The sequence below is a fragment of the Lissotriton vulgaris genome, chromosome 4_1, assembly GCF_964263255.1.
Source record: "Lissotriton vulgaris chromosome 4_1, aLisVul1.2, whole genome shotgun sequence".
NCBI classification, from domain to species: domain Eukaryota; kingdom Metazoa; phylum Chordata; class Amphibia; order Caudata; family Salamandridae; genus Lissotriton; species Lissotriton vulgaris.
Genome location: NC_141691.1, coordinates 559,794,321 through 560,082,678, shown reverse-complemented (window position 1 = coordinate 560,082,678; position 288,358 = coordinate 559,794,321). Strand labels below are relative to the sequence as shown.

The 288,358-nt window shown below is 44.8% G+C and overlaps 1 non-coding gene across 1 annotated transcript; it reads right to left on the bottom strand.

Moving 5' to 3' along the window:
• Positions 1-265,279: 265,279 nt before the first annotated feature.
• On the bottom strand, positions 265,280-265,386 carry LOC147722253 (U6 spliceosomal RNA). The gene has a single exon (XR_015295374.1). It is a non-coding gene; the product is annotated as a U6 spliceosomal RNA (small nuclear RNA).
• Positions 265,387-288,358: the final 22,972 nt, after the last annotated feature.

Sequence of the window (288,358 nt, the reverse complement as noted above, 5' to 3'; positions counted from 1 at the left end):
CACAAGCCCCAGGCAGGGGAGACATAAGGGGGAAGGTGGCCAATGAGGAAGCTAGAATTGTGTCTTGGAACATCGCTGGTTTGGCCGCCAATATTAATAATAAAGAATGGCGCCAGTATATACACACATTCTCCATAATCTGCTTACAGGAAACTTAGGCAGTTGATAACCACTCATTACATTTACAAAGGTATAAATGTTTCTCTGTTCCAGCAAGGAAATCCAGATCAGGCAGGGCTATGGGTGGGCTATCAGTATATGTGGACCTGAACTTCCCTGGTACATGGTCAACTACAAATTGTAATTCTCATGATATCCAAGAGGTGCGGCTCAAGGGTAAAGGACTTAACTTGACAATACTAAATGTGTATAATAACGTGGCGGGTGGGGATGTAATGTATTTATGCCCAAAACAGTCTAATCATGGGGGATTTTAACTGTCATCTCTGCCCAGCCCTTTTTCCAATAAACGTGACATGGTCGCGATGCCCAGAGGACAATGGAGCCCACTTTGAGCACACAGTAGAAGGCGATGCCTTAACAAAATTTCTATTGAATCAGGATCTGGTTCACACCATGGATATGGTGCATATGTCATAGGACGAGACCCTGCCGCCTACCTTTAAGGGTAGAGGAGGCTCATCGTATATTGACTATATTATCGCCTCAAGGGCCTTTATAAACAGAATCTCTAGGGTTGGCATTGAATGGAACCCGTTTAGCGATCATAACCCTTTAATGTTAGACATATTATACCAGCCAGCTCCAATCGGGGAAAAGCTTGAAGCGGTATCTGAGAGGGTTACTGACTAGGGCAGACGCCTAAGGTGGTCTAAGATTGATGGGGAAAGGTTTTACGAATCACTTATGGAAAAGGGGAAAACAGCCATTGAGGCGTGTTTAGATGAGACAATTGAAGGGCGGCAGCTACTCACTGCATATGAACACATAGCACACTTGGTAGATGGGATGTTAAAGACTAGCGCCCCGGCAAAAGAGACTGGTAGCCAGCTGCGATGGTTCAACAAAGACAGTATCAAAGTACAGCCTAGGGACGTCACTCGGTTTGCGTCCTGCAGGAAAAAATACAAATAGAGCTGAGCCGGAGAAAAAAGGCATTACAAGCAGAAGGTTGGGCGGACCTTAGAGAAGCAGGGGAAAAGAGGGACATGACTGACTTTTGGAAAATAATCAACAGACCCACTTTCCAGGATGACAAGGCCCCTAAATTAGGAACAAACATCACGCCCGACATGCGGATTACTCACTATAGGGGTCTATATAATCATGAAATAGATACACAGTATGAAAAAGGGAATGCAGACCAAGGCCAGCTCGTAGTTTTTTCCTTAAAGGAAATCAAGGTTGGGATCGAGGGGCTATCTAAAAATAAAGCACCTGGCCCGGATGGAATCCCGCCTGATTTGTTCCTTAGCTTGGTGGAATTTTGGGCCCCTATGATGACGAGAGTCATTAATACTGCAATCCGCTGTGGCTTACCGCCCTCCTGGTCTACTGCCACCATCCTCCCTATTTTCAAAAAGGGTAATAGGGACGACCCACAATGCTATCGCCCCATTTCCCTGATTGATGTATCCGCCAAAATCCTGGGAAGGGGGATATTAAACCGGTTGTCTGAGTGGACAGAAGCAAATAATATCATCTCAGACGCACAGTATGGTTTTAGGATGGGTCGTTCTACGAGCGACCAATGCTTGAACCTCTACATGATAGCAGCCAAATACACTATGGCCAGTGATGAATCCCTTTATATGGGGTTCATGGATCTGGCAGCCGCCTTTGATCATGTTAATAGAGGCAAGCTCTGGAACACGATGACCAGTATGGGGATAGAGGTTGGCCTCATTAACATATTAAGGGAATTGCATAGTAATACCTCAGCGCAAGTCAGGTATAACATTGAGGGTGGATGTACTGACTCCTTCCAATGTAAAAGTGGGGTCCGTCAAGGCTGCATCCTGGTGCCTTTTTTATTCTCCCTTTATATTAATAATCTTGAACAGCACCTTTTACTGTTGGGATCTGACTGTCCACGAGTAGGGTCGCGTCATGTTCATGTGTTACTTTACGCAGAGGACGCGGTCCTCCTCGGACGCACACCAAAGAGTTTACAGATTTTAAATTGATGGTTTTGTTTCTTTTATGGGCTAATTAGACCTTTCTGTCAACTTGGGTAAATCTTATGTTTTATCTGCTGGTAAAAAACCCTCCAACAAATGTACCTTTACAATAGGGAGTCATAAGATAGAGAAGGTTAAAACATTCTCATATCTGGGCTTACTGTTTGATGGGTTATTAAAATTGAATGCCCTGATAGAGGATCGTTGCCGTAAAATGAATGCCGCCAATGGGGCAATAGCTGGTTATGGCTGAAGGCTGCGGAGGTGGTGCCCCGAACAGGTGATGATCCTAGACAACTCAATATGTTGCTCTAAAGTTATTTATGGGGCAGAAGTGTGGGGCTTTGCAAACACTTGCCAACTGCAGCGGGAGGAGAATAAACATCTACGATCCGTCCTGAAAGCCCCACACAGTTTATCAGCCGCAATAGCACACAGGGAGTTAGGGATCCCCTACCTTGAAGATTCTATAAAGGTTATGCCAATTTTAGCCTGGCTTAAAATCTGGATAAACCCAGAGGCGAGCCTAAGCAGGGAAATATTGAAGGACTGCTTGGGCAGAGACAAAATGGTCGCGAATCCCGTGGCTCAGTTATGTAAAATCTGTATTGGTAATTCTGGGCCTAGGGAATCTTTTTATCGATCCAACAGCGATCATCTCCCAGCATAAGACAATTGTTAAAAAAGCGTTTTTTGCACACAAAGCCGCACAGAGAATAGAACAAGAAAGGGCTCAAACTACTGTGTGCGCATATAACCTTGTAAAGACTACATAAGGAATGGAACCTTACCTATATCTTTTACACAATGCACAGGAAAGGTTTTTAATGACCCGTTTTAGGCTCAATTTTTTACCATATTTATTGGGATCACCATTAGGGTATTCACTTACTATTGAGCAGAAGGGAACCTGTGGCTGCGACAATAGGTCTCCGCAGGATTCCCTTAATTTTTTATTGATATGTCCATTTTATTCTGAACCCAGGCGTAGATTCTTGGTAGACATTTTGAAAAAATCTGATATAAAATGTGCTAAAGAGGCTTTGATTTTTTTACAACAGGTGTCGGACCCCCTTACATTGTGCTGCATTATTAATTTTATTAAAGTAGCTGTTCGACTAGGAGCAACTAGAGGGGGGGAATGGTGAGACCTCTGTGATTGTTTTTAACAGATTATAATGTTTTATTTAATTCACTGGGACTTTGCTGTTGCACTTACATCAGGATACATGTTAATTTGATGGTTTGTTTTTTAAAAGAAATGAACTCAATGTATATTGAATGTTTGCACTTTTATGGTGATTTTTAATCATCAAATAAAGAATCCAAATGAAAATGAATCAAGGGATTGTTGTTGTAAGCCTCTATCGGGGGTAGTACTTAGGTAAAGCTTCCCATAAAAGTCACCAAAGATGTTAGCTTTAGTGGCCCTCAGTATGAATGAGTTGACATCCCTGATCTAGAATGCCCCCGATGAATTCACATTCCCTTTTCACTCAAAGTTGACGTGCTAAGTTGGGACCTACCCTGTCGCCCTGGGCATAGGATATCTGGTGCAGCTTAAGAAGTGTGTACTCAGCTTGATTAGTGTAAATGGAGCGAATCGCAGTGAGTTGACGCTGCAGTGCCTGAGTGGGTGTGGCTTTGTGTGCCTTTTCAACTACCTCTAACTCCCCTTCAAGGGCCATACGTTCCTTCGCCCTCTGTTTATTTAGGGTTGCGGTAAGTTGGATGCATTTACCCCGCAGCACCGCCTTGAAGGCGTCCCAATTGTTCTTTGGGGATGTATCCTGTGGAGTATTGATTGTGAAGTATTCTGTGATGGAAGCCCTCAGTTCCTCACGCCGTCAGGAAGTACTACCTCAACACACCAGACTTAGGTCCACTCCAGGTCAAAATGATGGCGACCAGGCTGTGATCCGAAATTAACTATGCCGCCTGCAGTGGCCCTACCAAGGCCTGACTGATGAAGATATAGTTGATCCTGGACTACGTCTGATAAACGTGAGAATAGTATGTGTAGTCTTTTGTGGTAGGGTAGAGTGATCGCCAACCATCACATTGGCCTAGTGTGAGTATTTTCTGTTTGACCCCTTTTGAAAAGTTATTGGTTGTCGCCTGATTTGAGTGTGACCTGTCCAATGTCTCGTGCCAGGTCAAATTGAAATTACCTAGTAGGACCATGGGACCCTCCGCAAATCCACCCATTAAGTCAAGTGTGTTAGACATTAATGTGGACTGGCCCGATTGGGGGCATAGAGAGAGATAAATGTGCATAGGGTGCTCCTCAACTTCCCCATGACCATTATGAGCCTCCCTTCCCGGTCTGTCTTAGTGGCTTCAGGTTGGAACTTAGTTGCGCTATGAAATAACAAAGCTACTCCATTGTGCTTAGTACCAGCAGAGGACATATATATTAAGGGGTACGATTTGTGTCGAAGCCTTGTGTCCTCAGGCTTTTTGAGGTGAGTCTCTTAAAGGGCTACCACATCGAACCTGCTGTCTGTGAGATATTTTCAGATTCTCTGGCATTTCTGGGGGGAGTTCAGCCCCTTAACATTCCAGGATGCTACTGAGACCATCTGTGGGATTGACCTTCCCTCTACCCATCCCCATGTGGACCATGCCCCCCTACATAAGCAGTTGTTGCCAACCCTATTAGGTTGAGCCCTCCCTCCCTGGAAATCACGAAAGTCACAGCACCTCCCATGGTCGCGTTGCTGAACTTGAAAGAACCTAAAAATAAATGTTACCCGTAAGACCACACCAGGACCCCACCCCCCCCCCAAAGGAAAGTCCCCAACATCCCCCAAAACTGGAAGCCGTAAGACCAACGGCTTGAAATTTTTCCAAAAACGATAGAAGAATTGTGGGAAGCACCAACAAGGCCCGCACCAACAGGTTGCCATGCGATAGAGTCTAGTGAGCAGTTCAATAGGAAAATAAAAACCTCCATGTCCGCATCAGTCGTTCGCAGTGTCTTGTACTCCAAGCCTGTGCAGCCGGCGGCCTCATATTTGTGATGCATCGCCGTTCCCTAGAAGGGTGTATAGGCCGGGAATCCTGGAAGCCCGAATGTCTATGAAGAGCGACGTACTCTGTGTGGTCCATTCGTGAGTAATAAGGATCTTGTAACTGTGTGCCAGGGCCTGGAGCCCCTTCTGGGCTACTCCGTGTCGGCCGAGGAGCCCGCTGTGGTTCTGTCCTCCAGGTGGGGGGACAAAATGCAGAGGCCATCAGGGGGGTCGGTCACGTCATGCGTCTTGTTTTTGTAGTCAAACGTGCGCCCAAAGGGGAATGTCAAATGATAGCCATTGTTTTAATCTTGCAACACTCTGGTGCCCACAGCATCTCCATATTGATGTAGGGTCGACATCTTTTCGGTGAGATCAGCCTTGAGTTGGTCCATGGAGGACCGCAAGTCTTTTTAATTTCTAGGCATAGTTTGGCTTTCAAGTAACGTAAGGTGGCTATCAGATATTCCCGTGTAAGCGCCATGTTCTGCAGGTGGTCGGTCCCCAATGGTGGGGTGCCTTTTTCAGATGCGGCAAAGTAACAGGAGACTTTATTTGGAGCCTTCTTGGGAGGCATAGGGGCAATGCCCAGCCCGGTGTGGGATCAGACGCCTAGATTCCGCCCTAGTACGCAAGCAAAGGGAACCGGGTACTGCTCGTATGATTGCACCACATGTTGATGTCAGACCTCTGCTAGGTGGAGGGATCCAGCAGCCTTTTTAAAGCGTGGTCTAGCAGGAAGGTAATAGCCCTAAAGCAGCCCGACCATACAGACTCCAAGTTATATCATGTGGCGCTGCTTCTCTCAGTACTGGCTGTCCCTTGGCCATCGTGTGAGACAGGCGGCGATCCCAGGTGCTTTAATTTGACTGAGGTATGTAACTGGACACCATTAGAGACAGCCACATATGCTAGATCGACATGTTTCAGCCAACAGGCTTTCATCAGGATTAGGTAGTAAACAGCTACTGCAACTCATGTGAAAGTGCACAAAACATGGAAGTGCATAAAAAACACTCGGTATCCGATACTGAACCAGAAGAATTGTGTCCAGTAGATCTCACCGGAGGAACCTAAGACAGAGAAAAACAAGAAAGAAATGGTCAAGCTTGGTTTATACCACATCCAAACAATTGCGGATTAGGCTGTCCTTCACATAAGTGTGATACTTCCTTAATTCGACAAAGTGCAAGAGAGAGAGGCACTTACCAAACTAGGGTAAAGTTGTTACCTCATCTGTCTGGGGCTAATTTAGCCGTAGGTACACGTGCCAAACAACCTGAGAGATAAAGGTGGTGGTGTCAAAGTACTTGTACCTGTCTCTAAGGTTGGTTAATTCACAAAAGTAGTTACACTTCTGTGAAACTTTACATGTGTTTTGGAATTTACAAACTGCCTTTTAATAGTAAGTCTATGAGTGAGTACAGTCGGGGTGGGGAACTCGGCACATAAAATATATATTTTTCTGTATGGAGTTCTCCGCCCCTACTGCGGAGTCTCTGTACTCGTAAACTTACCATTAAAATGCTGTTTTGTTAATTTACACAGAAGTGCAAGTACATTTTTAGGAATAAGGCCCGTAATTTGTTTTAAAGTCCACTCTGCATGTTGAAAGACAATGCTGACACACGATGTGCCTTGTGCACACAGCGAGCTGTATTTTTGAAGAGCATGTGATTTTGTGCAATTCATGCTTTGTGATAGTAAATATCGTTTGCCCATCAAGCTCCAAATCTCTATTTGCTCTATTTTTAAAATAATAGATAGCATTTAATGGGTATTTAAAGAGTGTCAGTGTTTCCATACCCCGTGTGCAAATGCACTGCATGTGTGTGTGCCCTACATAGCAAAGCATGGAAAACACAGTAAAGAAACCAGTTGTGCGTTTTTTAAAACTCTCAATAGGGGGATTAAAGCTGACACGACGTGCAATATTACACATATGCTGTGATTTAAACAGCCTGTCGTGTATATGTGAACCTAATTATAAATATATATTATTGTAGGGATTAAAAGTACAAGACATATGTTAGCAATCTTCAGAGATATGCGCCCAAATTAGTGAAAAGCAATATGTTACCAAATGAGTTTGATGTTCTAATTAGAGTATATAGTAATTATTAATCAAAGTGAGGGCTATGCTTGCAGTATGAAATAAAAACATTTAGAACAAAAATGAGGCTCATAGTTATTCTTTGTGCCTAATAACCTCAATTAAATGTTGAGCTGGTTCATATTTTACCAAACTACTTCTAAAGTTTGATTTATGGATTAATATGCTCTCGTTTCTATCAAGAGGAGAAACTCCTGCACAGCAGGAGACCTCATGAATATGCAATAATAAATACATGGAGATGGCTGTGGGAGGCATTGTTTTGCTATGAGCCTTACTCGAAAAGGCTGCATACGCCACGAAACGAAAGGCAGGTGTCTCCGAAGAGATGTTGCCCCATTGTAGAGTGGACCACTCGCTTTCTTCTCATATATAGTGCACAGCATTGGCCTAGATGTATCAACATTGCCTTTTGCGATTTCTTAATAGCGATTTTTAACGAATCGCTATTAAGAAATCGCAAAATGCGATGTATGTAGGAAATTGCTATTTTTTAGCGATTTCTTATTATTCCTTATTTGCGAAATCGCAATTTGCGAATTCGCAAATAAGGAATAATTTTCCATTCATTCCCATGGGCCAGGAGGCCCATAGGAATGATTGCAAAATAATTCCCAAATTGCGATTCGCAATTTGATAATCGCAATTTGAGAATTATTTCAAGGGTGCAGGGGTGTCTCATGGACACCCTGCTGCACCCCTGAAACTTACATGTGTGTGCATATGGCGCACATACATGCCCTATGGGCATGTATGTGTGTCACATGCCACCTTCAAAATTGCCAAATTGTGAATTTTGAAAGGATTTCGCAAATTACCGCCAACCTCAAGTTGGTGTTAATTTGAGATTTCTTAACCTGAATTCGCAATTTTAAAAAGCTTCATACATGGCATTTAAGGAATCGTAAAATTGTGATTCCTTAAATGCTTAAGCAAAATAAGGAATCGCTATGTTTTGCGATTCCTTATTTTGCTAATTTTACATACACGGCAGAAGATGCAAAAGGTCCGTTTGCGATTCGGCCTTAACGAATCGCAAAAGGCTTGATACATCTAGGCCTATATGACAATCTTCCAGGCCAAGTATTTAGCTCACCAATCTAACCATGCTCTGGCTTCTGGACTCGTACCTATAATAGTGAACCTAACTGAAACTGTCATCAAATGATTTAGTTTATTTTTTGTATAAAGGTGTGATTAAGTTATATTGATTTCAAGTCACTTGTGAAAATTGAAAGAGAAGGCACACTTCACTTAAGTCACAAAAGCTTTGTACAAGGCAACAGCCTCGAGGAGAAAAAGTCCTAGAAGACACTTTCTGCTTGAACGAGTATCCTTCAAGACATTGCCAACTCGAGTAAAAAATAAACAGTACAAAACTGTTTTAAATTTCACACCCTCCCATATTGCTAGTACAATTCAAACTTTGCACACCTTTTGTGTTTGTTAGAGTTGTTTACATATCTAATAGTTTATTTTCATTTTAGGAGAGGTAATAAATCTATTTCCAAATTGGATCTATTAAACAATTCCACATGCTAGCCCAGTAAACACAAATTCAGCAATTTTTCATGAAGGAGAGCGTTCAAAAGGACAAACACAATTTCACTACAAGGATTTTGACTAGGCATCTGCGCATCCGTTTAGCCAAAGGGCAAGAACTGCACTGGCAGAGAACAAGTCAGAGCTGCTCAACTCCTTTCAGAGAATCTCCCTCTCACCTTAGAATTTGCAGTCCAAACTAGGACGCCAGGTGTAGGCCAGTATCACATTGCACACTTCCAAGATAATGTCTGCTGAGGTTTGGAGCTGATGCTCTTTATGGCTCATTTGACTTACTAGCCACCACTGAAGATCCAAAGATCATGATTAAAACAGCCTGTGAGCACTTGGAAGTCAGCAGAAAGATGCCATTGCGTGTCAGTTGTCATTGGGTATCAAGTTTGCATGTTTGTCAGCTTCATTCAGACTTGAGGGGGAGGCAGAGTAATAATAAAAACGTATATCTACATATGTACATATCATATGTGACACAAATGAAAATGAATGGCACTCAAGTTATCAACCTTGTTATAATGCAAGCAAAGTCAGAGCCTCTAGCATTCAAATCTGGCACTGCAATTGACGCCATATGGAAACAATAGTGGCACACTTATAGAATGTTCTAGCTCATAGGCTCTTCGCAATTATGCAATATTAGCCAAAATACAATAACAGATTAGTTCTTCTATGAGAGCTTACAAAGGCTTAATTGAAATAAGGGGAGCCAGGTAATGCTTCAATTCTATAACCTTTAATCACATGGTTATAGCACTGTAATCAAATGGGTTATTCGTTGGGGAATATGTGTCATTTCATAGTAAAAAGTCAAAAATCCAGTCGGGTCCAACACCCAAGTTCTTTAATAAGCTTGGGCTCAGCCACCGGTAGTCATGGAACAGGGCAGGCAGGCTTAACTTATGAAAAAGGGTGCAAAGTACTTAGCCAGACCCAAATCAATTACATCTTCTACCCTCAACACAATAAACTCCATTAAGTGGATCCACAGATATGATTTTTTAAGTTTTAGTGCGAAAACATCATGAGAAAGAGCCAATCATAAGTTACTATTCGTGTTGAGTTTTGGCCAACCGCAAGGAGTGGAGGTCGTATAATCCAATTGGGTCATACCACTCAGTTTTCCTCCTGACTTAGTTTCTGAAATGGAAGTCAAATTCACTAGTGAAGCAATACTGCAGGGTCTATCCAGTGAAGGATTCTCAAAGTTAGATAGCGGTTTGATTAGGTCCCATTGAAGCCATTGGTCTTGAGGGGAAAAGCTCAGAGCAGGAAAATTAAAACTTCATGCCCACCAAACTCCTCTTGTCTGGTGGATACTTTACTTGCCTTCCTCCAGTCAAGAGTTCCACCTTCAAATGTAGAGCCTGATTTAAATCTTGGTAGACGGGTTACTCCATTATAAGAGTGACAGATATTCTGTCCGCCGAAATATAAATCCCATTATATCCTATGAGATTTATATTTCGGTGGATCTAATTTGGACCCTAAGTGATTTTTATGAAAGTTAAAATCCCCCGGCTGGGCAAACCTGAAGCTTTATTCAACCATATTCTTCTGAAATAACACACATTTGATATGAAGATCCGTTGATGCTCCAGAGTTCTTGGAAGTCAAACATTTTCTAAGTTTCAACTTTTTAGACTTTCAGGAGATGTTTCTCTTGATTTTGTCTAAGGCTCCCAGGTCTTCAAGGACAGCTCTTAGGTGGCAGGCCCAGCCAGAGTAGAGGCCATCAACAGGATCCATTCCAGACCCAGTTGGTATTGGTCACAGTCCCGGATAAAAGTGGGTCTGGCCCTTCAGGTCACAGATAGCAGGTACAGTCCTCTTCTGTTCTTTCTTAGGTACAGATATGGTCTTGTGAGCTGTGGGTGTTCTGCCACTTTTTCAGGATTCACTAGCCTGTGTGGAGGATGGTAACTGCAGGACATTCCCTAACCAATGAGAAAATAGTTCCCATTGACAATATTTCCCACATGTGTGGCACATCCTGTTTTCCTTACTGCAAACCATCCCTCAGGGCACTATTTTGAGACAAATCCATTATGGCAGTATCCCTCTGCCTTGTAGGCTTCTAGTGTGCCGACTAGGGGTGTATTTAGAGAAAGGAGCCGTCCCTTTCTCCTCAGCTACAACAAACCAGTTCTGGGACTCGGCTCCTCCTCTCACGGGGTTGGTGGCAAGACAGCTACAGATTGCTTAGTAAATAAAGGTTTCTCTTCCCAATTTCTCTTTCTACATGAAATTATCACACATTCACACACACTCATAGCTCACTCAGAGGTTCTGCTGCAAAAAGTCCTAAACCATTGTTGCTGCTCTGGGAGCAGTTTTCACACCTCACTAAGGGGGAGTACTGGCAGGATCCAGCTGCTGTGAAGCGAATGAGAAATAACTTTTTTAGGGGTTCTGGCACACAAAGTGTAGCTTTTTAAACATTATCTTTCTTAAATATTTACTTAAAATACGACTTTAGCAGTGCATTGGGTTTTTATTAAACATTAAAAATTGTGGATGAATCATTCTGGTAGGTCGTCCCAAACTAAAGATAGCAAAAGGTGTTCTTTGCATTTGAACCTGTACAATAGAATGATGACCTCTCTTTACACAATACCCCCAGGTCCCTACGTCCTTGACACCTTCCTAACAAGTGAGATAATCCATCTCACAGACAGAAAAAAACAACGAAGAAATGCTGGACCTACCCTCCCCCTCCCGCTGGGAGTACATAAGTGTACCGGTCCCAGCATTCCCTCTGTTCTTTTTTTCTGTCTCTGACAGAATAGGACGTGTTTGCTGCTTACCTGATTCTTCGGTGGATTTGTCTTCCTGGTCCGCTTATTCTGGCCTGCCGGGCTTGCTGGGAGTCGCGTTGATGGGTGCTCGGCCCTTTGCGGCTGGGGCGCTGCTCCTCCAGGATTCTTTCCGGGTTACAGCGCGCGTCTTCCTGTGGCTGGGCCAGGTGGGAGAAGCGCGGTTGAGGCTGTTTTGGGGTGGGGGCTACGCTGGGTGGTGCTCCTGGTTCCCCTACCTGGCTTGATGATGATGATGGCGATGGATGCCCTTCTGGAAAATAACGCGGGGATGTGAATCGGTGACGCCTGGTGTTGCAGAGGTTTGTCCCCGGGCCTCCTGCAGTGCTGCATGCCATCTGCTACTGGGCTTATTCCCTATTTCTGTGGGGATGCTGCTGGCCTCGTTCCTCTCTGTCCCCCCTGCTGTTCGTGGTGTTGTTGCGGGGGCTGAAAGTGCAAAAAGTGGGGTGGAGCCAATTTCTCTACCTTGGCTCCTACATTCTGGAACTCCCTCCCCGACCACCTACGTTCTGCCACTTATTATGTTTCTTTCCGCAAAGACCTAAAAACGTTCCTTTTCAAACAGGCCTTCTCCGTGTAACTGGCCCATTCTTGCCCTACGACAGGCTTATTTTGCCTCAGTTGCCGGACCCTTCACTAGCACCAAGAAACCGTATGGTGAACGTTGCGCTCTATAAATGTTTTAAATTGGAAATTTTAAATTGGAAATTGGGGCTGGATTTCTGGAGAGTCGGTGTTGGTCCGGTGGCTGCGGTCCTCTTCCCTGCTGGCGCTGGTGTCTTGGGTGGCGCCTGGGCTGGCTCTTGGGGGCAGGTCGCTTGGTGTCCTTCCTGCCCCTGTGGTGAGTACCACATAGCGGTTCCATTTTTTCCCTGTTGCCTCACACTTCCATGTTCTTCTGGCTATGTGTTTTTTTTGCTTGCCTGGGTAGGTCTGGCTGTGCGTGGTGGGGCTGCCTTGAGGGTCCTGTCTGGGAGTCCTGCTCGGCGACTTCCAGGATGGTTTTCTGGAGGTCGGTGTCAGACCTGTGGCTGCAGTCCTCTTCGCCGCCCGGCGCTTGTGTCTTGGATGGAGCCTGGGCTGGCTTGGGGCGGGACGATTGGTGTCCTTCCTGCCCCTATGGTGAGTACCGCATAGCAGTTCTGCTTTTTCCCCAGTTGCCTTGCACTTACATGTTACTCTGCCCGTGTGTTCTGTGCTTTGCCTGGGAGGGTCTGGTTGTCCGTGGTGGGGCTGCCTCGAGAGTCCTGTCTGGGAGTCCTGCTCGGCATGTTCAGGGGCTTTTGCCTGACTTGTGCCGCTCCCTGTCCCTGCGCTGGATTGGGACTTTGTGTGGTTTCTGCGCTCTGTCTTTTCCTTCCTTCCCTCTGCTGCGCCCTTCTTCCTCCTCAGGTTTTGGTGTCTCTGTCATCCTGACTCCCGCTTGGCCGGCACCTGTTCCTGGTTGTCGTCTGGGCGGTGAAGTTGGGGGACGGTCTCTGTTTGCACATTACAGGTTTCTTCTTCCTGGCTGTGCTCTTCTGCTGTGCTGACCTGCGGCATTGTCTCCATGTTTTCCACTTTCATGGGCTTTTACTTTGGGGCGGTTTCAGGCCTTTTTCATTCCTCTGGTCTCGGGACTTCCTCCCTTCCTGCTCTGTGTGCTTCTGTTCCCCCTGGGCGTCCTTGGTGTCTGGTGGGCTGTCCCCCTTGGTTGCCGGTCTTGCGGTTTTTTCCGCCTTCAGCCTGTCCACCCTGTCGGTTCCTTCCAGTTCTTGTGGGTTTGGGCCTAGTGCGTTCCTGTCTGGGTGCCTGCCTGTGGCTCCTGGTGCTGGGCGCTCCTTGCGTCCTTCCGGGGGTGTTGGCTTTGCCCGGGCTCAGGGTGCCGTTTTTTTTCTTCTTGTCCCCCGGTGCATGGCCGGTGCTCTGGTTTTTGCTGTGTGGGGTTTCCTGGCCTGGGGCTTTTCCTCCCTGCTGGCGCCTGGTGGTGCCTGGGTGTGGCGGCTGGGCCCTCGGGTGCCCTTGCGTTCGCTCTTCTCCTTTTGTGGGTCATGGGGGTGGCCTTGCTGCCCTCTGTGTTCGGTTGTGGCACGTCTGCTCTTGGCCTTGGCCCCTGCTTGGGTTTGGCTGGGTCGCTTCCTGCTTTCTGCTTCAGGGTCCTTCGAGCGTCCGGACTCCCTGTTTCCAGGGTTCAGTTGTTTTTTTCCGGGGCGAGGGGGCTGTTCTGCTCTCCCTCTGTCCTGGTGGGCCTTGTTTGGCTGTTGCTCTGGGTCTGTCCTGCTGGGGCCCCTGGTGGGCTTTCTGGCTATGGTTGCGGCTTGCCTCTTGCCTGGTGCTGTGTTGTGTTGCACTTGGTTGGGGTGGGGTTTGGTTTCCGGTGGTGGTTTCCTTTTCCCCTCTTCTCGCTCTTTGTGGCTTGGTGCACTTTGGGGTCCTTTTCCTTTGCTGGTTGCCTCTCCCTTTGCCTCTTGTGTTGGCTGGGTGTTGTGGGTCTTCCTTGGCTTCTGCCTGGCTGGCTCCTTGGTTTCTTGGGTACGTTGCTTCGGTGTCCCTCCCTACAACTTCAGGGGTTTGGGCTGCCCTGTGCCCTTCTTTCTTGCCTTTTGGGTTCAGTTCATGGTGTCCTCCTCCCCTTGCCTTCTCTTGGTCTTGGCTGGTGGGTTTGTGGGTGTGGTTGCCAGTTGTGGACTGGTGTCGATCTCCCCTGGTGTATGGGTCGCTTGGCTCCTTCCCCGCTGCCCCTTTTTTCTTCCTTCCCGGGCCCTGGTGCTGTGGTGTTCCCCTTGGGTTCTTGGGTTTGTCCGTTTTTGCCTCCTGTAAGGTCTGCTTTCGGCCTGTGGTGTCTCTGCCGTTGCTCTTGTTGTCTCTGCGGGGTTTGTCTTTCCCTTTTTGGGTCTGTTCCCACGCCCCTCGGGGGTTGTGCGCCTTTTTGGGTTCTCCTGGCTCCTCTCCTGTGGTTGCCTTGGGTTTCCGGGTCTCTGTGGGGTCTCGGCTCTGCCTATGTTGGGTTTGTTCCCTGGCGGTCCCTGTTCTTAGCCTCCCCTTGTGGGGCCCTGCCTGGGTCCTCCCTGGCCGCTCGTTCTCTGTTGCTTTAGGCCTCTTGGTGTCCGTTGGTTCTGTCCCTGCTGGTCTGGGTTTTGGGTTGGGCTTGTGTCCCTTCCTTTACCGCATTGTTGACGGTTGTGTCTTGCCGGTCTCTCCCTCTTTGTCACCCTGCTGCTTTTCCTCTCTTGTTGGTTTGGCAGTGGCGGGCTTTGGTGCCTTCCCTGGGCCCCTTTTTGTTCTGTGGTTTTGGGGTTGGGTTCGTTGGTCCTCTGCCTCCCCTTTCGGGGTTCTGCCGTGGCTGTTTTGGGGTCCTCCTGGCTGGCTGTCTTGTTGGTTGTACGGTTGGCTTCTTGGCTTTTTCTGGCCCTCCTGCGTTGTGGAACTCTTGGCCTCCCTGTTGGCCTTCGTGTTTTGGCCTTCTTGGGTTCGCCTTTGGTGGTCCCTTGGGGGCCTCCTGGCCGGTGGCTCGGTTCTTGGTTGCTGCCGGTTCCTCCTTCCCGTTTCTGGGTTTGGTTCCCCAGTTCTGTGTTCGGCCTTTGGGATTTCTCACTTGTCTGTGCCCAGGCTGTTTGTGGTGCTGCCTTGGGTGCTGTTTTTTTGCTCTCCCTGGCCAGGTCTGGGCGGGTTCCTGGGTTCGTGTTCCCTTTGTCTTTTGCTTTTGGTTGCCTCGGGCCTGGCCGCTGGCTGGTTTCTGTGCCCCGGATTTTCTTCTCCCGGGGTGTCGGCTTCAGCTGCTGCTGTCCACTGTCTCTGCTGGAGTTGGCTGCTTGTCTTTCCTGCCTTCTGGGGGTTTCTGTGCCTCCGGTTCCCTTTTTGCCACAATTGTCGTCTGTTGGTGGGGGCCTTGCCTGGGTTCCTGGACCCCTTTTCTTCCTGGTTGTGGCTCTGGGTCGGTGCCTGTTTTCTTTTCTGGTTCCTCCGTCTTCGGTCTTGGTGGCTCTGCTGGTGGCTTCCCCTGGTGTGTTGGGGTTTGGCACAGTGGTTGGTCCAGTTCGTTGTTGTCTTCCTTTGGAGTACCTCTTTGGTCTCGTCTTCCTCCCCTCACCTTTTGGTGTGGTCGTTTGTGGGTTGCCCCGCTTGTGGGTCGCTCTCTTCCCTTCATTGGAGAAGGGTTTCGCTCTCTGTCTTGCCCCTGCTGGTTCCTTTCTGGGCCTTTGCGGTGTCCTCCTGTGCTGCCTGTTCTCGTGCGCTCTCGGTTGTTGGGCCGGGTTGGCCTGTTTTGTCCCTGGTGGGGCGGCTGCTTGGCGATGCGTGGGGCTGTGGGTTTCTCCCTTGCTGTTTTTTCCCTGGGGCTCCCTTCTCCCGGTGGTCCGGGGGGGGGGGGGTTGTTTGTGCCCCGCTGGGTGCTCCCTTGGGGCTTGGCTCCTTCTGTGTTCTGCGGTGGGGGTGGCTGCCTCTTGGGTGGAGGTCCGGGGTGTTCCTCTCTCTGTGTTCTGTGGGGCGTTGTTCTTTTGCTTCATCCACCCTTGCCGCCTTCCCGTTCTGCTGGGGTCTGTGGCGGTTTTGCTTTGGGTGTTTTTGGGCTGTGTTCGCTCCTGGTTTTTGGATGAATGCCGGGTCTGCTTGTTAGGAAGGTGTCGAGGACGTAGGGATATGGGGGTAATGGCCTATCACTTACAGGTAATCTTCATTACTCCGGGATCCTGTAGTCCTCGACACCTTCCTGACTTCCCTCCCTCCCTCCCTCTCTTTCTGCCAACCTTTATCCCTGGCTTGATATTTCAGAGGGAATGCTGGGACTGGTACGCTTATGTACTCCCAGCGGGAGGGGGAGGGTAGGTCCAGCATTCGTTCGTTCTTTTTTTTGGCTGTGAGATGGATTATCTCACTTGTTAGGAAGGTGTCGATGACTTCGGGACGCGGAGTAATGAAGATTACCGGTAAGTAATAGGACATTACAGTATACATTTCCACAATTGAAAAGGTTGCAAAGCCCTCCTCTTGAAATTGTCTGTATTTACCCAAGGCTGAATACACCACCTTCCCAGGTTTTACTATGTTAATTGTGCTGAGGTCTCTTTGTAAAAGTATGTGTGTGTGTGTGTGTCAGTAACTCCACATGTTTTCTATATCTCATCCTGCTGTTAGTCTGCTCCGCTGTCTTCTGGTGCTTGGTTTACTCTTTGAGAAAATAAAGAATAAAAAATAATAAAATACATGTATATATATATTCAGTTGTATTTTTGCATTGCAGTCTCATGAGTACTGATAGTGCAGAATGATTAGAATGAATTCCAACTGCAGAAGTTCTGAAACTTGACAGAACTTTAGTCGTTTTTCAAATTCTTCCGAAAATGTCATATATTTGACAGTATTTGCAGAAGATTATCTGCATTCTGGCATTCAGGAGGAAGCCATTATTTTGGGGAGTTTCTAGTCTAGGGGTGTTGATGGAAACAGATGTAATAAAAGGACTGATAGAGGACCTTTTTGAAGCAAAGGTAATCCTCCACGATTGTTCTTCAATACGGTATTTGTGCTTGCCTATGCCTTCGTGCATTTTGACATAAAACAAACCCAGACAAGAGTCTGATTTTGAGTTTTGGCAGTGCCAAAATATGTGTTTTAATTTTCAGTCACCTTAGAATTGGGACCATAGAGTAAACTTCAGAGAGCTATTTCCAAGTGGCAGTGGCCATTTCTAAAATTCAGATCACTTAATGGGTGAGTGCCATTACATATGGTTGATGCTAGAATGCATGAAATAACTATGTCCTGACATAAACCTCTACTTCTACCAACGTAAGAATTTCTGATGCTGGGCAAGGGGGCTCTTTAGTTATTTAGAAGACTGAAAATTCATGGAACATTGAATTTACTATTTGAGCTTCTGACGTTCAAGTAGCTACAAAACCTAATCATGAACAGAATTCGAAATCAAATATTGAAAAAGACCATACAAATGCAGAAACTACACACAGTATTGCACTATAAAAGCCATCAAATATCAGATGCTAGGTAGAATCAATATGTTATAGTGTTACGCATTGTATTGTCGATATTAGTTCAAAGTTCATATAAATAAAGAGTAAGATTTCAGTGGCAATGCAGCCCAGACGTACATGAATGAGTACAATGTCATAGGCAATATAACAGTGTAATTATACTGTTTTGTGCATACTCTAATTTTGGTAGCAATGGAGGATGATGGTGTCTTTCACAATAGTGATGACTTTGCCTTTGAAGTGGACTGTATTATATCAGGATCAAGTTTTCTTGCGAGCCTCAAATAAGGTGAGTGGGATGATTAACCTCAGCCCCTAAAAGTTTGCTCAAATCCTGCAGATTTTAGGCTTTCATCTAGAAAATCAATCAATGCAGGGAAGAAAATATGACGAGGCTGTGAAAATATACCAATCCTTTGATCATAGTGTCATTTAGATAATATATGATTGTGAGAAATTGGGATATTGAATGAGGGTTGGTAAAACCCTACTCAACCAACAACCATAATCCTTGTCAGGGTGAACCATGAAAAATCACTAAATTAACTAGTGCTTAACCCTCTGGTAACTTGGCAAAATACTAGTCAGGCTTAAATTAAAGGCAATGTGTTAAGCATTTAAGCAGCACACACACAGTAATAAAGTTAAAAATCAACAATAAAATAATCCCACACCAATTTAGAAAAAGAGAGTCAATTTTTATAAATTATTTAACACCAAAACAACAAAAATCTGATCAATTGAACCTGAGTAATTATTTTTTAATTGTTTTAGATAAACATAGACGTAGAGGTAAAGAGTGTTAACTACGGATACCAGGTTACACAAGTTTGGGCTGACCTTGATCGGTTATAGGCTGTCTACAAATCTGAGCTTAGTCTGTTATATTTCATATCGGTACCCTGACATAGGCTTAGAGAACATCACACTCTTTCCCTACATCATCTCCCCTTCATTTCATATGAACAAGCCTTTTAAGGACATAACTCCAAATAAGGAGAGAATGCCTTTTAGGGAGAGAACGCCTTATAAGACTTAACAGTTTTTAAGGACTAAACCTTTTACCTAGTTCTATGACGAGGGTGGGTCCTGCCCGATCGATATTGCTAAAGACGTTATCCTTAGCACATATGAATAATTTATGAGTACACTCTCCAGGGGGGCATACTTCACCTCTCCTATCAACCCACAAAGGTTTAATCCCCAAACTTCATCCTCATACTGATCAATGGCTAACACACGTACATAGACTATATAAATACAGCACCTCTTGCTATCAGTAGGCAGGAGGGAACCAAGACTTCAAGGCAGACACACTGACCAGAGATGCTGCGGCTCCGGCATGCCATTACTCCAGCTGACAGTGGTCTAACTATCCCTGACGGGGTGTCCAACTTTAAGTCCACAACGAAGTCCCACACTCTCACTATTCAGGTTTGACTAAATCCTAGCGGGATTCTTGGCTCTTACATTCTAGGCTATTAGGCTCTTAGGCTCATTAGCTCTTTCATTCCTACTCACATGCTAGGTACACTCAGGTACATCTAGAGAGGCATCTTAGGAGTACCCACTTTATTTTATAAATGCATTTCACGTTTATGTATATGTTTGTGAGTATTGGGAAATGGTAGACAATAATATTCCTTTTTATTCACTGTACTGCTGTTCCTATATCTCTGCTACTGTGTTACAGTTGTAACAGCGCATTTATTTTACATGAGAAGAACTACGGTACAATAAACTCTTATAGTAAAAATACTTGACTGTTTCTTCTCTGTATCTCTCTGAGAGCAAAACAAGCAAGCACGTGAAAAGTAGTATATTGTTTCCACGAGTCTGATTTTATTGTGTTCTGATGTTGCCAAAAAAGAATCAATCTGATAGCAGGAGATTCTAGTGGCACTGCAAGCTAGCTAATGCAAACCATAGGCTAACATATGCGGTGGAGGTGCACGGAGTCAGTCTGCCAACAGACCCACAGAATATGTGATTCGTAAACAGCGTAGGTACTGCATGACATGCTACTATTAGGACTACACTACAAGCCCACTGTCAAAAAGTAACTTGTACCCTTGGAGTCGAGATGCTTAGTGCGTGTCGGCCTGCATCACGCGGACATCAAGAAGCTGCTAAACAGAAACTGTGGGGCGAGGTCCTGCATCGAGGTGCATTCTGCAGGGTTGGTGCCGGTGAAGCTGCCCAACAGGAGCGCACTGCAGGCATTAAGAGGTGAACCACTGCATCAAGATGATGAGGACACTGATCTGAGACTGGCAATGCGAGGACTGGTGTTGAGATGCATCGGTGCTTGTTGCAGGATGCAGTGAGCTGTACCAATTTCAGCATCAAGGTGCTTCGAGCTGGATCGGTAACTATGAAGCCATCAAACAGGAGCTGCGATCCAAAGTTTTGCATCAAGGAGCATCAGGGCTGGTGTTGAGGAGCCTGTTGTGTCCCTGTTGCTCAGATTAAGTGATCAGCCAACGGACTACTGTTGACACTCTGGAGGTCCTGCATCCAAACAGCGAGGTGAGCCTCAGCAGGGCAGTACATGGGCAGCAGTGCTGTCCACAAGTAGCAGGGCAGACCTTACACATCTTGGAAATCCTCCTGGAGAGTCCACTGGTCCTGGGGTGATATGATGAGTGGGTCTGAAGGTCCTAATCTTTATACTTTGTGCCCTCATTGAAGTGGGAGAAACTTCTGAAGGGTTCATCTCAGAGAAGTGTCTGAAATGTCCTGCCTTCCTGACCTGGTCCCCGTCTGTCTGCCTGCACAATAAGCAAATGAGAAGTTCTTTATGTGAGAGAGGAGGCACCGGCTTTTGAAGTGCAAGTTGGGCTGTGCACAGCTCAGCGCCGCCATACTGCCTGATATGGCCCATCCAGGCAACAACTAGTCCCTCCAATGTGGATGGCTGTCTGGGAGGAACAAATGCCAACTTCAAACCACACCAAGCAACGTGACACAGGAACAGGCTGCAGGCACCAAATGGTTGGGACCAGAAAAGGCAAAGTTTCTGAAAATAGCATTAGCAGAATAGTGACTTAAAATCCAACTTCACCAATAGAGAAGATTTAAAATTGCAATTCATTGGATACCAAACATGACTTTTCTACCTGATCTCCATCAATCGTTAGCACGTATAAAATGTAAGAATGTAACCCAATTAGAGACGCAGGCCTCAGAGTAGTAAATAACAAAGAGAGTTTTTCATGACCAGGACTTGTCAAACATAAAAATACATGTCCAACTTTTTAAAAACAATGCACCTGCCCTAAGGGCTGCTTAGTACCTAATCTAGGGGTGACTTATATGTATTAAAAAGGATGTTTAAGGATTGGTAAGAGAGTTAATTTTTTAAGATGAATTAGCAGTTTAAAACTTCCAACCAGTTGAATTGGAAGGCCTGATACTTGTTTAAAAAGGCTACTTAAAAGGGTGGCATAAGGGGTAAAGCATGCCTGATAGTAGTGTTTAATGTACAGGCCCTAGGTACATGTAATACCACTTTACTAGGGACTTATAAGTAAATTCAATGTTCACCATACTTAAAAGAGAGAGCACAAGCAGTTTAGCAGTGATAAAGTGCAGAGAGCCTTAATGCCAACAAAAACCAATTCAGAAAAAAAGAGGGGCAAAGGCAAACTGTTTGGTGGTGACCCTGCAGAGAAGACCAAGGCCAACCATGATTAAAATGAAGGAATTAAGTTTCTTAGACTGAAGCGTTGACTTTGCCATAAAACAAAATGTTATGAATTGTAGAACAGATTCTTATAATAAATTACTACGAGAAAAGTTGAATGAATGTATTATCTTTTAATGAGATGCCTGTCATGTAGCATCAAACTAATTCATGTTGGTCATTTGAATATGCATGAGGTTGAACATATGACAGTACTAGATGTTGCCATATAGCATAAGACTCAATAAGGTGAAGAATGCCCAAATACCTTCACCTTCAGTGACTTATTTAACTACATTCCTGTAATAATTTAAATCACTTTATTTGTGCAGAAGATATCATCAAGAAGCAAAAAGTATGGAACAGGTATATCCTATTTAATTGTTATTCATTGCAGTGTTCTGTGATGTTGGATGCTTTGATGAGGATATGAGGGTTAACGTATTTTAATGGTAAATATCTTCTTTCTCAGGAAATGGTTACATTTATTTTAAAACATCATGTTACACTGATTAACTGGATTTAATCAATCAATCAATCAATCAATCAGGGAATAGTTAAGCATGCTACTCATCTGTGAGGGTCTCAAGGCGCTGGGTGGATAAGCAGCTGTGGTCAGTCAAAGAGCAAGGTCTTGAGGGTCTTCCTGAAGAAGTCGATCAGGAGCTCGTTCCAGATCTTGGACGTGATGTAGGAGAAGGCTCTTCCACCCGTTCTGGCTCTGTGGATGCATGGAGTTTCAGCGAGGTCGGCAGATCAGAGGTTTCTCTTGGGTACGTGGAAGGAGATTCCTTTGTTGAGGTATGGGGTCCGGAGGCATTTGTCGATATGGGTGAGTATCTTGAAGGTTACTCTCTTCTCAATGGGGAAACAGTTGAGGTCTCGAAGGTGTTGAGAGATGTGTTCTTGTCGAGGGATGCCAAGGACGAGTCTGGCTGTGGTGTTCTGTGTGGTCCGGAGTTTGCGGAGCGGAGACTTGTTGATTCTGGTGTAGAGGGCATTTCTGTAGTCCAGACTGTTGGATATGAGTGTGTGGGTGATGGTCTTTCTTGGTTCTGGGGTGATCAATTTCAAGGTCCTGCGAAGGATGCGGAGGGTGTTGAAGCAGGTGGAGGCACCGGCCTTGACCTGTCGGGCCATGGAGAGGGAGGAGTTGAGCACAATGCTTAGTTTCCGGGCCTGGTCTGTGGGGGTAGGTGAGCTGCAGAGGGCAGTGGGCCACCAGGTATGCCCCAATGCGGTGGGAGAGGGTCTTTCTTCTCCAAGTTGAGCTTTAGGCAGCTGCTGCTCATCTAGGATGCAACGTCCTTCATTTTTTCCTGGAAGATGAGTCTCATGGTGACGGGATCCTTGGTGAGGGAGAGGATGAGCTGGGTTTTATCGGCATAGGATACTATGTTTAGACCCTGTTGTCTGATGATGATGGGGGCAATGGGGCCATGATGATGTTGAAGAGAGTAGGGCTGAGTGATAATCCTTGGGGTACTCCACAGTTGATTTCTGTGGATATGGAGAGGAAGGGCGGTAGTCTGATTCTTTGAGTCCTACCGGTGAGGAAGGAGGGGAGCCATTCGAATGCGGTTCCCTGTATGCCAGGGTCATGGAGTCTGGTGGTAAGGGTGCGGTGGGAGTTGGTGTTGAAGGCTGCCGAGATGTTGATTAGGATCAGGGCCGTGGAGTGGTCTTGGTGGAGGAGGGTGCGGATTTCGTCTGTGGCGGCGAGTAGTTTGGTCTCTGTGCTGTCATTGCTGCGGAATCCGGATTGAGAGGGATAGAGGATGGAGATCTCTTCAATGAATTTCATTAGTTGGGCTTTGATGGTCTTCTCAGTTACCTTGGTAGCAAAGGGGAGGAGGAAGATGGATTGGTAGTTCTTAAGGTCTGAAGGATCTACCAAGGGCTTCTTCAGTGGGGGCTTGACTTTGGCGAGATTCCAGTAGTTGGGAAAAATATCGGTTTTGAAGGTGGTGCTGATGGTGCGTCGTAGTTATGGCACAATGGTGGCGGCTCTGTAGAAGATGTGCGGATGGCAGGGGTCCAAGTGTGCTCCTGAGTGGATGCCTTTCATGGTCGATTCGGTGTCTTTGGTGCTGGTTGGGGTACACGCATACACAGCACTCACGCATGCGCACATATACACGCATACACAGGCACACCCCCGTCACCTACACGCATACACAGAGACCCCTCCACACACACCAGCCCCTCTCCTCCCGGCTCCACTCACCGGTGTCTGGCGGGCGCTCCCCGGGTCTCCAGGCTCCTTCCCTTCCTCCGCAGCTGCAGGCTCTCCCCACATCCCGGGGGCCCGCTGCTGGACAGAAGGCTTCTCTGTGGCCGGGCGGTGGTAGCGCTCGGCGGGGCTCTCTCTCCACATGGGAGCCCCGCCTCCTCAGTGCGCCCGCTTCGCCCCGCGAGTCTTCACCCGGTCCCCCATCTCGGGACCGGGACTTTAAGGGAAACAGTATCCAGGGCTCCTTCCTGGTCACGGGAGCCCCGGGGCCGCAATGCTCACGCCACTTCCTGCTGCCGGCTCCTCTTCCTGGTTGCACGTCAGGTCCCGGGCCAGCAGCCAATCAGAGCGCGGCCCGGGAATGACGTCACAGAGGTGTCCCGCAGTACCGCCCCCGGCCTGCCTGACTTCCTTTTAAGATTCCATGACAAACGTGATGCCGAGGATGCGATGGACGCCATGGACGGAGCCGTACTGGATGGGCGCGAACTTCGGGTGCAGATGGCTCGTTATGGAAGGCCACCAGACTCACACCATGCTTAATTTGTGCCGGTGCTTAGCACCGGCACTTACTTTTCAGGGCCGGGTCTACACGCATCTGCTGCACGTGACTCACATATGATATTGATGTTTTATATTTAGTAGGTTTAATGTACCTCACTGACGGCGCAGAGTGTTGTTCTCCTCTCCCGAGTCCATTTGAAGAGTATTGCTGCGGCTGTGAGAGCCTGAGCCAAGAAGATTCGGATGACATTACCGCTTTTGCGGCCCTTAGTTCAGTGTTGCCGCTTGACGGGACACTGATTAGGCAATTTGGGCTGGATTTGGTCCGGCAGGTGAAGGGTCTGTGCGGCAGCCAGGAAGCGTGCGCAGATTTTGTTCTAGATTGCCACGCCCGGCCTGAGTCATCATCAGCATTCAAGTTAACTCATCTGCGTTGAGAGCGGTAGCAGCACTATACCAGGCCTATTTCAGTGAATTAAGGCAGTGCCCCGGCCTACCACGTAACAGTGAGTAATAACCGGAAGGCATGTCCAATGCCAAACCAACGCTGCTTTTTTATTTGTTTTTTGGCGTGGTGATGTTGTGACCCCGGTGTTTTAATGACACTACTCTGCTGCCCCCCACCGCTGCGCTACTGCCTCTGCCTGCCCTAGTAGCGGCGGTCATACACAGTCCGATATATTTATTATATATCACGATGAATGGCCCCAGCTGACCGGAGTTAAGTTAAAGGCCCTGCCCGGCGCCTTTAGTTTCCTCCCGGCTCCCGCTCCCCTAACAGTTAGCTGCTTCAGGGCTATATGTCTCCGTAGTTAGTTAAGGCAGAAGGGACAGAATATAAACAGGATTCTAAGAACCCAGGTTACTTTCCTGTAGTTTTTACACTTCTGCCTATATGCTTGCATGACGCCTCATTAGCAAACAGAAGTATGTTAACGGACTAAGGAGGAGAGAAGGAGTCAACCCTGCGATGACACAGGAGGTCAGCGGGGGCATGATTTTACTTTTGCTACCAATATGCCATTGGTTGGTAGCGAAAGTAAAATCATTGGTTAATCAACTTCCATTGCTTCTGGGCCCCTCTGCCTGCAATTTTCCATTCTTAGCTGATGTAGCCCAGCCCCTGCCCTGGGCCTGAAGTATCCTCCAGGCTCCCGCTCCCCTAAACACTTTACTGCTTTGAAATGGCTAAATCGCTGCAGTTAAACCTTCACAAATGAAAATACAATTAATTGCGTTCCGAGATTCTGCAGCGGTGCATCACAAGTTGCCACATGGATGTATCACCACCTGGGGTCGGCCAGGAAAGCCGCATTTTAAGTGTTTGCAGATGGGGTAAGCAGGAACTTGAAACTTTGGAAACCTTACTTTCTAATGACAGATTTAGCACAGGACGCATGATCTGGGGCCACTCTACCTTATTTTAATTATGCGATTTCTTGGTGGCAAGCAGAATTTCTATTTTAGTGGTTTATAACTTCAAGAAGTTAATAGTAATCCACATATGGGATCTGGTCAGGAGATATATTTTTTGTACTTTAGTTACCCTCCCTCACTCACTCTCTGTGCCTCACTCTATGACTCTCTCCATTCTCTGCATGTTTCTCTCTCTAGTTCTCTATTCTTCTCTCGATTCCCCACTGGTTTCCTCCCGCCTTCGTCTCTCATTCTTATTCACTGACTCTCTCTTTTCGCTACCTCTCTCGCTGTGTATATTTCTTTTTTTGTAGTTTTACATACTGTGGACCAGTCCCCCAAAGTAACATAATATGAGTATCTATGAAATATTCTCTTTCTTCTATTGTCCCTCTGCTTTACATTCTTCTTACACTGGTGGTGCCTCTCTCATACTCCATACATGTGCTGTGATTGTGCACTGTCTTCTCCGATCCCATCCCTGGTAGCTAACGTTTCCTTAAATCTTTAAGAGCTTGAATGGTTGGTTCTTGAACTGGAAGTGTCTCAAGGCAGACTCTTTCGTCTCAGGAAAAAATGCTGAGCTAAAAATTGCCCTCACACTTCAGTAGAGTTTGTATTTATTCCTAACCCTTGTCTTGTAAGGCTGTGGCAGCTCTCGATCTGAGTGACAGTGAGTGCAGAGTGACAGTGAGTGCAGAGTGACAGTGAGTGCAGAGTGACAGTGAGTGCAGAGTGCATGCAGAGTGACAGTAAGTGCAGAGTGACAGTAAGTGCAGAGTGACAGTAAGTGCAGAGTGACAGTGAGTGCAGAGTGCGTGCAGAGTGACAGTGAGTGCAGAGTGAGTGCAGAGTGACAGTGAATGCGGAGTGACAGTGAGTGCGGAGTGACAGTGAGTGCGGAGTGACAGTGAGTGCAGAGTGACAGTGAGTGCAGAGTGACAGTGAGTGCAGAGTGACAGTGAGTGCAGAGTGCGTGCAGAGTGACAGTGAGTGCAGAGTGAGTGCAGAGTGACAGTGAGTGCGGAGTGACAGTGAGTGCGGAGTGACAGTGAGTGCGGAGTGACAGTGAGTGCGGAGTGACAGTGAGTGCGGAGTGACAGTGAGTGCAGAGTGACAGTGAGTGCAGAGTGACAGTGAGTGCAGAGTGACAGTGAGTGCAGAGTGCGGAGTGACAGTGAGTGCGGAGTGACAGTGAGTGCGGAGTGACAGTGCGTGCAGAGTGACAGTGCGTGCAGAGTGACAGTGCGTGCAGAGTGACAGTGCGTGCAGAGTGCGTGCAGAGTGACAGTAAGTGCAGATTGACAGTAAGTGCAGAGTGCGTGCAGAGTGACAGTGAGTGCAGAGTGCGTGCAGAGTGACAGTGAGTGCAGAGTGCGTGCAGAGTGACAGTGAGTGCAGAGTGCGTGCAGAGTGACAGTGAGTGCGGAGTGACAGTGAGTGCGGAGTGACAGTTAGTGCGGAGTGACAGTGAGTGCGGAGTGACAGTGAGTGCGGAGTGACAGTGAGTGCAGAGTGACAGTGAGTGCAGAGTGCGGAGTGACAGTGAGTGCGGAGTGACAGTGAGTGCGGAGTGACAGTGAGTGCGGAGTGACAGTGAGTGCAGAGTGACAGTTAGTGCAGAGTGCGGAGTGACAGTGAGTGCGGAGTGACAGTGAGTGCGGAGTGACAGTGAGTGCGGAGTGACAGTGAGTGCAGAGTGCGGAGTGACAGTGAGTGCGGAGTGACAGTGAGTGCGGAGTGACAGTGAGTGCGGAGTGACAGTGAGTGCAGAGTGCAGAGTGACAGTGAGTGCGGAGTGACAGTGAGTGCGGAGTGACAGTGAGTGCGGAGTGACAGTGAGTGCGAAGTGACAGTGAGTGCGAAGTGACAGTGAGTGCAGAGTGACAGTGAGTGCAGAGTGACAGTGAGTGCAGAGTGACAGTGAGTGCAGAGTGACAGTGAGTGCAGAGTGACAGTGAGTGCGGAGTGACAGTGAGTGCAGAGTGACAGTGAGTGCAGAGTGCGGAGTGACAGTGAGTGCGGAGTGACAGTGAGTGCAGAGTGACAGTGAGTGCAGAGTGCGGAGTGACAGTGAGTGCGGAGTGACAGTGAGTGCGGAGTGACAGTAAGTGCGGAGTGACAGTGAGTGCGGAGTGACAGTGAGTGCGGAGTGACAGTGACTGCAGAGTGCGGAGTGACAGTGAGTGCGGAGTGACAGTGAGTGCGGAGTGACAGTGAGTGCAGAGTGACAGTGAGTGCAGAGTGCGGAGTGACAGTGAGTGCGGAGTGACAGTGAGTGCGGAGTGACAGTGAGTGCGGAGTGACAGTGAGTGCAGAGTGACAGTGAGTGCAGAGTGCGGAGTGACAGTGAGTGCGGAGTGACAGTGAGTGCGGAGTGACAGTGAGTGCGGAGTGACAGTGAGTGCAGAGTGCAGAGTGACAGTGAGTGCGGAGTGACAGTGAGTGCAGAGTGACAGTGAGTGCAGAGTGCGGAGTGACAGTGAGTGCGGAGTGACAGTGAGTGCAGAGTGACAGTGAGTGCGGAGTGACAGTGAGTGCGGAGTGACAGTGAGTGCAGAGTGCGGAGTGACAGTGAGTGCGGAGTGACAGTGAGTGCGGAGTGACAGTGAGTGCAGAGTGACAGTGAGTGCAGAGTGCGGAGTGACAGTGAGTGCGGAGTGACAGTGAGTGCGGAGTGACAGTGAGTGCGGAGTGACAGTGAGTGCGGAGTGACAGTGAGTGCAGAGTGCGGAGTGACAGTGAGTGCGGAGTGACAGTGAGTGCGGAGTGACAGTGAGTGCGGAGTGACAGTGAGTGCAGAGTGACAGTGAGTGCAGAGTGCGGAGTGACAGTGAGTGCGGAGTGACAGTGAGTGCGGAGTGACAGTGAGTGCGGAGTGACAGTGAGTGCGGAGTGACAGTGAGTGCGGAGTGACAGTGAGTGCAGAGTGCGGAGTGACAGTGAGTGCGGAGTGCGGAGTGACAGTGAGTGCGGAGTGACAGTGAGTGCGGAGTGACAGTGAGTGCAGAGTGCGGAGTGACAGTGAGTGCGGAGTGACAGTGAGTGCAGAGTGCGGAGTGACAGTGAGTGCGGAGTGACAGTGAGTGCGGAGTGACAGTGAGTGCGGAGTGACAGTGAGTGCGAAGTGACAGTGAGTGCAGAGTGACAGTGAGTGCAGAGTGACAGTGAGTGCAGAGTGACAGTGAGTGCAGAGTGACAGTGAGTGCAGAGTGACAGTGCGTGCAGAGTGACAGTGCGTGCAGAGTGACAGTGCGTGCAGAGTGACAGTGCGTGCAGAGTGCGTGCAGAGTGACAGTAAGTGCAGATTGACAGTAAGTGCAGAGTGCGTGCAGAGTGACAGTGAGTGCAGAGTGCGTGCAGAGTGACAGTGAGTGCAGAGTGCGTGCAGAGTGACAGTGAGTGCAGAGTGCGTGCAGAGTGACAGTGAGTGCGGAGTGACAGTGAGTGCAGAGTGACAGTGAGTGCAGAGTGACAGTGAGTGCAGAGTGACAGTGAGTGCAGAGTGCGTGCAGAGTGACAGTGCGTGCAGAGTGACAGTGCGTGCAGAGTGACAGTGCGTGCAGAGTGACAGTGAGTGCAGAGTGACAGTGCGTGCAGAGTGACAGTGAGTGCAGAGTGCGTGCAGAGTGACAGTGCGTGCAGAGTGACAGTGCGTGCAGAGTGACAGTGCGTGCAGAGTGACAGTGAGTGCAGAGTGACAGTGAGTGCAGAGTGCGTGCAGAGTGACAGTGAGTGCAGAGTGACAGTGAGTGCAGAGTGACAGTGAGTGCAGAGTGACAGTGAGTGCAGAGTGCGTGCAGAGTGGCAGTGAGTGCAGAGTGACAGTGAGTGCAGAGTGACAGTGCGTGCAGAGTGACAGTGCGTGCAGAGTGACAGTGAGTGCAGAGTGACAGTGAGTGCGGAGTGACAGTGAGTGCGGAGTGACAGTGAGTGCGGAGTGACAGTGAGTGCAGAGTGACAGTGAGTGCGGAGTGACAGTGAGTGCGGAGTGACAGTGAGTGCGGAGTGACAGTGAGTGCGGAGTGACAGTGAGTGCAGAGTGACAGTGCGTGCAGAGTGACAGTGCGTGCAGAGTGACAGTGAGTGCAGAGTGACAGTGAGTGCAGAGTGACAGTGCGTGCAGAGTGACAGTGAGTGCAGAGTGACAGTGAGTGCGGAGTGACAGTGAGTGCGGAGTGACAGTGAGTGCGGAGTGACAGTGAGTGCAGAGTGACAGTGCGTGCAGAGTGACAGTGTGTGCAGAGTGACAGTGAGTGCAGAGTGACAGTGAGTGCGGAGTGACAGTGAGTGCGGAGTGACAGTGAGTGCGGAGTGACAGTGAGTGCAGAGTGACAGTGAGTGCGGAGTGACAGTGAGTGCGGAGTGACAGTGAGTGCGGAGTGACAGTGAGTGCGGAGTGACAGTGAGTGCAGAGTGACAGTGAGTGCAGAGTGACAGTGAGTGCAGAGTGACAGTGAGTGCAGAGTGACAGTGAGTGCAGAGTGCGTGCAGAGTGACAGTGAGTGCAGAGTGAGTGCAGAGTGAGTGCAGAGTGACAGTGAGTGCAGAGTGACAGTGAGTGCAGAGTGACAGTGAGTGCAGAGTGACAGTGAGTACAGTCACTCAGCACCACCATATTATCACTCAGAACCACCACAGCATCACTCAGAACCACCACAGCACCACTCAGCACCACCACAGCATCATTCAGCATCACTCAGCACCACCACAGCACCACCATAGCACCACTCAGCACCACCACAGCATCACTCAGCATCACCACAGCCCCATTCAGCACCACCACAGCCCCATTCAGCACCACCACAGCATCACTCAGCACCACCACAGCACAAATATGTTCTCTCAATGTTTCAAGCTTTATTACAAATGTCACAAAAAGATGTTAATATTTCACTTCTGTTCTTGGATTTCGTTACAATAAAATACACTGAACATAATCTTCACAAAAGTTATTTACAAAAGTTTAAGCTATTGCCATTATAAATTACAATCACTTTTATTAAGTATTAAAAAAAATTAAAAGCCATTGTTATTTGTAATATCAATACATCTAAGTCACGTAAATACAAATGTTGCATTACAAATGCTATAGGTGTCACATTTGCGAAAGTTATAACTATTGGCATTGTAAATGACAAAGCTATTAATTTAGCTATTTTCAAAACCAACACATAAATGAACATTTGGTGAATTACCATTAAAATATTTGACTTTTTTACTAAGATATTATTGTACTCTTTTATGCAAACAAAATTTAGATACTGCATAAATAACTTTAATAAAACATATTTTATATGTAGCTTTTTATGTAAAAAAAACTATAGCACAAAGCAAAAAACAATTGCCATTTACAATGCTAATAGCTCAAATTTAAATAATGCGAGACCTATTGCATTGCAAATGCTTGTTAACTGTAGGCGACGCTGTTTTTAAAAAAGCTTACCGCGTCTGAGTATGGCAGTAGCCAATACACAGGTTTTCTTAGTTGACAGCGGCAATGAATTTCTTTCTGAACGCCTAGAAAAGAACGTAAGGGCCGTGTTATTTTTGGGAGATAGAGAGGGCGATTTTCGGTGCGCTTGTCAATGTAGAATAGCAGGGGGCCACATTACCTTTCCTTCGTTCCGTCGCTCCTCTCACAATGTTGGCGAAGTAAACTGCAGACGCCAACCAGTGTCCTGTTTACGCATTGGTTTGGGTCGCTAACAGAGGCCGGCTTAAAGGAACAGTGTTCTCTTCTATTTCAATGCAACAAATGTAACTTTACAAAGTCCAGGCGTATGTACAATGGCAACGATGTGTTTTTAACTAGCATGAACTTGTGGAAGACATGCATTCTGCTAGTGCATGTCTTCGATACAATTGCATAGATATTGCTTAATTTGCACTGCAAAGACTGATCTAATAATCCTCCGTCACTGCTGGTGTTCTAGCAGAGTATGTAGCCTTAACAATTCCCATTTGTGTTAGAATAAATATCACCTCCTCGGGGATCCTTATCAATTTTGGAAATGATAGTTGGTTGTAATATCCATGGCATGGGAGCCCTAAGGTCAATATGAGTGGCATGTTTGTTGAACCAACACACATCACTGAGCCCCTTGGTCAGATTGCTCTACCATGTGGGAGACTAGATGATCAATAGGATGATTGTAGAGGGTGAAAGTGGAATGAGTTTCTTCACTTACAATGGAGAATATTTCTCACACAATTGCCATTGTTTTAAATCATAATATCACTAGTGGGAGACCACAAGACACAATCCACCACAAAAATAAAAAGAACACAAGAAGTGGTAGTGGGGCCGCAGAATTGTTGCTTCTGGGGGATTTGAATATGCATCGCCTGGGGAAGGATGCAGGAGAGTAGCGGCCCAACAGCAAAACAATCAAGTTGAACACCTTCCTGCAAACAAACAATCTCAACTCAGGAGAAGTAATAGCCATTCAAAATAAATCATTGGCTACACACCAATCTACCATTGACTACATTTTCTTGATGCAGGGTCTAAGGAAGTGCTTCACCTCCTATGAGGTGATATAATAAAACAAGAGTGAGAATACCATGGTACAGGTTGCCCTACACACATCAGCCAGAACCCGCTGCTGTGCAACCCTCCCAAGGAGCACCAACGGTGACAAACACTACAAACTGATGCAGAGGATCAAATCGCCATCTATGACCACAGGACAATTTGAAACTTGGAAAACAAGCTCTGCGTGGTGGCGAACATGCTAGGTGGGATAATTACAAGCTGATCTAAACTGTCTTCCTACTTATGTATATTATTTCAAAGGGAATACCCCAAATGAATTGAAATTTAAAAACACACACACTAGAACCAGTAATGGAGTTTCAGAACAGTGCACAGCATTTAAGGGCCACACAAAGGACTCACAGGAAATTGAACACCATTCACTCAAAGGAGCAGTTACAAACTGTGGCATACGAATACAAACATCTGGTGTGGGAACACAGGAGGAAGGTGCAGGGGGCTAAATGGATTAACATTTTTGGCCTAATAGCTGCAAACAAATATAAGCAATTTTGGCAGCATATCCACGCCATGTGCCACAGGACAAACACGGGGGAAACTCAGTGCAAGTAAGGGATTGGGTTAGTCAAGGTAAAGCATGTTACAGTGAGCCACTGGATCAACGCCTCTCGACTAATAGCATTGAAAAAAAGGAAGCAGCACCTGTGAACCTGCATTCCGTATGGCCCTAAACAGATTAAAAAGGACGGTGATCCGGGTCTCAGTGGGCTCCCAGGCTCACTATTTCAGGATGATGTGTAGTTTTGGGGCTCGGCATTGGCGCCATTGTATGCTGAAGCTTGTCCCCCTCCGTAACTCTGACATACAATGCCCAATCAAAGCCTCCTGGTTCACCACCAACTTCTGAGAGTCCAGATGCACTTGTAGATGTCTCAAGAAAGTATGGAGACACAGCAAAACCCCAGAAGCATGCACCAGCTACAAAACTGTCATGACTGAATACCTCCAACGCAGCAGATACACAAAAAGAAACTTAATTCAGGACAGAATCCTTGCCAACTACCACAACTCAAAGGAACTTTTCAGCAATATATAAGAATTCACCAAACCCCCAGCGAAGCCTCAGACGCCCCCCTCCTGAGGTCCTCTGCAACAATCTCGGCTCCTACTGCCATCTCAACTCAACAGAGGACCCTGGAAGTACTGAAGGCCCCCCTCCACAGCAGACAGTTTCTTCCAGTTGGAAGACTGGTGGGACTCCCAACCCCTGCTAATGAGCCAGCATGGTCCATTGGCACCCCAACCCAATGCACTGGCATCTGTTGTCAGGACCATTGACAGAGCGGGACACAATCACATGCCGCAGGAGAGATTAGAAGAGTCCATCCACTACTGAAGGCTGCTACCACCTCTGGACACATAAGAACTTCCAACAAAAAATCACAAACAGGAAATGGAATAAAACAGTGCTGATGCCACAGCAAGGGCCCGAGATGCAACCTGGCCCATGGAACAGTGAACACTGAGGCTGCCATCTGCCCCTACACCTCCTTCCGTTGAAGCTGGGAAGCCAAAGTCCGAGACAATAGCGCCCTCAAAAACTAATGCAGATACAGTACATGGGAAGGAGGCAAGAACACTTTGCCCAGAACAGAGTCAAAGTCTGCCCCTATAAAAGACCTCCGGGTGGCAGGATGAAAATGGCATTTCAGGATATTCAGGAGAAAACTGTGGCCCTCTAGCATATGAATGGTCAAATCCAGATGCTGCAACATCACCAGGGCAGGGGGGGCCTGAAGAAGCCAGTCGTCCATGTAGGGAAACACAGACACCCCCAGGAGGTGAAGGTGAGCCACGAGGGAAGCCACTACCTTGGTAAAGAAACTGGCCGAGGAACGTAGGCCGAAAGGGAGGACATAAAACTGGCACTGACAACCCCTCAGGTAAAGCCTCAGGAACCTCTGGAATCCCCAAAGTCACAGGAACATGCAGATACACATCCTGAAGATCCAAGGTAGACATCACCAAGCAAGCTTGAAACAATGGGATCACACGCTGCAGGGTCTCCATCTTGAAGGGAATATTCCAGGCAAACATGTTCAGGGGCCGAGGGTTGATCATGATGCGAGGGCCACCCATGACCTTTGGTACCAGAAAGACGACTGAATGATTCCCTTGACCCCACTCCAACCGAGGAACAGGTTCGTCATGCAGCACGGTGGCGCTGTGCTCATGTCGAGCTGAGCTTGTCATGACCACCCTGTTTTCGGGAAACAATCAGCAGAGCAGGGGAATTATCCCCACGTGTGAGGCTACAGCGGTCATAACGAGCTCAGCTCTTCATGAGCACAGCGCAACCATGCCTCATGATGAGCTCAGCATGGGAGGGGTTAAGATCTTTACAAAAAAGACGAGGACCAGTAAACCGCAACCACAAAGCCATGGACTGTTGAGCAGCATCACTGTTCCAACCCTTCAGTAATAAATTACATCTAGCAGCAAGGGGCACACCACAATACATAGTTGAAGCATGAACAGAGTCAAATACAGTGTCAGAGAGGAACTCAGCCTTACGTTCCATGGATTCCAACAACTTGGATCAATGGCCCCCGTCCTGCATAGTGGAGAACAAGGACTTAAAGTCAAATAGCAAAGACTACGTCACATATGCACAGAACAGATGGCGAGATGGAACCCCGCATACGCCTTATTCAAAGAACAATCTATCTTAGCTGCAACATCCTTTAGGACATTATCTTAAGCCATGGACAGATGCCCCACAAGACTGGACCTAATAGAGTCAACATGAACTGACTCTGGAATTGGAATTTCCATGTCCTGCATGTGGTACAGTTTATTCATGAAGTGAGGCATCATAATATGGTCGGGACCATTCCACTCTTTCAAAAGAGCGTTCATCACAAGAGGATGAATGGGCAAAGCCTTTGTAGACAGCTTACAGAACTGGGGCAAAACCAAATCCCTTGACGTGGTGGCAACCTCCTGATCAGGAAAACCAATATTATCAATGGCATGAGAAAGAATATTTGGCAACATATCCTTAGATATATTTCGTTCCAATCTGCCATTGGGAAGAGGTGTGTGCAGCGGCCAGGGCGGCTGACTCCGGAACCCGGGAACTCAACGGTTCCATCCCCGGCGCTGGCAGCAGATCAGCCCAGCACCATGTGACTCTTGGCAATAGGTCGCTTAATCTTCCCGACGGCCCCAGCGCTTTGAAGCCTTCCGGCAATTGTTTGGGCTTCAGAAATAATGGACATTTATATTTTACATTTGCGCTTACATTCCTTAAGGTTCACCGTACCCAAGGAAGAACCATGGGAAAACTCAGAGCTGGAAATGTCCAAGTAGAGGTCATGTCTCCTCCAAAGTGAGTACCAGGGGCCTTTTCTGAGGAATTTATAGCTGACAAAGTCTCCAAAACCAGCTTCTTAAGCCAAGATTCATCATCCTTTTCATACTGCTTCAAAGGAGGGGCGGAATCCACAGAGCCCCCTGAGGAAGAGGGTAAAGAATCAGGAGAGCAAAGAGCAATGTCTGCATTTCTGACAGTTCTTCCCCATACAGAACTAGACGTAAATGAATAGAACAAACAGCAAAGAAATCTCCTTAAACACATTTTTCCCCAACAAGCAGAAAATCCCGCCCTGAACCAGCCCCAGCGTGCGCTGTGACAAGGAGAACAAAAACTCGCTGTCAGCCACCACGTGGCATGAATGGAATGCAGAGCGCGGCCATAGAATACCATGCCGCAGCTGAAGCCAGCAGGGAAAGCATCCGAGAAGCCAGCCACCATAGGCCACGCCAACTGGGAAGGGCCTCGGGTCACACAAAACACAGAGGTGGACCAGACAGAATCGGCAAAATAGCCTCCACAGCAAGGCAGCAGCATAATAGCACGGGCCAGCAACCCAAGTCGGTCCGCCCCCACAAGCATTTCAGGAACATTTTGGCACCCCCATGGACCCAAAGAAACTACTGTGGGAAGTGGCGGCAGAACAAGCATACCGCACAAGGTTGCGGTCATGTGTATAGTTAAGTTCTGAGAACAGATGAGTTCAGGTGCTTTCAGGGTGGTATGCCGGAGGCCATAAATGCGTCCCAACGACCAAAAGCAGCAACTTGCAGTCACAGAAAAGAAAAAAAAGAACGCTGACGGGGCCTGACCAAGCCCAGCAAGACAGGCACCTGGCTGCAGATCACCTAGTCCAGGAGGCCACCAACTGAGTCCCAAATCCAGCTGCTCCCAAGACGATCTCAAGGCACCCCAAGAGCCCAGCAAAGGCAGCAGCCAGGAGACAACATGAAGAAGGTAAGAGCCCAGCAATTATCTCAGCGTCGCCCATCATGTGCACCAACAGGAAACAATACAGTCAATCAATCAATAAATCATTTCATTTGAAAAGCGCACTACTCAACCGTGAGGGTCTCAAGGAGCTGGGGTGGGGAATGCTGCTACTGCTCAAAAATCCAGGTTTTGAGGAGGTTTCTAAAGGCCAGCAAGTCTTGTGTCTGCCGTAGGTGGATGCGGAGGGTGTTCCAGGACTTGGTGGTGAGGTGGGAGAACGATCTGCCACTGTAGGTCGCTCTTCAGAAGCGGGAGACTGTGGCGAGGGCAAGGTCGGTAGAGCGGAGCTAGCGGGTGGGGGTGTAGAAGCTGAGTCGTCTGTTGAGGTATATTGGTACAGTGTTGTGGAGTGCCTTGTGTGCGTGGGTGAGGAGCTTGAAGGTAATCCTCTTGTTGACCGAGAGCCAGTGCAGGTCTCTCAGGTGGTGTGTGATGTGGCTGCGGCGAGGAATGTCGAGGATCAGGCGTGCAGAGGTGTTCTGGAAGCGTTGGGAGGCATCTCAGGAGTTTGGCTGAGGCTCCTGCGTGGAGGGTGTTTCCGTAGTCCAACCTGCTGCTGACGAGGGCCTGGGTGACGCTCCTTCTTGTTTCAGTGGGGATCCACTTGTAGATCCTGCGGACCATGTGGAGGGTGTTGAAGCAGGAGGAGGAAACAGCATTGACCTGTTTAGTGATGGAGAGGGTGGAGTCGAGAATGACCCCTAGGTTGCGTGCATGGTCGATGGGTGTTGGGACAGTTCCCAGTGCGGTCGGCCACCAGGAGTCGTCCCAGGCCGAAGGGGTGGATCCGAGAATGTGGACCTCTGTCTTGTCCAAGCTCAGCTTCAGTCGGCTGTTCCTCATCCATTCAGCGATGGCCTTCATCCCTTCATGAAGGTTGGTTTTGGCGGTGTGGGGGTCCTTGGTGAGGGAGAGGATCAGCTGGGTGTCATCAGCGTAGGAGATGATGTTGAGGTCGTGCCGACGGGCGACATGGGCGAGCGGTGCCAAGTAGATGTTAAACAAAGTTGGGCTGAGGGATGAGCCCTGGGGTACCCCCCAGATGATCTTGGTGGCTTCGGAGCGGAAAGGGGGAAGGCGGACACTCTGTCTTCTGCCGGAGAGGAAGGAGGTGTGCTCATAGTGTGTGGTGGCAGACCGTGTCGAAGGTGGCTGACAGGTCCGGGAGGATGCAGGCCGCCGTTTCTCCATTGTCAAGCAGGGACTTGATGTCATCATTGGCGGCAATGAGGGCAGTCTCGGTGCTGTGGTTGCTGCAGAACACGGACTGGGAAGGGTCCAGGATGTTGGTCTCCTCAAGGTAGTGGGTCAGTTGTTTGTTGACGGTCTTCTCTCAATTACCTTTGCCAGGAACAGGAGCTGGGAGATGGGCCGGACGTTCTTGAGGTCCTTGGGGTCCGCCTTGGATTCTTGAGTAAGGTGTTGATCTTGGCGTGCTTCCAGCTCTCCGGGAACGTTGCTGTCTCGAAGGAGGTGTTGATGACTTTCCGGACATGGGATGCGATGGCTGTGCTGGCTTTGTTGAAGATGTGGTGTGGGCATGGGTCGGAAAGAGATCCGGAGTGGATGGTGTTCATGATCTTGATGGTGTCGTCGTCGTTGATGTTGGTCCAGGAGAGCAAGCGGTTGGTGCGGATGGTGGTCGTAGGACGGAGTCTCAATGGTGTCGGGGTGGTCGTGGCATTGAAGCTGTCGTGGATGTCTACGATCTTGTGGTGGAAGAAGGTGGCCACCGAGTCGCACAGGTCTTGCGAGGGTGGGATGTTGTTGGCTTTGGAGCTGGGGTTGGACAGTTCCTTCATGATGTTGAAAAGCTCCTTGCTGTTGTGCACGTTTTTGTCTAGGCAGTCTTTGAAGGAGGCCCTTCTGGCGGATCAGATGAGGTGATGGTGTCTGCGGATGGCGTTCTTGTGGGCTGCGTGGCTGTCCAGTGTTCCTTCACGGAGCCAGATCTTCTCCAGATTTCTGCAGGTTTGCTTGGAGGCCCAGAGGACTTCAGTGAATCAGCTGGCTTTGTTGTTGGTGTGACTGTTGGAGGGTTTCTTGATCGGGGCAAGGGTGTTGGCGCAGTCGTTGATCCACTGTCTGAGGTTGCGGGCGGCTGTGTCGGGGTCGGTGGGGTCAGCGGGAGGGCTCTGGGCAAGGGTGGTGGTTAGCTGGTCTTCGTGACTTTGCTCTAGCAGCTGCAAGGCATCTGTTGTGTGCTGTGGTACGTGGTGGGTTTCTTGAAGGTGAAGTGAATGCAGCGATGGTTGGTCCTGTGGAGTTCGGTGGTGTGGTTGAAGGAGACGTGGGGGCTTGCGGAGAAGATGGGGTCAAGCGTGTGACCAGCGGAGTGAGTGGGTATGGTGATGAGTTGTCTGAGTCCAAGGTTGGCTAGGTTGTTGATCAGGGTGGTGGAGTTAGTGTTGTCGTTGTTCTTGAGGTATAAGTTCAGGTCCCCAAGGAGTATGTAGTCCGTGGAGGCGAGGGCGCGTGTGCTGACGAAGTCGGCGATGGAGATGCGGAACAGTGGTCGGGGCCTGGGGGGTCTGTAGATGAGAGTTCCTCTGAAGGTGGTTTTGGGTCGGTGTGGATCTGGAAGTGCAGGTGTTCAGCGGTGCTGAGGGTGTCGTCAGTGTTGGTCAAGACTCTGAGAGTGTTCCTGTGGAAAATGGCGATTCCTCCTCCTGTTCCTTTGGTGCGGACTCTGCGGGTGATCTTGTAACCTTCCGGGATGGCTATGGCTATGTCAGGTGCTAAGGCGGGGTTCAGGCAGATCTCCGTCAGGTAGGCGACGTCTGGGGAGGTTGAGTTGAGTAGGTCCCAGAGTTCAACAGCGTGTTTGCGGGCAGAGCTGTGTTGAGAAGGATGCATCTGAGGTGGTTAGGTTCTTTCCTGGTCGGCAGCATGGTGGGGTGGATGCTTGTGAACCTGCAGGTCCAGCAGGTGAAAGCTCTGTGGGTGCGCTTTGGGGCATCAACTGTGTTTTTTGCAATTTTCACCCCAAATGGGCTGGGTTTGCTCAGATGTGAGTCCCAGGCTCTCCACATCACTGGAGTCAAGCTATCCAGGCTGAAGAAGGCTGAAAGCCAGAAACCGGTCCTTGGATGCTTGATTCCGGTCTACGAAAGACATGGCTTGGTAGTTCGGGCTGGACTGTTCCCATGAGGCACAGGGTCAAGGCTGATTTGCACATAGCCATTGTCTGACCTAGGGTGGTGTGGAGTGCAAAAAAAAACGATGGATTTAGTCCCAGATCTTTGTACTGGGGTGAATGAAAGACATTGTTCTGCATTCTGTACATCAACTGTGCAATTTTCACCCCGAGTGGGCTGGGTATGCTCAGACGTGAGTCCCAGGCTCTCCACATAACTGGAGTCAAGCTATCCAGGCTGAAGATGGCTGAAAGCCAGAAACCGGTCCTTGGATGCTTGATTCCGGTCTAGGAAAGACATGGCTTGGTAGTTTGGGCTGGACTGTTCCCATGAGGCACAGGGTCAAGGCTGATTTGCATATAGCCATTGTCTGACCTAGGGGGGTTGTGGAGTGCAAAAAAACTATGGATTTAGGCCCAGATCTTTGTACTGGGGTGAATGTAAGACATTGTTCTGCATTCTGTCCATCAACTGTGTTTTTTGCAATTTTCACTCCGAGTGGGCTGGGTATGCTCAGACGTGAGTCCCAGGCTCTCCACATCACTGGAGTCAAGCTATCCAGGCTGAAGAAGGCTGAAAGCCAGAAACCGGTCCTTGGATGCTTGATTCCGGTCTAGGAAAGACATGGCTTGGTAGTTCGGGCTGGACTGTTCCCATGAGGCACAGGGTCAAGGCTGATTTGCATATAGCCATTGTCTGACCTAGGGTGGTGTGGAGAGCAAAAAAACGATGGATTTAGGCCCAGATCTTTGTACTGGGGTGAATGTAAGACATTGTTCTGCATTCTGTCCATCAACTGTGTTTTTTGCAATTTTCACCCCGAGTGGGCTGGGTATGCTCAGCAGTGAGTCCCAGGCTCTCCACTTCACTAGAGTCAAGCTATCCAGGCTGAAGAAGGCTGAAAGCCAGAAACCGGTCCTTGGATGCTTGATTCCGGTCTAGGAAAGACATGGCTTGGTAGTTCGGGCTGGACTGTTCCCATGAGGCACAGGGTCAAGGCGGATTTGCATATAGCCATTGTCTGACCTAGGGTAGTGTGGAGTGCAAAAAAACGATGGATTTAGACCCAGATCTTTGTACTGGGGTGACTGTAAGCCATTGTTCTGCATTCTGTCCATCAACTGTGTTTTTTGCAATTTTCACCCCGAGTGGGCTGGGTATGCTCATACGTGAGTCCCAGGCTCTCCACATCACTGGAGTCAAGCTATCCAGGCTGCAGAAGGCTGAAACCAGAAACCGGTCCTTGGATGCTTAATTCCGGTCTAGGAAAGACATTGCTTGGTAGTTTGGGCTGGACTGTTCCCATGAGGCACAGGGTCAAGGCTGATTTGCATATAGCCATTGTCTGACCTAGGGTGGTGTGGAGTGCAAAAAAACGATGGATTTAGGCCCAGATCTTTGTACTGGGGTGAATGTAAGACATTGTTCTGCATTCTGTCCATCAACTGTGTTTTTTGCAATTTTCACCCGAGTGGGCTGGGTATGCTCAGACGTGAGTCCCAGGCTCTCCAAATCACTGGAGTCAAGCTATCTAGGCTGAAGAAGGCTGAAAGCCAGAAACTGGTCCTTGGATATTTGATTCCGGTCTAGGAAAGACATGGCTTGGTAGTTCGGGCTGGACTGTTCCCATGAGGCACAGGGTCAAGGCTGATTTGCATAGAGCCATTGTCTGACTTAGGGTGGTGTGGAGTGCAAAAAAACGATGGATTTAGGCATAGATCTTTGTACTGGGGTGAATGTAAGACATTGTTCTGCATTCTGTCCATCAACTGTGTTTTTTGCGCTTCGGGGCAGCCAGGAAGCAGGTGTGTGATCGTCCGGGGTTGAGTGCGTGGAGGGTTTTGGCATCATAGTGATGTCAGGCATCGTGGCATTCACGGGGTTCTGGGGTCCTGGTGCTGGGCGCAGTCCAGGTGCTGACGGGCGCAGATGCGCTGCGCGCTGCTTCTGCGTGGCCTCCATATGAGGGAATGTGGGAGGGAGGTGCAGCTGGGAGGCGGGAGCGGGGCGGCGAATGAGATTGCAGGGGGGCAGAGACGCAGGGACGCAGCAGTGGGAAAAATGGGCGGGCTACGGGAGAACTGGGCAGAGGAAGGAAAAACAAGTTTAGGCAAGAAAACAAGTACTGGCACAGAGTAATAAAAACAAGTCTGGGCAAGAAAGCAAGTACAGGCATAGAGGAATAAAAACAAGACTGGGCAAAAAAGCAAGTACAGGCAAAGAGGAATAAAAACAAGTGTGGGCAAGAAGAGCAAGTAAGGCACAGGGGAAAAATACAAGATTAGGCAACAACAATGCAGGCAGAGCCGTGCAGCAGCGTGGGGAGCGACCTGCCTGCGAGCAGGGTCAGAGGTTGCACCTTTCACCGCTGCGCGGCCTCCCTATGAGGGGATGTGGGATGGAGGAGCAGCTGGGAGGATGGAGCGGACGCCAAATGGGATTGCAGTGGGGGGCTGCAGGGACGCAGCGGCGGGGAAAATGGGAAGGGGCTGTGGGAGAACTGGGCACAGGAAGAAAAAACAAGTTTAGTCAAGAAAATAAGTACAGGCACAGAGGAATAAAAACAAGTCTGGGCAAGAAAGCAAGTACAGGCACAGAGGAATAAAAACAAGTCTGGGTAAGAAAGCAAGTTAGGCACAGGTGAAAAATGCAAGATTAGGCAAAAACAATGCAGGCAGAGCAGTGCAGCAGCGTGGGGAGCGACCTGCCTGTAAGCAGGGTCAGAGGTTAGCATGTCACCTAAAAGCCAGCTAAGGGTTCCGGAGTTTGTTCTTCTATTTGGGTGTAGAGAAAATTAATGACTTTTTTCTGGGGAGAGCAGCTTCCTTCAATTCCGTTAACCCCTTCACTGCGGCGGCAATTCCGCTGCAGTGCTAGGGGGTCGCACGGCTCACCTGCGCTTGTGACGGAACCGCTCCGTCACGCGCCTCGGGTGAGCTGTGCTAGTGACGGAATGGTTCCGTAACGAACGCGCCCGCTCAATAGAACGCGCCGCGCAGGCGCGAAATCAGCGCCGCGCAGGCGCGTCGAGCTGGCCGTGACGGAACCGTTCCGTCACTAGCACAGCTCACCCGAGGCGCATGACGGAACGGTTCCGTCATAAGCGCCGAACTAGTTAAGGACCTCATTTATAGAATTTTGCATAGGGCAGCACAGCAAGGCACCTTGCTGCGCTGCCCTATGCCAAAGTGAAAGGGCAGGAATGCACCATATTTAAGAAATACGATGCATTCCTGTCTTTTCTGCATGGGCTGGTGCCGTTTTAGCAGCCTAGCGCCAATGTAGTCACCTTTGCAACTTGGTGCAAGGGTGCCTCCATTGCAGACAGGTTTGTTTTTGTGCAGGAAGGGACACCTCCCTGCACAAAAACAACCCTACGAGGCATTTCCCTCTTTCCATGTGTGCTACGGAATGCAGCACACATGGAAAGAGGTAAAAACCAGGAAAAGCTTAAATATTTCTCCTGATTACACCTCATCTCAGGAGGTGTATGGATTTTAAGCTTCCCCACGTTAACATCACTTTGTGAATCTTGGGTAACCCAAATCTTCAAGCACAGTAACACAAATCAAAAAGCGGGATGGCAACATTTTTTCTTTTTTATTCTCCATTGGTTTTGGTGAACTCGCAGTATATACAGCCGTAGTGTGCAGGAGGACACATAAGAGTTTCAGGAACTACACATATGAAATCATTGAATATATTGAATCTCAATTAAATATTTTTCCATGTCAAGTCAGTAGCTCTCCTGGATGGATCTAGCCCTCCTGGGACTACATTGGACACCCCTGATGTAGGTGAATCTGCTATGAAATTTGAAGACAACAGTTTCAAAATATGCATTGCTGAAAGTTGCATAGTTAAGTGCACACTGGGCCTGATTACACCTGAATATGTCAGCTATTTCAAATTAAATACAATACTGTTGCTGAAATCGTTATAAATAAATTAGCCGATAATTAATAATTACACCGGATTTCGAATTAAGTGAAGCAGTGGCTCATCCTGTACGATGCGGCCCTTTTAAGTAACAACTTTGAAAGCTGCATCCCAAATCAATGCAAAGAGTTTATCTTGTTTATCCTGTTTTGTCGTTTTCAAACCCAGCTTGGCCAATTATACTGCTCATGTCTCACTAAATTTGTATCATGATTGGAGGAGCCCATTCTTACCAAGTGATATGCACAGCGTCTTCTCATTGTTTATGCATGAACTGAGTATTTGTGCCCTCAATATGCCAAACAACAGCAAAAATAGAGGATCATTTGCATAACGACAGATTGATTAATCTCTTCCTGCTCTTATTAGGCCCAAGGGTGTCATATGACACAACAACTATGTGCTCTGCCATTTTGCATGAACGTTTGATGCATTTTCTGTTATTTGACAAGACCATTTTGTTGGAAATACGTGAAATTGCTTTGTACAATTTTAATATTTCCTAAGTAGGCATATATTTGCTTCTTTATAATTCATGCTTACATCAACCACATTTGGGATTTGTTCACCTCGTCCCCACTATTAAACTCACTCTATTCGTTTATAATGCAATGGTCAGCAGTTTACTTTACTAAGCACATTTGTTATGCAATGTCCATACAAAACGTAATTTATTTTTATGTCATGATTTGCATTACGGACTAATGCAAACAAACGAATATTTGGCATGAATGAATGTTACGATGTTAGACTGGTAAATCGTTTTAATGTAAATAGACAAAAAAACACAGTCCAAAATCATTTTGAAACAATATTCATTTATGTAGATAAGAGGTCATGTAAGGGGTAGCGCGGCTGAAGGGAGTATGGTGCATGCGCCATGGATCTCCTTGTGCTTCCGCAGTCATCTCAATGCCCGTTGCCATGACACAAAACTGTTCCGTGATGGATATTTCTGTTGCAAAAACCCGCTATACACACACTGATGCAATTCTGGGAATTACTGATTACGCGGAGGAATCCGTCAGTTTGCTGTTGATATCTTCCCATGGTCTGATCTACAAATGGTACTAGATGCATGTTTGGAACAAGACAATGTCCGATGGCTGGTGCTTCTAGCTTTACCTCCAGAGACGGTTTACGGCATGGGTAAAGTGGGCTCTGGCCCAGGGTCCCAGCCTTTCCGGGGACCCCCTGACAGAGCCAGCTCGGTTGGGCAATGTCTTGTCCTGACGGCCTTGAATAATTCTTAAAGAGATTGTTTTAAATATTGTTTTCCTTTAATATATTTTTTTATGTAGGTGATGTGCGAGATTCTATTATATACATTTTGCAGAGAAATGTTGTGTTTATGTTTAATGCAACTTCCATAAAAAGGTACTTTTAGATTAAAACCGGACCTCACAGATGGGAAATGGGAGAGTATCAGAAAACTTATTTGCAGTAATATTAGTGAGCTGTGTGAGTAATACAATATTAAAAACACCTGTCACTATTCCTGAATATTAAACATAAACACATTTAGAATTTGAACGAGTGTGCTTGTGCGCTGTCAGTGATATATCCAAAGAGGGTCTAAACGAGCTGAAATTTGATCATAAATTCAAAGCTGTTTAGAACAGGGGCCCCCAAAATACATTTGGCCCAGGACCACCACGATCTTTAAAATATCCCTGCCTAACTCCTACGCTGGAATCCCCACCACATTGCTAGTGCACATACATTACATTTGGTGGCAGAGGAGGGTTCAATCTGTGGACATATTTCGTGGAGGAGGCTTCAGTGCCTGGAGTTGCAAGGTAACTGCCTAATGACAAGATTTTAGCCTCATACACCGGCTGTTCAGGTACCCTCTGGCTTATGGCAAAGGCGTTCCTTGAGGGTGCTTCTTGTATGCATATTCTGGCTACCTGGACGACGGTGATCTCCTCCTCCTTAGCATGTTGGCTTCCTAACTCTCTGGGCTAATGTACAGTATGGCAGTGATGTGTGGCACCATAGTAAGAGGTTATGAAATAGTTGGTGGTCTTCCTAATTCATCTAGCCATTTTTCCCTTTTTTAATCTGCCAGGGTCGACTTTTTGTTGCCTGGGGTGATACATGGATTGAGTGGTGTTGTAAGGTTTATGTCTGGACACCTTTGTTGTGAAGCTGTTGCTGAGCTTGGAGACTGATGTTCCTTAGCGCAGGTGCTCACCCTCACTTCACCTCATAAACGCATCTGTGTATTTCATCCCCTAACATGTTTCTTCCTGATTCATATGCTTTGATACAATGTCTCAGTATAGATGTTTGGTGAGAGTTGGGACCAGCAGTTCTGTTAACTAGTTAGAAATATGTTGGGCTCATACCAGTCAAAGCTTTGCTTCACGTTGTTGAAGACAGTTCAGCTAGAAAGTGGGGGTCAGGCCCGGACTGGCGAGTCCGGGCACCGGGCAATCCCCCGGTCGGCTGGAGGGTTTTGGGGGCCGGTTTCCAAAAAGGGGGCCGGTTTTGTGTCTGGGGGCCGATTTTGCCCCCGGCAGCGTGCGTCACTCACAGGCTTTGTTCAGGGCAGGGGCACCAGCACGCACGCACTCGCACTGTCGCACATTTGCATGCAGGCAGCAGGCCTGCACGAACGGACCCGTCACCCCCCCCAGCAAGCGCTGCGAGCCTGATGATTGTATGTGCAGACTTAAGTTGTCATGTGCAATTTGCAAGTCGGGTCCGCCGTTAGCCTAACAGTAATAAACAAATGGAGGAGGAGGGGGGAGGTGCCTGTGCGCAGCGCGCAGAATTCTCCTCCTTCCCGCATGCGCATTGGCAATTTACTGCGCGTGACTGTTGACGACGAGAGGAGCAGTCTGCAGCCAGTCGGTGCGCACGGAGTCGGAGTCCCGCCAGGCCCATAAATTAATTTTATTCTAGTGGACTAGCTACTAGCCAGCCCAGGCCGGCGCCGCCTAGGCCTAGCCCGACCCCCCTGTGTCTGCCACAGTGCCTGTGCCACCGTCCGACCGTGACCGACCCCACCAACAGCACAGCAGTCAGCAGACACTGGACAGCAGGCCTGAGTGAGGTGAGTGACGATGACGATTCAGTCAGTTGTTTTAATTTCAGCCCGGCCCGGCCCCCCGAGAAAGTAAAGACATAGCTGCCAAGGTAGGTTTCAGATTGCTGTGTGTGACATTTTCATAATTCCATTGAAATTATTTATGAGTGACTTTTCAACAACTATCATACTATGAGTGACAGACACTTTCTCGCGAGCACAATCACGCAGTGAACATGAGGGAAACTACATCCAGGGCCGGTTTTCGGCCGATTTTGTTACCGGCCCTGGCAAAGTGCTCAGCCGGCCCCCCTCCCCGGGGGGTGGGGGGGGAGGGGGGCCGGCTGAGCACTTTGCCAGGGCCGGTTCCCAGTCCGGCCCTGGTGGGGGTGAATGTAGCAAGCCAGCATAAAAGACAAATGCCATGATTCCAAGTTTATATATGAAAATCCTTCAAGCTTGACAAAGATGTTTCTCTACCTGCAGCGTTTGCATCATTCTTATATGAAAAGGCCTGAGTTCCCTCCGGTAAAAAAAAAAAGTACCAACGGGTAGGAAAATGCAAGGAGACAGATCAAAATGTATCCAAGCACAGAATCAGTTACCTCCCGTTTCCTTAAATGTGTAACAGTTTATCTGTTCCAGGAGACTTCAGCTCCAGGAATCAACCGGCTCAGGAGCTTACTGACAGATGTTATGGGTGTGCCATAAAACTAAGGGGATCATTAAGAGTTTGGTGGCATGGTGTATCTGACAGGCAACTGGTAGATCCATCAACAGCCGTACCACGATGGCACCAGTGGATTGGGCAACCCCAACACCACCCGTTAATCTGATGGCACTGTGAAACAGTCCACAGTGCTCTATGTGGGCAGTGTCGAGCTGTGCAAACTGTTTCAGCACTTTCCTAACACTGGAAGTGATGATCATTTTGATGCTGTGGTGGCAGACCTCAATCACCTGTATCAATCAGGCTGGTGAGATCAGGACACAGATAATCCAAGGCTGTCTATCATCCACCCCACGCTAGCTAATTTTCGGCCAGTCAGGCATCTCTCTATAAAAAAAAACTAGTCCTCACCAGGTCACATGAACTGGCAGATGCCCGGGACAAAGACATGAAGTGTGGCTCCATCCACACCACTGTGCACAGTAAATATCAAGGAGGAGACACTATTAAGCAATTTCCCATGTACCAGCACACTCCTGCTCCAGCGAGGCAGCCCAAAAGACGGTACAGGAACTATGGCATGCCACACCAAACACATACCCAGCTCAGGGCAAATCTTCTCAAAATGCTGCTGCATGAAGCACTTTACCAAAGACTTCTGGAATGGGGCTGCAGCCAACAGTTCAGGACAACAAGGGAGAAAATGTCCCACTCTCCACCAGCTCTCCCTAAATGATGATGAAGACGAGCATCTCCCACAATACAGGGAGCATATAGCCCAATCTGAAGACAATGGTGATGCCAAGGTATTCACAACATCATTCGCAGGCAGGAAGAATCACCAAAAAAGACCATTGCTGACGTGTAAGGTAGTCATTGGAAAAGCAAAAATCACTGCCCTCATAGACACAGGGGCATCCCGGAATGGCATAGACACCACTCACTTGAAAAAATTGTCACCGCGCCCACAAAGAGCATATATCAAGATCAGATCTATATGTACAGAGGTAAGAAACACCTACCTCCAAGAGGAGTGATCAATGTCACAGTAGTAAGTGAATGTCAGACCACACAAGCCAGATTCCACGTGACCAAATACCAGCACCCACCTTGGAAGCTACACAGCAGAGGACCTCAGCCTCGTGTTCTTCACCCGCAAAGTACATGACTCTCACCCGGCAGACATCCTCGAGGAAGTCCCACAACTATTTTGAGGCCTGTGGTACCTCAAGGACCTGAAAGTCAAGCTGCACATTGACAAAACCATCCAAGTCATCGAGAGAGTGATCAAACCAACCTGCTGGGTGTCACCCTTAGTCATAGCCCCAAAACCCAACCAACCAGGGGACATCCATTTGTTCATGGACAAGAGGCTGCAAGGCAATCCACCATGAGCGACAGATTACTCCCACCATTGATGAGATTGCCACAGACCTCACTGGAGCTCGCTGATTTCTGAAAATAGATCTGAATGCCGGCTGCCACCAGCTAGAATTTGATGACGTGAGTAGGTACATTACCACCTTCTCGAACTACACAGGGCTCTGCCAATACCGGCACCTAATCTTTGGGATATTGTCCACAGCTGAGGTCTTCCAAGATGTAATCAGAGAAACGCTATTGGGACTGACAGGTGTGATCAATGTGAGTAATTACATTCTAATCTACTCAGACACGCTGATAGATAACCCCACGCTGCTTAGAGCCTCCCTACAGAGACTGGCAGATAGCGGGCACACACTCCAAAGGAAACAATCTTCCTTTCACACCAACTCAGTTGAATTTTTTGGCTACCGGTTCTCCAGTGTAGGGCTACAGGTCTACTCAAAGATGGTAGATGCCATTAGAACGCCGGCCATCCCACAAAACGCCTCCCAGGTCAGAAGCTTCCTGGGAATGTCAAACTACTATGAGTGGTTCATCTCCAATCTGTCCACCCTATCAGAACTGCTCTGTGACTTGACTAAGCATGATCACCTTTGGGACTAGGACGCCAAGTGGAACAGGCCTTCAAGAACATGAAGGAGGCTCTCCTGGCAAACACCAAAATGGCCTACTTCGACCTCCAGCACAGAATAGAACTGATCATGGATGCTAGCCCGTGGGACTGGGTGCATTCTTACTGCAAGAAAAAGAAGAAGGTTCCTTGCACCCCGTTGCATACACAAGCAGGGCACTCACTGAGATTTGTTATGTCCAGATCGAGAGGGAAGCATTGGTTGTCCTATGTGCATGAAGACATTTCCACCTGGATCTCTGTGGCCATCAATTCTGTACCGTTACTGACCACAAGCCCCTAATATCATTCTTCACTGGTACTGCCAGGAATGAACCACCTCGGATCAAACAAATGGATGTGTAACTCCATCCTTACTCCTCCGAAATCATGTATTGGCCTGGCATAAACAACCCGGAGGACTATCTGTCCCATCACCTGGCAGAATCACCAGATAACTACAGCTCATCAGAGACAGATAAAGGGGCCAAGGAATTTATACAAATGGAAATGCATAATTTGTGCCCTACAGCTCTATTGCTAGATGAGATCCATGAAGCCTCTGAGCGAGACACCAGCATTGTCAAGGCCAAGGAAGGTCTGCACAGATGGCAGTGGAAGAATTTTCTAGTGGGCGCAAGAACGCTCACTACTGAAGAGCAAGCAGTCAGGAACCAACTCTGGCGAGTGTGAGACAAACTCAGCACAAGCAGCACTGGTCTCCTTCCACAAAGGCACCAAATGGTGATGAAGATAAGCCCATGGGCCCCAGCAAAAGAATTGGCATGCCAAGGACAGCAGGGGCTTGTGAAAACAAAAGCTCGCCTTAGAGACAAAGTGTGGTGCCGAGGGATGGACAAGTGGGTCTCAGACAAGTTCGCAACCGCCATTCTTACACCATCACACAGAATGCTCCAGTAGTCACAGAGGAAGCCTGCACTACCCTGTGGTCACGGATCAGCATGGACTTTGGCAGCTTCCCCAATGGATGGCTCACTGCTTTGATTAAAGACAGTCACTCAAAGTTTCCAGTGGTGGAGCTTGTCAGGGCAACCGCATTTGGGAATGTCAAGCCAATGCTCGAGAAATGATTTGCACTCCTGGGCCACCCTGATTAAATGAAAACTGACAACAACCCCTTCCTTTCAAGGCCAAGGTTTCCAGACCTACCTCCAAAGTCTGCACATCCGACGCAGGAAGATAACCCTACAGTGTCCTCAGGTGAATGGAGAAGGTGAGCGCTTCATGCACACTCTGAACAGAGCCCTCAAGTTTGCGGTGGAGTGGGTTGGGGTTGCTGACTGCTGCCTACACCTTTTCTTGAGAGTATACTGATAGACAGTACACAGCACCACCAGGTGCGCTCCCAGCAACCTAATACTGAGAAGGCACACATGAAACATTATCCCAATTGGCCGAGCTGGAGCCCAGCAAAAATAGGCAATCAGGCCACCCAAGAAAAACTACGGGCCACCAACAACCAGGATCAAAGACCGATGGCCCACAACCTTGCTGTCAGTGAGGGGGTGGTGCTAAAAGATCATACCCCTGGTGGGAAGTGTCGTACCCCTTTGAAAAAGAAGTGTGGGAAATCACTGCTATAAAATGGACAATGGTGACCACAGTGTCACACAATGTGTCATGGTTCAAACATGTCAAACATCAATCGATCGTCCACAGCAACTATTACCATGCCACTGATGAGCTGGACACGTCAGAATCTGAGGTTTCCAGGCCTGTCACTAACACATCACTGTCCAATCTGAAACTGACAGTGGTGACCACACCAACCCTGGTCAGATACCCACTGTCCAGACAAGCAGACCTGAGTGACCAGACCACTGAGAGCCTTTGAGAGAGTGGCCGAAGCCAGAGGTTTGGACTCCAAAACAATTCGGCAACCAGTCAGACACTGAAAGACTATGTATGTGATATTTACATTTTTTCATTGTGCACATTTAATGCTCCACGCTAGTAAAAGTTGCAAGGGATGTTGAGTGCCACCCGTCCTCCACTATATAATGTTGCAAAAAACACACAAGCAGAGGGCATGGCCCAAAGTAATAAATACAAGCTGAGCGAAAGCATGTTGTTCACTGAGCCGACCCTAGCAGTATATTGTGCATCTGTACTTATTTCTCTTGGTTGGGGGCCTACACCATGCGGGGAAGCAGACCTCACAACCACCACCAGAGTTACAAATATTGGGGATACCAGTAATTCTGCAGGCAGTGAATATCCAGCCCAATGCAAGTTAGAATGTGTGGGTCCTTTAAGAAATGAGGAGTCACTAGAAAAATCTGTAATTTTGGATCGATAAACACAAGTATTTCTTCATTTTGTCCCACACTTTCACCCCAAGACTTCAGCTGCCTGCACCAAAATAATGACATCCTACAGCCTTTCCTTTCACATTCTCTCTACCCCAGCAATATTGTCACACAATTCACTTTCATTTCCTTTCTCTTACTGCAAAGTGAGAGGAGTTTATAAACACGAATCCCATTGTCTATAGAACATAAGTAGCAATTTATCAAAAGACATAGCTTGACATTTGACCTCTGCCAATGAAGCGTGCCAAATGTGACAAGGAAAATGCAGAATATAAAATCATCTTAATTTATTGCTTGGACGTTCGCAATCAGTTTGCAACACACCAGTTGGTCCTGACCAACAGTTTGGGAAACACTGCTATCTTCTGTTTGATGCTGTGAGATGAGTAATGACATTAACAGCACAATACCTCGGCCAGGGCAAACACTTCGAAATTCCCGCGAAGTCTCCAGGACTACTATTCGACGCCATTGAGGATAACCCCGCCTCCTTGTCATGGGTCCTTACAGGAGCCAATCTCACGGCCGCAGCTAGCGGAAGAGGACGGAAATGACCCCGGAAATAGAAACCTGAGGCCAGCAGAGGAAGCTGACAACCCAGGAGAAGATTAAAAGTGGAACAAGGACTGGTGGAGCCCACCTGAGGATCCTGGAGAGTTGCAGCGGAGCCGGTGAGTCCCCCAGAAGAAATGTACAGGTAGCGGGAACCTGGGGAGATGGAAGGGGAACGCATACCAGGGGTGGTTTAGGGAGCATTTGGGTGTATAGCACTAAAGACACGCACACTGAATTGCTTTAAGAAAACCCGCACATCCCCTTTTAGGCACCCAAAACCAACCTTCCCTTAATTCCTTCAACCTTGCCTCTAGGATACCGTCTAGTATCCGACCACAGCTCCTCTCCCCTTTCAACTGTTGCTCATTCCCTCCTTGTTCAGTGTGTTCCACCTCGTATCACCGATCGGGTGTGGTGACGGTTAGCACTAACTACTGAATTCCAGAGAGACAACAGCTGACGGCTTCTCTTGTTTTTTTTTCTCTTGTACGAGCATCCGCAAACCCACTGCCTTGTCCAAGCCAAAACCCAGGAGAAGAAGAACCACCAAGACGACCACAGGATGCCCACCAGAAAGAAAGCGAATATAGAAAGAACAAGGAAGCCCTTGTCTTTCATATAAATGTCAAGACTGACTGACTGTTGTCAATAAACCCATTACAAAATTGCACACCACATCCAGCCTCCACGTCTGTGTATTCGACCCGCACTCCCCACACGCTCACAGGTGATATCTGAAGAGGGATTAGCCGGAGACCCTGAGGCTGCGATTGAAAAGATGGCCGACAGCCAAGAGAGCAATTCTTTATGATCGCGGTAGAAGACTGCAACACATTGCAACAAACACTGGCTGGACAGATTCAAGCCCAGGAAATGGCCCTAGGAAAACTCGCAGAGACACTCAGCCAACAGAGCGGGACCACCACCCTTCTGTCCCTAGTATTACAGAAGTACGTGAGAGGAGAAGATCCGGATTACTTCTTTAGCAGTTTTGAAAGGATGGTCCTGGCAGCTGCCTGCCCGCTGATAAATGGGGACAGCACCTAGGACCCTTGCTCTCAGGCGACCTCCAGGCCGCATACCAAGCAACCAACCTACAAGGTCTCCCCCCTTATGCGGACAAAAAAACGTGTATCCTTGAACGACTAGGGGTAGACGATGAAACCTATTGCATACGGCTGCATAAGTGAAAAAAGGGACACCAGGAGACGCCAAGAGCACCATATTTCCACGTGAAAGGCTTAACGGACAGATCGTTAAAGCCCTCCACGTTGACCAAAGAGGAAATTATGTCTAAAGTCTACTTGAAAAAATATCTGTCCTCCCTACACCCGCAATTTCAGAGATGGGTGCGTCAACACGCCCATCTTACCCTGGAAACCGCGTTTGAAATCGCCAGTGTCTCCATCGTGCACATAAGATTCAGAAGGGATGTGAGGAGATTCCCCAGATAGGTGGAACCAGTGGATCACTTTGCCCACCCCGAACCCCCATACCTAAGAAATCTGATCCTATTACCATAGTGCCCAGACACCCCTCTTTAGAGCACCGCCACCCGGTCCTCAATATTACAACTGTGGAGGTCTAGGACATATAGCGCTTTTTTGCCCTCAAAAGGAGGAATCAATGGAGGTTGGAATAGCCCACAATTATTACTGTTCCCAACAAGAGAGAACACTGCCTCCTTATGGGTGTAAGGTATTGGTAAACAGGCAACCCTTAACCACTCTAGCAGACACAGGGGGCCTTCAAAGCGTTTTAAGGCCCCAAGATCTTGACCAAGTACCAGGAACGGTTGATGTGACCATGGCTATACAGTGCGTGCATGGTGATACGAAACAGTAGCCCACAACGCATGTTCGCATACAATAACCAACCAAGCTGGGATCCTCCCTGAAAGTTGGTCTCATTCCCCGACTCCCTGAACAAATCATCCTGGGGAATGATTGTTCACAGCTGACCGATCTAATAAAGGGGACCACTCCAGACTCCAAAGACTGATAGGGGGAAGTCCCTTTTTCCAAAGAAGAGGACCCTGAATAGCCCCCGTCTAAACCCAGGAAGAGTCATACACAGAGAAGAAAAGAAAAGAGAAAAACCCATACGGCATACCCTTTCAGAATAGAGGAGCATCCCTGGGAGGCCGATAGGGATTTCACGCTACCACCAAGAAGACAGCATTCAAGGAACGACTGGACAACAACGCCCACAACAGCAAGGAACTCTTCAGCATCGTCAAAGAGCTCTCCAACCCCAGCGCCGGAAACAACAACATCACTCCCTCGCAAGACCTCTGCGACTCACTCGCCTCGTTCTTCCACAGCAAGATCGCCGACATACACAACAGCTTCGGCGCACAGACCACACACCCAACCACCGAGCCAACGCCCCCGCCGCCTTCCTCGAGACAAACGGATCCCTTGACCACTCGCAGTCCGGCTTCCGAGCCAACCACAGCACAGAGACCGCCCTCATCGCAGCCACAGACGACATCAGATCCCTGCTCGACAACGGGGAAACAGCAGCCCTCATCCTCCTGGACCTCTCCGCAGTGTTCGACACGGTCTGCCACCGCACCCTAGTGCAACGCCTCAACAACACCGGAATCCAAGAGAAGGCACTGGAATGGATCATCTCGTTCGGCACCGGAAGAACCCAGAGGGTCTGCCTGCCCCCGTTCAGATCCGAGGCCACCGAAGTCCTCTGCAGCGTTCCACAAGGATCATCACTCGGCCCCACCCTCTTCAATGTCTACATGAGCCCCCTCACAGCCATCGCACGCCAACACAACCTCAACATCATCTCCTACGCCGACGACACCCAGCTGATCTTCTCCCTCACGAACGACCCCGCCACCGCCAGAACCAGCCTACACGAATGGATGAAAGACGAACGTCGCCGAGTGGATGAAGAACAGCCGCTTGAAACTGAACTCAGACAAGACGGAAGTCCTCATCCTGAGATCATCGCCCTCCGCCTGGGATGACTCATGGTGGCCCCCTGACCGTTGGCACCGCTACCAAGCCAACGGACCACGCACGTAACCTGGGCTTCATCCTGGACTCCTCCCTCTCGATGACCAGACAAGTCAATGCCGTCTCTTCGTCATGCTTCAACACCCTGCGTATACTCCGAAAGATCTTCCGGTGGATCCCCACCGAAACCAGGAAGACGGTCATCCAGGCACTCGTCACCAGCCGACTGGCCTACGGAAACACCCTCTACGCCGGAACCACAGCCAAACTTCAGAAAAGACTCCAACGCATCCAGAACACCTCCGCATGACTCATCCTGGACATCCCTCGATACAGCCACATCTCCGGACAAATGAGAGACCTGCACTGGCTCCACGTCAGCAAGAGGATCACGTTCAGACTCCTCACCCACGCACACAAGGCTCTCCACAACCTGGGCCCCAGGTACCTCAACAACCGCCTGACCTTCTACATTCCCACCCGCCAGCTACGATCCACCAGCCTCGCCCTCGCCGCCGTTCCACGCATCCGCAGAGCCACTACCGGAGGAAGATCCTTCTCCTACCTGGCAGCCAAGACATGGAACTCCCTCCCCATCCACCTCCGACTGACCCAGGAACACCTTTCCTTCAGGAAGCAACTCAAGACCTGTCTCTTCGAACAGTAGCAGACCCCCTCCCCCCCCCAGCGCCTTGAGACCCTTCCGGGTGAGTAGTGCGCTATACAAATGCTATGATTGATTGATTGATTGACAGAGAGAGGACCCCATTCTACAGGAAGCCTGGAATAAAGCCCTAGAGAACGAAGACCCCCTTCAAGTAGGTCCATATTTTTTTTAAAGAAAAACAGCCTGTCTTATAGAAAATGTAGTCCTACCCAATCCACACAGCTCCTCATTCCAGGCCCGTTTCCGGAGAAAGTACTATACCTAGCCCACAGTCATCTATTGGGGGACACTTCAGTGATGAGAAAACCGAACAAGCTATTCTCGAGAAATTGTACTAGCCAGGCATCCATCAACAAGTCTGTACCTATTGAAGGAGTTGTCCTATATGTCAGAAGAACAGTAGACATAAGCCCTCCTGTGTCCCTCTACAACCTCTTCCCGTTATTGATTAGCCCTTTCAAAGGATAGGGATGGACATAATAGGACCCCTGTTACCCTCCAGAAGTGGCTGTTGCTATGTCCTCATCCTGGTGGACTACGCCACCCATTTTCCGGATGCAATACCCCTAACTACCCCTAATAGCTAAAGCCATGATAACAGTGTTTTCCCGAGTAGGTTTTCCCAAGGAGATCCTCACAGATCAAGAGACACCCTTTATCTCAAAACTGGTGAAACAGGTGTGTAGCCAATTAGGCATCAAACAAATCTGCACAGCAGCATACCATCAGCAAACAGATGGATTGGTTGAGCGTTATAACGCCACATTAAAGACGACTCAAAAAAAAGTTGCTATCCCTAGAAACAAGAAGGTGAGAAGATATGTTGCCCCTGGCTCTGTTCGCCATTTGGTGTAAGGTCCAGAAGAGTACGGGGTATTCACCATTTGAACTCTTGTACGGTCATCAACCCCGTGCATTTCTGAACATGGCTAAAGAGACTTGGGAAGCAGAACCTAACCAAAGCAAACCCCTCCTGGAATATGGAGACAAACTCAAAACCCACATGGGGCAGGTCCGGGCTATAGTCTGACAGTATTTGGAGGAAGCTCAGACAGCCCAGAAAAAACAGTATAACAAAGGAACAAAAGAGAGAACATTTTCAGTAGGTGATCCAGTACTTCTTATGATGCCATCTTCAGACCATGAAATGTTGGGCCAATGGCAGGGTCCCTACATTATACTAGTGAGGTAATAGAAATTTTCAGGTAACCAATGTGTCCCCCACTCGCACCCTATCCATGCACCCATGTTCCTTGTATGTCGTGTAACTTCTTTTCTGTTCATGCTAGACAGACGCAAATACATTTGCGTCCAACGTTAACATGTCAGCTATCCAGCCATGCAGAAATATCCCGTCAATTAGGCATCTAGGCCTATGGTGCCAACGTCTTTACATGGTGCACTTTCACGTTTTCGTCCACGTTTTCTGGCCCAGTCGAGTTAGGCCCTTAAACGAGGCTCCGAGTTCTTTTCTCCCTCTGAAAGCTGCCGTTTAGGTATGCATCCCTGACCTCTGCCTTACTTCCTGCCTCAGACGAGCGGTGCCCGGCTCGGCCTGGTTCGCTTGCCAAGATGATGTTTTACCTACAAGTTATCTGCTCAGCCTCCTCGAAAACACATTCCAGTCTAGTGAAATAGGTAAACATATTCCCGGCTGCAGAGCAAAGGGCCCTGCCTCCCTGCTTTCCTGTCTCCATGCAAGTAATTTACTGCTCCTGTTACCATGGTAGACCCATGGCCCCCGCACTCTACATGAAGATCCGTATGCACGCACTAGCATTCAGTGTTGAACGGCCCCTGCCCGAGAGACCTTTTACTCCAGACACTACATCCTCAAAACATAGGATATCAGATATGCTATAGGTACAGGTCGTTTTGACACCCCAGACATTAGTCTCCTCTACTCGTGCAAAAGTCAAAACCCCCAGCTCTCCCCGGTTACACGTCATGCCCAGCTGCGCGCGCATATAGGTCATAAGTTTCTGCTGATTCTGCAACTTTCCCTATGCATCCACCCACTTGTGACGTTTCATGTGATGATTCTCTGACATGTCCAGTGCACGCCCATGTGTACGCCTTCTTACACGCCTCCTGTTACGCACATGTGTTCTTATCACCTCTCTTTTCACCTGTTACGCCTACTGTATTCACTTCCATGTATACTGTTTTACTATATATAATGTGTGATGCTAATAAAATGTTGAATGTCCCTTCCTGAACCTGAGTGGTGATGGAACCCGATGTCCCATGCTTCGAAGCATTATATTAAAGCCCGTATGACTCAGATACCACGGACTCTGCCTCTCATTTGAGCTATCCTTATGACTTGTAATTATATGGCGAAAACGATACGGTAATATACAATTTACCACATAATTTGGCGCCCGAATAGGAACCCCCCCCCTTCCCCACTCGCCGGCGATGTTTTGCAGGTTATGACCCCTTCTACAGCCGCAACGGAACCGTGCACGCCTGCGGGTTTTCCTGCTATCTCCCTCGGGCCCACGGAGGAGACGGAGACTGCGGTCCGTCATCCAGACGAGGCGGTGAGGAATGCGGAGGATCCCGACCAGAGCCCCTAGTCGAGAGAGCAAGGTCCGAGGTATTCAGAGGCCCACCTGTTCCGAAGCGCATGCGGCTTAGTAGCAGCCAGATGTTGTAGCAGTCCAGTCCAGTCCAGTCCAGTTTCCGAGGCCTTCAGTTCTTGCTTCCCGGTGAGTACCGTTGTTGGGAACGCATCTAGACGGGTTCATTAATTTGTTCCCGGTCAAGACAGGTCTGGGTACACAGGCCTGGCCCAGACGTGTTCACTTAGGTGAATACGGTCCGACGTGTCTCTTTATGGGACCGGTATTGTCTGTACTGTTTTAGCAGTGCATCTAGTAATTCAGTAATTCAGTGATTCAGTATTCTAGTGTTGCAACTCGAGATTTCAGTGCTTATGTGTTATCTATGTACCAGGTAAAATGTTTTTATGTGGTTTTAATGTTGTGGTATGAATGACTGTTTTTGCTATTCATTACTGTGTTTACTGTGTCCACGTTTAAAGTAATCCGACCATGCCACTGTTTTCGAAGTTACGTCAGATAGTGACCAGGAAAGGGATACTCGAAGAAGCAGTTCCTGTCCCGCCTAGGGACACTCCTGGACATTTTATGTACAATAAGCATGGCTTGGATGCCATACTGTATCTAGATTTATGGGCAGACTATACCAAGGGTCTGGAAGAAAAGTATAGATGGCCTGTCTCAGGGACATGGGATGCTGATTGCATCATGAGAGTAGAAGAAGCGTTATGGAAAAAGAAAGCCCGACAATCCCAGAAAAATGCCATAGAATTATGGCGTAAAGAAGCGCATAGAAGAACAGAAAAAGAACTCAGAAAAGCAGATAGAAGTAGAGAAGAATCTGAAAAAGCTAGGGAAAAAGAGTTACTAGAAGAAGGAGAACGAGTCAGAATACAACAACAAGACAGACAGAGAAATGCACTTATTACAGGACTGTATCCAGTTCTTGCTGAGGGCCTGCCTAAGGCGACCCCGAAAGCACCCCGTAACTTGCCACCACCATTGGTTCCGACTAAACTCCGTCACAAACAGACCGCAGCGGACATTTTCCTTTCTTCTTATTTAGATGACGTAGCTCCTGCATATACCAATGTTCGCGTACCGCCAGCTAATAATGTACAGCAACCTCTCCCACCTGTTCAAAACATACAGCAGCCTGCTCCATCCGTACAGTCTGTCCAAGACACGTCACCTGCACCCCCTCAAGACTCGACTTCCCCACCCGTTGTTATTCTCCCTCCTGTTACTACTGTCCCTGTCACAACCGTTCCTGTCACTACTATTACTACTGTTCCTGCTACTGTTGGTCCTCGTAATCCGTTCGGTATACCGGCAGCCCAGGGTTCGGCATTACCTGCACCTACTTTTCAGTTAATGACATCAGCAACAACATCACAACTAGGTGATAGTTACGCTTCCGCTTCAGAGAGGCGCCGTAGGGGGTCATCTTCGCACCCCGCCACAGACAAAACGACTAACGTGTAGAGAGTTAGCTTTACAACGTACACCCAGGGCAGCGACATTCGCAGCCCTTAAAGAGTATGTTACAGACTGCAGATATGACCCAGTACCCGGCGAGGACGGGATGGTTCTATACTCATTACGTTTACGGCGAGTTGCAAACTATTTGGTTCTTTTACCAGAAATGGCTGACCATCTAGACAAAATATATCATTTTATAAGAACAGGAGAGAAACCAGAATGCATTCGCGAGGCCATGGCACATCAAAAAGTCGAGACACAAGGTATGATCTTACGGTTCCTGATAAATTGTCTAATACGGGAATGAGATCGGCCAGAGACAAGCAAAGAAGAAATGGATATGTTGGTATATTGGAGTAATAACATAACTGATGGTAAACATGATAGACAGAATAGCATAGAAGCCATGTACAGAAAGATTCGTAAAGAAATCGTAAAAATCCATGAACATGAGAAAGAAGCCAGGGGAACCGAGAAAGAGAGTGATAATTCAGAGGAGGAGGTAGATAGCACTGAAGAAGAAACGCCAGAAACGATGGCGTACGTAGGTAGAGTGAAACTTCCTAAACAGTATTCTTTTGATAGACCTTTTGACAGACTCATTCGCCTAGAAAACAAGAAACGTTTCCTTTCTCCTATACCAGAACAATGTTCTCTTGAACATGTATTTCAAAACACCGATAAATTACTGAAAGAAAGAATAGGTTACCATGAACTTAGCACAATGCGAGATCAGGAATTAGCACGGTCAGCAGTCCAATGGGCTGGAAATGATAGCATATATAAAGATGATTCAGTAGCACAAACGTTTTTGACTCTTTCCCCAGACGAACAGCGACTTGCTGGTATGTACATGATCCAGCATCTCATTTCACTATATGAGAGTCAGCATTCTGATCCAGGTCCCCTATATAATATATTGGAAGAATTACTCCTAAAAAGATGGAGAGGCCTAGGTACCGATTTAATTAATATCATTCTAGAACAACGACACAAATACAGAACTTTCTTGACTCCACATTTCGTTTCTGTCCCACCCCCAGTAAGACAACCATTCCATATGGATAGACAGAATCCCTTACGAGAAGTGCACCCCGTCCAGGCCGCAGGGGGTACGCTTCAGCGAGTATTCCTATACACACCCCTAAGCAAAATGGAACTATTAGAAATGAAGAAAATAGTACCCTGTCATGATAAAGATCCATATTTACAACAAGGGGGGGTGAGGGACAGAGTCTCTGAATTAAGCAGAAAGCTCTCACCCAGTCAAGAGATCAGGGCTAGATCCAACACCGTTTTTTAGCTCACTGCACCATCCCAGTTTCAGAACCTGGCTGTATGCAAATTAGTCTGTTCCTGTCCCAGTGCATGATGGGAACAGGGCAAACCAAACTACAAAAGCCAATTCTTACACTGGGAAGGAAACAAGCTCCCGGGGACCGGTTTCTGGCATTACAGCCGTCTTCGGCCCGGTTTGCTTGAATCCTGATGGTGCAATGAGCAAGGGTCTCACATCTGAGAATACCCTTCCACGCTTAGGGTGGACAAAAATATTTACAACAAGGGGGGGTGAGGGACAGAGTCTCTGAATTAAGCAGAAAGCTCTCACCCAGTCAAGAGATCAGGGCTAGATCCAACACCGTTTTTTAGCTCACTGCACCATCCCAGTTTCAGAACCTGGCTGTATGCAAATTAGTCTGTTCCTGTCCCAGTGCATGATGGGAACAGGGCAAACCAAACTACAAAAGCCAATTCTTACACTGGGAAGGAAACAAGCTCCCGGGGACCGGTTTCTGGCATTACAGCCGTCTTCGGCCCGGTTTGCTTGAATCCTGATGGTGCAATGAGCAAGGGTCTCACATCTGAGAATACCCTTCCACGCTTAGGGTGGACAAAAATATTTACAACAAGGGGGGGTGAGGGACAGAGTCTCTGAATTAAGCAGAAAGCTCTCACCCAGTCAAGAGATCAGGGCTAGATCCAACACCGTTTTTTAGCTCACTGCACCATCCCAGTTTCAGAACCTGGCTGTATGCAAATTAGTCTGTTCCTGTCCCAGTGCATGATGGGAACAGGGCAAACCAAACTACAAAAGCCAATTCTTACACTGGGAAGGAAACAAGCTCCCGGGGACCGGTTTCTGGCATTACAGCCGTCTTCGGCCCGGTTTGCTTGAATCCTGATGGTGCAATGAGCAAGGGTCTCACATCTGAGAATACCCTTCCACGCTTAGGGTGGACAAAAATATTTACAACAAGGGGGGGTGAGGGACAGAGTCTCTGAATTAAGCAGAAAGCTCTCACCCAGTCAAGAGATCAGGGCTAGATCCAACACCGTTTTTTAGCTCACTGCACCATCCCAGTTTCAGAACCTGGCTGTATGCAAATTAGTCTGTTCCTGTCCCAGTGCATGATGGGAACAGGGCAAACCAAACTACAAAAGCCAATTCTTACACTGGGAAGGAAACAAGCTCCCGGGGACCGGTTTCTGGCATTACAGCCGTCTTCGGCCCGGTTTGCTTGAATCCTGATGGTGCAATGAGCAAGGGTCTCACATCTGAGAATACCCTTCCACGCTTAGGGTGGACAAAAATATTTACAACAAGGGGGGGTGAGGGACAGAGTCTCTGAATTAAGCAGAAAGCTCTCACCCAGTCAAGAGATCAGGGCTAGATCCAACACCGTTTTTTAGCTCACTGCACCATCCCAGTTTCAGAACCTGGCTGTATGCAAATTAGTCTGTTCCTGTCCCAGTGCATGATGGGAACAGGGCAAACCAAACTACAAAAGCCAATTCTTACACTGGGAAGGAAACAAGCTCCCGGGGACCGGTTTCTGGCATTACAGCCGTCTTCGGCCCGGTTTGCTTGAATCCTGATGGTGCAATGAGCAAGGGTCTCACATCTGAGAATACCCTTCCACGCTTAGGGTGGACAAAAATATTTACAACAAGGGGGGGTGAGGGACAGAGTCTCTGAATTAAGCAGAAAGCTCTCACCCAGTCAAGAGATCAGGGCTAGATCCAACACCGTTTTTTAGCTCACTGCACCATCCCAGTTTCAGAACCTGGCTGTATGCAAATTAGTCTGTTCCTGTCCCAGTGCATGATGGGAACAGGGCAAACCAAACTACAAAAGCCAATTCTTACACTGGGAAGGAAACAAGCTCCCGGGGACCGGTTTCTGGCATTACAGCCGTCTTCGGCCCGGTTTGCTTGAATCCTGATGGTGCAATGAGCAAGGGTCTCACATCTGAGAATACCCTTCCACGCTTAGGGTGGACAAAAATATTTACAACAAGGGGGGGTGAGGGACAGAGTCTCTGAATTAAGCAGAAAGCTCTCACCCAGTCAAGAGATCAGGGCTAGATCCAACACCGTTTTTTAGCTCACTGCACCATCCCAGTTTCAGAACCTGGCTGTATGCAAATTAGTCTGTTCCTGTCCCAGTGCATGATGGGAACAGGGCAAACCAAACTACAAAAGCCAATTCTTACACTGGGAAGGAAACAAGCTCCCGGGGACCGGTTTCTGGCATTACAGCCGTCTTCGGCCCGGTTTGCTTGAATCCTGATGGTGCAATGAGCAAGGGTCTCACATCTGAGAATACCCTTCCACGCTTAGGGTGGACAAAAATATTTACAACAAGGGGGGGTGAGGGACAGAGTCTCTGAATTAAGCAGAAAGCTCTCACCCAGTCAAGAGATCAGGGCTAGATCCAACACCGTTTTTTAGCTCACTGCACCATCCCAGTTTCAGAACCTGGCTGTATGCAAATTAGTCTGTTCCTGTCCCAGTGCATGATGGGAACAGGGCAAACCAAACTACAAAAGCCAATTCTTACACTGGGAAGGAAACAAGCTCCCGGGGACCGGTTTCTGGCATTACAGCCGTCTTCGGCCCGGTTTGCTTGAATCCTGATGGTGCAATGAGCAAGGGTCTCACATCTGAGAATACCCTTCCACGCTTAGGGTGGACAAAAATATTTACAACAAGGGGGGGTGAGGGACAGAGTCTCTGAATTAAGCAGAAAGCTCTCACCCAGTCAAGAGATCAGGGCTAGATCCAACACCGTTTTTTAGCTCACTGCACCATCCCAGTTTCAGAACCTGGCTGTATGCAAATTAGTCTGTTCCTGTCCCAGTGCATGATGGGAACAGGGCAAACCAAACTACAAAAGCCAATTCTTACACTGGGAAGGAAACAAGCTCCCGGGGACCGGTTTCTGGCATTACAGCCGTCTTCGGCCCGGTTTGCTTGAATCCTGATGGTGCAATGAGCAAGGGTCTCACATCTGAGAATACCCTTCCACGCTTAGGGTGGACAAAAATATTTACAACAAGGGGGGGTGAGGGACAGAGTCTCTGAATTAAGCAGAAAGCTCTCACCCAGTCAAGAGATCAGGGCTAGATCCAACACCGTTTTTTAGCTCACTGCACCATCCCAGTTTCAGAACCTGGCTGTATGCAAATTAGTCTGTTCCTGTCCCAGTGCATGATGGGAACAGGGCAAACCAAACTACAAAAGCCAATTCTTACACTGGAAAGGAAACAAGCTCCCGGGGACCGGTTTCTGGCATTACAGCCGTCTTCGGCCCGGTTTGCTTGAATCCTGATGGTGCAATGAGCAAGGGTCTCACATCTGAGAATACCCTTCCACGCTTAGGGTGGACAAAAATATTTACAACAAGGGGGGGTGAGGGACAGAGTCTCTGAATTAAGCAGAAAGCTCTCACCCAGTCAAGAGATCAGGGCTAGATCCAACACCGTTTTTTAGCTCACTGCACCATCCCAGTTTCAGAACCTGGCTGTATGCAAATTAGTCTGTTCCTGTCCCAGTGCATGATGGGAACAGGGCAAACCAAACTACAAAAGCCAATTCTTACACTGGGAAGGAAACAAGCTCCCGGGGACCGGTTTCTGGCATTACAGCCGTCTTCGGCCCGGTTTGCTTGAATCCTGATGGTGCAATGAGCAAGGGTCTCACATCTGAGAATACCCTTCCACGCTTAGGGTGGACAAAAATATTTACAACAAGGGGGGGTGAGGGACAGAGTCTCTGAATTAAGCAGAAAGCTCTCACCCAGTCAAGAGATCAGGGCTAGATCCAACACCGTTTTTTAGCTCACTGCACCATCCCAGTTTCAGAACCTGGCTGTATGCAAATTAGTCTGTTCCTGTCCCAGTGCATGATGGGAACAGGGCAAACCAAACTACAAAAGCCAATTCTTACACTGGGAAGGAAACAAGCTCCCGGGGACCGGTTTCTGGCATTACAGCCGTCTTCGGCCCGGTTTGCTTGAATCCTGATGGTGCAATGAGCAAGGGTCTCACATCTGAGAATACCCTTCCACGCTTAGGGTGGACAAAAATATTTACAACAAGGGGGGGTGAGGGACAGAGTCTCTGAATTAAGCAGAAAGCTCTCACCCAGTCAAGAGATCAGGGCTAGATCCAACACCGTTTTTTAGCTCACTGCACCATCCCAGTTTCAGAACCTGGCTGTATGCAAATTAGTCTGTTCCTGTCCCAGTGCATGATGGGAACAGGGCAAACCAAACTACAAAAGCCAATTCTTACACTGGGAAGGAAACAAGCTCCCGGGGACCGGTTTCTGGCATTACAGCCGTCTTCGGCCCGGTTTGCTTGAATCCTGATGGTGCAATGAGCAAGGGTCTCACATCTGAGAATACCCTTCCACGCTTAGGGTGGACAAAAATATTTACAACAAGGGGGGGTGAGGGACAGAGTCTCTGAATTAAGCAGAAAGCTCTCACCCAGTCAAGAGATCAGGGCTAGATCCAACACCGTTTTTTAGCTCACTGCACCATCCCAGTTTCAGAACCTGGCTGTATGCAAATTAGTCTGTTCCTGTCCCAGTGCATGATGGGAACAGGGCAAACCAAACTACAAAAGCCAATTCTTACACTGGGAAGGAAACAAGCTCCCGGGGACCGGTTTCTGGCATTACAGCCGTCTTCGGCCCGGTTTGCTTGAATCCTGATGGTGCAATGAGCAAGGGTCTCACATCTGAGAATACCCTTCCACGCTTAGGGTGGACAAAAATATTTACAACAAGGGGGGGTGAGGGACAGAGTCTCTGAATTAAGCAGAAAGCTCTCACCCAGTCAAGAGATCAGGGCTAGATCCAACACCGTTTTTTAGCTCACTGCACCATCCCAGTTTCAGAACCTGGCTGTATGCAAATTAGTCTGTTCCTGTCCCAGTGCATGATGGGAACAGGGCAAACCAAACTACAAAAGCCAATTCTTACACTGGGAAGGAAACAAGCTCCCGGGGACCGGTTTCTGGCATTACAGCCGTCTTCGGCCCGGTTTGCTTGAATCCTGATGGTGCAATGAGCAAGGGTCTCACATCTGAGAATACCCTTCCACGCTTAGGGTGGACAAAAATATTTACAACAAGGGGGGGTGAGGGACAGAGTCTCTGAATTAAGCAGAAAGCTCTCACCCAGTCAAGAGATCAGGGCTAGATCCAACACCGTTTTTTAGCTCACTGCACCATCCCAGTTTCAGAACCTGGCTGTATGCAAATTAGTCTGTTCCTGTCCCAGTGCATGATGGGAACAGGGCAAACCAAACTACAAAAGCCAATTCTTACACTGGGAAGGAAACAAGCTCCCGGGGACCGGTTTCTGGCATTACAGCCGTCTTCGGCCCGGTTTGCTTGAATCCTGATGGTGCAATGAGCAAGGGTCTCACATCTGAGAATACCCTTCCACGCTTAGGGTGGACAAAAATATTTACAACAAGGGGGGGTGAGGGACAGAGTCTCTGAATTAAGCAGAAAGCTCTCACCCAGTCAAGAGATCAGGGCTAGATCCAACACCGTTTTTTAGCTCACTGCACCATCCCAGTTTCAGAACCTGGCTGTATGCAAATTAGTCTGTTCCTGTCCCAGTGCATGATGGGAACAGGGCAAACCAAACTACAAAAGCCAATTCTTACACTGGGAAGGAAACAAGCTCCCGGGGACCGGTTTCTGGCATTACAGCCGTCTTCGGCCCGGTTTGCTTGAATCCTGATGGTGCAATGAGCAAGGGTCTCACATCTGAGAATACCCTTCCACGCTTAGGGTGGACAAAAATATTTACAACAAGGGGGGGTGAGGGACAGAGTCTCTGAATTAAGCAGAAAGCTCTCACCCAGTCAAGAGATCAGGGCTAGATCGAACACCGTTTTTTAGCTCACTGCACCATCCCAGTTTCAGAACCTGGCTGTATGCAAATTAGTCTGTTCCTGTCCCAGTGCATGATGGGAACAGGGCAAACCAAACTACAAAAGCCAATTCTTACACTGGGAAGGAAACAAGCTCCCGGGGACCGGTTTCTGGCATTACAGCCGTCTTCGGCCCGGTTTGCTTGAATCCTGATGGTGCAATGAGCAAGGGTCTCACATCTGAGAATACCCTTCCACGCTTAGGGTGGACAAAAATATTTACAACAAGGGGGGGTGAGGGACAGAGTCTCTGAATTAAGCAGAAAGCTCTCACCCAGTCAAGAGATCAGGGCTAGATCCAACACCGTTTTTTAGCTCACTGCACCATCCCAGTTTCAGAACCTGGCTGTATGCAAATTAGTCTGTTCCTGTCCCAGTGCATGATGGGAACAGGGCAAACCAAACTACAAAAGCCAATTCTTACACTGGGAAGGAAACAAGCTCCCGGGGACCGGTTTCTGGCATTACAGCCGTCTTCGGCCCGGTTTGCTTGAATCCTGATGGTGCAATGAGCAAGGGTCTCACATCTGAGAATACCCTTCCACGCTTAGGGTGGACAAAAATATTTACAACAAGGGGGGGTGAGGGACAGAGTCTCTGAATTAAGCAGAAAGCTCTCACCCAGTCAAGAGATCAGGGCTAGATCCAACACCGTTTTTTAGCTCACTGCACCATCCCAGTTTCAGAACCTGGCTGTATGCAAATTAGTCTGTTCCTGTCCCAGTGCATGATGGGAACAGGGCAAACCAAACTACAAAAGCCAATTCTTACACTGGGAAGGAAACAAGCTCCCGGGGACCGGTTTCTGGCATTACAGCCGTCTTCGGCCCGGTTTGCTTGAATCCTGATGGTGCAATGAGCAAGGGTCTCACATCTGAGAATACCCTTCCACGCTTAGGGTGGACAAAAATATTTACAACAAGGGGGGGTGAGGGACAGAGTCTCTGAATTAAGCAGAAAGCTCTCACCCAGTCAAGAGATCAGGGCTAGATCCAACACCGTTTTTTAGCTCACTGCACCATCCCAGTTTCAGAACCTGGCTGTATGCAAATTAGTCTGTTCCTGTCCCAGTGCATGATGGGAACAGGGCAAACCAAACTACAAAAGCCAATTCTTACACTGGGAAGGAAACAAGCTCCCGGGGACCGGTTTCTGGCATTACAGCCGTCTTCGGCCCGGTTTGCTTGAATCCTGATGGTGCAATGAGCAAGGGTCTCACATCTGAGAATACCCTTCCACGCTTAGGGTGGACAAAAATATTTACAACAAGGGGGGGTGAGGGACAGAGTCTCTGAATTAAGCAGAAAGCTCTCACCCAGTCAAGAGATCAGGGCTAGATCCAACACCGTTTTTTAGCTCACTGCACCATCCCAGTTTCAGAACCTGGCTGTATGCAAATTAGTCTGTTCCTGTCCCAGTGCATGATGGGAACAGGGCAAACCAAACTACAAAAGCCAATTCTTACACTGGGAAGGAAACAAGCTCCCGGGGACCGGTTTCTGGCATTACAGCCGTCTTCGGCCCGGTTTGCTTGAATCCTGATGGTGCAATGAGCAAGGGTCTCACATCTGAGAATACCCTTCCACGCTTAGGGTGGACAAAAATATTTACAACAAGGGGGGGTGAGGGACAGAGTCTCTGAATTAAGCAGAAAGCTCTCACCCAGTCAAGAGATCAGGGCTAGATCCAACACCGTTTTTTAGCTCACTGCACCATCCCAGTTTCAGAACCTGGCTGTATGCAAATTAGTCTGTTCCTGTCCCAGTGCATGATGGGAACAGGGCAAACCAAACTACAAAAGCCAATTCTTACACTGGGAAGGAAACAAGCTCCCGGGGACCGGTTTCTGGCATTACAGCCGTCTTCGGCCCGGTTTGCTTGAATCCTGATGGTGCAATGAGCAAGGGTCTCACATCTGAGAATACCCTTCCACGCTTAGGGTGGACAAAAATATTTACAACAAGGGGGGGTGAGGGACAGAGTCTCTGAATTAAGCAGAAAGCTCTCACCCAGTCAAGAGATCAGGGCTAGATCCAACACCGTTTTTTAGCTCACTGCACCATCCCAGTTTCAGAACCTGGCTGTATGCAAATTAGTCTGTTCCTGTCCCAGTGCATGATGGGAACAGGGCAAACCAAACTACAAAAGCCAATTCTTACACTGGGAAGGAAACAAGCTCCCGGGGACCGGTTTCTGGCATTACAGCCGTCTTCGGCCCGGTTTGCTTGAATCCTGATGGTGCAATGAGCAAGGGTCTCACATCTGAGAATACCCTTCCACGCTTAGGGTGGACAAAAATATTTACAACAAGGGGGGGTGAGGGACAGAGTCTCTGAATTAAGCAGAAAGCTCTCACCCAGTCAAGAGATCAGGGCTAGATCCAACACCGTTTTTTAGCTCACTGCACCATCCCAGTTTCAGAACCTGGCTGTATGCAAATTAGTCTGTTCCTGTCCCAGTGCATGATGGGAACAGGGCAAACCAAACTACAAAAGCCAATTCTTACACTGGGAAGGAAACAAGCTCCCGGGGACCGGTTTCTGGCATTACAGCCGTCTTCGGCCCGGTTTGCTTGAATCCTGATGGTGCAATGAGCAAGGGTCTCACATCTGAGAATACCCTTCCACGCTTAGGGTGGACAAAAATATTTACAACAAGGGGGGGTGAGGGACAGAGTCTCTGAATTAAGCAGAAAGCTCTCACCCAGTCAAGAGATCAGGGCTAGATCCAACACCGTTTTTTAGCTCACTGCACCATCCCAGTTTCAGAACCTGGCTGTATGCAAATTAGTCTGTTCCTGTCCCAGTGCATGATGGGAACAGGGCAAACCAAACTACAAAAGCCAATTCTTACACTGGGAAGGAAACAAGCTCCCGGGGACCGGTTTCTGGCATTACAGCCGTCTTCGGCCCGGTTTGCTTGAATCCTGATGGTGCAATGAGCAAGGGTCTCACATCTGAGAATACCCTTCCACGCTTAGGGTGGACAAAAATATTTACAACAAGGGGGGGTGAGGGACAGAGTCTCTGAATTAAGCAGAAAGCTCTCACCCAGTCAAGAGATCAGGGCTAGATCCAACACCGTTTTTTAGCTCACTGCACCATCCCAGTTTCAGAACCTGGCTGTATGCAAATTAGTCTGTTCCTGTCCCAGTGCATGATGGGAACAGGGCAAACCAAACTACAAAAGCCAATTCTTACACTGGGAAGGAAACAAGCTCCCGGGGACCGGTTTCTGGCATTACAGCCGTCTTCGGCCCGGTTTGCTTGAATCCTGATGGTGCAATGAGCAAGGGTCTCACATCTGAGAATACCCTTCCACGCTTAGGGTGGACAAAAATATTTACAACAAGGGGGGGTGAGGGACAGAGTCTCTGAATTAAGCAGAAAGCTCTCACCCAGTCAAGAGATCAGGGCTAGATCCAACACCGTTTTTTAGCTCACTGCACCATCCCAGTTTCAGAACCTGGCTGTATGCAAATTAGTCTGTTCCTGTCCCAGTGCATGATGGGAACAGGGCAAACCAAACTACAAAAGCCAATTCTTACACTGGGAAGGAAACAAGCTCCCGGGGACCGGTTTCTGGCATTACAGCCGTCTTCGGCCCGGTTTGCTTGAATCCTGATGGTGCAATGAGCAAGGGTCTCACATCTGAGAATACCCTTCCACGCTTAGGGTGGACAAAAATATTTACAACAAGGGGGGGTGAGGGACAGAGTCTCTGAATTAAGCAGAAAGCTCTCACCCAGTCAAGAGATCAGGGCTAGATCCAACACCGTTTTTTAGCTCACTGCACCATCCCAGTTTCAGAACCTGGCTGTATGCAAATTAGTCTGTTCCTGTCCCAGTGCATGATGGGAACAGGGCAAACCAAACTACAAAAGCCAATTCTTACACTGGGAAGGAAACAAGCTCCCGGGGACCGGTTTCTGGCATTACAGCCGTCTTCGGCCCGGTTTGCTTGAATCCTGATGGTGCAATGAGCAAGGGTCTCACATCTGAGAATACCCTTCCACGCTTAGGGTGGACAAAAATATTTACAACAAGGGGGGGTGAGGGACAGAGTCTCTGAATTAAGCAGAAAGCTCTCACCCAGTCAAGAGATCAGGGCTAGATCCAACACCGTTTTTTAGCTCACTGCACCATCCCAGTTTCAGAACCTGGCTGTATGCAAATTAGTCTGTTCCTGTCCCAGTGCATGATGGGAACAGGGCAAACCAAACTACAAAAGCCAATTCTTACACTGGGAAGGAAACAAGCTCCCGGGGACCGGTTTCTGGCATTACAGCCGTCTTCGGCCCGGTTTGCTTGAATCCTGATGGTGCAATGAGCAAGGGTCTCACATCTGAGAATACCCTTCCACGCTTAGGGTGGACAAAAATATTTACAACAAGGGGGGGTGAGGGACAGAGTCTCTGAATTAAGCAGAAAGCTCTCACCCAGTCAAGAGATCAGGGCTAGATCCAACACCGTTTTTTAGCTCACTGCACCATCCCAGTTTCAGAACCTGGCTGTATGCAAATTAGTCTGTTCCTGTCCCAGTGCATGATGGGAACAGGGCAAACCAAACTACAAAAGCCAATTCTTACACTGGGAAGGAAACAAGCTCCCGGGGACCGGTTTCTGGCATTACAGCCGTCTTCGGCCCGGTTTGCTTGAATCCTGATGGTGCAATGAGCAAGGGTCTCACATCTGAGAATACCCTTCCACGCTTAGGGTGGACAAAAATATTTACAACAAGGGGGGGTGAGGGACAGAGTCTCTGAATTAAGCAGAAAGCTCTCACCCAGTCAAGAGATCAGGGCTAGATCCAACACCGTTTTTTAGCTCACTGCACCATCCCAGTTTCAGAACCTGGCTGTATGCAAATTAGTCTGTTCCTGTCCCAGTGCATGATGGGAACAGGGCAAACCAAACTACAAAAGCCAATTCTTACACTGGGAAGGAAACAAGCTCCCGGGGACCGGTTTCTGGCATTACAGCCGTCTTCGGCCCGGTTTGCTTGAATCCTGATGGTGCAATGAGCAAGGGTCTCACATCTGAGAATACCCTTCCACGCTTAGGGTGGACAAAAATATTTACAACAAGGGGGGGTGAGGGACAGAGTCTCTGAATTAAGCAGAAAGCTCTCACCCAGTCAAGAGATCAGGGCTAGATCCAACACCGTTTTTTAGCTCACTGCACCATCCCAGTTTCAGAACCTGGCTGTATGCAAATTAGTCTGTTCCTGTCCCAGTGCATGATGGGAACAGGGCAAACCAAACTACAAAAGCCAATTCTTACACTGGGAAGGAAACAAGCTCCCGGGGACCGGGTGTCCCCGGGAGCTTGTGGCAGGGTGTGGCAGGGTATACTCAGACATGAGTCCCTTTCTCACTGCTCCATCAGGATTCAAGCAAGCCGGGCCGAAGACGGCTGTAATGCCAGAAACCGGTCCCCGGGAGCTTGTTTCCTTCCCAGTGTAAGAATTGGCTTTTGTAGTTTGGTTTGCCCTGTTCCCATCATGCACTGGGACAGGAACAGACTAATTTGCATACAGCCAGGTTCTGAAACTGGGATGGTGCAGTGAGCTAAAAAACGGTGCCTGCCACAAGCTCCCGGGTGTCCCCGGGAGCTTGTGGCAGGGTGTGGCAGGGTATACTCAGACATGAGTCCCTTTCTCACTGCTCCATCAGGATTCAAGCAAGCCGGGCCGAAGACGGCTGAAATGCCAGAAACCGGTCCCCGGTAGCTTGTCTCCTTTCTGGTGAAGAATTGGCTTGGTAGTTTAGTCTGCCCTGTTCCCATGATGCACTGGGCCAGGGACAGACTAATTTGCATATAGCCAGGTTCTGAGCTGGGATGGGGCAGTGAGATAAATAACGGTGATGGATCAAGCCCTGATCTTTTGACTGGGTAAGAGTGGTCTGCTCAATTCAGACACTCTGTTCATCACCACCCCCTTTTCTGAATCGTTTTTGGCCACTATAGGTGTGGCAGGGTATACTCAGACATGAGTCCCTTTCTCACTGCTCCATCAGGATTCAAGCAAGCCGGGCCGAAGACGGCTGAAATGCCAGAAACCGGTCCCCGGTAGCTTGTCTCCTTTCTGGTGAAGAATTGGCTTGGTAGTTTAGTCTGCCCTGTTCCCATGATGCACTGGGCCAGGGACAGACTAATTTGCATATAGCCAGGTTCTGAGCTGGGATGGGGCAGTGAGATAAATAACGGTGATGGATCAAGCCCTGATCTTTTGACTGGGTAAGAGTGGTCTGCTCAATTCAGACACTCTGTTCATCACCACCCCCTTTTCTGAATCGTTTTTGGCCACTATAGGTGTGGCAGGGTATACTCAGACATGAGTCCCTTTCTCACTGCTCCATCAGGATTCAAGCAAGCCGGGCCGAAGACGGCTGAAATGCCAGAAACCGGTCCCCGGTAGCTTGTCTCCTTTCTGGTGAAGAATTGGCTTGGTAGTTTAGTCTGCCCTGTTCCCATGATGCACTGGGCCAGGGACAGACTAATTTGCATATAGCCAGGTTCTGAGCTGGGATGGGGCAGTGAGATAAATAACGGTGATGGATCAAGCCCTGATCTTTTGACTGGGTAAGAGTGGTCTGCTCAATTCAGACACTCTGTTCATCACCACCCCCTTTTCTGAATCGTTTTTGGCCACTATAGGTGTGGCAGGGTATACTCAGACATGAGTCCCTTTCTCACTGCTCCATCAGGATTCAAGCAAGCCGGGCCGAAGACGGCTGAAATGCCAGAAACCGGTCCCCGGTAGCTTGTCTCCTTTCTGGTGAAGAATTGGCTTGGTAGTTTAGTCTGCCCTGTTCCCATGATGCACTGGGCCAGGGACAGACTAATTTGCATATAGCCAGGTTCTGAGCTGGGATGGGGCAGTGAGATAAATAACGGTGATGGATCAAGCCCTGATCTTTTGACTGGGTAAGAGTGGTCTGCTCAATTCAGACACTCTGTTCATCACCACCCCCTTTTCTGAATCGTTTTTGGCCACTATAGGTGTGGCAGGGTATACTCAGACATGAGTCCCTTTCTCACTGCTCCATCAGGATTCAAGCAAGCCGGGCCGAAGACGGCTGAAATGCCAGAAACCGGTCCCCGGTAGCTTGTATCCTTTCTAGTGAAGAATTGGCTTGGTAGTTTAGTCTGCCCTGTTCCCATGATGCACTGGGCCAGGGACAGACTAATTTGCATATAGCCAGGTTCTGAGCTGGGATGGGGCAGTGAGATAAATAACGGTGATGGATCAAGCCCTGATCTTTTGACTGGGTAAGAGTGGTCTGCTCAATTCAGACACTCTGTTCATCACCACCCCCTTTTCTGAATCGTTTTTGGCCACTATAGGTGTGGCAGGGTATACTCAGACATGAGTCCCTTTCTCACTGCTCCATCAGGATTCAAGCAAGCCGGGCCGAAGACGGCTGAAATGCCAGAAACCGGTCCCCGGTAGCTTGTCTCCTTTCTGGTGAAGAATTGGCTTGGTAGTTTAGTCTGCCCTGTTCCCATGATGCACTGGGCCAGGGACAGACTAATTTGCATATAGCCAGGTTCTGAGCTGGGATGGGGCAGTGAGATAAATAACGGTGATGGATCAAGCCCTGATCTTTTGACTGGGTAAGAGTGGTCTGCTCAATTCAGACACTCTGTTCATCACCACCCCCTTTTCTGAATCGTTTTTGGCCACTATAGGTGTGGCAGGGTATACTCAGACATGAGTCCCTTTCTCACTGCTCCATCAGGATTCAAGCAAGCCGGGCCGAAGACGGCTGAAATGCCAGAAACCGGTCCCCGGTAGCTTGTCTCCTTTCTGGTGAAGAATTGGCTTGGTAGTTTAGTCTGCCCTGTTCCCATGATGCACTGGGCCAGGGACAGACTAATTTGCATATAGCCAGGTTCTGAGCTGGGATGGGGCAGTGAGATAAATAACGGTGATGGATCAAGCCCTGATCTTTTGACTGGGTAAGAGTGGTCTGCTCAATTCAGACACTCTGTTCATCACCACCCCCTTTTCTGAATCGTTTTTGGCCACTATAGGTGTGGCAGGGTATACTCAGACATGAGTCCCTTTCTCACTGCTCCATCAGGATTCAAGCAAGCCGGGCCGAAGACGGCTGAAATGCCAGAAACCGGTCCCCGGTAGCTTGTCTCCTTTCTGGTGAAGAATTGGCTTGGTAGTTTAGTCTGCCCTGTTCCCATGATGCACTGGGCCAGGGACAGACTAATTTGCATATAGCCAGGTTCTGAGCTGGGATGGGGCAGTGAGATAAATAACGGTGATGGATCAAGCCCTGATCTTTTGACTGGGTAAGAGTGGTCTGCTCAATTCAGACACTCTGTTCATCACCACCCCCTTTTCTGAATCGTTTTTGGCCACTATAGGTGTGGCAGGGTATACTCAGACATGAGTCCCTTTCTCACTGCTCCATCAGGATTCAAGCAAGCCGGGCCGAAGACGGCTGAAATGCCAGAAACCGGTCCCCGGTAGCTTGTCTCCTTTCTGGTGAAGAATTGGCTTGGTAGTTTAGTCTGCCCTGTTCCCATGATGCACTGGGCCAGGGACAGACTAATTTGCATATAGCCAGGTTCTGAGCTGGGATGGGGCAGTGAGATAAATAACGGTGATGGATCAAGCCCTGATCTTTTGACTGGGTAAGAGTGGTCTGCTCAATTCAGACACTCTGTTCATCACCACCCCCTTTTCTGAATCGTTTTTGGCCACTATAGGTGTGGCAGGGTATACTCAGACATGAGTCCCTTTCTCACTGCTCCATCAGGATTCAAGCAAGCCGGGCCGAAGACGGCTGAAATGCCAGAAACCGGTCCCCGGTAGCTTGTCTCCTTTCTGGTGAAGAATTGGCTTGGTAGTTTAGTCTGCCCTGTTCCCATGATGCACTGGGCCAGGGACAGACTAATTTGCATATAGCCAGGTTCTGAGCTGGGATGGGGCAGTGAGATAAATAACGGTGATGGATCAAGCCCTGATCTTTTGACTGGGTAAGAGTGGTCTGCTCAATTCAGACACTCTGTTCATCACCACCCCCTTTTCTGAATCGTTTTTGGCCACTATAGGTGTGGCAGGGTATACTCAGACATGAGTCCCTTTCTCACTGCTCCATCAGGATTCAAGCAAGCCGGGCCGAAGACGGCTGAAATGCCAGAAACCGGTCCCCGGTAGCTTGTCTCCTTTCTGGTGAAGAATTGGCTTGGTAGTTTAGTCTGCCCTGTTCCCATGATGCACTGGGCCAGGGACAGACTAATTTGCATATAGCCAGGTTCTGAGCTGGGATGGGGCAGTGAGATAAATAACGGTGATGGATCAAGCCCTGATCTTTTGACTGGGTAAGAGTGGTCTGCTCAATTCAGACACTCTGTTCATCACCACCCCCTTTTCTGAATCGTTTTTGGCCACTATAGGTGTGGCAGGGTATACTCAGACATGAGTCCCTTTCTCACTGCTCCATCAGGATTCAAGCAAGCCGGGCCGAAGACGGCTGAAATGCCAGAAACCGGTCCCCGGTAGCTTGTCTCCTTTCTGGTGAAGAATTGGCTTGGTAGTTTAGTCTGCCCTGTTCCCATGATGCACTGGGCCAGGGACAGACTAATTTGCATATAGCCAGGTTCTGAGCTGGGATGGGGCAGTGAGATAAATAACGGTGATGGATCAAGCCCTGATCTTTTGACTGGGTAAGAGTGGTCTGCTCAATTCAGACACTCTGTTCATCACCACCCCCTTTTCTGAATCGTTTTTGGCCACTATAGGTGTGGCAGGGTATACTCAGACATGAGTCCCTTTCTCACTGCTCCATCAGGATTCAAGCAAGCCGGGCCGAAGACGGCTGAAATGCCAGAAACCGGTCCCCGGTAGCTTGTCTCCTTTCTGGTGAAGAATTGGCTTGGTAGTTTAGTCTGCCCTGTTCCCATGATGCACTGGGCCAGGGACAGACTAATTTGCATATAGCCAGGTTCTGAGCTGGGATGGGGCAGTGAGATAAATAACGGTGATGGATCAAGCCCTGATCTTTTGACTGGGTAAGAGTGGTCTGCTCAATTCAGACACTCTGTTCATCACCACCCCCTTTTCTGAATCGTTTTTGGCCACTATAGGTGTGGCAGGGTATACTCAGACATGAGTCCCTTTCTCACTGCTCCATCAGGATTCAAGCAAGCCGGGCCGAAGACGGCTGAAATGCCAGAAACCGGTCCCCGGTAGCTTGTCTCCTTTCTGGTGAAGAATTGGCTTGGTAGTTTAGTCTGCCCTGTTCCCATGATGCACTGGGCCAGGGACAGACTAATTTGCATATAGCCAGGTTCTGAGCTGGGATGGGGCAGTGAGATAAATAACGGTGATGGATCAAGCCCTGATCTTTTGACTGGGTAAGAGTGGTCTGCTCAATTCAGACACTCTGTTCATCACCACCCCCTTTTCTGAATCGTTTTTGGCCACTATAGGTGTGGCAGGGTATACTCAGACATGAGTCCCTTTCTCACTGCTCCATCAGGATTCAAGCAAGCCGGGCCGAAGACGGCTGAAATGCCAGAAACCGGTCCCCGGTAGCTTGTCTCCTTTCTGGTGAAGAATTGGCTTGGTAGTTTAGTCTGCCCTGTTCCCATGATGCACTGGGCCAGGGACAGACTAATTTGCATATAGCCAGGTTCTGAGCTGGGATGGGGCAGTGAGATAAATAACGGTGATGGATCAAGCCCTGATCTTTTGACTGGGTAAGAGTGGTCTGCTCAATTCAGACACTCTGTTCATCACCACCCCCTTTTCTGAATCGTTTTTGGCCACTATAGGTGTGGCAGGGTATACTCAGACATGAGTCCCTTTCTCACTGCTCCATCAGGATTCAAGCAAGCCGGGCCGAAGACGGCTGAAATGCCAGAAACCGGTCCCCGGTAGCTTGTCTCCTTTCTGGTGAAGAATTGGCTTGGTAGTTTAGTCTGCCCTGTTCCCATGATGCACTGGGCCAGGGACAGACTAATTTGCATATAGCCAGGTTCTGAGCTGGGATGGGGCAGTGAGATAAATAACGGTGATGGATCAAGCCCTGATCTTTTGACTGGGTAAGAGTGGTCTGCTCAATTCAGACACTCTGTTCATCACCACCCCCTTTTCTGAATCGTTTTTGGCCACTATAGGTGTGGCAGGGTATACTCAGACATGAGTCCCTTTCTCACTGCTCCATCAGGATTCAAGCAAGCCGGGCCGAAGACGGCTGAAATGCCAGAAACCGGTCCCCGGTAGCTTGTCTCCTTTCTGGTGAAGAATTGGCTTGGTAGTTTAGTCTGCCCTGTTCCCATGATGCACTGGGCCAGGGACAGACTAATTTGCATATAGCCAGGTTCTGAGCTGGGATGGGGCAGTGAGATAAATAACGGTGATGGATCAAGCCCTGATCTTTTGACTGGGTAAGAGTGGTCTGCTCAATTCAGACACTCTGTTCATCACCACCCCCTTTTCTGAATCATGATAAAGATCCAGCAGGTTTCCACCGTGAAATAAAAGACATGTTACTAATGGGAGATTATACATATTCCGACGTTCTGAAAATGTTAAAGGTATTGTTACCGGATGGTATCTACGAAAAACTGAAAGAGAAAGAATGGGAGGTGGGAGATAAAAAGATGAATTGGGCTGAATTAGAGGACGAAGAAAATACACGAGTCCCAGGTACTGGTCTTGGGGAAAAAGCTAAAGCATTACCAGGATTATTAGTACAGGTTTTGCCGAGGTTATTGACAATTAAAAAGGAAGACTGGGATGCAATCTCAGCCTGCAAACAGAAACAAGACGAAGACACTAGTGATTTTTATTCTAGATTCGAGAAATGTTTCATTATAAATAGTGGCCTGAAAACAAGTAGCGAATCATATCCACATCTTTTTGTAACCAAATTAGTTGAGAATTCCTTACCACAAGTTAAAAATAGAGTATTGAAAGTCGAGAGCACATGGCAAGCAAATACCCCTTCTCAAATGTTACAAATGTTACAGTACCACCAGAACAGAATTAGAGAGGAACATGATCATGAACAGAGACGTATGAGAGACACGAAAATGAAAGTACTAGTTGCCCAATCTGTTCCAGCTGACGGTCATAAAAAGGGTACAGCACCGCCAGGTCAATCTGCAGCTCCCGTTAAAGGGAACTGCAACTATTGTAAACAGCCAGGTCATTACATAAATGAGTGTTTGGTTTTGAAACACAATATTGCTTCAGGCAAAACGAAAGAGAGACCTCGTCCACCTAGACCAGAACACGTTCCACAGCATATTCCACAGAACACGCAACCACCACAACAAGCACAACAGACAGTAGCTGTGCCCCAACCCCAGCCTATTGCTGCCACGCAACATGTCACACAGCAAATGTACCAGTATGCACAATCAGATTACCCCGATTATCAGCAATACACATGAAACAGCCTAGAGAGGGAGGTTGGCTTGCCCCTCATCGAGGTTCCTGTAGATCAAGATGGTCCCTATGTACATAGTCAGGTATTAGGGAAAGACAGAACATTTTTGATTGACACAGGGGCGAGCAGAACTACCATTAGTCATGACGAGGTTCCAGGGGCACCCCTCTCAGGCTCACAGAATGTTTCCCTGGGTTTTTCAGGAAAGCCTATTGTTAATGAAGTGTCAAAGCCAGTTTCTCTTGAAGTTGGTCCATTGTCCCGTACTACAGACTTGTTACTTACGAAAGCATGTCCTGAAAATCTGCTTGGTATTAAAACGTTGAAAGCACTAGGTGCTGTAATATGTTGTTCTCCGGAAGGAGTAAGATTGTTCCTACGTGACTTTAAAGGTCATTATGTGTTACGAGATTTTGATCCAAGATTGCAGAATGTACCAAAACATTTATGGGCACAAGGTCCAACTGATGTAGGTTGTATGCACATTACACCTTATCGTGTCACTCTCAAGCAAGGAGTTGTACTGCCCCGAATCCGACAATACAAATTGCCACCGAGGCTGTAACAGCCTTACTGAAGATTATTGACGAGCTCATTGCCCAAGGAGTAGTTATTGAAACTGACTCCAACCTATGTAATTCCCCGATCATTCCAATTCTTAAACGAACTGACCCAAATGCACCACCAGTCTACCGATTGGTGATTGATCTTCGAGAACTGAATAAATGCATTGTTCCACAGTACCCGGTAGTGCCAGACATATCTTCTCTTTTGACGGCTATTGATTCCGAAGCAGCGTTCTTTACTGTAATCGATCTCAAGAACGCTTTCTTTAGTGTCCCCATTCATCCTGAAAGCCAGTATTTGTTCGGATTCTCTTTAAATGGCCGAAGCTTCAAATTTGCACGTGCACCTCAAGGGTTCACGGAAAGTCCTAGCATCTATAGTCAAGCACTGAAAAGACAACTAGACAGTATCCACATGCCTGCTGACACTGTTCTGCTCCAATATGTAGATGATTTGTTGATTACTGCACGGACCGAACGTGACTGCGAGCGCGCGTCACTGACTGTCTTGTATTTCTTGGCCGAAAAGGGGCATAAAGTGTCCCCTTCGAAGCTACAATTCTGTGCCCAGCAAGTGGTATACCTTGGGCACTTGCTGTCCAAATGGGGGAGACAGCTGACACCAGACCGTATTCAGTTAATCGCACATCTGCCACAACCCAAGACACAAAAGGAGGTACGGGCCTTTATTGGCCTCACTTCTTACTGCAGACAATGGATCCCTCAGTATGCATACCTAGCTAAACCACTCATACAGTTGACAACACAGGAGGCAGCGTCTTCGACTGTCCTCCCTTGGACTCAGGAACATACACAAGCTTTTGACGAGTTAAAGAAAGCCTTATGTCAAGCATCAGTTTTAGCGACACCATGTTACAGAAAACCTTTTACACTTTTTGTTACTGAACGCGATGGCACCGCATTATCTGTACTCACACAAGATCAAGCAGGACACCATAAGCCTTGTGCTTATTTTTCTAGTACATTGGATCCAGTGGCCCAGGCTCTGCCTGCGTGCCTCAAATCCGTTGCAGCGACAGCTCTAGCAATCAGACAAAGCGATTCCATAGTGTTAGGACATCCCCTGACAGTACAAGTTCCACACTCCGTGGAAGTTCTTCTGAACCGTACCCAGACTCAGCACTTGACCATAGCAAGACTGACAGGATATGAATTGACATTGTTTCAGCCACACATAGAGATCAGACGATGCAACACATTAAACCCTGCCATATTGTTACCCTCGAGCACAACTGATCCGACACCACATGACTGTGTAGAAGTCATCAACACTGTAACGAAGCCCAGACAAGACTTGACAGACATTGCATTACCCGACCCGACCTGACACTTTACGTGGATGGTTCATGTATGAGAACAAGCACAGGAGAGTTAGTGGCCGCCTATGCAGTGACCACTGAAACTGAAGTCATAGAAACACATCGTATTGACACCTTGTCTGCTCAAGCAGCAGAACTCATTGCTCTGACCCAAGCCTGTATACTAGCCAAGAACAAGAAAGTAAACATATACACTGATTCACAGTATGCATTCGGAGTCGTTCACGACTTTGGTATCCTCTGGCAAGAGAGAGGTTTCTTAACTTCTCACGGCGCCAAGATACAGCATGGTCCCCTCATTCAAACTCTGTTAGAAGCAATACACTTACCTGTATCCATTGCTATCATGAAGTGCAAAGCACATACTAAAGTCACCGACACCATTTCTCAGGGTAACGACCTGGCAGATCGAACAGCTAAACTCACAGCTCAGACAGACATCCCAACGGACATGACAAAGACTGACGTGACATCACAGACACATTGTATGACAGTGAAGGATCCCATTCTAGACGTACTCGACATACAGACACATGCTACTCCCGACGAAATCAAGAAATGGACTGAACAAGGAGGGATCCAGACAGATCAGGGATGGATGACGAAAGGAAGAGCCACATGGTTCCTCCCCGACTCTATGGTTCAAGTAATCATTAACACAGCGCATAGTCCAGCACACTTAGGAGAAAAAGCCATGTTAGACAGCATTCAAAACCTCTGGTTCAATAAACATTTACGAGCAGCAGCAAAACAGAAAGTGCGTACCTGCATGATCTGTTGTCAGTTCAATCCAGGCAAAGGTGTTCCAGTGGAACAAGGTGGATTCCATCCTCCTGACCATCCTTTTGAAGTCCTCCAGATGGATTATATCCAGATGGACAGATGTAGAGGTTTTAAATATGTCCTCCTAGTTGTATGTGCCCTTTCCCGATGGACAGAAGCATATCCAGTCCCAGATTACACTGCCGCGACCACTGCCAAGCAGTTGGTTTGTGAATTCTTCCCGCGATACGGCTTGCCCCGTGTCGTATACTCAGATAATGGACAGCCGTTCTCGTCCAAGCTCATGAAACAGGTATCACTCCTGTTAGGTTACCAGTGGAAGTTCCACTGCGTACGACACCCTGAAGCAGCTGGTCTCGTAGAGAGACATAATCAGACCCTGAAAACACGCTTAGCCAAAGTATGTGCAGAAAAAGGCGTAGATTGGATAGTAGCTTTGCCAGTTGCCCTCTTCTATATGCGCATGGTTGTTCATTCCAGAACCGGACTATCTCCTTATGAGGTGGTTTTTGGGCGGCCTCCCAATATGTGGGGTACGCCTATGCCCCGTAAGATTACTGATGTTGACTGTAATATGCTGACAGATTACCTAGCTTCCTTGATGTCTGCACTACAATCATGTCGTTCACAGGTTGCAGCTGCCTTCCCGGACAACACCCAAGTAAAATTGCATGAAGTCGTTCCGGGTGATCTGGTGTTTGTGAAGAACTTTGATTGTTCAAGTCCGCTGGAGCCGAGGTGGAAACAGCCAAAGTTGGTGTTGATGACGACGAGGACCGCCGTTAAGTTGGAAGGACGCAAGGGATGGCTGCATTCCAGCCACATTAAAAAATTTCACTGACTGTGTCCAGAAACTCCGGTTAAAGACTGCCCCCTATCGGACTCTGACTCTAAACTCCCCCTGATAGAGAAAACTCCTCAACAGGAGTATCGTTCCAAGCCAAGGTCTAGTAAGTCAGACAGCGTTTAATTGTTTAAGTCCCCCCCTGGGTGAAGTGGTTAGACAGGTTTCTGACATGTATAAGATAGACCCAAGTAGTCAGAGAGATAGGCGCATCCAGAAACGAGAACAATACTGTAAAAATGTGCACAGTCGATGTGTAATAACATTACTTTTCATGTTTCTTCTGAGTCTTATGATCATATGCACAAGTTTAATGCTACATATTTTTTTCTCCTCTTGATTCACGTATACATGCTTCCTCTAATGACACTGTAGAGCACTCCTTTAGTGACCTGCCCCCACATGAACTTTCCTATCGATTAGCAATGCGCAACAATACATTCATTCGTATGTTACACCATACTCATCAGGCCAGCAATGCCACCAATTGCTGGGTATGTGGCCGACTCCCACCTTATCAGAAATACAAGGGAGCTCTGCCTCTCTTTCCTTACCCGTTCACACATAATGGTTCATGTGGTGCATGGTTTACTTTAATGTCCTCCCTAGACAGTAAGTCCAAAGTTTCCCAAGGCAATTGGATTTGGGGGAACCTGAATACAGTCATGAATAAAGCATGTTTCCCAGATGCAGACGGTCTTCCCCAAAGGAAAGGGACCGACCTAGAAAATGAAGTGTATAAATTAGGTATTTTTTCCCTCAATCTCATGATCCTGAACGTCCAGTTTGAGACTAATTCGAACTTGCCGTTTATTACAGTTTTGCCAGTGAAAGGTGAATTATGCGTCAGAAAGAATGGCTCAGTACATCTAGGACACAGTGATTGTAATACTGTGATCGAATTCAGTGACAAAGGCAAGTCTACTTTCAAAGCCTCTCGCCATTCTTATTTCATTTGTGGTCACACTGCTTATGTACATCTGCCCCTTGATTGGGATGGGACGTGTTATATTGCGTTCCTATTGCCACCTGTTTTTCTAGCCCCACCTGATTATCATAGGAATTCACGCCTTGTGAATGTCAGACATAGAAGAGACCTTCCTCCTGTTATTGATGATTCTGGTTCTACATGGGATTATGTTAAAGGATACTTCTGGTTTATAGGTCCTGTCCAGAACAGTAAGATAATACGCAGGTTAACAAGAACACTTGAAGTGGTAGTGAACGAAACTACTTTTGCTTTAGGTAACCTGACCGAAGAGCAATCTGCTATGAGAATTGTTGTTCTTCAAAATCGCCTTGTCCTTGACGTCATCCTGGCCGATAGGGGCGGGGCTGGTAGAGTCATCGGATCCAGTTGTTGCGTGTTTATTCCTAATAACGCGCCGTCCGTGTATAAGGCCATCACACGGCTTCACGAAATTGCTCACCTGATTCACCAGAATCCAGGCTCCTGGACTTGGTCCGGTTGGCTCTGGAGTGTGATATCCGCTTGGGGATGGAAATTGTTATCATTCCTAGGAATAATATTGGTCATAGTATTCAGTTGTTGTCTCTGTCTGCAATGTGGGCCAGCGATTTGCGGCTTGTGCGCCACAGCCTGTGTTCCAGGTCCAAGTTCCCGTTCCCGAATGATAAAAGACGAACAAATTATGTTATATGAACAGATAGATGGTCTTATGAATATAGATATATCTTAAAGGGTTTGGTAGGGGCCAAGGAGGGAATGAGGTAATAGAAATTTTCAGGTAACCAATGTGTCCCCCACTCGCACCCTATCCATGCACCCATGTTCCTTGTATGTCGTGTAACTTCTTTTCTGTTCATGCTAGACAGACGCAAATACATTTGCGTCCAACGTTAACATGTCAGCTATCCAGCCATGCAGAAATATCCCGTCAATTAGGCTTCTAGGCCTATGGTGCCAACGTCTTTACATGGTGCACTTTCACGTTTTCGTCCACGTTTTCTGGCCCAGTCGAGTTAGGCCCTTAAACGAGGCTCCGAGTTCTTTTCTCCCTCTGAAAGCTGCCGTTTAGGTATGCATCCCTGACCTCTGCCTTACTTCCTGCCTCAGACGAGCGGTGCCCGGCTCGGCCTGGTTCGCTTGCCAAGATGATGTTTTACCTACAAGTTATCTGCTCAGCCTCCTCGAAAACACATTCCAGTCTAGTGAAATAGGTAAACATATTCCCGGCTGCAGAGCAAAGGGCCCTGCCTCCCTGCTTTCCTGTCTCCATGCAAGTAATTTACTGCTCCTGTTACCATGGTAGGCCCATGGCCCCCGCACTCTACATGAAGATCCGTATGCACGCACTAGCATTCAGTGTTGAACGGCCCCTGCCCGAGAGACCTTTTACTCCAGACACTACATCCTCAAAACATACGATATCAGATATGCTATAGGTACAGGTCGTTTTGACACCCCAGACATTAGTCTCCTCTACTCGTGCAAAAGTCAAAACCCCCAGCTCTCCCCGGTTACACGTCATGCCCAGCTGCGCGCGCATATAGGTCATAAGTTTCTGCTGATTCTGCAACTTTACCTATGCATCCACCCACTTGTGACGTTTCATGTGATGATTCTCTGACATGTCCAGTGCACGCCCATGTGTACGCCTTCTTACACGCCTCCTGTTACGCACATGTGTTCTTATCACCTCTCTTTTCACCTGTTACGCCTACTGTATTCACTTCCATGTATACTGTTTTACTATATATAATGTGTGATGCTAATAAAATGTTGAATGTCCCTTCCTGAACCTGAGTGGTGATGGAACCCGATGTCCCATGCTTCGAAGCATTATATTAAAGCCCGTATGACTCAGATACCACGGACTCTGCCTCTCATTTGAGCTATCCTTATGACTTGTAATTATATGGCGAAAACGATACAGTAATATACAATTTACCACACTAGAAAAAGTGACCCCAGTGACCTACCGAGTAGAAATAGATCTGACCAGAGCGACCTCACAAATATACCACGTGAATCTATTAAAACAATGGATAGGCCCTCTCCCAGTCTTACTAGGACAAGGGATAGAGAAGGGCCTCTTGATGAAACAATGTATTGATCAGGAACTACCCATAGATCTCAAGGAGTCCCTCCTAGACAAGCTCTGTCGCCTGCAGGGGATCTTCTCCCGGACCCTAGGGAGGACAACAGTGAGAGAACATACCTTCAAAACCCAACCTGGTAAGAAAGTGCGACTTCGTCCCTATTGTATACCCGAGGCCCGTAGGGCCACAATCAGGAAAGAGGTTATGCAGATGTTGGACATGGAAATACTCGAACCATCCAAGGGTGACTGGAACTCCCCTATAGTTCTAGTGCCGAAACCTAATGGCACAGTCAGATTTTTTATAGATTTCCGCGAAGTCAATAAAATCTCTGACTTCGACGCCTATCCTCTCCCGAGGGTCAACGAAAAGACTGAGCGTATAGGGAACGCCAAGTACATTAGTACCCTTGACTTCTGTAAAGGGTACAGTGTCAAATCCTGTTACGGGAACAAGACAGGGAGAAAATTGCCTTTTCTACGCCGGATGGCCTATATCAGTTCACAGTGTTGCCCTTTGGGCTACACGGGGCCCCAGCGACTTTCCAACGTGCTATGAATCCGGGGTTACAACCCCATGAAAAATATGCAGGCCTTAGCTCGACGATATCATCATATATAGCGAGTACTGGGAACAGCATCTCACTCACCTCTATAATGTGATTCCTGCCTTGGGCTGTCATTACCTTAAGATAAGCCCGACCAAAAGTCACTTAGCAGCCCAAATGGTCAGGTATTTGGGTTTCCTTTTGGGTGAGGGTGTCATTGGACCCCAAATTAGCAAAATAGCCGCCATCGCCTAGGTGCCATTCCCCCAGTAAAATAAAGATCTCCGGGCCTTTTTAGGCCTATTAGGTTACTACAGGAGGTTTGTACCAAATTTTTCCCAAATCGTAGCCCCACTCACGCATCTATTACAGGAAAACAGAAAAGCAGAAACCCTGTTAAAACAACCCACCCCAAAACTGATCAAAGCTTTCGAGACCATGAAAGCCATGTTAATGACAGACACCATACTCATCAGTCCTGATTACACACTTCCCTTTATCTTGCAAACTGATGCATCAGACCAGGGTTTGGGGGCAATCCTTCACAACACACCTTTGAGGGGGAAGAGAAGCCAATCCTATACATCAGTAGAAAACTGTACCCACGTGAAAAGAACTAAGCAGTGATCGAGAAAGAGGCCCTCGCTATAAAGTGGGCAATTGAGTCACTGCGATATTACTTAGAGGGAAGAGAGTTCACTCTATATACCGACCATGCCCCACTAGAACGGTTAGCACGCAACAAGGGCCATAATGAAAGGGTACTTGGGTGGTTTTTATCCCTACAACCCTATAGATTCACCACAAAATACAGAAAGGAGACAGAACAAACAAACGTGGACTTTCTATCACGATACCTTATGGACATAACCTGTACAAGAAGGACAGCTAGGGGAAGGGGATGAGAGACGAGTAATGACATTAACAGCACAATACCTCGGCATCACGAGCGCCCCGGGCAAAACACTTCGAAATCACTGCGAAGTCTCCAGGACTACCATCCGATGCCATTAAGGCAAGCCCCCTTGCCATGTGTCCTTACAGGAGCTAATCTCACCAACGGAGTCAGCGGAAGAGAATGGAAATTACACCGGAAATAGAAACCCGAGGTGGGAAAATGGAACCCGAAAGAGGACAGACAGTGGCGCGCCTGCAGAGCGAGGAGGTCGGAAAGGAGAGCCAGAGCAGAGAAGACCACGAGCCCAGCAGAGGAAGCGCACGACCCAGGAGAAGACGAAGAGTGGAGCGAGGCCTGGTGGAGCCAACTGGAGGATGCTGGAGAGCGGCCGCAACTCTGGAGAGTTGCTGCGGAGCCGGTGAGTCCCCCAGAAGAAAAGTACGGGTATTGGGAACCGGGTGAGACGGGAGGAGAACGCATACCAGAGGTGGGTTAGGGAGGGTTTGGGCGTACACTACTAAAGGCACACACACTGAATTGCTTTAAGAAACCGGCACATCCCTTTTAGGCACCCGAAACCTTCCCGCCCTTAATTACTCTAACCTTGCCTCTAGGATACCATCCAGTACCCAACCACAGCTTCTCTCCCCTTTCAACTGTTGCACATTCCCTCCTTGTTCACTGTGTTCCACCTAGTATCACCGACCGGGTGTGGTGACGGTTCGCACTAGCTACTGAATTCCATAGAGACAACAGCTTCCGGCTCCTCTTGGTTTTTTTCTCTTGTACGAGCCTCAGCAAGCCCACTGCCTTGTCCAAGCCATAACCTGGGAGAAAAAGAACCACCGAGATGACCACAGGAGGCCCACCAGAAAGAAAGCGAATAAAGAAAGAACAAGGAAGCCCTTGTCTTGCATATAAATGTCAAGATTGACTGACTGTTGTCAATAAACCCACTACAAAATTGCACACTAGATCCAGCCCCCGCGTCTGTGCTTACGGCCCGCACTCCCCACATGCTCACCGATGCACTCACTTTACTCAAATGAATCTATCTACGGATACTTAGGTTTTAGACTCCAGTTTGAAATGCATTCATATTTATAGACTGTTTTGAAATGTTTATTTGTATAGATTGCTTCTTTATTTATATACAATTTATTAATATGTTAATAATATTTAATTTATTTGAGCAGTCATGGACCCCACTGAAAAGCGAACATGTTAGGAACCACTGGTGTATGCTCTTTCTCAATAATGTCAAAAGAATATTTACCCTTCTTCTATTACATAGTGTCCATAACATCTACTTTGTAACATGGTGTTACGTTTCAGAAAATAGCTCTTTGTAACCAGTGAAGACCTACATTTCAATCATTGCAATCATGATCTGAGCCAATCCATTAACTATATAAACACATACATTCATTACTTGCTACCTATTTTGTTATTACAGTGCAAACAACCAATTTATGGATGAGGATAATGTCTTTTGTATCTGTAAATGGGAATTGTTGAGTAAATTGGTCTTTGACAAATGTATGTAAAATGCCGTTTTGAAAATGATTGCTCAAATTATTATCTCCTTGAGGGATAGAGCTGAAGATAAAAACAATAAAATATTAATCTATAAAAAATGCTGTTAGTTTTCTGCAGCACAAAATTCAACATTCACAACTTTGAAAAACCTTGCAAAATTCAAATGTTTGTTAGTGTATTATAACCTTGTGCATACACTATTTTTGTGCCATAATTTCTAACAATTGGTATTTAACATATCCTGGACATAAGTAAGCTAAAATTGCTTAAATGTTTCTTCAACAGTACTGTACTTATTGTTTATTGTTATCTGGTACTTTAGTTTTCTTCCTTCAATTGAAGTGAACCTTCAGACTATGCAGACTAAGGTGGACTCCCATGTTTTCTTCAGTGAAACCCCAGCTGGCTATGCTGACAGAAACCTTATTCTGACATCATCACTTTTGTGCCGTTGGTCTACATACATCAGACAATTCTTCCAATTTATGATGGTAAGTCTGGCATACTTATTTTACAGTTCCTGGCCAGCAGGAAACTCCTGGCAGCTCTCAACAAAGGAAATGTAAAAGGACCCCACACACACACACACAAACACACCCTCGGAGACAAGTCTAATAGTATCAGGGCCATTGTTTTTTCGTTTTTCAATCTCTTACTTCAGGGTTTCTTGTTAAACGAAAAAGAGCTTGCTGAGTGACAGCCACGGTCCATGCATGTAACAGCGGTGAGGCGGAGTTATGGGGCATTTCGAGGGCCGATGCAGAGGAAAAATTAAATATTTATTATATTTTCACTCGCCATCGTCCATCATAATCCCCCTTTACTGGGCCCCGCCGATGTTACCTGCACGGACCACGGCTGCTGAGTGATCACATGAAACCTAGAGGTTTCTCAATGAAATTACAATGTACCAGCTCCTTTAAAGGCATAGAGATCCCTGCTAGATAGGCAGCCAACTGTACAGTTTTGGAATCTGTACTTTGCTTAGGGCACGTAAGAGCAAGCTTCTGCTGCCCTGGTAAAATGAATTGCAGTCCTCTATTTCATATATAACCTCCAAAGTAGTCTCCTATGCTATAATACTCAAACTGCATATCACTTATGAAGCCCACAACTGCAAAAACATGCCTTGGAGTATATGTGTCCCTGTGTCAGTGGGCACATGAACAGTCCCTTTCGGTGATTCAAGAGTCAAGATTGATTTGAATATGGCTAATCCCTTTCTGTGGTGGCACACCAAGCGAAATATCTATGAACTGGAATGCGTCGTGCAGATATTACCAGTGGCTGGCATTATTTCCAGCATTATGTCCCACCATATTTTTTGCTTTCCGAATATAAATGTTTGCTTTTTTCAGACTATGGGGCCAGTGACCAATGCATGTATTAAAGCTTCACCCCATTGACAACACCAGGTACATGTAAAAGGGGGCATTTGATTTCTTCCCAAACAATTTTGGAAGAATGTGTTGAGATGTAATTTGCAGAGGTTTCCTGGTGTCACCTAGTTGATACTAATAAGTGAACTAGAAAATAAATCAGACACTTCCATTGTCATGATACTTGCCTCATACTGTTGTGGTCTCCTCATACTTTTCTTGTCTAGTTTTATTGGCTTTTGAACCCTGTTCACTAAGGCAGGTATGTGTATGTGTTTTTGGGTGGGCGGATAGTGTGAATGCGAGTGGTAGTATGAGTATGTGATGAACTGTTAGGGGTTTTGTTGAGAAAGTTGCATCTTGCGTACAAAAATGTTTTTGATATTTGCCAATGTATAAACGGTATAATATCTATGTCATGCAGCCCCTTATCTAACTGTATAACGTATTGTAATTTTCACAGTCACATTATCTTTCAATATAACAGTCTTGCCAAGTGCAATAAAATCCATAAATACCTTAAGTGAAATAGATGAGCAATTACTATCTAAATCTGTGCTCCAGTTAGAAAGCAGAAGTTTGACCATTTGGAACCAATAAAATAAGAAATACATGTTGAAATTACTTATGGTAAACCCATTACACAGAGTGTGCCCATTTGGTTCCATTCCTTCCCTCAGAGGTAGGGCCACTCCAAATAGTCCATGTCTTCTAAGAAATTTCACTTTCTCATCAGGGTGTTTCTTCCCTACAGGTATCTCACCTTCTTCTGTCCATAAGGGAAAATGACTGTATTTTCTATAAACCTCTAAACTGACTTTCAACTCAAGTGAGAGATAGCTAGCCTCTTCCTTAAAAGGGCCAGCTAAGAAATGGGATAAGGAAGAGTAGCCTTAGTGTAATGATGATTACTTACATAATCTAGACATTGCCACAACAGCTATACCTTATTCCATCCCTTACCTCTTACAATATAACTAGGTAAAATATAACCTGGTTAAGACCTTCATGAAAAGAAGACATCACATGCAGGAAAGGCATCAGCCCTGATTTTGTGCAGTTCTCATTGCTGTAATTGTTTAAGAATCAACGTTAAACTCCATGGAAGCACTATAACACTTTGGTATAAGGAAGACTGATTGTGAAAAAAAAGTTAGGAAATTGATGGACCAGTGTACTCAGCATCAGCAACAATTTCATTGCCACTCACTGCACCTTTGACAATTCCACTGCCACATACTACTGCTCCTTTGACGTTCCCAGCTTCTGAAGCCCTACCTTCTCAGCCTTCATACCAATAAGTTGAAATTCTGTAGCAGCCACTAAGAAAGACTCTGAAATCGGACAGTGATGGATTCATCTCCAAACACTAATCCAGTATTACTACAATCATCTAGAGGCAGAGCTATTCAAATTAAGAAAGGAACTAATAATAATAACTCCATTCACACCCTGCTGATGTTTGTTAGTTCTTTGATAAGAAAGGGTCGGGGGACGTTGATAAAGGAGCACACTGTGCCGGCTCACCTGTATTGCATCCTCTGGCTATGCAGCCTGGTTTGCAGTTCTGATGCAGAATTGTAAAAAAGCCCTGTTTTTCCTTGATATGAATATTTTCCTAATCCTAAATAGAATGCCAAACCTACTACATATGTTTGGGAAGACGCCATCATATAAGGCACATTTTTCAATTTTTTTTTTACAGAAACTTTCTTGGGTTCTGCAAGTACTCAACACAATGCAGTACAGTGCAACTTTCAGTATACCTTGATACGTTCCATGAAGCTTCGGCACACATTCAAAGTTTGCCAATGTGTAAACAACTGCGTAAACATCCTAAAATATTAGAAATGGTGCTAAATCACTAACTACCCCCTAATGTAGCTCCTACATGAGAGTCTGTTGCACTTGGCCCCTTCCGAAGGGTCATCCCCAAACTTTTAGCCTTAACCCTCCTGTTTACTCTACTGGTTTTGTTGGCTTTTAGGACTCTGCTCACGTTGGTACAATACACAACTGGGAGGTTTTTAGGGTATTCCAGAATTTCTAGGCGTACAACCTGAGTGGCCGCAAGGTAATGGTGACAGAAAGTAGTTAGTATAGGCAATGAGGCGAGCGGTAAACCCTCACAACTGCTCTGGGATGGACCAAGGGATCCACACAATTAGTAATAGACAGCAAAGCCCCTGCAGTACACAAATTCAGTTAATTCTTAGTAATACTGGTGTCAGTAGAAGTGGTAAAGGTAATTGAGCACATCAACAATACAGGTCAAATATATATTGACATAATCAGTACAGAAACGTTCTTTTCTTGGTGTAGTGTCTCTGTTTAATGTTCCTTTGTATAGGCCAACACGTGTTTCATCGCAGGGAACAGACTGCAAATCTTCAGGGCTAAATAGAAACACAGAAAGTACATTTGCGAACATGTTCCAATCATGAACATATCGTGATGGTGACTTAGTTGTAAAAACCAAAGTGGATAAAAGCATGCCATAAAGTGACTCTGTGTCAAAGTGACTCGAGATCACTAACTGAGTGACATTGGTGCGCTAAAGAGTTTAAGGAGTTGGATGAAATCTACAAAATGTGAACACTGACCGGAGGTAAGGTGAAGTGACTAAGTGGAGAGGGTGTTGTGTGTTTGAGAAGACGGTATCCCAAGTGACTGGTGCAAAGTATATAGAGAAATCTCAAGAAACATATCAATTATAGTTACAATTCTTTGAGCGTTTGACATAGTACACATGTTTATGGTTGTTTCATCTCTTTACTTTAGGGAGTATAGACAAAAATTCAGTGTGCTCTTTTTTGTATACGAAATTGGCTTGGTTTGATTTCAAGAGAAGATGATTATTGTGAAAGAAATTAAAACGAATTCCATTGTATTAAGAATTAGAGGTAATGTTGATTGGATGTCTCAAAATCTGTATACACAATGCCAAATGGGTGGAGTGAAGACAGCCGGTCAGTAAATAGACTCAGTTATTGGGCAGTACAAAAAGAAAAATACATAAAATGAGAAAATTTAAAAAGAGAAAGGACAAGGGAGAAGTCTTACAAAAACGAGATAAATTTAGGATAAAAAATGGGAATGACGGATATGCACTGCACATGCTCTGAGTAATTGGATTGGAAAAATAAGGTTTGACATTTATTAGAGTAGACCCCTTAAAAAGATTTTTCATGGACTTGTCGGTTTTGAAATGATCGTGAAGATAAGCCACACTTACCCACACATGTGCTGGGCGAAAAATGCATAAATAAGAAAACCCGGTAGGGGCGTTTCGTGGAATCCTGTATCTGGAGTTCCACAGTGTATGGACTCGAACTCTGCAGAATTTTGATAATCTATAAGGCGTATAGTGGTATAGACATAATATTGTTAGTTATTTTGTTTAACTAATGCGGACACATACAGAAAAGGGAAACCATGAACGGGAAGGCCACCTACCCCGATTGTTTGTTATTCAAGTGGAGACCGGGAGGGGAAACTAGTGTGGATACCGAAATACTGGCGAGTGCACCTAGATCGGTAAAATAAAATAAAAGGGAAAAGAGGGCAAAGGTTAGTGGAAGGTATTCCATTAACCAAGACGGATAGTGTCTGGTATTATCTCCAAATAGCACCAGGGAGCACGCTTAGCAGGCTGGTATCGATCTCCCTCTTTTGGTTCCCGGCGCCGATTTCCAAGGACGGTCATGTGACAGGAAGTCAGGCCGGAATATGTACCGGTGTTCCGCTTTCCAAACAAAAAAGGACTAGAACGTTGGTTGGTTTCTTCTTTTTGCAATGGTTGGCAGCAAAAAGAAGAAATACTTCGAAAGCAGAGTAACGAGTAAATGAAAAGAGTATCGTGTGCATTTTCTTATTGGAGTTTTAATGCTCGTTAATATATATATAAAAAGCGTACAAATAGCTCGCAATTATGTGTATGGATAGACAGACACGCTAAAGGGGTAATATACCCAAAAGGAGATTCATATGATGTACTATGTACCTCCATATTACAATAATCCAGATATTCTGATATTCTATATGAACGTACAGGAAATACGAAGAGTAATATATCAACCAGAGATATATATGGGATTGCGCACTCTTCCGTATTACGGTAGGTTTTTGGTTTATCGGTATGGGAATTCATGTGAAAGATTATATGATCGAGCATGTAAAAAGTAGTAATAGATATAAACAGAGCATATATGTTTTTTGAAATACACCCAGTAAAGGTACATTGTCTGGGGTCATACGAGCTTTGATGGAATTTAACTAGTCATTCCCAATATTCCTTCCTCATTGTAAAGCTGTATTACAGGCTTATAGAATGTGTGATCTTGGTATGTCATTATATTAAAACGTTATGAACACAGATGAAAAAACAATAATAAATAAAGTCGAGATTTCAGAGTCTATTTTGTGAGAAGAATTACATTGTCTCTGTCTCTAATAGTATACTCGATTATATTCCTAGATAGATAACTTGTGGTTGGATGGAAAATATTAAAGAAATGGACCAAACAATACAATGCAGCAAAAATTGTAAATGAAAAATTATGAGTTAAATTGAGGTGGTAGGAGTCTAGTTCCCTAGAAAAAACTGCAGATCTGGGTCATAATTTAATCCATGTTCGATACTTTGAAGACGCATAATCCAAGTAGCTTCTTTGCGTCTTAGTGCAAGCTCTCTGTTGCCACCTCTCACATGGGCAGGCACGGTTTCAATTCCAAAAAAGGAAACTGAGAAATCCTCTGTATTGGCTTGACATTTGGCTACATGTAGAGCTACTGGATATTTTGGATCTTGTTTTTGGATGGCCCTCATGTGTTCTGACATCCTGTCTTTCAATGTTCTTATTGTGCTTCCGACGTATTTCTTACCACATCGGCATTCTATTATGTATACCACATATTTTGTGGTACAGTTGATGTTTACTCTGATGTCATATATTTCTGCGTTTGGTCCCTTGAATTGCTTGGTTTTATGTTTGGCCCATTTGCACATGGTACAAAAGCCACATTTGAAAAACCTGTTACTGCGTTGTGTTAACCAGTTCGGTGTCATATCAATGCGTGGGACTGTCGGGCTGAGCCTGTTCCTCAAAGTTCTCCCTTTGCGGAAAGTGATTTGAGGAATTATAGGGATAATCTCTTTCAATGTGGAGTCATCTCTCAGCAGACCCCAGTGTTTAGTCATGCTGTTCCTGATCAATTGGTGTAGTGCGTTGTATTCAGTGATCATTCTCACTGTAGAGTCTTTCGCATTATTGGAAACCTTGGTTTTCAAAGTGTCAGTTCTCTTAATCTTGTTGAGTTTCATTTTTGCTACCGATAGGATGGTTTTTGGATAGCCACGTTTTTCGAATCTTAGTTCCATATCTTGTATTGTAGTGTTAAGATCTTGGTCATCACTACAGTTGCGTCTAGCACGGAGGAATTCACCAAAGGGTATTGATCTAATCTGGTGGAAAGGATAAAAGCTATCTGCTCGTAGAATGGCATTGCAGGAAGTAGGTTTCCTGTAAAGTTTGCTATGTAGCTTATTGTCTTTGACATAGAATTCGAGATCTAGAAATTCTATGTGTGATTTGCTTGATTTCATGGTGAAACTTAGTTCCCAGTTGTTCTGATTGAGGTGGTCAAAAAAACTTTGTAGTAATTCGTCCGTGCCAGTCCAAAGTAGAATGCAGTCATCTATATACCGACCCCAGAAAAGAATGGAGTCAGTATATGTGCTGCCTTGGGTACCCCAAATGTGGTTTGCTTCGAAAGCACCCATAAAAAGGTTGGCGAAAGATGGTGAAAATTTAGAAGCCATGGCTACTCCTCTTTTTTGTTGGTACCATTGTTTGTGAAAGATGAAAAAGTTGTTGTGCAGAATTAGGTTCATCATAGAAATTAACATTTGTGTGTGTGCCCATAGAGAGGCTGGTCGGTTGGACAAAACACGAGATATTGCTTCTATGCCTAGTGTTGGGTTGATGCTGGTATAAAGTGCAACAACATCCATGGTGACTAAGGTAGTGTTCGATTGCCATTCTAAGTCACCTAGCAAGCTGAGTATGTGTTTAGAGTCTTGGATATAAGAGGGCAGATTTTTGACAAGAGGGCCTAGAAACAAATCCACATATTCTGCCAGTCTTTCGGTCGGTCCTCCGATTCCAGACACAATCGGTCTGCCTGGTGGAAAGGGGAGATCCTTATGGATTTTAGGAAGGGTGTAGAGCCATGGGTATATAGGTTTGAGTACTTTTAGATAGAGATATTCGTCTTCGTTCAGGAGACCATCTTCTTTCCATTTCTGTAGATGGTCATTGATGGTGATTGTCAGTGTACCCATAGGGTTGTTTGCAATAAGTTCATAGCAAGAATGGTCTGCTAATTGATTCAGTATTTCATTGTTATAGTCATCTGTGTTCATAACCACAATATTACCTCCCTTGTCTGCTTCACGGATAATAATGGTGGGAATCTGGGTAAGTATGGTAAGGGCGTGACGCTCTCCTTTGGTTAGATTGTCTTTGAATGTGAAAGTTTCATTTAGTTTCTTGATGTTGATTTTGTTAAGGTCTTCAAGAACCCGTTTATGGAAATTGTCAATGCTATTGCCACCTGGTAATGTTGGTGTCCAAGTAGATTTGCCCTTGAGACCACTTACAACCCCAAAATCTGTATCAATATTTAGTTCCTCTAGAAGTTGCCCCATTTCCATAGGGCTGTCCTCCCGTTCAGTGATAGACAACAGTAAATTAATGGCTTGTATATCTTTTATTGTGTGTACATCATTGACCAACACATCAGGAATATTTTTCACATTCTTATTGCTAGGTGTTTTTCCTGCAAAGTACTTTTTTAGTTTCAAACCGCGAACAAATTTAAAGAGATCTATCTTAGTTTGGCAGATGTCACCTGTAGAATATGGATTGAAGTTGAGGACTTTTGAGAGGAGATTGGTCATGTCAGGAGTTAGTGGGAAAGAGGAAAGGTTAATTACTTGAACCTCTTTAGTCCCGTTATCTATTTCCTTATCGTTCCTGATCTTAGTTTTTTGCGATAATCTTCGTTGGCCACCTCTGCTACCTCTGTGGGTTTTTGATTTGGTACTCCTCTTTGGGGTTGAGCTCTGTTCCCTTTGCGAATACGTTCCATTTGCACTAAAAAAGGAGTACTATTGGCATCTAAGGTGTCACCCACTTCTTGTTCTTGTTCGTTAGTGCCCACAGTATTGAGGGATGTATTACTGGATGAAACGGAGCTAGGGGCAGATACGTTGCCTCCAGATTTCTTGGGGTCATTAGATCGAATCATGGCATCATATTTACGGTCATACGTGAAGATTCTACCATTGCGGTAGTCTCCATCATCTCTCTTTATTTGTCTGGCTTTCCTATTTTTGATTTCTTCGTGATGTTTAAATAAGACCTCGTCTAGGATGGTATAGTTTTTCACCGTGGGTTCTGGCAGATTAAGGTCTTTTATTTCCTGTTCTAGGATCGCAATTTCCCCCAGTAATTTAGTGGATTTGCGATCTGCGCTTTCTATTAAAATGTCCATGAGAACAAAATAATTGTTAGTTACAGAATCTTCCCATTTTTTCAAAAGATCTATATCAAGATCGTCGTAGGTTGGAAAGATGTGAGAGCGTAGACCTCTGGGTATTTGTTTTAAGCGCATGTACTGCTTCAACGAGGTGGAATCCCACCATCGTGAGTTCTCTTGTTTCTTTAGTCTTTCAAGTCTTTTAAATTTGTCTTTCAAGCCCTCAATTCGAGGGGGACTAGAATTGGCCGTGGCAGTGTGTGTAGGCATGCCTTTGGCTAGATTCTCGAAGAGGTCAGCAGCTATTTTGTCTCTATCCATGTTGAGGTGGAGACGTTCGGATTGGTGTGCTCAAGGATGTAAACACAAAGCAAAGAAGGGGGGAGAGAAAAATTCTTAGCGGGGGGCAGCCCTCTCTGTTAATCAATAGGTACAATACACAACTGGGAGGTTTTTAGGGTATTCCAGAATTTCTAGGCGCACAACCTGAGTGGCCGCAAGGTAATGGTGACAGAAAGTAGTTAGTATAGGCAATGAGGCGAGCGGTAAACCCTCACAACCGCTCTGGGATGGACCAAGGGATCCACACAATTAGTAATAGACAGCAAAGCCCCTGCACTACACAAATTCAGTTAATTCTTAGTAATACTGGTGTCAGTAGAAGTGGTAAAGGTAATTGAGCACATCAACAATACAGGTCAAATATATATTGACATAATCAGTACAGAAACGTTCTTTTCTTGGTGTAGTGTCTCTGTTTAATGTTCCTTTGTATAGGCCAACACGTCTTTCATTGCAGGGAACAGACTGCGAATCTTCAGGGCTAAATAGAAACACAGAAAGTACATTTGCGAACATGTTCCAATCATGAACATATCATGATGGCGACTTAGTTGTAAAAACCAAAGTGGAGAAAAGCATGCCATAAAGTGACTCTGTGTCAAAGTGACTCGAGATCACTAACTGAGTGACATTGGTGCGCTAAAGAGTTTAAGGAGTTGGATGAAATCTACAAAATGTGAACACTGACTGGAGGTAAGGTGAAGTGACTAAGTGGAGAGGGTGTTGTGTGTTTGAGAAGACGGTATCCCAAGTGACTGATGCAAAGTATATAGGGAAATCTCAAGAAACATATCAATTATAGTTACAATTCTTTGAGCCTTTGACATAGTACACATGTTTATGGTTGTTTCATCTCTTTACTTTAGGGAGTATAGTCAAAGATTCAGTGTGCTCTTTTTTGTATACGAAATTGGCTTGGTTTGACTTCAAGAGAAAATGATTATTGTGAAAGAAATTAAAACGAATTCCATTGTATTAAGAATTAGAGGTAATGTTGATTGGATGCCTCAAAATCTGTATACACAATGCCAAATGGGTGGAGTGAAGACAGCCGGTCAGTAAATAGACTCAGTTATTGGGCAGTACAAAAAGAAAAATACGTAAAATGAAAAAATGAAAAAAGAGAAAGGACAAGGGAGAAGTCCTACAAAAACGAGATAAAATTAGGATAAAAAATGGGAATGACGGATATGCACTGCACATGCTCTGAGTAATTGGATTGGAAAAATAAGGTTTGTCATTTATTAGAGTAGACCCCTTAAAAAGATTTTTCATGGACTTGTCGGTTTTGAAATGATCGTGAAGATAAGCCACACTTACCCACACATGTGCTGGGCGTACATACATAAATAAGAAAACCCGGTAGGGGCGTTTCGTGGAATCCTGTATCTGGAGATCCACAGTGTATGGACTCGAACTCTGCGGGATTTTGATAATCTATAAGGCGTATAGTAGTATAGACATAATATTGTTAGTTATTTTGTTTAACTAATGCGGACACATACAGAAAAGGGAAACCATGAACGGGAAGGCCACCTACCCCGATTGTTTGTTATTCAAGTGGAGACCGGGAGGAGAAACTAGTGTGGATACCGAAATACTGGCGAGTACACCTAGATCGGTAAAATAAAATAAAAGGGAAAAGAGGGCAAAGGTTAGTGGAAGGTATTCCATTAACCAAGACGGATAGTGTCTGTTATTATCTCCAAATAGCACCAGGGAGCACGCTTACCAGGCTGGTATCGATTTCCTTTTCTGTATGTGTCCGCATTAGTTAAACAAAATAACTAACAATATTATATCTATACTACTATACGCCTTATAGATTATCAAAATCCCGCAGAGTTCGAGTCCATACACTGTGGAACTCCAGATACAGGATTCCACGAAACGCCCCTACCGGGTTTTCTTATTTATGCATTTTTCGCCCAGCACATGTGTGGGTAAGTGTGGCTTATCTTCACGATCATTTAAAAACCGACAAGTCCATGAAAAATCTTTTTAAGGGGTCTACTCTAATAAATGACAAACCTTATTTTTCCAATCCAATTACTCAGAGCATGTGCAGTGCATATCCGTCATTCCCATTTGTTATCCTAATTTTATCTCGTTTTTGTAGGACTTCTCCCTTGTCCTTTCTCTTTTTTCATTTTTTCATTTTATGTATTTTTCTTTTTGTACTGCCCAATAACTGAGTCTATTTACTGACCGGCTGTCTTCACTCCACCCATTTGGCATTGTGTATACAGATTTTGAGGCATCCAATCAACATTACCTCTAATTCTTAATACAATGGAATTCGTTTTAATTTCTTTCACAATAATCATTTTCTCTTGAAGTCAAACCAAGCCAATTTCGTATACAAAAAAGAGCACACTGAATCTTTGACTATACTCCCTAAAGTAAAGAGATGAAACAACCATAAACATGTGTACTATGTCAAACGCTCAAAGAATTGTAACTATAATTGATATGTTTCTTGAGATTTCCCTATATACTTTGCACCAGTCACTTGGGATACCGTCTTCTCAAACACACAACACCCTCTCCACTTAGTCACTTCACCTTACCTCCGGTCAGTGTTCACATTTTGTAGATTTCATCCAACTCCTTAAACTCTTTAGCGCACCAATGTCACTCAGTTAGTGATCTTGAGTCACTTTGACACAGAGTCACTTTATGGCATGCTTTTCTCCACTTTGGTTTTTACAACTAAGTCACCATCACGATATGTTCATGATTGGAACATGTTCGCAAATGTACTTTCTGTGTTTCTATTTAGCCCTGAAGGTTCGCAGTCTGTTCCCTGCGATGAAACTCGTGTTGGCCTATACAAAGGAACATTAAACAGAGACACTACACCAAGAAAAGAACGTTTCTGTACTGATTATGTCAATATATATTTGACCTGTATTGTTTATGTGCTCAATTACCTTTACCACTTCTACTGACACCAGTATTACTAAGAATTAACTGAATTTGTGTAGTGCAGGGGCTTTGCTGTCTATGACTCTGCTCACGTTACCACTGCTAACCACTGGTAACATGTTTGGGCTTTCTCTTGAAATTGGCGTATACCCAAATGGTAACTTGAATTTACTTGCAAGTCTCTAGTAGAGTGATACTACACGTGCCCTGGACCTGTAAATGAAATGCTATTAGTGGGCCTACTGCACTGATTGTGCCACCTACGTAAGTTGCCCTTTAAACATGCCTCAGGTCTGCATTGCGGTCTGTGTGTGCAGCTATAAATTACCTTTAAATTACCTTCTTGACCTGCCAAGAAAAACCTCTTGCCAGGCCCAAGCCTTCTTTTTTGATACATAGATGTATGCAATGTATTTCAAAAGTAGGATATGCACTTTTAAGTTTTACATGTCCTGGTACTGAAAACTCCTAAATTAATTTTTCACTATTGCAAGGCCTCCCTCTCCCATAGAAGAACAGTGGAGTTACTTTATTACATTTAAAAGGCTGTAAATTTCAAATTGGAGCAGGTAACCAGATCATGTGTTGTGTCTATCAAACAGGAATCAACAATTCTCTCTTATGGTAAAGTAGGATTTTAAATTACTATTTTTAAAATGCCACTTTTAGAAAGATTGCATTTTCCTACCTTAGACATTTAGTGCATACAACCTGTTTCTGGGTCACATGACTGGGTGTAGTTGACAGTTTTGCTTTGTGAAGCTTTGCTGGACTACTGCCTTGCTTTATTGCTGCCTTGCTGCTCTCCTACGTGAGTCAGAGGGATTTGGACTTACACCTGAACCCAGAGTGACTCCAAGAAGTAGCCTGCTGGCCTTCTGTTTAGAGCCACAGGGACATAACAGGCCACAACCAACTGTACCAGCACCCAGATCCAGCAAGCACCTGACCTCCAAGTGGTGCCCCTCAGGTCCTAAACCCTTGGCATGTCCTCAGTGAGACTGTTTTGAATTTTTCGGCTCTTCATACCCGCAAATGGAACGGTTGGTCCCAAAATGTGTCAATCGCACAGCCTACCAAAGCAAAGTTCTGTCATTGTCACTTTTCGTGCTACCGCTTTTTCCGCCTGCGGGGAGTGCCACGGTGAAGCTCCTGCCTGCCAAGTCATCCTGACAACAGGATTTTTGTGCTACAGTGAAGTCAATCCGCAATGCCATGCCTGCTATTCTTGTTACTTGCACAGCAAAAACAACTAGTACATGAACAGATGACCAAACATTGCAAGGTTTTAATTCTACTTCTGTAGGTAAATCAAGTCAGCAATCTTAAATCCTTCTACAGTGTTCCCTTTGATTAGAGCTTCTAAACGGTCTTAACACCTGCCTAATCGCATTTGACTGAGAAAATGTTTACTGATTTCAGCACATATATGTCCATTATTTTAAAATGTATTTTGACTCCCGTATAAATGACAATAGAATAGAATCACGTTCGCTTGGGATTTTCCTAGATGTACTTAACCCAGAAAGTACCAATGGGGACATCATAAAAAGAGGTGTGGGAGTCAGGCCAAAGCACATTAATAAATAGAAAATGGACTACACTGAATGGGGGCCATGAACAAGACTATGATAGTGTCCTAGATTCCAGTAATGGCAGCCACAATATTTTCTTTAATGTTGCAGCCAGAAAATAAGATTTTCTTGGTGCTGCATGTGCTTTTCTGAATCTGCGGTAACAAAAATGGCTGATGTTAGAAAGCTCCCACAGTGAACCAGAAGCGGCTATGTTTGTGTGGTCCAGCTATCTCTAACTTTTTCTGAGGGTTTACCTTTTCATGCCTAACTCAAGCCCGTCTTTGAATGCTAATTTCTTGGAAATAGCAGAACAGAATTACATCAAAACACAAAAAGCACGATTTCAGAATAAAGATCTAATTTTGTGCCAAATTTGGTACAATTGACTGTAGCTGTTTTATGTATGGAGCAAACTTTCCTCTGGGAATTTATCCCCAGGTGCATGAAGCACCCACTCTGCGAATACTAAATAGCGAAAAATACCGAATCGCTATCCAGAATTCGCAGAATGGGATGGATCACCAAAATCGCTAAATAACTGCGATTCGCAACCGGCCGCAATCGCCATATGCGAATTTGCCAAAATCGCTATTAAATTGCAGATTCAGCTGTTTCCCAACCCCAAATATCGATTTCGCAAATACCGAAATCGCAAATAGCGATCTCGCAGATTGCGAGATCGCAAAAACGGGAAGTCGCATTTTGAGCACAATGATGACATCACCACCACGAAGTAGCCTGCTCCATGCTTCATTTGGATCACAAAGCTGGATAGAGGAGGCAGAGCACTGAGCTCCAAGAGACACGCCCTGTAGTCCCAATACAGGATACACATTGACCTCACAATGTCCCATAAAGCTGCAGGGCCCAGTGAAACAGCCAGGAAGCGCAAAATCAAGTTCTTTGAAAAAGAACTGGAGTACTTGATAGACGGAGTCAGCAGGGACCATGACCAGCTGTTTGGGAAGCTGTCCCAGAAGGTGCCCGAGGCTACCAAAAGGCGCATCTGGCTGCGCATCAAGAACAAGGTCAACGTGGTGGGAGTCACGCAACGGTCCATTGACGACCTCAAAAAGAGGTGGTACGACCTCAGAGGCCGTGCCAAGGAGCGCATTGCGGAGAGACTGGGGGAGAGATTGGCCATGGGAGGAGGAGACTCCACAGTCGCCGAGAACACACCAATGGAGAACCAAGTGAAGACATCATCAACCCTGCAGCCTGCGTGGGGGTCACACAACTGGACACCTCCCGTGCCACACACCAATCACAAGGTAAGAGCCATGCAACTGGGACCCGTCCCCTAACAATGCCCATGCCCCCAAAGCAACCCATTTTTGTAACCCCAGTAATCCAGTGCCTGCCCCTCCCAAATGCCCAATTGCATTGTGGGACCTGTAGTGTGACAATGTGCCCTGATAGCCACACACAGTCAGAATAGTCAAGTGAAACATAACCCTAAAGCCAGTCAGGGAATGCTAGCCTGCATGCATGTTGCTACATCCCAGGTGCCTGAATCATATCATTAATCATGCACTCATTCACAACACAGGTGCTGCAGATGCTGAGACGTCTGACAGCGAGACACTCCACATTGTGGAGACACCTAAGGAGACGGAGGGAGAGAGCCAAACAGCACCAGCACCTGTACCAGCACCTTCCCAAACACACAGGGCTACCCATGCAGCCATAGGAGGAGCACAACCTCACCAGTGGGCACACATGGCAGTGGAGCAGATCCCACCACCATCCAGGAGACAGACACGACCCACAGCCACTGTGCAGTCCCAGGCAAGCCGCAGGTTGAGGCATCAGCGCTCTGTGGCCACCCCATCAGCCATGGAGCAACAGGCATATAACCTAGGCCTTGGTATTGAGGCTTGGATGCTTGCTGTGCACCGCAAGCAGGCACAGCACATGGCAGCAATGCAGGTGCAACTCTACAAAACTGCACACAACATTGATCAACTCACTGAGAGTGTGCAGAAGCTAACCACAGCCGTCAAGGAGAGCAACCAACTGATGGTGGCGTAGCAGTACATCACATGGAGACTCCACAGTCAGCTGCTGACACGGCTATCAGCCTGCAAACGCTCAAACCACCTGATTGGGAACGCCACTTCCCAACTGTCGCGCAGGTCACTGGCCATGCAGATACAGATGGTACAATACTGCGCAGATGTTGCAAGGGCCCTTGAGCAGGTCACCACCGCTGTGGAGAACCAACAGGCGGCTAGCCATGGCCATGCAAGGGGGGGGAGTGACTCCAGTGAGGGGACATTTAGCCTCAGCAGCCTGTCTGTGCCGGTGCTACCTGAAAGGCGCTGCAGTTCCCTGCCCAACGCTGCATCATGACAGGACACTCCCAACGTGGAGGTGGAGAGGCGACAGGGTGCGTCCGGCTGGAGGCGCCAGTGACTATACATTTCCGGCAGTGCCATGGTGAGGTAACCACGCATGCCTGCTCAGGATACAATAGCCTGTATAACTCAATACAGTAGCACAAATCTTTGCAGATTTAAAGCACATCGAGAGCTTGTTAACTAAACAAAAGATTTCTTTTTAACAAAAATCTTCCTCGTGTCATTCATTCATGTGGCATGCATGAGTGCAGTGTTAGGTGAGGGGAACGGGTGCACTAGAAATAGTTCAGTGTGATGTTGGCACAGCGTCTATGTCCTTCAGCAGGATTCTCCCCATGTGCATGATGCACATATGCAGGTGGCAGGTTGTCCCCCTCCAACTCACTACCACACACCTCCACAGGTATCCTTCGCTTGGTGGCAATATTGTGGAGTATGGCACACACAGCCACGATGCGGCAGCAGATCTCAGGTTGGTATTTGAGGGCCCCGCTAGTCTTGTGGAGGATGCAGAATCTACTCTTTAACATGCCAAATGTCTGCTCAATCACATTTCTTTTGTGTATATGCGCAGCATTGTACCGCCGTTCCTGTGGTGTAGCAGGGTTGAGGTATGGGGTGAGGAGGTATTCATGGAGGCCGTGGGTGCTGTCACCTGAAGGTAGGAGCAGAGGGTCAGTGCCTGTTATGCGCAGCAACATGGTCTTAACAAACTGTATGCGGTCATGTGTACTTACCTAGGGAGATGTCCCTCGCCAAATTCACCCCTGGCCAAGCGGGTGTGTATGCCGCTGTGCCGGAAGATATACGAATCATGCGTGCTCCCCGGGTATTGTGCCACAATGTCTATGATGATGGTCTTCGCATTGCAGACCATCTGGATGTTGACGGAGTGGTATGACTTGCGCTTCTTGTACATGTATTCTGTCTCTGCGGGGGGACAGATGTGAATGTGGGTGCAGTCGATGCAGCCAATTACATTGGGGTAATGGGCGGTGTGATAAAAGTCCAGTTTTGTTTGCATTAAGTCCTGTTGGGTTGTTGGGAAGGTGATATAGTGGTGTATACGGCTCAGCATGGCGTCCAGGAAAGTCTGTAGGCAGCGTGACATTGTGCTCTGTGATATACCCCCTGCAACTGCGACTATCTATGGAAGCTGCCGGAGGCCAGAAGGTGCAGGCAGCACAGGACCTGGACATGGGTGGGCACGGCATTGGTCCTCCGTGTCGGGTGCTGCATCAGGGGGTCAAGGTCTCTGATGAGCTTCTTTATCATAGCCCCATTGAGCATGTATTTGGAGTAGATCTCCTCTTCAGTCTGTCCCAGAAGTGTAATCCTCAGCCGGAAGATACGCTCCTGGATCCTGCGTCGGGACTGTGCTGCAGCCTGGATCCTCCGCCGCCTTGCCACGATGTAGAGACCTGGCATTGTGACTTTCCTCATGCTCCTGCTGAGTCTCCTTAAGTGTATTTGATTTAGCCAACACTTGTTTCTTGTTTGCCTTTTTTTTCACTAATTGGACTTCATGGTTACCACATGGTTTTGCTTCTCCTTAAATTGCGACTCGTATTTAGCGAATGATGGTATTTTCGCAATTCGCGATTTATGATGAATGGGAATAGCAATTTATTAGCGAATTTGCAATTTGTTTGCGAATTCGCTATTGATTTCACAAAAAGTGTGGGTATTCGCTGTTAAGGAATCGCAATGGGGGTTACCAGATGGTTTTGCGATTCTTTGTTTTGCGAATTTGCTATTTGTTGCTTTTGTACTTGATACATTGCGTGAGCGGGAATTGCAATCGCAATTTATTTTATTTTAGCAATTTGTAGAGTGTGCAAATACCCTTGGGTGTCTCGGCGCTAAGGATGGAAATGGAGTAGCGGCAGAGTGCAGATTATTGGGTGAATAGCCAGGTCTTTAATAGCTTCCTAAAAGTGAGCAGCGTTGGACATGCTTTGATTTGGGGGGGGGAAGAGAGTTCCATAGTCTTGCAGTTGCAACAGTGAATCTATTGTCCCCCCAGGAGACCTTGTATGTACGAGGGACCATGATAAGATTGGCAGAAGAAGATCGTAGATTTCGGCAAAGAATGTGGGTGGACAGTGCTTTCCTTAGATAGTAGGGACCTGTATTATTGATCGCCTTATAGGCTATGCATGGGGCCTTGAATTTAATGCGCTTGGTGACTTTGAGCCAGTGTAGCTTGCGCACCTCTGCGGAGATGGGTTTGTGTTTGGGGGTGCCTGTGATGATCCTGGCGGCAGCGTTTTGTATCAGCTCTAGTTTATTGATGACCATTTTCTGTGCATTCAGGAAGAGGCCATTGCAATAGTCCACTTTAGACATAACAAGGGTGCTTATTAAGGTTTCTCCTGTATTGGAGGGAAGGAATGGGAGAGGTTTTTTGATTATTCTTATTGTGTAGAAAGCAGAGGAAGTGATGGCATTGGCTTGGGCTGCAAAGGAGAGTTTGTCATCAAAGATGGCGCCCAGGTTTGGTACTTTCTGAACTGGTGGAGGGTGGGGGGCAGGTCAGTAGGCCACCAGGTAGGGGACCATGTGGGATGTAAATTGCCAAAGATCATGACCTCTGTTTTTTCTGAGTGTAGTTTTAAGCAGTTTTTGGCCATCCAGGTGCTGATGGCGATCATGCCTGCTTGAAAACTGGCCGCTATTTCGTCTCCGTTATTGTTGATTGCTAGCACCAGTTGCGTGTCATCGGCATATGTGGTTAGCCCCATCCCATAGGTTTTAATGGTTTTGGCCAGGTCCGACATGTAGATATTAAATAGTGTCGGAATAAGGGATGATCCAAATTAGAGACACAGTCGATCAGGGTGTCATGATTGACCGTGTCAAAAGCAGCCGACAGATCCAGCAGTATAAGTACTGCTGTCCCGCTTGGTCTCTTGTGGCTCTGATCTCATCTGCGGCTTTGATGAGGGCAGTTTCAGTGCAGTGGCTTGTCCTAAACCCAAACTGTGATTCATCGAGGAGATTATTATCTTCAATGAAGTAGGCCAGCTGGGTATTCATTCTTTTTTCAAAGATTTTAGCTAAGAAGGCGAGACTGGTGATAGGCCTGTAATTTTTGGTGTCCCGAGGATCTAGGTGCTGTTTTTTTTAGGAGAGGTTTAACGATTGCCCTTTTCCAGGTTTCTGGATAAATACCTGTGTTGAACATGGCATTGCATATTTCTGTTAATTTGGGTGCTAGAAGATCTGGGATGAGTTTCGGGTCTATTGGGGAACCTGATTTGATTTTGAGGATAAGATCGTGAACTTGTGCAATAGTGATTCAATTAAATTTTGAAAAAGAGGGTGCCCTACTTTCACTGTCGACCAAGGTTGGCAAGGTGTTCTTAGATTGGGTTGCAAAGTTATCATATATTGAGCAGACTTTGGTTTGGAAAGTCCTGGCTAAGGAATTGCACAGTTCTTGAGAGGGGGCCGTGGGGGGTTGACTTTTGATCCTGAGAGTTTGGTGACTACCTGGAAGAGTAGTTTGGTGGAGTCTTGGGCCATTTCCATTCGGTTGGTGTAGTATTTGCTTTTTTCTGATATAGTGAGAAGTTTGTATTGTGACAGTGCAGATTTATAGAGAACTTTGTCGGCCGGGAGGTAGTTTCTGCGCCAGCGTCTCTCGATATTTCTACAGCGTTCTTTCTCTGACCTTAGAGTGTCAGTAAACCAGGGGACTGAGGGGGTAGTTCTATTCTTGGAGAAATTTTTTATCGGTACCGTGGAAACTAACGCATTGCTTAACCAATCTAAATAGTTGGCGGAAGCTAGTGATGGGTCCGAGTTGGGCAAGTAATTGGATGCCAGTAGCTGGGCTTTAAGGAGCTGCTGATTTATTGATCCCCACGCTCTGAATTTGGAAGCGTGTTTGCTGGGCATTGAAAGGGGCGCTGTGTTGGCTTGCAGGGTAAAGAGGACTGCCCAGTGGTCTGTCCATGTAAGGGGAAGTGTTTTACTTAGTGCTAACTTATCGTTGTTTGAAAAAAGTCTGTCAAGGGTATGGCCTGCTTTATGTGCTGGACCGACTACCATTTGATGGAGGTTTATGGAATCTAGTTCTGATAGCAGAGTGGTGGTGTCATTATCTTTAAGGTTCTCAGGCTGGAAATTGAAGTCACCTAAGATTGTAAAGTCTGATTACCCAGCTGCGGGTTCGAGTAAGCTGCCTAGGGAGGAGATGAACTCTGAACGTGGGCCTGGAGGGCGATATAGGAGGATTCCTTTAAAGGATTGAGAGTGGCTAATCTTTATTGTGAAAGTTAAAGCTTCACATGTGGAAGTGGGGATGGGCTCTGTCCTTGCCTGGTATTTGTCACGGTGTATGAGAGCCAGTACACCGTCTCTTTTGTTGACTCTATCTTGTCTGACTACAGAGTATTCTTCGGGGGTGGCAGTGCAAAAATCAGGGCCAGAGGCCGGATCACCCCATGTTTCGGTTACAAATAAAATGTCTAAGTTGTAAAGGGTGATGAAGTCAGCTAGCTCATATTTATGCTTGGGAAGTGACCTCGAATTTATGAGTGCTGAGTATATACTAGCCTCAGTATGGTTAGGCGGTCGGGTTTGGGGTGAACTCTAGTGATAATGTTCATGGTGAAGGGGCAAGTAGTGCAGCTGTAGGTGGTGAAGTTTTCAAATGAGAGTGAGTGTGCCTGAGTGCAGGTGGTCACAAAGGAATTGAGACAGATGGTTTTTAGTTGGTTACTTGAGTAGGAGAAGTGCCTGGCATTCTCTGAGTTGATTAGGAAAGGGGTCTTGTCCCTGAGCCCGATCCAGGCGCGGACGGGCGCAGACAGGCTTGCCTTTGGCATGACTTTGGCGTCGTCTGCGTGCCTCCGCTGCGCATTTGGAAATGCATCCCTTAAGTACTAGCAGGCGGGAGACTAGACTGCTGCCTGCAGTACTGGTGCCTGGAACCACTTCCGGTCTGCGTGTGCCTCCCTCCACACAATCGGAAGTATCCGTGGTGGACTGGGGAGAACGTGTGAGGACCTGGTGGTGGCAGGACAGGTAAGAACAATTTAAAAGCAAAGAATGCGGCGCAGTGTGAATTCTAAAAGAATAATTTGGAGCAAAGGTGGCAATAAAACAAACAGCAGAATGCGAAAATAGGCTGTGGTACGAATACGCAAAGCCCTTTACCAGGCGCAGTTTCGCAGCGATTGCGATTGCAATTTCGCTTGATACATCTATGCCTAAGATGTCAAATTGCACTTTTGGGAAGCCCTCTCTTGGGCCTTGCATGAGGGATGAGTATAACACTTTACAATTTACAATGAATACGCAAAGCCCTTTACCAATCGCTGTTTCGCAGCGATTGCGATTGCAATTCCGCTTGATGCATCTATGCCTAAGATGTCAAATTGCACTTTTGGGAAGCCCTCTCTTGGGCCCTGCATGAGGGATGAGTAGAACAATTTCCATGAATGAGCCAAAGTGGATGAACTATCTAAAGTTTTATGCAGATTCATCAAACTGTGGCAAAGTTAATAATAAAACAACAAACAAACACTGCTCCTTCTATCCTTCTGTCATTACCCAACACAGTACAAATTAAATAGAGCACAGATGTGAAAAATAAAAACAAAAGGGCAAAAAGGGCTCAGGGCACAAGGGCACAGGGTGAGCCTACCCTGACTCCCAGGCATGTGTGAAGGGAAGGACAAGGGACAGGGAGATTTATATTTTCCAAAATGTATATCTACAAATAATATATGCGGATGGTTATAGCGTACTAAACTATTTATTATAGTTGTTGAGTCCGGGAAGGCACAATCATTCATGAGAGATGAAGCCTCAAGTGGATCATTCTGCTCTAAAATATTCTATGACCTCTATGCATGCGCAAATATAGTGTGTACCATGGTGTTTTACCATGTGGATTTATTTTATACAAATCTATGTATCTGAATGAGGATTCAAAGTATTGCGTTTGCACACTAGGGTAAAAACACATTGAAGGGAGCTTATTATTAGCAGCATTGTTTCCCTGGGTAAATTCATTGTAACTTACAAACTAAGAGGCAAAGAACAGTGTTTTACTCCCGTCAGTATGTGGTACTGTGGCAGTAACTTGGGATATGACTTTTGTTGTTTCTCATTTCTTCATTCTAAGCAGCTCTGGCCTTCTTTGTACGCTTCTTCAGAGTGCAATATTTCACAGAAGTCATGTTGAAGCTGTTGTACTGATGTAACTGTGCGTGACGACAATGATAGCAAGGATAATGGATTATGTAAGAAAAGCTAGCAATAGAGATCATTATGATTGGTATTCATTAATGGTGAGATGATGGAGTACCAGGACTCAAATCAATGTCTAGCAGTCAGAAACCTTCCTCACCAGCAGGCACATTGAGCTGCCGAGCAATTTATATAAGGAGCTATGAAAGTAGCTAATCATACAAACACTAGTTATTTACTATATTGCAGAGAGGTTACAACCAAGGCTGTATTTATAGACCAGCCCATTTCGAACATTAGTACCTAGGTTTTAGTTCTAAGTGGAATGCATTCTGGAAATGAGGGGTTGTTTAACTTCCCTGGGTTAAATGGACTTAGATATGAATCATCGAGCTATTCACAATGTTCCTTTTACAAGACGATTATCCACTCTCTAGGTGTCTGTGTCAGTAGTTTTCTCCTCAATTCACTTCTGCAAAATAAAGTCCTTTAACTGTGAATTGCAGGACAAGTCATTTAAGGCAAAAACTGTGCAGTGTAACTGTAAGTCCAAACCTGATCCTCGTCGCCCATGCCCAGAAAACTTGCAAGCGCTGCTATCTTCAGATGGTGAGCATTATATTCTCAGGTAGCACATAGCAGCAAACAATGATTTCTCACCATGCATTTGTAGTCTTCTTTGAAAGTGTAGACTTTGGTTATGACCGCGAAGAAGATCGCACTGTTAACAATAAAGCATTAGTATAGTGACAGTATTGAGGAAAAAAGGGCCTGTCGTACTGAGAATCAAGTTGCAAACAGTGGCGGTTCCTCCATTAGGGTAGAGGAGCGTCGCCCCACTGCTTTCTTGCAGTGCGAGAAGCAGAAACATAAAATGGTATTTTAAACACCATTTTATGTTTCTGTTTCTTGCGCTGCGAGAATGGTATGCCTGGTTGGGGGCGTGCGGGTGGATGGGTTGTGGAGCAGTGGCTTGCCCAATGTTGTGGGGCCGACCAAACCAATCATACGCACTCTGCATTTTTTCTATGTATGCTGCATGCAGCTAACATAGAGAAAATCGCCTCCCTACAGGCACCCTTCTAGGCGTCGCCCGCCCCAATCACAATGCTGCCATTGTAGCGTTGTGATTGGCTTAGGGGATGATAGGGAGAATGCCTGCTTTCTGATCTCCTGAAGCAGCAGGAAACTCGGGACCCCACCAGGATTGGAGGCAGCGCGGGACCCAGTGAGGTAAGTTTTTATTCTTATTTTTAAATTCCCCCGCGACAACCTAAGCGTGACCCTCCCACCTCCCCCCACCCGTAAGTCAAGTGAGCCGCGACTGGTTGCAAAATGCAGTTGCAAGTTGAGAACCCAATCTTTGCAAATGGATTCTGATTTTGGGATGGAACGTATGTACTAATATGTCAGTTAGCGAGATTCTCATTCAGTGTGGGCTGCAATTCTACCTACCTCTTAAATATTGATGACATAGTTTGCATATTGCAACTCACTATGATTGGAGGCCATCACAGGGATGGTGGCCTACTAGGGTAAACAGAAGACCATATCTGAGATCACTTTTCAATGGAGTAAACTTCTTTTGTTTTTTAATTCAGCCCATTTTTTTTTAAAGGAAACAGGGTTTCATTTAAAAAGAAAAGTTATTTTTTTTAAAATGTTTAGCCTATGGAAGCTGCCTACTCCCAAACAAGCATTTTTTAACATTCACGAAGGGGAAGCGTACAATTGGGACCCCTATGCTTTAGCAAAGTAGTTGCCACCTCCTTTAAGGAATTACACTCACAAATCATTGATACATCTGATATTGAATCACAATTTGAAGGGGACACCCCACACACAGTCCTTCCAAATTGAGATTTGGAATCCACTTCTAAACCCATTTTGTAGTCCAGTGAGGCTTAACTGAATCCCGAAATGGGTTTAGTGACCATCAGTAGGCTATTTTGCAGTAAAAATAAGAACCTCTATTTTTGGGAATCACAAGGTGCACAACTACATACTGGCTGAAAAGATCTGGCTCAAAGATAGGTGTCAGTACAATCCTCTGCTGCCCTGGTGATAGACAAAGGATATCCTTTAAAACCAAATGCCATAGTGGTTTAAATATTATTTCTTTCAATGAAGCATGAATTTAGCTCACATTAGTGGGCCGGAATAAGTACATCTTTTTTATGTGTGAGTTTCTAATTTAATGAATAAACTATTTTGAGAGCAATTGTAAGCATGTTGTGGGTGAGCTCTAGTGCAATTGTACTTCGCTCACCACTGCACAGTCAAGCTAGACCTGTTGTAATGAGATATCCTCCATGAAGGAGTGGCAGTGTTAAGGCAGATGTTGCTGGGGGTGTGCTGGAGAACTGCAAGTACTTCTATGCAGAAAGGGAGGCCTTCTGAATTATGATCCAAAGAGACAAATTAATGATGTCATGCTCTGATGCATATGCTTGAATTAATCTCAGGCACTGGTAATTACTTTGACCCACAATCCAGTACATAATCATTTTGTCCACCATGCCACCTCACAAAGGAACCAGCCATATGCAAATCATGCTTGGACCTGCTCCTATAAGAAAAGTCAAAATTCTCTCTGAATGTGGAACAAACAATCCCACACTGGTTTTGGCCAACTTGGGCCTCATCATAAAGGTGCAACTTGATTCCTATGGCATAGTGAACAGTCTGGCCTGAACTTCCCAGCTCAGTCCCCTCTGACAGAAAACAAGTTATCCAAACCTCAGCTACATGTTGCTTTGCAACATCTGCATGTTTCATACAATATTTCCTTTTACTAAGTACTTGCGTCCAGTGTTTATGTCCTTATTACTAACATTTTTGCCCCTCTGTTTGAATAAGTTTATGTTTACAGCTCAGATCCCATGACTTCGTAGACAGCAGTAGGTGTTAGAATTATTTGAATCAGTGTTGTGGTGGAATCACAGGCAATCCGTGGCGGCTCGCCGTGGGAGTGCTGCGGGACGGTTAAGCAGGGAGGGGAGGGGCAGGGTGGGGGGGTTGTGGAGTCTGACATACGAAGGACAGGAGTAAGGTAAGTAAATAAATAAAACAATTTACATTATGTGCGATGCATCGCTGAGTTGATCATGCAGCACGCGCAAGGTAAATTGTTTTATTTATTTAACTACTTACCTTACTCCTGTTCATCGTATGTTGGACTCCACTACTCCCCACCCTGCCCCTCCGCCGTCCTGCCTCACTGCCCCACAGCAATCCCACGGCAAGCCGCCACTGCAGGCAATCATGCCACAACCAGGAACAAGCCATTGAATCCACTCCACTTAGTCATTGCTAATCTCTTGGATCTCTTTTATGTGTGATACACTGCACCAACAGAGCCTCAATACAAGGAACTAAAAAAATGGTATGAGCCACTTTATATAGTGGCAAACTCAGTCCGGTGACCCCTGGGGGAAAGTCTGTGACACCAGCAGTTCTTAAAAGTAAAGATGGGCTTGTTGGTGAATGGCGCCCATACTAGTTGCCATGAAGATATAAGTCGTCTGCTGCGGGACCTTTGATAGGGTCTCAGGCACCGCCTACTCCTCCGTGTGCGTGTTAGAAGACGACTTATATCTTCATGGCAACTAGTATGGACGCACTTGGATTCCTTTCAAGCGAATTTTACATAATACAGGAATCTCAGGCTCAGATCGCTGACAACATTTTTGTCTTGCGCCTATAGTAAATGTGCAATTTTATTTCGGACCATCGGATTGAGATGATCCCATTTGTAGCCCTGACGAAATTCCCAAGGCACTAAAGGGAATGAAACGCGTTGGCTGTGCCTTTATATCTTAAAAAGAGAGAAAAAAAGAATTCAATAAAGAAAGAACAGAAGATTTACAAACTTCATGAACTTTTTCACTATTTACGCCACCGAGTGCACCTCTCAAATTTCTTGTACACTCTTTGTATGGTAGACATCCTTGGCAGCGGATGGTGAGAGTGGTTGCACCACACAAACGTATGAAACAGAGGAAGTTGATGTGCCAAACCTTGGTCTCCTGCTGTGTACTTTCGTTTTTTGCACAATTCTTTATAGCACCTTGTTGCAACTATTTCTAAGGGCTATTACCATTGCTATAGCCATCTGCAGCAGACTATTCTATAATATTTACTCCTCAGGAGCCAGAGGACTTGTTTCTGGACATTAAACCCTTCTGGCTGCTGCTTTGATAGCTGGCAATAATAAGTGTCTTGTCAGGATTTGTGGCTATGGGGGCGTGGCTTGGCGCCCGGCGAGGTCGGAAGCGCAGATGTGAGCGCTCCCGGTCGTTTGGGGTTTTCGCCACCTTTACTGCCGTACCTGCATCTGCAAGGCGACTCCTCCATGCTCGGAAATTGAAGCGAACGCAGAGCTTTCATCCGAGACCCTTCACGAGCGCCGGAATGCCCGTTTTTTGTGTTTTTGCGGCGGACGCGGCTGAGTAAAAGTCGCGCCCGCCATTTTGTTTGTTTTTTTTTCTTCCTCTCAGCGCGGACTGCGGCGCTCACGCTTCAGGACACTGCGACTCTGCCACGGAGCCCTGCACGACGCTATGCCTTCTGAATGAGGTATTTCCTGCTCCTGCACTTCCTCATTATGAACGTATGCCCTATGCTGCCTCTCACCGACCTCCAGTGAATTAAACTCGCTTTTATGTTTCCTGGGCAGCTATTTTGAATGAATAGACTTCTATTTCCTCAGCTACTCAGCAGGAGTACTCAGACAACGTTACTGCTATACTAATAAGCGCTGCTCTTTCTCCTGCTCGCACTTCTGACAATATTTACTATTGGGGCAACTTTGGCAAGGTTTTTACCCGCTTTCCTTCGAATTGCTCCCCTTGCACTCATGCTGTTTTCCCCTTGACGGACTTCCTTGGCTCTACAAAATGCCACTTCTTTAGCTCTCATCACCATGGTGGCTCTCGGCTCTCGACATCATTCTCCTAACTTCTTCAATTAAAATATTAGACGCTGCTTCATCTACTCTCTTCACTTCAGGACATACCTAAATCTTGCGCAGCTTCTCACCTATAAGCTTCCACGCATCCTCCTCGTTACCTCTGGTCTTGTACTGGATAATATTGTTCCTCATCTTTATGGAAAGAAAGGCATTCTCCCGCACCCCCAAGCCTCCACGACGTGTCTTCATTAAAAACTCTAAAGTCTTCTCAGCGTTGGCGCACCTCGAGGCCTCCCAGGAGTGTATCACTCAAATGTCGCAGTCCAACACGGAGCGGCCCATCCAACCTCCAGGGAAGGTCACGTCAAAACGCTTAAAAAAGGATCCTCCATCGCCAACGGGGTCCACATCGGCTGTTTCCATGGAGCTGTTATTGGAAGAAATTCGAGCCCTCAGACCCTTCATGGAGGAAACTAATTCTAAATTGCAGGTTCTAACTGACAATTGGTCTCAAATGGACGCCAGAGTAACCACAGTAGAACATTCCTTAACCGCATTACAAGAGTCATCCTCCAAAGTAACACACATGCAATCTCAAGTTGCGTCTCTTCAAAAGCAGGTCGAGGAGTTAGAGAATCGTAACAGGCGCAACAATCTCCGCCTTTACGGCCTGGCGGAAAATTCTGAGGGGACTGATCCCATCGCCTTCTTCAAATCGTTTCTACCCAAACTTCTCCATCTGCCTGAGGATACCACGCTTAACATTCAGCGTGCACACCGGTTGGGCCGCCTTCCTTCTACTTCCTCTCCTTCTTCACGACCAAGGGGTGTCATCATGTACTTCTTAGAATATACTGACCTCCTCAAAGTTATTTCAGCAGCTCGTGCCTCACCTCGCCTACAATGGTCTGGTTCCAATCTTTTCTTTGCGCAGGACTACGCAAAAGCCACAGCTACTCGCCGCAAGGCCTTTTTGGACATGCGACCAGCGCTTCGTGCCATCGGAGCCAGATACGGTCTCTTCCATCCTTGCCTCTTCAGAGTAACCTACAACAACAAAACCACGACATATGAAGATCCTGTTCGCCTACGGAGCTTTTTGAATGCAACTCAAGCCTCCGATATGGACTTCTCCAGCTCCTCATCAGCCTTTCCGCCATGATTCCGGCGGGATGAAGCATTGAAGTTTCATTCACTCTGCATGCCTGTCGCGCTCTGTTGAATATATTTTTGTTGTCTTTGCCACGTTTCTCGGCAGCTCTTGTTCTCTTGTTCTCTTGCTCCTCCTCTCACATTACCTTCTTCTTTCCTTGTTCATTAGTTAGTACTGTTCATTGTCATATACTTACGTGCCTTTTTGTCACTCTTTACTGTTGAGTTCTCACCTTCTCTCCTTTGTCTCATCCATTATTGTTTTTTCTCCCTTTGCCTTGCAGGTTTTACGATTTATATGGCGTTAATCCCCCGACCTGTTGGTTCGTTTGCACTGGACGCTTGCCTCCTCTGCCTGGTGCTCCCCCCTCACTCATCTTCTCGCGCACCCCTCCCCTGGTGATCAACCCTCCCCATCTCTACCCTCCGTAAGTATGTTGTCCCTATCTTACCTGTTCCTCGCCTCCCTCATTGTATCTTTTTTACTTCTATATTCCCCGATTTTTTATGTTTTACAGGTGTCTCTCTCTCTTGGTTTTCGAACACTCTTCTATTACTGTCTTCCGTCTATCAGGTTAACTACTTCTTGGACTACCTTATCCTTCTCACTACACAAATCGCTTCTACATTCCTTTCCTTCACTCTTTTACTCTCTTACTTATCCTCCTAATCTGAATTATACTACGCTGATTTTCACCGACTCCCTTATTCTTCTTAGCTTTTTATGCTTTTCTCACCCCTCTGGGTCCCCTTCGAACTTTCTTATCTTCTTCTGCTTCTCTTCTTTTTCTTCCCTCTTCTTTGATATGAAATGTCTCTTAAAATAATCACCTGGAATGTTAAGGGTATCAACTCACCTATCAAAAGACAACGAATTTTATCTCATCTTTCCCGTTTAAATGTGGACATTGCTTTTTTGCAAGAAACCCATTTGTCTGCTGAAGAATCTGTTAAGTTGAAAAGAAGTTGGGTGGGTGATGTTTATTTTTCCCCTGGAGATGGCAAACGCAATGGAGTTGCTATTTTATGTCACAAAGCTCTCTCTCTTTCTACAATTGCTCAAGAGTCAGATACTGACGGCCGATGGACTTACGTTAAACTCTCCATTAAGAATGTTCCAATTTCTCTTCTAAATGTCTATGCCCCTACCACTGGAGATCCCACTTTTTGGCATTCATTTTCCCAGCACGTCGCCAGATTCATTGATGATAATTTCATTTTAGCGGGAGACTGCAATCAGCCCTTGGATCCCTTCTTAGACAGAAACTCCAAAGCACATTTCATTCCTAACAAACCTCACAAACTTTTCTCCCAAACCATTTCCCAACATAAACTCACTGATGCTTGGCGTCTTTGTAACCCAAGTCTCCAAGAATTTACCTTCTACTCCCCATGTCATCACTCCCAGTCTCGAATTGATTACATTTTTGTTACCCACAATATTGCCCAGACTCTCTCTTACGCGGAAATAGGCCCAATCTTACTTTCTGACCATGCCCCTACATTAGTTCAATTGGACCTTTTGCCCAAATCAACAGGCCCGAAACGCTGGCGCTTTAACAATTCTCTTCTCTTGGACCCCAAGTTTACTCCCGCTTTCACCTCCTTCTCTCATGAATTCTTTGCCCTAAACGATAACTCTCCTGTCCCCAAACACACTATTTGGGATGCTTTTAAAGCGGCAGCAAGGGACTTTATCATTGGCTTTGTTGCTAAAAAACGTAGAGTTGCTCGAGAAGCTACTAGAACCATCCTCCTAGACATTAAGAAATTGGAGCATTCTTATTTCACCTCCCGCTCACAGCAAACTCTAACCGCCCTTATCAACGCTAAGATGAAATTTAACAAAAAATCCACGGATGATGCATCATTGTATTTATTAAAGTCTAGTGCCAAGTTTTATGGGGGCAAAAACAAAGCTGGCAAAATCCTGGCTAACTATCTGAAGGTGAAACACAACAAACTAAACATTGAATCTATTTATGATACTGACTTGAACCTTAAACACACTGACGCAGACATTCTCACTACATTCTCCACTTTCTATGAGACCTTATACTCTTCTGAAACTCATCCATCTTCCCACTCACTGGACACATTTTTTTCCACTATACAAAAACCATCCCATTTTCCACTTGACCTTTCTCAATTGGAACGTGATATATCCCAGCAAGAATTATTCAAAGCACTTCAAACACTCCAAAAAGACAAAGCCCCTGGGCCTGACGGCTTCACTGTAGAATTCTTTCTCCACTTCTCAAAGCTTCTTATACCCAGACTCCACTCTCTTATTGGCACTTTCCTCTCCTTGGGTTCTTCCTCGGGCTCCTTCTCAGACGCCCATATTTGCCTCATACCTAAGGAGGGGAAGGATCCTCAATATTGCAAAAATTACAGACCGATTTCTCTGGTCAATATTGATTACAAAATTTTCGCAAAATCTCTTGCAATACGACTCGACCTTCTCCTCCCAGACTTATTGGGTGAAGAACAGTCCGGCTTTGTCAAAGGCCGATTTATCACTGACAACACCAGACTCCTATTTAACATTCTCTCTAAATCCCGCCCTTTACCTCACCCTCTTGCGGCCATTGCTTTGGACGCTGAAAAGGCGTTTGATAGGGTTGAGTGGACTTACTTGTTTCATACCCTCCGATGGTTTGGTTTTGGTCCTCTTTTCATATCTTTAATCTCACTGCTTTACTCCAACCCACGCGCAGCGGTTTGCGCTAATGGTCAAATCTCTTCATTTTTTGATTTAAAAAGAGGCGTTCGTCAAGGATGTCCCTTATCCCCTTTTCTTTTTAACTTGGCTTTAGAACCCTTCCTCTCCAAGCTTCGCCAAAACCCCTCCATCCATGGTTACCAATTATCGGATTCCCATATCAAATTAGCTGCTTATGCGGATGACATTCTGTTATTTGTTTCCAACCCCTCTCTCTCCATTCCTGCTTTTCTTACCGAAGTCCATACCTACTCCCAAATCTCTGGTTATAAACTTAATAATGACAAGTGCGAGATCCTTCCTTTAAACAAATTCACCTTTAAACCAGATTTTGCTGCCTCCAACTTCACATGGAAACCTTCCCATATCAAATATCTTGGAATGTATGTTGCCCCCACCATCCCGGATACCGTTTCCCTGTGTATGTCCAAATGTGTTCAAAAATTGACAGATCTCACGTCCAAATGGCATCCCCTTTACCTCTCCTGGTGGGGTCGCCTAGATACTATAAAAATGATGCTATCCCCTATTGTTTTATACACGCTCTCTAATATTCCGGTCCCCATCCCATCCAAATTTTTCAAACAGATTAACTCCATTCTAGTCTCCTTTCTCTGGAACAAAAAGAAACCACGAATGTCCTTGGCGCGCTTGATTCGCCCTAAATCAGAGGGTGGGGTTAACTTCCCTGATTTCCCAGCCTATCACAAGGCATTCCAATTGAGACAAGCCTCCTTTTGGCTTCAGGATCCTGATACCCCATGTCCATTATGGGCCAAACTTGAACGCCTTCTCCTATCTCCCTTCTCTTTTTCCGAGTACCTTTCCTTCTCTCGCAGGCCCGCATCTGTTTCTACTCCGATTCATAAGTTTACCACAAAAATACTCCTCTCTTCCTCTCATCCACCCCCTACCACTATTGCCGATTTCCTATCCTCCCCTATATGGCATAACACTTCCTTGCTCATCCGGGACAGACCCTTTTTCTGGAAATCTTGGCACACTCGAGGTCTGCAATGGATTTCCCAACTTTTCTCTAACTCCTCTTTTTTATCTTTTCATGAACTTCGCACCCTTTATGACTTACCCGCCTCCTCTGCACGTCAATATCAATCCCTTAAAAACACGGTTTTATTGAAGTACGGTCTCCTCACTCAACCCAACCCTTCGTCTCCCCCATCCACTCTCACCTCCTCACTCCACTTCTTCTTACGCACTGCACCAAGAGCTACTGCTATCTATAAATTCCTTCACACCAGTGAGACTCCAAGACCTAAATCCAAAGTCGAGGAGTCCTGGGAACACGATTTGTCTGTCTCTTGGTCAGTTCCCTTCTGGGACAAACTCTGGACCAAACTCCGCAAATCTTCAAGGGCAGCAACACTCACTCAGACTTTATTTTTTATTTATAACAGACTCCTCTTCACACCTTTTGACCTGCACAAGCGCTTTCCTAATACTCCTCACACATGCTGGTCTTGCTCATCTCCACAAGCTGATTTGCTCCACATGTTATTTTTATGTACTCACGTTCGTAGTTTTTGGTTGCAGGTTTGGGCTCAAATTAATGTGATTTTCAACACTTCTATCCCTTTCTCCCACACACATATTTTTATGGGTAGCCTTTCCCCTTGCTGGGATGATGTTGACTTGAAACCCCAAATTGTTGACCTTTTACTTGCTGCCGCTTTCCAACAATTAACAGTTAACTGGAAGGATTTCTCCAAAATTTCTTTCAAAGCATGGTGGTTTAATGTTTGCCATAACCACAGACTCGATACCACTCATGTTTTCCCGGCATGTTTGGCTGTCAAACGCATGGACTTATGGACTCCAGTTACACTTTATTTGGACTCTTGCAGTAAACGTTTGTTTCATCCTCTACCTCCACAACAAGAGGTTCCCAAACCCCCTTAACCGCCCGATACATTCCATTTCTCCTTCAATATATTATTTTCTCAAATTTTCCTCAATGTTTTTATGATTGTCATATTTTATGTTCATGTATTTTTCCTATATCTCTTCTTTATTTTTCAATTTGCACCCAGATTTCTTTTTTATTGCTTATGAATCTTTAACTTTGTATCCCATTGTATTCTGTTTTGACACCTGATTTTCTCTCTTTTTATTACTACCAAATAAAATTCTTTTGAACTTAAAAAGGATTTGTGGCTATGATGTTGCAATATTCATAGTGTTCAGTTTCCAAAACTCTGGCTCGCTCAGCAGTGTATCCAGTTTTGAGAACAAATATAATTTTCCAAACCAAAGTGAAGTTAAACATATATGTCACAAAGCACTCTATTAGTTTGAGAAACAAAGTTGAGATCTTCATTTAAGGTGATTGCCAGCTGTGAGAGAGGTCCCACGTCCCTTACAATCCCAGGGCCTGATTCATAAACGAAAACTTACACCTGAATTCTAAGTTTAGACCTAAAGTCTAACTTTAATACTACTACTGAAGTTAGACTTTTGATCTAAGTTTAAACCAAAAGTCTAACTAAGACTAAGGGGCACATGTATCAAGCGATTTTGAAATCGCAAACGGCGCGAATCGCAAAATTCAGCCGTTTGCGATTCTACAATCACTTTTTGGGATGCATCATTTATTTTTCATTTATCGCAATTTAGGAAATCGCAATTGTTTGCGATTTCTCAAATTGCTATAGCATTTAAGAAATCGCAAATTTTGCGATTTCTTAAATGCTATGCATGATTAATTTTAATTAGCGAATTCGCAATTAGGAAGGGGAAAATTACCATGAAGTGAACCTTCATGGTAATTTGCGAAAAGTTTCAAAAATGCAAAAAAATGCATTTTTGAAACTTACATTTTACACACACACATGCCCTTGGGACATGTGTGTGAGTAAAATGTACTTACATGACATTCCAGGGGTGCAGTGGGGGTCCTTTGGACCCCCCCTGCACCTTTGAAATTGCATTCTCATTTTGCGATTCCTTAATTGCGAATTCGCAAAAAGAGAATGCCTTCCCATTGATTCCTAAGGGCCTCTAGGCCCATAGGAAACAATGTAAAGCGATTCCTTATTTGCGATTCACAATTAAGGAATCGCAAATAAGGAAAATTAGGAAATCGCAAAAACGTTTGCGATTTTTTGATGCATAGGAATTTGCGATTCCTAAATTGCGATTCCTTAATTTTCGCAATTTAGGAATCGCAAATTCCTACAATGATGCATGTGGGCCTAAACGTCTAACTTTACTACTACCAAAGTTGGACTTTTGGTCTAAGTTAGACTTTTGGTCTAAACTTAGACCAAAAGTTTATTTTTATTAGTAGTAAAGTTAGACTTTAGGTCTAAACTTAGACTTCAAGTCTAAACTTAGACTGTTGGTCTAGGTTTTCCTTTGTTAATAAGACACACAGTCAATAGCTTCCGGTAGTGGGAATGCTGCTGACTGCATGGCATCTTGCATTGCAGCACGAGCAATTAAATTTGTTTTATTTATTTATTTATTTACTTACCTCCTTTGGGCCGTATTCCATAGTTAACTACCCCCACTCTGCTCCACTCCTGCCCCGCCAAGCAGCACCTCCACCACCGGCCGCTACAGCACCCAGTATTTACTCAAGTTAGACCGGAGAAGCTCGATTTCATTCATTGATAGATATTATTGAGACAGGACATATATGAATGATTTTTTAGGCCCCTTTTTTAGACAGACAAGAATCTAGTGGCACTAGTGCCCATTAGAAAATGCTTGCATTCGAAAACTCATTATCCAATACCAGTGACAGTTTGAGCAGCAGCGTCACATCGGTTCTTTGGGCGCTAATGGAAGCAACAGAAATAGGGGGATAAAAACAGCCATAATCCAGGTGTAATTTGCCCCTCACAAGCTTGAGCCCCGGTGCCACTGCACCTGTTGCATTACTGACAGCAATACCTCTGAATGGAAGTATATTGATGTTGCACAGATTGTGACGGGAAGGAGCACAAAGAACCCAGGTCATTATATGGCTGGAGGAGACTAGCTGAGTACCCCGTGCCTGTCGATCAGTAGTTCTAGCCTCAGTCACTCTTGCTTTATCGTTCTTCCTTTTAACAGGGAACTGCTATGGGTTTGCTAAGAGGGCAATTTATTTGTCTTTTGTTATTAGCATTTATTTAGATTCAGTATTGTAGATTTTGCCAATTATTGTCCTGTCATTTCACAAGTATTTACAGAATTATTAGAGTTAAGAATCAGATTACTTTGGTGATTGTATTGTATAGTCATTGATGTCAAGTTCAAATTACATATCTGGACATTTTATGTTCTGAAATAAACTTACTTTCTTCCCAACATTTCTGTTCCTGACAAAGCTAATGAACTGCAAATCTGCTTGATGAAATGCGTGTCAAATTGCCCTCAGCCTGAATGCCGAAACTCTCATCTAACTACGTTTGATCATTCTCGTATCATTGTTAATGCAATAATAATAATCATACCTATTAATATTAACACTGTTAACATTTGTGATGAGATTCTGAAGTATCGTACAGAAAACAATAACACAGCTCATTAATAAAGACCGTTGAGAGCAGAGGGCACAATAGAATAACTTAAAGTTTGAGGCAGTTCGATAGCATAGTTATTAATAATGTAAGATGTGATAGAAAAGGAGGATGGTAAACATGAACGCTAATTAATAGTAGTTGGGTTGCCCTTTCAGTATCCGTAGCAGTGCCTTTGCTGTTCCTGGCTCATGGACCAGGAGGTAAACACCCGGAACAGAAAGTAAACATGTCTTAGAGACATTGGGGCAGATGTATTAACCAATTTTTTAGTCACGAACTCTGCGAATCGCAAAAAAAAGCGTTTGCGACTAAAAAATAGAAAAAGGTGTGTATGAAAGAAATCGGATCGCAATATAAGGAATCGCAAAAATTGCGATTCCTTACGTTGCGAGAACATCTTTTCTGTGAATATAATAGCGATTTCTTATTTTGCGATGTTTCATGTTTGAGAAAATCGCAAACCAGAAATCGCACAATACGAAATCGCAATGACATGTATGAAAAATTAGCAAATTGCGAATTTGTGAAAATCGCAATTTTAGAAATCGCAATTACCACCAAGTTCATGCAGGTGGTAACCAGGTTGAAAGTATAAAAAGTAACCCACAATGCAACAGAAACTTCCAAAATGGCAGGACTATACCTGATAGCCAGGAGGCTGCGTATCCGTGCCCTTGCACAGAGGAGACAGAGACAGGAGCGAATATTCAGACTGCGCATCACGCAGTTTCAGCAGACTGAAGAGGACATCTATGACACGTACAAGCTGCACCCACACACCATCTTGGACCTCATAGATGAACTGAAACCTTTTTTGGAGCACCCAACAGGCAGGACACAATCAATTCTTACCCATGTGCAGGTATTGAGCTCACTGCACCTTCTGGCCTCAGGGTCTTTTCAAAGCGTCATAGCAGAGGTTGGTGGGATGTTCCAGAGTGCTCTTTCTCGCTTTTTTCATGCCTTTTTGAATGCAATGCTGAACTGGCTACAACATCACATTTACTTTCCAAGAACCCAACAGGCATTGCATGAAACAAACTTGATTTTTACCAAATTGCACGTTTTCCTCATGTGATTGGCTGCTTTGATGGAACCCATATTGCCATCACACCACCAGCAGCCACAGAATATGTCTTCAGGAATCGGAAAAGCTACCATTCCCTGAACATCCAGATTGTGTGCAATGCCAAATACATAATCAATGATATTGTGGTCAAATACCCAGGCAGCACACATGACTCCTTCATTTTCTGACATAGTGGGATACATGGACGTCTGATTGCTGGACAGTTTGGAGAGGGATACCTGCTTGGTAAATTTATCTCACACATCCATCCTTCCAAACATTAGTAAATTGTCAGTGGAACATACACTTACTCTTACTTTCCTTCCATGCAGGTCACAGTGCCTATGCAGTGCGCAACTTCATCTTAACGCCATATTTAAATCCATCAAATGCAAGTGAGAGAAGATACAACAGGGCACACCGGTCAATGCGCAGCATCATAGAACACACATTTGGCATTTTGAAAAGCCGTTTCAGGTGCATACACAAAAGTGGAGGGGCATTGAAGTACAGGCTTGAAACATGTTGCAAGATTGTACCAAGCTGCGCAATGCTACACAACATGGCAATGAGGAAAGGCACTGACATTGAAGTGAGTGATCCAACACATCTGATGATGACTGCATACCTCCCCCTGGCAGGGCAACAGCAGGATTAGGAGCAGCGGCAGGATGGCAGAGACGGTCTGAGATCACACAAAATTACTTTTAGGTAATAAAAAAATGTAATCTCACAACATATCTGTATTACAGGTGCTGTGTTTAATCACACTTCACACACTTTATTTGTTTAATAACCCATGACATGTTACAGCACAGTCATGGCACTGTTCCATAAAGGAATTTCCAAAGCTTTTGTTTCATCAACATGTGAAAAAGTAGTGCACTGTAGAACTTCACTTTCTACGGTGGCCGCTAGGTGCGAGCGGTGTTTGGATTCTGTGCTCTACATGACATGTGTACTAGCAGCATCATGTCTGCCAATTCAGCGCTGAGTGATTTGCGATGTCGGAGTCGGATTGTTACTACTCCTGCTAGAGGTGTGCTCCCTTTCTGCAGAAACCATTAGGGTGCTGGCACCAGAGTTGGCTGTTTGTAAGATTTCAACTGCATTGGTCACTTGATCCAGGCCTCTAGCAATATTTTGAGTGCATTGACTCATCTCCCTCTGCATGGTGATGCAGCACCTAGTAAAGTTTGATGTCACTGTACAGAGGCAGTTAATAGCCTTTGTGTAACTATGCATTCGTCCATGAGCACGATGAGCAGCCCTGTTTCTTGCTGTCTCTGTGCGCTCCAGTGTCATACATAATTTATCTATTGTAGCTGCCATCAACATCATGCCCTCCCCCATGTTTTGCTGATTGGTGTTTAATTTTGTGAGCTGCCTTTTAATTGACCGCAGCGCCTTATGTTGCAGGCACTACACATCAAGCATGTCCTGCTCCATACCTGGGAATACAGTGGGTGTCTCAACATGAACACTACTACTCCTGGACCTTTCTGCACCGTATGTTCGTGTTCTTGCTTGTGGTTGCTGTTAGCCTAGGCTCTCACCAGAGTCCACTATGTCTTGGCCACTGTCTCTTGCATCCCCATGAATGCGCATATCATCCTCCAAAAGAGGCAGAGGGGGCACATGTCGGCGCTTCCTGCAGACTATTGGTGTGGAGACACGTTCCTCACTACTTTCGCCTTCATTCCCAGATTCAACATGGACTTGGGATTCATCTCCCTCAACGATGTCCCTTGGTGCCCTTGATTGTGCTGTGGATGTAGAGTGAGACATATGAGTTTGTGTTTTGTTTTGCATCTTGGAACAAATAAAGTTTTCTGTTTTGAACTTCTATCAATCCTGACACTCTCATTTTGACTACATACAAAACCACAATGTGAGCCTGTGTTTCATTGCTATCAAATACAAACTAGTATCCTTCATAAGACTACAACTCCCATGATGCATTTGTATATGTATGTTAAGCAGTGTACCTGGACTTAAAACTTCTTTACTCAATGTACCTCTATCTACACTGTGTGCATGCAACACCTAGCTGATTTAATCTTTCTATCATGCATCTTACCTTGAGCACTGGAAGTAGGGTCAGAGCTGTCAATATCAGCCACTCCACTGACACTCTCAGGCAGGAGAGTGGCCTCCACGAGTTCTTCATGTAGTGTTGGGTGCTCTTCAGTACCACCTCCAGTCTTCTGTGCCTCCTTCAACCTTGCAGCCACCCTTTCTTTGGATCTCTGGCACATATCGTACATATCATATTTTTCTTAATTCCTCGATGGTACGTGTGGTGACACCAACAGCATTCACCTTCTGTTGTATATCAAGCCAGATCTTCCTCTTTCTGGATTCTGGAACTTTCAATGTTTTTTTTCTCCAAAAAGCAGTTCACGGCTGCACACCATTTCCTCTATTAAAACTTCCTGCTCCTTTTCAGAAAACATGTTTTCTTTTCCTATTTTAACATCCATGCCCTCCTGTGTCCTCTGGGACTCCATTGCAGTGCTAGCTGTTCAGTTCAGCCTCCAAACACTCTCCTAACTGCCACTGGGTGTGGCTCAGGCAAGCAGGTGGAGGTGATCACTCACTCTTCCTGGTTGTAATGTCATCAACCTGCTCCTGCTTTGCAGATTCCCGATTTCTTAATTTGCAAATTTCGCAATTTAAGAAATCGCAAGGAATTTTGCGGATTTTTAGAGATATTTAAGAAATCGCTAAAATTTTACGATTTATCACATACATCGCGTTTTGCGAATCTGCAACTGGGAATCGCAAAACAGATTCTTGATACATCTGCCCCATAAATACGTTCCTTCAATGGTTTCACTGTATGCCATTACCCCTGCCATTCAGGAGCTAATATGAAGGTGTTCAAGATCTAAGAGTGAACATTGTGTCAACTCTGTGTTGTCATTGGGGGTTAAAGGGTGCAATATGTCAATTATGGTACCCAGGCATTTTCCTGAAGCAACATGTATGATGGATTTGCAGAATTCTGATTAAAGGACGGAGGATGGACATCAGGAAAGACCACAGACAGAATGAGCTACAGATAGGGAAGGTTGAGTATGAGAAGTGCAGCCACGAAATTAGGGATATTAGCAATATATATGACAATGAAGGGAGACTCAAGTCTGTAGGCCTGCCTCAACTAAGGAAAAAGAGAAATACCAACCCAAATAAGGTGTTTATTATGTAGAATTCATACACTGAGAGGAGAAAATAAAGGTCAAGGGAAAAGGCAACAACATTCACATAGCATATTTGTTTAGCCACATTTGTTTTTTTGTTGTTTTTTTATTTCAAAGTATTTTATTAAGAATTTTACACATACATTTTAAAGATCGCTAGTTTATGCATTTAGCTGGTGCGTTAGTTAATGCATTTTTCAAATTATGATTTGCAAGTGAGCATAGGGCCGACGTCTGGGCATACCCTGGCCACTTAGGTCAAACATAGCAAACACAGCAAGTGAGATAAAGAAGAATGATAGATTCAACCCAGATCTAATGGTGACTGAGGGTGAGTTTCTGAAAAGTTTCAGCACTCCGTCTATCATCTCCTTAGGTTTGCTTTGTTCACCCAAAGTTGGCAGGGTATGCCCAGACTTTGGTCCCTTGCTTACTTTGCCACTGGATTCAAGCTAGCCAGGCTGATGAGGGTTGTTACTCCAAAATCGTCCTAGGATGCTTATTTCAGGTCCAGGGAAGACCTGGCTTGGCAGTTCAGGCTGGATTGTTCCCATGAGGAACAGGGTAAAGGCTGATTTGCAAATGGTTGGGTCTGAAGTGGGATGGCGAAGTAGGCTAAAGAACAATGATGGATTCAACCCAGATCTCCGGCCATCATCTGCCTGTGTTTACTTTGTGGAAATAAACTTCTATGTCAAACATTCATCTCAACCCCAATGTAATTGATGGGTCAGTAGGACAGGGTCTGTATCAAAATATCAATCTGAATCTGGTGGTATGGTTGTCTCTCGAATGAGGAACCTAACAGCTTGCCAAAATGACCCACATGGGTTGCCAAGAGGTTAATGTCAGTCTGCTCACCAAACATGGCCTTTTGATGGGATCTAAAACACAGCCACATCCTTAATCAAACATAATCTAATACAATTATAATAAGCATTTAGTAAGAGAAGGTTGCAAGAGTAATACATTTCAAAAGATAAACCACTTCTCAAGGACTCAGGAATATACTGTATCATAACATATAAAGTTATCATTTTAGAGCAATTGATGACATTTGTAATAATATTGTCCCGGTAGGTTCTGGTGAGCTTTTGTTGGCCTCTTCTACAACTTTTAGGACATTTCTTGCTTTTATTTCTATAATATTAGGGAGATGATTATGTGTCCTAAATGTTTCTACCATTTTGTGGTAACCCTGCCATAGCATGTAGTTGAATGATATTTGGTGCATCTCTTGTGTTTTTCACTGATGGTCCTCTCCTTACTATATGTAAATAAGCTATAACTTCTTCCCTTTATGAAACTTGTTGTATGTTTCAGTTTCTGATAATGTATCTGTACATTTTAGAATATAAACATTATATATTAATATTTGTAAAATATTTTATATGTTTTAATGTATGTATCTGAACATCTCTTGTTCGAATTTTTGATGCTTTCTCTACTTTGGTCAGTTCTGCAAATTTTTATTTTGTAGGGCTGTTGCTTCAGATTTTTGTGAGGTGGCACTTGTTGCAGTCCTTTGAGAGGAAGAAATATTTTAGTTTTGTTGGGTTATTGCATACTACTCTATCTTAGTATATATGTTTAACACTCATAAACATTTAGAAAACCGCCACAATCACTCAATGATGTCATCTGTGACATCATGAGTGATGTCATTTGATATGTCTTCAGTGATGTCACTGACCATGTCATGAGTGATGTAATATGTGAGGTCATATGCAGTGCGAGGACATAAGTTGTAGTTAGCTCAGGTAACTATAACTGCCACATTTCCATGGTTTTATGCATTTGAAACCAAAGCCTAACTATAATGTCCCTTTAACCTTTGTTTTTTTTAGTTAATTTGTAAGATTTTTAGTAGCTGTGTGGGTGAGCGAGGGCCTGTATGGGTGAGTGAGTGGTTGTGTGAGTAGCTGTGTGGGTAACAGAGTGGTTGTGGCAAGGGCTGTATGGGTGAGTCAGTGGCTGCCTGAGTGGCTGTATCAGTGAGTGAATGAGTGAATGGGTGTGTCAGTGGCTGTAAGGGTGAGTGAGTGACTATGCGAGTGGCTGTATGGGTGGACGAGTGGGTATGTGAGTGACTGTTTGAGTGAGTGTAGCAAGTAGGCTCTCTATAGACAATGTACTAAAATGAAGTACGCTGTGCAGAAAGTCCTGCGGACCCCTTACTGGTATTCAGAGGCAAAAAATTGATATTAATAATACTGTCCGGTCCTCGGAAGCTTGTTTCTGGTCCAGGGAAGGCATGGCTTGGCAGTTCGGGCTGGACTATTCCTATGAGGCACAGGGTCAGACTGATTTGCATATGGCCATGTCTGAACTGGGGTGGTGTGGAGTGCAAATTAAGTATGGATTTGGGCCCAGATCTCTGTACTGGGGTGAATGTATGACATTGTTCTGCATTCTGTCCATCAACTGTGGTTTTTGTATTTGTCACCCCGAGTGGGATGGGTATGCTCAGACGTAAGTCCCATGCTCTCCACACCACTGGATTCAAGCAAGCTGGGCTGAAGACGGCTGGAATGCCAGAAACCTGTCCTCGGAAGCTTGTTTCGGGTCCAGGAAAGGCATGGCTTGGCAGTTCGGGCTGGACTGTTCCCATGAGGCTGAGGGTCAGACTGATTTGCATATGGCCATGTCTGAACTGGGGTGGTGTGGAGTGCAAAAAAACTATGATTTGGGCCCAGATCTCTGTACTGGGGTGAATGTATGACATTGTTCTGCATTCTGTCCATCAACTGTGGTTTTTTCATTTGTGAGGGGAGGCAGGCGGGGTGAGGGGAGGCAGGCGGCATTAAGCAGTAAAAAAAAATCACTCCCCATGCTTGTGAGGTGGTCCGGAGGAGGAGGAGTCACGATACGATACGAGCAGCAAGGAGAGTGGTGAGAGGAGCGGAGCAGCAGTTAGCGGTCAGCATTAGCCTTAGCCCACGAGCAGACCGTAAGAATAGAAGCCCGCACCCGTGCTCACACCCACTGTACTTCTACAGTACTCCCCGTCGCCCCTGCTCCAGCGACAAACAACACCGAGCCACAACAGCAAACCTGAACCGAATCAAGGAGCAGAGCAACTGAAAGACATCTCAGTGGCGGTAGTGAGAGGAGTTCACCCAGCCAGCCCTCTCAGCCCCTCAGCCTCAGGCCAGGCCAAGAGGATTGACTGCTCTTACCGACGCGGCGAAACACCGAAGGGAAGCATCGAGGCGGTGAGAGCAGCGAAGGCGGAGGCAGAGGAGGAGCAGTGAGTGGTGAGTCATGGCAGCTTCCCCAAGGCTCTTCCCTTAGAGGAAAAGACTGTACCGCCGAACACAGGAGGGCTCGGGAGGAGTCAGGTCAGGTCAGTGACTGGCATCCACAGCAAAGTAACAAAAAAAACAAAGGCTGCATTACCTCGCTGTAATTATTTTTACACATTTTTACACATGCCTCGACTTCGTCAACGCCCGACTTGCTGTGCCTGAGACCGCAGCATGCCGCCCATAGAGTGCAGAGGCACTGGGTGGTGCTTTAGAGGATAAGGACACAAGCAGCACCAGGGGGAAGCCTTGGGGGGAAGGGGGATGCCCAACTTCCAGGTGGCGAGGCGGCATGAAGGAAAGGAGAAGTTAGAAGGGGGCGCTGGCACCTCAATCCAATAACCCCCGATTCCATCCGCGCCAGGCCTGCTTCACCTCTCTCTTAACCCCCAACATGAGATCGGGCAGAGTTTGAACAGAGCTGATCAAACACAAAAGACGCCAACAGCAACGCAGAAATATGAGTGAAGGATCTAGTGATCCATTCGAAGGGGATCCAACAGATGGGTTAGATTCAAGTGTTACTTCCCCCCTAACAAGACCCAAAAAACACGCTCTGGCCTCTGAAACGCCAAGATCACAGACTTTTTAATTCCTTCTTCGCCCTCCCTACCGTCTATTCTTTCTGAATCCCCAGGGCCCGATGCCCCTGACTTCCTTGTTGCAGCAAGCACAGACACTCAAGCTCACTACCAGCAACAAAAGACTCTCTCAGGCAGTTGGCATCACAACGACAGTTCTGCAGCCACAGAGTAACTCTCCAAAAGACATCAGCCATAACATATGGCCTTCCCCCCAAAAAACGGCTGACAAAGCAACAGTAACCGCTCAAATCAATAGAGAACCGCCAAACAACCCCAACGCCCAAAGGTACAGGCACACAGACACATCAGTCTCACCAGAGAAAAAAACATTAAACCCTTCAGCAAAGCAGGGCTCAATAAACCAGGGTTCTCTTTTTAGTACCGCGGCCCTCGATCTAGGGGCCGCCCTTTCAACACCCACAGGAACGGCCATCAGTGACTAGTGGGACAGGGGTGTCACAAGCACAGATTCTTTAGAAAGGTCACAGGGAGCACCGTCGACTGGCTACGCCCACACAAACTTGGAAAATCGCAGGGCACAGGATAGCCCAACAACTCGCACTAAGGAGCCAACCAAGAATGACAACACGCCAACATCCCCAGGGGCTCCGGATCACCGCCAGCTCTTGACAGCTCCAGTGAGACCAGCCAATTAACTTGCAGCGAGGTGACAGCAAAACCACCAAAAAGTCCATTAGGAGACGTCTATCTCCATCACCCCATCATCTCACAAAATACAGTATTTCCATTAAAAGGATCATTAGGAGATGTCTATCTTCATCATCCCATCACCGTACAAAACACAGCATTTTCACCAAAAGGAACAGAGTCTCAGAACCTAGCATACAAACAAGCACCAACACTGGGATCAGGTCCGGAAAGTGTTTCACCAGATTCCGATCGGAATAAACCAGAGGTTAAAGCTTGCTACAGTCCTCAAACCAGCGGTAACCATTCAGACCTTTTCCCCCCACAACAGGCTCCATTATGGCCCCCATTTATAGGCATCATGGAAACCATTTCAACAGCGCTACTACAACACTCAGTAAAATTAGAGTTACAGGTCGAACTTTTGCAACTCCTGGCCTCTCATGTAGCAGGAATAGACAGAAAAAATAATGAGTTTAACTCCCTCATCGAACGGGTGCAGAAAGACCCACACACAAGGTTCCATGAATGCCAGTGCCTTGAAACAACGGTTCATCTCGCAGCGCTGCCAAACATACTATCAGACATTCTGTCAGAGGTTAGAAAAAACACGAATAAGTTCCACACAATGCGTGAAGATCCAGGTGCAGGAAACGCCCTTAATCCCCTGACAAGTGCTATCAGCAGGGATACCCCAACCAGCGAGGACTCAACTGCGGCCCAAACGGGAGGAAGCACCCAAGTCGACTCCGCAATCATCGGCAGGGATACTCCAAAAAGCGAGGAAAAATCAGAGGACCCACCGGGAGAAAACACTTCAGTCACCATCGTAAACACCAAGACAGCAACTTCTAAGAACTCCCAAACATACTCAACTGGTACTGACGACCCGGCCAATCACGGCAGCCAAAACTCAGGGCCTCAAACAAACGAGCAACCAAAACAAACTAACCCCTTAACAAAAGGTCAAGTCAAGTCAAGTCAAAGAATTTATATAGCGCGCTACATACCCAGAGGGTCTCAAGGCGCTTGAGAAGGGGTGGGGAATTACTTGTCAAATATCCAGGTTTTAAGTTGCTTTCTGAATGCTAGGTGGTTCTGGGTAAGGCGAAGGTGAGCGAAAACGCTTGAGGAAAGCTAGACAAAACAAACAACAAGGAAAAAAAGGAGCAACACTATGAAAAGGCACCACTACCAAGAGACCCCACTGGTCAATAACATAATTCAAAGCCACACAACAGAACTAATAGAGAATGGAAAAAAGGGTAAAGAATCAGTGTCCAATGCAGAGGACGACCAAGGGGCACTATGTCTGCACCCCTCCCCACAAACATCTTCACAGTCAACAACCCAAAATGAAATCCAAAGCAATTATAAAGTTTCCCATCAAGCGCAAGAAAAGACAAAAAAGAATTGGGTGGCTGGTCCCCCCCTGCAAACAGAACAAAAAACAATCACACATTATTTTACAAAGATGATCCCATCACAAAAAGAAAATCCTCTGGATAAAGGGTCGAAACAAAGCCCTCCAACAGAAGGATCAGAGAAACCAAGCCCCTTCCAAACAGGATTTGAGAACGAACCAGTGGCTCACACAAACATTCTATATCAGGGCCATAGAGATTACACCCTAAAAACCAGCCAAATCAGGTGGGTGGGGACAAAAGAAGAGTCAGAGGTATCACATCCAGCTGAAGTACTTGCTCACGAACTTATTCCACACTAGCTCCAGGGGCAAGCACGACATTCTTAACCGGAGCGCCATTTTAAAACAAATTAACTCAATTGAAACACTGAAACATCTGAAGACCATCCACATTGAAAGCATCGAATTCAAAATAATTCCAAACGGAAGAGAGATGACAGTGGTAACTTGGAATGATCATTTAAAGGCCAAAGAATTCTGGCAACATAGGGAAGAGTTCGCAAAATGGGGAATCGAGATTAGACCGGTCGAAATTGAAAGATACCCGGGCCTGTTATCCACGTTGGCAGACGGAAGCACAGAGTTTAACAGTGGAATACTCCGGGGCGCGGTAGGCCGCTCGGACAGCAGTAAGGGAGGATGGTCCAACCTAGGGATCATCCGTCAAGGAGGGACAGGAGTCGCCAGCCAGGTGCGGAAAGTCCTAGCTCCAATGGCAACCCTAGTGGACATCAAGAGGGATGCTCTTGGAATATAAATGGACTGGCAGGCAAAACAAATGACCTTGAACTAATAGCATTCCTCAAACAATTCGACATCATATTACTCCAAGAGACTTGGTCAATTGCCTCGGACCACATAAATGGCTTTAAAGAAATACAACAACACACCACCAAAAGAGGTTTAACAGGCAGGGCAGCGGGAGGCCTATTGATTTATCTAAACACCAGCATCCCATGGTCAGTTGAGTCAATTGAGTCAGGTCAATCATTGATTCAATTGTATTAAACTCATGTTATCGACTGACACCAGTTCAGGACAACATGTTACCCTAGAGTGTCGCTCATTGGTTATATGTAATATCTACATTCATCCTGCATCAAAGAACAAACAACAGAAAATGTTGTCCCTAAGAGCATTTCTCAAATCCCTGCAAGCCACTTACCAACAGGCCGGTTTGGTGGTTTCTGGTGATATAAACATGTTTCTACTAGAAAGAGACCCCGTCCATGACATCCAATACACCAAGCGGTACGGGAAAATAATACCTCCAACAATAACAAATCATCGGAAAAAAGACAAACACGGCCAGATGTGTGCCCAAATGTTAGCCGATATCGGACTGATCACTTTGAATGGCCGATTCCCGCAGGGTCAGCCGGCATCCTCGACCAGAATTGTCAAAAAGGCCCAATCAATTCTAGATTATACCATGGTGGACTCTGAGGTATTCCAAATAGTAGTTACCTACAGAATAATCCACAAACTGGAGAGCGATCACAGTCTACAAGCAATAGAGCTCAGATTGCAACATTCAAAGGCCCCAGCAACAAAAGATCTGATGATAACCCCGACCCTTTATAATTTTGAATGTTTAGCATGGAACGGAAAGAATGCAGGTGAAATCATGGTTCATGTGAAACTAAGACGAGGCAAAAAATCCATTTGTATACCAAGAAAACTGGGAAGAAATGACCGCACTTCTAACCGACAAATTTGGTCAACCGAATCAGACCAACAATAGAAAACCCTGTCAGTCACAACAAGATCACTCGGGTGCAATAGGAAAAAAAAAAAGGTTATTCAATCAGGAACTTAGAAAACTCAAAGGGAAAGACCCTAAGAGGGGTGACGACATTAAGAAGCAAATACATAATCTAAGGCAAATATACAAAAAAGAAGTATGGACTCTAAAGAAAAAACATCAAACAAAAATCTGGCAACAATTAATAGAAGCCAGCAAATCCAATAACAACAGGAAATTCTGGGCAGAAATTAACAAAGTAGCCAATGGAGCAGCCCTCGTTTTTAATGCAAATATACTACAGGAAGACTGGATACACCATCTAGAGCAGTCTCAAATGACCGACGCGCAAGTAAGGAAGGAACTCCTTCTCACCTTCCCGCTGACTGAAAAGCACGAAGAAGATCAAACCTTTGAAGGAACCTGGATAACGAAATGCCAGGTCCAAACGGTCCTGAATAAATTGAGGCCAAAAGGTGCCCCAGGCCCGAATGGCTTGCCCAATAGGCTCTTCAAACAAGATCACTCTTTCTGGGCAGAATATCTCTCCCCATTGTACAATCACGCATTCCAATCAGGAAGCATTCCCTCCTCATGGAGAGGGAGTATTTTGCACCCAATCTTCAAAGCAGGAGCGTGCACAGATCCAGCGAATTATAGACTGATCGCGCTCATTGATGTAGAGGCCAAGGTATATGCATCAAACCTCCTGATTGCGCTGGAAGACTGGATCAGCCGCAACAACATCCTCCCAATCACCCAAACAGGGTTTAGGCCTGGAACCAACACGGTATGCAATCTGACAGCGCTCAAACTTCTTGTCGACAGAGCAAAGGCCAAATCAACAAAACTGTACACCTGTTTTGTTGACCTAAAAGCGGCGTTCGACACAGTGCCAAGGGAGATACTATGGGAAAAGATGGCCAACTGGGGTACCCCTCCGAAGTTGTTACGGGCTACTATAAATCTATTCTCATCCACCTGGGTCAAGATAAAACTCGGTAATGGGGACAGGACAACATCAAAAATCCCCACCCGAATTGGCCTCAAGCAGGGATGCGTATCAGCCCCCACCCTCTTCGGTATACAGCAGGAATATCGACGGGAGAATATCGACTAGCATAAATATCGAGGTAAGAATATCGAGATAATAAAATATCATTAAAGAAAATATTGTTGTTGTAAATATCGATTTTGTAGATTGGCATAAATATCGCCAACTAAAAATATCGTTGTATAGAATATAGTTGAGAAAAATATCGTTGTATATAATATCGCAACAATAATATATTGTGTAATATAAATGTTGAAATATGTATGTTTTAAGTTAAAATTATGGTAAATAAAGTTCTAATGCTATTATTATAGGAAACAAGTAATAATAAATTAATCAATTATAGTAAATATTTAAGGAGCGGGTTATTGGTTATATAGGGGATAAGGGTGGGTAGTAATTTAAAAAAGTAGTTTTAAAAATATAAGAGATAAATAATTAATTTAGCAAAATAATTATTGATTTTGAAAATATTTTTTTTGAATAATGTAAAAGATTTAGTAGCGGGTTGTTGGTTATATAGAGGATGAGGGTGGGTAGTATATTAAAATGTGTTACAAAATAATTTGTGAATGAAAAAAACTTTTTTGAAAAGCGAAATTTGAAAATAAAATTTTAAATTTATTATATAAAATTTTAAATGTTAAATTAAGTGTGTAAATGTTTATTTAGAGTGTTTAAAGTAAAAACAATGCACAATAAAAATAGAAAAGTGAAAATCTAAATGCAAAATTTGAAATTTGAAATTTGAAATTTGAAATAAAATGTTATGAATTTTATCAGAAGTAAAGTGTGTGATATTTTATTAGTGTGTTGTATTTTTTATATATGCTAAGATTGTGTGATAAATATTAGTAATGTGTGTTCGTGACATAAAAAATTAGAAATATATATATTTTTTTAATTAAAATTAAATTCTATTTAGAAATTATAATCAAAATTTTGACATTATAGTAGATAGGAGTGGGTAGTAATATTAAAAAATGTGTGTACATTTATCATAATTACAACATGTGAAGCTAAAATATTTACTAATACATTAAAAATAATGGATATTTCTATCTAATTTAAAAAAAAATAATAAATAAAATAATTGTAAAGAAATATTAATAGTTATTATGTATTATGGTTTACTGTCCAGCACTTTCCATGAGTTATGTTACATTTGGAGTTAGAATAGTAAATTGTTATGGTTTACTGTCCAGCACTTTCCCTGACTTTTGTTGGATTGGAGTTAGAATAGTAAATTATTATGGTTTACTGTCCAGCACTTTCCCTGAATTATGTTAGATTTGGAGCGCTGCGGGGGGAAGCTGCCACCAGGGAAGCTAACGCTCTGGGGAGGGCCTGCCATACGATCCTGGTGCCATGAGGGGAACGGCTGTAAACTTACTTGTGCCAGCAACCCGACCAGCAACCCAACCGCCGTGAGGGCAAGGGACTACATCCCCCAGGTGCCCCGGCGGTCGGGTGACGTCAGCGGAGCGCCCGGAGGCGCGGGACAAAGGCAGGAGAACCTCTCGCACCGCGAGTCGCGCGCGGGAGCGGCCGGGCTAAGGCCGGGACAAGGGCGGGACCATCTAAGGCCATCATAGGCCAGAGGAGGCCGGGACGGGCCACCCCCCCTGGCCGTGCATTTAAAATAGGTAAGACATCTTGTGCTAAGTCATTCTCAGTCCCTGTAGGTGCCTGCTGCTACTTACAACATGTCTTCTAAGGGGGCCCGAACATTCCTCCTGTGACTAGGGACCTGGCCAAGGGGACGATGGTTCACTACTTAATCAAGACAACACCGCCTACTGCCCAACAACCTGTAAGAATAGCACGAGAACGATTGTCCACTGACTATTCTTATAGTGATATCACTCCCCCTCAGTCTGCCGTCGCATCACCAAATCTATCATTTTTGGAGGAACTTAATAGTTTATGCAAAACCAAGTATGCGGCCGTTAAGTCGACATCAGAGCACATTAATGCCTCCTTTTGCCCTACAGCCATCACAAGCCCCCATCCCAGTACATCATTCCCACCCTATGGAAACCTCCTGGGTACTTCCCTCTGCCCACCTGAAACAGGTAACACGAACCCTATAATGTTTCCCCAGGACCTTTCTGGTGAAAGAAAACGACCAGCCGACAAACAAACAGGCACCCAAGCTAAGGAAAATAAATTGCTTGCACCCCCAATTTCACCAACCCTCTTGGCCCAGATACAGACTATGCGTAACGCCGCAATACACCCTTTAATAGAAAGAATGAACGATCTTGGGGACAGGATCGCGGCAATAGAGGAAATGACTAAGACAAACTCGATACTCCTAAAAAACATGGCAGACTCCAATCAATCACAGCCTTTACGCGATATTGTAAAGCCTTTGACAACTCCACAAAGTAGTGTTCTTCAACTCCGACGGGCAACACCAGGCATGCTAACCCAATCCAGCGAGAAAATTCCCACCAAAATTAAAACAGCACACAGCTGTTCCTTTAAAACGGGGCTGAACAAAGTAACCACACCACCTAAAGGGCCACTTTCCAAGATAAGGAACATACAAAGAAAAACAAATCACATCCATTTACCACCAGAGGCTGCCCCGTTCGTGGGTGTCCTTTCTGGGGTGCCTGAACTCACAAAGGGAAAAACTGAAAGTGAACAGGAGCTGAGAAATAAGGCACTATTTTGGCTAACAAAGAATAGACCCCTACCCCCTGACATCGACGGTAGAATACAATGTGTTAAAGGCCAAAGGCCAAAGAATTCTGGCAACATAGGGAAGAGTTCGCAAAATGGGGAATCGAGATTAGACCGGTCGAAATTGAAAGATACCCGGGCCTGTTATCCACGTTGGCAGACGGAAGCACAGAGTTTAACAGTGGAATACTCCGGGGCGCGGTAGGCCGCTCGGACAGCAGTAAGGGAGGATGGTCCAACCTAGGGATCATCCGTCAAGGAGGGACAGGAGTCGCCAGCCAGGTGCGGAAAGTCCTAGCTCCAATGGCAACCCCAGTGGACATCAAGAGGGATGCTCTTGGAATATAAATGGACTGGCAGGCAAAACAAATGACCTTGAACTAATAGCATTCCTCAAACAATTCGACATCATATTACTCCAAGAGACTTGGTCAATTGCCTCGGACCACATAAATGGCTTTAAAGAAATACAACAACACACCACCAAAAGAGGTTTAACAGGCAGGGCAGCGGGAGGCCTATTGATTTATCTAAACACCAGCATCCCATGGTCAGTTGAGTCAATTGAGTCAGGTCAATCATTGATTCAATTGTATTAAACTCATGTTATCGACTGACACCAGTTCAGGACAACATGTTACCCTAGAGTGTCGCTCATTGGTTATATGTAATATCTACATTCATCCTGCATCAAAGAACAAACAACAGAAAATGTTGTCCCTAAGAGCATTTCTCAAATCCCTGCAAGCCACTTACCAACAGGCCGGTTTGGTGGTTTCTGGCGATATAAACATGTTTCTACTAGAAAGAGACCCCGTCCATGACATCCAATACACCAAGCGGTACGGGAAAATAATACCTCCAACAATAACAAATCATCGGAAAAAAGACAAACACGGCCAGATGTGTGCCCAAATGTTAGCCGATATCGGACTGATCACTTTGAATGGCCGATTCCCGCAGGGTCAGCCGGCATCCTCGACCAGAATTGTCAAAAAGGCCCAATCAATTCTAGATTATACCATGGTGGACTCTGAGGTATTCCAAATAGTAGTTACCTACAGAATAATCCACAAACTGGAGAGCGATCACAGTCTACAAGCAATAGAGCTCAGATTGCAACATTCAAAGGCCCCAGCAACAAAAGATCTGATGATAACCCCGACCCTTTATAATTTTAAATGTTTAGCATGGAACGGAAAGAATGCAGGTGAAATCATGGTTCATGTGAAACTAAGACGAGGCAAAAAATCCATTTGTATACCAAGAAAACTGGGAAAAAATGACCGCACTCCTAACCGACAAATTTGGTCAACCGAATCAGACCAACAATAGAAAACCCTGTCAGTCACAACAAGATCACTCGGGTGCAATAGGAAAAAAAAAAAGGTTATTCAATCAGGAACTTAGAAAACTCAAAGGGAAAGACCCTAAGAGGGGTGACGACATTAAGAAGCAAATACATAATCTAAGGCAAATATACAAAAAAGAAGTATGGACTCTAAAGAAAAAACATCAAACAAAAATCTGGCAACAATTAATAGAAGCCAGCAAATCCAATAACAACAGGAAATTCTGGGCAGAAATTAACAAAGTAGCCAATGGAGCAGCCCTCGTTTTTAATGCAAATATACTACAGGAAGACTGGATACACCATCTAGAGCAGTCTCAAATGACCGACGCGCAAGTAAGGAAGGAACTCCTTCTCACCTTCCCGCTGACTGAAAAGCACGAAGAAGATCAAACCTTTGAAGGAACCTGGATAACGAAATGCCAGGTCCAAACGGTCCTGAATAAATTGAGGCCAAAAGGTGCCCCAGGCCCGAATGGCTTGCCCAATAGGCTCTTCAAACAAGATCACTCTTTCTGGGCAGAATATCTCTCCCCATTGTACAATCACGCATTCCAATCAGGAAGCATTCCCTCCTCATGGAGAGGGAGTATTTTGCACCCAATCTTCAAAGCAGGAGCGTGCACAGATCCAGCGAATTATAGACTGATCGCGCTCATTGATGTAGAGGCCAAGGTATATGCATCAAACCTCCTGATTGCGCTGGAAGACTGGATCAGCCGCAACAACATCCTCCCAATCACCCAAACAGGGTTTAGGCCTGGAACCAACACGGTATGCAATCTGACAGCGCTCAAACTTCTTGTCGACAGAGCAAAGGCCAAATCAACAAAACTGTACACCTGTTTTGTTGACCTAAAAGCGGCGTTCGACACAGTGCCAAGGGAGATACTATGGGAAAAGATGGCCAACTGGGGTACCCCTCCGAAGTTGTTACGGGCTACTATAAATCTATTCTCATCCACCTGGGTCAAGATAAAACTCGGTAATGGGGACAGGACAACATCAAAAATCCCCACCCGAATTGGCCTCAAGCAGGGATGCGTATCAGCCCCCACCCTCTTCGGTATACAGCAGGAATATCGACGGGAGAATATCGACTAGCATAAATATCGAGGTAAGAATATCGAGATAATAAAATATCATTAAAGAAAATATTGTTGTTGTAAATATCGATTTTGTAGATTGGCATAAATATCGCCAACTAAAAATATCGTTGTATAGAATATAGTTGAGAAAAATATCGTTGTATATAATATCGCAACAATAATATATTGTGTAATATAAATGTTGAAATATGTATGTTTTAAGTTAAAATTATGGTAAATAAAGTTCTAATGCTATTATTATAGGAAACAAGTAATAATAAATTAATCAATTATAGTAAATATTTAAGGAGCGGGTTATTGGTTATATAGGGGATAAGGGTGGGTAGTAATTTAAAAAAGTAGTTTTAAAAATATAAGAGATAAATAATTAATTTAGCAAAATAATTATTGATTTTGAAAATATTTTTTGGGAATAATGTAAAAGATTTAGTAGCGGGTTGTTGGTTATATAGAGGATGAGGGTGGGTAGTATATTAAAATGTGTTACAAAAAAATTTGTGAATTAAAAAAACTTTTTTGAAAAGCGAAATTTGAAAATAAAATTTTAAATTTATTATATAAAATTTTAAATGTTAAATTAAGTGTGTAAATGTTTATTTAGAGTGTTTAAAGTAAAAAAAATGCACAATAAAAATAGAAAAGTGAAAATTTAAATGCAAAATTTGAAATTTGAAATTTGAAATTTGAAATTTGAAATAAAATGTTATGAATTTTATCAGAAGTAAAGTGTGTGATATTTTATTAGTGTGTTGTATTTTTTATATATGCTAAGATTGTGTGATAAATATTAGTAATGTGTGTTTGTGACATAAAAAATTAGAAATATATATATTTTTTTTAATTAAAATTAAATTCTATTTAGAAATTATAATCAAAATTTTGACATTATAGTAGATAGGAGTGGGTAGTAATATTAAAAAATGTGTGTACATTTATCATAATTACAACATGTGAAGCTAAAATATTTACTAATACATTAAAAATAATGGATATTTCTATCTAATTTAAAAAAAATAATAAATAAAATAATTGTAAAGAAATATTAATAGTTATTATGTATTATGGTTTACTGTCCAGCACTTTCCATGAGTTATGTTACATTTGGAGTTAGAATAGTAAATTGTTATGGTTTACTGTCCAGCACTTTCCCTGACTTTTGTTGGATTGGAGTTAGAATAGTAAATTATTATGGTTTACTGTCCAGCACTTTCCCTGAATTATGTTAGATTTGGAGCGCTGCGGGGGGAAGCTGCCACCAGGGAAGCTGACGCTCTGGGGAGGGCCTGCCATACGATCCTGGTGCCATGAGGGGAACGGCTGTAAACTTACTTGTGCCAGCAACCCGACCAGCAACCCAACCGCCGTGAGGGCAAGGGACTACATCCCCCAGGTGCCCCGGCGGTCGGGTGACATCAGCGGAGCGCCCGGAGGCGCGGGACAAAGGCAGGAGAACCTCTCGCACCGCGAGTCGCGCGCGGGAGCGGCCGGGCTAAGGCCGGGACAAGGGCGGGACCATCTAAGGCCATCATAGGCCAGAGGAGGCCGGGACGGGCCACCCCCCCTGGCCGTGCATTTAAAATAGGTAAGACATCTTGTGCTAAGTCATTCTCAGTCCCTGTAGGTGCCTGCTGCTACTTACAACATGTCTTCTAAGGGGGCCCGAACATTCCTCCTGTGACTAGGGACCTGGCCAAGGGGACGATGGTTCACTACTTAATCAAGACAACACCGCCTACTGCCCAACAACCTGTAAGAATAGCACGAGAACGATTGTCCACCGACTATTCTTATAGTGATATCACTCCCCCTCAGTCTGCCGTCGCATCACCAAATCTATCATTTTTGGAGGAACTTAATAGTTTATGCAAAACCAAGTATGCGGCCGTTAAGTCGACATCAGAGCACATTAATGCCTCCTTTTGCCCTACAGCCATCACAAGCCCCCATCCCAGTACATCATTCCCACCCTATGGAAACCTCCTGGGTACTTCCCTCTGCCCACCTGAAACAGGTAACACGAACCCTATAATGTTTCCCTAGGACCTTTCCGGTGAAAGAAAACGACCAGCCGACAAACAAACAGGCACCCAAGCTAAGGAAAATAAATTGCTTGCACCCCCAATTTCACCAACCCTCTTGGCCCAGATACAGACTATGCGTAACGCCGCAATACACCCTTTAATAGAAAGAATGAACGATCTTGGGGACAGGATCGCGGCAATAGAGGAAATGACTAAGACAAACTCGATACTCCTAAAAAACATGGCAGACTCCAATCAATCACAGCCTTTACGCGATATTGTAAAGCCTTTGACAACTCCACAAAGTAGTGTTCTTCAACTCTGACGGGCAACACCAGGCATGCTAACCCAATCCAGCGAGAAAATTCCCACCAAAATTAAAACAGCACACAGCTGTTCCTTTAAAACGGGGCTGAACAAAGTAACCACACCACCTAAAGGGCCACTTTCCAAGATAAGGAACATACAAAGAAAAACAAATCACATCCATTTACCACCAGAGGCTGCCCCGTTCGTGGGTGTCCTTTCTGGGGTGCCTGAACTCACAAAGGGAAAAACTGAAAGTGAACAGGAGCTGAGAAATAAGGCACTATTTTGGCTAACAAAGAATAGACCCCTACCCCCTGACATCAACGGTAGAATACAATGTGTTAGAAGGGTGGGATGGTTAGGTCCGCTTCGAAAAGAGAGATCCGGTGATCTGGTGCTGATAAAGTTTATAAACAGTAATGTTGTCCCTTACCTCCAGTCTTGGAAACCACAGATAGGAGATAGTCCTATACACACCTGGGGGCTATCTGATTTTTATCCCAGAGAATCACTTTACCCCATACAAGATCATCGAAGAGACTAACTTTTGGCTGGGCCAAAACGGCTCCGGGGTGAGGGGCATTTAATACCCAGACTCTGACTTGATATACTATGGATTTGGTACCAGACCTTTCTTAAAGATTTTATGCTATAATGTTATTTACTGTGATACGATTGGAAAAATAATTGTGTATATATTTTGCAATGCGCTTTTTTGATTTTATACCTAAAAATCGAATAAAGCTAAAGTTTACTTACTATGTTAGATTTGGAGTAAGAATAGTAAATTATTATGGTTTATTGGCCAGCTCTTTCCCTGAGTTATGTTGGATTGGAGTTAGAATAGTAAATTATTATGGTTTACTGTCCAACACTTTCCCTGACTTATGTTGGATTGGAGTTAGAATAGTAAATTATTATGGTTTACTGTCCAGCACTTTCCCTGACTTATGTTGGATTGGAGTTAGAATAGTAAATTATTATGGTTTACTGTCCAGCACTTTCCCTGACTTATGTTGGATTGGAGTTAGAATAGTAAATTATTATGGTTTACTGTCCAGCACTTTCCCTGACTTTTGTTGGATTGGAGTTAGAATAGTAAATTATTATGGTTTACTGTCCAGTACTTTCCCTGAATTATGTTAGATTTGGAGTTAGAATAGTAAATATTTATGGTTTACTCTCCAGCACTGTTCGAGTATTAAAAATAGTTACTTTAAACAAAAAAATATATTAGTAAATAATTGATTTTTTTTTGTAATATTTATTATATAATTGTTAAAATTATTCTTTTTATAAAGAAACAAATGTAAATATTTTAAACATTTTAACAGTTAGATAACAAGTTAGAACAATTTTTAAGTACAATAGTAATATAGTCTTGTGCAACAAATTTTTTTATTAATACTTTCATTTGTAGATGGAAAGATGTACATAAGTTTTGTACACAATTTGCAATTGTATCTTTAAATTTTACATTCAAATTTCTGACATATATACATTGTAATATTATAATAATTAGCATATTAAATTGTATATATTTTTTAAACATTTAAAATGTTAATTAATTGATATATAATTGTCATTTGCAAAATTATAAAAAAAATTAGTGCTCATTTTTATTTTCATAAAACAAATTCTTTACAATCATAACCATATTTTTATATACAATAATGATTTAATATATAAATATATTTAATACATTATTGTATATTTTACATACATCATATGTTTATTCAAAATATTTACAACATTATTACAAATCATGGAAAAAAAATTGCAATTTATTACACATTTTTGTTGTACTATAATGGGGATTAAGTCCTATTTTTGGTTTTATTATGCTGCCATTTTGTTTTCTGTACTTCACTTTTTACTCTATCTACATCGTTGTTTGGGTCATTTCAGAAAACGGAACCTCGCGGTTGGGAAATGCTTTATGCTGGTCAAAGTAAGTTTTATTTTAATTACTTTTAAGTATATTATAAGACATAAATGAGATAGTTTTCATGTGTACGTGTTGCTATGTGTTGTATCTTACAGTTTATGTGAAAAGTACGTGTTATTTGACGACGTTAGTAATAACGTACTTTGTTTCATAGTTATTGTGGAAGTAATGTTAATGTATAGTATTAAAGTATTAGTTTATGTGTCTTACTGTTATATATATGTTATTTTTAGGCTTTGTGGGTTTCGTATTTATTGCGGGTGGGTTTTGTTTCTACTTTATTTACAGGTTTTTGTTTTGGTGAGCAGATGGATTTCATCTCGATTTTTTTAAACATACAGGGAAATGTTTAAATACTTTTCCTGCTTTTTCGGGATTTTGGTGCGTTTTTTATAGGGATTTATTTTCGGGTTTTCTATGGTTCCGTTATCCAGAGGATTGCTACGTTGGACCCCGATTACACAGTTTTATTTTTTGCATTTTGTGGGAATATTTTTTTTCCTGTGGATTGATTTTGGTTCTATTCTTGTTGAAACTATCTACTTGCAACACATTCTACAGCTGCAGAACCGTAAGTTATAATTTATATTTATTTGGGGTGGATTTGGCCTAATTGTAAATTAAAATTCTTTTAGTTCCATTATGGCTTGTAATAATAAATTACATTTATTTTTACATGACATAATTTAACTAATTTAAAAAAAAGGTCTGTTTCATTTATAGTTTTATGCGTTTTGATTTGTCTTTTCCTAAAGGATAGATTTTGCAATTAGGTCCAAGTATTCTAGACCTTGGATACTTGGGTACATTCTTGTTTTTTGTTGTAGGTATTTGTACATATTTAATGTTTGTTTACTTAGTTTTGGGCCGATTTTTGATAGAGATTGCTCTATTCTTAGTTCTTGGTAGCTTTGCTCTTTTTTGATGCTTTGGATTAGTTTATGGAGTGTTGGTTGTGTTCTTCCTATTGTGGCTTGGAAGGCATTATGCCATCCTTCTACTGCGTTGTTGGTTTTGGCTTTCTGTGCTATAGTACTAGCATACACATTCCACCAAGGAATTTGGAATTTAGGTTGTCTGCGGTGACCAGAACGATGTAATCTTCCCACCCAGGTGTCTTCAAAATAGTCTAAGAAGGGCGTTCATTTTTTCTCATTGTTGCGGTAGAAAGGGCTGTCAAGTAGTAAATTATAATAATTAGCAACTTCTGTTGTTGGCACATATGCCAGTGCAATTAACTTTTTAATCTGGTAAGCAAAGTTACTGTTTGTTGAATATTCAATGCTTAAAGTAGATTTTTGTAAATGCCTCCATATACTTTGGTTGTAGTGATAGTAACACCCTTGTATTGAAGTGTGGGGATATATTTCAAGTATAGCTTGAATCATGGCTATTTCAAAGTCTATAATTATTCTTTGTGGATAGTAATTATCTGTAAAATCTTTGATAGTTGTTAAAATTTCTACGTAGGTTGCATTTGTTTTATTTGGCAGCAGTGTATAAATTAAATGGATGTTAGTTTCCTGGTATTCACCATGGATGGTGTAAAGTTGATAGAAAGGTTTGGGACAAACTTTAAAAGTTCCGTCCATCATCCATGTTTCACATGATTTTAGTTTTTGCAAATTGCTATTTGTTGCAAAAAGTAAAATTCTTTTATCATGACTTTGGTGTGTAATAGTATATTCAGGATATATTCTAATGTCTTGAAAATTTTCAGGTGCTGTTGGTGTTGGATCAGAAGCTCGTTTTGTTTTAGCTATTAATCTTTTCAAGTTGGGGATAGAAGGTAACTGTCCTGTAACATATTCTGGCACTTTGCTTAAAACATTTTTCAAAATAGTTGTGCTTGTTTCTTGTGAGCCTGTACTAGCTTCTCTCAATGTCTCTAGTGCTTCTCTTACTTTGACTTCTGTTACATTGGGTGGGTGGTTAAGCTCACGTACATTTACAATATTGTTATCAACAGTAGTGTCTCTACCATTACATGCAGTTGAGTAATATTTCCTACATTTCCAATGGGTTTTATTCTCCTTGACTCTTTCTTGGGTGTAGGTATAACCCATGTAGCTCAGCATTATTTTCCCCTTTTGTGAAGTAATAAAAGTAGCCCCTTCTGCCATGTCTAAGGTAGATCTGTGAAGACATATATATGTGTTTTTAGTAAAAGTGATAAACATTCATTTAAATGTGTAGGCCAAAAGGAGAGATTTAAAAATATACTTACAATGATGTTTTCCTGCTAATCAGATGTTTTCTGTTCTTATATGTAGAATTTCACTGTTTAATGTTCTGTAGTTGTGGTAGAGAATAGTACAAATTAATTATATATGTTTATACTTGTTTGATTCTACTTTCTGAATATTACTAGAAATAGTGGGTATACTTACTTAATGTAGTAGAAGATGTTGTTTCAGGAGTTGTAGATATGTAGATGATGTTTATATAATCTGCCAAAAATAGTTTATATTTGTTATTGATAGTAATAGGATATATGTGTAGCTCATAACATATCACTTTTTTAGAAACATCTGTTTGCTAAATTTTTAGTTATTTAAAACATTTCTAAATAGACTTTGATACGGCAGTTCATATAGTAATTTATTTTTTTCTTGTGGCTGTTGTTGACAGGATGTTTTATTGATATTTAAAAAAAATGAGAGAGCATTTCTTTACTTCTGGTAGTTCAGCTACTTTTAGAGAGGTTTGTATGATACATAAAATTGGAGTTCACTTACTTGAGTTGTAGTACACTGTGTTGTAGTCGTTGTTGTAGGTGTGTATTCTCTTCTGTTCAGCAAAGTTACCGTTTTTCTCCAAGTGTGGGCCAAAAATGGTAATTTTAGAGAATTTTATAATTGTATTTATAGTACTGACTCAATTAATAGTGCATTTTGATTGGTTCAATTACTTGTATTTTAAAATCATTGGATGAGATCCTTAGTTTAAATAAGAAACCCGTTATATTGTTAATGAGCCTGTAGAAATACTGATTTTGTCAGACTTTATATTATAAAATGTTTTCTAGGTGTTTTATTATAATAGTACTAAATTTTAAAATATTAAAATGTGTTAAATGTTATGTAAAGAAATCGAAAAAGAGTGTATTATATTGTTTGGTAACGTTTATAGCAATAATGTATATTTTAAAAATATATATAAATTAGTAAATAATGTAGTGCATAGATATATGTTAGAAACGCTTTTATGTAATTTAAATAATAGTAAAAAATATAAAATACGTGTATGTATTGTGTATTTAAGGTTATAGAGAAGATGGCAATATTTTTTGTAAATTAACAATAGCATAAAGTTACTCGATATTTGTGTTATCGATATTAGAGTAGAAGGTAATGTTATTTAAAGGCTTGTCGATAATGTAGTTGTCGAGATTTATGTAGTATATATTATAGTAAACTATATTAATGTAGTCGATAAAAAATTATCGATATTTTTGTAAATCCTTGTTTAAGTATATGATGACGATATTTTTGTAGGCGATATTTTTGTGATGATATTTTTGTAGGTCGGTGTTTTTGTAATCGATATTTCATCAAAACTAGCCCAACACAAAATAAGGAGTATGCAGTATGCTGACGACATAGTCTTGTGCAGCCAGACCCCGCTGGGTCTCCAACGCGCTATGACAAGGTTGCACCAATATACTTGCATGCATGGGCTGCAATTTAACTACAAAAAAACAAAAGTGGTTTGCTTCGCTTCTGACCTAGGGCAGCAAACATTCAGATGGCACATCGCGGGAAACAACATAGAGCAATGTTCCACCTATAAGTATCTGGGAGTACTTGTCGATTCAAGATGGTCATTAAAAGAACACACCTTGTACAGAAAATCTCAGGCAATCAAATTGCGGTTTGCCCTAAACATACTAAAAACAAAATTAACATGTCCATCCAACGAATACTTGCTGAAAGTGATTGCTGCTAAATTTTTACCCTCCCTTACTTATGGCTCCGTCCTATACAAAGATAAAGATGCGAATTTCCTGAATCTCCAACAGTCAGCGCTGTTCAAATACCTCTACCAAATTCCGAAGTTTGCATCAAAGGCGCAGGTACGCCTTGAATTTGGGTTACTTAACCAGCATCACGCAAGACAAGCCGCCATAATAAAAACGTGCTGGAAACTAAGAGCAGCACAAGAGGACACGCTGATGGGTCACTGTTGGACTGAAATCAACAATCAAACCAAAGGAAAAAAGGCATGGAAAAAAACACTGGAAGAAGCGTTGGAAAATCTTGACATGCAACAGACGTGGAACAATGAATATACCTTCGCGGCCTTTAAAAAAGCTGCCAATGGTGCGGTGAAATATAAATCCAGGATTGCTGACAAAGCAACAGTGGCCAAAAAAAACCATGGATGGATGGTACTGGCCACGTACGACAGAAGCATTCCGCAACCGTACCTAGTCAATTACGTAACACCATCTACGCAACAAATGCTATTACGACTGTGGCTGGGAACCTATACCACAAAAGACCAGATCCCGGCATGGCGGCAAACATGGCCAACATCATTGTGCAGACTTTGTGGTCTGGCTGAAGAATCCCTGATCCACGTACTGTGCATCTGTTCCGCTCTGAGCAACCTGAGACGGTATTATCTCCTTCAAATATTCCGCCTTTTCCACAGAACAGGTCGGCCGGCAGTCAATCTAGTATTGAACAGCGAACAGCTGCCGACAGCCTGCAGGGCCACCTTTTTTTTTCCAGAAAATGAGCCTCCTATTGATGAAAAATGAAAAAAAGGTGACTAATAGGACAAAATACAAAGTCTCACTGAAACAAAAGACTTTGAAGCTAGATAATGAAAGATAGATTTATTATTTTAGTCTGAAATGGTCACCTGTCAGCAGATGCACTTTTATTTATTTTATGGAATAAGTTCTTTGAAATTCTCTCCTTTTTTGTAAAGGTTTTTATTAACCATATACAATAAAAAAAATTACTTACTTACTTACTTACTTACATTTGTCATTTGAGGTATCATCAGCGATGTCATGAGTGATGTCACTGATCATGGCATAAGTGATGTAGTATGTGAGGTCATAAGCAGTCCACTGCAGGATAATAAGTTATGGTTATCTCAGATAAATGTAACTGCTGGATTTCTATGGTTTTGTACAGGTCAATTCTATTTCCTAACTAATATGACTGTGTAACCTTTGGTTTTTAAGGGAATTTCAAAGTTTTTTAAAATTTCCTAACTGTAACCTTTTATACCTTTGAGAGTGAGTGTGTGAGTGAACGCTTATGTTTCAGTAGGTATATGAGTGAGTGGGTGAGTGTCTCAATAGGTGTGTGAGTTGGTGTGTGAATGCATGTGTGGGTCTCGGAGTAGCTGCATAATTGCATCACTGATTGTTTGAGTGTCTGAGTAGGTCTGTGAGTACCAAGTGGGTCTTTGAGTAGGTGCATGAGTCTCTAAGAGGGTCAATGAATGAGTTTGTGAGTCTTTGAGAAGATCTGTGAGTGGGTACATGAGTGCGGGAGAGGATGCTTGAGTACCTGAGTGGGCTTGTGAGCAGGTGCATGAGTCCATGAGTCGCTGAGTGGGTCTGTGAATGGGTATATAAGTATCTGAGTGGGTGCATGAGTCTCTGAGTAGGACGGTGAGTGCGTTCATCAATCTAGGAGTGGGTCTGTGAGTGCATAAGTCTGTAAATGGATCTGAGAGTGGGTGCATGAGTGTCTGAGTGGATCTGTGAGTAGATGTTAGAGTGTCAGAGTGGGTCTGTTAGTGGGTGTTTGAGAGATGCATGAGTGCCTGAGTGGGTCTGTGCATGGGTGCATGAGTGCCTGAGATGGTCTGTGAGTGTCTGCATGAGTTCCTGAGTGGGTCTGTAGGTAGGTACCTAAGTGTATGACTGAGTGTGTGAGGGGATGCATGAGTCTCTGAATCAGTGTCCGAGTGTGTGCATATGTCTCTAAGTTGGTCTGTGAATGGGTACAGTGCATGAGCCTCTAAGAGGATTAGAGCCTGAGTGGATGTGTGTGTCTGGGTGGGTCTGTGAATATGTGCATGAGTGCCTGAGTGGGTATGTGAGTTGATGTATGAGTCTCTGAGAATGCCTTGTGAGTGGTTTGTGAGTCTGTGAGTGGATATGTGAGTTGGTGCATGAGTGTCTGAGTGGGCCTGTCAGTGGGAGCATGAGTGTTTGAGTGGGGCAGTAAGTGGATGAGTTAGTGCCTGAGTGGGTCTCTGAGTGGGTCTGTGAGAGTCTGAGTGACTCTGTGAGTAGTTGAATGAGTATCTAAGTGAGTGTGTGCCCGAGTCTCTCAATGGATCTGTGAGTGGATGCATGAATGACTGAGTGGGTCTGTGAGTTGATGCATGAGTCTCTGAGAATGCCTTGTGAGCAGTTTGTGAGTCTATGAGTGAGTCTGTGAGTGAGTGCATGAGTGTCTGTGTAGGTATAAGAGTAGAGGCATGAGTCTCTGAGTAGACCTTGTGAGTGGATACATGAGTCTATGAGTCTGTCTGTGAGTTGGTACATGCGTCTAAGAATGAATCTGTGAGTGGGTACATGAGTGCCTGAATGGGTCTGTGAGTGGATGTGTGAGTACCTGAGTAGGTCTTGAGTACTTTAGTTTTTACATGGGTCTGTGAGTGGGTGCATCAGTGTCTGAGTGGGTATGTGAGTGGGTGAGTGAGTGCCTGAGTCAGGCTGTGAGTGGGTGCATGAGTGTCTGAGTAGGTATGTGAGTGGTGCATGAGTGCTTGAGTGGGTTTACCAGAGATGCATGAGTGTCTTAGTACAGCTGTGAGTGGGTATGTGAGTGCCCAAGTGGGTTAGTGAGTGGGTCTATGAGTGTCTGAGTAGGTCTGTGAGGAGGTACATAAGTGTCTGAGTGGGCCTTTGAGTAGGTATGTGAATGACTGGGTAGATCTGTGAGTGGTGAATGAGTATCTGAGTAGGTCTGTGACTCGATACATGAGCCTCTAAGTGGGTCTTTGAGTGGGTGTGTAAGTCTGTTAGCAGATCTGTGACTAGGTACAGTAACGCATGAGTGTGTCCGTGAGTAGCTGCATGAGTTTCTGAGTAGGTATGTGAGGGTGCATGAGTCTATGAGTGGGTCTGTTAGTGGGTGTATGAGCCTGCAAGTAAATCTCTGAGTGGGTATGTGAGTGCCTGAGTGGGTCTGTGAGTAGGTGTGTGAATGCCTAAGTGGGTTTGTGAGTGGGTAGATGAGTGTCCGAGTAGATGTGTGAGTAGGAGTCCCTGAGTGGGTGTTTGGGAGGGCCATGAGTGTTTGAGTGGGACTGTGAGTGTGTACATGAATGTCAGAGTGGGTTTGTGAGTGGGTGCATGACTGACTGAAAGTATCTGTAAATGGATGCTTGAGTGCCTAATGTGTTTGTGAGTGGGTGCATGAGTAAGTAGGCATTTAGGAAGGTGCATGTGCATCTGAGTGGGTCTGTGAGTGGGAGCATAAGTGTCTGAATGGGTATGTGAGTGGGTGCATGATTCTCTGAGTGGGTCTGTGAGTGGGTCCATGAATCTCTGAATGGTTCTATAAATGGATGTGAGTGTCTAAGGTGGTCTGTGAATAGCTCGTTAAGTGTATGAGTGGGTCTGTGTGTGGGTCGCTGAATTTGTACTTGAGTTTTCAAGTGAGTATCTGAGTGGGTCCATGAGTGTCTGAGTGGGTTTGTGAGTAGGGGTATGATTCTTAGAAAGACTCTGCAAGTAGGTGCATGAATGTCTGAGTAGGTGTATGAATGGGTACATGAGTGACTGAGTGGGTCTGTGAATGGTTGCAAGAGTCTCTAAATGGACGTGTGAGTGGGTACTGAGTGGGTCTCTGACTGGGTGCATGACTTTCTGTGTGGGTCTGTGAGTGGCTGCATACATATCTGCGTTATTATTTATGATTTATATTATTTGAAGGTTTTATATAGCCATAGCTAGACCCTAAGGTATTAGAGTGTTTTATATACAATGGGAGATTGTTTGATTAAGTACTTATATATATATACAGACAAAGAAAAGCATTAGGCAGTCAAAGTAGTTACAACAGGTGAACATCAGAACAGCATAAATTAATGGATTAATGATAGAGTAACAGCTGAAACAATCAATTGGTAGCCTCAATGGGTCTAGTCAGTTTGGGTGTGAGCTTAGGGGACATAGCTTGGTTTGTGTGCATGTTAAAGTAGTTGTTGAGCAGTAGGTATTTTAGAGTCCTGTTTCAAGCAGGAAAAGAAGGGGTTGCAGTGGAGATCCTTAGGGAGGGAGTTCCAGATCCTAGATTCATTTCATGACAGTGATGGTGTCTGGGAGGATTTCTTTTTCATCTTAGGAGTTATGAGAAGAAGTGAGTTGGAGCTTCTCAGAGTACGGTTTCTTCCTGCTTTTCAAAGTTTGGTTTCAAGATATATGGAGTTATGTGTATAAAGGGCTTTCTGGGTGATGCAAGCAGTCTTGTAGATGCAACTTCCTTCAATGGGAAGCCAATTGAGGCTCTTGAGGGCTGATGAGGTTGAGATGTGCTCAAACCATTTAATACATTTTAGAAGCTTGGCCACTGCTTCGAGACATTTCTTAGGGGTGGCAAGGTGATTTTTCAGAGTTCCCGTGAAGATGCCATTGTCAAGTTTCGAGAGGAGAAAAGATTGAACTACCATCTTAAAATCATCAGGGGAAATGAACGGTTTGATATTCTTGAGATGTTTTAGTGTGTATATAGCTGAGTTGTTGATGTGTTCCTTCATCGACATTTTTTTCCGTGGTGATACCCAAGAATTTTATGGAGTTGAATAGTGCGAGAGAACAATTTAGAGCATCCAATTTCTTGAGCTATTCTTGGATTCGTAGAGGAATGTTTGTTGGGTAGAAAAGTAGTACCTCAGTTTTGTTGGGGTTCAACTTTAAGTGGTTGTTGTTAAGCCAAGTTTGTATTTTGATTAGTGTGTCATTAAGATGTAGGATTTCTCTGGGTGATCTAATTTTGTAATAGAGTTGGGTGTCAAAGGCAAATAGGTGGCATTTCACTCCTATTTGATTGAGAATAACAGTAAGGGGTTCTGTGAAAAGATAGAAAAGGGATAGAGAGAGAATTGAGCCCTAGGTTGCACCATATGGAACTAGTGTTTGTTTTGAGAGACAGTTTTTGATTTTTATTTGTTGCAAGCGATGTTGCAGGTAGGATGTGAACCATCTCAGGACTGTGTCGTTGACACCTGTTACTAAAGACATTACTTACCCAAGATCCCTCTTATATTACCTTTGGGTTCCCTTGTCCTTGTAAAAAGTGTGTCGTTGATACCAGCGCGTTTCTTGAGTGTGTAGAATAATATTTGGTGATTTACTGTATCAATACTGCAGATAAGTCAAGTAGGATTAGGAGGCAGGTGTCACCTTCATGTAAGGACCTGTGAATGTCATCAGAGATATTGAGCATAGCAGTTTCTGTGCTGCAGCCTTTACTGAATCCTGATTGGAAGGTGTTAGGTAGGTTGAATATGTCTATATGTTGCTTGAGTTGTAGTAGGACACACTTTTCCATTGTTTTGGTTAGGAACGGGAGGTTGGTGGTTGGTTTGAGGTTATAGAGGTCATTGGTGTCCGTCCTGGTTTTTTGAGTATGGTGTGAATTGACCCAGCTGGAGGGAGTTATGTACATGGCCTGAGGAGAGAGATGCATTGCTGATGTATATCCAGAATGGGGAGATAATGTGGTTTAGGTTCTGTATAAATGTGGATGCGAGGGGAACAGTAGTGTGAGATGTGGGCTTCAAGTTTGCAATTATATTAAAGCCTTCACTTTCAATGATAGGTTTTAAGTCAGACCAATTAGCATTGTTTTTCAGTTGAAGGAGAGTGTTTCTTGGGGCAATTGGATCATTAGTGATGTCTTGAGGGGGAGCTTCTGTGGTGGGTTGTAAGCCAATAGAGAAGGTTGGTAGGGACTTCAGCTTTATGATTTGGATGAGGGATAGCTCAATTTTCGCATATTTAGCTGTGAAAAAGTTAGCTATTACTTCACAGCGTTCATTAGTGGCTGTTGTCTCATGTGGAGAGGTAAGGGTAGTTTGTTATTTGATTATGTTGAAGTGCTCCCTGGGTCTGTTCTTAGTGACTTCAATTTGGTTGTGAAAGAAAGTGTCTTTTTGTCTAAAGATGTCTTTCTTATAGGAGAGCAGCACAGTTCTTAGGAGTGAGAGGTGCGCCGCAGAGGGGTTCTCTCTCCATATCCGTCCGGACTGTCTTAGTTATCTCCTCTCATTGTTAAGATCTGAGTTGTACCAGGATTTTGATTAGATTTTTTACATCATTTTAGTTTGAGCTGTGCTCCTTGGTGAAGAACATCAGTCACCACTGTGTTGTAGTTGGAAGTGTGGTCATCAAATGTGTTCGCCCAGAATAATCCCGACCAAAGAGAAACAACACCACTGTAGCAAAAAAAAACACTTTTATTAATAAGATCAGGCAATTATATTTAAATATCCATAACTCATATCACATGTTTATTATATTTTCCAAAACCGTACAATTTTGAACTTTATACCAAAACCATATATTTCATTTCAAACTTATTTCTTTGTAACTGTTTTGACCGAAACCTTGATAAGTTTCATTTTATTAAATCACCCCATATTTCAAAACATTTCAACTTTCTTTCTTTTTCCTTTTCCTTTTCCTTTTCCCCATCCTGATCCTCCCCCACCCTCTCTCATGAAGGACGATCAATGTCCGCTCTAGACATTGACCTTCCCCTCTTCCGCCACTCAGGAAAACCCCCAGATTTTTCCTGACCCCACCCCACTTTCAGTAAAATATACTCATGTTAAGTTTCCTTGTTTTAGTGATCTCCAACTCCTGGGGATACCCACAAATCAACATTCAATTCATTAGACAACATATCTCGTATCTCAAGAATATAGTAAGCCATTCCCAATTGAGTTAAGTGTACTCCATCCTCTCTGAACAAATGGCCTTCTCTGCCAGTGATGTTATTGTGCGCTATGATCAAGATTCCCATACTTACACAAAAAATGTATTGCTCTATTCAGTTTTTTCCGTGCTTTCTCAATGGCAGCTTGGTTCCGAGCGTTCCTCCATTGTTTCCTGAAAACACATTCTGTCCATACCAACCTTGGGCCATATGTAGGTGGCCAAATACCGGTCGGTAACACCGAAAAAGGCCCTTTTTCGGCGTTACCAACCTGTATTCAGCCATGTGAGATGTACGTAATACCGAATGCAACCGTTAATAACAAATCGGTGAAAAATTACCGATTCCTTATTTACCGAATCGGAAATACCGAAACAATGAATACCGAATCGGAATCAAAGAATCGGTAAAACCCCCAAACCTCGTAATCACTGAATATGAGAAGATTCGGAAATAACGAATCAGTATTTACCACATTTCAAGAGCATGTGGTAATGAGGTGCAGTGCATAAAAAGCGTTCCAAAATGCATCTGTGCGACCACAATGGCAGCCCTCTACGTCATTGCAAGGCGGCTACGCTTGAGAGCAGCAGAAGTGAGGATCTGGAGACGTGAAGAGCGGGTGTACAGAGTACGCATCACATTGTTCCAATTGACAGAAGCAGAAATCCATGAAAGATACAGACTGCACCCAGACACCATCCTGGACCTAATAAGTGACCTAAGACCCTATCTGGAGCATCAGACACCAAGGGCCCACGCTATCCCCACCCATGTCCAGGTACTCTGCTGCCTGCACCACCTTGCATCAGGAAGTTTCCAGGGTGTGATAGCTGCAGTGGGTGGAGTGTCACAGAGCTGTCTATCCCGTTTCTTCCATACCTTCCTGGATGCCAAGATGGACAGAATAGAACATTACATTTCCTTCCCCAGTACACAGGCGGAGCTGCAGAGAACCAAGCTTGAGTTCTACCAACTTGCACAGTTCCCACACGTCATTGGCTGCATCGATGGGACACATATACCCATCTGCCCACCTGCAGCAAGTGAATACATATACAGAAACCGCAATTCCACCCACTCCATCAATGAGCAGGTGATTTGAACTGCCAAACACATCATAACTGACATCGTGGCCAAATTCCCCGGGAGTAGCCACAACGCCTACATCTTCCATAACAGTGGCATCCATACACGTCTGCTTGCTGGCGAATTTGGAGACAGATTCATACTAGGTAAGTAAATGTGACACACCCTGATGTACACCCTGCCTCAAGCTGTTGGTCACAGTAATCAATGCCACTTACTTCTGTACATAGGTGACAGCGCATATGCCCTCCGGCCTTATCTACTCACACCATATCTCAACCCAACCACCCCAAGGGAGAGGAGGTACAATGTGGCACATAGGAGCACACGCAACGTGGTGGAGCGCACATTTTGATTGCTCAAAAGCAGATTCCGTTGCCTCCACAAAACTGGAGGTGCACGTCTGTACAGCCCATCAAATGTTGCAAGATTATTGCTACATGTGCAATGCTGCACAATCTGGCCACAAAAAAAGGAACAGCAGTGGAACTAACTGACTCAGAGGACAAGGACGAGGACAACCCTCAGCCAGAGCCCTGCGCAGCTGGTGTTGCAATTGAACATGATGGGAGACAGAGACGGGCAGAGATTACGTCAAACTATTTCTGAGTGAGTAACGACACTGAGCCATTAACTGTTACATGTAAAGGTGTTTATTGTGCACACCTCCTGTATTCTGAGCAATGTCCAATTGGACATGGGTTACATCACCCATCTCATGCATGGAAACAGCCATAGGTCTTTACTTCCTGTGTCCACGCGCTGCACGTGCACGTTCCCTATTGACACTGTCTGGTGTGTTGGAATGTTCATGTGCAGGCACGTTGCGTTCACTATGCCTCCTGTACTCAGTTGGTGAGGGCGTAATGCCACCACGGCTGGTAGCCTCCTCACTCCCCCCCCCTTCCATTGTGACCGCCTTAGCATTCTGCATGAGCTGTAGCACTGAGGTCATGGACACCATCCCCCTGGCCACATCCCTGCTGCAATGCGCCATCTCCTCCTGCATGGCAATGGACCTGCAACACATCAGTGATGTTGTAGTGGCCAGCCGGTTCACCGACTTGGTATAGGCCTGGAGCCTCTGTCTCTCCCCGCGCCTGCCAAGATGGTCCTGCTGAAGCTGGCTGCAGAGGTTGTCCACCGAGGTAGCTACTCTCTCCATTCCCGCACACAAGTTCTCACCCATAGCACTGATGCCCTTCTCCATCCTGATATAAACAAAACTAAATGCCAGTACTGCAGAGATAAGTAAATAAATGTCAATGCCCAATGACGTTAAACAATTGTAGCATAACCACCATACACGGTGTGTTTGAATTAATCCTTTTTAATTCAATTAGCAATCCATCATTTGCTCTATGCAAACTTTCATACCGCGATTATCACTCACAGGGATGGGTAAACAAACAATGGACAAACCCGCGAAGTGAGGAAGGCAGTACACGACCGAGGCTTGAAGATTCACCGCCCGTTTTCTTTTGTATCGCAGGTTTTTCTAACAAACCATTAACAAAAAAGGATTGGAAAGAAAATTATCGCTGTGTGCAAGCCACCTACTTCATCTTGAAGGTAGGAGTGTTTTGAGGTTCAGGAAACGTGTTCGAACATCACCTAGCTGGCTCATGTATAGAAGTATAGTTGACAGCCACTTCTTTGCCCACAGCTCTGAGAGGTGCCCTGCATCACATGAAAAACCAGATTTTTCTAATCAATATGAGAAGACAATCATTGCGAGAAGACAAGATATTTCCTTGGTTTTTGTTGTTCCGAAGAAAAGTTGAAGGTTTAGCTCAGGTGCAGCATAGTAAGACGTTTTGTTTGTTTTTGTAGGACTAACTCCCCTGAGGTCCTGAGGAGAATCCCCACATTGAAGGGGTTTCGAAACGCGTCGACCTTCTTTCTTTTGTCTAAAGGCCAATCTTTGTAATGAATGTTATTGCAAATTAGGCAATTTGTATATAGGCTAGATGGCCTGTTATAAAACGAAAGCAAAAACAACAAGTGATTGGGCCCAGATCTTTTGACTGGGGGAGTGTGTGACATTGATCCACATTCAGTCCATCACTTGTTGTTTTTGCAATTGCCGCCCTAAGTGCGCTGGGGATGCCCAGACGTGGGTCCCAGGCACTCCACACCACTTGGAGTCAAGCTAGCCGGGCTGATGAGAGGTGTTACCTCGAAACCGGTCCGGTCCTCGGATGCTTGATTCCGTTCTGGGAAGGACATGGCTTTTGTAGTTCGGACTGGACTGTTCCCATGGGGCAACAGGGTCAGAGCTGATTTGCATATCGCCATTGTCTAACCCAGGGTGGTGTGGAGTGCAAAAAAACGATGGATTTGGGCCCAGATCTTTTGACTGGGGGATTGTGTGACATTGATCCACATTCAGTCCATCACTTGTTGTTTTTGCAATTGCCGCCCTAAGTGCGCTGGGGATGCCCAGACGTGGGTCCCAGGCACTCCACACCACTTGGAGTCAAGCTAGCCGGGCTGATGAGAGGTGTTACCTCGAAACCGGTCCGGTCCTCGGATGCTTGATTCCGTTCTGGGAAGGACATGGCTTTTGTAGTTCGGACTGGACTGTTCCCATGGGGCAACAGGGTCAGAGCTGATTTGCATATCGCCATTGTCTAACCCAGGGTGGTGTGGAGTGCAAAAAAACGATGGATTTGGGCCCAGATCTTTTGACTGGGGGAGTGTGTGACATTGATCCACATTCAGTCCATCACTTGTTGTTTTTGCAATTGCCGCCCTAAGTGCGCTGGGGATGCCCAGACGTGGGTCCCAGGCACTCCACACCACTTGGAGTCAAGCTAGCCGGGCTGATGAGAGGTGTTACCTCGAAACCGGTCCGGTCCTCGGATGCTTGATTCCGTTCTGGGAAGGACATGGCTTTTGTAGTTCGGACTGGACTGTTCCCATGGGGCAACAGGGTCAGAGCTGATTTGCATATCGCCATTGTCTAACCCAGGGTGGTGTGGAGTGCAAAAAAACGATGGATTTGGGCCCAGATCTTTTGACTGGGGGAGTGTGTGACATTGATCCACATTCAGTCCATCACTTGTTGTTTTTGCAATTGCCGCCCTAAGTGCGCTGGGGATGCCCAGACGTGGGTCCCAGGCACTCCACACCACTTGGAGTCAAGCTAGCCGGGCTGATGAGAGGTGTTACCTCGAAACCGGTCCGGTCCTCGGATGCTTGATTCCGTTCTGGGAAGGACATGGCTTTTGTAGTTCGGACTGGACTGTTCCCATGGGGCAACAGGGTCAGAGCTGATTTGCATATCGCCATTGTCTAACCCAGGGTGGTGTGGAGTGCAAAAAAACGATGGATTTGGGCCCAGATCTTTTGACTGGGGGAGTGTGTGACATTGATCCACATTCAGTCCATCACTTGTTGTTTTTGCAATTGCCGCCCTAAGTGCGCTGGGGATGCCCAGACGTGGGTCCCAGGCACTCCACACCACTTGGAGTCAAGCTAGCCGGGCTGATGAGAGGTGTTACCTCGAAACCGGTCCGGTCCTCGGATGCTTGATTCCGTTCTGGGAAGGACATGGCTTTTGTAGTTCGGACTGGACTGTTCCCATGGGGCAACAGGGTCAGAGCTGATTTGCATATCGCCATTGTCTAACCCAGGGTGGTGTGGAGTGCAAAAAAACGATGGATTTGGGCCCAGATCTTTTGACTGGGGGAGTGTGTGACATTGATCCACATTCAGTCCATCACTTGTTGTTTTTGCAATTGCCGCCCTAAGTGCGCTGGGGATGCCCAGACGTGGGTCCCAGGCACTCCACACCACTTGGAGTCAAGCTAGCCGGGCTGATGAGAGGTGTTACCTCGAAACCGGTCCGGTCCTCGGATGCTTGATTCCGTTCTGGGAAGGACATGGCTTTTGTAGTTCGGACTGGACTGTTCCCATGGGGCAACAGGGTCAGAGCTGATTTGCATATCGCCATTGTCTAACCCAGGGTGGTGTGGAGTGCAAAAAAACGATGGATTTGGGCCCAGATCTTTTGACTGGGGGAGTGTGTGACATTGATCCACATTCAGTCCATCACTTGTTGTTTTTGCAATTGCCGCCCTAAGTGCGCTGGGGATGCCCAGACGTGGGTCCCAGGCACTCCACACCACTTGGAGTCAAGCTAGCCGGGCTGATGAGAGGTGTTACCTCGAAACCGGTCCGGTCCCCGGTCCATTGCTTTCAAAATCACTTTCCTATTTTCTTAACTTCTTTTCTTTTTCTTTTTCACCACGCACTATTTCTTACCCATTGTTTGTTTACCCATCGCTGTGAGTGATAATCGCGGTATGAAAGTTTGCATAGAGCAAATGATGGATTGCTAATTGAATTGTATGAGTGTTACCCCCCTTTTACCTTGTATCCATCCTTCACTTGTTCATTCTATTTCACATGTCACTGAAGTTTTTAAAAGATTTTCTACTCCCCTCCTTAACACATAAAATAGTCAGAATTCAAATAAATTTTGTGAATAACTTTTCTACAACCAAAAAAAAGAAATAAAAAGGATTAATTCAAACACACCGTGTATGGTGGTTATGCTACAATTGTTTAACGTCATTGGGCATTGAAATGTATTTACTTATCTCTGCAGTACTGGCATTTCGTTTTGTTTATATTGATATGTGGCGCAGCCTTACTGCGTTTTGAGCCAACCCCTTTTGGTGTTTCTTCTCCATCCTGTGCATATGCTTGTTCATGTGTGCCACCTCCCTGTGCATTGACTTCATCTCCCTCCATTGCAGGCGCTGGACCTTCAGCATGTTGCCTTCCAGTCCAGCAAACACACTGTCACCCTGCTCGGATGCTACTGGACTGTCCGGTCTTACCCTGCAGCGTCTTGATGTGATGTGGGCGCCCTCGGATGCTGACCTAGCCCTCTCCCTGTGATATCTATCAGCTATGGGACTTTGTTCGGCCAATCTGCCCTCCTCCTCCTCCGACCCCTCCATCTGCTGGAGGCTGGGCACGGCATGCCTCCTGCCTGACTGTGGTGGTGGTGGTGTCGGTGATCGTCGCACTGGGGACTGCGTCCCTCCCTGGCGCGGTGGTGATGGCTGTGGTGGAGGTTTGGGTGGCTGTGATGGCGCCGTGCTTGTGGTCCCTGAAGGCATGCTGTCATCCTCATGTTGGCTCCCCTCTGGCCTGGCTGACTTGCCTCTGCTGCCCTCTGCTGCACTGCGAGATGACTCGCCTGTAATGACACAAATGTAGATATACTCAATGCTCTGTCAGCAATGGAATTACATTAAACAACATGCCTATAGAGCACAGTGGTTTTCCTTCCGTAGCCAAGTCCTTTACCATGCTATTGTGAATGCTAGCCTGACTGACCTATTCATGAGTTCCCTTTGACTACATCACCCATTATGTATTGCAGGTAACCAGTAAGACATGGGGTGGAGTGGGTGTCCCTTTGCCACTATGGGGATTGGGGTTGTGGAGGGGGTAGCACAGCATGCTGGGTATGCTTCTTACCTTGTTTTCTTGCTGCTCTGGCGGAGCTGTCTGCGTCTCCCACGCCACTCACACTCTCCGGCTGGATGGTGGACTCCACCATCAGTTCCAGTGATGTTGGTGCTGGGGCTCGGCTTTCACCTCCACCTGTTTTGCCAGCCTGCCTCTGTCTCTCTGCCATCCTCTGTTTTGCTGCTTTCCTAAGGTCGTACCACCTCTTTCTGATGTCCTCTATGGTGCGCTGGGTCACACCTATGGCATTGATTTTGTCACTAATGCCACTCCAGATTTGCCTCTTCTGTGACTCTGGCACTTGGTGGGATTGGGCTCCAAAAAGCTTGTGGTGCTCTTGGCTGACATCCTGGATCAGGACCTCCAGATCCTTGTCACTGAACTTCAGTTTTCTTTTACTGTCACCTCCCTCCTTCTCCTTGTCCTGGCTTGCCATTTCACTGCTTTCGGGTTCTTCAGTCTTGCTTGTGGCTGTGTTGCTGCTGCCTCCTCAGCTCTCCTGGCTGACTGCCTGCCTGCCTCACAGTGAGCTCCAGGTCCTGTACACCTGGATGGGTGTGGCCACTTCCTGTTTGGAAGGTAATTGGGTGAATCAGGATTGGCTGATTCACCAAAGTACGAATTTCTGAATTACCGATTCGGTATTTACCGATTCGGTAATGGATTCTATAACACCGATTCGGTATTTCGATGTTGGATTTTTTGTTTTTTTACCAATTCATTCAGATTCGGTATTTAATACCGAATTTTAACGAATTGGTAAACTTAACCGATTTTTTATCTACATCGTGTTTACCGAATTCTTAATACCGATTCGGTAAAATTCGGTATTGAGGAATCGGTATTCTCCATTTACCTTTATATGGCCCCTTGTCCCTAACCAATTACTTTAAATTACTGCTAAATCTAACTGCATTTTCTTTATTAAACCTAAACCAGACAAGGAAACTAAATCATTTTCTCCTAAGTGGAGTATCAACATTTCTGGGCCACCTCTGTAATAACAAATTCTTGTAAGCAATGGAAACAAACTTTCCCATCTCATGCCCCCTTTACCGCACCAGTAAAGTTCATGTCCCTCGGTGGGGATGCCCAGGTTTCTTCCAAATATCTGGTGTTCGGCAAAAATCGCAGCCCACTTGATGAAAGAATTACCTATGATCCATATTTGTATTTTGCTAGGACATAAACCCTGAATATCACCTAGATAAAAGAAAAAACTGCATTAAAAAAAAAACAATAACCATAGAAACGCTTTTATTTGTGCTTTTTATTTCATTTCCTTACATATCTCGCACAACAAGTTGAGCGCCATCTACCTATTCTTTTAATTGTCCCCCAACCTAACCCTAATCTTGCTGCTTCTGACGCTGCCCCTATTCGAAAAGAATGTGTTGCAAACTTTGATGGGTCTTCTCCTAACAACAATAAAACCTTCCTCAGTACAGCCAGCAGCTGATGACTTGTTATCTTCGCTTTTGACTTGTGGACAAAGATCGGGCCTTCTGAGAACTCCTTGGCACACCTGAAATCCCTCCATTCACCCACCGGACAACATCCCTTTGAGTCAATGACATTCAGATGTATCCACAATCCTTGCCCCATCTGATCAGTTTTAGATTTTTTCAACCATATTCTTAGTCTGTACCCTTCTAAAAAAACCTCCTTGCTGTCCAAACCCGTTTCTGCCCTTAAACCTAATAATTCTGAGACTCTAAATGCCCCAGAAAATAACCAGATCATGCATAAGCGGAACATTCTAACTTCATGGAAATCATAACAGGCCCCTGGCAGCTTCAACAGCAATTGCTGCAATAACTTAAAAGATATGGGAGCTCTCGCTTTCGCCAACATGGGCTTTTCCCTCTGCAAGCCTTTTCACATTCTCTCCGCCAAAACATTGTCAATTGGGTCAAAACCCCAGAACAACTGCCCATAAAAGGAGACCCCCGCTAACTTTCCTGCAATCGTTTTATGAGAAATACCTTTGTTAATTAACTCTAAAACAAACTTTAAAACAAAAGGAATGGACCATTCATCACTTTTTACATTGTTGTATTTCTTTCCATAACTTTTAAATCTCTGCCACGCAAGCCTGTAATTCTCTTGAGTGGCCAGCGCTATAGGCTGTTCCACCAGCTGCAGGATCCTCAGTCCCTTCAGGCCCAGACGCTGTGAGGAATAGGTGTTTTCAACATTGCCGCTCCAGGGGCCAGCAACCGAAATCTTTCCCACTGGGAACGAGAAAGCGCATCAGCAATTTTGTTAATTACTCCCGGAATATGTTTTGCTTTGAAAACTATGTTTAATCTGAGAATCAATAACATAAAAGCCCTCAATAAAATCAAAACCCTCAGGTGTTTTGCTTTCTGTCTATTTACCAGGTTGACCACCGCCATATTATAAACATGAAACAGTATTGTTCTATTGCTAAGCTCAGGTCCCCACACCATCAGTGATACTAACAAGGGGAAAAGTTCGAGGAAAGCAATGCTACGGCCTTGTGTCTTCCATAAATCTGGTCATTCCTCGGCGCACTAACGCCCGTCCCAAAAAATTCCAAAACCATGTGCACCTGAGGCGTCTGAATAAAGCTGGACCTGCCACATCATGCCTTCCTCAATGAAATACAATGAACCACCATTAAAATCATCCAGAAAGAGAAGCCAGATTCTCAAATCTTCTTTGATGTTCTTTGTTAATCTAACCCTGTGATGCGGCATGGTGGCGCCTGACATAGCCATACCTAGCTGTCTGCAGAAAGTTCTGCCTGCTCTGACTACTCTGCACGCAAAGTTTAAATACCCTAACAAGCGCTGTACCTGCCTCAACTGCAACTTGTCCACCTTTAAAGCCTCTGTGACGCATGCTCTAATCTCTGCCAACTTGTCTTGTGGAAGTCTTGTCATCATTACTGTTGTATCAATTTCTATGCCCAAAAAAGTAATCCTAGTATCTGGGCCTTCTGTTTTATCTGCAGCTAAAGGTACGCCGAATTCTGCGCCATATTCTGAAAGGTTGACAATGCTGACTCTCAATCTCCCGACTGCGCTTTGCCCTTGAATAAAAAATCATCCAAATAATGACAAACTCTTCCTGCACTACATATCTGTTGAAAAACCCATTGCAAAAACGAGCTAAACAATTCAAAAAGGGCACAAGAAACTGCACAGCCCATTGGGAGCACTTTGTCAAAAAAGAAATATCCATCGAATTGCATACCCATCAACTCAACGTCAGCAGGGTGGATTGGAATCAACCTGAATGATGATTGAATGTCACATTTTGCAAGTTCTGCCTTTTCCCCCAACCCTTTGACCATTTTCATTGCCTCATCAACTGTGGTATATGACACTGAAGTATCTTCTTCCTCAATGAAATCATTAATAGACATGCCCTCTGGCCATGAAAGATGTTGTTCAAGTATCCTGTATTCTCCAGGTTTTTTCTTGGGTATGACCCCCAAAGGTGAAACTATCAAATTCTCAAAAGGAATCCAGCAAAAAGGACCTGCCACCCTGCCTAAACCTACCTCCTCAAACAACTTTTGCCGTACTACCTCTGGGAACTCCTTCGCAGACCGCAGGTTATCTGCCCATCTTTTGACTCTAGGGCTATGGTAACTGATTCTGAAACCATCTTTAAACCTCCAGTATAATTTTGCCGCCACTGATCTGTCCGGATAATTATTCAGCCATGGAACAAACAACTCCAACTTAATTGGGGTAAAAGCTTTTTGATAAAGCAGGGAGTGGTGCCCCTCTTCCCCTTGCTGGTTGACCTTGGTGCGGCTGTAAAGCATTGAGAGAGTGCATGCCTACCCCCGCATTGAGAACATTGGTGTTTAAAACGGCAGTATGGCCTGTTACAGTAACCCTTGTTGTAATTCCAACATGCCCCAGTCCCGCTTGTGTGTCCCCTTGCCATCGTTCCCCCCCCCTCCCTGGGCGGGGCGCCCGAGAAAGGGCTGGTACGCCACTGGCAGACCACTAGCTGTGTGCGTAGTTGCTGGAGGGTGGGAGGAAGACATCCACTGAAGCCATAGCTCAGCGTCAATGTCTCCCCAAGGTCTATCCCCAGAAATACTCATCCTGGCCCTGAACTCCTCGTCGTAGTTTAACCATGAAAAACCACCAAAATGCATGTGGTCTTTCCTCACTATGTCCATATACTTAAATATGGACACCGCCCTCTCTGGGTACCGCTCACAATAAATACTTGCAAATATTAAAAAGGCCGATGTCCAATTATCTATACTACGAGGCACTCTCGGGCGCCTTGCTAGTTCCAGTTCCTCTTCTTTGGTACCTTCTTTTGCTTGAACATCGCGGTGTAGTAAGCGAAAAACATCAACATACTCATGCTGCCATATTTTTTGCTTTGTTTTTATACTCAGATGCGAGCCTAAAGGCATCACTAAACCCATATATGGTAGTCTCTTTGGCAAATTGACCCCTTCTTTAGTCACTTCCTGTTGTTTACCTTGACCATCGCCCCCAACCCCCTCACCTGTTGTAGAACTTGCCACCTGGTTTTGCACCACCGTTTCTTGTACCTTGTCCCTTTTTTCTGTTTCCTTCCCCCTATGTGGAACTACGTCCCATGCCCCCCACCAGTACAGCTTACCCTTGCTTAGCTGCTCTGGAATTCCGTTTGAGAGATCCACTCGTGATTCTCCTGTTCCAAGGGTGCTGCCTCATCTTGTGGAACCTGAAATGATTTAGCAGATGTTGTTTCCCCACTCCCCCTCCCCGTATTCTGTTTTTTAGTTGACATGGCTTCAGTTTCTTCCCAAACATACCCCTCACCTCCCCTTTCCTCCAAATCCCCGTCCATTTCTTCTGTTCTTACCCCTTCCCTCTGGGGATAACTCACTTGTTGACTTCGTCCTGGACGTTCTCCATCCCCAACCCCACCATCACAAGTATTCCAATTCAAAGCAGACTCTCGCTCTAAAAGCCTGCCCGCCCGCGGTCAATCAGCTGCTTTGTGATGTGCTCCTTCCATGACAGTCTTCTTCTTATCCTTACTGTGGTCAGACACCTTGTTCCGGGGCACTTCATCCCGCTTCCCTCCAGAAACTGAAATGTCTCTAATGGTCCCTTTGCTGCCTTTGCCTTCATGCTCATCCCCCGCCTTAGCATGTTCCACCCATACCCATTGCCCATCCAAAAGGTCTCCCAGCTCTTCTTCTTCAGTTCGAAAACTCACAGGCGCCTTTCGAGCTACTGGGAACAAATATTCTCTGTTGAAACGTGTATTCTCCAATCCATTGGCATACATGAAATCCATATAACCCTCCTGATCCTTATCCTGTTGGAAACCCATCTCCACCTGCTGACCCTGATCAATCTCCCAGTCACCTAACCTCTCCTGGTCAGTAGCTTGCCTGTCTTGTGAGGTGACGTTAATATTCTTAACCATTTTAAATTGACCAGCTAGTTCCATGCTCCCTGAATCCTTTGCTTCCCTGTGATGGAAGAATGGAGGCACAGAACCTGTCCTCCCACGAACCACCCCAGTTTGTAGCGCTGAATCAGACAGCTCTTCGTCGCTGCCATTGAATAATCTACTAGCGCCATGGCGGGAATATCAGTTGAATCTGACAGTAGAGCAGCCCCTTCCTGTTCATCCCGGTTATGCTCCTGTACACACCTTACATTCTGTGGTACACTAAAAACTTCAATCGACTGGGGCCTGTGTGTCTTCAAAGATACTGCTCCTGCTCCTCGCCCCCTTTCCTTTTGCTGCTCTCAGCTCCCTTTGCACCCCACCCCCTGACAGGGCCGCCCCCTTATTTAGAAGCCCAGCTGACTCACCCATCTGTCCCGCACACCAGCTGGACCCTCTCCACACAGCCGGAGAAAGCAAATGCGTTTTCTTCGTTCCCTGAAATGACTGGCCACCTCGCACAGATGCCACTCTTCGGGTTCCCGCTGAGCGCGCCCTCCGCATGCATCTTCTTAAAGTGGACAACGACCTGCAGGCCTCCACAGCGTGATGAACTCCTCTTACCGCATTTCTCATTGGCGGCCTGACGGGGGTTAACGGGGCATCACCGGCACCTTCAGTGAGCAAGTCACTTCTTCCAGCTGCAGCAATAACACGGAGCTCTTCGTGCAGAGCTTCCTGTGAAACTATGTCTATTTCACACATTTCGCTATACTTAAAAACTCTGCCACCTCACAAAAACTCTCCTGCCTCCTCGTACCGACCGCTAAAATGGTGCTCCCGCTCTCCCTCTTCCTACGCAATCACCTGCTTTGCGCTGCTCCCCTACCGCCCAATCAGCGCCTTTTGCCTTATCCGCCCGGGCGAAAATCCTCGGGGGGAGACGGCTTACCGCTCTGCTCCCCCCGAGGACCCCAGAGGGAGAGGTTGATACTGTAGTTGGACATTGATCCTTGATTCTAATTCTGGTATTGGGAATAATTTGATGTTCCTAGCCCAGTGCGTAGGTTTGTTGGATGGTGCTGGGTGGGATATGAGGTGGGGCTTGAGATTAAACAGTATGAGATAGTGGTCTGATCAGTTGATGGGTATGATGGATCGAAGGGAGACAAGCTCATTTTTCGTGATTATCACATCTAGAGTGGAGCCTTTATGATGAGTCGGATTGTTACAGAGTTGTTTGAGGTTGGTTATTTCAGGAAGGTTTGTTAGGTTATAGACTGTCATGTCTTCTGAGTCATTCCAGTGAATGTTGAAGTTGCCCACAAAAATGTACTTAGAGTCAGTTAGGGAGAACTGTTTTACTATATCAATTAGTTCTTTCCTGGTCTGTCGAGTTGAATGATGGTGTATCCAGGTAGTGTAGGAAAGTCTAGTATAGGGGTCAAGTGTTCATTAAGCCAGGTTTTGATGAGGAATGCAACATCTATTTCTTCAGCAAGTATAGTTTCAGCAAATCATGTATGGTATTTAACTGACTGCTGATCTGCAGATGAGGAGCATGAATCTTAGGGGGCTAGGACTATTGATTTTGTATCTAGTGTCTGAATGGTAGCATATTGAACAGCCACTCTAGGCAAGGTGATCGTTGGAGGATGCTATTTGTGACCATGATTACTGTGATTGTGGAGTGGTGTGGCTCACTGGTTAGAGGCGGCAGACCTGTAAGCAGAGACCAGCCCGGGACCAGGGTTCAATTCCCGACGCGGCAGGGTCGTGGACCAGGGGTCAACGGACTCGATAATTCTCGCCTCAGTGCCTACTCTAACCAAGGAACACACTCGGCAACTCTGGGCATTAAGCTTGCCTCATCTCTACAATGGCCCCTCACAGACGCCGGGGATGCCTGGTTTCACCTTGGAGATACCCGGAAAGGGACCATCTCACAGGGAAAACCAGGACGGGTTCCCCAGCGGTCTTCAGCGCCAGGATACTCCTTGGAGTCACAGTGCGCTTTACAAGTACACCCACATTTACATTTACATTTACATTGTGGAAGGCGGCTTGTGGACTATATTCGAATCACTGGGTGCATCTGCCCCCAGAGCAGATATGGGGTTGAGAGCTGAGTGTGGTCTGTGTGACGAATGACTCAAGAGAATAGAGGTTCATTGGGTGTGTTGTCTGACAGTTGTAGAACCTGTATAGGGAGACACATTCTCAATACCAGAAGTGTGATAGTGGGTTAACTTGGCCTGGATAGAGAGGTCCATTTTTACATGAGAGATGTTTTTAGCTAAAGACTCAAGTTGTTGTTCTATTTGGTCCAGGAGCTGGGTAAGCATGTCAGTGAGGTGTCCTGTTCTGAGTAGAGTATATAAAAAAACATAAAATAAAAACAAACAAATATTACAATTTCAATATTTTTAAAAACATTTTTTTTCAATGTATATTAAAAATATGTAATGTTATCTAAAAATAAATACTTTAAAACAATGTAGTAAATCAGTATAAAAAAATATAGCAATGAATACATTCAAAAATTATCATTTACAAAACCTTTGAGATTCACTGAAAAAACTAAAGGTTTCAGCCACGTTATAGTTAGGAATTAGCATTTAAAAAACCTTAGAAGTTCACTGAAAAAAAACATAGGTTTCACACATGTTATAGTTAGCTGGACATTTCACTCATACAAAACCATTAAAATTCCCCCGTTATAGTTAGATCAGCTAACTATAACTCGCGCGCCTGCAATGCACTGCTGATGACATCACATATTACATCACTCATGACATGGTCAGTGACATCACTCATGACATCACTGTTTCCATCTCAAATGACATCACTGATGACATCATCCTTGTGAAAGAGTGGCAGACCTCCTCTCACCCTAATATAACCTTTGATACACACATTGAAAAATAGAAACTAACATTTTCAAAACAATGGAGATACCAATGCCAGTTAGAACAACCTATTCAGTAATTCCAAAATCTACATACACATCCTCTCATTCAGCAACAGTTCTATATAGTCACTCATACATGTACTCACTCATCATATGTACTCATACACCTATACATCTTTTACACACCTACACTCATACATAGAGTTACTCACACATGCAAATAAACTATCAAACATCCATTTACTTGCATATACAGCTATACACACGCCACTACACTTACTTCTACAGAAACGTACATATACTTACTCTTTTAAACAATCCTTTATAGTAACACATACTTATTTATTCAGGAACTCTTCCAATCTCTCACTCTAATATATCCTCACATATATTTTACAATACTCACATATACTAGTTTAAAACATATGTACTTTCTCATAAACACACTATTGAGACAGTCATTCACTCACTAACACACTTATACACACACTCATCCACCTATACAGTCCTGCACACATGCTGTCTTCAAAACACATACAAACAGTGAGTCACTCATTCATGCATCTATGCGCTAACTAATATCCCCCACCGAACCATAGAGACACTCATACTGATACTCAAAAAAACATCTAATAACCCATATACACACTCATGTAGCTACTCACCAACCCATGCAGTCAGAAAGACACACATTCACTGGATGATGTCATCAGTGATGTCATCAGTGATGTCATTTGAGATGTCATCAGTGATGTCATGAGTGATGTCACTGACCATGTCATGAGTGATGTCATATGTGACGTCATTAGCAGTGCATTGCATGCACGCGAGTTATAGTTAGCTGAACTAACTAAAACGGGGGAATTTCAATCGTTTTGTATGAGTGAAATGTCAAGCTAACTATAACATGTATGAAACCTACGTTTTTTTCAGTGAATCTATATATTCCAGTTGAAGGCATCCGCCGAAACGCGTAGACCGCCCTCTTATGTTGCACTAATGGTGTTATAATGAAATAAAATACCTCAATTTTGTAGAAACGGCTGGATTCCGTCCGTGCTGTGGAGAATCTGGGCTGCTGACAGGAGTCTGGCTGGGTTCTTTCCTCGCACTATAACTCGTCCCATAAGAACCAGCGTACCACCGCAGTTTCACAGGCACACTGGTCCAGCAACGAAAGTCGACCCAGGCTCAGGTGAAATGTTGTTTTATTCAATCAAATATCACCACCAGCATAACGTTTCGGCCTTCGCGGAGGCCTTGATCAAATGAAATTAGGAGAGGAACACAAGTAATTGAAAGTGCAGGTGCAATTGATAGTGAAACATGATTGGTGAAACACCAGGAACAGCAAGTATAGACATGGAAAACAAGTCTGGGTATTAAAAGCATTGGAAAAGGTTTTCACAATGGTTAAAACATGTCGACAAAATATTTCTATAAAAAGGAATTATGCATTTCATGTTCAATAAAAACCTGAATTGCCGCCCTTTAAAAAGTAATTAGAAAAATAGATGCATTTTCGTAACTAAAATTACATACAGTTATGTAATCTAAAAAATTCTAAAATAGAATTTTATCAAATGTTCACTAAAAAATACATCCTTTTTTTGTGATTATAACCATGTAAATATTATTTGAATAAAACCCAAGTGGGTGAATTAACATAATTATGTCTAAAATTTTATGAGCTGTATCCTGAAACAAATCAATGAAGAAATTTTCACAATTAGGGGGGTTTAGAATCCCCAAATTTCCACCCATACATGTTAAATATACCTTGTGAATGTAGAGAAGTGCAAGTGTGAAAAGTGCAAGTGTAACCTTTGTTTGACATGAGAACCCCCATGATGATTATATATATATATATATATATATATATATATATATATATATATATATATATATATATATATATACATATTACCTACTAGTAACTAGATATAGTTAAGACCTATTTTACATAGAAAATCCACAACATTCTATTTGGAACAACTTTGGCGCCGGTTGATGAATCTTCACGAAATCTTTAAAACTAATGGCCAAAGTCACTCCGCTCCTATCCTGAAAGTCTTAGAGTGATTCGTGAAGCAGGGCCCGAGAAAAAAGGGGGGTCCCAAAACATTTTTTCCCGATGCAATTTTCCATAGGGATCTTTAGCCGCAGCTACAGCCCAAACTGCTGAACGGAATTACATAAAATTTGGCAAAGAGGTAGTCCTCAGTTCAGACTCATGCCTTTTACTTAAATGGTGTCAATCGGTTCAGTAGTTTTTTAGATACTAAAGGAAAAAAGTACATTTAAAGCATTGGAGTTAATAGATGGTTTTAAGACTTTAGTTACATTATAAATAATTTGTTGATGTTATCATAGTCATTTTAGAAATTGCGGTGTGTTCTAAGGTGATTTTACCCTGTGAAAAAGCTTTCTGCTGGGATATCATGAATCATGTTTGAGAGAAAACTATTTTCATATGCTTGTCACATAGAGGCTTGGAAGTTGCTCCAGAAGCTAAAATGAGAGCATATTTTCTGTAAATTCACATTATCTTTCTCAGTTATGTGAGAATAAAGTCTGACATTCTCAGTAAAACATGTACAACCAACAAGGGCGGAGACTGTCAGTTGATTCCTTTGTGTTCAACTGCAGCTTCCCAGAGTGTTCTAAAGAACAACTAGAGCGCTAACAGCCTTACTCATGACAAAAGTATGGCACACATGAAGCCATCTTGTTTGGAATAAACTGGTAACACTTAAAACATTTAATTTAAAAAAGAACAGAATAAGGGGGTTTATTTTGTCATTTAAATTATGGTTAGTGCTGTAGAAAGAAAAATTAGGACATGTTTTAAGTGAGATCTCAAATATCTTCCTGTTATATTTCAACAGGAGCAGCCTGTCAGTTGATTGCTTTGTGTTCTACTGTAGCTTCCCAGAGTGTTCTAAAGAACAACTAGAGCGCTAACAGCCTTACTAATGACAAAAGTATGACACTGCTGAAGCACCCTTGATTAAAATAAACTAGTAACATTTAAAACATTTAATTTATAAAGGAATACAATGAGGGGGTTCATTTTGTCCTAGAAATTATGGTTAGTGCTGTAGAAAGAAACATTAGGACATGTTTTGAGTCAGATCTCAAATATCTTCCTGTTATATTTCAACAGGGGCAGCCTGGCCGTTAATTCCTTTGTGTTCTACTGCAGCTACCCAGAGTGTTCTAAAGAACAACTAGAGCGCAAACAGTCTTACTAATGACAAAATTATGGCACACCTGAAGCCATCTTGATTAGAATAAACTGGTAACACTTAAAACATTTAATTTAAAAAGGAACAAAATAAGGGGGTTTATTTTGTCATTTAAATTATGGCTAGTGCTGTAGAAAGAAAAATTAGGACATGTTTTAAGTGAGATCTCAAATATCTTCCTGTTATATTTCAACAGGAGCAGCCTGTCAGTTGATTGCTTTGTGTTCTACTACAGCTTCTCAGAGTGTTCTAAAGAACAACAAGAGCGCTAACAGCCTTACTAATGACAATAGTGTGACACTCCTGAAGCCATCTTGATTAAAATAAACTGGTAACATTTAAAACATTTAATTTAAAAAGGAATAAAATGAGGGGGTTCATTTTGTCCTAGAAATTATGGTTAGTGCTGTAGGAAGAAAAATTAGGACATGTTTTGAGTGAGATCTCCTATTTGGGCAAAACCCGAGGACGCTTTACCTTGCAAATGCGACATTTTTTCTACCCAAGATAGCCTACATTTTATGTTTTTTTGTGGGTTTTATGCCGCCGCTAGGGAAAAATATCTAATACCTATTCTGAAGGATGCAGGCTTTCTTCAGGTTAGGCCAGCATTAATTTTCCTTCAAATGTTGGGCAACACGCATATCATCTTTCGCGTGGCATCTTACTAGGCGCGGGCGGAAAATCCGTTCCGCTCCCGGATTTTGCGGATTTTCGGGAAATCCGCAATCCGCGAGATTTGCGAATTTCCCGCAAAATCCGCAAATCCGCGAGCAGCGGATTTTGCTCGCACTGCTCGCACTGTTCGCGTGAGTTCGCGCCCCGCGAATAAGTGCAAAATTGCAGAAATACGATCTTGGCAAAACTGAAAGTAACTACTTACCAGGTTCAAAAGTTCAGGCACATCATTAGTAGCCATTTCCTGTAGTGCTTCCTGAGGGGCCCCTCCAGAGTTCAGTTGCCAGTTGAAACTATTATGTGACCCTGCTCTGAACCTCAGAATAGTTACACATATGCCACAAAGGTCCTGAATTACAGCTAAGGGAGACAAGCAGGAGCCAGGCTGGAAGTTAAAATCCATTAATCAGCCCCTAATTCATTATTGTCAGTTGGGGCAGGGCAGGTGTTGTAACTAATTTTGCAACAATGAAAGCACTTAGCAAGTGCAAAAGATCACTAATCAGGGCGCACTAAGGAAGCAGGTGCCAGCTAAAAAAATATTCTGTGACACATTAATCAGCCCCAAATTAATTCAGGTCACTTGAGGCAGGGAAGGTGTGCTTTGCTTTGCCGAAAATAATGTACACTGGACAACCAGAGGGTGTAGTGATGAAACAGAGGGTGGCATGGGTGGGCCAGAGGGTGGCATGAGTAGTCAGAGAGTGGCAGTGGTGACAGAGAGTGGCAGTGATGAAGAAGAGTGTCCCAAACAGGCTGGACACGTAGAAACAACAAGTTCGCAAAACTTGCGACCCGACAGGTAAGTTCGCAAATTGCGAAATTGTAAAAACCCTCGCGAACTGGCAGAAACACGGGCGAACACAAAAAAAAAAAAAATCCGCAAATTCGCGGGAATTCGCGGATTTTGCGGATTGCGAATCCGCAAATCCGCAAAATTCGCGGATTGCCAATCCGCAAAATCCGCTCATGCTTACATCTTACCTAACTGCAGCATTTAGATTAAGAAAGAAACAAGCCCCAGGGAACGTCTTATTTTAAATGTTGGCCTTGAGGGTTTCAAGTAAATGTAATTTTAACATAAATTGACTATGAATTGAATTACTGTATGTAAATTGCAATGTGATTTTTATAATGTGTTGTATGTATTGCCTTTTATGATTTTAACAAAAATCGAATAAAGCGTATTTTGACTGACTGACTGACTGAGATCTCAAATATCTGCCCGATATATTTCAACAGGAGCAGCCTGGCAGTTAATTCCTTTGTGTTCTACTGCAGCTACCCAGAGTGTTCTAAAGAACAACTAGAGCGCAAACAGTCTTACTAATGACACAATTATGGCACACCTGAAGCCATCTTGATTGGAATAAACTGGTAACACTTAAAATATTTAATTTAAAAAGGAACAAAATGAGGGGGTTCATTTTGTTATAGAAGTTATGGTTAGTGTTGGTGAAAGAAGAATTAGGGCCTGTTTTAAGAGAGATCTCAAATCCTCCTCTATTTAATTTGAAAGTTCTGACATGCAGACTGAACAATCACTTTCAATACCAGCAGTAGACAAGTAACTCCCTGGTGAGCACTACCCCCTACACTACTTAAACACTACTGCACTACCCTAAACCCTAAATCTACCCACAGCACGACCCCCTACACTATCCATTCACCACTGCACTACTCTAAACCCTAAAACACTACCCCAGCATGACCCCTACACTACCCAAACACCATTGCACTACCCTAAACCTTAAATCTACCCCAGCATGACCCCTTACACTACCCAAAGACCACTGTACCACCCTAAATGAATACCTCAGCATGACCCCCTACACTACACAAACAGCACTGCACTACCCTAAACTCTAAATATACCCCAGAACGGCCCCCTACACTACATAAAAACCACTGCACAACCCTAAACACTAAATCTACCCCCAGCACGAACTCCTACACTACACCGACACCATTGCACGACCCTAAACCCTAAAACACAACATCCAGCACGACCCTTACATTACACAAACACCACTGCACTACCCTAAACCCTAAAACACTATCCCCAGCACGACCCCCTACACTACACAAACACCCCTGCACTACCCTAAACCGTAAATATACCCCTAGCATGACCACCTACGCTACCCATTCACCACCATGCTACCCTAAACCCTAAATCACTACCCCCGTCATGGCCCCCTACACTTCCCAAACACCACTGCACTATCCTAAACTGTAAAATACAGCTCCCAGCAAGACCATTACACTACCAAAACACCACTGCGCTACCCTAAACCCTAAACTACTACCCCCCGGCACGAGCGCTACACTACCCAAACACTACTGCGCTACCCTAAACCCTAAAACACTACGCCTGTCACGACCCCCCACACTACACAAACACCACTGCGCTAACTTAAACCCTAAAACACTACCCTGGCGCTACCCCCTACACTACCCAAACACCACTGCCTTGTGGTGCGTTTTAAGTTGAGGAATTAATTCCTCTTCAATCTTGAGGGTCCCTGGGGGCCAACTAGCCCACCAGGTGCCTCCAGTATGTAAATGTAAAAAAATGTAAATTGATACTTGTATAGCGCACTACTCACCCGCAAGTGCCTCAAGGCGCTTGTACGAATACCGCTGTGGAATCCATCCTGGCTTTCCCTGTGAGGCGTCCACTCCTGGGCACCTCCAAGGCGCAGCCAGGCATCCTTAGCGTTGTGGGGGCCGTTGTGGAGATTAACACCTTCGCTGCTAGGTGTTTTCCCCTCCTGTGCTGAAGAATGCAGGATGCCAGTGTTTCATGACGAGCTCAGCTCGTCATCAGCACAGCACAACCGTGCATCATGACAAGCTATTGCCCAGAGTTGCAGAGTGGGACTCCATGATTGGAATAGGCACCGAGGTGAGAATTATCAGGTCCATGGAATTTTTGAGCCCAAGACCCGCCGAGGCAGGGAATTGAACCCTGGTCCCGGGCTAGACCTCTGCATCAGGGTCTGCCGCTCCAATCATTGAGCCACACTTCTCCACTAGTGCCAGGGAGCTGTGTTGCAGAGAGGTGTTCTGAGGCCATGCCCCTTTTTACAACTCTCTGCAACACATCTCCGTGGCACTTACTGGAGGTAGCTGATAGGCTAGCTAGTTGCAACCCAGGGACCCTCAGTATTCAAGGGGAGTTAATCCCCCAACATAAAACGCGCCACAGGGCACGTTTGCACAGTGGTGAAGGGAGGGGGTGGGGCCTGAGTTCACCTGTGTGCAAACACACCCTGTGGCGCGGTTTAAGTTGGGGAATTAATTCCTTGTCAATCCTGAGGGTACCTGGGGGCCAACTAGCCCACCAGGTACCTCCAGTAAGCACCACGGAGCTGCGTTGCTGAGTGTTGTTTAAAGGGGCATGGCCTTTGGACACCTCTCTGCAATGCAGCCTCCTGGCGCATACTGGAGGTACCTGGTGGGAATTAAATCTCTAAAATGTGCCACAGGTCGTGTTTGCAGACATATCACCTCAGGCCACGACCCCTTTCTTCACCACTGTGCAAACGCGCCCTGTGGCGTGTTTTAAGTTGGGGAACTAATTCTCTTTCAATACTGAGGGTTCCTGAGGGCCAAATAGCCCAACAGGTATCTCCAGTATGCGCCAGGGAGCTGGGTTGCAGACAGGTGTTTAGAGGCCATGCCCCTTTTTAGACCTCTCTGCAACACAGCTCTGTGGCGCTTACTGGAGGTACCTAGTGGGCTAGTTTGACCCTAGGGACCATTAGGATTGAAGGGGATTTAATCTCTCAACTTAGAACGGTGACAGAATGTGTTTACACAATGGTAAAGGGAGGGGACAGGGCCTGACGTAATGGGTGCAAACACGCCCTGTGGCATATTTAAAGTTGGGTAAAAAATTCCACTTCAAACCTGAAAGACTGTGGGGGCCAAGTAGCCCACCAGGTGCTTCCAGGAAGTGCCACTGCGCTGTGTTTCAGACAGGTGGTGAAGGCCGTGCCCCTTTTTACATCTCTCTGCTACTCAGCTCTGTGGCGCTTACTGGATGTACTACGAATTCCGATTTACTTACCTGTCATCAGGAGAGACCTCAGTGCTTCATCTTTGAGCCCAGTACTGATCCTGAAAAGTAATTCTAACCATACTTAAAAGTAACTTGAATTTCCTGCTGTAGGCTAACATTCACTGGTTTCACTTGGAAATTTTTCTAAGTGTGGAGTTTTCGAACTTTAAATATTCACCTAAAATCATCCGAACAACGAATTCCGATTTACTCACCTGTTATCAGGCGAGAATCCAGTTCTGCATCTTTTAGCCCAGCATTGAACCTGAAAAGTAATTCTAATTGTACTTACCAGTAACTTGTATTTCCTTCCATAGGAATCCATTGTCTGGTTTTCACCAGAAAAGTTTCTAAGTGTTGATTTTCACAAACCACAAATATTCCTTAAAATGTGCCTGTATGACTTAAACGCATTCTTTCAACTGTTTACAGGAGATGCATCAGTGCTGGATCCAGGATCCACATCTAAGTAAGAAAATGTAACAATAACACTACTTCCCTGCTAAGTGAATTTCTTTCCATAGGATAACATTGGTAATTCTATGTGAAAACATTTGTCAACTTTTAAAATACAATAATATTCCTTAAAAATCACTACTGTAACCAAAACTCTTTTACTCAACTGTTTACAGGAGATGTCCAAGGACTGAATCTAGGATCCAATCCTGTGGTTAGAAAAGTAATCCATAAAGTAACTAATTGCATTTAACTAGAAATTCACATTGAGTTCAATGTTGCATTGTATTTGAAATTGTCTTGCCCAATACAACAACTGTAAGTACTGTACTTAAAAGTCTATTGCTTATTTCCAACGTATTTGAACTGAAGCAATTCCTTCTGAGAAGGTATATTTTGTAATGTAATGTATAATGTAATTATAATGTAATTTAAAAAATTAAATATCTAAAAATAAATAGTGTGAAAAATGTTGTAAATTAGTATAAAAAAATACATTTAAAATATTCATTTACAAGACCTTTGAAATTCACTGAAAAAACCATAGGTTTCAGACAAGTTATAGTTAGGAATTAACATTTAAAAAACCTTCAAAAATCACTGAAGAACCATAGGTTTGAGGCCTGATATAATTAGGAATAGGCATTTTAAAAACCTTTGAAATTCACTGAAAAAAATACAGGTTTTAGGAGTGTTATAGTTAGGAATTAGCATTTAAAAAACCTTTGAAATACACTGAAAAAACCATAGATTTTAGGGGTGTTATAGTTAGCTGGACATTTCACTCGTACAAAACCATTGAAATTCTTCCGATATAGTTAGTTGTTCTAACTATAACTCGCACGCCCGCAATCCACTGCTGATGATGTCACATATTACATCATTCATGACATGGTCAGTTACATCTCTGATGACATCACTGATGACATCTCAAATGGGCCATATTATCAAGAAAAATTGATACATTATCGCTGTTTTTATCGGCAGGAAACTGTCGATAAAGTGGCGATAATGGGCTTGATAATATATCCTTGTGAATTGCCATAGAAGCTCATGTTGGCACTAGAACCTGGGCTGCTATGGGAATTTACAAGGGCGTATTATCAAGCCCATTATCGGCGCTTTAGCTGCAGTTTTCTGCTGATAAAAGTGGCAATAATGTAACGCCCTTTAGTGATGATTTGGCACTGACGGGCGTATTATTAAGGATCGGTGTTAAAATTATCGTTGTTTTATGGGTATGAAAGTGGCGATTAAACAGCGAAAATGGGTTTGATAATACGCCTTTGTTAACTCTCATAGATGTCCATGTTCTGTTGTTAACATGAGCTTCTTTGGGAATTGACAAGGGCCTATTATGAAGCCCATTATCACCGGTTTATCAGCAGTTATTGGCAATAAAAGCGGTGGTAATGTATTGCGTTTTGTTGATAATATGCCCCTTCCTTTCTATGATGGTATGTAAAACTTTCCTTTTATTGTGTAGAAGTTGTACTGTCTACGCATGCGCAGACTTGTTTCGAAGACCACGTTTTTTCCTTTTTCTTCAAGTTCAGCAAACAAAGCTTTCTTTATTTCAGGTATTACATTTGGCGCTTTGTTTTCCCAGGTCGTGTGTGTCATCCGCTGCTTTAGTTTTGTAGTATATTAATAATTGTATTTTATCTAGATTTATTTGGAACGTAGTGCTGAGGTGCCAAACGTTGATCACATACTCCGTCCACCGCCATTTTAGTAGTTTTTCACCATTGTTTTTATAACATCTGTTACTTTTATTTTATCGTCCTTCTATTTTCTTTGTGAACGATGAGATTTCGAGGCACAGACACCACAGTGTTTTTCCTTAAACTCTGATGTTATCAGACTTGGTCACACGTATACCTAAAAACTAATTTGAAGGAGGTAAGTCACAGGCATTCCAATGCGTGTTTGTCAACAGAAAGACATTATTAAGATTATCGCCGCTTTTATCAGCAGGAAAACTGCCGATAAAGTGGCGATAAAGGGCTTAATAATAGGCCCTTGTGAATTCCCATAACAGCCCGATAAAAGCGGCGATAATGATCGCCATTTGTTGATAATATGTGACTTTGTTCCGTGTCGTGCATCACATTTTGCGATGCAGGGCGCAGGATACGAAATTCATTTTAATAATTTATTTGTTTACTTACCTGCAATCATCCAGATTCCACTGTTTATAACTCCCCACCCTGCCCCTCCCCCGCCCCATTTGCCTACCTCACCAGAACTCCCTCCACGGGCGGCGGCTGAGTCAGTTACTTGTACTTACGTTAAGCATAATAAATAATAAAAAAAGTATAAATTGTAAAATTGTCACCTGTGCAAAAAAACACAGTTACTAGATATATTTTACAATACAAAATAATTTGTAAAACATTTCATTTGCCTTTTTTGCTGTTCTCAGAATATATTGAATTTCACTACAAACAGTGAGTTCAATAGTACTCATCACATAACAGCGGGCAAAAAAAGACAATCCATAAGGATATCTTAAAAAACCCAGTCAACATTGTCAATAACAATATAAAAAATAGAAATAAAATATATCTTAAATGTTTTTTTCTAAGAGCAATTTCTTACGTAAATATAAGATATCTCAAGCAATCATAAAATAACAATATATTCTGATTCATTTTGTTACACTGTAAATAATGTTACTTACAAGTAAATGCTGAGAAAATATACAGCAAAAAGTCCTTAATGGTTTCGCACACGTTTCCTTACGGCCAAATAGTATGTATGAAGTCCTTTGTTTGGAAGTTGTTCAACAGTAATCCTGATTGTTTGCCTCGTCCCAGCCTTCTGTTTGAAAACCACTGACATCATCTACGGGTCCCCCAGGATTCATCCATCAGTTCGACGCTGTTCATCATCTACAAGGCCACCCTAACACAAGTAGGCCACCATCACAACTTCAACAACATCTATTACACAAACAACACCCATTTTCGTCCTCAAGAAGCTACATACCACCTAAAGGAACCTCCACGACATAATGAAGGACATCACCAACTACATAAAGAGCAGCACTGTAAACACAAACTGGCAGAAGATGAAGGTACTCATCCTCAGACCCACTCCATCAGCCTCAGACAACTGTTGCTAACTGACTACTGTGTGAAGAGTACCAACACCTACTAACCAAGTACACAACATAGGATTCAACCTCAACTGCTCCCTCCCCATGTGTAAGCAAGTCTACACCGTGTCCTCGTACTGGTATAACACCCTCCACATGTCCCGCAACATTTACAAGTGGATCCTAACCAAAAGAAGAACAGTGACACAGGCCCTCATCAGCAGCAGACTACACTGTGGTAAAACACTCTACACATGAGTTCTAGCCAAACACCTACAACAACTACAACAAATCCAAAAGACCACTACCTGACTGATCATCAATGTGCCAGGCTGCACCCACATCACCCACCACCTGATACACCTACACTGCCTCAATATCAAGAAAAGGATCACCTTTAAGCCCATCACTCTCACTTACAAAATACTCTACAACACCAGACTAATATACCTTAACAGCACTAATCCTAAAGGGCAAATTTTGATCTGAACATTTTGTCTTATCTTCAAACTGTAACTGTATAATTTCTTACTTAGACTCTTCTCATGGGAAATCTCTTCCCACATTTCCTTCAATTCCGTCTTTTCTCACTTTGTTATGTACGATGTCGCATGTCGAGCAACAGCAATGGAATGATCTGCAACATATTGAATATCCATATTAGCATTCCACATGGACAAAATGACTCAGTTATGGTCATTTATGTATTTTGACTCTTCATTTCTTCTTAAGTTGTAGGTATTTTTTGGAGACTTTCTTGTGATATTATGTCGCAAAGATGACATAAAACTGTTCACTCTTCCTTTCGATATTATAGGTCGAGGAAATCCAAAACGGCATTTGCTGTAGAATTTGTCGTTAGATTTGTACTTACGATGACAGTATTTCCCACAACGATGGCTTTGGAATCGTAAGACTTGTTGTCTTAAGTCCTTTTCTTGTGTACTTTTGGGTACTTCACATGTAGCATATTCTTCAATAAAAGACAACACAGTATTATCTTAAGTCTGTTCCAAATTTGGGAGCATCTTTGATCCATAATAGCATATGTATGTGAGGAACACCTCTTGCTTGATACTCTTTTCTCCAAAAGAAATCCAGAACCTCTCCAAGAGGGTTTTTTTTTAATTGGTGATAAAAGACATCATAGCTTCGAATCTATGATTGAAATACCTGCATACATTAACAGGATCCAAAGAGCACAATTCTCCAGGTGTCTTGTATTCGATATTTGGTATATTTGGATTTGCCTCTCGAAGAAATTGAAGTAAATCATCCCAAGCATATTCAGCACAGCTTAGAGTAAGGAACCATGTAGGAGTTCCTAAGTTCCTTAGCATACATTTGAGTTCTCCGTGACGACCGTACCAGTACTCATTAGTACCACGCTGACATGCCATCAGATTAATCAGCAGAGATTCCAAAACATTATCTTTCTGCTGTACTTTATCCATAAATTCCTTTGCTGAAACATTTTGCAGATGTACACCAGTTTTCAATATGTGGTTTACTGCATAAGAAAGTCCAGAAAAATCACTCTCAAACAGAAGATGAAACAAATATGGAATGCATTGTCGAAATCTTGCATCTTCTGCATATAATCTTGATATCCGGTATTCAGATACAGGAATCTGCACAGATCGTTCATCATATCGTCCTCCATTTCTTCAGTTCTGGACACATCCACTTTTTCAATTTGTCCAGATGGGAAGTCAGTATCTTTTGTACAGATATTTCTTCTTCTCCCACATACACATTTTTGTAATATTGATTATTTTTTACCAGATACAATGTTGCCTTTTTCACAATCCTAACATCCACTAATTCTTGCCAGATTTTCTTACTCTTAGTAGAAACGGCATTCACAAGAATAACTAAAGGTTCATCCTCTATATTTTCTACACCAATAGTTTCAATATTTTTCTTTAAATCTAGAGGCAAATATACAACTCTTCCCTTTAATCCTCTCTGTAAATCAGAAGGAGGCAATTTTCCTGTCTTAGGCTCCATACGAACAATAGCCTGAAATGGATGCACACATTGAATAAGAATAGACTCATAGGTATTTAAATCCATCAGTTCAGAAGGAATATTTACCAACTGAAGATTATTATGCACAGCTATAGCAGGGATTTTGTTCTCTTCTAATTTGTCATAACAATATTTACAAATACGCTGATCAGAACCCAAATCAAAACAAATCTCTACCAAAAAATAAGTTGAAAAATCCTTCCACTCATTATTATTTTCCTTTTCACTTTTTAAATAAAGATCAACAGTCCTGGTCTGATTTATATATATAATGAATTCGTCGACAACAGATACAAGAATAATTTGGCTTTTCACCTGAAATCACCTTAAACTGTATAATTTGTTGTTCAAAATTTTCTACACTGCACTGTCCTACATTCTCTTCCACATTTTCTTCTATTAATCTCTCACTTTCTGCAGTGTCTTCCTGAGGACCAAAGTAACTAATCACAATTCCATCACAAATATTTGTTACGTCTGATACTGATCCACGCAAAAGAGCACTGTTCAACTTTGTTAACATTAGTGCTGGACTTTTAGCATAATACAATATTCTGACTAATTTACTAATTTCAGTATGATGTACTGCTAACATCCTGAAATGGTGGAAAACACTCCGACATACTTTTTTAGAAAGACAAACCTGAGAATGACCTTGCAAACCAGTATTTTCTCTCACGCTGCAAGGGTCTAGTGCTTGCAACATCTTAATCTTTTGTTTAACACTTTTCTTAGTATAATTACGTAAGAAATTGCGTAAAAAATCAATAGATTCTTGCTGGACACTGCCAATACTACTACAAATCCAAGTGTACACAGGAGCTTTAGGACGTCTCCCTAAAACTTCATCAGCTAACACCTCTTCTGCATTTCTAGGAACCATTTTCTCTTTTTCAATAGGACAACCATTTTTCACCTCATAAGCACGACCTGTTGTGTCAACTGCATGCAACAAATCATTACTTTGAAGATAACTTTCTTCATTAAAAAAAGTCTCAGAACTTGAACAATGTTTTCATTCACCCAAAAAAACTCACACAAATTACTTCTGTTAATTAGTCTTCTCCACCTACTTTTGCTCTTCATTAAATGGATTGGTTTATCTAGTGATCTAATTCTATTGATTACTAATATAAACTGTTTTCTTTTGAATTCCAAAGCTTTCTCAACTACATTTTGTATTGCTTTCTTCTTCTTCTAAAATACTGTTTTTTTCTTATGTACCTTAATTTCTTTCATTAAATTTGATACCAATCTATTATAAAACATGAGTTTTCTAATTTCTATGAATTGATTTTTTCTACTTGTACTATACACAGTTTTGTCTGCACTTGATGTTCCATTATTCTTTTGTTTATTAGTAGTTTTTCTTTCGTTGCTGATACACTATGGACATTTTTTGGTTTCTGAACACTATTTTTAGTCTTTAGTGTTTTTCTCAGAAAAGTGCTTCTGCTCTTACCAGGAGTTTCTTTCTGTTTGTTAAGATATCTCTCTTCATGTATATCTTCTTGGTGAGTTCTCTTGAAATACAGACTTTTCTATTGTTGCTTCATCTGTTGGTACTTCGTTGGCATGATGCAGTACTTTTAGTATCAATAAACACAACCTATAATAAAAAAATATATGTAACATTACAAAAAAAATATCAAATATTCTATTATATTACTTTACAAGAAGAGAGGGAGAAGTATGAGGACAAAGCTCGGAGTATAAAAATAAGAGAACTTACAACAAAACAACAAGGAGTATGAAGCAAGGAAAATTTTATAAAAAATTAGAGTATAAATAGACAGTACAATATAACAGAATATAGAAACAGCCGTGGCCCATGGAGGGAGTTGCAAGGGGGCAGGCAGGTGGGGCAGAGGAGGGGCAGGGTGAGGAGTGATAAACAACGGAATCTGGGGGCATATTACGATCAAGTAGCGATATTTATCGCTAAATAGGGTTAGGGACGATTTTTTTATCGCTGCGAATCGCTGGACATGTTAGCGAGGAAAACATGCCATTAGCATTGTTTTTCTCTATTGTGGTAAAATGCGTGAATATCGTTGAGAATACAGCGATATTCACTCATTAGAGACGAAACGGTCTTAGCCATGTTACACTTGCCATTGGATAACATGTCTAAGAACTGGTCTGGGCAGGTGTTAGTATTTGGAGATAATCGCGGTTAACGCGAATATTTCCAACGGTACGTCTGCCTTGCTAATAGGCGATACCGACGTTAGCGACTGATTACAGTCAGTAACTGGTTGGGTACGCCCACTTTCCACGTCATTAGCGATAAACATCGCTGACATGCAAAGTGGGCCCCAAACTGCTCGCTATCACGTAAAAGCTGTTGGTAACATCAGTTAGCGACAGGTTGCTAATAGGACGATAACATTGTCGCCGCTTAGCGGCCAAAAACGGACGGTAAATCGATGATAATTGCCTATCCCCCTCTTGGTAATATGCCACCTCGATCATTGCAGGTAAGTAAACAATGAAATTAATAAAATGAATTTCGGAACATATTATCAACAAAAGGCGATAGATTATTGTTGTTTTTATCGGAAAACGCCGATAAAGCGACGATAATGAGCTTGATAATATGTCCTTGAGAATTCTCATACCAGCCGATAGTTAACACTAGAACTTGGGCTTCTATAGCAATTTACAAGAAGCTATTATCAAGCACATTTTCGCCGTTTTATCAGTAGTTTACTGTCCATAAAACGTCGATAATTTTAACACTGGTCTTTAATAATATGCCCGTCAGTGCCATATTATCAGTAAAGGGCGATACATTATCGCCGCATTTACCGGCAGGAAACTGGCACTAAAGCGGCGATAATGATCTCGATAGTATATCCTTGTGAATTTCCATAGAAGCCCATGTTATAACCATAACCTGGGTTTCTATGGGAATTCACAAGGATATATTATCGAGAGCATTATCACTGCTTTTCCAGCAGTTTCCTATCGATAAAAGCGGCGATAATGTATCGTCTTTAATTGTTAATATGGCCCATAATCTCTTAATGTACAGAGGCACAAAATGATATTAAAGAAAAAAACATAACAGCATGCATTATAGCAAAACACGTTTACTACTATAAAACGTTTAACAACGGACGAATATAGGAGCCTATTATCAATGCAGTTTCCTGCCGATAAAGTGACGATAATTGTATCATCGAGTCTTGATAATATACCTTATAAATCATTAATGTACAAAGATACACCGCAGAGACGCACTGCCATACAACTTTTCAACTCAGCTTTCAAATTGAATCCAAGATGAACAGGAATACCACTCTGTGGGCTGGGCTGCTGGACCAGGGGTGGAAGACGTACCAGGTTGTGGGTCAGGAACGAGAGTAACACCAGGTCGTGGGGTTAAAGATGGTTTTATTGGAATTCCCCGATTGGACTTTAACATTAAGGTTCTCCTCGTTCAGAAAGTAAGTCTCTCTTTAGCAAATTGACTGGAATCCGTTTTGGCGTTCGGGTGTTCCTCTTCTTCGTATGGACGTGATGCACCTCACGGTCTGGTCAGAAGGCAGTTGCTTGGCTCCGGTTCCCATGCAAAAGAGACCAACAGAAAGGGAGCCGTTAGTTCTCCTGTCTACTGGGGGTTGCACCAAAGGGGCCGTGTGAAGTGAGGGAGGGTATCACCGGTGACTTCGTATCTCAAGTGCAGTGGAGTGGTTTGGGTTTTTACAGACAGTGAGGGTTAAACGTGGGGTAAAGGAAACATAAGGTGGGGGTAAACGAGGGAAGACACACACGGGTTCTGTACACTTTATACACGCTTGCTTCCCACCCAAGCCGCCATACGCTGCCGTACCTGGGCTAGCCACGTTCCTCCCCCGGGAGAGTGGCACGGCGGCTCACGGGATCGTTGGCCTCCTGGCTCTCCGTGGGACTCCTCTTCAGCTTTTCCTCCGGGATGTTCTTCGGTCCTTCCTCGTACTCCTTTGCTGCTACAAACTTCTCTCGCCAGTTCTCCAACACCGCTCCTCGCCTGTTCCTCCGGGGTGATGTCACACGCCGTGTACAGCACTTCCTGGGCTTTAACCAATCCTGTATCTCTGACGTGTGCAGAGGGAGTGTCTTCTTCCTCCGTGTATGTCCAGTTAAAGGCGCCGTGTTCTTCCTCCTCGAGTCCGCCCTGACCTGCGCCCCATGTGTCTGTCTGCAAGGAAGGAGGAATTATGGAGTCATTTCCGGGTGTCCACCACTCCTCAGATCCTGTCAACCTCACCCCGTTACACTCCTCCCCCCCTGGATTCTCCCGGTCGGGGAGAATGGGCATGCGAGAAAGGAAATCAGCGTTCCCATTGTCTCTCCCCTTCCTGTGCACAACCGTAAAGGCGAAGGGTTGTAGGAACAGAAACCAACGTAGTATCCTAGCATTCTGGGCCCTGTTCTTCTGCATCCACTGTAAAGGTGAATGATCGGAGTACAGCGTGAACGCCCTCCCTACCAGGTAATAACGCAGCTTTTCCACTGCCCAACGTATCGCTAGGCACTCTCTCTCCACGGTGGGATATTTCTGTTCCCGGGGATGGAGCTTCCTACTTATATACAAGATTGGATGTTCTGCATTGTCCTCCCCAATTTGTGATAACACAGCACCTATGCCTGTTTCTGAGGCATCTGTGGCCAGTGAAAACGGTTTGTCAAAATCTGGGGGCAGCAACACCGGGCTAGTTGTGATTGCTTTCTTCAAGTGAAGGAAGGCTTCCCTGGCTTCAAGGGACGGAGGTTGTGGGAGACTGTTTCTGACATTTTTTTGAAGTAAGTTAGTAAGGGGGGTGGCTATGTCTGCAAAGTTCTTGATAAACCGTCTATAGTAGCCCATGAGGCCCAAGAAGGCCCTGAGATCTCTTTTTGTGGAGGGAAAAGGAGTCTCGATAATGGCTTTTATTTTCTCCTCCTGGGGTGCTATTACTCCATCTCCAAGCATGAACCCTAGATATTTCACTTTTGAGAAGGCTGCTCGGGATTTCTTTGCATTCACATGCAGTCCGGCGTCTCTTAATGAGGCCATTACTTTGGTCAAGTGCCCCAGATGTTCTTTCCATGTGTTGCTGAAAATGACAATGTCATCGAGATACACTGAGCTATAACGGGTATGTGGGGCTAGTTCCGTATTCATAAGTCTTTGGAATGTGGCAGGTGCCCCGTGGAGTCCAAAGGGAAGGACGTTGAACTCGTATAACCCTTCCTCTGTGGCAAACGCTGTTTTGTGGCGGTCTTCCTCTCTCAGGGGTACCTGCCAATATCCCTTGGTCAAATCCAGAGTTGTTATGTATTTGGCTTTCCCTATCCGTTCTATTAGCTCGTCCACCCTGGGTATTGGGAACGCATCAAAGGTGGAAATGGCGTTTAGTGCCCTGAAGTCCATGCAGAATCGGGTGGACCCGTCAGGTTTGGGCACTATGACTATGGGGGATGACCAATTACTTTTTGACGGTCTGATGACACCAAGTTTTAACATGCTAGCTACTTCCTTTCGCACGTCTGCTCTTTTTGCGGCTGGTATGCGATAGGCCCTTTGCTTCACTATACTTCCCTTAGCCGTGTGTATCTCGTGTTCGGCCAAGTGTGTACATCCAGGTACGTCAGAAAACAGGGGGGAAAAAGGACGTAATTCCCTCAGTAGTTCCTGTTTCTCTGTTTCGGATAGCTCTGGATTCAGGGGTAGGAAAGCTAGGGTTGACTTAGCTCCATCTTCAGGTAAAGCCAGATTGGAAGCTCGAGGAACTGGCCCCAGCCATTTTTTCAGAAGATTTATGTGGAAGGTCTGTTGACGGTTGGGCGACATTTGTAACCTATAGGTGGTATTGCCAAATTTTTCTAGTACTTGATATGGACCCTTCAATTCACTCCTAAACTTTTGAGTGGATGAGGGGAGCAACACTAGGGCCCAATCCCCTTTGTCCAGTGTTCTCCATCGTTTTCCCTGATCATAGTACTGCTTTTGGTGACTCTGGGCTGCCTTCAAATTTGAAAAGGCCAAATCCCTCAGTTTACCTAATCGGGATTTTAACTGCTGGGTATAGTCTAGTAGGGACTTTTGTTCGTTTGCCTCTTCCCTTTCCCATGCTTCCCTGGTTATTTCTAGTAGGGACCTCGGTTGTCGGCCATACAAAAGCTCAAAGGGGGAGTATCCGAGGCTACTCTGGACCTGCGCTCTTATCACATACAGTGCCAATGGGAGCATTTGGTCCCAGTTCTTATTTTCAGAACTCAAAAGTTTTTTTAGGGTGGCTTTTAGGGTCCTATTGTATCTTTCCACTAAACCATCCATTTGTGGGTGGTAAGCGGAAGTGCGGATGTGTTGCAGATCCAGAGTCCTACACACTTCCTTCATCATACGTGAGACAAAGGGCGTTCCTTGATCCGTTAGGATCTCACGAGGGAACCCGACTCTTGAGAACAATTCTACCAGTTTCTCCGCTACATTCTTTGTAGTAGGGGAGTTTAGTGGGAACGCCTCGGGGAACCGCGTGGAATAGTCAACCACCACTAAGGCATAAGTGTGACCTCTAGAGGTGCGAGGTAGGGGCCCTATAAGATCCATGCCCACAGGTTCCCATGGGTTGCCAATGATGGGCATTGGTTGTAAAGGTACTGAAGGTGGTTTGGTCATATTTTTCCTCTGACAAACCTCACAGTGTTGGCAATAGGCTTCGGTCTCTTTATATATGCCTGGCCAATAGAACAGGCGCAGAATATTTTGGGTGGTCTTTTCTGCGCCGCTGTGCCCTGCGGTTAAATGAGTGTGCGCATAGAACAATATCTGTTCACGGAATTCTTTTGGCACCACCAGCTGTTTAGGTTCTCCCTCCTTTCCTTCCCTGTACAAAAAATCGTTTTCAATGCTAAAGCGGGGGAATCTTTGTGTAGTGTTGGTTGTTTGTGCTGTGTGGGCTGCCTCCCACGCATTCAAAAGGGTAGGATCGTTGGCTTGTGCAAACTTGAACCCTTTGTCTATGACCCAGGGTTCGGTGGATAGTAGAGCCTCTGCAGGACGACTGTCTATTTCCCTTTTAAATAAGGCCAGGAATTGTGGGTTATCTACCCCCAAGATCAGTTCTTCAGGCAGGGATCCCACCACCCCTACCCTCACAGTGCATGGTTCTCTTCCTATTGGGTGTATGGTACTACGTGCCATGGGATAGGCCTTGACATCCCCATGAACACACCGGATGTGTACCTCTCCCTCCTGCCCTATCTGAGAAGAATACACTAACTTCTCTCTTATTACCGATTGTCTACACCCCGAATCTAGGAGAGCTTTTACGGGAGTGTGGGTCACCCGTACCCTTACATAGTATGAAGGTCCCATTTCTGCTGTATACATTACAGCCTTGGGTATATATCTGACTTCCATGGGTTCATCCACCGGTTTTCTCCTGGGGCATAATCGTGCTATGTGGCCCCACTCCCCACATTCGAAACACTGGGGTCCTTTTATAGGAGTAATGTCCGGGCGGAAGGGCCGTGTTTTTGGAGGTTCAAAAACGGCCTTCTTTTTTTCGGGTTTCGACGAAGGGGCTGTTGCTTTTGTTGGTTTGTCTGTCTCCCAGGGAAACGATCTAGGTGCTGCCCTTGTATAATTCGCCGCCATCTCGATTGCTTGGTCTGCAGTCAGCCCTGGATGTTGCCTCAACCACCTTTGAGTTCCATAGGGCAGCGCCTCCATGAACTGCTCAAGGATTATGCTTGTCATAACGTCCTCTTTGCTTCGGGTATCGGGCCTTAACCATTTTTCCGCAGCCATTTTGAGTCGTAAGTACAACGTTTTCAGATTCTCCCCTGTGACCCCTTTTTCTTTCCGGAACCTGAGTCTATAGGCTTCTGCATCAATACCGAGGTGATCCAATATCACTCCCTTGATCTCGGTATATGTGGAGGTACCCGAATGGTTGGGTGTCTGAGCTTCTCCCGTCAACAAGGGAGCAAGGAAGAAAGGCCACTTCTCCTCCGGCCATCCACAAGCACGAGCAGCTCTCTCAAAGTTTACTAGGAAGGCGTCCGGGTCCTCGCCTGTGACGTACTTCTGTAAGGACACCCCCGAAGGATGCGTTCCGAAAGGCCTACGATCTACTGATACCGGAGTTCCTGGGGTCTGCACCACTTTTTGAAGATTGTCCTTTTGTTGGGTCATGGTGCTGCGGAACAGGGCTCGGTCAGCATCGGCGGTACTAATTTGCTGTCCAATAGCCCATTCCAATTTCTGTTGTCCGTCGATCAGCGTTTGTATAACCTGTTCCATGATTGGGTCTTGCTCGGAGGGAGTAAATCCCACTTCTGACACCACTGTGGGCTGGGCTGCTGGACCAGGGGTGGAAGACGTACCAGGTTGTGGGTCAGGAACAAGAGTAACACCAGGTCGTGGGGTTAAAGATGGTTTTATTGGAATTCCTCGATTGGACTTTAACATTAAGGTTCTCCTCGTTCGGAAAGTAAGTCTCTCTTTAGCAAATTGACTGGAATCCGTTTTGGCGTTCGGGTGTTCCTCTTCTTCGTATGGACGTGATGCACCTCACGTTCTGGTCAGAAGGCAGTCGCTTCGCTCCGGTTCCCATGCAAAAGAGACCAACAGAAAGGGAGCCGTTAGTTCTCCTGTCTACTGGGGGTTGCACCAAAGGGGCCGTGTGAAGTGAGGGAGGGTATCACCGGTGACTTCGTATCTCAAGTACAGTGGAGTCGTTTGGGTTTTTACAGACAGTGAGGGTTAAACGCGGGGTAAAGGAAACATAAGGTGAGGGTAAACGAGGGAAGACACACACGGGTTCTGTACACTTTATACACGCTTGCTTCCCACCCAAGCCGCCATACGCTGCCGTACCTGGGCTAGCCACGCTCCTCCCTGGGAGAGTGGCACGGCGGCTCACGGGATCGTTGGCCTCCTGGCTCTCCATGGGACTCCTCTTCAGCTTTTCCTCCGGGATGTTCTTCGGTCCTTCCTCGTACTCCTTCGCTGCTACAAACTTCACTCGCCCGTTCTCCAACACCGCTCCTCGCCTGTTCCTCCGGGGTGATGTCACACACCGTGTACAGCACTTCCTGGGCTTTAACCAATCCTGTATCTATGACGTGTGCAGAGGGAGTGTCTTCCTCCTCCGTGTATGTCTAGTTAAAGGCGCCGTGTTCTTCCTCCTCGAGTCCGTCCTGACCTGCGCCCCATGTGTCCGTCTGCAAGGAAGGAGGAATTATGGAGTCATTTCCGGGTGTCCACCACTCCTCAGATCCTGTCAACCTCACCCCGTTACACACTCACACAGTGGATATTCTTCTACAAAATCTCTGGAGTTCAGTGTTTGCAGCACAACCGTCAAATGGAACATTTTCCCTTTTATTTTACGAATACATACATATAAGTTACCAATTAAAATTGTGTTCACATTAATTCAAAAGAAAACACACATTTCTATTGGTTTAACATTCCAAAGCTTTCAAACTAATAGAACTTTCAACCCTTCCCCCTTTGCACAATCTGCCAGTTACCATAGAAACACTTCAGGGAACACCTAACTCAGCACACAGGTGAAGAGTTCATCATACACTGTTGCAAATTAAAACTGCAAGTGCGCTTGACTGGAGAAAATACCAGCTTATCTTATGTAACGTTCTTTTATATCACTTTTTCTTAATCAATAAAAATATGGCTTTTAAAGAGGAACATGGAACCTAGTTTTCAGTAAAATGTTGTCAAACAACCAATCATGTCTTTTCTTCTTTCAAAACTGCATGTTGTCCACCATTTTAGAAATATCTTACTTTTGAAACTGGCATTTCATTTACAGACACCATCAGAGTGCATCCAGACCTCTCTTCAAAAGGCTTACAGTGTGGATTGTGGGACACAGCTATATTTTCTGGAGTCAAAGGTACGCAGAACGGAAAAGAATTCACAAGGGCTTAGGTTTACCAAATGTAGACATTAAATGGATTGGAAAGAGAGGATTAAAGTTGCACCAATTGATGGCATTGGTGAAATCCTTTATGCATCTGCAACACCCTGACCTCATAATTGTGCACTGTGGTGGAAATGACCTACGGACTTTTACTGGGATAGCTCTGGAAATGCTCATGAAGGACACCTTTGCCCAACTGATGACACTGTTCCCGAAAACTGTCTTTGTGTATTCTAATGTATGCCAAAGGCAGCAATGGAAGTGGTCCAACCACTATTGTCCACAGTTTGAAAAAGCTAGGAAACATGTGAATAAATCTGTTTCTGCCTTTCTCCGAGACTATGGAATGGGGTCCGTTTACAACAATAATCTGCGTTTCAATATGCATGGCATCTTTAGGAAAGATGGTGTACATTTTACAGATGAGGGGAACAGAGTGTTCCTCATAAACTTAAGATTCTGCATTGGTACTTACTTGTAGGTACTAAAATCTCAGAATAAACACAACAGCTCTTTTTAGAGCCACACAACACATAAACAAATATACTTCATAAACATATAAAATAATTTTATAGTTTTCTTGGCAATGTACGCGTACGTGACTACTTTCAACATTACAGCTGTACGTCGTCCATACGTGGTTGGTACAGGTACAATAAATGTAGCACCCCCTGAGCAACACTATAGGTTGAGAATGTTTCTATTGTGCTCCCTTTCCTTATTTCTCAGGTTTGTTTTATTGTTTCCTTGTGACTCGGCTGCTGTGACAAATAAGAGGGCTTGCAACACTTCCTGGTTTGGAGTATTGACAGCCAATCAGCATGCAGCTCCTGCTCGTAATTTTACAAATTTGTGTGCGCGTACGTTGCGATTAAAAAATATATATATATTAGAGCCTAAACTTGCATGTTTGACCCCCTAACTACGCGTGATCGTCACCACGAAGCCATTAGCATGCATTTGGGGTTATATTATCAACAAAACGAGAAGGATTATCGCCGCTTTATCAGCACTTTCCTGCTGATAAAAGTGGGGATAATGTATCGCCTTTTGTTGATATCGCGTTTTGTTGATAATATGGCCCGAAATTCGTTTTATTAATGTAATTGTTTATTTACTTGCAATCAGCCAGATTCCGTCGTTTATCACCCCTCACCCTGCACCTCCCCGTCCCTCCTGCCTGCCCCATCGCAACTCCCTCCACGGGCCATGGCTGAAAGACGCGGTTGCGAGCTAGTCATTTACCACAGAGTTGTCGGGAATCCTTAGTGAGGTGCGCGCTCACTAACGAGTGCGCACTTCAACGAAGACGTTACGGAGTTGAGACTTGTTTTCAATTGCTCCTTAGACATTCTTGAAGAGAAAGTGGAAATATTTCTGTGAGAGTTAAAGAACGTTGTTTGACAAGTTCGTGAGTAAGTAAACTTACCTGACATTATAGACAATATTGAATGTACAAAGGCGATGTATTTTCTTTAACTTAAAAGAAGAATCGATAACATTTGTGATAAGCAAGTTCTTAAGGGAAAATAACACATTGAGTTAGGAATAGAAGAAAGACTTTTGAATTAAGAAGGAACATTAATGAAAAACACAAGATATTGAAGGATTGACAGAATAGATAACAAGCAAGTGCATAAAGAAAAGTTAGTAGAAGAACACAAGGAAATTTATAATAAAAAAATTTGACAATAAAGTGAGAGGCCTAGGTTAATGAATGTTATGTAATTATAGGTTAAAAGGAGTGAGAAAAATAAAGAACCATAAGCTACAAGGTTGCAGATAAATACCAGAGGAGAGGTTAGTTCGAAATTGGAAGGGGTAGATAATTAGTAGGGTTAGACTAAGTTATAGATGAGGAATAGAGGTAGAGTAAACACATGAAGTATTCAAAAAGTAGTGTGATAATGATGTCTAAATGTACACAAATAAATAGTGTTGTTCATGACAATGAATACTATCTTTTTCATTATAGTAAAACACATTTACTATTTTGGAAAGGGTAAGGTGAATAGACATATTCTAGATTTTTTATTAGTGTATTTTACTATACCAGCCTGAGTCTTTTCATATAGTCATAAGGAGTGATTGCTTTCAAAATTTAAGAAAAGCTAAGAACAGGATATCCTTAAAAGTAATTATAGTTGTACAATTTTGCCAAGGAGTACAACTGTAGTAATGGAATGTTATTAGATAATTGTATTTATATAGTATTTTTTGTAGTCCAAAATAGGTGAAAACTGTAGTTTTGTATTATATATTACGAAAAGTGATACAATTAACTGTTTATATATTTATCCAAGGAGCAAGAAGATAAAGGAAAAATTATGGAAAGAGAGGAGTGTCATACTGAGGATATTTTGGATATTACTTTGAGTATAATTGAAGAACTAACCGTATCTGTCACAGGCAATGAGAGTGAAGAAGGGGAAATTAGTGCTACAGATATCATTGTGATTTTGAAGACGAAAGGTGTGATGCAGATTTTATTGAAGTTTTAAATTATGTTGAAATTTTAGAACACAATAAATCAGAACCTGCTGACGAAGACATGGATCTGAATTACATAGCTGATAAAGTTGTATTGGAATGTCTGTTAAATTATGAGATGTTACAAGAATACATTTATTGTTTACAAATAATAAAGGTTTGAGCACTATCTAATAATGTATTCATTGTACTAAAAGTGAAGCACTTATAGATTCAGTTATGCATTCTTTACATTTTTGTATTGATGTAAAATATGCAAAGTGGGTCTGAGGGTATGGATTGCTTAAAATCCCTATGGAGTATACATGCAGTCTTGTATGCAGGTGCAAACTTGTGTTTTATGCCTTCAATTCCCCAGTCTGTATCCTTAGACTTCCACCAAAGAGTCTGACACTGCTGTTTTAGTATTGTAGTGAGCCACTCAGCAGTATGTTCCTTTTGATTGTAAGGGGGTAAAACTGAAGCTGTAATAAATTTAGTGAGGGACTTTCTTTGCAGAAGTGTAATGATGCAGTCAGTATCTAGATACTCATGGATTAAAAGAGGCCTTAGTGTATAGGTTGTTTCAAAGCTCTATGGACTGTGGATGCACTGTTCTATGTACCAGCAAACTTATGTTTTATACGTTCAATGCTACAATGTGTATCCTAATACTTCCAACAAACATTCTCATACTACTGTTTCAATATTGTAGTGAGCCATTCAGCAGTATGTGTTTATCTGTATACTGTGGTACAACTGAGGCTGTTATAAATTCAATAAGGTTCTTTCCTTGCAGTTTTGTAATCATTCACTCACTATGTAAGTACTCATGCTTTAAAATAGGCTTTAGGGCATAGACTGCTTCAAAACCCTTATAGACGATGTATGTAGTCTTGTATGTACTTGCAAATTTGTGTTTTATACGTTCGATTTACTAGTTTGTATTGTTACACTTCCAGCAAACACTCTGTCACTGTTGTTTTAGTTTTGTAGTGACTCATTCATCTGTATGTAGTAATCCATTTACTACATTAAAACACTAATGGGCACATATACAATAACTGGCATATCCCCAGGAATATGTCAGTTATTGTGCTCTGTGACACCACCACCATGGATGTGCGGTATTTGTAATGGCACATATACGTGATGTATCTGTGCTGTAAAGGTGGTGCATTGTTTGAGTTATGTTGGAAGTGCAACGTATCTCCAGCATTGGTCTGGGGGCCCTATGCTCAGACTGCTGTGTAAATCGTTACACCTGCTTTAAGGTAGTGCAGGGTTTTGACACAGCATTAGCGCAAAAGTGACAACGGGAAATTTTGTATATTGTAGTCAGCCACTTTTAGGAGGTGTTTCTGCGCAGGAACGCCCCCCTATGTAGGAATGGGTCCTTCTGGTACAGGGATTTACAATGTGACGTAGTTCCCAGGTATGTCTCCTTGTAAATAGCACATTTTGTGGTGCATCTTTTGCAACAGTGCTTCATCAGAAATGTGATACATCGGTAGTGTGAAAGAGGCACAAGGGTGTTGTAAATCTGACCCTAACAAACACTTACAAATTCACCGAGGTAGTTTCACTAGCAGTGCATTCTTTTTTAATTTACTTTTGTTATGATTTTACATAAAAAATATGAAATGTAACTTTAAAAATGAAATAAATATAAGTATTTGTAATAAAATGTAGGAAATTACTATAAAAAGAAAGAAATATAATTAGTATATTTCAAAATTATCATTTACAAAACCTTTGAAATTCACTGAAAAAAACATAGGTTTCACACACATTATATTTAGGAATTAGTATTTAAATAAACCTTTGAAATTCACTGAAAAAACCATAGGTTTCACACATGTTATAGTTAGGAATTAGCATTTAAAAAACCTTAGAAATTCACTGAAAAAACCATAGGTTTCACCCATGTTATAGTTAGCTGGACATTTCTCTCATAGCAAACCATTGAAATTCCCTGTTTTAGTTAGTTCAGCTAAATATAACTCGCGCGCCTGCAATGCACTGCTGATGATGTCACATATTACATCTCTCATGACATGGTCAGTGACATCACTCATGACATCACTGATGACATCTCAAATGACGCGTACGCCAGGCCAGCGTAGGGGTGTGAATAAAAAGCCTGTAACTATGGGCGTGGTTCTCTTCGGGAATGGCCAACGTTTCTGCATGAGTGGTTGTGCCTGTGACCATGTGCGCCTGCCGCACCCCAGGCTGCAGGTTCCCAGACCCGTCTTGGCCACCTCAGCTCAACCAGGTCACACTGCTCACCTTCCAACACTGGCGTGTGTCAAAGAGGGTCTACTACGTGCCTCTGCAAGCTCCAAGACAGAGGCCCGCGACCTTGGTAGCCTCCTCAGACCATCGCTGTCCTCTCCGAGACAGGCCCACAGCACTCCTTTCTTGTTGATGTAATCCACTGGCCTACACAGCGGTCAAGTAGGTCACACATTTGGAACTAAGTCTTGATTATACAATGGCCGAGTGCAAATGTTAATGCAGAGTTTAAATCACTATACGACCTTTGATGTGGTGTCATCAACTATGTGCATATCATTCCAACCACAGATGTATGTGGGCCCTTGCTGACTACGCCGTCAGCCTACACTGCGGTCCAGCACAGCGGGTCAGCTGTGTGCTGCCTAAACTGGGGTCCAGCAGGTCTCACACCAATCCAATCCAGTCCGTCTCAGGCAGGACACAATATCGTCGCAGGCTGCACACCCGCTCAGCTCTGGTGCTTCTACCTCTGTCAACCACAAGTAATCTCCACATGCCATCACAACGTCGTGTGTTAGAGTTCCAGGAGGAGCTTGCTGAACAGTGGTTGGCCCGTGCTGACTGCTGCCTCCAGCCTACACAGCAGTCAAGTAGGTCACACTTATTTATGCAATGCTTGTCTTGATTATGCAATGACAGAGTACACACATTATGGCTGACTTGATATCACTATACTCCCTTGGATGTGGTGCCAACAACTCTGTGCATAGCATCCAAACGACACCTGTCTGTGGTCCCCTGCTGACTGCTGCCCTGGGACTACACTGCAGTCGAGTAGGTCACACATTTGGAACTAAGTCTTTATTGCTGTATGGCAGAGTTCATATCATTGTACTCAAAGAGAGGAGTAAGAGGAAAACGTGGTTCAGTCCGGAGTAAAAAAGGATCATCGTTACGGAGGTGATTGAACCTTACCAACAACTGCTCTGGTGCCACTGATTGTGTGCATCGCAAGCCAATGACACGTGGCTGTGGGCCCATGCTACCTCCAGCATACACTGTGGTGAAGTAGGTCAAACATTTGGATCTGAGCAATGATTTATTCATGGCAGAGTTTATATCATTGCACAGGCCTCATTGCAGAATGCATCCCCTTTCATACCTGGTGCCACTGACTCTGTGCCCCGAAAATCATTGTCATTCTCTGCTTGAACTTTGGTGGCGTCTGAGACCATGGCCTGGGGTTTGTCTCCATCAAGATGTAGCAGATACTGACTTGGTAGTAAAAAGGAGTCTGTAGCATTCTACTCCTCCATTTGCCTGTTTTGGATTGCTTCTGCCCTCAGCTTCATTCCCTAGAAGAAATCCTTAATCTGTCCCCCGAAAAACAAAGCGACATTCGCCTTCAACATCAACGAGGACCCACTCAGCTTGTGTGGCCCTTCCTCAGTGCACAGCAAGTCATCGTCTTGTGGCGATGTGCCTGTGCCGGCCGGAGTGCATTATGGGCAACTAACTCTGAACAGCACAAATCATGGACCCTATCTGATTGACTATTGGATGGCCTCTGTGTCAATGGCATGGGGCTCATCAACGCCATGTGTCTGTGATCCTGCGCTGTCCGCTGCCTACGACCTCAACTGTGGACTACCAGGGCCACACATCGAATTGAAACCTGACCTGCCCGGATGACTTATCACAGCAGGATGCAAACGCCACCATCGCCAGGACCACCTCCAACCTACAACTGCCAGTGTCGAAAGAGTCTGACAGCCAGACTATCTGAGTTGCTCACACATATCTTGGATGCCATCATCGGCTTGGTACCCTGCACAGCTCTTCAGGTGCCACCAACTCAGTACACCACAACTCATAGACCCTTTCCAATAGATCGTTTTTGATGTGGACAGCTCAAGCAACAATGTCACCTCAGGCAGTGGGGAAGACCTGGGACGATGATTGGGAAGATGTGGCCGGTATGCGGAGGTATGCAGAGGTGTGAAGACATGGACACTATGAGGGCAGGAGGCAACAACGAGAAGGCACCAATGAAAACTGGATCTGGTAGTACAGCTACACACCAGGAGCTATGAATGAGGTCTGCTGTGGACTGCGGACACACCTATGTCACCTCAGGCAATGGTGAAGACCTGGGACCATGCTGGGGAAGATCTGGCAGGTGTAACACACCCTACGGCAGCTGCAGCAGGAATATCCTGAAGGGACAAAATCGTAGGGGTGTGAATGATTTTCCTGGGGCTCTGGACGTGGTTCAGTACTGGAAATGAGAAAATGCGTGTGGCTATGTCGCAGTGTGTGTGTCCGTTGGTGAGTGTAAGTGGTCCCTGATGAGAATTGGACACTCACGTATGTAATCGAGTTCAGCTGCCATGAGTCCGAACCCCACCCGCACCTGTTTAGCCACTCTTTCTGGCAGTCTAACACCTGGCTGTGGAATGCGATGTGTGCTTCTGTGAGGTGCTGGGAGGCACCTGTGGTGGCGTGTGCTTCCTGCTGTGTGATCTGTGCAGTGGGTGGGGTCTCCTGGATGCAGCTGGGCTGCCCTGCTCCTGGAGGTGGGTATCCTAAGATGTCCATGAGCTGTTGTAGGGCATCGGTGTTGAAGGTGTGGAGGTCCTCTTCATCATTAATGATGAGTTGTCTGGTCTGCTCTGCAAGAGGTGTTGTTTATTCCTCTGCTATGTGAAGGTGAGATGCATTTTAACATTGTTTTGACATGTATGTTGACGCATTGTTCATGTTTACCATGGGACCGCATGACAATGTACATTGTGACTGTTTGTGAGGAGCTGAGTATTTGATGCGGGACAGTGGAGATTTGAACTACATTATGGATGTGAGGTTGTGAACGTACATTTTCATCTCACAGTTTCATGCTATGCCAGATGTGATTGGTCAGTTTCCACGCACAAGCGGAACCAGCTGTGTCCTCTGTTCTGTTGTGGGTGTGTTGCACTTTGTACCACATTGTCGTCAATGTTGATGTGCTGTTATTGCTATGTGTGCGTGCTGCATTGTGGGTGAGTCCCCCCTGCTGCTTAGATTTGGCTGCCCCTTATCCCTTTCAGGCAGTGTGCCTTTGAGTTCTAGGCTTTGACAGTGCTGGGATGTTTCAGACTTGGGTATATTGGGCTCTTGGTCGAGTTGTGACTCCTGGGCATGGTTTGTCTGCAGATGTTTTGTTGCGTCAGGGGTGTTGTGAGCACATTGATGTGTCGTAGTGTGGCCTGCTCCTTTCCGGATATGGTCCACACTCAGCCACCTCAGTGTTGTGTTGTGCACAATGTCATGATGATTGGACTGCAGCCATGCTAATCATCATGTGGTGTCACTTGAATTGTCGGTGTGGCTCACAAATGTGGTACTTTGCTGGTTTTTGCGAGTGTGCATGTGTTGGTTGTGATATTGGTGATGTGTGGGGTGGGAGCCCTTTGGGCACATTGTGGATGGGGGCCTGCTTGGTGTTTGTATTTTTGCTGCAGTGTGCCACGGGTGTAAGGGACATGGTCCTGAGTCATTGTGTGTGTGCAGTGTGCTCTGCTTAATTGTGCATGTGTGCCATTGTGCCTGTCTTCCCCGTCCCCCCAGTCCCTGGTCTGTACTCACCCTGTTGATGATGTGTCAGGTCATGATGAGCAGTGTCTGGTGCCACAATTCCTGGCACAGTATTCCGACTGCTGACTGTGGCCACCATTTTCTCCATGTCATCCAGCGAGTTTCTTCTTGGTTTTGGCCTTCACATCCTTCCAGTGACTCTTGACCTCTTCCATTGTCCTCCTCAATGCTGCAACTGCATTCACATGGTCCAAGATATTCTGCCATATTTCCGTCTTTGTTGCTAGTTGTTAGTAGTGTTCTATTGCCTCATTAACGATGATCCTGTTTTCCTGTGGACTGAACTGCGTCTTCCTCTTCCTCTTCTCCTTGGCCTTCCCCAACAGCGAGGTTCCTTGCTGGTCATCTGTGGGGCTTGTGGGGGTTCGTGTTGTCCTCTGCACTCCTTTCCTGTGCATCCATGGTGCTACGCAGTTTATTTTTTTTGGGCCTTTTTTTAGTTTTTCTTTTATAGTAAATTTTCCCGCATGACGCATGGGAATTGCAGGTCTGTCACCGGTTTTCGCTGATATTTGTAACTCAATTGACCACATCGCAAGTTTTTTCGCGTTTATGTTTCGCGTTACTCCTGCGTAGCGTTTGTTTTAACTCAGTAATATGGCACGTTATCGTGAGACTATCGCATGGTGCCGCTGGGTTGAGAATACAACGTTCAAACTGTGCTAGTTAACACACGTTCATAAGAATATCCCCTTGAGTTTCTCAAGGAGGTGGAGTCCCGGTGATTGTCGACAAATAAGGTATGATAGATTTACTTTTGTTGGGGGCGTGGCTTATGCACCGTCGTGGAATGGCGGACATCCCGTGAGCTCCCGAGAGTTGCGGGCTTCTATGGTGATTTTAGCCTCTGCTTTCTTCCTCCTGGGACCGGCCTTTGACGTGCTCTGCCTGCGGAACATGGTCCGCTCTAGTCTCTTCCTTCCACGGACCATTTGATGCCGATTTTTGGGTGTTTTCAGCGTCGCACCCTCGCTGCTGCATCGGGACGCGGGCGGCCACCATTTTGTGCCGCTGAACCCGCATCTCCTCACGAATCTCCGTTGCAGCTCTGGTGCTCTTCCTGCGATATTGCTGCTCACCAACTGACCCAAATCTTCTTCTGCCTGTCCAAGGTATGGCGCAATTGCTCTGCAGTCTGTCCTCCACATGGATATATCCCTCTACAGCCTTCATTATCCTGATTCTGTGAGGATATAGCCGCCATTTTACACTTTTTGTTCAACTATGTATTTTTTCTCCTCTTCTTTCGGTATCATGCTCTGATACTCCATTTCTGGCCCTTCCTTCTTGTACTATTGATGAACGCTTTGCTGTTATGCCAATTGCTTTTTCTTTTTTGGCTCTCTGAGGATCTTTTTGCCTTGTTTTGATGTGGAGTCTGAGCACCCGCCCTAATTGTGCCTTATCTGACATGACTGTGCCTCTTGCTTGATCCCTGCCTTTGGATCAGTATTTTTAGGCCTGGTTACTCTACCTCCTGGTCCTTATTTCTGTGACTGGTGACGTTTTTATCTCTCTCTGGCACCTGCGCTCCTCTTCTCTCTCTGGTGTGTTTATTCGCTTTACACAATGGCTCATGACGCAGGCAATTCGTCCTAAGAATGAAGGTGGGGTCAGTTTTCCGTATTTTAAAATGTACCACTCTGCCTTCCTAATTAAACAATCCTTTTCTTTAGCATTTGATTTTATTGATGCCCCATTTCCCAAATGGATTGCTTTTGAATGTTCATTGTTAAAGGATTTTCCATTTCAACATACCGTTTTAATGTCCAACTGTTCATTTTTGACCAAACACCCGGTGTTAAAACATTCACAATCTTTGCTACATGACATATTTTCTAAAGACTTATCTCCTCTTCAATGTTTTTTATCCTCTTGTATATGGTATAATAAATTCCTCAAGTATAAAGGCAAGTCTTTCTACTACAAGTATTGGAAGGAAAAGGATATTGTATTTGATCATCAATTCTTTTCCAATGCTTCCATTCTCTCTTTTCTTGAATTGCAAACTTTGTACGACTTGCCTGCATCTTGTCTCAAGGAATACACAATTATTGCTACTGCTATAACCTCTCATTTGTCAAACTTTCCTTCTTTTGGTGACCTTCCGTCCTTTTCTCCTTTCACTCCCCTTTACCCACTGTTCTCCCGTCATCAACCCAAAGCTGCCCTTGTCTATAAAATACTACTATCAAATGTTGTTGATCGACCTAAATCAGCTACTGAGATCACCTGGGAAACTGATTTGTCCGTTTCTTTACCTGTTGTTGTATGAGATCGTATTTGGTGTAAATTGTTTAAAGTTTCTGTAGTGGCTCGTATAACTCAAACGCTATTTTTTTATTTATCATAGAGCTTTTATCACTCCTGTAAGTATTGCTAAATTTTCACCTTCTTCCAATTCTCTCTGTTGGTCATGTTCTTCTCATACAGGTACGCTCATACATCAACTATATGATTGCCATTCTGTTATTTCCTTCTGGAACTCTGTTTGGAATGTTTGCATGCGTATGTTTCATTATTCCGTTCCATTATCATTCTTAAGTATATTTTTAGGCTCTGATTCAGATGATATAGATATTGCTTCTCCAAGTGCACGATTACTTGATCCTTTCACTGCTATTGCTTTTAAAGTGATCCTCTCCTGTTGGAAGGATAACTCCAAAATATCTGTCCTTACATAGTGGAATTTCATTTGTGATGAACACGGGATTGCTATTGCTTCCTCTTCTTCTGTCTCTTTAAAAATTAAATCTGACCTTCTCTGGCTCCCTTTTTCTAATAATCTTTCGTCCACTTCTACTGGCTGATTGTTGAGCCCTTTTATCCTATTGCTTTTACTCCTTTTTCTTCCAATACTGATTTTCTCTTCCTTTTCTTTTTCTTCCTGTACTGTCCTCTCCTTCTTTCCTCCTCATGTCTCTTTTTCTCTCTTCTCTTTTCCACTCTATTCTTTTTCCTTTCTCGTCTCGTTTCCTATTGAACCGTCATTTTATAGTCTTTTTTATATCTCATGTTTTTTCTCATTCGGTTTTCATGTTCTATTTTATTATCTTGTATTGTGTTTTCTTAAAACCAAATAAAAATTTCCTAAACTGAAAAAAAAAGATTTACTTTTGTTGAGATTTCCAGAAACATGCTTGCATTCTTCATAGTCTTTCTTTCTCTACATGAGGTACAACGTTTATCAAGAAGCTGCCAGAGCTTTTAGCGTGATACATGCCATTTTGAAGTTAATTCATGCCTTTTCGGGAAACAAGTGAAATTTGTTTAGAATGGGAGTTAGGTGATCTGATTTCGTTGATGACAAGTCCTACTGCAATTAAAAGTAATTTGAGAGTTCATAAAGCTGAATGTGGAAGGTCCAGTAATAAAGTATTAGGGCTTGAGCAGCTGATATAAGGTCAAAGAGAGGAATAACAAATGTGAAACTTCTGAGAATAGATCAAAGAAGGTGGTATTCTTAAATTTCGAAATATAGCAGCATTTGGTCAGTAATAAAACCTAGTGATTTAGTGGAGAGTCCTATTCAGAGGGCTACACAGAGTTGTGTAAGATTCATTATTTAGTTTCGAGATGGAGATGGCGATTGACTGAAATAGAGGAGAAGGCATTCTAATTTAGCTGGAATTACAATTTAGGCTGAAAGATCTCATCCAATAAATATCTTCCAAAAATATGTAGGTGCTGTTTGTGTCTGTTGAGTTAAAAATGCTATGGTTCAGTTGATGTTATCAACATGTTGGTAGATTCCGTATTTGGTGAAGTAGTAACATTCCTTTCAGTGGTAGAACAGAAGTTGTAAAAAAAAGTTGATTGTTATACACCGTGATAATCATGAGAAGAACGATGAGACCCAATGCTGGTCCTCAAGCCTCTAGCCCAATTATGGCAGACAGAATAGTAAGAAATGTCTCATGGTCAATTGTGTTAAATGTTGCTGGCAAGCGCTATATTTCACACTCATTCCTTACGGGTCTAATCTCTTCCAGCATGTGGTGGATTGCTGTTTCTTTGCTGCATTTAGCACAAAGACCAGTTTGGAAGGAGTTCAGGAATTCATAATAGGAGATGTGAAATATAAGTTGTTCTACGACTGCTTTTCTATGATTTTTCCCATTAATGGTAGTTTTGAGACCTGTGGCAGATTTTAGAAGTCCACAGGATCTAAGTTAAGCTTTGCTTTAGAAGGCTTGTTGTTTTTAGCGATGATCGGGAACGCCCCTCTTATAGGGAAGAACTAGATCGAGATTCTTAAGTATAGTAAGGCTATATTTATGGCAAAGAATACTCTCAGGATCGCTTTAATCGGATTGTCTGAATTGGCGATAAGTGGATGCTGTGATTTAGAGTAAGTCTTGACTGACATGTTCATGAAAGTATTTACACTTTGTTCTTGTTCTTGGTAGTATGGAAGGGTTTATAAGCGTGTAAGGGTTTATTTAGCTCCTTGTGTATTTCTAAAGTCTTCTATGAGAAACAAATATCAAAGTTAATGAAAAGTATGCATATGGAGTGAATATTGCTTCCTTGGTCATTTTCTTTAAACATTTGGAGGCTTATTTACAAGCCCATTGCCCCGCCAGTGCGTCACTTTTTATATGGGAAAAATTGACGTAGTGGCTGCGCAAGGGGCATGTAAATAAGCCCCTTGGTTTCATTTTTTTATGCCAATAAGGCTCCCTCACTGCCTCTCATTGACTATTCCTGTTCATGTTTTAAGTTTTGACTACATCCAAAAATGGCATTTGAAGCATATTCCCATCATTTATTGATGATTCATTTCTTCTCATTAAAATGTGTTTATTAAAGTCTGACGAGCTTACATTGCCTAATCCTCTTTTCCAAAGTGCCTTAAAAATGCAGAACAAATGTGACATACCTTTACAGGCTTGTCTCAATTGAAATGTGACAAAACATAGCAAATTACTTGTTTTGTGAAGCACTGAAAACTCAGGTATAATTAGTTCCGTTCGAAAATGGTTCTTAAAATTAGATTTTGGCAAATGATCTTGTTACTATGGGAACTGATTTAAAAGAAGAACTGTGTCGTTCAATACAATTTCAGCTACTGCCATATAAATTATATAAGCATTTAGAGGTTTACTCCCCTGCTGCATGTCAATATCTTAATGGCTTAGGTTCTGAGCACATACTGTTACACCTTTTAAAGATAGGAACAGTTAACATTATGCAACTCAATTAAAGTAATTTGATACATTAATGTTTTTTGGGTCATATGTATCAAGCAAAATTGCGATCACAAATGCCGAAATTCACAGAATTTCGGCATTTGCGATCGCAATTTTGCTTAGTGGTATGTATGAGGCTAATCTGCGTGCAAAATATGGAATCGCTAAATTTGCGATTGCTTATTTTGCGGTTCCATTTAAGGAATCACAAATTTTGTGATTCCTTAAATGCAATGTAAGAAGCTCCAAAAAAGTGTATTTTGGCCTTAAGGAATTGCAAATTACCACCAACTTCAAGTTGGTGGTAATTTGCGATTTCTTTGAAAAATGCACTTTTTTGGATTTTTCACAGTGGAATGTGAAGCACATACATGCGCTTAGGGCACGTATGTGCGCTACATGTGCACCCATGCTTATTTCAGGGGTGCAACAGGTAGTCCTTTTGACACCCTTGCACCCTTGGTATTGCATTCTCAATTTGCGATTCGCTAATTGCTAATCGCAAATTGAGAATGTCTTCCCATTCATTCCTTTGGGCCTCTAGGCCCATAGGAATGAATGGGGAGGTATTCCTTAATTCCCATATCAAATTGCGATTCGCAATTAAGGAATATGTAGGATTAGCAAAATTATTGCAAATCCTACATACATACCATTTTGCGATTCTCCATAGAGAATTCGCAAAAAATCGCTATTTGAGAATCGCAAATAAGCATTTTGATACATATGACCCTTTGTTCTTTAAGATGGTGTCACTTGATAAACTCTTGAATGATACAAGGGAAACTGATATTTCCTATACATTTGGAAATATGTCCTAAATAAACTGTCTCAAATATTTTGATGCAGAAGCTGTCTGGTGTACAAGTGTCTGGTATGCAGTTCCAGTTAGGAATGAAAGACCTAGATTTTTAAGAATATTTTTTGCTAATGTCCAATGGGATTATATCTCTAAATGAAAGTGAGCGCTCTCCTGAAGCAGTATTGCATTGCGTATAAACCCCTCACAATTTGCATCTTACATATTACAAAAAAGAAGCTAAAATATAGGTCTCTTTTACTGCATGTAGGTTTAAAAACAATAATGTTTTATTTTCTAACTAAGGTCCTGATTTAGAGTTTGGCGGGTTGGTACTCGATCAGAAATGTGATTATTACATAATGAAGCAGGTTCATCCGTAAATTTACTTAACGTCATTTTTGGTGAGCACTACTTTAACACTGATTCATAACTTTTCTGGCAATTTAAGGTTTCTTTAGTCTGTTGTAATAAACAGGCAAGACTAACATTTTAAATTAATATATTTCAGGATATTTCACAGTCGTGCATGTATAAAATCACATCCTCATAGTAGTATGCAGACTTACTCTAATTTACGTTTAGCAGAGTTTACATGTGTAAACGCGTTTAGCTATGGTATTTAAATGAAAGTGTACAACATGTTTGAGTCATAAAGGGAGTAGAAAGATATCCTCCGGCAGTCATTCATTTAACATCATGGCAGCAATTGCTCCTTAACCGCCTCTATGTAGAAGGCGAAAAAGAGTCTTACAAATACATTTAGATCAAAACGTAGCACTTGGTGCTTTTGAAGAGGCAGCAGTTCAGATTCTATTAAATAAAGACTACAGGCCACGTGTCTAGCGAATCCCGACACAATAGTAGCATCTTTGGTTAGTTTAATAGCAGTAATAGCAGAGCACACAGCTTGTAACCTGAAGGTTTTGTGGAACAAATGCCCAGAAGCATTCGAACCTACAGACTTATATACCATCCCCTAGAATTCTTTCAACACTCCATATGACATGACATTAACCGTCAACACTACAAAGTGTTAACTTGACTCCCGACTAAGTTTTGGCATAGTGCCAACTGGATGAATATGCAATATTGGAAATACTAGCCACATTAAAAGAGTAATGCATGAGCATCTGTACAACTGTGGCTCCATCAGTAAAATTGCTAGCAGTCCCGCAGTTTTCTGCCACTGGTTCTTCCCAAGGAACAGTTGTAATGATAGAAGGCATGAGATGAAGTCACTCTGCTTCAGACTTCCAAAATCTGTTAATGAAGTGAATGCAGCGAAGCTGAATTCTGTGCCATTTAAGCATTCACTAATGTTGGTGGATGCGTTCACTGACCACCCCCCCACATGCGTGTCATCACCAAAAGCAAGAGAGATCATTGTTAGCACCAAGGAAATATTGTGCTTCTTGAATTTTTTAATTGTGAAAAATATTGACCTAATATTTACTCTTTGCTACTTTAATTACCCTGGACCAGCACATTATGTGTACATAATGCAAAACAGCAACATTCCAAGAGTGATGATAAGCCTAAAGAGTGTACAAGTAGTGAGGTTTTATGTTCAGGATCCTGTGTGTGGCAAGCATTTCTCTATATAAAGCTGGCTTGTACAAGTCAGCCATGGAGGAATGAGAACAAAATTATTTATTTTTGTGTTGCCTATTCTAATTGCCAATTACAGGGGGATTACCTCTTACAGTTACCACCTGCTTTGAACAGGTGGCATATGTAAGGGGCGGGGGTGATGGGGAAATGGAGCAGAGAAGGATGTAGATTTGTAATGGGGGGGAGGATTTAAACCACTATTGCCCCCACCATGTCACACGAGGGGATCAGTGGCTGTCAGAGGGCTGGGGTTTGCTTTTATTTTTTCGGGCCAGACTTACCGACTGGTAAAATTGAATATAATGATCGCATACCCGGGAATATTAGCTGCATGGACAAAATGTCACTTTTAATGAGCTGTAGCAACATCCCATCCAAACATAAAGCTCTGTCCACCTTATAATCGGGCACAACGTGGGCGACATGGAATGCAGTGTGATGATGTGGCACATGTTTCATTCTCATGACTGTGTCTATCTGTTGAAACATTGGTTGATGTCCTCAGTCTTATGTCCTCAAAATGTTTGTGATGAAAATTGCAACACATACCAAATCAAGACATAAAATACGATCAATAGGACGTTTATCCTACTCAAAAGTGAATTACTGTCACTACATATATGAGGATATTACTTCATATACAATTCCCAAAAGGTTTGTAAAATAATTGCAGGATGCTGCATGCTCCACAGCGACTCAGTGAAAGGTACTACTGCCTTGCCCTGAGGAAGAAAGTTGAAGTAACAGACAAGACAATAGATTTTTGAATGGCTTGCTTGTTTCGTATTGTCATTATCTCCATTAACATTAAAGTCTGGTATGTTTTTATTTTTTTATTTATAATGTTTTGTATAGTGCAAGCTTGACCCAGGTGGGTATCAGAGTGCTTCACAGTTGGGGTACGTAGGGTACAAAAAATGGGGCAAGAGCAACCGGTACACACAAGTTCAAGACATGAGCAATATAACCGCGTGATTCAGAGCACTTAAAACGAGTCTGGACACATCCATTAATTGAGAAGAACAGGCAATGTAAACAGTAACAGTACGATCAAAGACTGCCAACACTATTAATCACTAGATTACATACATATAAAAAATAATGATCAGGTAATGGGAGAAAAACATTCTATAAATGCCATACAAAGATGTCTAATGGCCTGCTAACACAGTTATTCCAGGTGTACAATCATGTAATAGACAGTGATAGCAGCAGAGAGGAGGGCAGTATTCAAGCAGCTGAGCCAATTACTTTAGGGCAGGAACACCAGCATTAAGATTTTTTTCACTTCTTTGTTCAAAGATACGGTGGAAAGCATTTGACGGACTTCCAGTGAAAGAAAGTTCCACATTTTTGGGGCCATGCAAGAGAAAGCTCTGTTACTCGTTCTTTTTTGTGGAAGAACTGTGGTTTCAGGAGTAGTGAGTTTGCACTTCAAGACGGACAACCACCCCCTGAAAATTCTAATTTGTGAGCCAAATAGATGGGGGCCTTGGAGTACAGGGCTTTTTGAGTCAAGCAAGCAATCTTTAGTCGTATTCTAACTTCGTGAGGTAGCCAGTTTAGAGATTTTAAGGCTGGGGATATTTGACCATTTCTTTTTGTACCAGTAATAAATCTGGCTGTGGCATTAATGGAAGCCGAAAGTGAGGCCAAGTTTTTTGGGGACACCACAGAGCATGGAACTACTGTAGTCTAGCATTGGCAAAAATAGAGCTTGCACCACCCATTTGAAGTCTTCATGTGGAAGGAATGGTTTAAGATTCTCTTTTAATCTCATCTGATGTTTAGCACCTTTGTTTGCATTGCTGATCTGATTCTGCATGTTCAGGTGCCTGTCTAGAGTGATTCCTAGAGATTTAGCAGACTCAAAAATGTGGGGGGGGGGAGAAGTTGAAAGCTGTGAGATGATGCATCCAGAGGTCAACCTTGAGGGCGTGGATAGGGGGAGCAATGAAAAGGAATTCTGTTTTGGAGGTGTTGAGCATGAGGTTGTTTTCAGTGAGCCAGTTTTGAGTGCTCATCAGGATGGAGTTGAGTGAAATGAAGTCTTCTGGATTGCTTTGAGATTGAAAACAAGCATTACAGTTGGGTCATTACGATAAGCAATGCTTTATTTACAACAGCACAGTTTGTAAATATAGTGCTACAGAAATATATAAACCAGTTTTTAATTTTTTGTTGATGGTTATTCAGGTTTGAAATAGTAAGTAGATTAAGGAAAGCCCCTGAAAGGATACTTGTACCCTGTTATGTGTTTGACCACTCATCATATGACAGAAACACACTAAAAAGAAGAATACTCAAAATAGTTGTAAGTGTGCAGTGGCAGTCTATGTTTCCTTTTAAAGGTCATGTGTCATTCAATAATGCAAACCCATTAGTTGTCTTCATAATCACATATAGGTAAAGCATATATGGTGAAATCACTTCCTTACTTTAGTGAAAACTGTGCTGCTGTCACTCGCTGATCAACTGGTGCCTCGTCCAAGTGTATTGCCTGTGAGTGGTAATATAGTTGGTGCATAATGATGCTGCACAACTGACATTATCTTGTGTGGGTACCTTTTTGTTAGTAACTTTTTGTCTGCAGATTATCGTGTGTTTGTCAATCTGCTTCGGGGTAACATTGGCATGACTAAATTTATATAATTTTCAACAGTAGCTGCTAAGGTTCTAACAACACTTGTCAGTCTCCTAATTTCCATTTGAATAGCAGAAGGATACCTTTTGTTATTTAGTGTATGCCAGCTGCCTTTTCATTGAGGACTTCAAGAGCCTGCATGGCATTTGTGTAATTTTCAACAGTTCTATTTTTTTTCTGTCAATTCCTCAGTCAAGATATGAGTGTGCTGCGAGGTACTAGCACATTTAAGATTGAGTGCATCATGGACAGGCAGGAAGGTGCCCTCAGGTTAAGTAGGCTGCCTTGCTAACTCACCACATTGGTCCCCAGTGACCATATTTGGTGCAAGTTTGTCCAGGCTATTTCAGCTTCTCCTTGTCAAAACCACCTGAATCCATTGTCACCACTTCAACCACATGTTTATTCACCATAGAAAGCTCTGCATGAAGGATTGGTTTGTAGAAAGGAAGAAAATAATATTGAAGAGTAGCCAAATAGAAATAGTGGCAAGCAGTAATGTAGCTTACTATTAAACACTTTCTGCTTCATCTGCATGTTCACTGCTTTGTAACCTTCAATGATTCCAGTATCTTTTGTCACCCCTACCTTTTTGAAATGGGAGTGAACTTTATTTTGAGAGGAGGTTCCTTGTGAAAGGGCGGAAATTATACTTACATTTTAAATGATGAAAAAAATGGACATGATACTTTTTGAGAGAAATCAAATAAACTTGCGATAATTTCACCTTATCGAAAAGATTACCAAAATAAAGATTTTTAGTTACTGCATTGTAAAAGCATACAGAAAAAGAGTAGTCTAGAAGATAGTTTACGTATGAGTAATATAGATTATGATTTACAAAAGAAATATAATTTTGTTTTCCTAAATGGTGTTAGAAATCGTGTATATGGTAAATTCTCATGGTACTGAGTATACCTCTAATCAGTTTCAAATTGCATTTATATAACAGAATAACAAACGACATTGAGGAATTAGTATGATTAATCTTCATTTTGAAATTGAATTTTATCAAACTGCTTATATGTGTGATAACATGTGTACCACAATGACAAAAAGAAAAAAAAATAGTTGTTATACCTTCTACTAAAACATGCCTTTTGCGAGGCATTCAGATTGTTCTTTATACGTGTGCTAATAATAATTTCTTAACGTAAGTTTTTAAATGAATGTTTAAAAATGTATATACACGCTGGTACGTTCAAATGTAGGAGTAGCCTATTTCTGCTTGAATTTAATTTGATCATACTAATGTTCCTAAGTGCATCAAAAGTTACACTAGAAACTCAACATCTACATGTTTCCGTATAAATGTATTCTTATAAATCCTATGTATATTCTGCCTTTTATTAGCCTGAGATCACATAGGCCAAACCGTAATCATGAAGTTTTCTGTCTCGCTAAGCACCCTGAACGTGGGATCATTCTCTGATGTAGCCATTATATGTATCCAAACACTCAGTGTTAAAAGTATAAGCAGCAATTTGTATTTGAATGCACCATAGATATATCAAGATCGATATACAATTTAAAGCCATCTTTATTGGTCATTCATCTTCTGAACTCCAGCATAGTTATTTTGGGCATACATCAGCACCACCTGCACCTCTTCTTTGAGTGCCTTTAAAATTCAAACCCTGGTAATTCCTCTTTCTGGCCAGATACTTTTATTGTCTTCACTCAGTCTAGTTTTCCCCATTCCTATAACATTACCCTATGCACACAACAAAGAAAATAGATATAATTGTGTCTATGTTGACACATATATATAGGAGAACAAAGCTAACAGAAACAACACAGGGGTTTACTGTACAGTATTGCAACAGTTGAGTCCTTTGACCACAGGAGTTTAATTACAGAAACGGCACTAACTTTCGGTGAAACAATAACATTTTCCTGACCGACATTACAGGAGGGGAAAGTGGGGATTACAGAGAACTCCCTTTTCAACCAGTTCACTTCTGCTGACAGTCATGGTATTATGGCACTCTGTACTTGTGGAACCCTGGGTGGAAATGTAACTGGGTTGAAGGCATTATTTGGTCCTTTGAAGGCAGGATGGTCCTTAAACCCTCTTCCAAGGAACCTTCAAAGGTTGGCAGAATCAGTGCAATCCATGCAGAACATAGAGAGTAAGCTAGAAAAATACTAACTACATTTTGGATGCTCAGCACTGTAATATCAAATTTACATTGCATTGTAATGGAGAAGCTACATCATGGTTGCCCCCAAACATTTTTGGATCTGTGTCTTCCAAGTTTTTCTGCTTCCCTGTTTTTGGAAAGAGAGGACATTTGTGATAAAGCATCTGAAAATACAAAGAGAGTTGATAATATTTATGAATGATGGGCCCATCTGTACAAAGCAGACTAAATTCCAACATCATTAGACTTCCCTTCTTCCATAGTGTTAGAAATGGGGGTCTCTAGTTTGCAATGGTTTGCACCTTTGACCAAATAGGGACCCTTGCTTCTAGTCAGGATAAGGGGGATATACTACTGGATAACCCCTGCTCACCGCCTTGGTAGCTTGACATGAGCAGACAGGCTCATCTCAGAGGCAGTGTGTAAAGCATTTGTGAACACATACAGTAATAAGTAATACAGTAAAAACACTACAAATGGACACCACAACAGTTTAGAAAAATAAGTAATCTTTACTAGACTTAACACAAGATCAAACAACAAAATTCCACAATACTGTAATCAAAAATAGACTTTAAAATAGTAGAAATAGCTTAGTTCAATGTAGATGGTAAATGCAACACTTTACTTTCAAAGTACCTTAGATGCATCACGCAAAACAAGCAAAAGGGTCACTGGGAAGTGGATACATTGGTTCCTTATTGCTGCGCAGGGGAGTTGAGGCTCGCTTCCTTACTGTGTGGGGAGTTGATGAGTCATTTCTTACTGTGGCCCGGTGACGATGCGACAAGATGGTGCTTCGATGCGACAATCCGGTGCTATGCGACAAAATGGCGTCCTTGATGTGATGCAACAACGTTGGACGCGATGCGTGCAGGCCTTACGGCCATGCAGCGAACTCAGTAACTGCTGAGCCACGACAGGCCCTGCGACACGCTTCTCCCGTGATGCAACGGCAATCTCTGCGGCACCGACACGCTTCTCTGGTCATGTGACATGCTTCGTCGGTGATGGGACGGCAAACAGCTACGGCGGCATCGCGCTTCTTCGGCGATGCAACGCCAACTGCTGCAGCAGCGACATGCTACTCCTCATCGCATCACGCTTACAGCTCCCAATGACACGCAGTCATCTCTGAGGGCCCAAACAACAGTAAGCACCTCTCTGCAGGTAGAATTCCCAGAAAGGAAATTCAGGGGGAGCTGGTAGTGAAGTCTTTGTGTCCCTGAGACTTCAGAACAGGAGGCAAGCTCAGCTTCAAGCCCTTGGAGATATTCCTCAAGATAGTAAAAGTACACACAAAGTTCCTTTTCTCCTGTCCCCAGCAATGAAGTAACCACTGCAGGCCAACCCCAGAAATAGCAAAACAGCACAGGGGCAGTCTCCTCCTCAAGCTTCCTTGGTTCTTCTCCTTGGCAAAGGTTTGTCTTGATTCCCATAAAGGATCTAAACTTCTTGGGTCTGTGCCCCAATATTTAAACCAGTAAATCCTTTGTCCTCTTAAGCAGAGGGTGCCTGTACCCAGAAAGAAACAGTTCTGTGCAGTTTCCTGGTAGGAGGTGGAGACGATTCAGAAAAGGGGGTGGTGATGAACAGAGTGTCTGAATTAAGCAGACCACTCTTACCCAGTCCAAAGATCAGGGCTTGATCCATCACCGTTATTTATCTCACTGCCCCATCCCAGCTCAGAAACTGGCTATATGCAAATCAGTCTGTCCCTGGCCCAGTGCATCATGGGAACAGGGCAGACTAAACTACCAAGCCAATTCTTCACCAGAAAGGAGACAAGCTACTGGGGACCGGTTTCTGGCATTTCAGCCGTCTTCGGCCCGGCTTGCTTGAATCCTGATGGAGCAGTGAGAAAGGGACTCATGTCTGAGTATACCCTGCCACACCTCAGATGTGCGACCCTTGCTCATTGCACCATCAGGATTCAAGCCAACCGGGCCGAAGACGGCTGTAATGCCAGAAACCGGTCCCCGGGAGCTTGTTTCCTTCCCAGTGTAAGAATTGGCTTTTGTAGTTTGGTTTGCCCTGTTCCCATCATGCACTGGGACAGGAACAGACTAATTTGCATACAGCCAGGTTCTGAAACTGGGATGGTGCAGTGAGCTAAAAAACGGTGTTGGATCTAGCCCTGATCTCTTGACTGGGTGAGAGCTTTCTGCTTAATTCAGAGACTCTGTCCCTCACCACCCCTTGTTGTAAGTATTTTTGTCCACCCTAAGCGTGGAAGGGTATTCTCAGATGTGAGACCCTTGCTCATTGCACCATCAGGATTCAAGCAAACCGGGCCGAAGACGGCTGTAATGCCAGAAACCGGTCCCCGGGCGCTTGTTTCCTTCCCAGTGTAAGAATTGGCTTTTGTAGTTTGGTTTGCCCTGTTCCCATCATGCACTGGGACAGGAACAGACTAATTTGCATACAGCCAGGTTCTGAAACTGGGATGGTGCAGTGAGCTAAAAAACGGTGTTGGATCTAGCCCTGATCTCTTGACTGGGTGAGAGCTTTCTGCTTAATTCAGAGACTCTGTCCCTCACCACCCCTTGTTGTAAATATTTTTGTCCACCCTAAGCGTGGAAGGGTATTCTCAGATGTGAGACCCTTGCTCATTGCACCATCAGGATTCAAGCAAACCGGGCCGAAGACGGCTGTAATGCCAGAAACCGGTCCCCGGAGCTTGTTTCCTTCCCAGTGTAAGAATTGGCTTTTGTAGTTTGGTTTGCCCTGTTCCCATCATGCACTGGGACAGGAACAGACTAATTTGCATACAGCCAGGTTCTGAAACTGGGATGGTGCAGTGAGCTAAAAAACGGTGTTGGATCTAGCCCTGATCTCTTGACTGGGTGAGAGCTTTCTGCTTAATTCAGAGACTCTGTCCCTCACCACCCCTTGTTGTAAATAGGAGGTGGAGACAGCATTGTTGAAAGCAGACCTGGCCCACGTATATGAAAGGAAATCTCCTCCCCCTACTCTCTATTCTATGAGTGCTCAGGTCAGTGAAATCAAATCTCCGCCCCCGCTCTCTTTTCACTGCAAGTCCTATTCCTCCCAGCCCAGACCCATCAAACTGCTGGAGCCAAGGCCCTCTCCATCCCCCTGTCACTCACAAACCAAACATGGAATACACAAGCCTAGCAGAGGCATGCTGGATGGTTAGGCAAGAAAACACCTACTTTCTAAAAGTGGTATTTTAAAACACAGAATGTAAAAACCACCTTCACTAAAATATGTATTTTAACATTCTGACTACAGGCATACTAAACTTGAATTTTTACCTAGTTCCCTGAGTCAGTTACGTTTATAAGATGTTATATTCAAACTACTCATTCTGGCCTATGGGAACAGGTAGCATTAGAATAGAGAAAAACTAAATTGGCTGTAATTCACTATCAAGGGCATGCCACACACATCAGGGCATGTCCCACCTTTCACATGCAATGCACCCTGTCCATGTGGGTACCTTGGGCCTACCTTAGGGGTGACTAACATGTAGAAAAGGGAAGGTTTAGGGGTGCACTTGCCAAGGCAACATGGCAGCCCCAGGCTGCACACAGGTGCTACAATGGCAAGCCTGAGCCACATTTACAAGGTGCTTCTGTGGGTGGCTGGGGGTGAGTGCTTGCACTGTTCAAAACTCCGTCCATCATCCCCTTTGGTTTTGCTTTGCCCACGAGCAGCATTTGATTTACAGGCCCTAGGCACACATGGTGCACTGTACTAGGGTCTGACAAGTAAATCAAATAAGCCAATCATGGAGTCACTAATCCATTACAACAATTTACAATAGGGAGCACTTGCACTTTCGCACTGAATAGCAGTGGCAAAGTGCCCAAAGCATCCTGACCAGCAAAAACATAGCAAAAACACAGGAGGCAACAGCAAAAAAATGGAAACGAGATCCACGCCAATGGTGCCAGGTCTAACATATAGGCATGTTGTAGTGCAAAATTTGGTTGCGCAGTGGCAGGCAAGTGTAGGAGAGAGCCGCTTTTGCATGATTATCCCCTCTTTTTGCCTGATGGTGATGTTCTTTGACTAAGTGTGCCCTCGGTTCCTGGCAACCAGGTACCCAGGGCTTATGTTCTTTCCCTAAAACTGTACTGTTACAAATCCGATTGGCAACTATTTGGCAAAAATGTAATTCCCTTGTAAAAGGTACCATGTGTATCAAGGGCACAGGGACCAGGGAAGGACTCTAAGCACTGCAGCACATATTGTGCCACCCTTAGAGGCCCTACCTCAACACATCCAGACTGCCAAGAGAGCAAAACCAAGATAGGAGGATAGGTTTGCCCACATTTGCCAACCCCACCCCTCAGGTGGGGGAGGCAAGGCGATGCACAACTCTCAATTCAAAGAGTGAGACTTATGGCACACCCCAGACTGGAGGGAGGCATGATAGGGGGTGTCCCCACACCAAGGAAAGGACCCATTGGTTCCGACTTGTCCCTACCGGAAACACTTCTAAATTTAGTATTTAGGCCACTCCAAACCTTGACTGCTCAGACAAGAAAGAAGAAAATGGACCGAAGAGCCGTTCTGAAGGAAGAAGAGGAGGACACCAACTGACTTGGCCTCAGCCCTACCGGCCTGTCCTGACCTTGACATGCTCCAGCAGAATCCCTGTGTGTCCTGCAGCCAGCAGCCCCCACTACCCAAAGGATCTTCCTTGCCTTCTCTAAAAAGACTGTCTCCTATAAACACCAGATTTGCTGACTAACAGACTCTGGCTATGGCCAAACCCGGGAATCTGCACCCGATGCCCATGGCCTGAGTAAGAGTGGCCCAACAGTACAGGGAGGTCTCCCTGATGATCCTGTCCTGAGATCTGGTGATCCCTGACCTACCTCAAGTCTCTCGATGACGCCTGCAGCCCCTTTCTGGAGGATCCACCCACCATGACCGGAGCCAGTAAGGAAAACCTGATGCCAAAAGACACCCCTGCACCCAACGCCCCACAGCCTTGGGTGACCCAACCGACGTTGTCCTGGCATCCCTCTACACCAAACTTATCTCTCCAACTGGTATTTGCCTCTAGAAGATCTTTGTGCCTGAGCCTGCTGTGTTTTTTCTGACCGAAGCTACCACATTGAAATCAACAGGGCTCCCAGCGTTGATCCAGCACCCTGCACCTGGCCGCCTCTGTGCTGCTGCGTGTGCACCTTGTTTGCTATCTTGGATCCCCTATGCCCTGAGCTAAACCCTAGGAGCTTTGTTCTCACATCCAAGTGGTGTGCCGGTGAGCAAATTAGAACAACATGAAAGGGCAGTTCCCAACAATGAAAAGAACTAAGGAGTTCCAAAAATAAAATGCCAAGTGCCCACAGGCAGGCTAGTGATATTTATATTATTTTATTTTCATTTATATTTATAGAAAAATCTCTGTCAAAAGTGCATAGTACAAAAAATACATAGATCATTAAATAAGGACTACTAATAATTCATGTAACATGAGCCCAGGAACAATAAGAATAAAAAACGGTACATACATCCCTCAATCATACTACCAAAAACATACTCACTCCCAAACCATACATATAGACTCAACCACCTAATGCAATTCCGCTAAACAACCAGACAACAAAAGCGCTGACGCGCGTTTCGGAACAGTGCCACTGTATGGAATTCCTTCATCAGGGCGCAATTCATCACAGTAATTTCAGCAGGGCATAGAATTCCAAGGTATCCAAGTCAATAAAGAAGTTTCCCGTTCAAAATTTCTGGGCTGGCAAAAGCATATCTGTGGGCAAAAGGGCAAAGAATGAGAAAAATATATACAACCTATGAAAAAGCCTAAAATTAGGAGGGAAACTGGTCAGATATGGAATGAAACAAAACATAATCAAGCTGTAAGCCATATAATCACTAACCTACTACCAAAAACAAGGAAAACGAGTTAAACAAGTAATCCACAAATTGATCATTGCAGCAGTGTGGATCATAGAGAGAAACGTAAATCCCACATAGGTCACGTGTTCAGTTAAAACAATTCATGGAAACCAGCTAGTCCAAAGAGTTAGGAAGTAAGAGAGGCTAAGCTCCTACATACAAAGAAACAATATAAAATATATACAAATTTACATACCAGACCGGGAAGTCCCCAGTAAGTAGTAACGAGGAGAATAAACTGACAGTCTTGAAGTGTTCAATGTCGAATACATAAGGGACGTTCAGAGAATTCTGATAGATAATATATAAAAAAACAGAGAGTAGAAGACCATCAGGGAATAGGTATGACAGATAGTATAAATGGGGCAATCTTAATACTTCCCAATGTTAAAGAGAAATGATGTTTACAGGAGCTACACGAGCCGAACTACTAAAAGGGCTCACCTGAATAGTCAAAGAAGAGTAGTCAGAGGTTTTATAGTTATTTCGATAATATCGCCCAGGAGGTGTAGGTGCGTATTTTCGGCGATCCACAAAATAAATAAAATTTGGACAGTAGATACTGTATATAAAAAAAATAAAAGAAAAAGATATATACATATGTCAGAGGATTTGAGGGGCAGCTAACAGAATGCCAACCATACACAGAAAACACACAGAAACCTCACAATGTGAGGTGAAATAATGTCATAGAAAACTCATATAAACGACTTAAGCTGGTATAATCCTGAGAAAAGAGTGCACCATATACAGTGGCCGCTGAAAATACATTTAAGAGTAGGAACACTGATAGCTATAAAAATACGGTGTTGACACAGTTAATACTAGGGTGACTAGCAGAGAAGATCTAAGTTCCGACATATACAGCAGTGGCCTAGTACAAGATATACCTTAAAACAGGCAGCAGGCGTGTATTCGAATTTCTTAGGTGCCTCACAGCTCTAGGCTACCAATATTGAGGAGGCCGCCGGAGTCGGGGAAGATAGAAAGGAAACATGATCCTAAGAGTTAAGAAAAAGGGTGCATAATTAGATAAAAGCCACTGACGCTACGTTAAGAAGGACCTGTCTGCAAGAAGTCGAAGAATAGGGCTTACCTCGCCGTTAGAGTCAAAGAATCTCCACCTCCACACCGCACGGGTCTATCCACCACGCTGACATACATAAATAGCCCTCCCTCTTGCTTCTAAGGGTATTGACGTTTCCATCTTTAGGACAATGCATAATTTCGAGGATGAGCCATTTCAAATCCTCGACAGAATGTCCCACAGATTGCCAATGTGTAACCAAGGGTGCTCCCGAACGTGAGTTCCTAATACATGACTTGTGTTTGGAGAACCGGGTGCGAACTTCCCTCCCAGTTTCGCCCACATAGCCCATAGAATAGGGGCAGATCAGGAGATACACCACATTGCTGGTCCTGCAATTGGTCATTTCTCTCAATTGAATGTTCCTTTTACCCCATTTCAATTCAGGGGTACAGATCACTTGGTCACAGGCGTGGCAGCCGCCACACCTATGGCTACCAGCAATAGGATTAGCTCCAGTAATACTCCTTTGTATAAAACCTGGAGAGTCAACAGGAGATGCTCTTACTAGAATGTTTCTCAGATTTTTGTTGCGTCGAAACGCAAAAATCGTTTTCACCAGTTTTTCAGTAGATTTATCCATATTAAGGAGGTGCCATTGAGAGTTGATAATAAATCTCAATTTTTCATTGAAATTCGAACGCGTGGAGACCATGACAAGTTTGTTTTCATCATTTTTTTCTTTTGGTTTAAGGAAGGCTTTCCTATCAAAATACTTAGCTCTTTTATAAGAGTCTCTGATCAACCTCTTGGGGTATCCCCTATCTAAAAACTTAATCTTCATCTGTCCAGCATGGTATTCAAAGTTGCTCATATCCGTACAGTTATGCCGAAGCCTGAGGAATTGACTGAATGGAATACTATTCCTCTGGCTTCGTGGATGGCAACTATCGTACAAGAGCCTCGTATTTCGAGTTGAAGGTTTGGTGTAGAGAGATACTTCTATGTGGTTATCGTTCACTTAAATCCACACGTCCAGAAACTCTATCTTAGACGAGCTAGTATTAGCTTTAAATTTCAGATGGGGATCGCACAGATTTATCCACAGGATAAACTCCTCCAATTGCACTTGAGGGCCTTGCCAGATAAAGTAAATGTCATCGATATATCGATTGTAATGTGTGACATTTTAAAAAAACGGTGCAATCTCATTGTAGATGTATTTTTCTTCGAAAGCACCCATGTAGGCATTCGCTATATTTGGGGCACATGCTGCCCCCATGCTTATGCCCATTACCTGCTGGTAGATGACTTTATCAAACTCAAAAAAGTTCTCTTTAAGAACAATGGCTAAACATTCAAGAATGAACAATTTTTCCGTGGGGCAGTCTGAGCCATCAAGCATCTTTTTGACCGCTTCTAGTGCACCTTCTTGGGGAATATTTGAGTAAAGTGCCTCAATATCCATTGAGACAAGTGTGTCGGTGTCAGGGTCAAATTCAAGATCTTCAATCTTGGTAATAAGATGGCCAGTGTCACGGACATAGGCTGGAAGGCGACTAATGATAGGGGAAAGGCAGGAGTCCACAAATTTAGACAAAGGTTCCGTGAGGGATCCTTTGGTTGATACAATGGGCCTGTAGGGCGGATCCAGGAGATTTTTATGCAGTTTGGGCAATCCATATAAAATCGGTATTTTGTAAAAATTCTTATTGAGAAAGTCAAAGTCCTGACTTCAGATGGAGCCTCTGAGGAGGGCACCATCAGTGACCTCAGAAATTTCAGACATAATCCTTCTAGAGGGGTAAGGCATGACCTTTTGCCGGTGAGCAGCCACCTACCAGAGGCCCCCTATCCCCCATTAGATAACCGGCCACCCTAGTGCTTCCGAGAGTGCTCTTTGAGTGCATCATTGACCCTGGGGGAGCCCTGGTTCTAATACCCGGAAACCCAACTCCCAAGACTAATTACTCACGTTTTTACTGATAACCTGATTTTCTCCCACAGGACTGCATTGACTATTTTTCTGTGGAAAAAGTTCTAAGAATGGAGTTGAGAATTGCATAAAAACCTAAGAAACTGTGTTTAAAATAAAACTGACTTACTTATCTGTTATGCAAGAAATGTCCCAGTGTGATATCTAGGCATATCACACTGAGTAGAAAAAGTAATCCTGAAATGTAATCTAAATGTAATTTCAACTGTATTTGCACATTTTTACAAAACCTGTAAGAAAATATATTCTTCATCCAATCTGTCTTGAAAAATACAACCATATTTACCTGTACTAATCTTTCTTGGTTCTATAAATAAAAATTAAACAAAGAAATATTTTTGATACACACAATTGGTCTGAGTCCAGTCTTTGAGTGTGTACAATAAATGCTGAACACTACCTTCTGGATGTATGACGTTACCACGCATACCATTACCACGCATACCGTTACAACGCGGTATTTACAACGCATACCATTACAACGCATAGCGCTTTGAGGTGCTGGATAGTGGTAAGTATAATTTTATATTCCAACTCCAGTCCCCGTGGATACTAGGGAAGGTGTTGGATATAAAATTAAACTTATTCCCTATCCTAGAGCGCCCCCCAGCGCAATGCGTTGTAATGGTATGCGTGGTATTGCCTGCGTTGTAAGTGTAGTGCGTGGTAAAAAATGTGTGGTAACAGTTGTACACCCTACCTTCTGATAAAGCCTTACTGAGCTTCCACACTACCACTAATAGAGAGTAATGTATTATCTACGTTTACCTCTGTAAGCCTTTGGGGATCCTCTGGCCTCTGTGCACACTATACCTTGCATTGGTATAGTATTTACAGAGCCAGCTTCCAACAGCAAATTTATGTTGGTGTTAGAGAAGTTCATATACATTCTATATTTGTGTGCTACATAGTTGGGTGTCCAATTGCTAAACAAATTGTTTCCTCTTGGAGGAAATGATATTTGCAGGATGAATGTTCACCTTTAGGAATGTCTTTTTTGTATGTGACAAGGAATACATCACTGTCTTCTACAATGTATAGATATCAAATAAGGTTTGACAAATTTACATCTACATCTCCTATACTAGATACCTTTTAGGGAACATGATTAATTAGAACAGGTGTGGCTGCCTGAGAATATATGTCCCAAGACCTGTAAAATAAAACCCCCTTCCAGGTCTGTAAAGAACATAAAATGAAGAAATATTATTAGCATGTACTCACAGCTTTAATTTAGACTATGTTTTATATGAACACAAAATAAGGAGTTTGTTCTATCAAAGGTACAAAATTGCAAACAGTGCACATGATGTTTATAAAAAGCCAAATCGTATCCATTTTTTTCAAAGAAAACACCCAATGCATATCCAACACAAATCTGTACTCTTGAAGGGTTATAACACCCAGCAATGTTGTCCGACCACCACATTATGATATGATTGTTCCGACAGCATTGGTCAGAGAGACTGACCGATGCTCCGACAGGCTCAAATAGCTCATAAGGGCGTCGGCCAGATTAAAAGCACTACAATAACGTTGGTGCCTGCGCTGGCACCATTGTAGGGATTACAATGTCCCTCTCCGACAGCCTTTCCAGGGCGGCCTGACCATCATGGAGAGGCTATCAGAAAGGGACTTCAGGGGCCCCTGGCAGGGCCCCGTCCCCTGTGGGTCTCCACTATGTGGCCCTGGGGGCACCAAACATCCATGCACTGTTGTGCCAGGCACCATGGTGTAGAGATGTCTGAAAAATGCTCTTTATGATTGCTGCTTCTGCAGCGTCCCTTTTACTGAACTGCTGCTCAAACCGCAATAACAAACAGCATTTTACGACCGCCTCCACAATGGTCACCTCGTAATTCAGTGGTAGTTTCTGCCGAATCCTTGTCAGATTGTCCTGTGCCCGAAATGATGATGGTCAGCCTTGCGCCATCATAATGAAGCTCATAGTGTCAATTGATTAATAGTTATCGCAAATGAAGGGTTTCTAGCAAGTGGCCAATACTCAACATCTGAAAACAGGGAACGACTTTAAAATCAACTCTTGATCACAATTAGTCCAATCTAAAGCTAAAGCATAGCCAGTTCTTAAGAAAAGAGGGTTCTGGAAATGACAAGACAGTAAATGCTGATAGTAAGTTTTAGAAATGGGGTCTCTAGTTGGTAGGGGTTTGCACCCTGTACAAGCAGGGACCACCACCCTAGTCAGGGTAAGTCAGATACACACCCTAAATTAACCTGTGCTCACCTCTTGGTAGCTTGGTACAGAGCAGTCAGGCTTAACTTAGGAGGCAATGTGCAAAGTATTTGTGTAACACTTAAATGACAGTAACTCAATGAAAACACCACAGTAAGACTCCACGCACGTTTAGAAAAAATAGAGAATACTTATCTGATTAAAACACGACCCAAACAATAAAAATCCTATGAGTAGAAGTCGAGAGATGCATTTTTAAAGAATAAACCAAAAAGAGTGCTTAGAATTCACGAGCAGTCAAAAGGACACTTGAGTTTGCAAGGGACTGATGAAAACTCACAGTTTGGGCTGACTGTAAGGGCCGATCAGGTACAGGACCCAGACAGGTCCTGCTGAAGAAATAACTTAGATGGAGCTTTTCTCAACATCAAGAGTCTAAGATGTAATTGTCATGATGTGCAGAGAGGGTTCTGCATTGTCATTGAGCCTGGTTGAAGTAAAAGCAAAACTTCATCATTGAGCCGCCTCTTCATCGTAACCAAGCCACGCTAGCTGTGGATTATTTTTCCTTGAACAGCCCCAGCACCAGAATCTATGGGCCACTGTGGTGGCCATTCCCACGCAGTCAGGCAATGTGTCGGCTTTTGCAAAAATCAGTGGCAGAACCCACTTCTGAGGTATAGGACTGGAGGGGGCACCTCAGCAAGGGTAGGACTCAAAGATGGCAGAGTCCAGCAACACCTGCAGGATAGGAGGAAGTTTTTTGTGTCACTCTGGGTTCAAGTGAGCGGGTTCAGTCCTTGTTCTCAGCAGGGCATAGATCAGCAGGCAGTATGGCAGCTCAGAAATGCAGAGAAACAGTTTCTCAGAGCAGTCAGTCACAACAAAGTGGCAATCTTTCATCAGAGCAGTCTTTACTCCAGCAGAGTTCGTCCAAGGTCCAGTAGTGTCCTGCTTTGACAGGACAAGAGCCCAGGTACATATACCCAAAAGTGCCTTTGATGTAGGGAATGACTGTAAAAGAGTTATCTGGCATCCACAAGGATCCCTTTCAACCCAGCCCTGGCTCCAGACAACAAGTGGGGGGGGTAAATCAGCCCTTTCTTTGAGGGCAGGACACAACCTATTCACAAGTAAGTGTGAGCCACCTCTCCCCCTCCCTACCCAGGAAGGACATCAGTATGCAGATAAATGCTGATGAATCCCTGTCACACCCGCCATTCTTGTGTTATGGCTGTCTAGAAAGAATGCATAAAGTGTAGCTGTCACCCGCCCAGACGTGTATTTTAGACAGTCTGCAGGCACACAGAGCACAGTTAGAATAGAGACATCCAGATTCAAAAAGTGGCACTTCTAAAATTGTAGTATCTATTCCAACTTTACCATTAAATAGGACTTCTCACCACTACACCCAAGATACTAAACATGAAGTAGCTACTCCTTTCCAATCAGGATATGCAGCTTGAAATGTGTTTTAAGGGATCCTCAATATTAGCCTATGAAATGAGTAGGACTCACAGCCTTTTAGTTACACAGCACCCTAACCTTAGGGTCACTTAGGACCTACCTTAGGGGTGACTGATATGTAATAAAAGGGGAGTTTATAGCTTGGGAAGTGGTTTTAAATCCCAAGTCAAATTGGCCGCAAACTGAGACAGGTTTGAAAGGCTTATTGTGTAGATGGTCCAACCAGTGCTGCAGGCCTACTAATAGCATTCAGGATACAGGCCCTGGGCACATGGTTTACCACTTTACAAGGGACTCAGAGGTCAACTAGGTATGCTAATCAGGTATGCACCAATTTCAACATGTTTAGGGAAGAAGCACGTGCACTTTCGAACTGGTTAGCAGTGGTAAAGTGCTCAGAGTCCTAAAGCCAACAAAAAGATACAGCAAAACGTTGGGGGAAGACCAACCGAAGGATCACAGCTCCAACAGAGAGTTATGATTAAATTGGGAAAACCATGTTCACCATTCCAGGTTCTTTGTCTTCTCTGGGTAGCTTCCCATCTCCATATTAATGAAAGCCTTCTTTGGAAAGTAGACAAGGAGAAAGTGGAAGCCATAGAGGATTGTTGTACCTAGGAAAGCTACTATGTAACTTGTCTGGTTGGTTTTGCATCACATCAAGTTTCAGGCACCTGTGCCCAGAAATGTAAATAAGGTTCCAGACCTGCCGTCTCATACTACACCACTGTATGACACATGATATTAACTGTCTTCACACAGTTAGCCGGTTAGAAGCCGATATCATATGTGGGCACGGAAAACGAGCTGGAAACCCCTGTAAACCTTGGATTTTCAGCTCTGTTCAGGATGCTTCAAAATGTTGATGTCTATGAATGAGTATGAAAACACCACAGGACATTAGAAACAGCCTCAAAACGTTTTTTGGGGGGAGGAGAGTGTTTGAGGGAAGTTTGGGAGTATAAGTGCCTCTTAGGTGCTTTTGAGCATGAGGCCCTGCCACCTCCAAGGCCCTGCCCCCTTCTTGCATAGTGAGATTTCTTACTTAGTTGGGAGGTCTTGAAGTTAGAACTTTTTTATGGGTGCTCCAAGTTAGAAAGGTAGAGTTAAAAACAGGACACACAGAATGTTATATCCCTCCAAATATCAGAATATCTTTTATTGTTTAAGTTAATTAGAACCATAACAATTTCATAATACAAATATAAGGTCAATAAAAAATATTTAAAAAAATGAAGTGATTTTTTTTTTTTCTAAAAAGCATGAACCCACTTATGAATTAAACATTATCTTAGTAAACAACAGCAATGTCTTTCTCATTATGCCAATTTAAAATTTGTCTCATAATACAGTAAAAATGTCATTATTTTGCAAGCCAGCTGAGGGTCAGTCGTGCCGAGTCCTTTAATTATTGCCCCTCTACATGTTCGAATACCTCTGTCATTAAATGCCTTTTTCAGTAATCGCACACGTTGCATTTTTAAAGTAGGACAAATGCATATTAGATGGATGATGTCTTGCCAGGCTTCCCCACATAAGCCACAAGATTTGGTGCCACTATATTTCCATAATGGTTGTTCCACTCTGCTTGGCAATACTCCAAATCTAGATGCCATTAATTTAAGTTTTAAGTGCGGCAAGTATGTTGCGCCGAGATATTCCGCCGGTCGAAGTGTAGTATATGATTGGAGAACCATCCATCCGTGCGATCTTTTTGCTAAGGTGGCTTTATCTGCCAATAATGATTGCAGTTTTGATGACTTATTTGCTAAGCCACGGAAAATGTGAAATTACGGTTTCTTAGACCACAACTCCTTCATCTTCGTATCATCTAATGCCTTTTTTAAATATTTACCGTAACTTGAATTTGGATCCTCCTGGGCTTGCCACAGGGCATCATTTAGCAGATTGGATCTATTTTGCCAAAGTTTGTACCAAGTTTTAATTGTCGCATATTTTCTCCCAATGTCCTGCTTGATTAGGCCAAATTCAAGTCTGACCTGTGCCGGGGCTGCTGACTGTGGTACCCTGAAAACTTTTTTGTATGCCTTTGTCTGTATTGAATCTAAGATTTTGACATCTTTCCCATTTAGCGCTATGCTCCCATATGTGATTGACGGTAGGAGTTTTGCGGCCATCACAGAGATTAACGGTGAGAATGACGGACTGTGTGGCTTCTTGGCAATAGCACAAAAGGCATAAATATTTCCGTTTCCTTTTTTTCCCAGAGATTGAATCTGTGGTTGGAAGTTCAGACTTTTGTCAATATATACCCCTAAGTACTTATAGGTTTTTACTATTTCAAGGCGCTTTTCTCCTAATTTAAATTGAAACTGTAGTCGTGGACTGTTCGTGAATGACATTGTTTTTGTTTTTGTCTCATTGATCTCTAATGCATTGGTGTTAGCGAACAGCAAAAGTTTGTTAAGTGCCCTTTGAAGGCCTACACAGGTCAGACTAAACAGAACTATGTCGTCTGCATATGAAAGATGCGTTATGGGTAATCTTCCCAGCCATGGTGGGTGAGCATTTACTTGATCCAATCGAGGTGAAAGGTCGGCCATAAAAAGATTGAATAGATGGGGGGCTAATACACAGCCTTGTTTTAATCCAATCTCCGTTGGTATTTTTTTTGATAATTTGGTACCATTCATTAGTTTTACACGAACCCACGTGTTTGTGTAGAGTTCGATAATAGGGCGTAATATTGTTTCCGGAAGCCCCAGTTTTTGTAATTTGGCCCACAATAGTCCACGTTTCACTCGATCGAACGCCGATTTGAAGTCTATAAAACATGCATGTATCGGTCTTCGCTGGTGTTTGCATTTATCGACCATAGTTACCAGAGCTAAAATGTTTGTTATGGTGCCACAACCTTTACGAAATCCTGTTTGATTAACAGGAATCAGGCAATTTGTGTTGGACCATTCCACCAGATCCTCCAGGATTAGTGTGGCAAAGTATTTTGCTTCTACGTCCATGAGTGCAATTAACCGGTAGTTTGCCGGCTCTGCTCGTTCACCACCCTTGTAGATCGGATTAATGATTGAGCCCTTCCAGCTTGTCGGGAGGGTATTTGTTAAGGTGATTTCATTGTATAGACCATGCAGCGATTGCCCCCAGTAATCTGGATCCATCCGAAAAATGGCTTGGGGGATGCCATTTGGTCCTGGAGCGCCATTGTTGCGACCCTTTTTTATTACGGTTGTAATGTCTTCTACTGAATGGCTTTGAATTTCCTGGGGTGCAGTTGTTCCATGGTCTAGTAATCCAGCAACATACTTTACTGTGTTTAAGGCCTTGGTAGACAATGTGATTGGCTGATTCCCGGATGTTGTTTGGTCATCAAATATTTTAGTTAAATGAGATACCCATGTATTTTCTGATATAGATGCGCTATTTATCACTTTTTTTGATCTTATCAATTTATTAACTTGTTCCCTGAAAAGCCTATTATTTGTTTGTTTGGCACTGAAAAGTAATTTTGTCCAGACACTTTCCTGTTGTGCTTTAAGGTCCTTCCAAATTTGGATTTTGTACTGTTTTTTTGGCGATCTTTATATCCTGCCATGTATATTTGGGGGTGTTTTGTGTATTATTTTTTCTCACCATCTTTCTTAATTCTTTCCTTAATATATAGGCTGTTCTAGACATATTTGTTTTAGGCTTAATCCTCCTAGTCTGTACGAAATTAATTTTTGGTGACTTAAACAATAGCGTTTCGGTGAAGATAGACCAAGATTCTACTGCGTTTTTGCCTGTTATATTTGTGGCTTTGACGATTTCTTTTGCCAATGTTGATAGTTCTGGTAGGGTTTCTGTTGACCATCGAATTCTTTTCAGGTTTGCCGTGGTTAGCTGACCCAGCTCCACATGCGCTGCACTATGTTTATTATAGCCTAGTTCCAGTTCCAATACTTGATATGCATGATCACTTCGGGTGGAGTATTTAATCTTATATTTCGTCACGCACGCCATTAGGGGAAGAGTTAACATAGTGTAGTCTAAAATTGACTGCCCGTGAGTCCCTTGATAGGTCCAGTGTGGTGGATTATCTTCTTTTGTTCTACCATTTACGACTCGCAGGCCTAGATGTTCCAGTGTCTGAACCAACTGTTGCCCCTTTAGGTCCTGTCTCTTTGTTATTACACTTGCTTGTGGAGGAATCGACCATTGCTCGTTATCTACTAACAACTGATCATCATTATCTGGTGTATAGATTAGATTTGAATTGAAATCGCCAGTTATAATTATTTCCCAGTCTAGATTATCAAATCTGATCGAGGCCACTAATGAGATTAAAGTTTTAATTTTTTCCTTTTTTTTATTTAGCTTCGGGTGAATGTACAAGTTTATTAGAATTACTGTTGTTTTATTTTTTTGGCATTGTTCCATTTTTATAACTTGTACGTCGTGTGTAGTACTATGTAATTGTTCTGTGTAAATGTTTAGCGCGGTTGATATATAGGTTGCTAAACCGCCCTTCGGCCTTCCACACTTGTGTGTTCTGGTGGCTTTTACTTGGTGGAGAGTATAGTTAGGTACATCCTTACACTCCAGCATCCATGTTTCATGCAGTGTGATGATGTCGTAAGACTCCCAATAAGATGGAGCTGTGTCTTCCTCTAGTTCTTTTTTGGCACCCGCGATGTTCCAAATATCATTAATTGATATATGCTAACAGGAGAAAAACAAGCCTCCATATGTGAGGTATTGTTGTCCATAAGCAATAATATTTGAAAGGAGCCCAGGCCAGGATCCATGGCCAATCAGTTTGATGTAATAATTACCACTGAAAATGGCAACTCTACGCTGAACATTTAAGTCAAAATAGAATGAACCGAAGCTAGAAAAAACATTTTTTGGCTGTGAGAAAGTAAGAGAGGCAATGGATTATGGAGAGAAGCGTGCACTCACCTTTATGCATAGAACAGCCTACAGCAGGGCCCCAAGCAAGAGCACCAATAACGAGTTTCATGAGAATTCAATTTTGCTAGCATCCTCAAGGCCTTTAATGGTGTGTACTTTTAAATCCATTTGTTGAGATTTAAAATAACAATGACAAGTGTTTATTAGCTCCTCAAGTCGTTTTTTTGTTTGACTTTCTTCAAAATGTTAAGACTGAATCCCAGCAGAGTTAAATAACAAAAAACATATGCAGCCTATTTTAGTAATAATAATGTGTCCCAAAAATAAACATGCAACCTTGTAACGTATGCAAAGTAAAAGGGGCCTGCAACCGACACTTAGACTAACATATTGGTGAACTACAGTAGGCCTTATAGAGAACGCATGACAAAAACTGTACAGACCATGTGACAACTGGTACCCAACACTACATTAATCGACAATCAGCTCAAGTGGGCCAATAAAACTGGACAGGCCATATGGCAAATGAAACTGAACAGGATCACAGCAAATGAAGCCCACGTGGTCAAAGTCCATAGCTGGCAGACGAAAAGCACACAGTCCAAAAGAGACTGATTAATAATCATATGCCAAACAGTCAAAAGCATAGCATTTAACTATTTGTTCAATGGGAGGCCCCTACAGACTCCACAAACAACAAAAAGAAAATCTTAAGCAAATTAATTGAAAAAATTAACTTATTTGTGAAGGGCGCACTACCCCGTGTGTAAAAGGGGGACTCATGGACCCCCCTGTGGAAAAACACCTCCCTGGTGCCAAATTCTTTTGCCCCCCCTCCCAGGCCCTTCTTGAGGTTCCGTGACGATTTGAACCCGTGTTTTCAACATTGTCGTGAATACATAATTTTGGTATCAGTGAACCGCAAATGATCCATTTATCATATCCTGGTGTTTTCGCTATGCTACGAGCAAGAGCACTCCTGTTACAAACACATTTCTGATCTACCCATGGCATCCATCTTAGATTACGGCAGCCATTTTGTATTTCTTGCCCTCACATAGTCAATGGACACGCAATGACCTCTGATTACTTCATTCCAATTAAGGACACGTAGGCTTTGGCCGGCGATTCACCTCTCTAGTGACACGTGCACCTTAAGACAGAAAACGCCATGGTTGCATGACTCGACAGAAACTGCCTCCTCTGCCTGAGGCCAGTCCTGCTATACTGGTTCTCGTGTTCGTTGGCCTGATCATGATTAGGCGGCCAAAGCTGGTAGCCTTGCCCATTTACGACCCACAAACATCTCTTATCCTGCTTTTCTATCTTCTGCACCTGGCTCTGCTCCTTTCCTTCTGGGCCTTTATTTGGGGGAGGTAACGAAATTTACGATGAGGCGGTCCGGCTCTTGAATGAAAAGTTGACATGAGATTATGATGGAACAAGTGGGAACCCCTCGTTCGTAATGTTTTGACATCAGATATTGTTGACGATCCCTGTGCAACGCCAAATATTTATTGTTTAGGACACAAAGGTTTGGGAATGTACTAACATGTAAAGAATTTGCCCGAAGCCTAGTATTTAGTATATAAGGAGCAACCCTCTTTGTACAAATCGAACAGGCTCCTAGATACTGCCCGTGTGTAGTTTCTGTGACTTCTGTGTCCCTGCAGTAATAAACCTTTGGTCTTTGACGCCACCATCGAGAAGCCTGTGTTTCTGTTTATTTGTGCACTGAGACAGGTAGAACTCCGGGGTCTTCGGGTGTTATCCCTGACACCTCCGGACGGAACCAAAAAGTCCAGAACTCCAATTGGCGCCCAACGTAGGGCGACGTCATTCGGTACCGGTCCAAAAGCCTGAAGAGTTTGAGAAACTTCGTGTGAAGAATCCTGAGGGAGGCGCCCCACTTCATCGATCCCGGCATATCGCAAAAGTGGCCCGACGTTCTCTTCCACGAGGGTTCCCGTTCAGGACGGCTGCAGTGGTCCGTTGCCTTGACCGTCGCCCTGTCTTGGACCCGAGGTGCAGTCCTTAGTACGGCGAGACGTGACGGGTTTCTCCTTGGTGACGTCTTCAGTACCTCAGTTAAGTATTAAGTGGTTGCTAGTTGGTTACTTCGTAAGGGATTGTTCATGTTTGGATATTCCTTTTAGTTCTTGGTTTGGTTTGGTTTCGTAAGATTATCACTGGTTGTTCTGGTTACGATAATCTTTTGGTTTAGTTTGGGTATCGATACATTTGTTCGCTTTGGTAGGCCTAAGATTTTGGTTCAAGTGCGCACCTTTGTTTGTGTTTTTGCTTGTTCTGTGTTCCGAATTCTAAAATGGTAAGTCGGAAAAATTGTATGTTGTCGTGTTTTGGTTGCAACAGTGATTCCCGGTTGGAGGACTCATGTCTGGTTCCTCCGATTGGAACTCCTCTTTATGATCTGTATTGTAAGCATGGTGTGGGTCCTATATCTTATAATGAGGTGTGGATCCGATATACAGAGAAGGACGGTGTCCTTAGTTGGCCACTGCATGGTAGTTTTGAACCCGAAGTCCTTGATAATTTGGAAGTGAAATTGTTTAAGAAGAAAGCCCGGCCGGCAATGTTTGATTCTTTCCGTTATTGGCGAAAAGAATCTAAACAAAGAGAAATTAAAAAGTTAAAGAAAGAACAGAAAGAGCAAGAGTTGACTTTAGAACAGTCTGCTAAGCAGCTGCAACTCAATGAGTCTGAGAAAGCAATAGAGGTGGCTAATAGAGAGCGTAATTTAGCTATAGACAAGTGCTATCCTGCCTTGCCATCGAGTACAGCTAAGATAATAGAGGACCCCGAAAACGATCCTCTGTTGTCTTACTTGTTGAGGTCACCCCCACCGTATGCACAGGGTGCTACGGCTCCACCTTTACCGAATGTTCAATTACCGGTTGCTGGACAACCTGGTATTCCTGCTCCCGCTCCCCTGAATCAAGCTCCTGTACCTCCTGTGGTCAATGTTAATGTTCCTTCGGCACCCCCTCTTCCAGGGTTGCCGGCTTCTTTACCTATACCTGCCTCACTTACACCTGCTGTTTCACAAGTTAATTTGCCTGTTACTCCTACTGTTCCTGTTCTATCTGTTCCAACTGCTACTGTGTTTTCTGCTTCTGCTAGTATTATGACTCCACTTTCTGTTCATCGGAGAATAACTGATTCTGTCTCTAATATTCTATCTCCCTTCTATAAAACTTTAATTAAGACTCCTGCCTCTGACTCTGTGCAGAGATGTAGTCAGCTTCCCAGTACTGAAGAACGGAAAATATTAGATTCCACAGCTCTTAGATGGATTTCGAAAAATAGGAGATATAGTACTAGAGATGTATTAGATACATTTATGCAATGGAATGAACCGACACAACGATATGTGTTCGACGATATGTGCTCCCTTTTGCGTGAGGAGTTGGAAGAGGATGACTCTGAATCAAATTTAGAAGAATTAATTAATGTTCCGAAAGAGTTTGCTGCTGGTATGATAGTTGGGCAAAATATAAAAGAAGCGATGGAACTAATTTTAAGTTATAGGAATGATCCATCCCTTCGTTCACCGAGGGAGTTAGAGAAACGTAGTACGAAGCAGAGTCGCCAATATCCAATGAGGGAGGTTCCTCCAATTTGGCGCGAAGCTGTGCAAGCTGATGCGGTCCATGGTATTGCTGCCGCTCCGGCACAATTCCAGAGAGTGTGGATACACATTCCGTGGAAGCGAGCCGAAGTGTTAGCAGTGAAACAGGCCTTGCCTGATCCGCGTAAGAATCCAGCCGGATACTACAAAGAGTTAGCGCAGACAGTTGAAGCTTGCGTGATGAATTTAGCAGACATTGACATGTTATTTGGGAATGTAGTTCCGCAACCAATTTGGGCTAAAATTCGTAAAGAGAATCATCCAGTTGCCCTAGGTGGTGATTGGGCAGCTATAATTGCGGCAGATGGTCAACAAATAGGTGGTTCTAAACCCGAACCTCTAATTGCTAATTTACCAGGTAGAATAATTGACTTAATGAAGACTCTGATGCCGGCATTGCGCGTTAACTGGGACAAGTTGTCCGCATGCAGGCAGAAGAAAGACGAAAGTGTCTCCGACTTTTTCACAAGGTTCGAAGAGACTTTTGTAGATCACAGTGGTCAGGATATGAGCACGGAAGGAGGACAGAGACTGTTTGTCGATAAATTTGTACACAATCTGCTACCAGAGCTTAGTAATAAATTGAAAGATTCCGAGAGTGCGTGGGCTGTCTCTACAACTGCGCAAATACTTGCAACTGCACAGTATTATGAAAATAGGGATAAAGAGGAGAAAGAAAAGTCAGATAAGAAAACGAAAGATTTAAAAACTAAAGTTCTTTTACAGCAAGCGTATCCGCCTTGCACGAATCAGACTAATACACAGCAAGGGTCATATCAAAGGACAGACTATGGTTCTCAGAGACCGCAATACCAGTGGAATCAGTGTGCGTACTGTAAGAAAGAAGGTCATTATAAGAATGAGTGTCCAGTCTTAGCACAAAATAATGCTGCAGCAGCTCAGAGAGGTCGTGGTGGTTCTATGCAAAATTCTAGGGGTCGAGGACGAGGTGCTATGCCTCCACAGACGAATGATCGCCCTTCTAATCATTTTGATCAGCGGAATGGACAGTCTGCCCAACAAAATAGATCTCAACAGTATCATGTTGAAGACTACTGTGAAGTTAGTGAGGAATTTCAACAAAATGAGTACTAGGACAGCCATGGACAAAGAGAGGGAGTAGTATCAGTTCCAGTGGATCAGAGTAGGCCTTATGTCGCAGTAGCAACATCAGGTGTAGTCGAACCGTTTCTGTTGGATACTGGTGCAGCAAAAAGTTCTATCATTCATGCGAAACTCCCTGGCGCACCTTTGTCTGGCTTAACAAATGTTTCTGTAGGTTTTTCAGGCGCCCCTGTTTACAACCCCGTATCTGGTCCTTTGTCTATCTCTGTTGGACCGCGTCAATTGAAAGCACCCTTGATTTTGACGACAGGTTGTAATGAGAATCTGCTTGGTTTAGACTTGTTAAAACGCCTATATGCGACATTGTACTGTTCTCCTTCAGGAGTACAGCTTACATTGGGTAAAAGAATCACCTCTCCGATGTACTTGTCAATGGATGCACTCCCGCCAGAGCTGCGTTCACTCCCTGATACTCTTTGGGGGACTGGTCCTAACGATGTACGTCTTTTGGAAATACCACCATATGTAGTCACTTTGAAAGCAAATGTCAAATTTCCACGAATTCCACAATACAAGATTTCTAGTGAAGGTGAACGTGCACTTTTATTGATTGTGCAAGACTTGATTAAGAAAGGCGTGGTTGAAGAAACTAGAGGAAATGTCTGCAACAATCCCGTATTGCCAATTTTGAAACGTACTGATCCTTCAAAGCCTCCAGTCTATAGGTTTGTAATAGATCTTAGAGAGGTTAATAAAATTGTGGTTCCGCAGTTTCCTGTGGTTCCAGACATTACTGCATTGTTAACGTTGATTCCTGCTACAGCGACATGGTTTTCAGTTATCGACTTGAAGAATGCCTTTTTCAGCATTCCGATAGCCGAAGAAAGCAGAGATATTTTCGGCTTCTCTCTAGGAGGTCGAAGCTTCAGGTTTAAACGCGCTCCACAAGGCTATTGTGAGAGCCCATCCATTTACAGCCAGGCATTAAAAAGTCAGCTAGATTCCCTTGTACTTCCTCCTGGTTCTGCTCTAGTGCAATATGTCGACGATCTTCTAGTGGCTGCCGATGACAAAGAAACTTGCAAAGCAGCTACAATTTCCCTATTGCATCATTTGTCCAATTTGAACCACAAGGTGTCACCTTCGAAAATGCAATACTGTTGCCAAGAAGTGACCTACCTAGGTCATCTCTTGTCAAAGGAGGGAAGGAAGTTGACCCCAGAGAGAATAAAAGCAATTACGCAAATGAATGTTCCCAGCACACAGAGAGAAGTACGTGCCTTTTTAGGTATTACCTCATACTGTAGACAGTGGATACCAAATTGTTCTCTTTTGGCAAAACCATTGGTAGCTTTGACTGGGAAAGATGTTCCGAGTCTGGTGCCATGGTCTGCTGAATGTCAGGAGAGTTTTTCTGAGTTACGAAATGCGCTATGTTCAGCTCCTGTGTTGGGTACACCCGATTACAGTAAGCCATTCACGCTCTATGTTCACGAGAGAGAAGGTTGCGCGTTGAGTGTTCTGACACAGAAATTTGGTGATAAACAACGCCCTTGTGCGTATTTTTCATCAACATTAGATCCGGTAGCGAGAGCGTTGCCTAGTTGTTTGAGAGCTACAGCGGCAGCTGCAGCTGCAGCTTCCATTCGACAATCTGCTGGTTTGGTGATGAATAACATGCTGGTGGTTATGGTTCCTCATGCTGTGGATACACTCATGAACCGAACCAAGACGCAACACCTTACCAGTGCTAGATTATCTGGCTATGAGCTGACATTACTAGCGAGTCATATTCAGATCAAAAGATGCAATGTATTGAATCCAGCAACATTGTTGCCGACTAGTCAGGAGTCGAGTGATTCTGAGCCACATGATTGCTGTTTCAGAACCGAGGAAGAGACAAAAGGATGAATTGATTTAAAAGACACTCCGTTGTCAGATCCAGATGGCACGTTGTATGTTGATGGGTCGTGTTTTAAAATGGAGAATGGTGATGTGACTGCTGCTTACGCAGTAACGACTTTGAGTACGATTGTGGAGACTGCGAGAGTGAGTCAGAATTCTGCTCAAGCTGCGGAATTAATTGCACTAACAAGAGCGTGCGTTTTAGCTAAGGGAAAGAGAGTGAATGTGTTCACAGATAGTCAGTACGCGTTCGGCGTGGCCCATAGTTTTGGCCGTTTGTGGAGAGAGAGAGGTTTCATTACATCCCATGGGACTAAGATTCAACATGGTCAGCTAGTTAATGACTTGTTGGAATCTCTAACCTTGCCGACTGAAGTTGCGATTGTGAAGTGCAGTGCTCATAAAGCAATCACGGATGATGTTGGACGTGGGAATGCTTTTGCTGACGAGACCGCTAAACAGACAGCTAGGAATATGATGAGTAGAATGTATGTTGCTACGTCTGCAAGATGGATTTCTGAGTCTGGAATGTGTGAAGACACAGTGGAAAGTGTGAAAGAAATTCAGAAAGAGGCGACTGAGGAGGAAAAACTCGTATGGAAAGAAAGCACGGGTAAATTGGACTCGAGTGGGTGTTGGATTGATCTGTCGGAACAACAGCGTTGGATGTTGCCTGATGCGTACGTGCTTGCAGTAGTAACGATGGCGCATGGAGCAGCGCACATCAGTTCTAAAGGGATTTGTAAGATGTTGGCTCCAGTCTGGAAGAATGATGGGATTAGTAAGTGTGCAGAGAAAGTGGTGAAAAATTGCATGGTATGCCTGATGCATAATCCTGGCAAGGGAATCCCCACACCCCCTGGTCACTTCGCTCCTCCTTCTTGCCCCTTTGAAGTGATTCAGTTAGACTTCATTCACATGGATCGTTGCAACAATCTAAAGTACGTCCTAGTGGTAGTCTGTGCTTTTTCCAGATGGGTCGAAGCATATCCACTGAAGGACAATACTGCCCTGTCCACTGCCAAAATTCTTCTCAAGGAATACTTCCCCAGGTATGGCATGCCACGGATTGTATGGTCAGATAATGGAAGTGAGTTCGTAGGGAAAGTTATGCAGAGTGTGTGTGCCGGATTAGGGATCAAACAGAAGTTCCACAGTGCAAACCATCCCCAGTCTGCTGGTTTAGTTGAGGGTTACAATGGCACCCTCAAACTGAAACTTGCTAAAATACAAGCATCCACGGGTTTGTCCTGGCCAGATGCACTACCTTTGGCTCTGTTATCTACAAGAGCGACTGTGCATTCTAGAGTAGGTCTTAGTCCATACGAAATAGTATTTGGTCGTCTGGCCAATGTTTGGGGAGTACCTAGACCGAAGGAATTTAAACAGTTGGAATACCCAATGTTAATTGATTACCTTTTCGACTTGACTGCTAAATTGAGTCTTATTCACCAACAGGTTTTCGATGCATTGCCAAAGCCACCGGAGAGTTCAGGTCATCAGCTGAAACCAGGCGACCAAGTGGTCATCCGTAATTTTGCCCGGACGAAAAACCTCCAACCCAGATTTGTTGGCCCCTTCCAGGTGTTATTGGCGACGAGAACTGCTATTCGTGTGGCTGGACGGAAGAACTGGATCCATACAACACACGCCAAGCGTGTGCCTCTGCCGCTTCCTTATGATGATTGGGTGAAGAAAGGAATCGGTGCCTCTGAAGCTGAACAAATTCCCAGATGTATTCCTTTCAGTGATGCAGAACTAATCACTGACACAGCGAACTTTGACTCCCCTTCTGAAACTGCTCCTTTGAACTCTGAACATTTGTCATCTGCATCGAAAGAACATTTGTCACCTGCGAACTTGAACATTGCAACACCTGCTGAAAATACACTGTTTCCAGATCAAACAGCTCCTGCAAAATTGAGATACAATTTACGATCCCGAAATATGGACAAATAAAGCAGGAAACTGCCTATTTTTACACATTGAATGTTGATACATTGCCTCCAGCCAGGAAGTTTGCTCATACTTTGTATTGCTTTGTTGTTTTAAAATTGCCTTGCCGTCTGGGTAGCCGTAGGGTCGTGGCTGTGTGCCTAGTTGAATCTGCGGGGGTCAGACACTAGGTCGATCTTTCTGTTAGTTCTGGGAACTCCCAGGGCTGATCTACGTACACATCATCAGTGGTCGCGAGCAGATTGTAGAAGATGGAGCTTCCTGAGCTGCAACGAGAGAATGTAATTTATGTTCGCAGAAATAGACTTTACAAAATTCTTCACAGCAAATGCTTTCTGATACAATGTACAGTTACGTTTCTGATTGTTTTAATAATGTTGGTGGGTGGAATCATATTTGGTGTGCATTTAATTTTTACACCGATAGCAACTACAGTACCTCCCCTTAATCCTGTTTCTTCTACTGTTTCTTCTGTGCACTCTTTTCACTCGTTTCCTGAACACGAGCAAGCTCGACGCTCAGAATTCATCAATAACACTTTTATACAGCTCTTGCATCAACACCAACTGGTAGTTAACACTACAAACTGCTGGGTGTGTGGCTTGATACCCCACACTATGGATAAAGGCATTCCCTATCTAGTCTTGCCTTTTAGCTATAATGGATCATTTCAGGCCTTTCAGACCATTTTTGCTTATGCCCTTGAGACCTATCCTCCGTGTCCACCACGTTCCACTAAATACAACTCTGCCAATAAAGCTTTAGTCAAGGGAATCATTGACATGATTAAAGACGTCAATAACACCCTATCTTACCCTAGAGATGAATTACAGGTATATTTGAGTTGGAATTCTACAGAGTATCGCCTTAGTTTGGGAGAAAGCAAGCGTAAAAGCTCCACTCCAGTCTGGGTCGTACCTCACCGAGGTCAAGTCTGTTTGCAGGGAAATGGGAGGAATCCGAGAGCTCAGTTAGGGAAGAGTGAGTGCGTTGAGACTTACGTGTTTCCGTCTCACTCTTCCCCTGCCTTTCTTACTGCTAGGGGTACCTACTTCATCTGTCAAGACAGAGCGTATACATGGTTGCCTGCTGACTTTTCAGGTTCATGTTATATTGCTCGACTGTTGCCTCCTACGTACACTGCTTCTTCAGATTATCACAAGACCAGAGTAGCAAGAGGTGTTTTCAGCAAGGAAGATACCGCTGGTCAGGAAGCAGGAGACTTCTTCAAAGGTTTCCTTCCGTTTTGGGGGCCTATGGCCAATAGTAGAAATCTACGTCAGCTAACACGGGTAGTTGAATCTACTATTACGGAAACTGCTGGTGCCCTTAGTAACTTAACAGCTGAGCTTCAGGCGGATCGTCTCATGACGTTGCAGAACCGTATGGTTCTAGATGTAATACTTGCAGATCGAGGTGGGGTATGTAGAATGATCCAATCGAGCTGCTGTGTTTTTATTCCCAATAATGCTCCGACTGTCTATGAAGCGATCTCAAAGCTACACAAGATTTCCGACTCTATTCACGTAGACAAGGGAAACTGGTCCTTAATGGAGTGGTTTTGGACTCTGTTATCAGCGTGGGGATGGAAGGTTCTGATGGTCATTGGTGTCATCCTAGTATTCCTGTTCTCGTGCTGCCTTATTATCCAATGTGGTCCCGCTTTGTGTAGTCTCTGTGCTGCAACCTGTTTCAGAAAACCACCTGCGTTTGGAGAAAAGGCGCGAGAAAGGATGATGATACAGCAACATGTCATTGACCTGATGAGCATAGAGTTAGACTCTGACATAGACTGAGTAATTGCCTATGTAAGGGCAAAAGGAGGGTCTGAGGTTCCGTGACGATTTGAACCCGTGTTTTCAACATTGTCGTGAATACATAATTTTGGTATCAGTGAACCGCAAATGATCCATTTAGCATATCCTGGTGTTTTTGCTATGCTACGAGCAAGAGCACTCCTGTTACAAACACATTTCTGATCTACCCATGGCATCCATCTTAGATTACGGCAGCCATTTTGTATTTCTTGCCCTCACATAGTCAATGGACACGCAATGACCTCTGATTACTTCATTCCAATTAAGGACACGTAGGCTTTGGCCGGCGATTCACCTCTCTAGTGACACGTGCACCTTAAGACAGAAAACGCCATGGTTGCATGACTCGACAGAAACTGCCTCCTCTGCCTGAGGCCAGTCCTGCTATACTGGTTCTCGTGTTTGTTGCCCTGATCATGATTAGGCGGCCGAAGCTGGTAGCCTTGCCCATTTACGACCCACAAACATCTCTTATCCTGCTTTTCTATCTTCTGCACCTGGCTCTGCTCCTTTCCTTCTGGGCCTTTATTAGGGGGAGGTAACGAAATTTACGATGAGGCGGTCCGGCTCTTGAATGAAAAGTTGACATGAGATTATGATGGAACAAGTGGGAACCCCTCGTTCGTAATGTTTTGACATCAGATATTGTTGACGATCCCTGTGCAACGCCAAATATTTATTGTTTAGGACACAAACGTTTGGGAATAAACTAACATGTAAAGAATTTGCCTGAAGCCTAGTATTTAGTATATAAGGAGCAACCCTCTTTGTACAAATCGAACAGGCTCCTAGATACTGCCTGTGTGTAGTTTCTGTGACTTCTGTGTCCCTGCAGTAATAAACCTTTGGTCTTTGACGCCACCATCGAGAAGCCCGTGTGTCTGTTTATTTGTGCACCGAGACAGGTAGAACTCCGGGGTCTTCGGGTGTTATCCCTGACACCTCTGGACGGAACCAAAAAGTCCAGAACTCCATTCTTAGCCCCGGGAATACCTCCTCCCAGGGTCAGACCCTACTACAATAAAGCATGGGGGCACCGTGGCCCTCATCCTGGAGCCAACAATGGCCCTGGGGACTGCCACCCCCAGGGCTGGCTCCTGCTATGTCTTCGGGTGCCCACCCTGGGACATAGCTGTTTGCTATGGCTTGGCGGGAGCTTTACGGCTCCCATCAAGTGACAATAAAAACTCTGCTTCCAGCAAGTGAGATTGGAAAAATGCTCTAACTTGCTGGAAGCAGAGAATTTGTCTAGGTCCCTGCCCACTATCAAGCGAGCAGGGAAACAGATACATTGCTTTCAGACACAGGGAGCTGTATGTTTAACAGCTCCCCATGTCTGAAAGCAATGCCAACTCCTGCAGCAGGCAGGGGAGCTGGCAGGGACTGAGGGGGCATTCATGCACCCCCTGTAGCTACATTGGAGACTGGGTGCACTGGAGGCACCCAGGAGACATGGGACCAAAATCGTTCTGTGGAGTGGTGACACATGGCCCCTCTCCCCCACCAACAATAAGTTTTAAAGAAGGCCTGGCTCTTGGGGAAGGGGCCCCCCCCGGGACAACAATTGGCCTGCAGAAATTGGCCTGCCACGTAGCCCCCTTCCTCTAATAAAATACAACAATTTTCTTTTGAAGGCTGGCCTCTTTTGTAAAAGAGGCCCGGCGCTCTTTTACAAAAACCCTGAAAAGGGACCTCTTGGCACTTAACTTGTTGGGTAAATAAGTCCACTTGGCTGGTGAGGGTCCTTGGAGACAAACAACCCCTCCTGTTACCACCAGTAAGTCCCACACAGTGAGGTTGCTGAGAAGTGTTCCTGGAGCACTACTGGTCGGGGCATATAGTCCCCTTGGATGCTGAGGGTCCTTGGGGTCTGGGAACCCTTTCTATTACCTCCAGTAAGTCACACACAGCGAGATTACTCAAAGCTGGTTGGAGACCCCAGCCCCTGTCACTACCAGTCTGCAAATGTACCTAGTATTTAAAAAAAACATAGTTAATTTTAAAAAACAAAGGTTACAGGCTTGTTATTGTTTGAAAATATATTTTTTTTAAACCTTAGAAATTCACTGAAAATACCAAATGTTACAGGGACGTTATAATTAGAAGATAGAATTAAAAAACCTCAGAAATTCACTGAAGAAAAACAAAGGTAAAAGGACGTTTTGGTTAGGCTCAGATTTTGCTCATACAAAACCATTGTAATTCGGAAGTTATAGTTGCCTGACTTAACTATAGCTTATGCCCCGCAATAAACTGCTTATGACCTCACATATTACATTTTTAGAAGATTAGTCTTGCCTCAGAGGCTTATATTAAGCTATGAGCTTGTATGGTCATCCTCCGTAATATGTGACATAACTTGTTAGAAGATAACTCATAAAACCGATTTCAGATTATTGAAGATTTTTGTTCCTGGATTTTTGACCACTTAATTCCTAATTTGTTGCATATCCTGTTAAACAAGATATACGGCTGTGGGAAGCCTCTGTTCTCGACATAAAGAGTAACATTTGCAAACCGTGGTTAAATGGATAGCAGCTACTTAAAATCTATCACCTTCTCTACGTTTACTCACTTTTTTCCTCCATGAGCTAATGCTGTGAAGGTAGTGACATGAAATTAATGTATGCTTTGAATTGGAACTTCTGTTTATGTACATTTGAGCCTAACGTGAGAGGATGGCACATTTTCATTTCAACAAAAGAGCCTAATTAAGTGGATTGAGATGCCATTAACCAAAGCTCACTTGCGTGTGGTTTAGTTGTTTTCTAAATGTTATCACCCTTCTTTCTCGACTGGATAAGATGCAGGGACCGATTACGATTCAGGAGGCTTTACTGCCAGCCAGCAGCGGTGCAGATAACACCGCCAAGATGGCAGCATCCCACTGGCAGCATCCCACTCAGGCTTTGGCAATGACAGTGCCTCCAGGCAGTCGGGCGCACCACTTCCTTGCATTCCATTGTGCAGGAGAAACAGTGCGTGAACCTGGCCCGAAGGCAATGGAGGGCAACACATGAGCAGCAGTCACATTTCATGAGGGCACATTTACCCTGGAGCCAGTAATTCACCTCATTACCTGTCTGACCACCGACTCTCGCATGGGGTGTCCCCGCCAGGAACATTACATATAGGCGGAAAGGCAGGTTCTGGTTGGGCCGGCGGGAAGTTTGGCAGGTTTCCTCCATGGGCCAGCTCTGCTGCTTTCCTGCCGCGGTAACAGAGAAGTCGGAGATAGCTGTGGAGGACTCATTGCACAGATTGTGATTGGGTGGTGGTACTGCCGAGGAGGCGGCAGTCTTCCTGATGAAAACACGCTAGCAGGACACATTCCGCCATCATTGTAATCCGGACCTAAGAGATGAATCAATGCCACTAAGGACACGGTGCTCCAGTTCTCAGTTTCCATTTAACATCCTAATGCGTCCTGAGAGTTGGAGGACTGAGTCAATAAAGCTGATCTCGTAGAACTAACACACTGACTTGTAAAGTACAATCCCAGAGGTCGAGTATTGCAACCTTGGTAACATAAGGTCATCTTGTAATCATGGCACTGGAGCTATTAAGTTTCATGGGTGAATTCATAGAGATTTTAATGTACTTCCTTCTTATTTACTACTGAATATGTGTTCATTCTGGCTTGGTGCTAATGCCTTCTTATTAACAATAAGGGAATTACGTGGCCTGGAAGTCATTCTTAGGGGGGGCACATTTACCTTTTAATAAGTGTAAACATGAAAACCTCTGCCTTAGCTCATTCCAACCACAACATAATTGTCTCTCTGGACACACAGCTGTGTGCCTTGCTTGCAAAACTCTTAGCTGCTAAAAACGAAGCACTTAAAGTTAGCCATGCATGAATATTCATTTCTTTAGAAAGAACATTAGGTCGCTATGCCGTTTCTCCTATCCAGCAAAAATATCTGTTTTCTACTGTTCCTCAAATAGACTCTCTGTTAGTGTCATGCAGAAATTAATTTATATTTCTGTGATGATTAAATAACCTTTAATGTTTTGACATTTCGATCTACTTCTCAGAGCTTATGATCTAATTAACACATGTTATTTGATAACTTTACTTCGCAAAAATGACTTCTAAACTAGAATATTCCAGAACCAACTCAGCGGCGTCACGAATAATCTATACAATCATATTGTTACCGGATTGGAATTAAATAATTTAGATTGCGTATTTGCATTAATATTGGTGAACTGCATTTTAATGCTCTACTCATCCCTGTCACTAATTGCAAACACTGCCCAGAGACCAATACCTGAAAAATGTTGGAGCATATTATCAAGCCTCTACTGCCACCACAATGTCACTTGTGTGACATTGTGGTGGCGATAAGGCCAGCACCCTATTACCAAGGCAGCGTTAAATCACATAACGTGGCTGTAGGACTTGGCCCTTTTGGCTAAAGTTTCCTAAACCTTTTGCTTTCCCCCAACACTGTTTTCCTGACTTCGAATAGCCAATTTAGATGCTTTGGGGTACTTTGCCACTGCTGATCAGTGTCAAAGTACAAGTGTTCCCTATATAAAATGTAATGGTGTGGTTGTCCATGATTGGTATGTTTACCTTACTAGTAAAGTCCCTAGTGATTTGCACTGAGTGTACCAGGGCTAGTAATGCAAAGGCACGCGTAGAAGGGAACTTGGCCTTCAGTGTAGGGCCTGTGCGCAGAATGCTAAGTTAGCACGCTTTCCTGACAAGTGCAACCACTTCACAGGCCTGACATTCCCTTTTACATACAAATTGGGAACCCCTGTGGTAGCTCGCAGATAACCCCTGGGCAGGGTGCAGTGTAGGTAAAAGGCAGAACATATACTGAGGTGTGTGCTATGTTCTGATAGTGAACAATTCTCCATTTCGTTTTTCACTGCCTAAAAGCCATTCTGCCCATTGGACAGAACGGGGGAGGCTGGGTGTTGTGTTTGTTAGCCTAGTTTCCTGGCAGTTTATAATGGAGATGTTAAGTTTAGTATGTAAGAACTCACAGGGTTATCGCACATCTTTCTGTGCAGGTGGTTTTGTCACTGTGTGTTCATAAACCACTGTTTTAGAAAGTGGCTGAGTTTTGTGCTCTGAGAATTTCTGTGTGTCTCTGAAAAGTAGATTTTCTGTCTTGAACTGAAAGGGGAGAGGAGCTGGAAGAGGCCTTGACCCAGGGAGAAGTTGAGATGGCACCAGGCTGCCATGCACCTGGAAAGTAGGAGGAGGAGAAGCCCGGGAGGTGAAAAGGTCTGGGCTGGTGCTATACACCGATTGACCCTTTTCCTGCTGAGGTATTAAGGCTCCAGACCCCCAGTATCAAAGGGAGAGAGGTGACACTGGGAGGGAGACACCCAGAACTGATTTAGGGAGGGTTCAAGGACCCCTGAGCACATACAAACTTCAAAGATATTAAGGGGTATAACTAGGAGAGTTGAAACCCCAGAAAAGGGAAATGAAACCTATATGGATTGAGACTGTAAATGCTTGGACCCATTCTGTGGTCAAGAGGAACCTGTGCTAAAGAAGGAGCAAATGAAGAAACTGCTGTGGACAGACCGATCCTTGCTTCATGATCAGGTGCTGGTCTGCAGTTTGCTGTTCTAACTAAGGGAGAGGCTGTTGTGACTGTGTTTGGAGGCGCTCGATCCCCATGCTTGAAGAAGACTGTGATTTGTGCTGTGTCTTTTAACCCCCAAGGGCCCAAGGTGAGATGGCTCCTTGTTTGGAAATACAGGATCATAAAAGTTTCTGGAGAAGCCCCAAGCGATGCGCATGCCTTTGTAGCTTGAGACCCTCAGAAGTTGTGCATTGTAATCATGGGTACGTAGGAGTAAACTAAGTTTCGAACGCACTGTGTGCATGTCGAAGTGCAGGCCAAAACGTTGGTGAGGAGCGCCTGGTCGAGGTGTGCATGGAGAGATGAGGTTAGGCTCAGACGCGCTGGGTGCGTGTGGTGGTGCAGTCCGGGTGTTGGTGAAGAGTGCCTGGGCCTCATGTGCACAAAAGGAAGAAGCAAGACTCGGACGTGCTGGGTGCTTGTCGAGGTGCAGCCAGGGTGTTGGTGAAGAGCGCCTTGGCATCGTAAGCACCAACAGAAAAAGTGAGTCTCGGATGTGCTAGAAGCATGTCGTGGTGCAGCCCGGGTGTTGGTGAAGGGCGCCTGGGCCTCGTAGGCACCAAAAAAAGAAGTGAGTCTAAGTCGCGCAGAGTGTATGACGTGGTACAGCCAGGGCATTGGTGAGGAGTGCCTGGACATTCTGGTCATTAGAGAAGAGGAGAGACTTGGACGCGCAGTGTGCATGTTGAGGTGCAAGCAGAGGCGCTGGTAAAGAGTGCCTGGTCAACGTGAGCACCAGAGAAGAGGCGAGTCTTGAATGCGCAGTGTGCGTGTCGAAGTGCAACCTAAGGTGCTGGTGAGGAGTGCCTGGGCAGGGTGTGCACCGAAGTTGGAGTAAAGTCTCCCCAGTGTTGAGGGTGGGTCTCGGTGTTCACTGAAACTGCCGGAAGAAGGGCCAAGTTGTTATTGGGCCGTCGAAGTAAAACAACAGCGTCCCGGACTGGCAGCCCAGGAAGAGCTGAGCCGCCGGCCCGAGTCCGCATCAACCTGTGACAGAGTTCTAAATCAAGGCCCAAGTCTCTGACATCGGAGAGGAGAGTGGGGTCGCGCCCCCCCCAGGTACCGTGGATCTCCACCTTAGGTGGGGAGCAGGCCTGGAGGTACATACTCTCAGCCTCTCGCTTCTGTCAGCTGCACGAGCCGTTGCTTCGGCTCGGATCTCGGTCCTTGCCTACCCAAGGAGTGGCAATACTGGGGATGGAGTGGTAAGCAGTACCTTTGTGTCATTATTTGATCCATAACAGTGGTACTGTTAAAGGAGCACATAAAACTGTTCTATTACACTTTGCATTATTGCTGCTAACAAACTATCGAACTGTCGGATGACGCCTGACCTCATTGGTACCTGAAGAACGACATGCTTGGTGCGCTACGTTCTGTATTATTTTTCTCTTGCATATTACCTGATTGTAATGTGGCGCATTGCATTATTTCTTCAGTGCATAGTATCTGGGTATAACATAGCGCAGTGTATTATAAGTAGTATTATAAGTAGTGTGGCTCACTGGTTAGAGGCGGCAGACCCGAGAGCAGAGGACGGCCCGGGACCAGGGTTCGATTCCCGACGCGGCAGGTTTCTGGACCAGGGTCAGCGGACTCGATAATTCTCTCGCCTCGGTGCCCACTCTGATCAGCGATCACACTCGGCAACTCTGGGCATTAGCTTGCCTCATCTTCACTAACGGCCCCACCAGACCGCCGGGGATGCCTGGTCTCACCCTGGAGATACCCACTAAGGGACCATCTCTCAGGGAAGCCAGGAAGGGTTTCGCAGCGGTCGAAGCGCGGAGATACTCCTCCGGGAGTCGATCCTAGCGCTATATAAACCTGCAATTATTTCTTCATTGCCCCGCCATTATTGTAGCGTGACGCATTGCTTTGTTTCCTCCTGGTACAGGGCATGCCGTGGTGATACGCATTGCATTATTCCTTCAATTGCAAAGTACATATCTGTTGCGCTACGTATGGCATTATTTCTCTGTTGCACAGTATAAGAGAATATCAATACGCATTGCAGTATTTGTTTCCTTTTGTAACATGTGTGATTCTAGCAATACGACTGGCCTAACCTTTTAGAAACAGTTAGATGTGAATTTAACTGTTGGTTAGAAGCGGTGGTTGGGATTAGAACCTACCAACCCACCGGAAAGAATACTACCTATTCTTTTATGTTGATTTTGTATTGTGTGGTCGTATCGTATAATTGCTTACATGAAGATTATACTCATTTTATCAAAACCTTTGTGGAGTCTATTTGTGGTGACATCATGGGGTTACTGTGAGAGTGGTTGCACATACTGAACACTCGTGCCTTGGAAATAAACCTGGCTGCTCGTGCCAAGCTACTAATGGAGTGAGCAGGGCTAATTCAGCGGTGTCCTTACTTAGCCTAACATTGTAGCGAGGGGTCGGGGACTCCCACCTGCAGCATTTGGTGGCAGCGGTAAGCAATAAGGACCCCCACTTCCAACAGTGGCTAAAGGCCACATTAAATGGCTTAACGCTGCCTTGGTAATATGGCCTCCTTCACGCTAAAATGAGTGTGAAAGGGACGTGCATTGGGTGTTGCGGTGGGCGTTCCACTGCAACACCCATTCACTTCATTGCTGCCACCTATTATCAAGAGAGGCGATAATAGGTGGCAGCACCAAACTTAAGACCAGGAGAATCCTGGTCCTAAGGTGGCGAAACGAGGAGAAATGCTTTATTTCTCCTCATTTTTGTTTTTTGTGCAGCACACATGTGAAAAGCTAAATGCCAATGTTTGGTTATGTACAGGAAGGTGTCCCTTCCTGTACATAAACTTACCTTTTTTAAAAATGCCATTTTGTAACTTACATGTGTACTGCATGAAACAGCACACATGTAAGTTACAAAATGGAATTTTAGGTATGTTTATGTACAGGAAAGGACACCATCCTGTACATAAACAAACCTTCCTGCTCACAGACACCATTGCACTCTGGTGCAAGGGTGCCTACATTGGAGTTAAGACGTGAGACTTAACGCCATCTCAGGGAAAACCGCCAGGCTGCACCATATCCTTGGTAGTATGGTGCAGCCAACTCCTCTCACCATCACTTCCTAGATAATTTGCCCCATTATGTAGATGCGTTTGAATTTTAGGGTGTGAGACATATTGATCCTCATGCCCCAACGTGTGTTTCTTTACATCTGTCCTACATTGGGAGTTAATTATAGTTTAAATTGCACACATTGTTGTGCAAGATCTCTTCCACTCCATAACATGTGTTTCAGTTCATGACCACACAATGCAATCAAATGATGAAAAAATGAATAACAAAATTGCCTTGCTGACAAATCAATAATACTAACACAGTGAAACCTGCACCGATTAATACGCATGCATACTGATATTTTCAGAAAAAAGGTGTTCTAAACTTAAACCTCCATCATGCACATGCTAGATAGTTTTACTATTAAAGGTAACAACCATGGGCAGCTCCTCTACTAGGGCAGAGGAGTGTCGCCCACTTCTTTCTCGCAGTGCGAGAAGCAGAAACATAAAATGGTAATACCTACCATTTTATGTTTCTGCTTCTCGCACTGCGAGAAAGCAGAAGTATTCGGTTGGGGGTGGGCGGGGCTGGTCTAGGGCAGAGGAAGAGTGGCTTGCCCACTGCTGAGGGTGCTGACTTTCTGGTCAGCCCTCTGGTCTAGTCATGCCGGCCGCGACTTTTAACAATGATATGTTAATTGATCTTGCTCTATACCTATTGCAACTTGCAAATCCTTACATAAACTGGAGTAGACCCAGAAAAGACATGAAAAAATTTACTTTGTTCTTTAAAGTGTAACTTATGTCCATTAACTCCTTGTTAAACCAAGATTCTGGTGAACAGTCGTAATTTGCAATAAAATTTGCTTATCAGTGCACTTGCATGCATTGAGGCACAAAGCAATGAGCCAATAGGCATGGCCAAAGCCTATAGGTCTTGTTTGTAAAAGGCCGAGATATGACCTTTGCCACTGCTTGTTTGGATTGGCATTAGTTAAGACCAAAATGGCTGCAGTTTATGATGAAACATGCACACGTATGTGCACTCAGGTGGATGCATGGGCAGTCATCTTGGAATGTGTTTTCTATTGTATAAAAAACACCCACGATGACAGACAATTTGTACACAAGAATTCAAACATTGTGACTCATTTGTGCGCATTAAGCCATTCCAAGATGGCCACTGCTGCATATACATATGTGCACATGCATCATCAGTTTTAGTACAATGAAATAAAGGTAAAATAGAAATTGCACGGCAATGAGAAAAGAGTAAGTAAGTGAGCAGCCACAAAGTGCTTTTGAGCTGCTGTGCCCTTGTCAAAAATAATAAAACATTTAAAAAGTTAAAAGAGCAGGAAAGGGGAGTATTAGGGAGCTACAGTTGTGTGGAGGGGTGGAGTCTGAGGTGATATGGGTCACTGGACAAAGAAGGAGAAATTGGAATGCAACACAGTTTAGGGAGGGTGAATCAACGTAGCAAGGGAAAGCAGTGGGCGGGCATGTAGGAGGAACAAGCAGACAGTGGTGAGATCAAGGAAAGACATGCACTGACATGGAGTGCTGAAACTGAAAGAAAAAAGTAACAAACTCAAGTCAGTGTAATGGAAGGATAACATTCAACCAATTGGAACACTGTAAAGCAGAAATGCAGCTGGGTGGGACACAATCAATCAATCAATCAATCAATCAGAAACTTTTATAGAGCGCGCTACTCGCCCGTGAAAGTCTCAAGGTGCTGAGATGAGGGGGGGCGGGGGGGGGGGGGGGTGGTGCTACTGCTCGAAAAGCCCGGTCTTGAGGTGTTTCCTGAAAGTGAGGTGGTCCTGGGTCATTCGTAGGTGTCCGGGGAGGGAGTTCCATGTTTTATCTGCCAGGTAGGAGAATGATCTTCCTCCGGCAGTGGTTCTGCGAATCCGTGGAATGGTGGCGAGGGCGAGGCTGGCGGAGTGGAGCTGGCGGGCAGGAGTGTAGAACGAGAGGCGGTTGTTGAGGTATTTGGGGCCTATGTCGAGGAGAGCTTTGTGTGCGTGGGTGAGGAGCCTGAATGTGATCCTCTTGTTGACGGGGAGCCAGTGCAGGTTTCTCAGGTGGGCAGATATGTGGCTGTGGCGAGGAATGTCGAGGATGAGTCGTGCGGAGGCGTTCTGTATGCGTTGTAGTCATTTCCGTAGTTTGGCTGTGGTTCCTGCGTATAGGGCATTTCCGTAGTCCAGTCGGCTGGTGACGAGGGCCTGGGTGACCGTCTTTCTGGTTTCGGAGGGGATCCACCGGAAGATTTCAGAGCATGCGCAGGGTGTTGAAACATGATGACGAGACGGCGTTGACTTGCTTGGTCATCGTGAGGGAGGAGTCCAGGATGAATCCCAGGTTGCGTGCGTGGTCCGAGGGTGTCGGCACGGAGCCCAGAGCTGGGGGCCATTAGGAGTCGTCCCACGCAGATGGGGATTGTCCGAGGATGAGGACCTCCATCTTGTCTGAGTTCAGCTTCAGGCGGCTGAGCTTCAACCATTCTGCGACGTCTTTCATTCCTTCCTGTAGGTTGGTTTTGGCGGTGGCTGGGTCTTTGTAGAGGGAGAGTATCAGCTGGGTGTCGTCGGCGTAGGAGATGATGTTGATGTGTTTGCATGCGATGGCGGCGAGGGGGCTCATGTAGATATTGAAGAGGGTTAGGTTTTAGCTAGGAGCCTTGGGGTACGCCGCAGATGATCTCGGTGGCTTCTGAGCGGAAGGGAGGGAGGTGGACTCTCTGGGTTCTGTAGGAGAGGAACGAGGTGATCCAGTCCAGGGCCTTTCCCTGGATCCCAGTGTTGTAGAGGCGAGTTATTGGGGTGCAATGGCATACGGTATCGAAGGCTGCCGAGAGGTCCAGGAGGATGAGGGCGGTTGTTTCTCCGTTGTCCATCAGGGTCATGATGTCGTCGGTGGCTGCTATGAGGGCAGTCTCAGTGCTGTGGTTGGCTCGGAATCCGGACTGGGATGTGTCGAGTGAGTTGTTTGCCTTGAGGAAAGCAGTCAGCTGTTTATTGACGGTCTTTTCGATGAATTTGGCTGGGAAGGGAAGAAGAGAGATGGGGCAGAAGTTCTTGAGGTCTTTGGGGTCCACTATGGGTTTCTTCAGCAGGGCGTTGATTTCTGCGTGCTTCCAGCTCTCGGGGAAGGCGCGAACGAGATGTTTATGACGATTCGGAGATGGGGTGCGATGATGGTGTCCACTTTGTTGAAGATATGATGGGGGCACGGGTCCGAGGAGGAGCCGGAGTGGATGGAGTTCATGACGTTGGTGGTGTCTTCAGTGCTGATGGGGGTCTAGGCACTGAGGGTGGTGGTGGGGGTCCCTGGTTGGGTGGCTGGAGGCGGAGTCTGGGGTCCGAAGCTGTCGTGTATGTCTGCGATCTTTCGATGGAAGAACGTGGCGAGGGAGTTGCAGAGTTCTTGTGACGGTGTGATGTTGTTGCTGTTGGCACTGGGGTGGGAGAGCTCTTTGATGATGTTGAAGAGTTCCTTGCTGTTGTGGGTGTTGTGTCTAGTCACTCTTTGAATGAAGTCCTCTTGGTGGTGCAGATCAGCTGGTGGTGTTCGTGGGTGGCGATCTTGAGGACTGTCATGTTTTCTGTAGTTCGTTCGTGGCGCCATTTTTTTTCAAGGGTTTGGCAGGATTTCTTTGATTCTTTGAGAGCGTCTGTGAACCATGAGGTTTTCCTGTTGCCGGTCATGCCTGGGGGGTTCTTCAGTGGTGCGAGGTCATCGGCACAGTTGGTGATCCACTTGTAGTGTAGTTCCTATTTTCCCAATAGGCTCTGCGCATTGGAATAACATAAACAGCAGTTTAGACATAGGACTGAGGTCATCTAGGTCTCTACTGACTATGTTAAACTTAATTAGGTTTGCGCCAGCTAGCTCAGAGGTCACTGGAAACTTTCTTGAATGAATAGCGAGGGATGAACTTCCCTGGCTCAGACAAGAAGGTGTTCAGTTTCCAACAACCGCATAAACATAACAACTTTGCTCCCTCAGATTAAGAGTGTATCTCTAGAGTCGTGTGAAAACAATCGACAGCTATTTCACTCAGTCAGCAGTGCATACTTAGTTTCACCAGAATGCAGAGAAATAGAGAGACAGGCGTTTTCAATAAAAGGTGTTATTTATTGAGCAGTCTTCTTCCTCATGCAAGAGAAATGAATTGCCACAATTGTAATACTTAAAGTAAAGTAAAGTGCCTACAGTAAAAGTAGTATTATGAAATAATACTGTAAAAGCATTGCTATGGTTTCTTAGCCATATGATACTTTAAAATGGATAAAATATATACACACAAATACATTGACTAACATACTCAACTGGTGCTTCTAACTAAGCCTACCCTGGTGTACCTGACCTAAGCCTAATACGTGGGAGGGAATGAGTAAGTAGCAGTTCAATTTAAGTTGGCTAAGATGGTTTGGCCAAGAATCTGCATCAAGAATTCTCTTAAGGGTTTAGTCAGCTCCGTATCTTGATAATAGAATGAGGGATGAACTTCCCTGGCTCAGACAAGAAGGTGTTCAGTTTCCAACAACCGCATAAACATAGCAACTTTGCTCCCTCAGATTAAGAGTGTATCTCTAGAGTCGTGTGAAAACAATCGACAGCTATTTCACTCAGTCAGCAGTGCATACTTAGTTTCACCAGAATGCAGAGAAATAGAGAGACAGGCGTTTTCAATAAAAGGTGTTATTTATTGAGCAGTCTTCTTCCTCATGCAAGAGAAATGAATTGCCACAATTGTAATACTTAAAGTAAAGTAAAGTGCCTACAGTAAAAGTAGTATTATGAAATAATACTGTAAAAGCATTGCTATGGTTTCTTAGCCATATGATACTTTAAAATGGATAAAATATATACACACAAATACATTGACTAACATACTCAACTGGTGCTTCTAACTAAGCCTACCCTGGTGTACCTGACCTAAGCCTAATACGTGGGAGGGAATGAGTAAGTAGCAGTTCAATTTAAGTTGGCTAAGATGGTTTGGCCAAGAATCTGCATCAAGAATTCTCTTAAGGGTTTAGTCAGCTCCGTATCTTGATAATAGAATGTGGGAGGTCTGGTATCTCTTTCCTCAGGACTCGATATTCCAGCAACCCGCAATGGTAGGCTGGAAACACCGGAGCTGGATTTTCTCGGCTGGAGAAAAAGACAGCGTCTCTCTCAGTGCATCAAACGGGAGGGGCGGCTTCCTTGGGCTTCTCGCATCAGCTGGGCTATTGGGCAAGTAGATGGCCGCTCTGCTCCAAACCACCGTGTGTTTGCTTAAGGCAACTGTTGGTATTTTATACCTGGAAGGTGCCGGGTTTGACGTAAGGTTGGACATAAGACGTCACTAAGAACTAACAGTTCTTTCTGGACTTCAGGAGTTCTTGTTCAAATCAAAACAAAAGCAGGGGGGATTTCCCAGGTTGCTGGAGGCTTGGTTTGTTTAAAGAACGCGTTGTGCTTTCTAGAAGTCAATGGGTTTAGCCGTGCTGTGCTTTGGACAGCATGGGCTATTACTGAATATGGATCTGATTCTTATGCCTTTATCAGGATATTATTGATTATAACCTCACAAGGGCATAAATCGGGAATATTGAATTAGGGTCCTAGATATAAACACGACACCCACTCCACGGATTGATGTCCATTATTACTAAAAAACTAAGCAATAGTAAACATTCAATGATGCATGTGTGTTTTCCGATCCACCCCAAAATACATATTTCGCATTTGAAATGGTATAGGGTAAATACACGAAAATGAGTGTTGGTACTGTACGCTTTTCAAGCAGTGTCATCATTCAGATAAATGCATATATATATCAGCTGAATGAATTGCGAAAATTACACATGAAATGTCTCTTAATACAGAAAAAAAGGTCGAGACCATTTCATCACATATTTATACAAAATGTTGTATATCTGCTAGAGGCTGAGGTAAAATATTGTCTCTAGTATCCTAAAATAGAAGCTCTGTTCTCTAGGAATAGTTCTACTTTAAGCAGAGTACCATGTGCCAAAAATAAAAAGGTAAATATTTTGGAAAATGGGCAAAAATAATTTTGCTCTCAGGGGAAAAATAGTTCCAAATATTTTCTGTAGCTTTGTTTATCAAAAACTGAAGGCCGAATTCAGAGTTCAGGGAACGCTGTGTGCTCATTGTTTTTATTCGGAGTTATTCTCGTTGACTGGAGAGAAAATTATTTCAGACAGACCCGCAAAAAATTGGTCTACCACATCAGGTGAAAGTTCGGCTAAGTTCGAAAATACTGCAACTGTGCAGTTCTCTGCGTGATTGCTATCATCGATGGTTGGATCAGCAATGCTCACAGAAGGCTGTACCTGTTCGGTGCTGCTTTCTTCTCGGACATCACAGCCTCCTATTCGTAGTGGTGAAGTCTCAACGAATGCCGTCATCAGAAACGGTAGCCACTGGGGACAACACAATGCATGAGTCGTTACTAGGACCTAGCAAAGTATCGATATCCATTGGAACTGCTGATTGTAGTGTAAGACAGACGTCCAACATGCATTCTTCTCTTCATAGCAGACATCAAAGCACAGGTATGATGCAATCTTGCCAGATCGGTCTGAATGAAAGAAACCAGGTTGTACCACATCTCTTAGCCGGGCCAATCCGAGGACCTTAGTGATACGGTCTTGGGGTATCGTATTGCTAGGATCGTTTCTTCCATTGTTGCCAGAGTCTTGTCTATGGATTGGCTTGCCATATCGGTGCAGAAGGAGCAAAAATAAAATTCCTGCCACGAGTCCCAAGATGAAGGGTAGGCTGCCAAAAACAGAATGGACAAAATTCGGGAAGATGCCCAGAACTGTTTCAAAGGTTGATAACAGTCCCGAAAAAATTGTCTTAAATACATGTGCAATGCCACTGGAATCAGTCATGTTTAAGATTTGGCTTAGTATTTCTACTAAATGCACGGGGCAATTTGTCGATAAAAGGGAATGTATCTCTACCGATGTCCTTGCCACTTGTAGATCATACATTTCTTTTGATGACGTTAAAGGCACAGTTGTCTGTAAAAGAATAGACTTCATTCTGCTTAAAGTATCAATTCGAATAGAAGAGATATTCAACCGAGGCCATAACGCAGCCCCCATATCTGGATTGCTGTGTGGATACAATACTTGCATACAGCAAATGGCCCTGGAAGTTACAGTTGTCAGATAGGCTTTTCCTAGCAGCATGCCACAACAGCTGTGGTCACTTATTAAAACGTAACTGCCGTTAGAAAGTGGTCTAAAAAATGTCTCTATCCGTTTTGCAGGCGTGCCATGCAGGTGGCATGAAGGGTAATTTGAAGACCCTTCGCAGGCTCCATGCAAATTAATACCTTGACACAGAAGTGTACCGCTTAGTGATTTTTTACAATTTTTGCCACTAAGAAATACCTACTTGTTGCCTTCACTATAACATCTGTGTGTATAGGGTAAATCCCAGGTTGATTTGATGTATTCTTTACCCAACCTTTCATACTGGTCTGCAGGTATATACTCCTGACAGTATTTGAACTGGAAAGTTGTTATCGGAATTGTAATCGTTCCATGTATTATCCATTCAATGACAGGTCTCTCTGACATTGTCAATGGTAATCTCTCGAGTTTTTCAATGCTCAGAATCGTATTGTCTGCTACTTTTTCTGCCAAACTGATTTGTTTATCAGTAAGGTTAAAGATACCAAATAATGACGTTGCGTTGATTAAACGCCATGGTACGTAGCCTGTACGCAGATTTTGCAACGTCCAACCAAGCTGTACAATAGAACGTAATTGAGACTGACCATGTTGTAACATTAGTAAGTCCTGCTTTATTATATCCAAAGCAGATGATACAATGCTGTCCAGTGAATATATTATGGAGGACAGAATCGTTAACCCACTGTCCACAACAGAAAGTGATTTTTCCAAATGTATACAATCAATTTCTCGTATTTTTTCTGCTGTTTCAATTTGCATTACTTTCCATGCCTCATTGTATGCAGCGTATATTCCGGCCGCTATGAAACGTTTTTGATGCTGTTTGCGTGGTCCCATTATGAAATCACGCAAGTCAGCACCGTCTTTAAGTAAAGTTAAGTGTTGCTTCATTTCAGCCAGTGTGGATTTCTCTAGCCAATCAAGGCAAAGTTACCCTATACTGTTTGTTGTAACTATCCCTGGACGTTGTCTCTGGGAGTATCTAGGGTCTGGTCTGGTCACTTTTAACCCCTGTGTTTTGTTCAGGAATCAATCTTGACAGTTATTCGTGTCTGTTGGCCAGAATAACCACTTTTTCCAATCAGGATGTGTTCTGTTTTGGTGTAAAATATGGGATACGTCTATCTCCACATCTGCAGTGCTGTCACTATCAGTCATGGGTTTCGGAATAAACTGTGTATTTAAATCTTTTATCTTAGCTAGACCAAGACAAAGTAGTTTGTTGAATTGTATCATTCAAGAATATCATTTGTTCTGGTATCATGCAGGCCCTAAATAATGCTTCTAGTCCTTGTACTTGCCAATCTTTGGAAACCAAGATCGTTTTTGTTTCAATGGTGTTTTTCCAAAATTCGAAACCAAATGTAGACATTTTATCATAAAATGTTTCAGAATAAATTAGTTTAGTATTTGTCAACATTGTTTTCATTCCTGTCCTACTTAACATTTTAAAGTAAAACGTTTATGGATCACTGCTATTAAACCCTGAGAAGAACTGGAATTTCTCATAAAATGTTTTTGAACTGCCTTTTGGTGGAGTTGGACAGTGTTCCCACTGGTTATAAGATAAAACACTTCTAGGCTGAGCAGTTTTATGCAAATAGTGATCACCTTAATGGTTGTAGCAGTATAGCTCTTCATAATTTGATGAACCCTGTAAGTAATCATGTTCTGTAAATTTAGCTGACATTACTAAATCTGACATCATATTATTAATGTTTTCAAAGTCAAAATCATCTGAGAATGTACTTGGTGTCACAAAGTCACTTAATAAAACCTTGAACTGATGTGGATACTTCAAGAGCTCAACCGGGCCAAAAATGTCATAATCAGTTCTGTCCCATGCTACCCCACCGGGTATTAGTTTGGCTGAGATGTTCACAGATGACAGTTCTCTTTTCTCCACGTGGGAGGATGTGTGAGGCTTTAGGACCAAGTTGATGTTTTGACTTGCTGTGTCCATTGTACTATATTTTCCATCAATGAATTTTCCCAAACAGAGGATCATGATGAGCCAAAGCAGGAGAGTAAGTAAACCTAACACAATCCAAAATTCAATCCATGGTGAAATCAGATATGTTTCTTTTAGTTGGTGAGAAAGTTCAGTTAACTTGTCTTTGAGAGTTTTTGTTGGAGGCGTTTCTTCATTCTCGCTTGGATCTTCAGAGTAGTCGTTGAAATTGATAAATTAACCAGACGCATTTCTGTCAACTGTTGGAATTTTTTCCGGATTTTCATTTGTTTTTGCATTTTTCTTTGTTTCATTAGCATAGTCTGAAGCTACATCATTGTAGACTGGTGTTTCTTGACAAACTGTTACTATTTGGGTTTCAAGAGGCACTAGTTCCATGGCATTATTGCATAGTCCTTTTTTATTCACTGCAAGTTTACCAAATGTGATTAGTCTCTCAGTATGAGCCTCTTGGATTGTAGCAAATTTCGGCATTCTGCTATTTCTTGGGAGTCCACTTGGCCTACTACTTATTATTGGCCACATGATTGTGGTTTTACCAGGTCAATGGATACAACCCTGTTCTCCCTTTTACCAGCAAGGGGCGGTAGTACAACTGATCTTGTTCCGCTGATAGCTACAGCTACTGCTTTTCTGTAAGAAGGCCCGAATTCCTTCTTTACCGCGATCTTCTCTCTGACCATTGGGCATATTACCAAGCAATAGCGATAATTATCGCTATTGCTTGGTTAGAGAACAAAATTTATCGCAGACCTGCGGCGATTTTTATCGCAGATAAACCTTGGTATTACCAAGGCTTATTGCAAATGCGATAAAAATCGGCTTAGCGCGAATATCTCCAAAAGTTGGTAATGCCCCGGTTACTTACCGGTAATCTTCATTACTCCGAGTATAGTCTTCCTCGCCACATGATTTACATAGTGAGCATAAGCTCCACGGCAGAACCCCCTAAAGCAAAAAAAGCCTCCCACCCCCTCCCAACATGGCCGACCAGTCCCACCTGACCTCTATAAGAGGCGGACCGGCCCAACCAACAGCCTGATCTACCAAGCAAACAATGAAGCCGATAGCCAGACAGGGAGGGGGGGAGGGAACTCATGTGGCGAGGAAGACTATACTCGGAGTAATGAAGATTACCGGTAAGTAACCGGGGCATTACCTCCTCGTTAGTCTTCCTCGCCACATGATTTACATAGTGAGCAAATACCCAAGCCAACAAGGCTTCATTGACCACCATAAGAACAACACCACACGGTGATGCAGAGAAATCAACACAAGGTTGAAGTAGAATAAATGAAAAGAAAACAGGGGTCACAGGAAACCTGAAATCAAGACCCAAAGGAAAAGTAGGCCAACCACGAGTCGCAGCTCCTGCACCCAGAACTGCCCCAGCGAAGACCCCCCAGGACTGATAGAGTCCCACGAACAAGGTGGGGGATGACCACGTCGATGCCCGATAAATCTCCACAGAGGAGACACCCATGAAGGGGGCCCAGGACACAGAGCCACACCCCGTGGACCGACCCTGGACCCCCGCCGGACCCACCGAACCCAGCAAGCATAGGAAAGGACGATAGCCTGTGTAAGCCAGCGAACCAAGGTGGAAAGAGAGGGCAAGTGGCCCGAACGAACCGGACCAAAAGACCCAAACAGGCCCTCCCACCGGGAAAGGGAAGACGTGCGGCCAAGAGAAGCCAAAACAGCACGCCGAACAACCAGCACGGACAATAGAGGAACCTTGTCGGCAGGGAAAAGCGGTAAAGATACCCACCCGAGCCCGGGACCCCAGGGAAGGAACCCCGGGAAGGAAACGGGGGACATGCCGGAGGAACAACCTTGTCCGGCAAAACCCGCAAGAAGGGAGGGGAGCGGAGGCACGACCCCCGCACGCCCATCCGCCCAGCAGACACCACTGCCACCAGAAAAACAAGGTGAGGAACCGCAAGGCCACCGAGGCCAGGGGCACAAAGGGCGGACCCTGAAGAGCTCGCAGAACGAGAGAGAGAACCCAAGGGGGAGACAGGCCGAGCGCCCGAGGGCGATGGAGAAAACAAACTCCGGAGCCAAGCGAGCCACCAGGGAAACCAGCCCGACGAACACCGTACTGCGGAAGGCCCGCAAGGCAGCCCACCGGGCCCACCGGGCCCACCGGGAAGAAGGGGCCACGCCCAAGGAAAACCCCTCCGCCAGGAATCCAAGACCCGCAAGGGGTCCGCGGAGGCGGGGTCAGCACCAAGCCGACCGCACCAAAGCGAGAAGGAAGCCCAGCGCCAGGCACATGAAGAGAAAGTGGGAGACCAGTGGGAGCCCAGCAGCAAAACCACCGCCCCAGAAGATCAACCCCGAGCAAGCAGCGACAACCGCTCAAGAATCAGGCCTGCAGATGGAGGCAGGCCAGCAGAAAGAGCCGGCTCAACCCCGACTCCGGGTGCGAGGGACCCAACCACGGAACGGGAAGAACCGTGTTCGGCCAGCAGGCTCGAACCGCCAGCTCGCAAAGGGAGCGGGTACCACGGGCGGCGGTCCCGCCGGGAACCATAAACAGGAACGCCTCACGAAGTTGCGAGTCAACCCTGCGCAGGGGCCAAGCCAATCATCTCTGTAACGTTCCAATAGTAGTCCATGCGCTGCCGAAGCGAGCACCCAGGAGCACCCCGGCCCTGCCCAAGCGAATCCCGCAGAGGATCCGTGATATCAGAGGGCACGGGGGAAACGCGAACAGCAGACCGAAAGGCCAAGCGAAAGACAGGGCAACCACAAGGACCTGGGAGGAGAGAGTAGAACCTGGGCAGGAGGGCCGAGTCCCCCACTGTGAACAGAGCCACTGGAGGCAGACCGAGTCGAGGCCCCAGGCGCCGAAACACCACCGGGGTCAGGGCGAGACCAGGCAACGAAGGCTAGATCCGACCCAGTCGAACCGCCTCCACCTAGTCGGACCCCGGGGGAAAGACAGCCCGAAGGGACATGACCGGCGACACCTACACCCTCAGGTCGACCGACCCGACCAAGACATGGGGACCCTGAAGCACCGGTGCAAAAGACGGCAGGCCAGGAGGACTGCCAGCAACCCCCGAAGCACGAGGAGCCGCGCGACAGCAGGAGAACCCAACGACCCCCAAACGCCCCGGCCAAAGGACGCCCCCCCCCCCCTGAACGAACCAGAGGGAAGTACCGGGACCAGGCATACGACCCCCGAAGGCGTACAAGCCCGAGACGGGAGCCGAAGGGACCACCGCACCTAGAGCAGGAAGCCGACGGAGGAGAGACACCGCCTGACGTGAAGCCCATGAAAAAGACGAGGCCGAGAGGAATCACACGTCCTGACAGGGAACAACAAGACCCACACCCGGCGAAGAAAATCCACCAGGCAGGCCAGGAGCACAGCCCCCACCCCCGGGCCGGAAGGCAAGTCCAACGGAAGTACCCGCAACTGAGAGAGGGAGCCCCCACTCGCCGGCCGGCCCCACAGGCCGACCCCAGGTCCCCGAAAAAACCAACAGGCGAGACAAAGGAAGGAGCAGGCCCCCCCCCAACCCGTCGAGAAGGTGGGACCCCGCGGAAAGTCCGCAAGACCAGCAAGGCCCGAAGAGCGCAAGAACCGGGACAGCTGCGTCCCAAGACGGGACGCAACGGAGGCCACAGCCCCCCCCCAGGAGTGAGCGGGCCAAAAGCCAGGACCCAGGGGTGAAAAAAAAGGGAGCGGCAGTACCAGTACAAGACCGGGAAGAGCCGACACTCGGGCCCGGAAGCCAAACACGAACGCACCCCGTGAAGACTGACTACGGGCGGAAAGGCCGAAGGACCCCACCCCTGCAAGGGCGGGACGCCCTCACCCACAGGCGGACGGGGAGTCCGAAGAAAGGCCGCGCCCGGGGGAGCGGGCCCCAAATGAAAAGACCGGAGACAGCCCGAGTAGGACATTTGCCGAAAACGCCGTCACCGCCGACAAGGACGCAGCCAGACCAGGCGGCCGAGCCAGCCTTGCGGCCATCAGAGTGGGAAAGGTGACAAAGCCCACCTCCCCAACGCCCATCACAACGGACGCAGGCAGAGGAAGGGAGTCCGGAGACATGCGCAGAGAACGTACCCCGAGAAACCCCGGGAATCACCCCCGCCGCCGGCAGAGGGAAAATCAAGCCATAACGCGGAACGAATCACGCACTCGCGTGACCTCCCTGTGCAGGGGCCATGCCGAACTGCACAGAAGCGTAACACGCCACAAACATAGCACACAACACACCCGCAAGGGCCCAAGGCGCTCGCACGAAAGCTGTAGCGGACCCCCTCCTGGCTAACTCCTTGAGGCGTCCATCCCCGGACACCCCCAAGGTGGAGGCCAGGCCTCTGAAGCATGGAGGGGGCCGTTGTGGAGAAAAAGCAAGCTATTGCCCAGAGCTGCAGAACGTGACTCCAGGAGTGGAATAGGCACCGAGGTGAGAAATACCAGGACCGGGGACGCATATGAACCCAAGACCCGCCGAGGCGGGGAACCGTATTCAGGGCCCGGGCCCGGCCACAGCCCCCGGGTCCGCTGCACCAACCATCGGGCCACACTCCCCCACTGGTCGAGAGGTAGACGAGGCGAGGAGGGGTCAAGGGACCCCGCCGCGCAAGGCCAGAAGGGCTAGCGCCGCCAAACAGGGAGACCCCGTAGACGGAGACAGAAGGAATCCCCCGCCTCCCCAAGGAGACCAGAAGGCACAGCCACCCAGCCTCTCAAACTCACTCGAGTCCGGAGCAACCTGACGGCCCAGGGCGAGCCAGGGCGTCAGCAAGGGAAAACAGACAAAAGGGATCCGACCCCACGTCGTACCGCGCACCCATAGGTCGCGCCAGTGTAGCACAGTGAAGCTGGTCATGAAAAAAAACATCTGGCAATAATCCACATCAAACAACACGATCACTACACTCCGTGTTGCATGCCACATGCAAAAAAATGAAAATGCCCTCACCGAGGAACGAACCCCGGACCCTCCGAGAAGGAGACAGACGCGCCGTGCACGCTGCGTCCAAATCGCAGCGCCAGCAGGAGAATGCCGTGCAAGACCGATGAAAGAAATCATCGGACGCACCTGGTGGCAACCAAACCCCGCCCCGAGGGGCGGGGGGCGTTCGGAGCTAACACCAGCTCGGCAAACCGCCGTGGCCCGTAGGGGCCAAATTTTTCGAAGGGAGGCGGCAGCGCCCAGCGCGCGAACTCGAGAAGCAGGAGGAGAGCATCCGGACCCGGACAGCGGAGCCCCCGAGGACCCGCCGACACGTGAGGTAAGACCGAGTTAGACCTATTTTGTGAGAAGCAATGGAACCTCACAACAGTGCCGATACCCGGGATCGAACCCGGGACGTTTAGATTATTCAGTCTAACGCTCTAACTCATAGCAGTGTACCCCTGTGAGGGAGCGACCTAGCGACTCTCAGCCTAGAAGCTGGGAATCACACGTTGTGTGTCCCACGCCCTGCCGAAGCGCCGCCGCCCCAGGCAAGGCCCCCAGCACGTCGCGCTCTACAACCGAGCCACTTCACGAAAGCCCAGAGCCGGCAAATGCAGCCAGCGCACACTTCCCCAACCCGTGGAAAGATGGTAGAGCGCAACTCCAGGCGGAAAGCCAGGCACGAGGCAAGAACCTTCAGTTTGCACAAAACACAGCAGAGAGAGGCGGAAACTGTCATGACTAGCCAGCCCAACCGTCCATTTGTAGACATTCAAATGCAACTGCATTGCCATACAGAGTCTCAAATCATAGATATCTTCATACCGCAGTAAGAATACATGTTGCGAGTTACAAACTGCAGGCAGACCGGCCTTAACAGGGGAGCAGCTCGAGCCCAGGGGTACAAGAAACACATTCACACGATGGGCGTCTGCTGCGCTGGACCCAAAAGCCCACATAGTGGCCAGGCCCATCAGTAACGACCTGGGGATACAAGGGAATGACCAAACACCCCACATCCCCGGCCGCCCCCCCCCCCCTGTAAACCCCTGGCACGCTAGAGCAGCACCTAACCGGCCCCATAGGACCGGGGGAAGGAAGAGGGGGGGGGGATTTTTAGGCATAAGGCACCAGAGACCGCTAGAGCAGGTCCTCAACCCTAAAACCCAAGGGCCAGCTCACGCCGGCCCATCTTACCTGAACAGCGCCTCTGGAGAGAATCGCGCAGAACAAAAAAAACAGGCTGTTGGTTGGGCCGGTCCGCCTCTTATAGAGGTCAGGTGGGACTGGTCGGCCATGTTGGGAGGGGGTGGGAGGCTTTTTTTGCTTTGGAGGGTTCTGTCGTGGAGCTTATGCTCACTATGTAAATCATGTGGCGAGGAAGACTAACGAGGAGGTAATAGGAAATAGCGATGTTAGCGATTGTTTCCAGTCGCTAACATCTTGGCACGCCCACTTTGTATGTCATTAGTGATAAATATCACTGACATGCAAAGTGGGGCCCAAGATGGTCGCTATCTCCTACTAGCTGTCGCGAACTGGTGTTAGCGACAGCTAGGTAATTAGGGAGATAATTTTATCTTTGCTTTCTTGGCTTTTAAAGCCAAAAAAGCAGAGATAAACCCCCTTGATAATATGCACCCAGATCCCCAATCTTTGGAATCCAGACAGGTCTTGCTGGGACAGGTGTTTTTTCTTCAGTGGCTGTCGGCTGTAGTTTCAACTTTATGTTACTCAGGTTTTTTCTTCTTTCATTTAAATCCTGTAAAACAGCCAAACGATCTTTGATATCAAAGGATTTATCTTCTACCACTGAAGTGTGACTATCAAGATCCTGAATAAGAATTCTAGTTCTGAACAATAGTTTGTATGGAGTGAGACCTTTTAGAGAGTTTCTTGGCAGATTATTAAGACTACGTTGGACACTTGTTAAATGTTTGACCCACCCATCACCCTAACCTAATACCCTCGCCGTTATAGATTGCTTTATGTCCCGTTTTTTTCTTTCCACAACCGCATTTCCCTCGGGATTGAAGGGAGAAGAGTACCGCAATGCGATGCCCATGCTGTTCATGGCCTCTTTGTAAGCTCGAGAGCTAAACGCAGGAACCTGATCAGAATTTAGCATGCCATTTGTGTATGTGCTGATAAAGACTCGCAAATCTTTTATAACAGTTCTGGCGTCAGCCGAGTGCTGGGGCCACATTTTTAAGTGTTTTAAGTCTTTTATTAATCATGGGACGTATTTCTCCAACTGGATTTCTGCGCTATTATTAGCCTTATGCTATCTAATAGTGGTATCTGGGCTACAGGCTGGTCCAGATCACAACTGCGATCTCTGTTGCAGTCCTTGCAATTTTTAGCAAAATAGTAGATATCTACGCTCATTCCCGGCCACCAGTACTCCGATTGTAGTTCCATCAGAGATTTCAGGATCTCTTGGTGCCTCAGATCCAACCCCATATGTGCTTCTTGTAGTAAGAAGATTCTCCGCTTCGTGTTTGGAATTACTCTATCCCCCACTCCAGGGATTTGAGCAAACGCAACAGAGTTTGCATCAATTATGTATGTATTACTGAGTGGATAGTTGAGAGGTAATGCTGCATAATCGCCTTTTAATGAGGCTTTTACTGCCAACATGGTTTCTCCATCTAATTGTTTTTCTGAACGCTTTTCCGTGGCTACGGGAGCCGGTTGAACCTCTTCCGCTGTGGCTGTGTTAGCCAATGAATTCCCTGCAACGTGAACTCCATCACGTCGATGACTCAGTGCGTGTATCACGTGAGTCTTTCGTAGTTCTTTCTTTGAAAGAACTACTTGTTCCCAAAGCGTTTTATGCTTGATTGTGGCACCTGTGTCATCTTTGTAACCGTTTTTGATCCATGTCTGCATGTCACTGTTGTATGATTTGATGCAGAAAAATGAATCGCGCACTATTAGTGTGGGGAATTCACGATCAGCATTTTCAAGCGCCATCTTTAAAGTTCTTATTTTAGCTCGCTGAGCTGAACATTTTCTGAGTGATTCAGTTTGGGTAATCATTGGTTTGAATTTACCAGAGCGCCAGCGACCTTTAACAATCGAGCACGCTGCATCGTAGGATTTCTTTTCTGCATCGTAGTGTTGTGAGAATCTGTCCATAAAGATTACGCAGGTATATTGTTCTAGAGGCAGAATTTCAGCTGGCAGAGGATATTCTCGTTCATATACTAGATCATCTAGTTCTTTCAGTTTTGGGTCAAAATAGTATTTCACGTCTTCTGTAGCAAATTAATTTTCCCATTCTATCCATTTTGTTAATGTTAATGTTATTGGGATTTGTATAGCGCTCGGCTGCCCCAGCAAAGGGGCGTCCCGGCGCTGCGAGCAGAGCTAAAGACAGAAAAAGAAGAAAGCACCAGAAGGGAAGAGGTGCGGTTACTGAAAGAGGTGGGTTTTGATGGCTTTCCTGAAAGCCAGAAGGTCCTGCATGCCACGGATAGTTTCCGGGAGGCTGTTCCAGAGCTTGGCAGCGAGCAGGCTAAAGGATCGACCGCCCATTCTGGCTAGATTGGTACGGGGAATGACCACCAGATGTTGTCCTTCTGAACGAAGTGACCTCCCAGGAATATATTCCGTCAGGAGGGGGCGCAACATCGGGGGGGAGGCGGTTTTAAGGATTTTAAAGGCAAGGCAAAGTGCCTTAAACTGAATCCTTTTTCCCACCGGGAGCCAGTGTAGTTTTTTCAGAGCGCCAGCCACTGAGGAGTGGCGGGGTAGACCTACTAACGCTCTGGCGGCAGCATTCTGCACTCTCTGAAGTCTGGTAGTTTCCGCCAGGTTAGCGCCCAGTAGGAGGGATCTGGCATAATCCAGCCTAGAGAGGATGGTAGCTTGGACAATTACCTGGCGGGTGTGACAGTTGAAGAACTTCAGAATAGGTCTTAGATTGCGCAGGATGCCGAAGCAGGTGGCTGCAACTTTTTTGGTGTGGTGAGTGAATTTCAATGCTGAGTCGACCCAGACTCTCAAGTTTTTTACACATTCCTTGGGCTCAGGAGGTTGGCCTAAAGTATCAGGCCACCAATTATCGCCCCAGGATGCGGTGTTTTTCCCCAAAAGCAGTATCTCCGTTTTCCCCGCATTGAGCTGGAGGAAATTGGCCGTCATCCAGTTGGTGATGTCAGTAAGGGTCTGCTTGAAGTGATGAGCCTCCAGACCGTTGTTACCATTGAGAGCTACCACCAACTGGGTATCATCTGCGTAAGATACTAACGTCAGACCACTCTGTTTAACCACTTCTGCTAGAGGTCGGACGTAAACATTGAACAGGGTGGGGCTCAGTGATGACCCTTGAGGCACCCCCTGTCCAATGTTGTGCTCTTTAGAGATGTAAGGGGGGGTGGAGACTTTGAAGGATCTGTTGGCAAGAAAGTCTTTAAACCATCCCAGGGCCGTACCTGTGATTCCAGCTTCCTCCAATCTCATCAAGAGGGCCTCGTGTGACACCGTGTCGAAGGCAGCACTGAGATCCAACAGGATCAGTGCTGCCGTTCCGCCGGTGTCAAGAATGGTACGGAGGTCCTCTGTAACACTAAGCAAGGCTGTCTCGGTGCTGTGACCAGCTCTAAACCCGTGTTGGGAGTCATCCAGAATGTTATTGGTTATGAGGAAGTTGGTGAGGGTGGTGTTGACGTGTGCCTCTATGATTTTAGCTGGCCAGGGGAGAAGTGAGATGGGCCGAAAATTTTCAGGAAGGGTGGGGTCCAGGGTGGGCTTTTTCAAGATGGGGGATACCCATGCCTACTTCCATTTAGAGGGAATTTTAGCCGTAGAGAGAGACAGGTTAATGATGTTCCGTATCGGTTCCGTGACAAGCTCATTGGCTGCACAAAAGGTCTCGGGTTTTAGGGGGTCAGCCGGGGAGCCAGATTTTATTTTTTTACAGATTTTATGGAAACTCTCACGTTCTAGTGAGGGGAGGTAGGAAAGACAGGGCCTACTGGGGTCTAAAGTAACGGGAATCTGGGGAGAATAAGGGAAGGTCTCGTAAATTTTCTTTATTTTGTTGGTAAAGAAATTGGCCATGTTATTACATAAGTCTGGAGAGGTGACGGCAGTGATGGTGGTTTTTTTTGCAGTGAGGTCTTTTAGAATTTTAAAAACAGTTTTAGCGGCGTTGGTGCCACTGTTGATTTCAGTGGCATAATACGTCGCCCTTGTTCTACAGACATGACGATGATAGGTTTTTTGTAATTGAACATAGTTATGCTTGAGGTTGGTGTCATAATTTTTCCTCCATCCTCTTTCCGCCTTTTTACATTCTTTTTTCAGGGTGGCTAATTCTGAATTGTACCAGGGGCTAGCCGCATGGGCACGAGCCTTGACCCATTTAGCTGGAATCAGGGAGTCCAATGCTTGGGTTATCCAGTGGCAGAACTGGTCATATCCTAGGTCAATGTCATCACTCAGGGGAGGGGGATTAGTCCTTAGGAGATTATGAAGCTCCTCCAAGCGGAGTTTTCTCCACGGACGCTTCTGAACTTGAGGGGTGGGTGCAGATGCGGGGGCGGGTTTGCAAGGGACTGTCATGATCACCAAATGGTGGTCTGTCCACGCCATAGGAATAGGTGTACCGGCAGTTCCATTCTCGATGTTGGAAAAGATGGGGTCAAGGAGGTGTCCCGCTCTATGGGTGGGGCCACTCACAAGTTGATTAAGCTGGAGGGCAGCAAGATCCGCAAGAAAGGAGGAGATTTTGGGCTCCGTGTCCCGGTCAAGGTGTAGGTTAAGGTCACCTATGATCGTATAATTGGAAGTTTTAGTGATGTTAGTGCCCAGGTACTGTAGGAGCGAGTTGATGAATGGAGTGTCAGCGCCAGGGGGTCTGTAAATCAAGAGGCCAGTTGCGCAAAATTGAGGGTTGGCTTTAATGGAAAATATAGCACTTTCGCTGCCCCTAATATCAGCTTTGAATAATTGGCAGGCGAGGTGCGATTTAGCTATGAGTGCAAGTCCGCCCCCTCTTGAATTTCTGTTTACGGTACATGTTGTAAACCCCATAGGAGTGGCCAGGTTGATGACCGAGTCCATGTCGTCATGGAGCCACGTCTCGGTCATAAACAAGGCATCAAGGGAGTAGTCAGCTAGGAGATCATGTATGTCTAGATGATGCTTCTGCATCGATCTGACATTGAGGTGTCCCATCCTGAGGGTCGTCTGTATGGATTGAGGAGGTCTTGGTTTTGATGTAGTGAGGGTACATAACTTAGAAGGGTGTGGCAGTGGGTGCAGGATATGAGCTGGGTTCCGCCTGGTACAAGTGCAGGTATGATGCTGAAGATTCAGTAACTCTTGCTTGGAGTAGCACATCTTACCATGCAGGTTACAACCCCGGAATAGCAGGGGGTCTGGCGCCTGGCGCGGCCTTTTGGATATAATACCCCTTTAACCCGATTACAAGGACTTGTCAACGCCTCAAGGGCTGGTTCTGATGAGAAAACAGCTAGTCTTCTGCCTTGGGCTAGGGCTCTTTCTTTTGCTACAGCAGTTTGAACCGCAGTCAGAATTTTTTCTGTAGAACTAAATTTTATTTAAGCTTCAGTGTACAAATGTGATTTGTAAGCTATAGGTACCGTTTCTCCCTCATTAGAGGTTAGGTATGTGAATCCGTATCTTCCTGGGATGACTCGGATTACAAGATTACGTATGTTTTCGCGAGTTTGTAATTTTGTTTTAGCTAACATGTCTGTTTGCAATGATCTCAAAATCTCTGTGTGTTTCTGAGTCCAATTGATTTGTTTGAAATCTGGTCTTATTAATTCATAGAGAGGTTTAATCCTCTCAGCATAATTTAGAATGTATGTTCTTCCGAAATTCATTAAACCTAGTAGTGATTGTAAATTCTTCAGCGTTTTTGGTGCTTGGAGTACAGCACATTTCTCTAAGAAATTGTCTGACAGGCTTTTGCCTTCACTTGATAATTTGTATCCTAGGAATAGGACAGTTAAATGGGCAATTTGTGACTTTTTAAAGTTGAATTTGTAACCCTCTGACGTGAACCCAAGTATTATGGTGTTCACCCTTTTTAAGTGAGTCTCCAGGTCATCATCTGTGAGAAAGATGTCATCGACATATGATAATGCTTCATCATCATATATTTGTAGTAACTCTGTTACCCTTGCTGAGAATAATCCTGGGCTATTCTTGAATCCCTGTGGGAGTTGGCAAAATTGTTTTTGCAATCCAATTATTGAGAAAGCGGTCAAATACCTGCTTTCAGGTGCAATGTTTTGACAGAAGAATCCATTAGAGATATCTAATGTTGTTTTATATTTTTTGCACACAATGTTATTCATTAGTGCTGCACTATGTGAGTTTTGTACTGCAAATATTTTACAACAGGAGTTAAGGTGTCTGTAGTCCAAAACTAGACAATATGAATCGTCTGGCTTGGAGACAGGAAACAAAGGATTGTTCATTTCAGAGGTGCATGTTTCGATCACCCCTTGATATTCCAGTTGATCTAAGATCTCCCTGACTTGCTTTTTAGCTTCTTGTTTAACTGGGTCCTCGAAAGGAGTGTATTCATCCGGAGGTTCCTCTATATTGTAATAGTGAAAGTATTTTGTCACAGCGTGTGCTGCTGGAAAATGTATCCATAAATAGAATACCTCTGTTTGCCGATATTCATGTGCCTCTACCACGAATATGACTGTACTGCCTCGTGCTGTCAGTCCATTTTCTATTTGTTTTAGAGTTATAGTTCTTCTTATATTTACCGGAATGATTATTGAATCCGGATCAGTTTATTGGAGACTTGTGTCTTCCTATAAGAGTCGAGCTGCTAGTCTAGCTCGCTCCCTCTCTTCATCACTTTCTGCCATTTAACTGACAGAAAGTTTTCCGTTGCAGATCGAGTTTCAAGGAAACAAAGATTAGGTGCACAATATTTTGGAACACTGTATCCTTCAACGTTGATCAAACCAAAAACTAATACATAGGATTCTCATCCTACTAAGTTCCGGCGGATATTAACCTTTCACCCACTCCAGACGTCTATTGGAGTTTTTACGGGGGAAGGGTTCTGTGTGAAAAAGCACGACTGAGTTACTCTATTGACTTGCGTTAGATTATCGCCTTACCAAACGTTGGGCGCCATGTAGTGTAGTTCCTATTTTCCCAATAGGCTCTGCGCATTGGAATAACATAAACAGCAGTTTAGACGTAGGACTGAGGTCATCTAGGTCTCTACTGACTATGCTAAACTTAATTAGGTTTGTGCCAGCTAGCTCAGAGGTCACTGGAAACTTTCTTGAATGAATAGGGAGGGATGAACTTCCCTGGGTCAGACAAGAAGGGATTCAGTTTCTGACAACCGCATAAACATGACAACTTTGCTCCCTCAGAATAAGAGTGTATCTCTAGAGTCGTGTGAAAACAATAGACAGCTATTTCACTCAGTCAGCAGTGCATACTTAGTTTCACCAGAATGCAGAAAAATAGAGAGATGGGCGTTTTCAATAAAAGGTGTTATTTATTGAGCAGTTTTCTTCCTCATGCAAGCGAAATGAATTGCCACAATTGCAATACTTAAAGTAAAGTAAAATGTAAAATGTAAATTGATACTTGTGTAGCGCACTACTCACCCGCAAGGGTCTCAAGGCGCTTGTACAAATACCGCTGTGGAACCCATCCTGGCTTTCCCTGTGAGGCGTCCACTCCTGGGCACCCCCAAGGTGGAGGCCAGGCATCCTTTTAGCGTTGTGGGGGCCGTTGTGGAGATTAAGCAAGCTATTGCCCAGAGTTGCAGAGTGGGACTCCATGATTGGAAGAGGCACCGAGGCGAGAATTATCTGGTCCGTGGAATTTTGAGCCCAAAGTAAAGTGCGTACAGTAAAAGTAGTATTATGAAATAATACTGTAAAAGCATTGATATGGTTTCTTAGCCATATGATACTTTAAAATGCATAAAATATATACATACACAAATACATTGACTAACGTAGTCAACCCCGGTGTACCTGACCTAAGCCTAATACGTGGGAGGGGATGAGTAAGTAGCAGTTCAAGTTAAGTTGGTTAAGATAGTTTTGCCAAGAATCTGCATTAAGAATTCTCTTAAGGGGTTAGTCAGCTCCGTACCTTGGTAATAGAATGTGTGAGGTCTGGTATCTCTTTCCTCAGGACTCGATATTCCAGCAACCAGCAAGGGAAGGCTGGAAACACCGGAGCTGGATTTTCTCGCCTGGAGAAAAAGACAGCGTCTCTCTCAGTGCGTCAAACGGGAGGGGCGGATTCCATGGGCTTCTCGCATCAGGGCAAGTAGATGGCCGCTCTGCTCCAAACCACTGTGTGTTTGCTTAAGGCAACTGTTGGTATTTTATACCTGGAAGGTGCCGGGTTTGACGTAAGGTTGGACATAAGACGTCACTAAGAACTAACAGTTCTTTCTGGACTTCAGGAGTTATTGTTCAAATCAAAATAAAAGCAGGGGGGATTTCCCGGGCTGCTGGAGGCTTGGTTTGTTTAAAGAACGCATTGTGCTTTCTAGGAGTTGATGGGTTTAGCCGTGCTGTGCTTTGGACTGCATGGGCTATTACTGAATATGGATCTGATTCTTATGCCTTTATCAGGATATTATTGATTATAACCTCACAAGGGCATAAATCGGGAATATTGAATTAGGGTCCTGGATATAAACATGACACACTGTGCAAGGTTGTGGGCTGCTTCGTTGGTGTCAGCGGCGGTGGCTGGCGGGTTCTGGCGGGTTCTGGAGCTGGTCTGTGGTGATTTTGCTCCAGCATCTGCGGGGGATTTGTTGCGTGCAGTGGTGGGATGTATTCTTTTTGAAGGTGAAGTGTATGCATCTGTGGTCGGTCCAGTGTAGTCCAGAGGAGTGGCTGAAGGAGACGTGTCTGACAAATTACAACTGATGTTCATTTCTCATGCAGTTAAATATTTGCAACTGGTGGCAAGCAGCATATGAAATGACTGAAACTACCATAAGGTCCAGTTTCTGTAACTCAAAACAAGATGGAATTGTGATTTTACCCATTCTTACTTGTCTGACATATTACAACTGCTGTTTATTTCTCATGGAGTGAGCAACCTACATACAATGCTCGACTCAAAGAGATGTCTGCCTACTTTGCTTTATGTTGTCCTGGTCTCCTCAACTGAAACAATTGATGGAATCATTGAAGACACTCTGAGCCTTGACCAAGGTAAAAAAATCAAATGGTTAGCCTTTGTCAAAGCTACACTAGAGGACTTGGGCTATGAATTGTCTTGACCATGAGCGACATTAAGAAGGCGTACAAAACCTCAGGTTCTCAGACGAATGATAAATTGTATGTCAAATTTTGCTGTTTTTTAACTGAGTTGTCCTTTTAAACTAATTCTTTTTTAAAACTGTATTTCATGAACTTTTATGGTGTTCCTATCAAACGAACTACCGAATAAAGTATTTTTGATTGATTTGATTTGAGTGATACCATACCAAGTGTGTGGCTCAAATATTTGTAAGGCATGAAGTAAGCTAAGCTGATACAATGTGGCTGGTGACCCATTGACTCTGCACTGCTCACATGATGATTAATGCTAAATATACAAACACATTGTGCTTCAACCTGCTCTGTACACAGTTAGGCCTTGAAAGGTCAAATACACATGTTTGGGAGATGTCATGTGTATTCCTTAATCCAAAATGCAACATCTCAGGATGAGCTGCTTAATTCAAGTACATGTGTTTAACGTCTACAAATGTCTAGTTAACAAGTTCAATACCATTGAAGTATATCACAATCATAATTTCTACATATTTTGTTTTTCCTAGGTTTCTACTTACTCTGTCACAAAGAGATTTGGATTCAGATACCACACTTCTACCAATAACAATGTTCTCTATTTTATTAAAAATCTATTTGGCAGAGCACCTGTTCAGAGCTTGCCCACAGAAGAGATACCCACTCCACCCCAGTACCAAGCCCTTCAGTGATGACAACAGTCCTGTTGATCTGGATGAGGATGTAGGTGCTAGTCCATCTATCAGCCTGGGCAAATGGCAACAGTGAGTCTCAAAAGGCCCACAACAACATGTTATGTTACGTTATTGGCATTTGTATCACGCACAGCTACTCAAGAGTGTCCAGGCATGGATGACATCTGCAAAAGCAGTGAAACTGAAAGCAGCGCACCGTAACTAAAAAACAGGGTCTTTAGTTGCATCTTCAACAGCCTGAGGTCTTGGGTGTTCCATAATTTAAAAAGAAGGGCATTCCGGTCTTCTATTGCCTTGAAAGATGGAGAGCTACCCCCCATTCGGGTTAGGCAAAAGAGGGGAACCACTGCTAGACCCTACGTAGCTGAACACAGTTGTCTTCTGGGGACATAGAAGCTAAAGCGCCTCCTAAAATAGGGTGGCCTAGATCCATGCAGAGCTCCGTGAGTGAGAATGAGGGCGTTAAACTGGACATGTCAGGCCACAGGAAGCCAATGTAGGTCCAGAGGGTGTTGTTTCATACTAGATCTGCCGGGTATGCCAAGCAGAACTCTAGCTGCAGCATTTTCTATTGTTTGCAGTTTTTTACCTGGCATCGAGGCAAGCCAATATACAATGCATTGGCATAATCAATGAGTGACAGAATAAGGACACGTGTCACCATATCTCCCACCCCAGCTGCAACACCTCAGCCAACCTCTGTCCCCACCACATGTGTACCTATCACTGTAACAATCGTTATGTGACCCCAGTCCTGAATCCTCATGTGACAATCACCACCCCAGCTATAGAGGAGACAGGGCCCAGTTGGATAGGGCACCCCGTGCCAAGGGTACCCACATGTGTGGGTAGGAGTAATGGAAGAGTAACTGTGGCGTGACAGAGTGAGGCCACTGAGGCCACTCACGCCTGGACCACCATCTACCAAGCCTTGGGGGTATATCATGAGTCCCAAGACGTGATGGGCGAGGTACTCACCAAAATCAGACATTTCCCTCAGCCTTGATTAGGGCTCACCAAACTGTTGTCTTGGAGCTAGCAGTAGCTCAAATACTTCTTCAGAGTTCCACACAACCTTGAGACCACGTAATGGATAGAGACAAGCTGAACTTTTTTACATTTAAGTGGTGGAAATGTGATGTTCATGTGGGATCAGTGTGCTCAGCCTGCAGAGATCAAGGCATGACAATGAGTTGTACTCAGTCTGAACAGCGGGCCAGGCTGCGACAGTTTTGGTGGCAATACAACTGATGCACAGAGTATAATTCCTGTAGACCTGTAGGTCCTTGGATGATCCCAAAATTGAGTTTTCATAAACAATAGTAGCCCTGATTGGTTTTACATGGACTACATTTAGAATTGTTACTTAGGTAACCCCTTGACCTGATATTTCATTCCATTGACACATATTGTCAATGTGTGACAGGCCCCTTACTCCCAAGCATTTGTTTTTACTTTTGCATAAGTCATGCTTTCATTGTACAGGCCTATTTCACATGTGACACATTAACAATATAGATAGTTGGTTACTTCTGAAGAGGTCTTGATTAGTGATTCAACAGCTCTTTTCCATTCAACCAATCAAACAAGAAAAACAATGGCATATGTCAGGATCCCTGTCAAGGAGCCACAACTGGTGAAATGTGTCTACTGTGATGCTAGTACATACCACAAAAACTCAATCAGATGTTGTATGATATCCCAGTAAGTAGTCCACATGTCCACACATCCCCAGTGAGGAAGCTCTCACTGACATACTTGGCAGAGTTTTCATGGTGGCCTAAGTCATAGGATAGTTTATACTATGGTACCAGGCTCTATGGACTGTGTGCCTCAAGTCAATGGTCCTAGCTGTCAAGGTGTCTGTCCAATAATGCACAACTTTTTTACTCTTTAAAAGGTCACAATAGTATTTCATAGTAGCTCACATCACAGTTCATGCAGGATGTCCCTGGGTCACATGAGTTTAATATGCAGGTTTAGTCAGCGTAGGACATAACCACAGATGAGAATAGTCAGCAGAGGACCACAATAGTTTGTATTCATGTGTTTTAGTGCTCATCATGTGAAACTGACATACATTGATGGCGAACATTTGTTTATGTTTGTGCTAGATGTATACAAATTGTGTGTCAACAAAACAAATATCCACAAACTTGCAGGGATAACCTGTTTTTTCCTCACTTGTAACCATACAGGTAAAAGCCCATCAGAAGCAAGCCATTTACAAGGCCATGTCCCAGAAGTTGTGGACCCAGGGGGTCTATGGCTGGCGCAGCATCCATTGTGGAAAAAGGTGTGAGGACATGAAGTGCTGGACATGGATGATCGCAGATGTCAAGCTGAGGAAGTCCTCACAGTGTTGATGGAGCACTTTCTGCACCCAGACCCCCCTAATGGCCAACATACTGGTGGTGGATTATCTGGAGCTTGATGGGCAGTTGAGGGCCCATCAGCAGCTACAAGGGGGTGAGTCCTCACCACAGTTATACACATTACATTGCCATCTTTCTTTGTTACAGGCAAGCATTTGCCCATCCACACTGGGGTGACAATTGTCCAATGCACAAGAAGAGTTCTTGATTGTGTAGGTCTGGTAGTAGGCACATCATTATGAGCTGTGCCTATTGTCTTTATGACCAGGAATACAAATGAGTCCAGTCCACTACCAATTTACTGTCTTGAGTAAAAACGTGGCTCAGTAAAGTCATGATTCACCTCGATTGTTTGATGTTCTGGGTGACAGTTGTACTAGTTGTGTCAGGAGTGATGCTTCCTCACTACTGTGTCTCATGTGATGGTAGCCCAATTACATGTGAAATATTATACAGTGCAGGTTTGATGCAGTGACTGGACAATACTTCCCATTGATAAGTTGGCTTTCTATTGTAACATGAGTGTGCATACATCACTGGTGCAATCAGTATTAGCGCATACATGTTGACCGGTGTGCCTTTCCATGTTCTTGTTTCATCTGCTATATGTCTCAAAATTAATTTACTGATTTACTGACATGCAACAGGGAGTGAGATATAGGGAGCATATGTGAATGTCGACACTTAGTCTTGCAAGGCAATTGGAGTTTGCACTACAAAATGCTGATGTGATATATGATCACATTAGGACTAAAGTGATTACCCCTCTTCATGACCTAGAAATTCACTGACACAAAACAACCATCATAGGTGTATTGGCTTAGAGGTATGCAATCTAAGAATGGATTAGGGATATTGATAGGGCTATATGAACTCTTATGATGTGTGCATTTGTAGTAGAGTCTCAATCACCTTTGGTTTTACTGCCCAATGGAGGCCCTCTTACAGTTAAAAAACAAGACAACTGCTCCAATGGCAGAAGCTAGCCTTCCGAGACATTGGAGAAGGAGTTTTTAACAAGGCCAGAGAACTCCATCAGCCATGCACACATCTGGCATCAAATTAATAGGAAAAATATACCTAAGCGTGGAGCTTATCGGCTCCACTTACTCACAGCACAGCAAGCCCTGGTTGCCCACCTGACTGCCATCATGAGCAGAACATTTGGCCTCCTCCAATCCCCTGAAAGCTTCCAAAACATCCACGGTCAGCCTATTGAATAGGCCAGGTAGGGAGACTCTTTTTCCCGCCTAGTGTGGCAAAACTGCAACATTCTGGGTGAGAAGGAGAGGGGAGCGATGGGAGGGAAAGGGTCTCCACAAATGACTTTCCAAGCACACTCCCAGGGTGCAGGTAGAGTCACGCCAAGCATGTCCAGCTGGTCAAAATGACATTCACTGGAACTCATGTTCTTGTGACCCCTGCCTTGGTCACATCCAAGTCATACAGACCATATCCCTCTAATGGCCAAAATGGCTGCAGTATCCTATTGAGAAAAATCCACTGAATCCAGTAGCACCAACTACATCAGGCCGAACTCATAAAAGTCCCAACCAGAGCTCTGACTCTTGCTGGGAAAACACTGCAAACCAACATAGTGCCAGCCATTTTCTCCCGCAGGTTCCAGTGGGGGTCCACACATAACCTCCAGTATCCCTTGTTAAATTTGGCAACAACCAAAACCAGAGCTAACTAGTACCTGGGAAATGCACAGCCTGACAATAGCCTAAAGATCTTGACCCTTTCAGAAGAAGGATGTAACCCTCTAACATAGCCCAATTAGAAAACAAAGTTGTTCCACACCACGTGTGGAGACACAATGGACAGGCATGTGTCAGCGGAAACATCATCTTAAAATTAAACCTCCACCTCCACTCACAATTACATGCCACTCATGCAGGTCAAAAGGACGCAACTGCCCAAGCTGCGCATAGGGAGGAGTACTGTCCTCGCTGATAACTCATAATTCGACTAGCATTAAACAAGTTCAAAGGCCACAATTTTTACCCAAAATTCTAGCATCTAAAACCACACCAATCCAATCACCTCCATCCAGTTTGAGAAAAATTAACCCCCCAGTAAAACCATAGAGCATACCATATACAAATTAACACAGGAATGTTCGAAACTGTCAAGAAAAATAGGAATTTCGCACACAAAAGTTATATATCCACTCAAAGTCAGTTAGGCACAAGTTGTTAGTGATGATCTGAAGACATTTTCAAGTGGCTGTGTTCGTGTTCTCTTTTGAAAATGATTTTTTTTTAAAATGATAAATACATCAAGCTGATAAAATCCAGTATTCAAAATCCATTAGACAACGCTTTTTGTCCCAATAGGGACTTCTTCAAGTCTCTAATATGAGTTCAGGGTGTATATTCACTTTCAAAATTCTATGTCAACAATTAGGTCTAGAGACACAAAACGAAAATATCTGTGTCGTTACCATTAAAGTTGTACGGTAGCCAGTAAAATCCGTCTTAGCATCTGCTTCAAATACGTTGAAAACGTATTTGAAGGAGACGCGTTGGCTAATGGATTTTGAACATTGAATTTTATCAACTTGATGTATTTTTCTTGTTGATTCAGTTTTGGGTATCCCAAATACGAAGTGGAGAGGGTTGTAATCCCTCGTTTTTCTGCACCAATAATACTTTCCCAGATTTCTGTTGAAAGGTGTGTTTTTTTTGCTTTTGCCTTAGCCCTCAGTTCGCTTTTTCTCAACTGTTCGAAACTGCTTTAAAACTGCCTAGGATTGTGCTTTTTCTGACTAACCTACAACCCACAGCTCTTATCCTGCTCTATGATCCAACTACAAGTGCACCGACATGGCATCATTCTGCCATTTCAACACCAGATAGAAACAACTGACAGCAAATAACACACCCCACGCCTGGATACAGACATCTCTCTTAAAGACAACCTTACAGCTACAAAATAATTCCTGTTATGTCTTTTTGTATTTTTGTACATGCTCTCTCTATATGGGGTGCTCTTGGGCCCCTCTAGAGCCAACAGTATGCCTAATCTCATGAGCTCTACTTCCACATTCCTGCAACGCATGCACAGACACATCTCTCACCTCACCTATACCTACACTGAACCAAATGCTACTATTCCTTAAGCACCACACATCTCACTCCTACACAACAGCTGCTATCAACACATGACTGACGTAGGCTCAAAACCTACAAACAGGTCATGTTAAGTCCGTTCCCTGATGCCTCCTGCCTTAGGCATAGACAGGCTTTACCTATCACAGGAGATAGCCCCTGAAAAAGCAAAGTGTCTCTTCTATCTGCACATGTGCTGTATTTTTGCCCTGATTCTGCATAATGGGGAGAACACCGTAAGACACTAGTAAAAATCACCTGGTTGGAAACCAACCCCACTGCACAATATCTCTTCAGTGAGCAAAGCGATAGCCAATCTGAAGAAGACAGGATATGCAGAAAGGACTCCATAGGGCAGGACATTGTTGGGCTACTGGACTTTGTAGAAAATAGATTCCTAGATGTAACAAGACCACTGCACAAATGCACAAACACTTCCACTTCTGCCTCAGTCTGTGGTCCCAGGGCAGCCCTTAACATATTTGGGGACTCCTTCTATAATAACAAATGGATCAACATGGCATTCCAGTGCAGGGCTGCTCATCCCAATCATGTGGGGGAATGAGTCCATTGGAAGGGAGTCAAATCCAGCATAGATACCCCGTGCCAGGAAATCTGGAATGGCAAGAGCAATAGGTACACATGGTTGGAGGGGAAGGGGAAACCCCTAATTGTATGGCAACTAACATTGTACTCTTTATGTTTAAGAGGCAAAGGAACCATTCTATTTGCCAACAATGAGAATTGTGGCATGATAATGCATATACCGGAACTACAATAGGGTACCTCCATATTGATTGATTTCTACTGGCTCACACCCAGTTTATCCCAGGATGGTGGGGCCTCTGCACTCTTGTGACTATATATAAATCAACCATGGTTATCGCTTAAGAAGATCTGTCTGAGTTATCTCCAAATCCATTTGCAGAAGAAAATAATTCTGTTGCATTAGGCTCGAAGGAGAACAACTGCTAAGTATTTTGGCTTGGGTCAGTACAAGGACATTCCAGTAGAATTTATACTGTTCATAGAGACTCAAGTAAAAGCCAGAGGGTCAGTACCCTTTTTCACCATGCAAACAAAAGCAAACACCCGCTGGTTACAAATAATCAGATAAGAAATTATGAAACTAATAAAAGTACTGAGCTCGGCCTAAAAACTATCAAGCAGTAATTGAGAGCTATTGGCCTCATGGTGATGCAACATAAGTTCATGTTGGACTTGATGACCACTATGGAGGGAGTGGTGTTTGCCAAGATAGGTGCTTGTTGTTGTAATTTTATACCCAGAAACAAATTATAAAACAGGACATTAGCCCATGCTGTCCAAGAACTGCATCACGAAGTAGGAGGGAGGTGCCTCAAAGGAGGACTGGTTAGATAGTATATTTTCGTGGATCCTCTTATGGGTATCTAAATTATACATGTCATTTGTGCCAATTCTCATTGTTATACTTCCTACAAGTGGTCCGTTTACTGATGTAAAAAAAGCCATCCTCAAATTAGGTAGTATGCACGGAACTAGGGAAAAGGTAACAGACATTAAACACACACATTTTCTAGAAACATAACTGTCATGACATAGAAGGAGGACAGAGCATCTAAAGAATCAACTAGTTGGAATGGGTGAAAACAATGTCAATGAATACCATGATATGTGCAGGCCCGACAAGTGCAATACCAATAAAGGCAATAGCAATGCATGCAGTAACATGTGCCTGCTTGACCATGGCAACACCGTAAATGTAATATCAAAGTGCGTAATAACCTGTACTCGCACAATGGCGCTAACACAAGGCAATGACAAGATCATTGTATGTCATAATACATGCACAAATGATAATACTGTTGCAAGTAAAAACAATGTCAATTTACATTATTACTTAAGCAAACTTAACTGTGTCAATACCAGTAAGAACAATGTCAATGTATACTATGACAACTGTGTGCACAATGTTAAGGATGTTGATAGAAATTATACCAGTGGCTGCCATATTATTTTAGGATGTCCTCCCCATAACCTTCGAGCAGAGATACATGGGTAGGCAACTCCTATGACCCACACCCATGCCTATTGAATACTAGGTCACAGGCGGGGTCTCTCTTAACCTAAAGACAAGTGTGTACCCAGGGAAAACCCTGATAAATCCCACAGATAGATAGTTCCATCACAAACAGGTCAGAGGAAATTGGCCTCAATAAAACACGTTTGGCCAAGGGCTTGTGTTCCCCAAAAATACACACAACAAGATACCACATGTAGATAGAAACACAACACCAATCAGGACACGACATGCACACCACACTAAGGGCCTGATTCCGATTTGGGTTAGAAGGGCTCCGAACCATGTTCGGAGCCCTTCCGACTGAATCGATATGTGTTGGACGGATTCCTTTCCGACGAGCCATTCCGATGGGCTCGGTCAGAAAGGAATCAGACTCAGAATTCTGGATGGCCTACGACGGGCTCAGAGAGTACGATGGCAGCTTTTCACTGCCCTTTCGTGCCGGTCTGGCACAAAGGTCGGAAACTGTCTTTGGGAGCCCCAAGCAGGGACCCCCATGGGCGCAAGGCTGCCGAATGGTGACCTAGGGGCACCTATGCTGCCCCTCTGTTGACCCCTGTACCCAATGGCAGGCACCTTGGGGTGCCGGCCACAGGGTGCAGGGATGAACTGCAACCCTGCTTTTCTCAATGCAGGCATGTATTCCGGTCGGAATGCATGCTTGCATTGTGAAACATACGAATGCGACCGAACAGGTTTCGGTCACATCGTACTAGCAGGGCCGTAACGGACCACAGCAGGTTGGTCGGTTATGGCTTCTGACCGATGTCGGACGGACCTGAGTCCGTCCGGCATCGGAATTGGCCCCTTAGTGATCACTCGCTCCTCAAACCAGATATCAAGTCGCACACACTTAGCTCTACCCAAGGTTGAGAGCCACCTATGTCCTTATCAGATGCCAACATTTAATAATTTATAACTTAGATTCTTTTTGTGGTGTAGAAAATAGTTTTTTTTGTACCTCAGGAACTGTATTAAAAAGCAGCCAAAATGTTGTAGACGCACTCTGCCCAGGCTCTCTCAGCCAGAGAGTTTAATCAAACCAACTTGTTTCTGTTTTGTCAAATGCCTCTGGTCTTTTAATTTATTGAAATTAGACTCATATCTAAGCAACAATTCATTGTTGTATTACTTGACCCCCATTACATCATGATCTTGTTTAAAGTACATTAACATTTGCTGAATTCAGGGGATTGCTTGAACTGTGTGAAAATGATTTTTGTAGCGAGCCTATTTGGGATTTTTGGTGACATGGATTCTCTATGGTATACTACAAGGCCCATATTATACTAGCTTATGAACTATCCTAGATAGGATGGAGTGTAGACAAGTTCATTAATGGTATTGGAGCTATCTGGGCTTCTAAAATCACTGTAACTAACTGTTTCTAACTGTGTGTTCAGGCTAATGTTAAAGCCCAAATAGTGAACCTGCAAGCTGGTGTAATCTGTGCACTTTTGAAATGTTTTGTGTTAAAATCTGGGGGTCAGGTGCGTTAATACATTTCCAATAAACCAATTTTATATGTCTTTTCAGATTCATCCCAGGCAAGTGAGGACAAAGGGCCAACATTTTGGGGAGGCAGCTGGCCACAGTGGTTCCAGTCCTTACAGTACGGACTCAGAGGAACACAGTGACTGAGAGGGTGTGTGGAGTCTCACAGGGGATGCAACCTCTACTTTTTTATCTTCAGAGCCATCCTCCAGTGGACACTCCAGAGTGGTGGCAGAGTTCACAGGATCTGTTCCAACATTATCCTTGTCTGTCCCACCCAGTTCCATCCCCATCCTCCCTGTTGCTCGCCAACTAAGTGGCTGAGCCAGCTCCCCAAAGAGGGGAGCCAACTCCTTTGCCACAGGCACCGTAGCCCCTGTCCTTCTGCTGTTTAGAGTGAGGAAGCTGTTGATCCCCTGAGAAACATCTCTTTGGGTCAGACTGCACTACTGAATGCCATCGAGAGGCAAGGCAGCCATCAGCAGCAGATGGTGGCCTACCTGAAAGGCATTCATAGTACAATGTTTGGCCTACTCCCTCAGCACAGCCTCCAATACTGTCAACCTTGTGTCCCTCCCCCAACCCCTAACCCATAACGATACTCTAATCCCAAACCTATCCAAAGCACAATCAAACATTTGCAGACACACACT